This window comes from Mus caroli, unplaced genomic scaffold, assembly GCF_978045245.1.
Source record: "Mus caroli unplaced genomic scaffold, Mus_caroli_1 scaffold_1, whole genome shotgun sequence".
NCBI lineage: Eukaryota > Metazoa > Chordata > Mammalia > Rodentia > Muridae > Mus > Mus caroli.
Genome location: NW_028227256.1, coordinates 103006041 through 103272631, shown reverse-complemented (window position 1 = coordinate 103272631; position 266591 = coordinate 103006041). Strand labels below are relative to the sequence as shown.

The 266591-nt window shown below is 41.3% G+C and overlaps 1 protein-coding gene and 1 long non-coding RNA gene across 2 annotated transcripts; one reads left to right on the top strand and one right to left on the bottom strand.

Annotated features, from left to right (window-relative positions):
- Positions 1-23244: 23244 nt before the first annotated feature.
- Positions 23245-239619, bottom strand: Phlpp1 (PH domain and leucine rich repeat protein phosphatase 1). Its single transcript, XM_021161069.3, has 17 exons — positions 237887-239619; positions 131459-131655; positions 125888-126013; positions 98519-98685; positions 83149-83295; positions 82350-82580; positions 78344-78546; positions 77089-77149; positions 74519-74614; positions 71078-71233; positions 57834-58034; positions 53159-53321; positions 46000-46130; positions 35460-35564; positions 30876-31070; positions 27559-27787; positions 23245-25349 (listed from the first exon to the last, which is right to left on the bottom strand). The coding sequence occupies exons 1-17, from the start codon at positions 239319-239321 to the stop codon at positions 24159-24161; spliced, it is 5034 nt and encodes a 1677-aa protein (XP_021016728.1). The 5' UTR covers positions 239322-239619; the 3' UTR covers positions 23245-24158.
- A 186-nt stretch (positions 239620-239805) lies between these two features.
- Positions 239806-247541, top strand: LOC110304587 (uncharacterized). The gene is made up of 3 exons (XR_002379089.2): positions 239806-239988; positions 243564-243674; positions 247317-247541. It is a non-coding gene; the product is annotated as an uncharacterized LOC110304587 (long non-coding RNA).
- Positions 247542-266591: the final 19050 nt, after the last annotated feature.

Genomic DNA, 266591 nt, shown 5'->3' with positions numbered 1-266591 from the left:
TCTCCTCTCCTCTCCTCTCCTCTCCTCTCCTCTCCTCTCCTCTCCTCTCCTCTCCTCTTTTCTTCTCTTCTTCTCTTCTCTTTTCTTCTCTTTTCATTTCTTTCTTTTTTAGTAAGAGTTGCCTTGGTCATGAAGTCTTCACAGCAATATAACAGTGACTGAGATGGTATCAGCAATCTCTCTGGGTTTGAACATTTTGGCTACACATCTATATCACTTGTAGGCCCATGGGAATATATGGATAAAGCAAAGAGTAGGAAAGATCAACTCTACCTTCAAGTGAGTCACCGTGAGGGCAGAGTTTAGATGGTGCCATCCCACCATAGAAGGCCACGTGTACAGTGTGTGGTGTGCATGAGGAGGGGTCACCACACAGTGAGGGTGCTCTTCACTCAGACAGTTGGGCTCCTCAGAAGCTTCCTGGGCTCTCAAGCACAGAACTCTTGCCCCAGCCATGGCTGTGCATACCAACTGCTGGGGGACAGTGGGGAATACACAGCACAGGGAGGTTTCTGCAGGGATCTGTGACTGTTCTCTTCACCAGGAACTGGTACCACACAGTCCTGCAAAGGGGGAAATCACAAAAGATCCACAGGAAGCCAGGTGACAGGAAATGGGATGGAATGTGAACTAGGCCATTAGAATCTAGGTCAACCACAAATCTCTTCAGGCCTACTGGGTATCATCTAAGTGTCTGGTAAATTGTTGACTGAAGGAATTCTTATCACAGTGGTTCTCCAGTTAAGTGACCACAGACTTGCTTTGTCAAGTGGTCTAGATGCCCTGAAAGCCTTATGTAGAAGTGGTTTAGGTATCAGATCAATCTGTATCTCTCTTCAGAATCTAACAATTTGCTGACATATATAGGTATAGATATATAGAGATATAGAGATAGAGGTAGAGATTGAGATAAGAGACAGAGATGGAGATGGAGATAGATATCACATCTTTAACTTTGCACTTGGTTGCTGAGGGCCATACCAGTGATGGTCAGATCCTACGGAATGGGAGCTGGGGGCTGGTATGGAGTTGGAGAAGGAATGAGTCAGGCATGGTTGTGGGGCTGGTGTTCTTACAGCCTGACTGATGGGCAGTAGGGCACTTCTTTATTCATATAGAACTCAGTAAGCAAGGATAGATTCATGTTATAAGAGAGATCCTTCAACACATTCAGTTTCTAACTCCAAGCCAGTTGTACCATTTGGAATCATTGCTGCTGTGGAATTTGATTTGTGTGCCCAGGAAAACCACACCTGAAACAGGAAGTGGCAGGGAGGAGCTGGCAGCCCCAGAGGAGGGTGCTTGGTGCTTCTGGAGGCACTGGCATGTGAAGTCACCACCCTTTGGGAAGGCTGAAGGATCTCTGACATCCCCTCGCTAATGACCCTAGAAGATTCATTAGTCTTCCCCAGTGAAAGAGGCGATTCTCAGTTGTAGATCTGTCTGCTCTGCATGTTCCCATTTTCAAACAGGATAGGGTTTGGATGGAGGGGTCCTTCTTGTGGACTGCACCCTGGCATGTCCTCATCCTCTAGTTGACAGAACTGGGACCAAGAAATGGGGAGAAAGTGGAGACAGGACCCACAAAGATTTCACACCCATACACATCAGTATACAGGTCTAACTTTATTACTCAGTACAAAAACTTATATACAACTTCTCAGCCAGTAAGGGTGTGGTTATATAATCAAGACCCAACTGGAGGATTACAGGAGCTCTCTGGCTTTGCTTGCCCCTGACTCTATAGGGGAGCAGGCTGGTTGCCTAATGGAGATTTTCAGAGAAGACAGAGGAAGCAGCCATCACACTGGGCTCTGGTCCTTTATTCTGTCTCACCAGTTTGCTGGGAGCCGCTTTCTATCTTAGACTGCATACAGCCTGATCGGGATTCCTCCAGCAGGAGACCATGAAGTCTAGTTCTGATCCACTTCCTCCTCCACTAGGTTCACTCTCACATCCCCCACAACTAGTCGCCCCTGGAGGTCCCCTACAAAGCCATCTCTGCAGGTCCTGGCCTCAGGTGAGAAAAGCTTGATCTCCTGGTGACCTCTTTCAGTCACTCCTAGCATTTCTATCTCTCCTGGCTGTGGTCCCAGTGTCACTTCCTTCATTTGCAGACTGAGATTCTGAGACGGTGACTCATCCAACTGTGACTCTGTCTCGCCCAGGGCTAGCAAGGTTCCATCCATACAGCCATGTAGCTGTCCCCTAGCTTAGCCACCAGCCCCGAGAGCCTCTCTCAGAACCTGGTATTCTGCTGTGAAAAAGTAGTGCCCTGGTTTTTTTTTTTTATTTTTTTTTATTTACTTATTTTTTTTAATATTTTTATTACATATTTTCCTCAATTACATTTCCAATACTATCCCAAAAGTCCCCCATAGCGCCCCCCACTTCCCTACCCACCCATTCCCATTCTTTTGGCCCTGGCATTCCCCTATATTGGGGCATATAAAGTTTGCAAGTCCAATGGGCCTCTCTTTCCATTGATGGCCGACTAGGCCATCTTTCGATACATATGCAGCTAGAGACAAGAGCTCCAGGGTTCTGGTTAGTACATCATGTTGTTCCAACAATAGGGTTGCAGATCCCTTTAGCTCCTTGGGTACTTTCTCTAGCTTCTCCATTGGGAGCCTTGTGATACATCCAATAGCTGACTGTGAACATCCACTCCTGTGTTTGCTAGGCCCCGGCATCGTCTCACAAGAGACAGCTATATTTGGGTCCTTTCAGCAAAATCTTGCTAGTGTATGCAATGGTGTCAGCGTTTAGAAGCTGATTATGGGACGGATCCCTGGATACAGCAGTCTCTAAATGGTCCATCCTTTCATCACAGCTACGAACTTTATCTCTGTAACTCCTTCCCTGGGTGTTTTGTTCCCAATTCTAAGAAGGTGCACAGTGTCCACACTTTGGTCTTCATTCTTCTTGAGTTTCATGCGTTTATCAAATTGTATCTTATATCTTGGGTATCCTAAGTTTTGGGCTAATATCCACTTATCAATGAATACATATTGTGTGAGTTCTTTTGTGATTGTGTTACTTCACTCAAGATGATGCCCTCCAGGTCCATCCATTTGGCTAGGAATTTCATAAATTCATTCTTTTTAATAGCTGAGTAGTACTCCATTGTGTAAATGTACCATAATTTCTGTATCCATTCCTCTGTTGAGGGACATCTGGGTTCTTTCCAGCTTCTGGCTATTATAAATAGGGCTGCTATGAACATAGTGGAGCATGTGTCCTTTTTACCGGTTGGGACATCTTCTGGATATATGCCCAGGAGAGGTATGGCTGGATCCTCCGGTAGTACTATGTCCAATTTTCTGAGGAACCGCCAGACTGATTTCCAGAGTGGTTGTACAAGCTTGCAATCCCACCAACAATGGAGGAGTGTTCCTCTTTCTCCACATCCTCACCAGCATCTGCTGTCACCTGAATTTTTGATCTTAGCCATTCTGACTGGTGTGAGGTGGAATCTCAGGGTTGTTTTGATTTGCATTTCCCTGATGATTAAGGATGTTGAACATTTTTTCAGGTGCTTCTCTGCCATTCGGTATTCCTCAGGTGAGAATTCTTTGTTCAGTTCTGAGCCCCATTTTTTAATGGGGTTATTTGACTTTCTGGAGTCCACCTTCTTGAGTTCTTTATATATATTGGATATTAGTCCCTTATCTGATTTAGGATAGGTGAAGATCCTTTCCCAATCTGTTGGTGTTTTTTTTGTCTTATTGATGGTGTCTTTACCTTGCAGAAGCTTTATAGTTTCATGAGGTCCCACTTGTCAATTCTCGATCTTACAGCACAAGCCATTACTGTTCTATTCGGGAATTTTTCCCCTGTGCCCATATCTTCAAGGCTTTTCCCCACTTTCTCCTCTATAAGTTTCAGTGTCTCTGGTTTTATGTGAAGTTCCTTGATCCACTTAGACTTGACCTTAGTACAAGGAGATAGGAATGGATCAATTCGCATTCTTCTACATGTTAACAACCAGTTGTGCCAGCACCATTTGTTGAAAATGCTGTCTTTCTTCCACTGGATGTTTTTAGCTCCCTTGTCGAAGATCAAGTGACCATAGGTGTGTGGGTTCATTTCTGGGTCTTCAATTCTATTCCATTGGTCTATTTGTCTGTCACTATACCAGTACCATGCAGTTTTTATCACAATTGCTCTGTAGTAGAGCTTTAGGTCCGGCATGGTGATTCCACCAGAGGTTCTTTTATCCTTGAGAAGAGTTTTTGCTATCCTAGGTTTTTTGTTATTCCAGATGAATTTGCAGATTGCACTTTCTAATTCGTTGAAGAATTGAGTTGGAATTTTGATGGGGATTGCATTGAATCTGTAGATTGCTTTTGGCAAGATAGCCATTTTTACAATGTTGATCCTGCCAATCCATGAGCATGGGAGATCTTTCCATCTTCTGAGATCTTCTAGAATTTCTTTCTTCAGAGACTTGAAGTTTTTATTATACAGATCTTTCACTTCCTTAGTTAGAGTCACGCCAAGATATTTTATATTATTTGTGACTATTGAGAAGGGTGTTGTTTCCCTAATTTCTTTCTCAGCCTGTTTATTCTTTGTGTAGAGAAAGGCCATTGATTTGTTTGAGTTAATTTTATATCCAGCTACTTCACCGAAGCTGTTTATCAGGCTTAGGAGTTCTCTGGTGGAATTTTTAGGGTCACTTATATATACTATCATATCATCTGCAAAGAGTGATATTTTGACTTCATCTTTTCCAATTTGTATCCCTTTGATCTCCTTTTGTTGTCGAATTGCTCTGGCTAGGACTTCAAGTACAATGTTGAATAGGTATGGAGAAAGTGGACAGCCTTGTCTAGTCCCTGATTTTAGAGGGATTGCTTCAAGCTTCTCACCATTTACTTTGATGTTGGCTACTGGTTTGCTGTAGATTGCTTTTATCATGTTTAGTTATGGGCCTTGAATTCCTGATCTTTCCAAGACTTTTATCATGAATGGGTGTTGGATCTTGTCAAATGCTTTTTCCGCATCTAAGGAGATGACCATGTGGTTTTTGTCTTTGAGTTTGTTTATATACTGGATTACGTTGATGGATTTCCGTATATTGAACCATCCCTGCATCCCTGGGATGAAACCTACTTGGTCAGGATGGATGATTGTTTTGATGTGTTCTTGGATTCGGTTAGCAAGAACTTTATTGAGGATTTTTGCATCAATATTCATAAGGGATATTGGTCTGAAGTTTTCTATCTTTGTTGGGTCTTTTTGTGGTTTAGGTATCAGAGTAATTGTGGCTTCATAGAATGAGTTGGGTAGAGTACCTTCTCTTTCTATTTTGTGGAATAGTTTGTGAAGAACTGGGATTAGATCTTCTTTGAAGGTCTGATAGAACTCTGCACTAAACCCATCTGGTCCTGGGCTTTTTTTAGTTGGGAGACTATTAATGACTGCTTCTATTTCTTTGGGGGATATAGGGCTGTTTAGATCATTAACCTGATCTTGATTCAACTTTGGTACCTGGTATCTGTCTAGGAACTTCTCCATTTCATCCAGGTTCTCCAGTTTTGTTGAGTATAGCCTTTGGTAGAAGGATCTGATGGTGTTTTGGATGTCTTCAGGATCTGTTGTTATGTCTCCTTTTTCATTTCTGATTTTGGTAATTAGGATGCTTTCCCTGTGCCCTCTAGTGAGTCTGGCTAAGGGTTTATCTATCTTGTTGATTTTCTCAAAGAACCAGCTCCTTGATTGGTTGATTCTTTGAATAGTTTTTCTTGTTTCCACTTGGTTGATTTCACCCCTGAGTTTGATTATTTCCTGCCGTCTACTCCTCTTGGGTGAATTTGCTTCCTTTTGTTCTAGTGCTTTTAGGTGTGTTGTCAAGCTGCTAATGTGTGCTCTCTCTAGTTTCCTTTTGGAGGCACTCAGAGCTATGAGTTTTCCTCTTAGAAATGCTTTCATTGCGTCCCATAAGTTTGGGTATGTTGTGGCTTCATTTTCATTGAACTCTAAAAAGTCCTTAATTTCTTTCTTTATTCCTTCCTTGACCAAGGTATCATTGAGAAGAGTGTTGTTCAGTTTCCACGTGAAGGTTGGCTTTCTATTATTTATTTTGTTATTGAAGATCAGCCTTAGTCCATGGTGATCTGATAGGATGCATGGGTCAATTTCAATATTTTTGTATCTGTTGAGGCCTGCTTTGTGACCAATTATGTGGTCAATTTTGGAGAAGGTACCAAGAGGTGCTGAGAAGAAGGTATATCCTTTTGTTTTAGGATAGAATGTTCTGTAGATATCTGCCAGATCCATTTGATTCATAATTTCTCTTAGTTTCACTGTGTCCCTGTTTAGTTTCTGTTTCCATGATCTGTCCATTGGTGAAAGTGGTGTGTTGAAGTCTCCCACTATTATTGTATGAGGTGCAATGTATGCTTTGAGCTTTACTAAAGTTTCTTTAATGAATGTGGCTGCCTTTGTATTTGGAGCATAGATATTCAGGATTGATAGTTCCTCTTGGAGGATTTTACCTTTGATGAGTATGAAGTGTCCCTCCCTGTCTTTTTTAATGACTTTGGGTTGGAAGTCAATCTTATCAGATATTAGAATGGCTACTCCAGCTTGTTTCTTCATGCCATTTGCTTGGAAAATTGTTTTCCAGCCTTTCATTCTGAGGTAGTGTCTATCCTTTTCTCTGAGATGAGTTTCCTGTAAGCAGCAAAATGTTGGGTCTTGTTTGTGTAGCCAGTTTGTTAGTCTATGTCTTTTTATCGGGGAGTTGAGTCCATTGATATTAAGAGATATTAAGGAAAAGTAATTGTTGTTTCCTGTTATTTTTGTTGTTTAAAGTTGGCATTTTGTTCTTGTGGCTGTCTTCTTTTAGGTTTGTTGAGGGATTACCTTCTTGTTGTTTCTAAAGCGTGGTTCCTGTCCTTGTATTGGTTTTTTTCTGTTATTATCCTTTGAAGGGCTGGATTCGTGGAGAGATAATGTGTGAATTTGGTTTTGTCGTGGAATACTTTGGTTTCTCCATCTATGTTAATTGAGAGTTTGGCTGGGTATAGTAGCCTGGGCTGGAATTTGTGTTCTTTTAGTGTCTGTATAACATCCGTCCAGGATCTTCTGGCTTTCATAGTCTCTGGTGAAAAATCTGGTGTAATTCTGATAGGCTTGCCTTTATATGTTACTTGGCCTTTTTCTCTTACTGCTTTTAGTATTCTATCTTTATTTAGAGCATTTGTTGCTTTGATTATTATGTGTCGGGAGGTATTTCTTTTCTGGTCCAGTCTATTTGGAGTTCTGTAGGCTTCTTGTATGTTCATGGGCATCTCTTTCTTTAGATTTGGGAAGTTTTCTTCTATAATTTTGTTGAAGATGTTTGCTGGTCCTTTGAGTTGAAAATCTTCATTCTCATCCACTCCTATTATCCGTAGGTTTGGTTGGTCTTCTCATTGTGTCCTGTATTTCTTGGATGTTTTGAGTTAGGATCTTTTTGTATTTTACATTTTCCTTGATTGTTGTGCCGATGTTCTCTATGGAATCTTCTGTACCTGAGATTCTCTCTTCCATCTCTTGTATTCTGTTGCTGATGCTCGTATCTATGGTTCCAGATTTCTTTCCTAGGGTTTCTATCTCCAGTGTTGCCTCATTTTGGGTTTTCTTCATTATGTCTACTTCCCTTTTTAGGTCTAGTATGGTTTTGTTCATTTCCATCATCTGTTTGGATGTGTTTTCCTGTTTTTCTGTAAGGACTTCTACCTGTTTGATTATGTTATCGTGTTTTTCTTTAAGGATTTGTAACTCTTTAGCAGTGTTCTCCTGCAATTCTTTAAGGGATTTTTGTGCTTCCTCTTTATTGTCTTCTGCCTGTTTAGCAGTGTTCTCCTGCATTTCTTTAAGTGTGTTATTAAAGTCCTTCTTGAAGTCCTCTATCATCATCAGGAGATATGCTTTTAAATCCGTGTCTAGCTTTTCCGGTGTGTTGGGGTGCCCTGGACTGGGCGAAGTGGGGGTGCTGGGTTCTGATGATGGTGAGTGGTCTTGGTTTCTGTTAGTAAGATTATTACGTTTACCTTTCGCCATCTGGTAATCTCTGGGGTTAGTTGTTATCGTTGTCACTGTTTAAAGATTGGAGCAGAAGCTGTGTTCCACTCACCAGCAGTCTCTAAATCCTGCGGCGGGGGTCGTGGGTAGCTGACGGTACCCCGGTGCTGGTCCAGCCGGAAGAGGCCTGTGGTCCTACTCAGGCCGTTTTTTCTGCTTCCCTAACTAATGCAGTCTCTGGTCCTGCGTGCAATTGGATTGGAGCAGAAGCTGTGTTCCACTCTCCAGAAGTCTTAAGATCCTGTGGTGGGTATTGTGGGTAGCTGGTGAGTGTCAGCCGACCCTGCGCCCCAGCTGCCCTGGTGCTTTTCTGACCGGAAGAGGGTTGTGGCCCTATGTAGGCCGGATTTCTCTCTCCCCAACCAGAGCAGTCTCAGGTCCCGAGTGATTGGACTGGAGCAGAAGCTGTGTTCCACTCACCAGCAGTCCCAAAATCCTGCGGCGGGGGTCGTGGGTAGCTGGCGGGTGTCAGGCAACCCTGCGCTCCCGCTACCCCGGAGCTGATCCAGCCGGATGAGGCCTGTGGCCCTACTCAGGCCGGTTTCTTCTTCCCTAACTAATGCAGTCTCAGGTCCCGCGCAATTGGATTGGAGCAGAAGCTGTGTTCCCCTCACCAGCAGTCCCAAAATCCTGCGGCGGGGGTCGTGGGTAGCTGGCGGGTGTCAGGCAACCCTGTGCTCCCGCTACCCTGGCGCTGATCCGGCCGGATGAGGCCTGTGGCCCTACTCAGGCCGGTTTCTGCTTCCCTAACTAATGCAGTCTCAGGTCCCGCGCAATTGGATTGGAGCAGAAGCTGTGTTCCACTCACCAGCAGTCCCAAAATCCTGCGGCGGGGGTCGTGGGTAGCTGGCGGGTGTCAGGCAACCCTGCGCTCCTGCTACCCCGGCGCTGATCCGGCCGGATGAGGCCTCTGGCCCTACTCAGGCCGGTTTCTGCTTCCCTAACTAATGCAGTCTTCGGTCCCGCGCAATTGGATTGGAGCAGAAGCTGTGTTCCACTCACCAGCAGTCCCAAAATCCTGCGGCGGGGGTCGTGGGTAGCTGGTGGGTGTCAGGCAACCCTGCGCTCCAGCTACCCCGGCGCTGATCCAGCCGGATGAGGCCTGTGGTCCTACTCAGGCCGGTTTCTGCTTCCCTAACTAATGCAGTCTCAGGTCCCGCGCAATTGGATTGGACAGTGCCCTGGTTTTTGATGGAGAACTTGGCAAGGTCCTTGAGTACCCGCCCCCCACCTCCTCAACCCTCAACAGCTGTGATTTTCTACCTAGGCTGCAAGAAAACAGCCCAGGGAACTTTAGGACAAAGCGGGCAGCCTGCACCTATCTGTGACTGCTGACTGGCTATCTCTTTGAGGGAGATGTGGCCACAGAGCTTGTTAGAAGCTCAGTTCACCAATTGACTGACTGGCAGTTGAGAGCAAATTCACTGATGGCCCTCACTAAAGCAAAACCCTCAGAAAGAGGCTCTAGTCCCAGATGCCCCCGGCACTGTTTAGGGATCCTTGAATTTCACAACCAACACTTCCTCATGCTCCTATCTGCCTTGATCTGGTTCCTCCTGACTCCACCCAGCCTCAGTAGCATCTTAGCCATACAGTGTGCCCTGTTCCAAGACTGTGCTTCCTAACAGAATCATTGTTAGGTTTTCTGTGGTGGGAGGAGTACCATGGTGGAATCATGATGGGTGGGATAAGGCATGCCACAGAGAGCACACCAAGAAACAAATCTCACACAAGAGATAAGGGGCAGGGGAGACTGAGAAATACAAAGAGCAAGAGACAGAGGGATCAGGAAACAGAGAACAGGGCCTCCTCAGCAGGAACCTTTTAAAGGATATGAGTGTCGCATTTGGGCTGGTATATCAGGGCTGCTGGCCCTGAGTTACTGAAGGCAGGCTGGGACTAACATTCCTCCCCTTTGTTTATAACAAAAGGTGAGGAATAGGAAGGAGAGATGGGATGCCATGCTTTTTTACACTGCTTCCTGCTGTGTGGGGCATTGACATCTTTAGGGACCCAAGAAAGTTGGGATGCTGGCCAAGTCCCTGGAAGAGCAGGCTGTTTCACTCACTACACAGTACTGGGGGACCATCTGGGGATACGGACATGCAGGCAGCAGTTGGAACAATTTGTAAGAAAGGATAGCCTGGAGCTAGCTACAGATTTTGAGGGAACACCTGGAGCTGGCAGTAAAGTAAGTTTTTCCTCCCAGGCCCAGGCTCCCAGAATAATCACTGAGACTCAAATATATTTACAAATACTTTTGTTCCCTGATTTGATCGTAACCTTTATTCTAAGTTCTGCCATGTGGCTGGTTACCTCCACTCAGCTCCCACTCCTCAGCTCCTTCCTCCATGTTCCCTGCCAACCCTCCCACACTGTCTATCCCAGCATTCCATCTCCCTACTGGATGTCCCACCTTCTTTCTCCTGTCTAAGTTTATAGGTCAATCAGCATCTTATCAACAGGTGCTGCATCCATACAACAGAGATTTTTCTCTACAACACCCCCTTTTAACCCAATAAAAGGCTCTTTCTCTTATTATAATAAACTATATAAAAACAATTATGAAACTAACAGGTAGGAATTGCATTCACAATGTCCAGTCCATATGTATTTGTTAACTTAAGAAAAACTACTACACAAATATTACTGCGAACCTGAATTTATAAATACTGATTATCAAATATACTTTATTTATCAGACATGTTAATCATCTAAATTTTCTAGCAGCTTGGTGTTAAACAGTTAGCAAAAATATAAGTAGCTAGGCATAAACCTTAAATCAGCTTTTGTTAATCTGAATAGACCTTCATAACCTTAAAATTTTATCATCATGGTCTGGAGAGATAGATCAGAGGTTAACAGCACTGGATGCTCTTTCTGAGATACTGAGTTCAATTCCCAGCAACCACAGACAGGCTCATAACTACCTATAATGAAATCTGGTGCCCTCCTCTGGCATGCAGGCAGAGAACTATACACAATAAATTTAAAAAATCTTAATTTTTTTAACCATCATATACAGTATATTCTAAATCAGAGTTGAGTCACATATATAGTATGTTGGAACTGATATAACCTTAAATTTTTATCATCATACAAAAATCTTTAGCAATTCAAAATATTTGAGACTTACTGCTTTAAGAGTCTAAACAAGAGATACAACAGATAAACAGAGAGCTCATTGGGACTAGGAAGTTTTGTAATTATTGCTTTATACCATGTGGTCATCTTAAGAAGGTGAAGTTACACAGCATGTATTCTTTAACCTCAGTAAAGAATGTGGCTGTTCATAGCCTCCTGAGGTCATTAGCCAAGATGGAGGAGAGCCACATAGTTGTTAATTAAAAACCATCTTTTTTCCTAGTAGATCTATTTTTTTAAAATGAGAGTTGAAACCAAGTTACATACACATATACCCACAGTTGAATCCAAGATACACAGAGACACAGACATACACATATACACACACATTCTAAATAAGAGTCGAATTAAAGCTGGGCAGTGGTGGAGCATGTCTTTAATCCCAGCACTTGGGAAGCAGAGGCAGACAGATTTCTGAGTTCGAGGCCAGCCTGGTCTACAAAGTGAGTTCCAGGACAGCCAGGGCTATACAGAGAAACCCTGTCTCGAAAAAACAAACAAACAAACAAACAAACAAACAAACAGAGTTGAATTAAGTACATATACCCAAGTATAGATTTTTTAACTATAGCTTTTAGTTACAAGTTTAAAGCCAACTTTTGTTACAGATTTTATAGATTTTAAGTATACCTGTAATCCTGAAATAAGAGGTTTTTTTTCTTTCTTTTCTTCTTCTTTTTTTTTTTTAAGAGCAAAGCATAGAGAAACTGTAATGATGAAAAAATGTAATAGTGAAAGGTAGAACCTTAGAGATAAGAGACGTGGGATCACTTGTGTGGTAGAAGAAGTTGTCACAATTTGCAAGAATTTGGAAATCAAGTGCCCACATTTTTGGCCATTGATCTGTACTGGGGCCGAGCTGTAGTAGTAAAAATCTGAGTCCATGGAAAACTAGAAAGATGGCTGCAAACAGGAACTCCACGTGGGTGTGATCCTATAGGCTCCAAGAGGGAGCTGAGAGCTAAAGCCTCTGGACTACTCAGGCTGAAGCCAGGCTGAAGCCAGGGATGGCCAGGGGGCAGTAGGAGAGAAAGGAGATATCCACGTGGGTGCAGCAGGCCAGCAGCAGGCCAGCAGCAGGCCAGCAGACCAGCAGCAGCCAGCAGCAGACCAGCAGTAGACCAGCAGCAGCCAGCAGCAGACCAGCAGCAGACCAACAGCAGACCAGCAGCAGACCAGCAGCAGACCAGCAGCAGCCAGCAGCAGACCAGCAGTAGACCAGCAGCAGCCAGCAGCAGCCAGCAGCAGACCAGCAGCAGACCAGCAGAAGACCAGCAGCAGACCAACAGCAGACCAGCAGAAGACCAGCAGCAGACCAGCAGCAGACCAACAGCAGACCAACAGCAGACCAGCAGAAGACCAGCAGCAGGCCAGTGGCAGGCCAGCAGCAGCCAGCAGCAGACCAGCAGCAGGCCAGTGGCAGGCCAGCAGCAGGCCAGGAGCAGCTGAAGAATCAGATTCACAACCAAATGATCCACTTAGACCTTTGGAGACTTGGTTCAGAGTGGGTGCTGCCTGCTGTGAGAATAGGAGTGTTGTGGGTGTGTACTGCTGCGCTGGGGCTGCTCTTTTGCTCAACTCCCTTCTATCCAGGTCCAGCTTAGGCCCCCACTTTGCAACAAACTTACAGATACATTAACTGTAACTTAAAGACAGGATGATTACACAGTGTTGGTAAATGAGACAAAAACAAACTGAATTTGGAGCAGAGAAAAAGAACAGGGAATGGGAAATTTTTCTGTTTCCCCAATTAGTGGCAGTAGTTTCAGAGGTCCCTGATAATGTTGGGCTCTAGGGTGCCACTGGGTGGCCATTTTGATTGATTAAAGGTTAGGACAAATTTGACAGCAAAGGCGGGTATGTTTAGAGGCCCTTAAGTAGGGCGCTAGGCAGAGGGGTCAGTAGTTCTTCAAGGGGCTACCCAAAGGGGAGCCAAGAGATATGGAGGACACAGAGGAAGGGAAGGAGGTAGTCCATGGCCTGAAATCTAAGGTGTTCTGGGACTCAAGATGATCAATTGAGGAAGTTACAAGCCACAAGTGGGCTGTCACCTCACTGGACCAAGGCCAAAGCTAAACTACCCTAGGAGACTCAGCACCTGGTACCAGGACTTTTTAATGAACCCAAAGGGTGGAACCTGAGGCAAAAATCCTGAAGCCTCATCCAAGGGAATGGTCAGAGGTGGTGTCAGCAAAAAGCATCAGCCATAGCCTTAAAGACCTGGCTGGGGTTATCTCTGCTACGATGTGTTTACAGATGAAGCCTAGCATGACTGTCCTCTGAAAGCCCTACCGGCAGCTGGCTGAGACAGACACAGATGCTTACAGCCAACTATTGGACTGAGGTTGGGAACTCCTAAGGAGGAATTAGGGGAAGAATTGAAGAAGCTGAAGGGAAGGATGACCCCATAGGAAGACCAGAAGTCTCAACTAACCTGGACCCCCGGGAGCTCCCAGAGACTGAGCCACCAACCAAAGAGCATACATGGGCTGGCCTGAGGCCCCTGGCACATATGTAGTAGAGGACTGCTTAATTTGGCCTCAGTAGAGAAGATGTGCCTAATCCAGTTCCCTGGAGGAGCAAAAACCTTACCTGCCCATGCACACTCATCTCAGGCTCACAGCTTCCATGAGTCATTGTTGTTGATATACACACAAACGGTACAGGTCCTAGGGGCCATGGTTAGTTCAAAATGCAGGCTAAGCTAACAAGCTCCTATGACGAGACTGTTCAGTGTCAGGATTCCAAGCCAGGCCTTCAATAAAGTGAGTAGAATTCCTGGACCTCCCAGTTCCCAGAGTTCCCTGAAGTCGTTGCTGAGGCGTGGTCATAGTTGCTCCCTGAGGAGGCCTTGTTATGGGCCACATTGTATCTGCCATCCAAGTTGACATCACTTTCTTTGAAAGAGGGTTGGCATCAATGAATTAAACAGATGAGGTCACATTAAGCTAGGGCTGGGCCCTATTTCCATATGACCACTCTTCTTGCAAAGGGACATTCATACACAGAAGCATGCAGGGAGGAGGCCATGTATGATGATGAATTAAAGCAGAGCTAGGAACAATGTCCATTCAAGCCAAGGAACACAAAAGACTGCCAGCAGCCTCCAGAAGCCAGGGAAAAGCCCTGGCGCAGAGGTCTCCTTGCAGCCCTCGGACACTGGTGCTATTAACACCCTGACCATGGATTCACCTCCAGGGTGGAGAGGCACTGTTTTCAAGCCAGTCACTGGTTCTCTGTTACAACTGCCCTAGTGAACCAATGAAGTTCTAGTGTTGTCCATTCCCAGGCACTTTGCCCTCCTACCCTTCCATCCTTCTCAACTCTCTTAGTTGCTTGGGTACATAGTTTTTCTCTGCTGGTGCCAGCCTGTCCCCCTTCCCTCCAACATCCCCTGGGGAATTGAGGTGGTTGAGAGAACAGTTGATCAGCAGTGGCAGAGGTACGACCTTGAGAGCAGTTCTCCCGAAGCCATGGGTGCAGACACGCCCGGCACCACCCATCATCCCCTGCACTGGGACAGCTATTCCCACAGTACACACTGTTTAATATGGCTTGCATCTCAAATGCCCCCTACAGGCTCCTGTGGTACCCAGCTGGTGGCCCTGTTTCAGAAGGTTCTAGAACCTGCCTATTGGTGAGTGGTAAGCCTTTGAAAGTTAGAGCTGTTTGCTTTTCAGGTCACCAGGACATGGGAAGCTGTCACTTACACCTGTTGCAACAGTTACTTCTGACCAGCTGCCATGACTTTGCTGCTATGGCGGCCCAGACTCTCTGTAATCACAAGCTGAATAAACCTCTCTCTTAACTGCTCCTGCCAAATATTTTGTCCCAGGAACAGGAAAAGCAACCAATGAGTGAACCCAGAGGATGGCCCGACCCATAGAAGCTGAGATAGGCAAGTAAGCTATGCCAGAGCCACAGAGGAGTGGGGATGCTGACATTGCTTTGGGCTTCTAGACTCCAGGACTGTGTCAGAAACCACGCACTTGTATTTCTTTGTTACAGTACCTCTTGGAGACCAAGAGGAGATCTGTCCACAGTCCTTCTATAGCTCTTACCTCAGAGAGTCTGCTGGAAATATGCCCCACATACTGCCAAACCTGTTGATGGGCTGTCTCAAAATGGAATGCATCATATACTTCAGGTTGCTTGATAAAAATAGATACATGCTTGCATATAATAATGACTGGATAGGTTCATGAGCATTGGTATACATGTGAATTTGCTTCCAGCATTTTCAGGAAGGGAGACCATCGTATGACCAGACAGAAGCTACTGTCTTCCACCTACGTGTATGCATCCAGCTTAAGATAGGGTTTCCTTCAGCAACATAACTCTGTTCTCATGTTGGAAGTGGATTTTGTGCTGGAATCAATTGTTAAAAGGACAGGTAAGGTTTCATCTTTTAGAACCAATGGCTTCCCAGAAGTTGTGTGCTTGGCCTTTTTACCCAGGTTCTGGTGATCACTGTCAGCTTCCCTTGTGTGGAAGGCAAGGAGAGGCTGGCAGAGTCATTGCCATTCCATCAGAGTTTAGGATCTCGTGTCTGTCACTGAGCTTTAAGGCAGGACAGAAGGAGGCAGAGGAGGAGGGAGGGAGGGAGAGACGGCGGAGGGAGGGAGGGGGAAGGAGGAAGAAGAAAATTAATTCTCTAAGCCCTTGGTAAAATATCTGGAATCTTGACTTCAGGTAATAATTTTCCAATGACTTTCCCAATTTATTTCCTCAGCACTGCCTTGAAGATGTATCCAGGCAGAAGAGTTGGTGACTCAACGTTAGCTCACCACAGTCATAAAAATGACTGATTCTCATGAGCACAGACACTGGATAGCCCACCTATCCGTGCGTGGAAGATGTTGCAATGAGGACCATAGACTCCTGCCTGACCTCCAAACCCCTAGGGATAAAAGCCATGAGTATCCTGGAAGCTTAGCTCAAGTCCACAGACATGCTGCTCTGTGAAAGGACAGGTACTTTTGCAAGACCATTGTGTGAGCAGCTGCATGTCTATAGAAAATAATACGGTGATTCATTGTTCTGCTGTAAGCTTCAATATTTGACATAAATTTTGTCAGGGCAACCTTTCCCCCTCTGCTTCCGCTTCTAATATTTAATTGTAACACATTGTGGTTGCAACAAGCTGAAACCATTGAGATTAAAAAATGAGTTGTTAAAAAAAAAAGTGGAGAAACACATTCTTTGTGGTGAATACTAATCTTGCAAAGCATTTTATTTCCGGGGAGGCTGCCAAGAGCAAGTGTGGAAGAGTCGGTATTGAAATGACTCATGGCATCTGCAGCCTCGGGAGGTCAGAGGAGCAGACAAGGAGAATAGTCAAGGGCTTGCCTTGGAGGTGGAAGAACACTCCAGCCAGTAGGCAGAGCGAAGCTGTCTGGAAGGAAGGATTCCCAACCTCCACACACTGGGTCAGGGCACCTTCCCTTTTCTGGATTAGCTTCCGGCCCCGTGGAACATTCTCCTCTCTTAAGTCAATCAACTCTGCAAGACTGAATTGCTTACTCTTGGTTCACTGAATTCTGGTGGGCTGTCTTAGAAATGACCCCTCTGCCTAGCCTATGGGATCTTCTCAACCAGGCCTGTGTGGTCACTCACCTTCTGAGGGTACTGGGGACTGTAGGATGGAGCCTGCCTGGAGGAGTAGGAGGTGGATGGACTACAGCAAGCCCAGCTCAAATGGAGCAGAACAGAGCACAAGGCCCCAAGATGCTGAGGAGCTGCAGGGATGCTGAAGAACTTGGTTCTCCAAGCAAACAGCAGTTCAGCCATCCTGTGCCCACTAGCAGGTCTGTGGACTGAGCACATTCCCTAAGAGTACGGAATAGGGAGAGTCATTGAAACCTTACCTGGAATTCCAGCCATCTGTCCTAGCCATTTGTTTGCAATTCTTCCCTAATTGTATGTGGCTTAGAGTACATAGACTGGAGACAGTTGACTAAAGGAAGCTGTATCTATGTGACTATTGTGGACACCACCATCCATGCTGGGTGAAGACTGCAGTGTAGCTGTTTTGGGTCACCCAAGCTCCTATATACAATCCCTCACCCATGCTCTGTAGGTAAGGCCAGTAAACTCCCTAGTTGAACTTTGATAGAATTACATATACCTTTGTCATTAGAACTTTTTGGGGATGTAGATGTTCGTAATGTCTCCATTGGGCAAGAATTCACACAGCTGAGGCAGGGGGTGGGGGGCAAAGTAGGTTCAGGAAAAAAGAGAAAGGAGGGAAGTCAACTTAGGTGTCTCCTTTCAGCTTCCTCAGAGAAGCCCAGACCATGGCTGAGCAAGGGCTGGAGACCCAGAGAGGTTTAGAAATTGTGCAGAATGGGAGGAGACATCTAGACCAGGTTTAAACGTGGCCAAGCAGCTCTCAGACACATCGAGGACTTGGGGCTGGATCTGTACTCCAAGCACCTCAAGTGGAGGTACAGATGCAGGGGAACACATGGATCTGCAGGATGAGCCTCTGGAGTCCTTGGGGTGCATGGGACCATGGGTAAAGCAACAAGGAGCCACTGTTAGTGGGGCCAAGGAGGTTGCAGGGGTGCAGTGTTACTGTCACCATAGGGATTTCCCCAGTAACACAAACTTTCACTCTGGCCAAGGAAGAACATGGCCTGCATTAGTGTACAGCTTGAGGGACATTGAGGCTGAGGACACTTGGGGGTAAATGGAGAGTATTGAGGTCACGCAAATAGAAGGGCGGGGTGTGAGGCATGCAGAGAGTAGCAGTGGGAACTGCTGTATCCACTTTCTTCAAGGGCCTGGCACGGAAAGGTAAGCAGAATCAGAACCCCCCTATTTGGGAACAGCTGTGAAATGGCTCACTAGGTGTTTGCTGTGCAGAACAGCCTGGCACTTCCAGCCTTCTGTGTTCTAAGAATTCAGATCCACATGAGCTCTGAGTACAGGAGTTCTGTCTGCTCTTCTGTCCTTTCTGGTTGGTGCTGCTGGCAGAACTGGAGGTGGACACAGTGTAGTTATGGGCTCTTCATGCAGGAGGGAGGTCATCTGGGCAGCAGAGTATGGCATCCGTCTGTTCCTTCCCCAGAGGGAGGAGTCATTCTTATCCCTCACAGCACAGTGTGGTCCCCAGGGCAGGGATATCAGACAGAAGCATTTTTAGTGGTCCTGCTGTGGGATGAGCTTTGGGCAGCTTGCAGTCTGTCTGGGTCAAGTCCAAGGTCTTCCCTGACCGCGTGTTTTCACTCCAAGTGTGAATGCACCTATGGACATGCATGTCTCTCCAGATAATCTTCATTAAATGTGTTCCAGTGTTTGCCCTTGGGGGCTCATCTCGAGCACTCCACCTCTCCACCATTTCTACAGAGTGAGTGCCCAGCGGACTTAGTGAGATGCTCAGCTTATGAGGAAGGTTAAGGAGCCTTGATCCTTAGACCTTCAGAAGAGCAAAACCACCCCCTCCATCCCATTAGGCTAAAACCCCATTCCGATAACCTAGCCAGATGAAGCAAAAAGATGCACACACACACACACACACACACACACACGCACACACACAAGTATAAAGCACACAGATGCACAAACACACACACACACACTTTGAATTTTTTGAAACTTTAGCTCTACTCTCAGTTTTAGAATAAAAGCATACCAGTTAACTGTGTTCAGTCATCACTGTGCAGAAAAGAACAGCTATATTGATCGAGAAACATCAAACTCAACTGTTTTCCATTTGTAAGGGTAACACTATTAAATATGTAGGGCAATATCTGTATGGGTTTGGTTATAGAAATTAGGAAAGTGTTTATGAGACAACAACACTACCATACAGAATACTCAGCTTGCATTCTGCCTGCAAACAGGAACCAGGTGAGCTCCTGATGTCATGTCCTGGGATGCTGAGACTAGAGAGGCAGAAGAGAGCTCTCTGGTCTACATCAGCAGATTTGCCACTTACATCACTTTCTTTGCTTTCCTAACATTCCATCTTGTCCCTAGTTATGGGAAGGAAGCCAGAAAGAACATGCCAAACCCCTGCGCATTGTAATCTGAAGAAAAAAAAAGATGGATTTTTGTTGTGAGGTCCCTGTGTGTACAAATAGCTCTAGGGAAACCAGGAATGTTAAATACACAGGGCTGTCTTTTCAAGGAAAAAATACGTATAACCTGTTTTCTACCCAGAAGGCTGGGAATGAAGGTGATTGATTGCTCAACAGCCTGGTGATCTGTATTCTCTATCATGTGCAGGTCTGCAGGTGCTCAGTAGTAAATGACTCTGCATTATTTGTATTGCCAGGGGTGCTCTTAAGCGTTCACAACCAGGACCAGAGGTAGCTAACAGCATAAATGACATCTACACTATCTGTACGACTGAGACTGTATCAGATCCTTTCCTAGGCCTTTAAGATAATACATGTAGCCTATCTCTAGAACCCATCTTCTTGGAAGATGTGGCATGGATTTGAGTTGAGTTTCAGTGTGTCTGCTTGTGCTCAGGGGACTGTATTACACCAGAAATTTTTTTTCCCCAAATTATGCTGTGCTTGAATATGCTGGCAATCAACTGCTCAGGGTCACACTCTAGAGGTTGAGACCAGCACCATCCAAGTCATACTGAACCAGATTCCTTCTTGCTTCTAGCAGATGGGTACTCTGCCAGTCCTGGTGGTCACAGAGACTCCCACAGAATTTCAACTGATAACTGGAGGGCTCAAAGGTGAGAATGACATGCAGGTGACATTATCATAGGAAAGGAATGTATGTATTTACCTGTGATAGGTGGCAGGTCCAGTACACGATGAGGCTCCTGGGAGGTATGGATCATCTTACAATGAGATACTTACAGCTTGCTGAGGCATACTATAGGTAGTCATCGAAAGTATGGTAGATCAGGAGCCAAATAAAAAATATTGCTTGCCTTAGTCCTAGCTTAAAGGCAACTCTTAATCCTGAGCTGGTTCCAGCATACCCAGGCATTATTTGGGAGGCAGTCTTCTTAAAGACTTGGAAGTAAGTATGTGCATTCAAGAACTGGACATGGGACACTGAAAAAAGTCCCAATTGCCATTTTGATGCCCTTTAAACAGACAGGACTACTCGTTAGAGGAAAGTCCAAGTTCACTGGAACAAGACAAAAGAGCAGAAAGTGAAAGATTTCAGCATGATGATAACAGATCTTTCTGTCCTTAGAGAATCAGAATGATAAGTGAGGCTCCAGCTTAAGCAGGAGGGAGACCTTTCTTGAAGTATTCTGCTTGTGTTCTTTGAACAAAATGAATCAAAGACCAACAAATGCAATAGGTATTATTTATACGTACATTGAGGCCAGGAAACAGAACGGTACAAAACAGGGCTTGAGGGCCATTTGCCCATTTCTTCCTGATGTGTTCAATGTCTTCAAGAAGGGAAGGGGGCATTTTGAGGGGAGAGCATTCTGCTTTCAGACATTTATGTATATCTAGTATCAACACGGCGCTGGCTTAGACCCTCAAGGCCTCTCAAGATCATACCCCAGCCAGGCCCTTCAGGTCCTGTGCTGGTTTTGAGACGGCCATGGATTGTTGATTAAGGATGAGTGAACATGCAAATCAGATGGAGGTCCTGGAAGGGCTCTTACCTTCCCTTACCTGAGCAAGGTTTAGTGTGAACTTTGATTCAATTGATATAGCAGGTAGGGGTTAGGATAAGAAAAAAAACAAAAACAAATCAAAGCTATCACAGATACTTTAGAGCCATTTACATTTTCAAACACATATCAGACATGCAGATCCATATCAGCACAGGCCAGATCAATGACAATGACGAAAGCAGTTGGCCTAGAGTCATTTACACAACATGGGAATTATGGAGATGAACTGAAAGAGAGAAACTAGAAGTATTTAATGACAAGAGATATTGGGAGCTCCTCCAGCGACAGTGAGTCTGCTCCCCCACAAGAAAAGTGAGACTTCTCTTCCACTTGCCACTTGAAGCATTTGTGCCGTGCTCCCGGATTTCTGAGCAGCCTAGTTCTGTGCTGGAATAGTGACAACTTACATGGAAGGCGTTAGTGAGTTTCTGATCTATCACTCGGGAGGCAATTACAGATAATATAACCCTACTTTTCAGCGATTATTCTGCTTAGCACCAGGAAAGGACTCAAGACCCTTTGATGAGAGTCAACTACGTCAATGGGGCTTTTTTTTTTTCTTTCTTTTTTTCCCCTTCCTTAGTTACAGCCAGCAGTGACATCACAGATCTACTCTGTAAGACTGTATGCATACCATTAATGCTTTCTGTTTTCCTTTGTTTTCTAACCCCAGGGAAGGCAAGGGTAGACAAATGCTGGATAGATTATAATTCTGGTCGCATGTTATTTACATTTCCTATTATAGGAACCAAATAGCCACCAATGATACCACATTACAAAGCAGAGACTGGTACAAGGCACAACAGACGCTAGAGTTTAATACAGCATCTCTGCTGCACTTAATTAGTGGTGAGGATTATTTTCTATTCCATGAAGAAAACTGCTAAACATTCTGTCCAAATGGAGTCGGTGGCCTTGCCCCCAAACTACTCACCAGTAGGTGGTGCTATAACAAAAGCAATCAAAAGAAAGCAGCCACACTAGTCTGGCCCTGGCCACAGAGATTGGCCTGATGGGTAAGGGCAGAAAGCCTGGAGGCTGCCTGTATCTGCTAGTAGGTGGCTGATCTGACAGGAACCGGTGTCCTGGCCCCAGCAAGGTCATCCATCAGCCTCAGAGAAAGGTAACCCTTTCTCCTGTGCAGACATCATGGTTTTAGGGGTCTTCAAGTATTAATAAAATACTTAAAGCTCAAAATCCACTTCAGATTTCTAAGCACCTTCACATGCACTATTAGAGTATATCTTGGTAAACAGAAGTGAATACATTCTCCTTAGGAAATAACTGCGGAGGCTCCTACATAAGAGCATGGAGACTCCCCGGTGTGTCTGTGCCTCTTGAGTCCCTTCACATGGATGCCACATCAAAGCTTCTCCTCTATAGTACTATGCACTGCAAGTCCCCAAAAGAACTTCTATCGCCACAGTTCCACACATGTGATGTGCACAATGTCTCAATGACAGAACCGACAGAGATGTAAATGCCAAAGGACTGTGGATGCACAAACACAGCATCTAACCTGCTGCTCTCTCCCACGTCTGCTGGTTCTGCTGTTTAGCCGCCTCAGGTGCTGTCATAGAGTCTGCAAGTACTGACTCTGTTCACCAGCCTCCACAGGTTCTGACCCCTCTGGAAGAGCCACACTGTGTGCTCTAGGCCTCCTCCACAAAGATAAACTCTACCCAGAGTTGGGATTTAAGCACTGATGAATTGGAAGCTGGACAGGAAATAAGGCACTGGGGAGCACTAGGAATTTGTGTGGTTTCTATGTGACCTATGCCCCACATGGTATGATGCACAGTAAGGGAGGGAAGGGCTAGAGAGTCAGGCAGGACCATCCCCTGGGATGACTCGACTTCCAGTTGAAGGCACAAGGCCTCTGCCACACTTGGGAAACACAGCTTCTTCAGCTACTGGGTCCAGCACTGTGCTGGAGTGAGCTAACTCTCCTGTGGCCTCGGCCATTGGTCTGGGCTGGCCAAGTACTACTGAGGGCACACCTGAAGGGAGACAAACATGGATGCCACCTGCCTTCCACATACAGCTCTTAATTGACAGTTACAATGGAAGGTGCATTGACCTGTTCACATGATCTCCTGGAAGAGCTGAAACCCATCTTGGTTCTGTAGGAGGTCTGCAGGTTCTCTGCAGGGCTCTCCTCTATGCAGTCCCCATCCAGTCCTCTCTTTCAGTGTCTACCTTGCATAATAATAAAAAGAAAAGGGTAACAGCAGCTGTGTATGCGGTTGACCAGAAGGTCAATTCCACTACCTCATTTACTGCAGCTGCACTTGACTATTAAGGAAACAAACCCCAAACCATAATGTTGGTTAATCTCACCCCCATCTATTCCTTCTAATCCTAAGCTGGTTTGGCTGTGAGACACACCTGGATGCTGAGACAAAAGCAGATAGATCCAGTACTTGTAAATTTCATATTTATTATAACAAAAATTACGACATGTCCATTTGGGCATTCTGCTTCCATATAACTCTGTATGTGTAGATGGTATAAGGGACTCTATACAGTCATGCTGATTGTGGCAGCAGGAAGGAACACAATTAAAAAATGTCTGTAAAAGGTTCTGGGTTCCCGAGAGCAGGGCCACATTATCTGCACAGAAACACGCTGCACATGGCCCACACTGAAGATGAGCTAGGTGGGGGTGGGGCAGGGATGCTCTTCAGAGCAAGTAAGGAGTCAGTTATTTAGGCTGTGTCCTTATGCAAGGCTACAAACACTTTAAGCTTCACTATGTAACACTGAGATATTTACAATAGAAATTTCTCAATCAACTGTTCTCTCAGAGAAGATTAGTGAGTCCCAGTGACTTAGGTCACCTGACAGAGTAAAGCAACTCCTAGGAGTTAGTCTCCATAGTCTACAAATGTCTATCATTTTCAAGACAAAAAAGCTTTCCCCACAAAGAAATACACAATTACAATATTATTAAATCATTTAGCAATGGCAACTTGCCCTGCCTTCCAAACAAACAAAACAACAAAAAGCCATTTTTAAAAATATTACATTATCATTAACTGTTTCTCTGTAATATATTAAACCTTTTGTTCTTTGTCTTTACACAGTTGATATGTTAGGGAAAGAAGTTAACAAATTTAAATCATATTGGTAAAGTATCACTAGAAGAAAAGTGGTTAATTATTAAAAGTAACCAATACAAAGAGAACCTACAGATGAGCTGCAGAGACAGGTGGGGCAGTGTCTGGGAGAGGGCATGAAGTAACACCCCTGGTTTAATGGGAGCCTGGGAGACTCTCTCAGTCTCTCTGGTTAGTTTATTGTTTAAAACAGTACTCAGGCTGGGTCATAGCGGTGTATCGTAACAGTCTGGCAGGTGATCCATTTGGAAGTGCCGCTGTGGCTGTGGCTGTGGTTGTGGTGGCTGGGGTGGTGGTGGCAGCAGCTGCTGCTGCTGCTGCTGCTGCTGCTGCTCCTGGTGATGTTTCATGATTTCTTTGACTTCCTCTTCCAGCTCTGGGGGGATGATAAACTGATCATCTGGATCTGGCTGAGCAGGGGCTGCAAAATAGCCTCCTGGCTTCCGGAGAGGCGCATCTGCAGCAACCTCTATCACATTATGGCTCCTTTCCTGGGGAGCTACAGAGCCATTAGCCCTGCGTCGTCCAATGGTTCCCACAGCAGAAAAGTCTGCCTTCTTGGACAGACCTGACTCATCCTCATTGGCACTGATGACAATGCCCTCATCACTGGCCTCAGCTGGCACCTGAAGTAGGTGCTGCTGTCTCTCCTTTTCCTTGGCCCGGCTGCAGTGGATGTCCACTTCCACCTCAACCCGGCTACCGTTGCTAAACACCCCCTCAATGGGTTCTTCATCGTCACTGTCAAGGCCGTTGTCAGAGAATGCGCTGGAGAAAGTAGCGCTGGACAACTGACGTTGGAAGGAGTTAGACAGGCAGACAGGGTGGAGCATGCAGCGCTGCTCGTTGGGGTAGGCAGGGCTGCTCTCATTCAGGACTCCAGACGGGGGCTCATCAGAGGCTGTGGAGCCCACCTCACTACTCATCTCGGAGGTAGACAGTTCACTGCTGATCTCAGATGCCATGCCACTGCTGGAGGATGGCACACCCAGCCCATCTGAGGGTCGGTCCTTGATGACCATGTTGACGGATGGCGGGAAGATTCCGGGGCTGGGTGGTGGCATGCTCCCTCCAGCACTGAGCTCACAGCAGCAGAAGCTGTCTTCGGTGACACTTAGCTGCACCACCACAGCACTGATGCTGTCATGGCAGCCATAGCTCTGAGCCAGGGTGCAGAGCTTCTTAGCAGCAGCCAGAGCATCTGGCACATTGCGCACAGCTTCCACAGCCTCGTCAATGGATAGGCTGTCCCACAGCCCTTTGCTGCCCAGGATGAAAAACTCATCCTGTGGAGTCAGAAGCACCGACTGCACATGGGGGCGAGGCACCACACTGGGGTGGAGGAAGGTGTAGCCCAGGATGCGTGTGGACTCTGTCACTCCATTGACCTTGCCATCCTAGAAGAAAAATTTCCAGAGACAGTGAGCACAGAGCACATGTGGTTACTGAGCAGCCTCCCTCTGGGCCATTGACTGGGCCACAGGATGGCGTTGGGCATCCCACGAAGGAGGCTCACACACCCTATATGGAAAGGCTGAAGTGTAGAGGAACAAAAAGAAGTATTTCAGCCATTCCTTTAACAGGGACTGCATTTATACTAGGTGGTATGTCTCTTCATGACAAGCTGATGTCCAGCCTCACATGGCATGCATGCTTATTAGATTCTAGAGAGGTAAGTCCCAGAGAAACACCCAGGGCAGGTACAGTCCAACCTCATGACTGTCCAGCACCACAATCAGCATGGAGAAGGGCTAGGGAGTCTTGTGTGACCCACGGTCGTCTGTATCTGAGCCACAATGCTCACATGTTTGGAGAGGCAATACTAACAGAAGTACCCATCCTTAGGCTTTTCTTGAACCTGACTTACAAGGACAAATGTAGAAACCATGGTGCCCAGTCTTAGACAGTTGGTTGTATTTAGACCAGCAGCCAAATCCAGGCCATTTGCTGGGGGAAAGATGAGTACTTTTAAGTCTTAGCTACCTGCAGCTGCCGTGTTCTCTACCCTCCATGTGTGAGGGTCTCTGCCTCACAGCCACATCCATCCCCACTCTCCTGCTTCTAACACTTCCTGCCACACAAGGTTCTGCAATGGAGGGTACAACTTTTGTGAGTCTCTCGACTCACAAACAGTGCTTCTGCAAGAGAATGCCCTGCGCTTCAGCTCAGTGCCTGCCTCCTCCTGTGCTTCCCGAGTATCTGCTCGGAAGATAAACATGGGTACCTTTCCAAAGAGACCTCAGCAGCCATGCTTAGACCAGGGGGCAGCCTAGGAACTAAGATGAGTAAAAGAGCCTTTCAAGCAGTTTGAAACACCCTTGACTCTAGTAATGAAATCCGCCCTGCCTGGTGCGGGGGCTGGCTACTCTAGCCACCCTTCAGTCTTCTCCCCACTTTGTGCTTTGAGGGCATCTTCAAGGAATGGAAGGGGTGGTGTGAGAACTAGTCACTGTTGAAGACTGAGCAGAGCAAGCAGAAGTCAGGAAGAGAAGCAGGGGAGGAAAGGGGATAACACAGCTGACCTATGAACTCTGATGCATGTGGCAGACATCTTTCCCTGTACAGTGTTGCCGCTCAGCTCACTCTTCTGGACAGCAGTAGAGCACCCACTCTCCTAACCTATGCTTAACATCCACTTTAACTTTCAGTGCTGGGACAGACAGGGAACTCAATTTATATGTGTGCTCACGCCCAGGGACTCGGCACCTAGGTGTCTTTCTGGGATGCTCAACACAGCCTCTTTTTCTCTTCTGGACACTCCCTTTCCCTCTCACCTTCAGACAGTGCATTGTTCTGTGAGTTTTACTGCTAAGAGGAGGTTAGGTTCTTGTCAGCAGATGTGTATGGATGCTTCCAGGCTAATGTTGAGTGACTGACATGCTGGTAAATTAGCAAACAAAGAACTGCAGAAGCTAGTTTTCAACATTCACTGACAATGGATCATGTTCTACTGTTATTCTAGTTGGTTTTGTTTGTTTTTTGTTTGTTTCTTTGTTTTAAAACAACAATACTATTGCCATTTGGAACCAGGTAAATCTTTGTTGTGGGACTATGCCCACACTGTAACCTCTTTAGCCATAGATCTAGCTTCTCCTCTCTCTATGGCAATCATGCGCTGGTTTTGATGATCAAATATATCTATAGACCTTGTATTTTTGCCTCCTGTCCCTGAGAACAGTATTACTCAACTGGCAAAACAGAAAATAGTTATATAGTTATACAGACACCATAGTTATTGTGCCAGACTACCATTGTAAAGCAAGGCAGGTGTCTGATATCTACTTTATACATAGCTGAGATACAAAAGCAGAAGTGTGATTCAGGAGTCCAGTTCTTAGCCACTTAGCCAGTAGCTCTGAGATCCACTGGGACAGTTCCCATGAAGCATTCCCAACTGATGACTGCCTTATTATTCCATAATAAGCCATAGAGATATTCCTCAGTAATCTAAAGACAGCACCAAGGAATTTACTTTGTAATACCATGGACTTGGCACGCTACATCTGAACTAACAAGTTTCCTCTGAAGACAAGTGTTTCCTGAGGGGTCTCCACCAGGGGGTGCTGCTCATGTTCTCCTGCTGTCTGAGGAAAACTGGCTCCTCACCTCAGTGACGATGGCTTTGTGCTGCTTAATCCTCTTCCGCTCTTCTTCACAGCTCATGATGTATGACCTGGACAGAGACAGTGGCTTCCCATTTCGACAGAGAACCGTTTGGCACTTGCCAACATTAGCGGAGGTCAGGGTAAAGGATCCTCCCAGGTCCACAGGGTCATGCTTGATGTGGCAGAGGACAGCAGCACCACCAAGTTTCTGCCCAGCAGTTCCCAGTTTCCTGAACCCAAAGAGAAGGGTGAACACTCAAACACCTTACCACATTTTGTCCATTCAGAAGAAAGATGACACAGGGTACAGGGCCAGAGATTAGACTTAGTCCTGTCCAGCAAAGCCACTCAGCTTCCAAGAAGAAAAAGGTCCCTGGAATCTGATACTACACACATTCACATAGAGAGGTATCTGCTCATATGTGGTAGGGAAGGATCACCTTTTGATTAAAAGCCATTTTGCTGGTCCTGGCCTGTTGTGTCTAACCTGCTGCCCTGCATCAGTTATACAGCCCAGCACTATATTCCAAAACATCAAGAAAGGGCTTCTTCTTTTCCCACTCACTTTTCCAAATCCTCTATTCCCACAAAAATCTGAATAGGTACAAACACAGTATGTCCATGCATGAACTGCACGTTTATCCTAACCACCATTCTATCTGTCTGTCTATCTATCTATCTATCTATCTATCTATCTATCTATCTATCTATCTATCTATCTATCCATCCATCCATCCATCCATCCATCCATCCATCCATCCATCTATCTATCTATCTATCTATCTATCTATCTATCTATCTATTAGAAGTCTTTATCTATCTATTAGACGTCTTTATTCCAGACTGGTGGGACTACACTCAGTGTAGCACTGAGAATTTAGAAAAAGAGTCATTTATTTATTTATTTATTTATTTATTTATTTTCATTTTCTCCTCATTTACTGAAAATAGATTCTTTTCTCCTGTACTATATCCCGATTACAGTTTCTCCTCCCTCTACTTCTCCCAGTTCTTCTCTCCTTCCCTTCCCATTTATATCCACTCTCATTCTGTTTCTCATTAGAAAAGAACAGGCTTCTAAGAGATAACAACAAAACTCAACAAAGTATGATAAGCTAGATCCACCATTCTTCTAAAGGATGTTCACTGCCATTCTTGTCCATGCACCCAAGACTTTCTTTTTTTAAAGATTTATTTATTTATTTATTTATTTAATATGAGTACACTGTAGCTGTCTTCAGACACACCAGAAGAGTTCATTGGATCACATTACAGATGGTTGTGAGCCACCATATGGTTGCTGGGAATTGAACTCAGGTCCTCTTGAAGAGGAGTACAGACCGCTGAGCCATCTCTCCAGCACCAGCCAAGACTCTCTTGATCAGCACTATTTGTTCTATGAAAGCTATAGGACACCATTCTGGTATCAAACACCAAGTGTTTTTGCCTTATCCTCTGCTGTCAATTAACCTGTGTACTTATTGAATATTTGGAGCCCCTATAAATACTGACCATCATAAAGAGCAAAGAACTCTCATCACATGTCCAACCAATGGTCATTCCTCCAAACTTCCCATAATGACAGTCATAAAAAAACAGAAACAAAAAGGAAAAACTGCCTCTCTTGCCTAACGAGGGCAGGAAAGACTCTGAAGCATTGTCAGAATGTAAGTTAGACAACTGGGAACAGAAACAACGGAAACCAGGGACACCTAGCCACACACACACTTGAAAGCTAGGCACAATGAATAGGCAGTTACTCTAAGGACTGAAGTGCTGTCTGGTCTTATAACCTGTTAACTAACAGACAAAAGTCACAAAGACGACACTGCAGGCGGCCTGTCATAGGATTCCACGGCCAGATCTGACTGGTGCATGCTTCTAAGGCAGCATGACTTTCAAATGCACAACGACTGGTGAGAAATTTGTAGGCTAGAGGCCTATGTGGATGGGTGTGTGTGTGTGTGTGTGTACACATATACATGGTCTGTGTGTATGTGTGCATCTTTGTGTGTGTCTGTCATATTTCCTGACTTCAGGGACAAGGAGGTGGCTGAAAGCAGCCAAGTTACTATGTCCGGTGGCCAGAGCATCCATGGGGTCTCAGGATTCTGCCTGTACTGGGCCTGGGGGGGTACTTTGCTTCACCTCTATGCACTTTGGTTTCACAAACAAGATATGAAGGGCAGCAATGCCTATCTCACCGGGGAAAACATCAGGACATGTAAGGTAGTGAGAACAATGACTATTTGCTAGCTTTTACTATTGTGCTCAATTGCTGTCTGCACCCACTAGGAATTTGGCAGATAAGGGGAGCATTGGAAGCAAGAGCCAGAAACCTGCCTGCCTTGGCTGTGCATGAGGCAGACGTAACTGTGGAGGCTGCTCAGGGCAGCATTCCACAGCAGGTAGATACTGTCTATTTTGGTACACAGCCATCATCTCTGTCAGGTTACCCATGGGGAGAGGAAGTAAAGGAGAGAGCTCATCAATGCTGCCATAACCTTCAAAGGACTAGGATATTTATCACCATAGATCTTATAAGAGCAGGGTCGGCAGTCCACTCTTCAGTAGGCAATTCCTTTACAATCCATAAAGCCCACAAGGTGACAAAAGAATGAAAAATTTTGACTGAAGGAACCCTGTTAGCACATGAACCTGAGAGCTCAAGTGGCATGGGCTAGTTCTTGCAGTGACCGGAAGCTCTGGTGCAGGGACAGTAAGAGGGAGGCAGCAGCCCAGAAGTTGGCAATACTTACATCAATACTGAATAAGGGAAAGAGGGTAGCATACAACAATGGTTTAAAACTAGTATAAAATCTGACCCACTCAGTTTCAAACCAGTGAAAGCATTTCCTATTGGCCAACAAACTGGGAGAAAAATGATGCATTCCAGAGAAAATTCCATATGCCATATGAGACGATCTAAGGAGCCTATGGTGTTCCTCTGGTTGGGGGAGGCTGGGTATTGTAAACGATGAAAATGTTACCAACAGAGGCCACTAATGCTCAGTTCTGTGAGAAATGAGATCTCTGTCACTGACTTAAGAAGGAGTATCAGTGCATTGGAAACTGAAGCACAGTCCATCCCTGACAGTGAAGCCTGAGAGCAGCTGCAGCACTCAGTCACACGTGCACTGTGATCACTGGGCACCAGCTTTTCTAGTAAGAGAGAAGCATCAAACAAGAGCAAGAATAAATAAATAAAATAGGAGGAGGAGGTGGAGGCAGGAGGAGGAGGAGAAGGGAGAGGAAGAGAAGGAAGAAGAAGAGGAGGAAGAGGAGGAGATGGAGGGGGAGGAGGAAATAGCCATTTACCTTTGCATGACTATGAATGTATTGACCATGTATTCTTCTTCATTTTTCGTTTTCTGAAGCTCTTCAGCCAAAATGTCACTCATGGTGCACTGGAGAAGGTAGGGCACCTCCACATTCCGGTCTCCATCAAACACACCATAGAGGGCCTCTCGGTTGTCACGGAAGTTATTCACAGACAGGGCTGCGACACACAGCCTGCAGAGTAAAAACACTTTTGTGATGAGCCCATTCATCTTTTTGTTCTTATGCTCGACACAACTCATTTATTCTCTTTCCCTTCCTCCCTCCCTCCCTTCCTCAATGTTCTGGTCTGTCTTTTCCACCCTGCCTCCAGGAAGTTGGGTGAATGGAGCCTAGACGGTCTGCATCACTGACTAATACCATCTCTCACCCTTCTCCTCCAGTTTTAGTACTGTTAAAATGATTTTAAAGTTTAAAATGTTTAGTTCTTTATTTTCAACTGTTACATTTGTGAATGTTTTGCCTGTTCTCTGGAGTTGTAGGTGGTTGTGAGCTGCCATGTGCTAGAACTGAACCTAGGTCCTTGGCAAGAGCAGCATGAGCTCTTAACTAGAGCCATCTCTTCAGACTCTATTTTTACATTTTTAAAAGCACTCATTTTAATTATGTGTATCAGGTGGGGGTGAGGGTTGTGGATATGCATGCAGATGCCTGTGAGACTAGAGGCTTCAGACCCTTGCCCCAACTGCAGCTACAGCAGCTTTGAGTGGCCTGACATGGGGTCTGGAAGTCAAACTGGGAACTGAGCCTGACCCATCTGCAAAGGGACATAGGCGCTCTTAACTGCTGGATCATTTCTCCAGGTCCAATTTTACCTTTAATGGCAACGAAGAAAGGAGAGTAAGAGACATAGAAATAATATTAAGATATAACTTCTAACTTACACAATCATACAATTATTAAGGAGAACAGCCTCCATAAGAAGGAGTGGCAAGTACACTGTGGGGAGCTCCAGCATCCAGCTGCTGATGCTGGCCCAGTTAATTCCTTGGGAAAGTACAGAGGCTACAGGAGAAGACACAGTGTCTGATGGGGAACACCAGGCTATTGAGCTCTAGAAGGCAGGATCTGTCTCCAAAATAAAACCAAGAAGCCAGGCACAGCGACGAAGGACTATGATCCTAGCACTTGAAAGGCTGAAGTGAGAGGAGCAGAAGTTCAAAGTCAGCCTGAACCACATGGAAAGACCCTGCCAACAAACCCCACAAAAACAACAGTCAAGGGAAACAGAGTGGAAAACAGATTTGGAAGGAAGAGTCAGAGCACTAGAGTGTGGGGGAGGATACCAAACAGTTTAATATAGGGGAACAGCAAGAGCCTTGAAAAGACAAACAGGAACTTTACACATTTATAGCTACAACTTAATATGTGGTGAAAACTATACACCTATGGATACAGAAGCTCAACAAACTACAGCAAGAGCGATAGAAAAGAATGACTAAGGGGTACAACAGAATCAAATCACTAAAAACCACGAAGACGGGAGGCAGGGTGCGGTACAAAGACACACATGGAAGCAGACTGCTTGGGGCAAAACCACAAAGGACGTGACTGCAGAAGGGCTTCTTTCAAGTACTATGTACAGTCTAGATTGCCAGCCAGTGAAGCACAGCCTGGGAGAGTGATGGCTGATGACATTTCAGAAGCACAAGAGAGCATCCCACCTGAACACTTCACTGCAGAAACACAAAGAGCAGGACAAAGGAGATCTGGTCTCTGCAGAACAATAAAGTACACTGCAATGACAAGTGGGAAAGACGGGATTTCTTGCCACAGTGGGACTGTGCACACATAAAGCAAGAGATGTTGCTCACACCCCACAATAAATAGGATGTCTCCTCCTCTGCTGTGTGATAGCTGCCTCAAGATGCCTATGGTACTGATGCTGAGAATCACTGCTTCAGAAGGCAGAAGACTAAGCTAAAAATGCTAACAGTTCATTTTGGAATTTTATAACAAATGAGAAGGGAAAACACAAGGCAACATAATATACAGGTAGATGAAGGAGAAATTGAGATGTTTCTAATGTTGTGAAGTGATTGGAGGTAAGCTGTAATAAGTAAAAGATTATTGTATAAAGACATGTGCTCAAGCACACACACGCACACACACACACACACACACACACACACTCTAAGCAATACACACCCTAAGCAATACAAGCTGGGCATGGTGGCACACACATTAATATCAGCACTTGGGAAGCAGAGGCACACAGACCTTGTAAACTCAAGGCCACCCTGACCTACAAATAGAGTTCTAGGATAGCCAAGGCTCTGTTACACAGAGAAACCCTGTCTTGAAAACAAGCAATCAAACATAAGCAAGAAAGAAAACAAAGAATAAACAAATAGTAAGTTGAAATTTAAACTTAAGCTATCTTCACTAGATATACATAAAAGACCTAAAAATTACCTTCAAACCCAGAAAAATCAAACCAGATAAAAAAAGCAAGATATGACTACATGATGACTATAAAAAAGAGCATTTAAAATACAAAGAGGAAAACAGGTTTAAACACCAGCATACCACCTTCTATCCAGGTACCTAGGAACACTTGCTACCTGGGACCCAGAGGCTACACGTGACTAGGATTCAGGAGGCCTCCTACATTACTCTTCATCACTTTCACCCCAGCCCCGTAACAGCCTCTCCCACCCTCCATCACCTCCATTCCCTGTACCTAGCTTAGCTGTTCTTATTCTCACCCTCAGTCCTGTAGCAGCCTGCATCCCTAACTCTCCAGACAGATCCTTTTCTACTGCAGCCTACTTGCCCATCCTCCCTGGGGATCCCACCTCTGGATGTGGACAGGATACCTTAGCTCCTTCCCACAGCCATTCTCGGCTTTACTTCTAGCTCATCTCTATTGCTTTTGGCCACTTGCTGACCTTCAGAAGTATTCTCTACCAGGGAACCTACAGCCATACACTTTCCTAAGATCCAGAGAGGGCAGTAGAAACCAAGGAACAGAATGTCCTGTCCAACAAAGACAGGGCCGGATATCAGCACCCAGAATCACCTTAGTCATCCTAATTCCAGATGCCTGGACATCAGTGGAAAACCACAAACAAGAAAAACCAAGACGGTATGCTTTCACCAGAGCCCAGAAAGCCTGCTACAGGAGGCCCTGGGAAATGAAGCACAAGACAAGGATTTCAAAATAGGTACCATGAATATGTTCAAGGACCTTAAAGAGGACATGGATAAATCACCCCAGGAAGGCTGTGAAAATACACAGTGGAATGCATAATGAAAACATTTCAAGACATGAGAGCAGAAATAGAATCACCAAGGAAAACCCAAACGGAAAATGAAAAAAATTTGGGGAAAGAAGAAGCCAAATATTTTTATTTGCAGATGATACAGCTTTAAATTGAAAAGACCCTTAAAATCCACCTGTACAAACTTCAAAAACTCTGAAGCTGGTGTTACTGTGGCATCAAAACCAGGAAATGACGTGAGAAAATGCAGACCAACATTCATCACGGAACACAGGTATCTTCTACAACTTACCAGCAAACGGAATTCCAAAGCATAAGGAAATATCAATATATGATAAACTTGTGGAGTTTATCTTAGAAATACAAGACCATGCTAACGTTTTAGATATGACCAAAGCTGGAAAGATGGTTCAGCAGTTGGAAATACAAACTGCTTTTGTAGACAACTGGAGTTTAGCTGCCACCAACCACACCTGGTGGGGCTCAGGACCCCCTGTAACACCAGCTCCAGGGGCAACACTATGCTTCTGGACTTGGGCACTATCTGGGAATTATAGGCCTGTATGGGAATACTGTTGCTTTATCTGACTGGTTCTAACTATGGCCATGATTTAATGAGCTTATTATTGGACCACTTTCCACTTTCTATTCATTCATTACTCTCAATACTTTGCATTCTTGTACCTTAGCCAAAGAAATTATGACTACTCTAATTTATAGGGCTCTGCTTTTCTAATCATCAGTACCTCTTTCATACAATGTGAGCAAGTCTGATCAGCTTGATTGCATTATCAGGAAAATCTGCATTCATAGCTAAAGGAAGGTGACTGGTGAAAACTGTTTATTAAAAGAAATTCCAATGAATTGCTACTAGAGGCAGAAGCAGATGCCATGACAGGGAATTGAGATCAAAGGCTGCCAAGCTAGTTTAGAATGTAGGCATATTACAGTCAGCAATGTAAGTGATCTTGAGAATAGACAATCAGCTACTTCTCTCTTGGTAAACAGACTTCCCAGAAAGATAAAGGGGCTTTTCAAAGGAGCCGAGATACATTTCAATACTTAGGCCTTTTCCAAACACTGGAGGCTTACATAGATATAATGTGTCAGTTACACTGTATCCTAGCAACATCTCTAACAAAAAGAGAGTATGTGATGCCAAGCAGGTCCTCAGCCTGGTGCTTAAACATTGAGGAGTGAGCCTCACTCTGCAGAAACATGCTCTAAGAAACTCCACAGAACACAAGGATGCACCATCATATCCAAGAGTGCAGGTCTCCTACCCAAGAAAGGAGGCATACAATGGGCATTTTTGGGTCCAAAGTTTCACACAACGTACTTGTTTTTTACTCCCGATGCTTCAGTGTAACCATGACTCCATACTGCTGGGGCTCCGGATGCATCTCCTGCTGATGGCTGGTCAATCTTGAAGCAGCGAATGTTACTATGGGCAGAAAGAGCCGCAGGAATCATTAGGGACAGCTGAGTGAGATCTGCTGCCTTTACCTGAGAGAGGACACTGCTAAGCACTCCCCACTTTCCACCTCTGCTGTGTCGAGTGAATGAAATATTTACGGGCATCAGGAACCTGCTCCTCAGGTGCCTTACACTGATAATGAGAACAAGGGTGTGGCTGTGGCACAAAGACTGTTTTCACAGTGACTGTAGAGCATCAGTTAGATATTGGCAGACTGTATACTACACATACACGCAACGTGAGTAAACAACACAACTTAAGAGAGCAGGGGGATGGTTCAGGTGGGAAAGTGCAAGCCCAGAAATTAAATTTAACCCCTAGAGTCTTCATAAAAAGTTGCAATGCCAGCACTGACAAGGTAGACACAGGACCCATGGTCAGCCAGCCTAGCCTAATAGTGAGTCCCAGACCCCAGTGAGAGACCCTGTCTCAATTAAAAAAAAAAAGTGGATGACTCCTGAGGAACCAGGGTGACCTATGGCTTCTGTGAGTACCTGCACAAACACAAACACTAATACAAAGTACAGATATACATAAAACTAAACTTAAAAGCAAACAGAAATTAAGTGTCATGTTAGCTTATAATTCTTACACCATGAACTGGGCACTCAAACTTGAAAAGAGCAAATTCATAGCTGTGTGATGTCTTCAGCATTCACTACAAACTCAATTCTGTCCATGTCATGTATTTAAATAGCCAACACACATCAATGAGGCTTTGCCACTCCCCGAGTCTTTCAGTGTCTTCATTAGGAGTACAAACCATACAACAGACATGTAAAATTACATTAATGAATTATTAGTTCACTCCATGTTTTAAGATGTGAGATTTGGGTTCTCTCTCAGCTAATGACTACTGATGGTGCCCTTCCACAGACACTGATAATCTTTATAGATCAAAGAATTTTCACAGAAATAATTCCATTTTCCAATAGTTAGACAAAAAATAGTAATGTTTCTGCCTCATTCAAAAATCTTTTTGTAATGAAGCAGTTGCCTGTCTAGCTAACTAGGTAACTAAGTAGCCTCCCAAGAAGATGGCTGTGTGGACTGTCTACCACATTGACATCTGGAAAGGGATTGAGCCCTGGAGAGTTCCTGTATGGATTCACTCCAGTTTCTGGACAAGCACAACCCTAGTCACAGAAACATGTGGAAACTCTCCGGAGTTACTAAGACTCTGGGGGTACTAACCAGAAGGTAGCATTTGCAGTATTATGATTCATCCTTAGTAATTATTTTTTAAGTCTGAGTGCACAACGCCTTCAACACAGAAGGTCAGTCACTCTCATAACATATGCTCACTGTAGAGACTTAGCAAGATTTCATTTATGCAAATGTAACTATGGGATCCCTTATCTATCATCTACCTACCTGTCTATATATCTATCATCCATCCATCCATCCATCCATCCATCTATCTATCTACCTATCTATCATTCATCTATCTATCTATCTATCTATCTATCTATCTATCTATCTATCTATCTATCTATCTATCATCTTGCATTTATATCATCTATAGTAGTTCAGCATATTTTTCTATGTTCAACATATTTGTCTATATTCTGACACAAATTTTTTCAAGTTACTTTATATTCATTCCAAATATAACTGGAAATATCCTGATGATCATCTCTGTACTTAAAATAAACATTAACTGCTTTCTGAAATGAAAGTGTGAACTGAAGATCTATAAACAGTTGAGATTTCTCGGGGATAGTCAGTTTTCTTTGACGGGATGGCAGGCTGACCACATTCCAGGGGATGGCCCCACACCTGGGCTTATCTGAGTGGATGAGTTATTTAAACCCCAGAGAGTTTCAGGGATTGGAAGGTAGGAGTGCATCTAGAAGGAACCACAGGGAGAGGTTGGAGGTTGAGGGTTTAAAAAAAAAAAACAGAAAAAATGAAGGAAAAAGAGTTTTAGTATACAAACCCCTAACCTACATGACTGTTTTCAAAGCCCTGATAGAACGAGTTGGCCACTTTTAAAGAACTCCATACTAAGCCCTGCTTCTGTCATAGAGCCAATCTGAAGTGTTTGAATATTTGTTTTTTCTTAATATACTAATAAGCTTTAACATTTTGGAATTTCTTTTGTTAAATATTAATGTCGTTAGCTCGTTTTCTATTTTTGAATGAAAACATTTTTTGAAAAAGAGAAGATTTATTTGTAAGTCTGTTTCTGTGCACGTGCATTAGCTAGCATGTGTGCAGGTGTCTGCTGAGGCCATACGAGGTCATCGGGTCTCCTGCTCCTCTGCAGAAACAGCATACACTCCTAACTACTCCACTGTCTTTCCAGCCCGAGTGGAACAGTCTTTACTCACTCACAAGAGTACTATCCACTAATAATGTCAATGCTTTACATTAGTTTTTCAAGTATTTTTCCCAGTTGTAATTTTCGTTTTAGATTTACTTTAGTAGTTGTAGGAGTTGATAAAAATGCATGTAAAATTTGTGTGTGTGTTAGTCACATATACTGATTTCACCGCAAGTTCCTCAACCATTTCTGACATAAAAAATAATCTCTAGCTTATGAATATATTCAAATCATTTTATTGTACTTATTTAACTTTTTAATCTACCTGAAATTTATTTGGTATAATTTTTCTCTAAATAGCTAATCCATATAAGGAGAATTCTTGATACTTTTTTTTTTTTTGGTATCTCTGGGAAACAGGTTTTCTCACTCTATAGCTAAGGGAGTCCTATAAATCACTGTGTAGCCTCAGCTGACCTTGAACTCATGGCAATCCTCTTGTCTCTGAGGAATCATGCCAGGCATTGATCAAGTTCTTTTTTTTTTAAATTTTTAATATTTTTATTACATATTTTCCTCAATTACATTTCCAATGCTATCCCAAAAGTCCCCCATAGCGCCCCCCACTTCCCTACCCACCCATTCCCATTCTTTTGGCCCTGGCATTCCCCTATATTGGGGCATATAAAGTTTGCAAGTCCAATGGGCCTCTCTTTCCATTGATGGCCAACTAGGCCATCTTTCGATACATATGCACCTAGAGACAAGAGCTCCGGGGTACTGGTTAGTTCATCATGTTGTTCCAACTATAGGGTTGCAGATCCCTTTAGCTCCTTGGGTACTTTCTCTAGCTTCTCCATTGGGAGCCCTGTGATACATCCAATAGCTGACTGTGAGCTTCCACTCCTGTGTTTGCTAGGCCCCTGCATAGTCTCACAAGAGACAGCTATATTTGGGTCCTTTCAGCAAAATCTTGCTAGTGTATGCAATGGTGTCCGCGATTAGAAGCTGATTATGGGATGGATCCCTGGATACGGCAGACTCTAGATGGTCCATCCTTTCATCACAGCTCCAAACTTTGTCTCTGTAACTCCTTCCATGGGTGTTTTGTTCCCAATTCTAAGAAGGGACACGTGTCCACATTTTGGTCTTCATTCTTCTTGAGTTTCATGTGTTTAGCAAATTGTATCTTATATCTTGGGTATCCTAAGTTTTGGGCTAATATCCACTTATCAGTGAATACATATTGTGGGAGTTCCTTTGTGATTGTGTTGCCTCACTCAAGATGATGCCCTCCAGGTCCATCCATTTGGCTAGGAATTTCATAAATTCATTCTTTTTAATAGCTGAGTAGTACTCCATTGTGTAAATGTACCATAATTTCTGTATCCATTCCTCTGTTGAGGGACATCTGGGTTCTTTCCAGCTTCTGGCTATTATAAATAGGGCTGCTATGAACATAGTGGAGCATGTGTCCTTTTTACCGGTTGGGACATCTTCTGGATATATGCCCAGGAGAGGTATTGCTGGATCCTCCGGTAGTACTATGTCCAATTTTCTGAGGAACCGCCAGACTGATTTCCAGAGTGGTTGTACAAGCTTGCAATCCCACCAACAATGGAGGAGTGTTCCTCTTTCTCCACATCCTCGCCAGCATCTGCTGTCACCTGAATTTTTGATCTTAGCCATTCTGACTGGTGTGAGGTGGAATCTCAGGGTTGTTTTGAGTTGCATTTCCCTGATGATTAAGGATGTTGAACATTTTTTCAGGTGCTTCTCTGCCATTCGGTATTCCTCAGGTGAGAATTCTTTGTTCAGTTCTGAGCCCCATTTTTTAATGGGGTTATTTGACTTTCTGGAGTCCACCTTCTTGAGTTCTTTATATATATTGGATATTAGTCCCTTATCTGATTTAGGATAGGTGACGATCCTTTCCCAATCTGTTGGTGGTTTTTTTGTCGTATTGATGGTGTCTTTTGCCTTGCAGAAGCTTTGCAGTTTCATAAGGTCCCACTTGTCAATTCTCGATCTTACAGCACAAGCCATTGCTGTTCTATTCAAGAATTTTTCCCCTGTGCCCATATCTTCAAGGCTTTTCCCCACTTTCTCCTCTATAAGTTTCAGTGTCTCTGGTTTTATGTGAAGTTCCTTGATCCACTTAGATTTTACCTTAGTACAAGGAGATAGGAATGGATTGATTGGCATTCTTCTACATGTTAACAACCAGTTGTGCCAGCACCACTTGTTGAAAATGCTGTCTTTCTTCCACTGGATGTTTTTAGCTCCCTTGTCGAAGATCAAGTGACCGTAGGTGTGTGGGTTCATTTCTGGGTCTTCAATTCTATTCCATTGATCTATTTGTCTGTCACTATACCAGTACCATGCAGTTTTTATCACAATTGCTCTGTAGTAAAGCTTTAGGTCCTGCATGGTGATTCCACCAGAGGTTCTTTTATCCTTGAGAAGAGTTTTTGCTATCCTAGGTTTTTTGTTATTCCAGATGAATTTGCAGATTGCACTTTCTAATTCGTTGAAGAATTGAGTTGGAATTTTGATGGGGATTGCATTGAATCTGTAGATTGCTTTTGGCAAGATAGCCATTTTTACATTGTTGATCCTGCCAATCCATGAGCATGGGAGATCTTTCCATCTTCTGAGATCTTCTATAATTTCTTTCTTCAGAGACTTGAAGTTTTTATTATACAGATCTTTCACTTCCTTAGTTAGAGTCACGCCAAGATATTTTATATAATTTGTGACTATTGAGAAGGGTGTTGTTTCCCTAATTTCTTTCTCAGCCTGTTTATTCTTTGTGTAGAGAAAGGCCATTGATTTGTTTGAGTTAATTTTATATCCAGCTACTTCACCGAAGCTGTTTATCAGGTTTAGGAGTTCTTTGGTGGAATTTTTAGGGTCACTTATATATACTATCATATCATCTGCAAAGAGTGATATTTTGACTTCATCTTTTCCAATTTGTATCCCTTTGATCTCCTTTTGTTGTGGAATTGCTCTGGCTAGGACTTCAAGTACAATGTTGAATAGGTATGGAGAAAGTGGACAGCCTTGTCTAGTCCCTGATTTAGAGGGATTGCTTCAAGCTTCTCACCATTTACTTTGATGTTGGCTACTGGTTTGCTGTAGATTGCTTTTATCATGTTTAGGTATGGGCCTTGAATTCCTGATCTTTCCAAGACTTTTATCATGAATGGGTGTTGGATCTTGTCAAATGCTTTTTCCGCATCTAACAAGATGACCATGTGGTTTTTGTCTTTGAGTTTGTTTATATACTGGATTACGTTGATGGATTTCCGTATATTGAACCATCCCTGCATCCCTGGGATGAAACCTACTTGGTCAGGATGGATGATTGTTTTGATGTGTTCTTGGATTCGGTTAGCAAGAACTTTATTGAGGATTTTTGCATCAATATTCATAAGGGATATTGGTCTGAAGTTTTCTATCTTTGTTGGGTCTTTTTGTGGTTTAGGTATCAGAGTAATTGTGGCTTCATAGAATGAGTTGGGTAGAGTACCTTCTGTTTCTATTTTGTGGAATAGTTTGTGAAGAACTGAGATTAGATCTTCTTTAAAGGTCTGATAGAACTCTGCACTAAACCCATCTGGTCCTGGGCTTTTTTTGGTTGGGAGACTATTAATGACTGCTTCTATTTCTTTGGGGGATATAGGGCTGTTTAGATCATTAACCTGATCTTGATTCAACTTTGGTACCTGGTATCTGTCTAGGAACTTCTCCATTTCATCCAGGTTCTCCAGTTTTGTTGAGTATAGCCTTTGGTAGAAGGAGCTGATGGTGTTTTGGATGTCTTCAGGATCTGTTGTTATGTCTCCTTTTTCATTTCTGATTTTGTTAATTAGGATGCTTTCCCTGTGCCCTCTAGTGAGTCTGGCTAAGGGTTTATCTATCTTGTTGATTTTCTCAAAGAACCAGCTCCTTGATTGGTTGATTCTTTGAATAGTTCTTCTTGTTTCCACTTGGTTGATTTCGCCCCTGAGTTTGATTATTTCCTGCTGTCTACTCCTCTTGGGTGAGTTTGCTTCCTTTTGTTCTAGTGCTTTTAGGTCTGTTGTCAAGTTGCTAATGTGTGCTCTCTCTAGTTTCTTTTTGGAGGCACTCAGAGCTATGAGTTTTCCTCTTAGAAATGCTTTCATTGCGTCCCATAAGTTTGGGTATGTTGTGGCTTCATTTTCATTGAACTCTAAAAAGTCCTTAATTTCTTTCTTTATTCCTTCCTTGACCAAGGTATCATTGAGAAGAGTGTTGTTCAGTTTCCACGTGAATGTTGGCTTTCTATTATTTATTTTGTTATTGAAGATCAGCCTTAGTCCATGGTGATCTGATAGGATGCATGGGACAATTTCAATATTATTGTATCTGTTGAGGCCTGTTTTTTGACCAATTATGTGGTCAATTTTGGAGAAGGTACCATGAGGTGCTGAGAAGAAGGTATATCCTTTTGTTTTAGGATAGAATGTTCTGTAGATATCTGCCAGATCCATTTGATTCATAACTTCTGTTAGTTTCACTGTGTCCCTGTTTAGTTTCTGTTTCCATGATCTGTCAATTTGGTGAAAGTGGTGTGTTGAAGTCTCCCACTATTATTGTATGAGGAGCAATGTGTGCTTTGAGATTTACTAAAGTTTCTTTAATGAATGTGGCTGCCTTTATATTTGGAGCATAGATATTCAGGATTGATAGTTCCTCTTGGAGGATTTTACCTTTGATGAGTATGAAGTGCCCCTCCCTGTCTTTTTGATGACTTTGGGTTGGAAGTCAATCTTATCAGATATTAGAATGGCTACTCCAGCTTGCTTCTTCATACCATTTGCTTGGAAAATTGTTTTCCAGCCTTTCATTTTGAGGTAGTTTCTATCTTTTTCTCTGAGATGAGTTTCCTGTAAGCAGCAAAATGTTGGGTCTTGTTTGTGTAGCCAGTTTGTTAGTCTATGTCTTTTTATCGGGGAGTTGAGTCCATTGATATTAAGAGATATTAAGGAAAAGTAATTGTTGTTTCCTGTTATTTTTGTTGTTAAAGTTGGCATTCTGTTCTTGTGGCTGTCTTCTTTTAGGTTTGTTGAGGGATTACCTGCTTGTTGTTTCTAGGGCTTGTTTCCCGTCCTTGTATTGGTTTTTTCCTGTTATTATCCTTTGAAGGGCTGGATTCGTGGAGAGATAATGTGTGAATCTGGTTTTGTCGTGAAATACTTTGGTTTCTCCATCTATGTTAATTGAGAGTTTGGCTGGGTATAGTAGCCTGGGCTGGAATTTGTGTTCTTTTAGTGTCTGTATAACATCTGTCCAGGTTCTTCTGGCTTTCATAGTCTCTGGTGAAAAATCTGGTGTAATTCTGATAGGCTTGCCTTTATATGTTACTTGGCCTTTTTCTCTTACTGCTTTTAGTATTCTATCTTCATTTAGTGCATTTGTTGTTCTCATTATTATGTGTAGGGAGGTATTTCTTTTCTGGTCTTGTCTATTTGGAGTTCTGTAGGCTTCTTGTATGTTCATGGGCATCTCTTTCTTTAGGTTTGGGAAGTTTTCTTCTATAATTTTGTTGATGTTTGCTGGTCCTTTGAGTTGAAAATCTTCATTCTCATCCACTCCTATTATCCGTAGGTTTGGTCTTCTCATTGTGTCCTGTATTTCTTGGATGTTTTGAGTTAGGATCTTTTTGTGTTTTACATTTTCCTTGATTGTTGTGCCGATGTTCTCTATGGAATCTTCTGCACCTGAGATTCTCTCTTCCATCTCTTGTATTCTGTTGCTGATGCTCGTATCTATGGTTCCAGATTTCTTTCCTAGGGTTTCTATCTCCAGTGTTGCCTCATTTTGGGTTTTCTTTATTGTGTCTACTTCCCTTTTTAGGTCTAGTATGGTTATGTTCATTTCCATCATCTGTTTGGATGTGTTTTCCTGTTTTTCTTTGAGGACTTCTACCTGTTTGATTGTGTTATCCTGTTTTTCTTTAAGGACTTCTACCTGTTTGATTGTGTTATCGTGTTTTTCTTTAAGGACTTCTACCTGTTTAATTGTGTTATCCTGTTTTTCTTTAAGGACTTGTAACTCTTTAGTCATGTTCTCCTGTAATTCTTTAAGTGAGTTATTAAAGTCCTTCTTGAAGTCCTCTACCATCATCATGAGATATGCTTTTAGATCCGTGTCTAGCTTTTCCGGTGTTTTGGGGTGCCCTGGACTGGGCGAAGTGGGAGTGCTGGGTTCTGATGATGGTGAGTGGTCTTGGTTTCTGTTAGTAAGATTATTACGTTTACCTTTTGCCATCTGGTAATCTCTGGGGTTAGTTGTTATCGTTGTCACTGTTTAAAGATTGGAGCAGACTCTGTGTTCCTTGGAGCAGAGTCTGTGTTCCACTCACCCGAAGTCTCAAAATCCTGTGGCGGGTGTTGTGGGTAGCTGGCGGGTGTCAGCTGACCCTGCACTCTAGCTACCCCGGTGCTGGTCCGGCCGGAAGAGGCCTGTGGCCCTACTCAGGCCGGTTTTCTGCTTCCCTAACTAATGCAGTCTCAGGTCCTGCGCGAAATTGGATTGGAGCAGAAGCTGTGTTCCACTCACCAGAAGTCATAAGATCCTGTGGCGGGTGTTGTGGGTAGCTGGCGAGTGTCAGCCGACCCTGCGCCCTAGCTACCCAGGTGCTGTTCTGACCAGAAGAGGCTTGTGGCCCTACTCAGGCCGGATTTCTGCCTCCCCAACCAAAGCAGTCTCAGGTCCCGAGTGATTGGACTGGAGCAGAAGCTGTGTTCCACTCACTAGAAGTCTCAAAATCCTGTGGCGGGGGTCGTGGGTAGCTGGCGGGTGTCAGCCGACCCTGTGCTCTAGCTACCCCGGTGCTGGTCCGGCCGGAAGAGGCCTGTGGCCCTCGATCAAGTTCTTTATATGTAGCTATTTCATGGTACTCTTCGATGTTGAGTATCTGAGGGATGATGCCAGCCATCCCAGCAGCTTATAGGACATGCGGAGACTGCAGTCTGAGGATTGAGGGATTGAGGTGGTACCACATACACAGTGAAGAAAAATCAGGTCCCCATGGCTTCCTTGGGACTCTTTGTTTAGGCAGCATTCTTCAGTTATACACCAAGTTAGTTTTCTATTAAGTATTTAAAAAGCCAGCAAGTAAGCAATTAATTAGACCAGATGAATTCTAACCAAAAAGTTGGTCTTTAAGCTTTCATTTGTGTTACCCAAAAAGACTAGTAATGGTCCATTCACCAAAATTCTCATATTTTTAGGTTTTTTTGCTAACATATGTCAGATGACTTCCAGAAAAAAAAATCCATCTGCATATAAGATTATATGGCATAAACAATGACTACCCTGGGCCACCATTTAAGAATGCTATTCATAAAAGCAAGGTCTGAGAAGTACAGAGGAGAAAGCAGAGACCCCTCTCATAATCCTACTCCTTAAAGGAGGATAGGAGCACCTTTAGTACCTGGCACCTATCCTGTGCAGTGTGCTTTGGGCATGTGCAGGTACTCACAGGCAGAATGCATGTATATTTAAGTTGGAAAAAAGAATAACATGTGTACAAATCTCTTCATAAGTTTCCTTTGTACAATATCACACTATAAAGACCTTTCTGATTACTTCTACATCTCGACATCAGAATGCTAATGGCTGTACAGTATCTGTGAAACACAATTCATCCAGTTATATTAACTATTTTGGAGTTCTGGGATGAATATTCAGACAGTGTCATCTTCTCTAGTGAGGCTACCCTTAAACTTCAACCAGTCACACTCCAACATCCATCCTGAACTCCCTTGAGAAGGATGAAAACTCCTTCAGATCTAATTGTAACTACTCTGCATTACCAGTTGTTCTTTAAAAAAGGGTCCAGATTTTAGTTTCTAATAACTTCCTTCACATCATATCTCTTTTTCAAAATGTTTCAATGACATCTGCATTAGGCATCACAGTCATGTGACCAGGGCTCATTGTGTCTTATGTTCCCACCATGGATGGTACCCTCTTTCTGTCTACTTTCTGTCTGTGTGTATGGCTACTAAGTCAAAAGAATCTCCCTGTTCAAATGTCTGTGAAGTTGTAAACCCACTGCTAGTGAACACATGAGGGGCCACAATGCTTTGCAATACTCACTTGAGCAGCTCCAGGCTTTTGTGGTCCAGGGCAAGGCGTGGGTTTCCAGTCAGGTCTAGCTCCTGCAGCTTAGGTGGCAGGTTTTCTGGTAACGTGATTTCACTCAGCTCATTACAGCTCAGATCTACACACTGATGGAAACAAGAAAAATCATCTGGGGAGGCTGTAGGTTCCACATCCTGTGCTCTGCAGATGAGCACTGGTCAATAAAAAAGGCAGTTGCCTGCTGCTCTGCCACAGACATTTAAGGTCTTGGCTACACAAACTGTTTTCACTTTCTTTGACTCCACAATTAATCTTTTCCATTAAAGTTTACTTCTGCACTTAAAGGATTAGCTGAAAAAAATCTTAAGGGTGGGCCCTTTTCCCATGGCTTGTATTTGTGCCCCCTTGGATCTTCAGGGTTATAATGCCCTCATTAACATGAACCCCAAGGACCTTCTTAATGCAAAACAAAAGACAAGGAAGACACAGAACTTTAAAAACAAAAACAAACCTGGACAATAAGAAAACAAATAACCCAATTTAAAAATTGGGAAATAGAACTAACCAAAGTTTTCAAAAGATGCAACACAAAGCCCAGACAGACATAAAAAAGTGTTGGCTTCCTTAGCTATCAGCTACTAGGACATCTTACACCAGTCAAAACGGCCAAGATCAACAAAATAAATGACAGCATGAAGCAAAGATATGGGCAAAAAGAATCCTTCCTCATGGATGGTGGGAGTGCAGACTTGTACAGCCACTCTGGAAACCAGTGAGGCAGTTCCTCAGGAAGCTGGGAACAGATCTACCTTAAGATCCAACTATACCACTCTGGGGCACATACCCAAAGGACTGCACATCCTACTACAGAGATACCCGGTCACCCATGTTCATTGTAGCTCTACTCATAATAGCCAGAAATTGGAAAAAGCCTAGATAGCCACCAACTAATGAATGGATAATGAAAAGGTGGAACATTCCCACAATGGCAAATGATTCAGCTGTTAAGGGAAAGGAAATTATGGAATTTTAGGTAAATGAATGCCATTAGGAAAGAGTCATCTTGAGGGAAGTAACCCAGAACCAAAAGGGCGAAGGTTACATGCTTCCTCTTACATGTGGATGCTAGCTTTTAAACTTTAGATTGGCGTGTTTCAGTCCGAATAACCACAGATGTTATGTACCTAGTAAGAGATCAGTGTGGGGAGGGGATCTTCCACAGCGCGGGAAAAAGAGTACAGTGTTATTAAAAGATAAAAGGGAGACTAGGAGGGTTAGATGAGAGAGGGACTGGAAAGAAAGGACAAAGAAGGGAATGTGGTATGGGACACCTAACACCAAAGGCCACGTGGAAACCATTTGCAAGCCTACTTGTAGAAGCCTTCTAAAAGGTAGATAAACATGAAAGGACTCTAAATGGAGTCACCACATGATATGCACCAATACTCTAACCAGACATCTTATGCCCCCAAGTAAAACTTCAGTACCAGGAATTGGCTACATTCTTTCCAGTCTATTGGCCAAAGGTGTCCAATGGAGCCCCCAAACATAGTAGACTAGTTAATAGTTTCCACAATTTGATGGGAAGTCTCTGTTGCTGAAGAAAACACATATGTTATCAAACACAGAGAGTCTGGTCTGGTGCCCAGCTCTGAGCTTCAGTCCTAGTGGCTAGTGTTCATGGTACTGGGTGGTACTCTGCATGCTACCTGCATGCTACCGGAGGAGAAAGCTGACCATCACTATCATCCAGCTACAAATCCTGATCTACAAATCAACCTGCCTGCATGCATGGCGGTGTAAGAGTGGCAGATGGTGTTGACCGACCACTTTTTGACTGGATGTAATTAAGGCCCTCTCCATGAGATGGAGCCCATACCTAACACTGCCAAAGTTGGCAAGAACCTGAAACTAGACAGGTGACTAGCCTCGGGAAAAGCCTACAATTATTATTCTGCTCAAGGAACAGAGAAATACACAACTCGTTATGATATACTGCTATATGCATAGATCAGTGTTTCACTCAACCACATTAGGGAAGTTTCTTGCAGCCGATAGGAATTAACCACAGAGACCTACAACTGGACAATGTACAGAGAGTGAGAGGCTTTGGAGCACTCAGTCCTAAAGGGGATGTCTTTATTAAATCCCTCACCCCAGGGCTCAGGAAGCTATCCAGAACAGCAGGCAGAAAGATTGTAAGAGCCAGAATGGATGGATAATACCTAGGAAATTCTTCAGACACATTGGACTAATACACATATGAACTCATAGAGATTGTGGCATCAGCACAGACCCATATAGGCTCAAGTCAGAAGGGATCTCAGTACTGAAAGGGGGATGTAGACATCAGGGCCCACTGTTAACTAAGAAGCTGGTCACAAAGAATATCAAAGGGAAAATCATTTTCTCTAATGGAGTGTCACTGGGTAATTAACCACTCCAAGGCCAGCCATGTGCCCAGAGGTGAACAAACTTAATGGTAGTTTTGTGGGATTTTGCTTCATTTTGGGTTGTTGTGGTGTACACTTTTTTGTCTTATTGGCCTTTTTGCCTGTTTGTTTTGATTTTTTCTTTTGTGGATTTTCCCCCTCTTTTTGTTTCCTGTTATTTCTTTCTATTTTTGAAAGTAAGAATGAGAAAGAAAAAACAAAGTTGGCTGGGTAGGGAGGTGGGGAGGATCTAGAAGGATTTAGGGAGGGTATAGTCAAAACATACTATATGAATTGTAATTAAAAGTTTATCCATTGAACGTCTATCAGACATGTAGGGAAAGAGTCATAATGTAAGAACACAGAAGATGAAAAGAGCCTTGGGCTGCTGTATCATCAGGCTGGGAGTGATATCAGCCAGTCAGTGGGGGATAGAACTGACTAGGTCAGAGAACCAGGTGGGCAGGCAAACCTTCTCTGTCATCCAGTTGTACCTTCTGATGACTATGTGACCACAAAGACCCTGAGTTCTGAACTCACTATAGGAATGTTTATCAGCCTACATTAGAATCAATGGCTAGATTATAGAAATTTTACTGACTGAACCCATCTGAGCCCACATTTCACTGTAAGAACAGAAGCCAAAGTATAGTATTGACTTTACTTGGATTCAAGCCTAATTAGTAATGAAACTCGGTCTGTAGGTAGCCTTCCTTCTCAATTGACATGTACTAACTTCACCGATTTTTCTCGAATAGATTTTGGATTTAGTTACAATAATTTAAACTAATAAAAATTACAAAGAGGGTACATATTTGTTTTTTAAAAGCCCATACTCTTCTAAACAGCATTCAATTTCTCTACATACTAGATTTTCTGAAATAAGAAATTAATAGCAAAATTTAAATTGAAGGAAATGCATTTGGTAATATCAGATCAGTGTCTTTATGTCTATACTTTTTGTGTCTATACCTATATTAGCTATAGGTAGTCTGTTACGATGTTATAGGGCACCTGGCACATGCGTCTACAGACTTTGGTTGAGTCTTCTATAGTTTTCATGAAGAGAACCAATATTTTCATAGTAGAGTAACGAATAATTGGTATTTAAAAAATGACAAACATAAAGTGAACATGAGATTCTTGACTGAAAAAGATCTGAAACCCTCAAGTCATCCTAAGCTGTCTTCCACATTCCACAGGGCAGGAACTCACTGTGTTCACCCAGGCAATGAGAGCAAGAAGGAGGCCACCTCCCAGTCACCCCTGAGGACCACCCACAGTGTTCCTTTGTACAAGTGTGTCTGTCTGTAAGCAGGTGCTGAATATGTATGTACAAGGAGCTAGTTTGTCATCCAGGCTCTCTTTTATCTACTCTGTAAGAAGAGGTGCAGCCTTGTGGGAAAGGGCATAGTCTTGAATTCAGAAGCATCTGGGGGAACTAGAGTTTAAAAGCAGATGGAAACATAACCAGCCAGAATGCCCCAATTTTATAAGAGTGAGAATATGGGAGCTCAAGCCTCCTGCTGCTCTGTTCCTGGGGAGACCAAAATAAAGTGACTTTCATGGCCATGTTGTGCTTACTGTTTCTTTCCCAAGCTCTTTGAAGGTGCTCTGCCCCAAATAAGAACTGACACCACATTCTCTGGCTGTCAGAACAACATTTCCTAAATGATTGTTCTTGCATCGGTTTCCAGGACTCAGATGCTGGTTTCAGGTCCCGTCTGCTGGATGCACATCACAGAAGTCACCCAACTTCAAATATATGAGTCTAGCCACTAGACCCACTGCATCTTGACATAGCTGCTTTCCATTATCTTTTTTCCTATCCACTTTAACTCAGCCTTCTCCCTAGATTTTGGGGGTCTTTCCAAGGAAGCGCATACTCTCTTTAATGTACATAAGTGACAAGAACAGTAGACGGGGTTGCCTGGCACAGCTAAGCCTGTGAACTGAACTACACAGCTGACTGAGCTTCTGCTTGCCTTCCTTTCTGATTGAGAACAGATCTATATTCAGAGGGAAGTCTATTTATTTTCAGCTTCTTATAGCTACTGATTAAAAATAACTTAGAGTCCATTACTCAAGGATGAGCTTACACAGCATGTCCATGGAGTGCACAACACATACTCAAGAATGATTTCTGAAGAGAATGCAGGAAGCTAAATTCAAGAGTCAAAAAGACACATGGGAACCCGACAAACAGGATCTGTTGATGTGATGCTGAAACCCCAGAGTTCAAGTTGTATTGGCTAAGTTCCAATTGCTGAAAACCTATTTCATTTGCTTAATATAAAATTCCACAAAACATTATAGTAATTTGCCTTTCAAAATTATTCAACAGAAAATCTGTGTTTTGAAGCAAAACTGCTATATTACTAACATGGCCTTTATGCAGTTCAGTGGCCCAATGTGGGAGACCCAAGTGCCAGCATCACAGCCAACTTGGTTTCTGGGACATGTCAGGCATCAATGGACTAGGCATGGACCCAGGCCCAGGTCCAGTCAGGCCAAGCCTTACTTATGCTGTGATGTTGAACATGTTTTTCCTCACTAGCTGACTGCAAACTAGTTGACTATATAGTGAGTTAGAGACCAGCTTAAATACACGAGACTACATCTTAAAAAACAAACAAACAAACAGGAAAAAAAAAACACCCACAAAAACTAATGCTATCTAGGAAGTTGTGAATAGACAATTGCCTTTGAAGTCTGGAAGAAAGGTCACATGAAGAAAAATAGCTAAATGAGCCATTTTCTTACCCTTTCAAATTGTTAAGTTTTATAATTATATACTGCAATGTTTATAACACATTTATGAAACATATCACAACTAACACTGTGCTTTATTTTTAAGGAACAATATAAATAAAATTTAGATTATGAAGCTCAATAATAAAACTATTATTTTTGTACTAGAAGTAGATTTCATAGTGCATGAGCTGGAGAGGTGTCTCTGTGGGTAAAAACACTTTTCCTGCAAGCTCAACGACCTGGGTTTTGTCTCTTGATCCCATGTAAAGGTAGAAGAAGAGAACCAACTCCACACAAGTTGTCCTCTGTTCTCTAGAATCTCATGGTATGTCTCTTTGTTATTATTGTGCATACATGATAGGTATATATACACATATATATATATATATACACATATATACACATATACAATTATATACATATATATCATCTTTCTCTCTTCATATATATGTATCTATATATGGTATATGATACATTTCAACTTTCCAAAAGAAAATTCCTGGTTCAAATGATTAATAAACCTATGAAAATCTTCACAGCAAAATAAGCACTATTGCCTATTTTAAAACTTGTTATTATTGTGTATGATATATATATATATATATATATTTATATATGGTATACATATAAATGGTATATATGATATATAAATATATATCAAATGAATATATATGATATATAAAATACCCATTTAGATTTATAAAACAAAACTATTCTTTTCAACAGCAATTTGGGTACATAAAAAAATCCTTGCTCTATACTCAAACACCAGCCACCTGCCTCCTGATGTCAGTAATTACTGGATCTATTCACAATGGAGGAGCTAGAAATGGGAACTGCTACAGCAAAAGAAAATGGATGAAAACAAAGCAAAGGAAAAAGAATTTAAAAGCAGCATCAGTAGGAAGCAAAGGGGGTTTCAGGGATGCAGAAGTGATTCCACAGCCAAGAGCACTGGCTGCTCAGCTGAGGACCAGGGTCTGGAGCTCAGCACGGACATGTAGCTCTTACAACCTGCAATTCAAAGGGGATCCATGCCCTCTTCTGGCTTTCACGGGCACCAGGTACACACCAAATGCATTTTATTCTTAAGAAGCACCTACATATATAGACAAACACTCATACACACAAAATGAAAATAAATACAACCTTCAAAGGGAGGTACAGAGTGTGTTAGAGAGACAACAGCAGAAAATGAAGGGCCTCAACAGAAACAGAAAGCACTGACCTGAATTCAGAAATCTAAGGAAAAAGCTAGGCTAGGATTAGTTTTTCATCCAGTAAGACTATACTTTGTAACATATAGTTAAAATCTGGGACTTAAATGTCTACTCCTATTTCTTCTTCTTGTCACCCTCCCAGTGCTAAGTCATGATGGTCAGTGCTCATTGTCACCTGGACAGAGTCTAGATTTCAGTGCGCTGGGTCTCCAGGCAAACCTGTGGGGATTATCTTCATTAAAGTAACTGATATGGAAAGACCCATCTTACTGGTGGGTAAGCCACCTGGCAGGGGATCCTGGATTGCACACAACAGAGAGAGTGTGCGAAGCACAAGCATCAGTCATCAGTCCCTCTGCGGCTCCCAGCTCTGCTGCCTGGGCTTCCTCCCACGGCAGAACGTGTGTGAGCTGTGAGCTAACGTCAGCTCTTTCTCCTGTGAGCTACTTTTGCCAGGGATTTACCACAGCAGATAAAGTAACTAAGATGTAAGAACTGAAACCTGGGACTTCATGTCGTTTACCTATCTGTAATTTGTATTTAAAAAGCAAGCAAACAAATAAAAAAGTCCACAGCAAAAGAGGAAGTTCTCTACCCGTAAGAGTTTTGTGATAGTAAGTCAGGCACAGACACTGAGCAGAACAAGGTTACTGTGAAGGCTCATGACAGCATATCCTGCTGCGTGAAAGCCACCACAGCCCAGCCTCCACCGTGTGGGGGAGGGAACTCTGCTGACTTGAAGCCTGGGGTCCGTGATCACCCTCATACCTTGACTTCTGGGAGCTGCATAACTTCAGGAAAGACTTCGATACAATTGGAGTGAGCAATCACTGTGTGCATGCGTCTGCAGTTCATGATTGTTGTCGGGATGGCTTTCAGCTTATTCCCACTGATATCAATTTCTTCAAGTTCCTCCAGTTTTGCCATTTTACTAAAAGAAATGGATGGGAGAATTATCAGTTAACTATAAGACAATTTAAATATAGAGGCATAATGAGAAAATAGAGTAACTTAAGACTTTAAAGATCCACTTATAATAGTCATTTTTATAAACACTCTTCACTGTTGCTTTTGAGTAGCAAAATGTTTTGCCATTTCCTTTCTTCTCACATAACAAACACCTAAGTTCAACTGTTAAGGTAACAACAAGAAGGGAAGTGGAGGTTCTTTTCCTCTGAAATTTTCTTTTACTACTACACAACACAGTCTGAATTCCAGTGGAGATCCTAGTCAAACAGGACAAAAGTCAATGATCATCCCTGTAAGTGCTTTGAGCTTAGGATAAGGGCATGGCTTCTTTGTGTTGGAGATGAATATTCCAGAAGATGCAGAGAAGATGCAGAGTAAGCTTTTGGCCTCAGAGCCAGCACCCAAACCTGTCTGGGACCATGGATGATTACGAAGCAGAGGTGAGGAGCAAGCCATACAACATCTCCTCTCCTTCATTCCTTATTCACGATGGCTGCAAAAGAAACTACGTCTAGGTCTTATTAATCATCTATGTAGATGGGTGGCCTCAACCTTACTCTACTTACATGTTTCAATGTAATTTAGCGTTTTACTTAAGAATAACTTTTTTCAGCTATCTGTAATTTGAATAATGCAAGTGAGCAACTAGGGCACGACTCAGGAAGCAGAGCTTCACACCGTCTGTCAGTGTGGAGGACAGAACAAGTCCACCTCACAGCATTCACTCCTTAGAGCCATTCCCACCCTGGTGATGAACAACCAGGGACTATGACAATTGTCATGAATCTAATACCTGCTATTTTATCTACTCATGGTTCCACTTGTCCCAAAACATTGAAAAATGCATCAAGAAACACTATCGCTGTGTCACCTCCTCTCAAATGCTAAAGATTATCTTTCTTGTCTTGATATAAACATATGCCTCAGATATAACAATAAGCTTTCTTATGAAATCATGTCTTTTAATATCATAAAACACATCTACCAGGCTCTGTGGTTATAGAACAAGTAACAATATAGAGTATGAGGTAGTTATTTTATGACACCTGGAATTCCTATATGTTTTACTATGTTGTTCCTCACATTTTAGAAGAAAATATGAAGAAATCAATGGGTCATGAGGTATGAAAAATGAAGGAAGGTATAAAAACTAGGCCCAAGGAAGGAAAAGTTTTCATTTCTCAGCACAGACAGAGGTGACTGAGCGATGGCTTCATTTCTGGAGCCTGCTCCCAACTATCGGGCTAGTGGTCTATTTTGAAGGAGATAGAAAGTCTTTCAGGAGTACAGTTTCTAGGGAAATAATACATATTATAACCTTATAGGAGAGAAATCATCGCAAGATTAATATTCTTCCAAGTACATAAAAATCTTTTGTAATCTTCATGTTGGCGATTGACACCTGCAATGGGTAACTGGGGCATAGCCCCAGAGCCAGTGATTGCTTTTCACACATAGATACTGTCTAGAACCAGACAAGAGAAGCCCTTTCTTTGACTCACATTACTATGTATGACTGTGACTGCGCTCACTCCCAAAGCATTATCTTTGCATTCCACAGTAAAATAAAAATGTATGGGGGGTGGGGTGGGGGGATGGGAATGAACCACTATTAGCAAAACCAAAGTCTAGATATCCCTCCCCTCCTTCTTCAGCAGACTGGGAAGTAGCCCTGGGCAGCAGAAGGGATGTTTGCTGATTTGATGCCTTTGCTGAGCTGCACTGACCTGCAGAAGACCAAAAGGTCAGAGTTTGCTTCTAAGTCCTACCTGTAAGATAACTGTCAGTGAAATGGACAAACTCAGTATATGGGGTTTTGCAGAGTCAGACAGGATACCATTGCTCTACCAAACAGAAAGATTAAAAACTCGAACCTTCTCAGAGCAAACTGTTACAATGTCAAGCAGTTTCTGTGTTTGTTGAGGTCACCATTAAATTTTTGTCTTTTTTTTCCCCCCTTTCCTTCCTCCCTTTCTCCTTTCTGTGGTGTTGAGGAGGGAATCTTGGGCCTTCTGCATACTAGGCAAGCTTTCTACTCTTGAGCTACACCAGATTTTCTTGTGTGTGTGTGTGTGTGTGTGAGTTACATGTATGTAGTAGTGAGTAGAGGTCACAGTGGATCTTTCTCTGCTCCTCTCCACAGCAACTTTGAAGATTGGTTAGTGGCCTACTATGAAGGAAACAAAAATTCCTGAAGACTTCTTGCTTGAAGATAGAACTCAATGATTGGTTAGGTGTGACAGCCAGTAGGCGGGATCTGCCAGCTAGCCTTCCCAGGGCTGGGGCCACAGTCATAGGTTAGCTTGCTTGCTTTCATGTGAACACTGAGGAGTCAAACTGGGGCCCTCATGCTTGTTCTGTGAGCACTTTATGTAGTGGGCTACTACTAAGTTTTTACAACAGTTTGTATTAGGTGGTAAATATGAACAAAATCCTATTAAATATATTTAAAATTTTTCATTGCTTGTTTATGCTTGTATGAGAGGGTGTCCACTCTCCTAGAATTGAACTTATAGGTGGTTGAGCCAGATTTGGGGTAAAAGAGAACAAAACTTGGGTCTTCTGAAAGAGAAGCATGCACTCCTAACCACCAAGTCATCTCTCCCCCCACCCCCGTATGTGTATAAATATGTGTAAGAACAAAAGTCTATTTAAAAACTAAAAATTGCTGAGCAGTGGTGATGCACACATTTAATCTCAGCATTGGGGAGGCAGAGGCAAGTGGATATTTGTGAATTTGAGGCCAGCCTGGTCTACAGGGCTAGTCTAGGACACCCAAGGCTATACGAAGAAACTTTGTCTCCAAAAACCAAAAATAAAATAAAAATGTAAACTTCAATAAAGAAAACCTTCCCTCTACCCCTCTAGAGAAATGGATTCTTAGCAGTACTGATACTGTTACCAGCAGGTACTTGTACTTGGTAAGATTCGACTGCCAACACTTTGTTCAAAGGTAATTTAATAACTTATATTTATGGGTTTGTACATTCTGGCTGCATATGCATGTGTGCACTACATGCATGGTGTCTCTAGAGATCAAAGAGGGTGCTGGATCCTCTGCGATTGGAGGTATAGGCAGTCATTTGGGTGTTGGAAACCCAAACCCAGGTCCTTCTCAAAAGCAACAGGTCTCATCTCTCTAGTCACCCTACATTCCAACTCTTTCCTTTCCTTTCCTTTCCTTTCCTTTCCTTTCCTTTCCCTTTCTTCCTTTCTTTCTCTTTCTTCTTTCTTTCTTTCTTTCTTTCTTTCTTTCTTTCTTTCTTTCTTTCTTTCTTTCCCCTTTTCCCCTTCCCTTCCCTTTTCCCTTCCCTTCCCTTTCCTTTTTCCTTTCCTTTCCTTTCCTTTCCTTTCCTTTCCTTTCCTTTCCTTTCCTTTCCTTTCCTTTCCTTTCCCCTTTCCTTCCCTTCCCTTCCTTTTTCTTTTCTTTCTTTCTTCTTTCTTTCTTTCTTTCTTTCTTTCTTTCTTTCTTTCTTTCTTCCTTCCTTCCTTCCTTCCTTCCTTCCTTTCTTTCTTTCTTTCTTTCTTTCTTTCTTTCTTTTTATTAGATATTTTCTTCATTTACATTTCAAATGCTATCCTGAAAGTTCTCTATACCCTCCCCCCGCCCTACTCCCCTACCCACCCACTCCCACTTCTTGGCCCTGGCATTCCCCTATACTGGGGCATACAAAATTTGCAAGACCAAGGGGCCTCTCTTCCCAATGATAGCCATCTTCTGCTACATATGCAGCTAGAGACACAAACTCTGGGGGTACTGGTTAGTTCATATTGTTGTTCCACCTATAGGGTTGCAGATCCCTTCAGCTCCTTAGGTGCTTTCTACAGCTTCTCCATTGGGGACCCTGTGTTCCATCCTATAGATGACTGTGAGCATCCACTTCTGTATTTGCCAGGCACTGGCATAGCCTCATATGAGACAGCTAGATCAGGGTCCCTTCAGCAAAATCTTGCTGGTATATGCAATAGTGTCTGGGTTTGGTGGCTGATTATGGGATGGATGGTCCATCCTTTTGTCTTAGCTCCAAACTTTGTAACTCCTTTCATGAGTATTTTATTCCCTATTCTAAAGAGGAATGAAGTATCCACACGTTGGTCTTCTTTCTTCTTGATTTTCTTGTGTTTTACAAATTGTATCTTAAATTCCAACTCTTAAACACAACATCAGTAGTTTTTGTTTTTCAAATAAAACTCGGTAGCTAAAGAGAAGCAACAGAAAAAAGAAAAGAAAATACTAAAAACACATTGGAAAATCTTAAGAACATTCTAGTGGTTTGGTTTTGGGGTATACTCATATTAGAAAAACCAATGCAGTTGTAAGGGAATACTTTTTGGTTTTAGCTTACATAACGGATAACTGTAAATGAGGAAAAAGAGCAAACATACTTCAATCCCCGTGGGTCAAAGCTTCTTCAGTGACTCCCCCCCTTCTGTGGATATGGATGTAAGGACAGCACTTTACAAGCCCTGTTACCTTGCCGGGAAGCTCTGAAGCCGGTTATAGGCCATGTGTAGGATCTTCAGACGGGGGTGCCCTGTTAACAAGGGCACACACTTATCCGTGAGGCAGTTGTTTGTCAGGTACAACTCCTGTAATATACTGCTTGTCTCCTCAGAAAGTGTGGCTGGAGGCAGGGTTTCCAGTTTGTTTGCAGATGCATTCAGGAATCTCAGGCTGCAGAGACACAATGCAGGAAAGTCCATTAACAAGATAGAGCTCTAGTTCAGCTCCTTCAGTAAATCGAGAAGGTCCATGATCAGGCAAAGGTAGGAGTTAGGTTTAGAAACACAAACAAAGACAGGTCCTGGCTTCAGGGAGTTTAATTCAGCTGGTGTATTGATCCCCGGCCTACATAATATAACATGCTATGTTGAACATATTAGCTATCTGGAATTAAACACAAAGTCAAATCACCTTTTACTAAAATGCAAAACTCACAGGAAATGCTTCTTTTTATAGCTGGTAGAGAATGGACGAGGTAATGCTAATAATCCGACTTAGGGAAGAAACCAGTAACAGCTTATTTTTAAAATAAAGAATTTCTTATACTAAAAACAACTCAGATCACAATACAACTAAACCTTGCGGTGGTCATGTGCTCCTTTTCCATGAGGCTGTACATTTTACTGTCAATAGTCATGGCTATTCGAGGCAATCTATTTACCCTGTAGCCATTAATAGACTACTGGTAGCAACAGGAATGAAGAATTACAACTACTGAATCAAGGGCTGGCTCTCATAAAAACAGTGGTGAGAGCAGCCAGACAGAGCTGGGCACAGCTGGATACACCTCACAGTTTCATTGCTATAGAGTCTCAGTCAGACAATACTATGTGGTAAGAGAAGTCAGGGTGGCTACCGCCCACAGGTGGGAGGGAGTCAATACAAGGAAAGGTTGTCTGATATTTCTGTCTCCTTAGACTGGGTGCTAGTTACTCAAGTGTGTTTACTCTACGAAAGTCATCAGATCAACACTTAGGATTTTGCTATGTACTTTCCCATACTTACAGTATACTTCAAGAAGATTTACACTCAAACAAGCAGCAAAGACAATGAATGCTGCTATGGTTACCAGAGGATGGTGTGAACAATGGGTAAATACAAACAACAGGTGTATGCTGAAGATAACCCAACTCACTTCCTTCCACTTACTGTGAAGCACAAGTTAGAGAACAATGCAGAGCTGAGGACAGGGAGAGAACCGTGCCTCAATCAGGTTCCAAATCCTCCAAGTAGATAGGAAGGACAAGGTGGGGACAGAAGATACCATAGCTCTAGACTCAGATACCAGGCTAGGCAGGTGCTACAACCAGGCATGGAGTGCTCACTACACAGGGTCACCATCAGTTTGTGGACACCTCAAGGTGCCCACCACAGAGATCTGCCATAAGGAAATAAACCATTTTCATAGTGCACAAACACCTGGTATAATAACTGGCCAACATTCAGAGAATAGGGCCCAGCCTTAGATGGGACATACAAAACACATCCAATCCTCCAGGCACAGGGATCATCATGCAAGAGGGGACAAAAAGACTAAGAAACAGGGGTGGTAGACGTCTATAAGGAAACAGTGTTTTCCAGATGCAATAGGGCAGGTGAACATATGAACTCACAAGTTATAACAGCACCCATAAAGCCTTTGCAAACTCAAGCCAGGAAAAACATCCCAGCATGAAAGGGACAGGTAGTCAAGAAGGAGAAAGGTGGTCATGAGGGGACAGGTGGGCATGAGGGAACAGGTGGGCATGAAGGGACAGGGGGCATGAAGGGACAGGTGGGCATGAAAGGACAGGTGGGCATGAGGAGACAGGTGGGCATGAGGGGACAGGTGGGCATGAGGGGACAGGTGGGCATGAAGGGACAGGTGGGCATGAAGGGACAAGTGGGCATGAAGGGGACAGGTGGGTATGAGGGGTCAGGTGGGCATGAAGGGGACAGGTAGGCATGAGGGGACAGGTGGGCATGAGGGGGACAGGTGGGCATGAAGGGGACAGGTGGGCATGAAGGGACAGGTGGGCATGAGGGGGTCAGGTGGGTATAAGGGGTCAGGTGGGCATGAGGGGACAGGTGGGCATGAGGGGTCAGGTGGGCATGAGGGGACAGGTGGGCATGAGGGGGTCAGGTGGGCATGAAGTTCCAGCCGCAGTACAAGAGCTTCTGCATTGGAAAGCTTCTCAGAGAGAGTTGTTAGTTTTCTTTAGCGGTGTGATCTCCAGGCTCCAGTGCAAGCCCCTTCAAGAGATTTAGGAAACACAAATTGGACTCACCCGATCAAAGGAAGGATTGAGAGTAATAGAACAAGAACACAAAGTTGGATAGCAGGGAAGTTTTAGGGATCTGGGAAACGCTGGAGAAGGGGGAATGAATATAATCAAAAAAACATTGTATCAAATTACCAAAAAGAATTAATAAAAATATTTAAAACCTCATCTTGGATTAAATATTGAATATGAGTTCTGGGCTGTTTTAGCATATGTTGAGAAAAAGGAATTTTAAGAAGGAAGAAGATAGGATGTTGGATACAGTTATTTTTACTTTGGAAAAGTTTAAAAGGCTTATATTAGAAGCCCTTCCTAGTACTGTGACTCTCAGTCCTCTTACACTAATTTAACATGCAATTCTGCACACATTCCCCACACTTATACACACACCCAACTCTACTCTTTATTCAAGGAAAAGTGGCTTCCCCCAAATTAAAGAAACATGTATTCTGTTGACTTTTAAAGAAAACAAGGGTGGGTAGGTGAGGGTTGAAATGGACTTATGTAGAAACCATAAGTAATCATGGGAAATTATAGCTGTGTTACAAAGTAGAAAATAAAAGGTCACTCAGTTTTCAAACTGGTCTTAGCTAGGAAGAAAACCAGTTTCCACTAAAGTTCTTTATTTTTTAGGTTCCATTTCTACAAGCTGATTTAAATATATCAGTTAAGAATTTAATCTGTACAAAATTAGAATAAATTAAAATTTAAGAATTGTATTTTTATTGCCCTTAAAATATCATGCAGTAGGGTCAATTGGAAAACCATATAACAACTATTAAAATACAATTCTCTAGGAAATGTGCAGTTAAAGACACATGAAAGCCTGCAGAGAGAATGAATTCATGAATATTTGCATATTTTAGGCCAGGAAAAAGGGAAAATGTTGTTCTAAAACCGCTGACACATCAATGCTCATCTATAAAGCTGCAAACGAGATTTCAATAGCTCTCCTATCTGAACAGGAGGAAGAAAATTATTTCCAAGAACTTTTCCTTGGCAGCTTGAAATTGCCAGCTTGGATGGAACTCTCTACTCTCCACAGAAAATTAAGAGTGGGAGAAACCTCGTGCCATACTCCTTCAAGAAATGAAGCTAAGTTAGCTGGAACTATGGTTGTTAGCTCCAAAGAATGGTTTTGAACCACATAAAGCACAGCTATACTAATGCCAAGCATGTGGACTGACACAATTTTTATTTTATCACGATCTCAGGAAAATTATGTGCAATATCCACTCTCTTAAAATAGTCTTTCTTCAATTTGAATATTGTAGCAGGAGCTGAATTGAATAGATATAATGGTCTAGATGTCATCCTTCCACCAGAATGAACAGGAGGAGGACTGCAGTGGGTAAGATTCTCCAGTGCAGCAAATAGCTGACTTCATGATAAGCTGCATCAGCCCTCCCTGTGTGTTCAACCTGAACTACAAGCTACACTCCTTAAGCCACCATGATGCGCTAACTATTCTTAAACTTCCCTCTTTCCAGCTTCTATAATATCAGCATGAAAGACTTTAATGTAAAGATGTTTCAGCCATGTAGTTCTGTTCACAACATAATCATCTAATTAAAGAAAAGGCAGTAAAATGCTACCCATGCTTTCATTTATAAGGTGCTTTATCGGAAGCAGAGGGTGTCCCTATTTTCCATTTCCCTGGATGTTCTCATTATCCTAGATGTACCTCATTTCAAAGAAGACAGAAACTGAAGCAGAGAAAACCAGATCACTTGACAATGGTCACACAGAGATGAGTGGCACAGACAGGAATGCCACCAGTTTCAACAGCCCATTACTCCTTTACACATCTCTCCAGAATTCAGATGTTAGAAACAGGACTAAAACCTTTTCCAAGAATGATTTCACAGGCCCCTTTCTCCAAAGCTGCTGGGGTCTAGCAGAGATGGCTGGGATGGCTGGACCAATGTGAGGAGACTGTGCGCATGACACTTCAAACTCAAGTCTTATAAACAATGGCTCTGAGCTTGACACCTCTTCTTAGCAGAAAACAAACAAGGCACAGATATGGTTCTCTCCCAAGATCACTAGGGAAGCCTCAGCAAGACAAAAAGCCACTTCCTGCCTCTAGAGCTACTACTCTGTCTTAGCACACAATCCACTTGACTCTGGGTTATCCTGTTTTGTTTGATTTTCAGAAGTGCCCATCACCCTATAATTTTACAGACATCCTATCTTTGTAGAGGAGTGCAGGCAGGGTTCAGTGCTACAACAGACAGGGAATCAGACACTATGTGTTTGAATTAACCTTTGGAATAAGTTCTAGGACTTGTTCTCTATTTTAATCCAATGACCAAGAGAAAAAATACTCTACTTCTAGGTTATTCTTTGACTTCTGTGTACCATATTTTAAGGTGTTACACAATACAACCCACATTTCTTCTTATTGTTTATCTTTCCACATCACTTTGACAAGGCAAATACTCTCATGGCCTTTGTAACATTTTATAATGGCTACTTAGCACACATGTTTTCCGTGTGTGCCTGTACATATGCAATACAGATGTGTAACTCAAAGTTCATGCAACAGCACTTAGCCTTATTCTGTGACATATAGTGATTTGTGCCATTGTGGACTGTTTGAGACAGGATTTCACTATATAGCCAGCCCAGTATGGCTTCAACTAGAAATTCTTCTAGTTGCTAGAATGCTGAGACCACTGATAGGAGCCAGTAGGCCTGGCACTATTTTAAGAGTTAGTTATAGCTTACTATCCCCATGTTATATCCCACTAAGCAGTTTGAAAAACATGATCACGATTGATGATGGTGTAGGATTAGTATGAGAGAATAAGGAACGAGGGTGAAGGACATTCAATCTTACGAACTTACGTCAACACTATGGAGAAGGTCTAAGGACTCAGACAATAAAGGCTTTAAATTAACACACAAAACAACACATAGTTAACAAGCTGTTGAACACAACAGTTAATTTTAATGGCTTAAATTAGTTCACACTGATATAGTACTGAAGATACATCTTCAGATTGAATCCTAGGTGCAGCAATTATCCCGTTGCATTCCTCACAAGGGCCAGCACAGCACTCTGGCTTCTCTACTCATGTATTCTTCTTCACCTCTCACTAGTCTGACTGATACCCTTGAAGGTTCCAGATAATCATTTTGCAGAATGTTACTCCATATGTGTTACTCCATGGTTTACACAGAAGAATAATATCACATAAAATTGAGGTGGCCTCCTAGGCTCATATATTTGAATACTTGGTCCTTGTTTTGTGGAACTGTTTGGGAAAGATTAGGACACATGGTCTTGTTGGAGGAGATGTGCTACTGGGGGTAAACTTTGATGTTTCAAAGCCTACACCACTCCAAGTTAGCTCTCCCTCACTCTCTTTCTGCCTTGTGCTTGTATAAGCTCTCAGCCATTGCTGGAGTACCATGCCTGTTTGTCTGCTGCCATGTTTTCTACCATGATGGTCATGGAATCACCCTTTGAAACGTTGAAATCCCATCAAGTGCTTTCTTCTAAATTGCCTTGGTCATGATGTCTTAGCATAGTCATAGAAAAGTGAGCAAGACAAGGATGTTACTCCATACTCTTCGTTTGTGGTCTCTAGGATACAGGTATGGGATGCAGCTACATAGGAGTTGCTACATGGTTCCTTGGTAGAATAAGGACATGAAGAGTGTCGCTCTGTGTGGGTTGCTTCATGGTCTCTCATCATGAAAGTGAGGTTGTGTATTTTTGGCAGAGACCAAAGGTTGCACCATTCTCAGTGTACCATATTAGAAGGAACACAAGGTCAATGCCATACTATAGTCAACATTAACTCAGATTACTTGGTATTATTAATTATAACCTCTTACACTTCCATTTTCCACAACCTGGTAGTTATTACATTTACAGAGAAATCAGTTAAGACACATATCTTAAGCCAATATCCTATTTCTTATCATACATTCTCTTTAAATTTTATTTATTTATCCATTCTTATGTATATTGGTGGTTTCTGTTCACAGTTTCCTACCATGTAGAATCAGGAAACATCTGGCAGGTGTTAGCTCTCTTCTTTGACCATGTGGGTCTCAGGAATCACTTGGTACATCATCCTGAGCATCAAAGTGCCTTCACCAGCCAAGCCCAACTTGTTGGCTCTTGCTTAGTATCTTTTAACAATTTTCTTCAATGATAGCCAAAATTTGTGTGACTCTTTCTACTTATGCTATTTGGAATTAAACTGTAAGGAGAATTCCTATTTACTCAGTTTTTTACTTTCTGCAAATGAAGACTGCAGGCATTTATCTTATGCTCCTAGGAATAACGCATTACTCTCATTTTGCATTTACTCCTAGATCTGTCCCAGAGACAGCATGCTTCCTGACTTACTTTTGAGTTCATCTTGTGTTTTGTCAGCTCTATAGTTAAAATCAGTCCTGGTTTACTTCTGTAAATTTCAGACTGTTTTGGTGTTTTCTTCATATAATTTTTGAACATTTCTTTATTTCTAAGCATCCAATCTTTCTTGATGATATTTTATATGGGGAGTTGTAATCAACATACTGACGTATACTGTCTATTGCTTATACATATAAAGCTCCTTGATATGAATTTTATATCCTGTTACCCTACCTAACCGAAATGCTTAAGAGTGGGTTATTTATTAGCGACTCTAGAGTTTTCTGGTATGCTACTATATTTTATGCAAACAAAACTCAGCTCTTTATTACTACTTCTATGCCTGTAATTAATTCTTGTACAATTTCATGGCTAATATATCTAATGTAACATTGAATAGTAATAGAAATAATGGGCACCCTAGTCCCATTACCAGCCCTAACAAAAACACCCCAGGGGCTCCTAAAAAGTGGCTTTTAGGGGGCTGAAGCTATCCCAGCAACCACATGGTGGCTCATAACCATATACAATGTTATTTGATGCTCTCTTCTGGTATGCAGGTATACATGCACTCATACATAAACAAATAAATCTTAAATTAAAAATGACTTTTAGAATTATGGTGTGTATATATAGGGTAATGAAGTATCCTTATGGTTTCCCACTTAAAAAGTGGCTTCACAATTATGGTGTGTATATGAGGGTAATAAAGTATCACTCAATGTGTATCTTTCCATTGAAACATTTTGGCTTATAATTCATAGTTCACAAATAGATAAATAACATTTTACTCACCAACCTATTACCTAAGGGACATGGGTAATTTTACTTGTGAGGAGACTTAAGTTCAACCATATGCAATGATGTGTGTGTGTGCATGTGTGTTTGATGTTTTGTCTCAGCTATTATAATATTACATGCAAACACACAATTTTCTTCTATAAGATTTTTTTAAAAAGGAAACTGGGTTTGTTCCAACAGTTACCTTCTACTATACATTGTTAGTAAATGGCTCCCAGATCCTAACAATGGTGTATGTGTGCTGTGCAAATAAAAGCAAGAGGTTAATGCTGAACTGGATGCTTTCCTCAGTCACTTTACACCTTAGCTTTTGAGACAGGGCCTCTCACTGAACCAAGAGCTCATTCATCCAGCTAAAGTCATTGTCTGACAAGCTATAGGAATCTTGCTGTTTGCTTCCCAGCAACTGGGCTACAGGCATAAGCCACCACTCCTGGCTTTCTGCCCCAGGGGTTGGCCATCTGCAGGTCTCCATGCTTGAATGGCAAGGTGCTTTACCAATTGAGTCATTTCTCCAACTAGCCCTTTGGATTTTTATGTGATCATTTACTGTCTGGCTTATTGATTTTCTACTGTAAAATTTTCAATGTGCTGACAAAAATACTCTTTGGAGTACAATTTTAAGTACTACTTCGGTGAATGTTTTGTATCATTGCTCTTCAAGGACTTACACATAAAGCCACTCTTCTATGATCCCTCTTCCATTCACATTAACTTACCTCTAACTTTTAAGTTCTTCTTTATAGCATTTTTAGTTTTCATATCTAAGTTTTTGTTTATTCTTAAAGAGAACTTGTCCTGCTATAAAAAGCTTAGGTCATACTTTGATCAATTTTGAAAATGTTGCTCCATTATTACTTTGCATTAATACTTTTGGGGTCTGGTGACTATCTAAATATGTGTCCCTTTAAATCCCTTTAACCAACCTTTTAATATAGCTCTGAAATGCTTAATTTTTCAGAATCTAAATCTAGTAGATCTGAGAGTTGATACAGAGTGTCCTGGGCCCCAACTCAGTAGTTCTTGTCAAATATACTTATATGTCAGAAAAAAATCTGCCCCACTCCTTTTTCTGCTCTGCAGGCTCTCAATATGCAAATTCTGCTCCTTCTGGGTGTGTTTCTCACACTCTTTCATCTCTAACCTTTTATTTCTTCATTTCACTTTTACTTCTCTGCCTGTCTTTAATGCCTGTTTCTGAACTTTTATTTGAAAGTATTACCCTTTATCCACCTGGTAATATGCTGCTCATTTATAAAATCACTATTATTGCTTGCCATTTTAGGAATTCAATGACCTCTCTTCCCATTTGTCCATTTTTGTTCTTAACTTCCCAATATTTTTCATTTTAATATTCCCGAATGCTCACAGATAATTTAATTCAGCTTGGAATGTTGCCTTACATTTTTGTCTTCAGGATAACATAGAGGAGGATGTGTATTTTTTGTTTTTTTTCTTAGGCACTGTTACTATGGATACGTTCATCGTTTCCCTGTTGATTTTCATGGCATCTGGATATTTATGGGAGTATTTAAGGGATTTTTAAATTATGTGCATATGTGTGTAGGCTTGTTGCACCTGAGTACAGTGCCTGTGGAGGCCAGAAGGCATCAGGCCTCTCAGAGATGGAGTTATAGGCAACTGTGAGAAGCAGAACCTGGATGCTGGGAAACAAACTTAGGTCCTCTGTAGGAGTAGTGGGTCCTCCTAACCACGGAGCAACCTCTCTATCCTGTCTATGGGATTCTAAGTCATTGGGACCATGTGCTATCCTAAGAAGTTTTGTTTGGATTGAAAACAGATGGATGCTGTGCCCTCCGGTGTTCTGTTCATAGAACATTCCTTTACACACCTTCCCTCAGCACTGTACTCACTTTACCGCAGCAGCCCATGCTGCCAGTTCCCTCTGCTGTCCTGCAGAGTGTCTCCTGTGCTGGGTTACTATGCAGCCTGACAGTCAGTGGGTGGAAGGGCATTTGAGGCTGCTTGCTGAAACCTGATGTTTGCTTCTCTTTTTGTTTAGGCTTTACCTCTTTTTGAGTTAAGATTGGAGAGTCTGTCACTTGGAGGCAGCTAAAAGAGCAATGTTCCCCATACATCTGCTCTAGGTCAGCAGCTCACAACATGCACGTGCTTCCATTACCCAGCGGGCTCTCAGAGGAGCAGCACCTTGTCTTTAGCCCTCAGTTACTCTTGATGAGTGAGTCAGGAGTAGATGCAGAATCTAACTGCAAGGGTTCTGTCTAGTGTGGAATTCACAGCTGTGCACACCTCCCATCCTAATGTATTCTTGTGGTTTCCTAAGAACAGATGACCCCTGTAAGCACCAGCAGCAAATCAAATGGCCCACCTCATCTGCTGTGAAGGTTCTAGAGAGTGGGTGACAAAGGCCACCAGCGCATCCTGCAGAGCAGACAGCAGTCTTGATGATCCTCTCTAGACACTATACATAGCCACTCTTACGTACATTTAGAACACTTGATTAAAGCCTTCTGGATCATCCCTGCTAACCCCATATTACTTATCAGAATATGATTCTTCTGAAAATCACAGAGTTGGCTATCGTCTAAAGTGCACCCACGCCCTTTCTTTCCCCAGGATGGAGGGAAATCTTGGACATTTTCTGTGTAGTAGTCTAAATCTCATCAGCTGATTCTCTGTTTTAGCACACTGGCCAACTGATTTTGATGCTAATACCCCCAAAGAGCTATCATGTACAAGTATCTGAAAAAACATAAGAGATAAAGTATATGCCCTATCCTAAGGAAACTCAATTTCTGTGGATAAAAAACTCAATTTTTGTAGGAATCTGTCAGCAGAACCTCCCATGGTCACCTTGAGCTTTCAGTGTTTGGTAGACCTTACACATTAGAATTACGATGTTGGCCTTGTTAAACAGGCTGATTCCAGCTCTCTTTCTCTAACATCTAAGTCTGAAGAATGGAGATAAAAGCCAGGAATCTGCAAGTTCTCTAGAGGCTTCTGAAGACATACTTTTAGAAACACTTTTAATCTACCACATCTCTCAAAACATCACAACTTCAAAGATAGCTCACAGCTTTTCAAAATGCCAGAAATATCTGCCTTTGCCAAAAGGCACCAGTTGTCATGGTCAATTGATCACTCTCCTCTGATTTTCTGTTCTCTTTTAGCTCCTTTGATATTTAGAAATATTCTTTCTGAGTCACTCAAGCTTATGGTTTATGGTGTGACTAATACTCTAGGGATAGTTAATGAGCACAAGAAAAATACCATGAGCCTTATTGGCACATGGATGTCCCCAGCCCATCTCCCACCTCTGAGCATCCCTCTGCTACTCCAACCAGGTATAAAAATAGATCTGGGCCCCATGAGTACTGGGATCTGTACAACTTTCATTTAAAAGCATCCATTGCAACTTTCCTTTGACAGCATCTGTTCCAGCTTTCTTAGTTGGACTAACTCCATCAAGAGAAGCTATCTGGCCATCAAATGTGCATGAGGATGCTAGGTGGACAGGGAATCACTCACTGCCAAGATTCCAAGAAAGAACAGAAGGATAGAAGTACCTCTGGCTGTGACTCATCCACTCTGGCGATCCATGGGAAATTACCTAGCCTTCCTCCGACCATCTGCTGGTGACAATATGTATCTGAAACTCCTTTGGTGTTTCCATCATGAGAACTCTCAGCAAAGATATTCAGCAAGATGAAGATTATTATTTACCAGTTTACCCAATAGAACCAAATTCTGCCTTCTCTCAAGATGCAAAAATCAAAGTCAATTTTTTTTTTTTTTTTTTTTTGAGACAGGGTTTTCTCTGTGTAGCCCTGGCTGTCCTGGAACTCACTCTGTAGGCCAGGCTGGCCTCGAACTCAGAATCTGCCTGCCTCTGCTTTCCAAGTGCTGGGATTAAAGGTGTGCACCATCACTGCCTGGCCATCAAAGTCAATTTCTTAACAATATATGGTCCATCAATTTCACATCCATCTACAACTTTGAGTTACGAGCTTATATTTATTTTAAAATACATATTTATTTTAATTGTCATAAGTGAACATATATTAATATTTATAGCGTGAAATTTTAATTCAAGTATAGAGTATGAACTAAAACTCAAAAACTGAACAGAAAAAAACCTCAAAAGTGAACAGAAAACTTAAATTCATAACCTGGTGATCAAGTCATAAGAATACTAATAAGATGTACCCCCAGCTACAGGGGAGGCATGGAGACTTTCCTGGATGTCACCTAATTGAAGGTAGATTCCCTTCTCTGGATACCAAAAAACTTGCTGCTAACAGGGAAAGCAGATCAACTCATGCTATTGATCAGTTATAAAACCTAACCTAAAGCTGGAAACAGTTTACTATCACAAAAAGTATTTTGTGATAACTATTGCTAAGATTTGAATTACAGAGCAAGCTGAAAGTAATTCAGGTGGTAATACCTGTAGTTACCTGTTAAACACAAATAGTAAATTCATTTCATCATACGCAATTAAGTGTTCTTCCTCATACCAATATGCCAGGCTGTTCCTGTTTTCTCATCTGTCTTTCCTACCTCTTAAATCTAACTTCTATTATGTTCACTGTACAGTATTGTTTACAAGCTGTGCATTAGAGTTGAAGCAACTTGGTACATCTACAGTCAGTGATTTTCAATGTCCTACAGCATAAAGCACAGTGGCTGAACCATCGACTAAAACAAATCACAACTGAAACCAGGCACAAGAAGTCTATGTCAAGGCTGCTTCCTGGAAAGCCCCAATCCTCACTTGAGTGTTTTCCCTGACAGCCAGGGCTTCAGTTTACAGTGCTTGCAGACCTCTACTGCTGACATGATGCAGACCCACTTTTCTCCCTCCTCACAGCAGCTGCCAAGATTTACAACCTGCCTACTCTCTGGGTTTTCTCTCAACCTCCAATTATTTAAATGTTTACTGAATTTCAAAAAGAAATTACAATTTCACTTAATATTTAAATTAATCCCTCATGTCAAATCAACTTCTTTAAATTCTTAGATACAAGTTATTTAGGAAAACTGATCAAAATTTAATTTACTAAAATTTGACTGGAAGCTGGGGAAGTAGCTCAGTGGTAAAATGTTTGTCTATAACCCAAGATACATCAGGCCCTGGGTTCAATTTCTAGCACCTTCAAAAACTAAAGTTAAATTTTCAATTACTGGGAACAGCCAGCCACCCACTGTGGGTGGCACCATTCCCTGGGTAGATTCCTGGATTGTGTAAGAGTAGAGGATTGTGTATGAGTTGAACATTAACATGAGCACATTAATTCACTATTCTCAGCACTCGACTATGCATGTGATATGACCAGCAGTTTCAAGTTCCTGCTGCCTCAACTTCCCAAACAATAAAGGGATTGTGTCTTGGAATTGTGAGGCAATTAAACCCTTTCTTCCTTACATTTCTTTTGTTAGGGTTCTTTACCATGGCAACAGAAAATAAAATGACAATCAGATAATTAAGCTAAGACTTAAAAGGCCTGCACAATTCATGTCTAAGGAGCAGTGTAAGAGTTCACATCTCATTCCCATGATGCATATTTAACCACAGTACAAAATACCTTACTGTAAAGTACAGTGAAATTAGATATAAGATATGCTGCTTTCTCCATTCCATACAAAATGGTAGAAAGGTGGCTAGTTAGGCCATGTACTCACACACCTAGGAGAGAGAGAAGTTCCTACCAATGAGCTCAGATCATAGGTGATGAACTTGTTAGTGATAGCCCTGTGCACAGGCTGAGGTGACACTGAGACAGGGAACACTTTACCTGTCAGCCTTCATGAGGAGGTTTGGTGGGAGCTCAGCGATCTGGTTGTGCTGGACATCTAAGACCTCCACAGAGGTTCTCTCCAGCCTTTCAGGAAGCCTTGCCAACCGGTTGTGTCCTGCTAGCAATTTCCGGAGACTACTATTACAAAACAGGCTGTATGAAAATGGACAAAAGGAGAAGGCAACTATTTATATAAAGCTAATTTAGGATGAGGATTAAAACAGAGAAAGACAAGCAACTATCATTCCACATATTATATATTTCAGTGCAAGCCAACAAGTTCATTTTAACTTTTTATTAGACGTATTTATTTTAGTTAATGTATACAAGTTTTCTCCCTGCATGTATGTATGTATACCACATGGGTGCCTGGTGCCTGTGGCTGTCTGAAGAGGGTATCTAATTTCCTAAAACCAGAGTTATGGATGGTTGTGAACCACTGTGTGAGTGCTGGTAACTGAACTCGGTCTTATGTAGGAGCTGCCAGGGCTCCAAACTGCTGAGGTCTATCTCTCCAGCTTTAGCAGGTTTATTTTAATATAGGCTTGGAGCTACTTGTATTTCAGTACTTTCTATATTTGTTTCATAGAAAGAGACACAGAGAGCTTTGTCTAACCTTGTAAAGAAGGTGAGCTTTACAAGGCTGTATGCTTCTCTGAGACCCACAGGCTAATGTCCTGTCTAAACACTTCTGAGCAATCTTTTCAGAGAAGATAAACAGTAAACAAACACTTCAGAGCATGAAGCTTTCATAAATATAACTGAGAAAACGTTACATTTTACTTCATTTGTACTTATAATTTAGTCTTCCCCTTTTCTCTCCCCATTGTCTGTAAGATTAAGAGATGCATAGTTTTATCCTACAGAGAACAGAATGGGTGGGTTCAATTAACTGCAGTATTAGTCTATCAAATGCTAACTAGATTCAGGTCGATCCTTGTGGATATTATCTACACATTAAAATATTACTTCTCTATTAACATATTCTCATTAATAAATAACTGGTTTTGTTAAGCTTATCATATGCCTTCCTTAGAGACACAAAGTTTAAATATCAAATCAATTCTAATGAATCACTTTTACATGAATGCTATACCACCAACTGGATCACCTAAAATCTACAGATAAGAACAGAGAGGGAGGAAGCAATAGGTATTGGTTTTGTTCTGCATTAAAAAATATAAAACACTGAATTCTATGATAATATAACATTTGGCATTTGTTTTGAATAAGCATTTGTTTAGATCACCAAAAAGCCTATACTGGTGCAGAACCAAAGATTAGCTTTGGGAAATGCTAAAAAATAGTCTTAGCTAAAATACTATCCTTTTGTACTAAAGTGAAAGCACATTTAGTCACAGATGTGCTGCTCGTTAGACTGAGGAATAACAGGAGTGAAACACAACACAGAGGACAAAGGTAAAATTTTCCAATGATTTTCTTTCCTATCTGTGACCAATCTTTTTTCCGTGTTCCTCTTCTAAAAGCACTGGGCATAGGCTGTGTCTATCTGTCTCTAGTGATGACTACTGCATGGGCGTTAATTAAATGCCCAATTAACTAATACTCTGGGCCAGAAAACATTTTTAAATGGATAAGACATATGGGTATTATGATGGCTGAAGAACAAAAAGAAATTAATCGTGTCACTGACTGAAATATAACCTGGGTGCATTTTATTACAACATAGCAAGAGCTAAGTACGCCACTGTAAACTCTCTTGGTGCAACATTAAAAAATAAAATGAGACAATTCTTATTGTATGACTATATCTAAAATGCTTTTAGTACTATTATTACTAATATTTCACTTTCAGTATCTCTCTATCTTTAGTTCTCCATTAGAACTAGGTATATCTCAGATGCTGTGTGTGTGTGTGTGTGGACATGTACACAGATGACAGAAGTCAGCACTGGCTATCTTCTTCAATCATTCTTTATTTTTTGAGTTAGGGTCTCTTACTGAAACAGACTACCAACTGACTAAAACTGACTGGCCATTGAACCACAGGGCCCTGCCTGTGATAGATTCCCAGTGCTAGGGTTAGATACATGCAACCACAGCTGGTTTTTTTTATGTGGGCACTGAGAATCCAAACCCAGGTCCTTATTTTTGTGTGATAGGCACTTCAGTGATAGAACCTTCCTTCTAGACCCTTCTCATACTTTTAAGAGTCAACTAAAAGGAGACTTTAGTAAAGATCAAATAAAGGTTATTACTATCATATTTACATTGACATTTTTGATTCTACATTGATAGAAACAACTTTTCTCTGTCCTATGATTGGCTAAAAATGTTGAAATAACTGAACTTTAAATTTTGGCAGCAACTGACCATCAACTAAGCTTAATTACTACTTGAAATTAACAATGAGTGCTGTGGTCAGAAGAGCCCCACTTCAAATGGCAGGTCTCCCATGTTAGCATAGGAGCACTGGGGTGAACACTACATTCATCACAGAAGAAATTCTTCATGACAGAAGTCTGGGAAAGACTTCCCCCTTTTGTTTACTAACTGGCTGGTCACAATTATTCTCCTGGAAGAGTTTTATCTTTTTCTATGGATGCTGCAAATCATCACATAGCAGCTTTAAAATCTTGTTAATAAAGCACAGATCATGATGTCCTGGGGAGGTGGCAGTGGGTAGAACTCTCACTGTGGGGCCTGGCAACTGGCATTTAGATCCCCACAGCATGTAAAGGACAAAAACGGTGGCATTCGTGTAGGAAGTCCTTGTGCTTCCATGGGTAAAATAAGGTCTCCAAAAGTGCAAGGGCCAGCTAGCCTGATATACCAGCAGCATGTACAAAAGACCTGACTGAGGCCTGAACCCCTCCCCCAGGCAGTCCTCCGGCCTCCACTTGTGCACGAGTACACATTCACACCCCTCAACACTGTAAGAAATACCAATTATGAAAATAGGTAAATGTTAATGGAGAGAAAGAAAGCAAAACTTGTAGATTTCCTGCTCCAATTTTGAATTCAAAGAGAAAAAGATAATGAAGCTTTCAGTTTCAAGGTTTAGTGATCTAACAATATCTACCTGCCTAATATCCCACCACGAACAAAATTATATCCTTGGGAAAACAAAAATTGTCTAGGGTAAGGTAGACATGCTGTCAAGAGACAGAAGTAGAGATTCTGAAAGAATTAAGATCCCAGAGGTAAACTATTTATATTGTTTGCTAAGTGTCTTAACATTTATTCTGGTTTATTTATAATTTTCCAATCAACACCACTGCCTGGTACAGATTTGCAATGTCAACCTGAAAAGTCTCCATCCTATGATGATACATGAATAAAAAGCAATGAATACATTTTAAAATTCAGAGTCTCTTGGAGTTCAAAACAATATGCTAATAAGATAAAAACTAAATCAGCGTAGTATTACTGATCATCTATAATTTTGTATCCTTTCATTTGATCTGAATTGCTTACCGGGCAGGAAGTTCACATATTTGATTATGGCCAATATCCAAAACTTCTAACTTCCGGCTTTCACATACCCACTCAGGCACACTTTCTAGGCAGTTTCTAAAGATAAGAACATAAACATTAATATTTAAAAAATTAAATCTGGCCTTAAATATGTAGTTTAATTTTTTCTTTAATGTATATGTGTCTGTTTCTATGTACACATTCATGCAGGTACACACTGGGGCCAGAAGAGGGCAGAGGATGCCCTGGAGCTGGAGCTATAGGCAGGAGTGAGTCACTGGTGTAGGTGCTGGGAGTGAACTACAGTTCTCTGCAAGAACACTTCACTACATACTCTGCACTACTGGCCAGCTCTCCAGCCCCTCAAATGTACTACTTTCTTCTTCTTCTTCTTCTTCTTCTTCTTCTTCTTCTTCTTCTTCTTCTTCTTCTTCTTCTTCTTCTTCTTCTTCTTCTTCTTTCTTCTTTCTTCTTTCTTCTTTCTTCTTTCTTCTTCTTTTTCTATTAGATATTTTCTTTATTTACATTTCAGATGTACTTTCAGATGTACTTTCAGATGTACTTCTAAGCTCAAAACAATTACAGAAAAATAAAACTTTAAGAGAAATGCCAAACTACAATGAGCCAGGTCAAAGGATATATGCATTTACTGTATTTTAAAACCAAGATGAATTATTATAATAGAGAAAAAATAAAAGCCAACACAGATATACCATCTGCATCATTTTTAACATCTAAAAACCTTCTACCTCTCAGATGTTAAAAAGTCTTTTGAGACCACTGCAGATTCAGAAAGAGGACTACCATTGGGAAAATACACAGTGATTCAGTTAACAAAAGCGATCAACTAACAAATTTTTATTTTCCAATGTACATTTTATAATTGGCATTAAGATATATAAATAATCCCCAAATCTACATGTCCACAAAAATGCAGCTATGGGAAAGGAGAGTGACACAATGTATGGCCAGGTATGTTGTAGAATTAATTATCTGATGTGGTTACTTGGGCATGTTTTGCTCTAAAAGTTGTTTTATTTAATAATAGTTGACTTCTGAAAACAGATTAACAAGAGAGGGAAATGGAAAAAAGTCCTTTATTGATGTAACTGTAGCATATCAATATTAAAAGTATAAATGGTAAAACTGTATAGAACTCTGTGCTGAAGAGCTCTAAGGTCCCTACTTAGAGGTCCCTACTTAGACTTTTCTTGGCACCCTAGGAAGTACTGCACATAAATACTGTACATGAGGAAGATCCAGACATGAGGTTTACAAAGGAAGATGAACAATAGTCAGGGTTCTGACCTCGGGATTTCAATCGGTGCCATTTGCCTATTACATTCAGGAAGTTAAATGGAAATAGGTGCACTCTATAAACAGCTCTCTGAAATAAATCTATACAAGGTATTTATATGTACCTATGTGTACAATCCTGTTTTCATTTAAGAATTGAAAAGTTATATCCAGGGTTGGTAAGAGGGAGGTGGGACAAAACAACAAAAGCAACAATAACAACAAACCCAAACAATAACAACAAAAACAAAACCCAAAGAACTTAAGGAATGTCTAAACTTAAGTTAAATAAAACTGTAGAAATTTTTTTAGGAACTTCATTAAACAATTCAATGTAAACTTTATGTCTACATTATAATAAGTTACAATTGGAATAATTCTTACAATAGTTAAAAACTGAAAAGGTGCTTATCATTAAAATAGCTAAATGTGTGTACTTTTACAATGAAAAGTAAACTTGTGTACCTTACAACTCACAGTGCCAGTGGGATCCAAAAGGATGATGACTCAAAAACACTGCAGCTCACACCCTCACATGTCTTAAGAGCTGGCATCTTGCCGGGCGTGGTGGGGCACGCCTTTAATCCCAGCACTCAGGAGGCAGAGGCAGGCGGATTTCTGAGTTCGAGGCCAGCCTGGTCTACAAAGTGAGTTCCAGGACAGCCAGGGCTACACAGAGAAACCCTGTCTCGAAAAACCAAAAAAAAAAGAGCTGGCATCTTCAGAGTCCCAGAGCCCCATGTGTTCTGAAATTTTGGGTATTTCCTTAAATTGAGTTTCAATTTTAGTGTATTAAAATTAGTGAAGTTTCACTTGTATAAATGCATGCTGTAGTCACAGTCATGCCTTTATGTCATCGGGAGAGAAAATCTATCTTTATTTTTAGGCACAGCAATAGATAGGAACCATTGCAAAAGTAAAGCTACTTAAAAGTCCGAGGGTCTGCCTACCTAAAACAAGCTAAGAGCCCAGCAACTTCCAGAGGTCTTGGCAGGTCTATGTGGACAAACTGACAAAGAATCTCAGAGAAAAACACAAGGCGCAGTTAATATACATAAGAGTGACTGGACCTCATGCCACCTTAGTCTCCAATCTTCTAGGCTCAATCTAAGGTCTAAATTGATTCTAGAGCTGGGGGCTCTTTCCTCAGTGGTAGGGGTTTGCTAAGCTTGGATGAGGCACTGAGTTTCCTTCAAAGTCTATTAAAAGATCTTAGGCACAGGTTTGGGTTTGGATAGAAGAGGCAACATTTATAAGGGATGCTGTCTTCTTACCTTGAGACATCCATGTAAGAGAGATAATTTGGAACTGGGTAGACATCAAGTTGAACAAGTTCTAGGAGGGAAAACACAAATACATTACTGCTATTCACATGACTCTGCATGTAGAACAGCACTGTTCTTTTGCTCTCCTCTAGTTTAGGAAGTACAGTGCATTTTCTTCTTAACTTTACACCTGCAGGAGAGCAGAGACATCTTCTATGCAATTGTAAGACATTCATTCTCTGTTCCTATTAGTTTATGTGGCTTCTTGGTGTTATGTGTGCTATACTGTACCTCAAAGGTCACTCAAACGATCCTTGTTTTTGGGTACCTCATAACTGAAGCAGTATACTGGAGAGTCATAAATGAGTTCTGCTAATCAAATCCCCAAGTCTTCTGATTTATGAATGTGACACCACTGTTAGCTAGAGCTCTGTTCCTTGGGCACAGTGGTTTCTGAAAGTCCTGCTCTCTGAATTCATAACTTCACCCCTTATCTAGTTGCCCACTCTAGTTCTAACTAACTGTGAGAGGCTTACAGAAGAACTTTCTGTACCAGCTCTCTTCACCTCCCACTTACAGCCTGGGTGCAGGCTCCCTCAGCTCACATGAAGTCCGTCTTAGAAGCCTGGACAGGTGCTGTTGTGCATTCTTTTGCACTCTCTCTTCAGTGTGTCTTGCCTAGTGCACTCTCTCATGTTACATCTGAAAGCATCATGATCACATGCCCTCTCTTCCTACGGATCTCGCCTACATCCTTATGAATTATTATACTGTGTTCAGAGTTTCACTATCGGGCTCCACACCATAGTTCCATGATTAATAAATGACCACCAAACAGGCAGTCTTATTAAATAGCTAACAATCTTGCTACTATGATATTCTAGTGGGCACTTAGTTCAGGTTTATCTCCAAGTAATCCCACTGTCAATAAAACAAGAAAATGCAGGTTTGGAATGGAGCCTACAGTGGATTTTGTTCCCACCCTCCATCCAGTATTTAATCAAGTAGCCCGTGGAACATTTTACTTTGCCCCTTACTTTAAGCAGAAGACACAAATGACCAGTGGGAACATTTTAACATGATATAAAAAAACAAGATAGAACAATAAAATTTTCCCTTCTGAGTTGAATAAATACTAAGCCAACATTCTTCTTTTATGCCTTATATCTGGAAAGGATTTGACATTTATTTTAGAGATGAGGAAAGATGAGTGCAGGGATGATGGTGCTGGGTGACAGACCAGCTGGTGTAGCATGCTACTTACCATTAGAAGAAGCATAGAGTGCCTTTAGGAAATAGCCACAAACGTTCAATGTCACCAGCTGATTCCTCTCACAGTGCAGAACTTCTATGTTGTTGAAGATCATAGCATCTAGATCACCAAGCTTATTGTCTCGCAGGTCAAGCTGAGTGACATGTTGCACAAAGTCCACCTCGTCTGCCATAAGCTTTCTGAGTATGTTCAGTCTTAAGGAGAAAGGATACAAATATAAGCTATGTAACTACAATACTAATCCAGATAGTGTGCAGTGATGAAGCAGGACTCACGTCTTAGTGAATCAGAGTCCCCATGCATCTGGCCTTGTTTAACTGGCAACATTCACTAGTTATTTTCAGCTACAATTTTAAGAGGTCTGAGTCTTTATGATATTTCGAAACACAATTTAGGCCATAAAGACTGAAGAGGAAAAAGTATATTGACTTTATTTAATTCACTTCAAGAGAAGAAAAAATATCTACTTAATGCACTGCCTTCCAAAAAACAAGGTTGAGAAAGTATAGACACCATACTGGAAAGAATACCAGAAACAGGCCCAGAACCACCTAAGCCACTGCAACTTCCGAAAGGAAGCCAGTGTACATGGGCAATCACAAAGAACAAAGTCAAGGACGATGACTTCAAGCCACATACTGAACAGGAGCACCAAGATGGAATAGAGGTGCAGGGATGCTTGATTCTCAGGCTCAGGGATGGCAGGCAAACTTATCTCCATACATGGAACACTAGTCAAAGAGCAAAGGACAGAAGACAGTGAGCACTGGCATCCAGAAGTCATTGAGAAATCATAAAATGAAAGGCATCAATGGGAAACAACAATTTAGAATAGATGGAAACATAGCAAAGAATCTTTTGCCCTGACAACTAGTTGGTTAACTGAATGAAGCAGTTATAGCTGAGGTGCAAGAGATCAGTGGATCAATATGAGGAAGATATGAAACAATACAGCAAATATAAATTTAGTTTCCACTTTAAGAAAATAGATGATAATGTCATCTGTTGGTACCAAGGTAGGCCACACCTCCTTTGGAAAGAAACAACATCTCTCTCCCGAGTTGAGAAGGCACTGAGCTTGTGCACTGGATCAGGAGCACTGGTATTATGGATGGAGTCTGAGACTTCTCTGCTATGTATCTGAACTATTAAGTGACATGTAATAGAGCCACTGACTGGAACATAATGGTGAGTGACAGCTCTACACAAGGATTTGTCAACAGCAAGAGCAGCACATGATGTCTTCAAATGTCCCTAAAGGGATGTTTTTGGTTTCCTTGTTCTGGGTTGTAAGATTCACAAATTGGCTTTAACCCAGAACTTTTCCTATTTCCAAATGTTCACTAGACCATCAGAACATGCACAATTACTAAAACACATGCCTTATCATTGAGAGAACAGGACAGAAAGAATTTAAAGACTGTTTCATGTTCTCTACCACATCACACTTTGAAACACCATAATAGCATTATCATCTTCATTTCAAGCAGCAAGCCACTTGTAAGTCACTCTATGGGTGGTAACATGACAAGAAGTGGTGTTTTAATGGGAACTGTTACACAAAGCCTAGAAAGGAAAGGAAAGGAAAGGAAAGGAAAGGAAAGGAAAGGAAAGGAAAGGAAAGGAAAGGAAAGGAAAGGAAAGGAAAGGAAAGGAAAGGAAAGGAAAGGAAAGGAAAGGAAAGGTGATACTCCTTTGTGTGGAAGAACAGCCTGAAGAATTACCTTCCAGCTCCAGGTTGAGAACCTTGAGCAGCAGTTGCCTAACTAGCATCTGTGATATGAGAAAAGCATCCTTCTTATTCTGCCATGAAAGAAATCTCTGCATTACAGTTCTGTGTACATTGTGAAGGGCTGAGGTCATGGAGATGCCTTTCTATCGAACAGTAACATGAAGTGCTGTGCAGTGTTCCATAGGAGAGCTCAGTGCTTTGAGAGAACCCAACAAAGCAGAAGCTATTGAAAAGGAAACTCCTTATCTGAATCCCGAGGATGTAGAAAGAAGAGAAAAGCAAGCCACAGGAAGTGGTACTGTGGCATTCGAACCACAGGCAGGAACGTTGAGACTTTCACGCATGTTACAGTAGTAACATGGCTGGCTATGCTCAAGTACTGCTCAGTTAAAAGTATCAATCAAGGGCTTTATCTACTAAATGCTAACACAGGATCGAGGATAAATAAGAGTACTACTTAACAGGCCACGCCAAGGGGCTTTCTTTATAAGTTACCACAGTACACACCAGCACACAGCACACCTGCCTATAGCAGGTGACTTGCTATGCACATCTCATACTCCAGGTGTTTTTCTGTAATCACTCTGTCATACATAAAGTGCTTGAATACAGTACTGATATCCAATTACTACACATTTCTAAAATATGAGTTTCTACCTCACTGTGAAAAGTAGCAAAGAAATGGCTCCCCAGCCTGTGCTGGAGGATACATGTGAGACAGAGACAGCCTCAATTGCACAGGTTCTGTATGTTAGGGACTGAAAGCAGACAACAGTTAGGAAAACTCTGGCTGTGCTTCACTGGTAGGGGAGAGTATATAAGTAAGGGAAAGCAAGGATACATTTTCGAGCTGGCAGTTGAAGGGAAGCCGTTTCTCAAGAAGACAAAGAGCTAAGGAAAGATGGAGGAATGATTAAAGTCATGATGATCAAGAAGGTGAAGCTGTGAGTACATACTACCCAAGGTAAAATACACAGAGAGAAGCCCACTAAGAGAGAAAACTGGGACCAGTTATGTCAGGGGCTGGGCAATTAGTGCTACAGAAGAGGACATTTGATTAAAGAATGTCAATGTTGGGGAACAAATAAAAGAAAAGATGATGGTTTAAGTAGGATATAAGATTTCTTCAGGAAGGAAATGCAATGAAATCACCTCTTTGCAGTTGGGCATGGTAGCCCCTCCCTTTAATCTCAGCACTGGGAAGGCAGAGGCAGGCAGGTCACTGTGAGCTTGCAGACACTTTTGTCTACAAAGAGAGGAATGGGATTATGAAATGTGGGAGGGGGACTGGACGAGGGGGCAACAGCTAGAACAGAAATAAAGTACTTTTTTAAAAAAAGCATCTCCTTGGGAGCATAGAGATGGCTCATTGTTAAAAGCACTTATTTGCCTTTGAGGACTGAAATTTGGTTCCTAGTACCCACATGGCAGCTCACCATTGTCCATTACTCCAGTTCTAGTGGACTTGACACCCTCTTCTGATATCAGTGGGCACTAGGCATGCCCACGGTATATACATGTATTCAGGCAAAGCACCCACATGTATAAAAATAAAATAAAATAAATTAAATCTTTAAGGGAATAAATACAAAAACCAGATCCTCCTTGCATAATGTTTCTCTGTGATTGAAAATCAATGGGACCTTACCTACTCAAGAATAACAACTAAGCCAGAAGATTCTTGTTGGGTTTTAATGTGGTCTCTGCTTTTATAAGGGATCAAAGTTGAGAGGGGCAGCTAAATTTGAACCTGACAGGAGATTATAGAATTTATATTTTTGTGAAGAATGAGAAGCTAAGCTCAGAGTCACCTGAACGAATATAGGAGAAACTTAAACCAATTTAACTTAATGGGTACATTAAATTAAGGAAGTCAAGAGAGAAAAGAAAAGAAACAAAACAAAAACAAACCACCAACAACAAAACAAGAGATGCTCTGCAGTATCACATGGCTCAGGTAAGGCTAAGAAAGACTAAGAACAATGTCCACTGTGTGCTTGATGACTTCCAGTTCATATAAACAGTTTTGTACTCCAGTGTTTCTACAGATTCATGCAAATTCAAACTGGGTTCAAGCTTACAAAACCAAGGTGAGACAGAGTCAGTCAGCAGTGGGATTCCTTTCAAAGCAAGCTTCAGGGAAGACCAAACCTCATAATTAGTCATTTCTTCCCTCTGGTACTAGTACTACCCAGACTATTTGGCTAACTCACCCCATGATACAGCCAGTCACTCAAGCAGGATCTACTTCTGAAAAGGGGTTACCTTAGGTCCACATGTTTAATATGAGGCATTCTTCTTAAGGCCTGTAGTCTGAGGGTCTCCATACAGTTCCCAGCCATACACAGCTTCTCCACAGCAGTCAGCTTCTCCAATACCTCTGGAATGTCAGTGAATTCATTAAAGGAAAGACCCAGATAGCTGAGCTGGTGCATGCTCTCCAGTTCAGCAGGAAGGGACTGGAGAAAATTTCCATCCAGCAGAAACGTCTGCAAACTAAGAAGAAGACATTACAATTATACAGAAAAGTATACAGTTTTGAACTTCACTATCAACACTCAAGTTCATGAAGATCATATCACTGTAATGCTACAAAATGCATAAAGACAAGGCAGAGGGTAGCAATGGGCGGGGGAGGGGAGATCACAAATAGGGACCTTAAGCTTCTATTCAAATGGGAATTACTACCGATCTCCTCAACTTGCAAAAGCATACATGGGGAAATATGCTAACTGCAATACAAACCAGCCCCACTATGCATTTCTCCCTTTTTTTCTTAACATTAATATCTAAGACTTAAAATTCAGTAACTCAGAAAATGAAAAAGTAATCCTTTTGTTTAGAAATACTCATTCATAAAGAACTTCAGTTTAATTGTTACAACTCTGACACTCTAAACTCTTAACATGTGAACTCTACATAGACCACACAGTGCCTATGTGCTAGGACTACTTACTGCTAGGACTACGGCCAACACTTCCTTGGCAAACATAACATATTAATTAATATGATGTACAAGTTCCACAGCTTTCTACAGAGAGCCCTAGTGGTTTAAAGTACTCACTTCTGCATATCTCCAACAGCTGCTGGGATTTCTCGCAGGGCATTGCAAGATACATTCAGCTCTGCTAGGGTTGGAATACTGCAGACTGCTGACGGAAAGGCTCCTAGGTGGTTATTGGAAAGGTTAAGGCTCTTCAATTTGGTGAACCTATCACAATAAAAGAGAGAGAAGAAACAAATGTCACAAATGCATAGCATAGCCTTGAGGATAATCCTGCTCAGCTCCCTGGGCAGACTGAGACCTCAAGGCTTAGGGAGTAGCAAAGCCAGACAGGAAGTCTGAGTCCAAGGCCAGTGTTTTACCAAAAAGGTAAAAGCATTCAGAAAAATTTGTTGTAAAATCAGCTTGACTGAGGAGTAAGTTCTACTGGACAACTTTTTTATGTAAATGGTTTTGTGAAGGAGCCCGAGAGCAAGCAAATCTGGGAAACAAGTCCAAAATTTGTGCCTCTCACCTTCAACCTCAAGTCAGTAGAACAAACTATTAAAGCCAGTTTCCTGGATGCCCCAGGCTCTGTAGTGCCAGGGTTAGGAACCAGTTCCCATCCTCATCATCCTCAGCACAGCACTTGCTGCTGCTGCCCACACACCTTTCTCCAAGATCTCTTCTCAGTTCATTCCCATGATGTTTTCTTCACTGTACCCCTTGCTAACTCACCCTCTCTAGTCCTCTTCCTCCTTATAGGCATCTCTATTTCTTCTCCCCCTTCAGACCCACACTCACGGCCAGTATGCTCTTCGTTTGATTCTTGCTCTACACTCATCTTCCTTGGAAATCTCACTGCTCAGTCCCATCACAACCTGACCTTCCTGAGCCATCCTACTGTTTCTATCAATGCAAATCGAAACAACCCTGAAATTCCACCTCACCCCAGCCAGAATGGCTAACATCAAAAAATCAGGTGACAGCAGATGCTGGCGAGGATGTGGAGAAAGAGAAACACTCTTCCATTGTTGGTGGGATTGCAAGCTTGTACAACCACTCTGGAAATCAGTCTGGCGGTTCCTCAGAAAATTGGACATAGTACTACCGGAGGATCCAGCAATACCTCTCCTGGGCATATATCCAGATGTCCCAACCAGTAAGAAGGACACATGCTCCACTATGTTCATAGCAGCCTTATTTATAATAGCCAGAAGCTGGAAAGAATCCAGATGCCCCTCAACAGAGGAATGGATACAGAAAATGTGGTACATTTACACAATGGAGTACTACTCAGCTATTAAAAAGAATGAATTTATGAAATTCTTGGGCAAATGGATGGACCTGGTGGGCATCATCCTGAGTGAGTTAACACAATCACAAAGGAACTCACACAATATGTACTCACTGATAAGTGGATATTAGCCCAAAACTTAGGATACCCAAGATATAAGATATAGTTTGCTAAACACATGAAACGCAAGAAGAATGAAGACTGAAGTGTGGACACTATGCCCCTCCTTAGAATTGGGAACAGAGCACCCATGGAAGGAGTTACAGAGACAAAGTTTGGAGCTGTGATGAAAGGATGGACCATCTAGAGACTGCCATATCCAGAGATCCATCCCATGATCAGCATCCAAATGCTGACACCATTGCATTCACTAGCAAGATTTTGCTGAAAGGACCCAGATATAGCTGTCTCTTGTGAGACTATGCCAGGGCCTGGCAAACACAGAAGTGGATGCTCACAGTCAGCTAGTGAATGGATCACAGGGCCCCCAATGGAGGAGCTGGAGAAAGTACCGAAGGAGCTGAAGGGATCCGCAACCCTATGGGTGGAACAACATTATGAACTAACCAGTACCCGGAGCTCTTGACTCTAGCTGCATATGTATCAAAAGATGGCGTAGTCGGCCATCACTGGAAAGAGAGGCCCATTGGACATGCAAACTTTATATGCCCCAGTACAGGGGAACGCCAGGGCCAAAAATATGGGAATGGGTGGGTAGGGAAGTAGGGGGGAGGGTATGGGGGACTTTTGGGATATCATTGGAAATGTAATTGAGGAAAAGATGTAATAAAAAAAAAAAAGAGCTCAAACCTGAAATAGGATCAATGTCCTTCAAAGTGTGAGTACAGGAGAAAGCATCCGATTTCAAAAGTAAGCTTCCAGCCAGGCATGGTGGCACACGCCTTTAATCCCAGCACTTGGAAGGCAGAGGCAGGAACTCAGAGGATTTCTGAGTTCGAGGCCAGCCTGGTCTACAGAGTGAGTTCCAGGACAGCCAAGGCTACACAGAGAAACAATGTCTTGAACAACCAAAAAAAAAAAAAAAAAAGTAAGCTTCCTCCAAACACCAAATCTACTGGCACATAGATCCTGGGTGTCCTAATCTCTGTAGCTTGTTAATCACCCACTGTAAGGTATTATAGTAGCATAGTCAGGACAGACTGAGATAGTAGGCATTGTCCTAATTTCAGGTAGTTATTTTAAAAACAAATCAAGAACAGGACTTTGAAGTTATTTTATTTCCCAAACTCACAGATAAAATGGCTATAAAAAAGTTGTGTCACTACTAGATACATTCAGTCTACCACTTTTCAACACATCACAGTTAAGAAACCAATATAAGGCACATGTCTTTAATCCCAGCACTCGGGAGGGAGAGACAGGTGGATCTCTATAAGTTTGAGGCAGCCTGGTCTACAGAGGGAGTTCCAGGACATATGAGTTACATAAGAGAAACCCTGTCTTGAAAAATTAAAAAATAATTCAATATAATTCTATCATTATATAATATAAAAACTATTAGTCAAAATTCTTAGCTATGAGTCAAAGAATGTATTGTAGGAAAAAAAATTACTACCCTTTCATTTTCTTCTACCAAGAGCAGCAACATCAGCAATGGGGATGCTATTTCAAATACCTTATATATTTATATAAAAACAATTCCAGAATAGTGTTTCCAAACTAAGAAAAAATATGAAGACTGACTTTACTTTCCAAAGCAAGCTGTCTACTTCAGAAAAAGAACAGTAGCCTGTGTCCATTGGGCCCACAACGGAGCTCAGAAGGGGGAATGTATCAAATTAGCATGCACACAGAGCCTAATAAACAATTATTTTAATCATTAGAGTGATGTTGCATGATATAGTGTTACAGTTCTACACTGAGCAGACAGCAACAGGCACTGTAGGATTTTACACCATGTGAGTCACTCCAAAAATCCAAGGCACAGTTTTGCTTTTCAGTACTGGCATAGGAAAGTCTGGGCACTCTATAGAATCAAAATTTTCAGAGACTAGACTACTAACTATGGTTTGGTACAGGTAACCCTTGAAGTCTCTTTCAAATTGGGTACCGTAAAAGACCCATGTATAACAAAGTACACTTTAGCTTGTTAGGAATGGGGCCTCACATGGCAGGTGCAGAGTGATGTCAGGTTGATGGCAGTTCCTGATTTGCACCCCTTTCTCTATTAATATCACAAAAGCACTAAAGTGGGACAGGAGATGTCCAAAGTCTAAAACATCTACAGTGCCATGCATTAGTGCCTGTTATTAATCCTTACCTGTTCCTTTCTGCAGCTTCAGAGACATACCAACAAACTGCTGAAAGGAAAAGCTACCTTTAAAACTGGGGTTGGGAGATCAGGGCAGTCAGTACTTCTGTCCTTTCCCCTTAAATCCAGGCAACAACACAGCATGCAAATGTATTACTGTCTGTGCTGGTTAGTTTTTTTTTGTGTGTGTGTGTGTGGGGGGGGGTTATTTATTTATTTATTTATTTTGCCATATACAGGGCCTTCACAGTCTATACCAGGCCCTCAGTATTTGTTTTTTTAATTAGGTATTTTCTTCATTTACATTTCCAATGCTACTCCAAAAGTCCCCCAGCCCCCCACCCACTCCCCTACCCACCCACTCCCACTTCTTGGCCCTGGCATTCTGAGGCTATAAAGTTTGCAAGACCAAGGGGCCTCTCTTCCCAATGATGGCCGACTAGGCCAACTTCTGATACATATGCAGCTAGAGACATAAGCTCAGGGGGTACTGGTTAGTTCATATTGTTGTTCCCCCTATAGGGTTGCAGATCCCTTTAGCTCCTTGGGTACTTTCTCTAGCTCCTCCATTGGGGGCCCTGTGTTCCATCCAATAGATGACTGTGAGCATCCACTTCTGTGTTTGCCAGGCCCCAGCATACCTCACAAGAGACTGCTATATCAGGGTCCTTCAGCAAAATCTTGCTAGTGTATGCAATGGTGTCAGCATTTGGGGGCTGATTATGGGATGGATCCCCAGGTATGGCAGTCTCTAGATGGTCCATCCTTTCCTCTCAGCTCCAAACTTTGTCTCTGTAACTCCTTCCATGGGTGTTTTGTTCCCAATTCTAAGAAGGGGCAAAGTGTCCACACTTTGGTCTTCGTTCTTCTTGAGTTTCATGTGCTTTGCAAATTGTATCTTGTATCTGGGTGTTCTAAGTTTCTGGGCTAATATCCACTTAGCAGTGAGTACATATCATGTGAGTTCTTTTGTGATTGTGTTACCTCACTCAGGATGATGCCCTCCAGGTCCATCCAATTGCCTAGGAATTTCATAAATTCATTCTTTTTAATAGCTGAGTAGTTGTGCTGGTTAATTTTATGCCAACTTGGCACTAGCTAGAGTCATCAGATAGGAGGGAGCCTCAACTGAGAAAATGTCTCTATAAGACCAGGGTATATGTAATCTTGTAGGGCATTTACTTAATTAGTGATTGACGCAGGGGATGGGGCCAGCCAACCAGAACTAGTAGTACTGGGTTCTACTCCATGGAGAGCAAGCCAATAAAATAAGCAGAACTCCTCCATGGCCACTACATCAGCTCCTGTCTCCAGGTTCTTGTCCTGCTTGAGTTCCTGTCCTGACTTCTCTAGGTGATGAACTATGGATGGGGAAATGTAAGTCAAATCAACCCTTTTCTCTCCAGCTTGCTTTTGGTCATGGTGTTTCATCCAGCAACAGTGACCCTAACTAAGACAATGTCTTTACAAAGTTTTAAATACATTTTTAAACTAAATTTTGAGATAAGTTTTTCTAACTATTCCCCTAAACTAAAGGTATTTAAATCTACAAAAGGGAAGATGGTTAGCTTCTTAAACTGATTAGAAAAGTTAAAACACACTGATTCATGTATACAATGTATCTAGTGTTATTTATAAGACAGAAGGATTTGCAAATCAGGGCAACCACAGATCTATAAGCTTATTTCATTCTGGTTTGCAAAAAAAAACTATTAGGAGCAATATACCCCACAGTATATGAAGTGGAGCCATTTTTATCCAAGGGCTAGAAAGAAAAAAAAGCTATAGTATCAAAGTTGAGAGAAATGAATAAATAAAAAAAACAAACAGTCAAAGCCCTGCCAAATCTTCAGACAACACCCTGCCAGTCTTCATAGACTTTTTCTTCTGGGCTTATTCAACCTATCTACCCTTAAAAATATATTCAAATACACAAAATAGTCATATGAATTTGTACATGCTTAGGAAATAAAGCCAAATCATATGATGATTGTTTCAGACATGATATTAATTAGTCTTTGTTACATGTATGTTAAGTACATTTGTGATGGTAGTTGGTTTTAGCACTTGCTGCACATGACATTAAACACATGGAAGCATTCATGTCCAGCACAAGTTCTCACATGAGCTGTGCCATTTGCCTTAATAGTTCCATCGAAGTGAGCATTATGATATCCAAGGATAGGAAACTATCACTGCTTTACTCAATGAACAAACAGAAAAAAATAAATACTATTCTTTTGAGCCATTATTTCTACCACCAATATTATGACTATGACTACTAGGGCAGAATTCGCATGTTAAACAAGTGCTGGACTAGTGAGCTGTATCCCTAGTGCATTTTCCGTAATCATCCTCGAACATCATTGAGTTCATTAAAAACCATTCTATAGGTGAAATGATTTCCATTTCAGAGCAATAGCTCTCGTTTATGTTGTGGTTTCCCTACTGCAGAACATATTTATTAACTGAAACCTTGGCTTCAATGTTAAGTCATGAAGGAACTGTCTGAAGACAAGCTGTAAACTTAGCTGTAGGCTTAGTCCTCACTCTGTATCTGTTCTGAAAGGCAACATGCTTAAGGAGCTCAGGTGGCCTCAGTGGACAGTTGCCAGGCTGCCAGAACTGAGACCACTCACTGAGTGTGCTTCCAGAGGCAAAGTTGCTTTTATTTGAAGGCTACAGTAACACATGCTCATTTTACTAGAAGCATATAGAGAATGAATTATGAACTTCTACCTCTCTCCAGTTCTGTCCTCTCATAGATAATTTGGTTCACATCCACATCATCTGGGTGTATTGATTTCAGTGTAATTTAAATTTAATACATGGTACAAGTTTTTAAAACAAAAAAAACCTACAGTTGTAAAACAAAACAAACAAGCAAACCTGTAGGTTCCTCTATTTCCCTAAATATTCAGTGTTCAGGTCCTTTCAGTTGCTGCTAATTGACAGACCAAAGATGACAAGCCAGTTTCATCTAACCCTCTCAGTGAAGCAGAGCTGCTTACAAATGGGAGGATATGTACAAAGTGCCTTTCAAAGACATATGCTTTGTCCATTTTTCTACTGGACTTCTAAAAATTCTCTACTCAACAGTCTGAGGAGCCCTGTGAGTCAATTTGCATTTACTAGATGTTGTAAATACTCCCTCTCTGAAGCCATCCTGCCCTTAACTAGTGTGTGCCTTTTGCCACACATTGATTTTTAAGTTTTACCGAATCAAATTTATTATTCTTTCCTAGTTTTTGTTTGTTAAATTTATTTTAATATTTACACTTTCAATTATTTTCATTTTATCTGTTTTTATCTACTTTATCTATTTTATTCTCTACCACATTTATTATTTCATTATTACAATTTTTAGTTAATATACTACCTTATGGCATTTTCATATACATTGTATATTGTAGCTTTCTACTTGTCCTTTTCCCCTGCCGGTGCCCTTCCTCCTCCAAGAGTCCTGTTTTGCTCTCGGAACATCTGTTTTCTCATAGACTGGTGAGAATAGTCTGCTTTCTTTTTAATAGCTAATTACATTTACTATATAAAATCATGTTTTTTAATGCTTCGTTAAAAATCTTCTATACTGGGGGAGAATAAGAGAAATATGGCCCTGCTTAAACACAACAGAGAAGCATGGGTAACAATAGCTAGTTTGTGCTTTCTGTTTTCTAAGACTGCTTCCCAAACCATGCTGCACTGCTGTCTGAGAGTCCAGTTTTAGCTGGTAAAACATTTGAGTTTTACATACAGTAAAGTTTCTCTTTAGAAAGACTAAGCTTAGGAGAGAAGGAAAGCCCTCTTTATAGAGTTTCATTATATTAAACTTTAAGGAACAATAGGTGAGCAAATGAACGAGAGAATTCAATCACCTTGACTTACCTTCCGTGTACCCTTCAGCCTGAAGCTCTTGCCCCTGGGTGCTCTAATTGGGAACTCAATCCTATAGCACATCAGGTGTGACACAAACAGCCTACAAGCACTCTAACAGGTGAGGAGTAGAGTACTTTGCATGGTAGAGGCTCTTGCCCCTGCATGCAGAAGGAATAATAGAAAATACCTTTTACACACATGGTCCTCTTGGGGCTATCTGTGTTTGTTATCTGAAAAACCCATGGCTCCCAGACCAGCCTCAGCATCTCTGGGAACACCCATCCCTCAGAAGGCACCTTGGCTCCCAGGGCCAGCCTCAGCATCTCTAGGAACACCCATACCTCAGAAGGTATGACTCATTTTCTGGCTCTCATTTGTCCTCACAAATCTACTCCCCTGGAACTGAACTTTCATCTCTTCCCAATTTCTTGGCAAATGTCTGCCCTTTACAACTTCTGAGATGGCTCCACACTGATTTATGCACAGCCTGCACCAAGACCTGAGCAATCCACCAGCCTCAGTCCAGAACGTATCTGCTTCTCTTCTGAGGCTCAGAAGTACACAAAAGCAAATGTGGCTTACAACCAGCTTCTCAACATTTGAGCTAAAACAAACAGAAACCACCCTATCTGAATTCTCAGCACCATAAATGACTCTTGGAGTCAGTAAAATACACATAACACCTTCTCATATGACTAGAAAACAAAAATAAACAGTTTAATATTTCACTTAGCTTAAAATTTAAATTTGCTCCTACAAAAAGATCTGCTCAAAACCTGGATATAAGAATTGCTACTGACATTAAAACCCAGAATAAGGTAACTTAGCTCAAGTAGGACAGCATGGTCTGCACCTGCTAGGTCAGGGATCAATCCCCAGGTTCGGAAGCTCACAAACATTAGTTTTCTGAAGTAACAAAAGAAAAATAAAAAACACCCGATGTTGGAAATGGAGATGCTGCTGTTATGGCAAATTAAAACATTTCCTAAAAGGACAAATCTGTATTTAAAGCCTTCTTTAATATTACTCAAACAGAAGAATATCTACTGATCAGATCCTGCATCTAAGACTCTACCCTAGGTTAACTCTATATACAAGGTAAAGAATACAGCTCAAAGGACAGTGGCAAAGAGTATGCAGGAGTAAGTTCCTATGAGTCCAGTGAGTTCGTTATATAGCAAACCACTCCAGGTACAGCAAAGTGGCTTTGAGGGTAAAGGACCTTGCTGTAGAAGCCTGGAGACCTGACTTTGACCCCTGGAGTCCATGTAAAGGTAGAAGAAAAAACTACTCTTAATAGTTTCCTGTGATATCTCCATGTGAGCCATGATAGATACCCTCCCTAAGATATACACCCTCCCTAAGATATACACCCTCCCTAAGAATAACAGACTAAATGAAATCACAGGATAGTCAATATGCGAATAAACAGTCAGTGGATTTCTAAGTATGCCATCTTTTTCTTTCTCTTCTCTTCTTTTCTTTTTATATAAACTGGCAACATACGAATCAAAAGGAGAACCAAGAAAGAAGTACGTTGCCATGTTATACTTTAAAATCTCTTAGGACACTGCTGCTTTGTCCACTATCACATTCTTTCTCTGTTCTTCTTTTAATCAACCAATTTGCCCATCAGTATATTTAATTCTCAATATTATTCAGGAGAGGTTTCATGTCACCTACTATTACACAGGTGGGACAAGTAACAGTGTTGGAAGATTTCTATTCAAGACAGAAAGCAATCACCATTTAACCTTGCAACAAAACGAGGTAAAGTGTGCTTGGTTACAAGCCCGCTGACTCATGCAAGAATATACAAGAGCTAGAGACCCACATCAAAGCATCATATGCTCTGAGGAACAGAAAATGAGCAGGAGCAAAAGCCACAGAGAATAGCTAAAGTCACAGGAGCATTCTATGGGAGAGGAGTGGTGGGAGCTCCCTCTCACAACCACACTAAGCATGTCTCACAGTGAAATAAGAACATTCCAACACTCAAAGATCACGAAGGATAGCTACCAAGGCTAGGCCCCGAAGCATCCTTCACTGAACATGTACTGGAGCACACAGATGTGAAAGGAGACAGGGCTTTTACTCCCCAGGAACTTGGATTGTTTGGGGGAAGAGCTGCAGTCATCTGAAGTAGAAGGGAGGAAGTTAGTGGATGCTCACAGGGGCTCTCCTCTTACTGAAGAGTATGACACGCAGTTAGTGACTAAAGAGAGAACAGTACAATAGACTCCTGGCTCTGGGACTCTCCAGTCTAACTGAAGCCTGAGATAACAGAAGAGGCTCCAGTCACCCCAGTAAATACCACTGTGAGCCTAGTTTGAGTGTTCCATGTACCTTATTTTGAGAAGCAACTGATTTACAGGCTATAAACTACAGGGTATGCTTGGGATAGACTAAGCAGGTTAAATTCACATAGCACACGAACGCCTATGGTGGTAAGGGCTGCTTAATGCCTAGCCACAGAGCATCTCAACAGAAAGACAGTAGTGTTTACCTAGAAAAACTTCAGACTAAATCAACAAAATCCCAGGATGCATGCTTCATATTTATCACAAAAAGTCACACCTTCCCTGCCTGTCATCCCTTTCATGGTAGGAGAGGGTTAAAATTAGGACATAAGCAAAGTTATGCTTTTTTTTTTTTTTTAGTTGTTTTGTGTATTGTTCATAAGTCCAAACACCCACAGAAAGAGAGGGTGTATCCTGCTTTTTACACAGGCCACTGTGGATACCCTGCTGGGCAAGTGTCATCATAGAAACCTCCCATTCAAAGCTCCATCTGAATGGCATATGGTTAACAGCATCAAAATTAGTCACTTGGGAAACAAACAAACTCTCCTAGGACTTTTGCTTACAAAACTCACACAAGTGCTGTGCGAACATTGGGAGTTAGATGTGTCTGTGTGACATGAGAAGTGCAGACAAAGAGGCTGTCTTCTCCAGCAGTGTGCTTACACTGGCCACCAAAAAGACACATTTCACAAGCCATCAGTAATGATGCTAAGGATGCCCCCGTCCCAAGTCACAAAGACATTCATTACCCAGTGCCATAAAATAGAGCATCTGCTGGCCATCCTTGTCACCTAGGAGCTAGGCAATGAGTAGCTGATTGCCACTTAGAATAGCAAATACCTCCAAACACTGTGTAGTACTAGACTATTATAATTTGGGTAATAACTTGGAGAATACACCAAAGACCTTAATAAAAACAACAAGAAAATGGAGTTGAGCAGAATAAAAAGGCTAAATTAGAATCTACCAGAAGTTTTTAAAATCACTATTATCCCCCACATATTATCTATAAATGGGATGAATATTAAAAAGCATCTTAGCTGACTTCAAGAGGTAATTCGGACAAAATTAACACAGACTGAGTAATAAAAATCTTTTGTTTGCCTTTGAGTTCCTTTTTAGAAAGTGCTGTCTGAGAAAAAACCAAACAGGCCATGATTGTCAGAGCTCAGGAAGTAGAGAAAGCTGAAAGGGAGTCTAAGCCCTAAGCCATCTCAAGGTTTTCCTTTGATCCAGAGCTCAGGGGGAAAATGGGAAGTCTCTGAAATAGAAAGTGCCCCAAGAGGATTCCCACTGCACTGCAAAGCTCAGGTGTACAAGAACCTGAAGTGTGCTAACAGCTAACTGGAGAGGGAGTCCATACATTCTGTGAAATTCCTGAATCATCTGGCAAACCTCAAACTCAGTGCTGGAAATCTCAGTTCCACCCACAGCACTTTGCACCGGCTACCTTCTTCCTTTACATGGACAACCCCTCTCTTCAGTGATTATCTCCAATCTTTATCACCTATCTTCACATGTAAGAGTGCATCCCACAAGGCTGGAGTGTCCTAAGTACTGCACAGGTTGTCTGGCAGATGAGCTGCAAAACCATCAGCAGGTCACTTCTTGTTCCAGTTTGCTAAGAGCACTCTCACCACTAAAATGAGTTTCCAGAAATTACTCATAAAATAAAAATTGTATTGCTTCTTAAACAAAGCCTAAGAATGTTAAAGTGTGGCAAGCATAAATAATTTGATAACTTCCTATTACTGGAATGTAAAAAGTGCCCGAAAGACAAGGCAGGAAATAGGGTCATGTGTTTCCCATTCCATGTGGACCAAAATACAGATTGAAGACTTTTAAAGAAAGGGATCTGAACTGCAGACAGAAATGGGAGTTTGTTCTCATCTCTCCACGTTTACTGTTATATCGCACCGTGATTGTGCACGAAGCTTTGGGGGCTCTCCCAGCACATTCCGCACTCTCTCCTTGTCAGTGAACGCCAATTTCACATCTACTGGTAACTCAGTTCACTGCTTCCTTTTAAGTCTTCCAAGTCTTAAATTCATTCCTTCCACCCAAAAGAAACATTCACCTTGTTTTAGGTGATACCAAGCTTGTTTATACCTCACCCACTCTAACATACACACCTAAGGTTCACTAAAATTGATCTTCAGGCATCACATCATATGATCAACCAAAAGGCATCTTACGAGACTTATGACCTATCCCTTAAGAGCCATATATGAATGCCACTGCTCAAAGCTCTTTGCAAACCTTCATCTATAAGTCTTAGGTTCACCTTCTGTTCTCTTTGGTGATGGAGAAACCAAGAACTGGACTGAAGCACACCATCCTTGTGTCTGTCCTTCTCCACCCTCAATTCAGCTCTAGGCTAAATAGGAAGGGGAAACAGAATAAAAGCAAAGACATTCCACCTCTATGGTCAAGAAATTTACACACAGAGTCAATTTAGAAATTTTCTAATGTTCATTACAGAGGTATAACAAGCAAGGAAGCATAAGCAATGTTTATAAATCAAAGTGGGAAATGAGCACATGGAATTGGACAAAACCAAACTCTACAAGACATCTTTGGAAATATGCTTTCAAGGACAGGCAGGACAGACACCAGGCTGGCCTGGGAGTGGTAAAGGCAGCAGGGCACCTCTCAAGGCAGTGACAAGAGAGTGAACAGTATTTCAGAGACTGGCAGTGAGTTTTGCTTTGCTTTGCTCTCTCCCCTCCCCCTCCTTTAGAAAAAAAAAACATTATGGGGGCTGGAGAGATGGCTCAGTTGTTTAGAGTACCACTGGGTACTCTTCAAGAGGACCAGGGTTCAATTCCCAGCACCCACATGGCTGCTTACAACTGTAGGTAACTCTAGTTCCAGAGGATCCAATATCCTCACACAGATACGCATGCAGGCAAAACACCAATGTACATAAAACAAAAAAGAAAAAGAAAAAAAATCACGCTGTTCATTTTTTTTAAATGAAAAACTTGTTTTCTCTTTTTCCTACTACCGATTCTTGGTTATGAATCTCCGTGTCATGTTTCCTGAGTGGTCTCATTATGCAGTTTTGTTTTTCTTTTCTTTTTCATCAAACCTTCAACCAAAGAGAAATGACGAATTACCAGTTTCACTTCTTTCTACAAGTTGCCGCAAAAACCTGTTACAAAGAAGTGCGTATGAATAACAAGAAGTGGTGACTAAAAGCAGGTCCCACTACATTCTCTCATGTGCTCACTCACAATGTATTTAATGGTCTCCCTCACAATGGTAACCATTTCTGGGGGACCTGATTTGCACCTGATTTGCACCTTCTAGGAATCTGAGCCCAAAGTGGATAAACAAAACAAAGAGTAAGTGACAAAGGTCATGAGGTCAAATGTCTCCTTAGGAGAGAGTTATACTGTAGGTCTCTAAACAAAGATTAAAGGTAACCAAATGCACAAAGGTTAAGGTTATAGCACTACTTCTATGCTTTAAAAAAAAGTCCTTTACAAACTGTTTCCTAGGATTCTGTAAAACTGTCAGGGAGTAAATACTCACACTCAAAGAAGAGCAACAAACAACAATAACAAATCACTACTGAGAGAAATGTTGACCAGATATCTGATGTTACACTTGTCTTCTTATGTGTGCATGTTTTCAGTGTTATTTACAGTAGGAATAATTCATTAATAATCATACATGAACTTCATGTCACTTATAATACAAATGTCTAATGATAATAAACACTGAAAAAAATAACAAAATGACACGAATAAATTGAAATCTTTTGGAAGTAGCCAAATATTACTGGCCTCAGTTCCTACAGGTGTGGATCAAGTCTGGAAGTAAGCATGGTTCCCATGTGCAATGCACAATGAACTGTAGAGAGACACATGGGAGTTACAGGACAGGGAGAGCCAGAAGGACTAGGAGGTGCCCTATCTTCTCTGTGGCCTGCCTCCAAGAGGGAGGAACTTTTTTTATGAGTCAGCACAGTACCTGACTCTCTCAAGACTGTGTGTGTACTTTTCAGAATATCTCCAGGCTCAATGAAGCACAGGGAGAGACTGGAGGTGGATTCAGCTCTTTCTGTTGCTGTCACCTTTTATATGGTAATTTCTAGAACTTTCTCCCCAGTTTCTGACTCTCCTGCCACAATTTCCTGGAGAACTATAGTCCCAAAAGTCTTTCCTGGGTACAAAACTGTGACAATCAATCACCTTCTATAATTATGCCCATGTAGACTAGGAACCACAAGACTCTGCCGATCTTCCGTATTGTGGGAGGAGGCTTTAGTTTTGTAAGCCTAGGAGTTGCCTGGAATTCCTGAGTCATTGGGAGTTTAGTTTGAAATCATTAGACATCCCAGAAGAAACAAATCCCACAAGATTATAATGTATAGTTTAAGTAAGAGCAACATGATTAAGCTAGCCAGCAATCCTGGAGAAGATGAGAGCAAAACAAGCCATGGTTATATTGGCTTCGGGAAAATCATGTTCACAGGTTGCTTTCAGGAGTATGATTCCCTTGTGTTGTTAAAAAAAAAAAAAAAAAAAAAAGGCATTCTGGTCTAGTACTATTATTCTGCTAAATGGACATAGTAATTAACTGCTCCCTAAGTTCTTATCACTATAAACACAAGATAACTCAGCAGTTCTTTTTTGTAGTGGATGACGTTAACACAGAGACCCACTCTGGCCAACATGCAGAGGAAAAGAGCACTCAGCTATAAATGGGTAATCTACATCACAGTCCTTGCACTGAGGCTCAAAGATCATCAAAGAATACAAGGTGGAAAGATTACAAGAGCCAGAGCAAGTGGACACCTGCAGAAAACTACTATTTAAGATGGCAGTACGGTTGTACACAAATGGAAAAAAATGCTGCAATGACACTGAGAAACAGACACTCTAACTGTGAAGTTAACTGTTAAAAACACTGTCTTGTTAACAGTAAAACGTAATGGGATTCTTCTTTCTGGGTATTAAAAATCAGACCTAAAATCCCAATGGCTGATCAGCATAGCTTTCTAAGCACATTGGCCACTGAAGGGATGCACTACTCTCTGCTCCTTGAACATAACTGCCTCCTCCTCAGTACAGTCTCTACATGCATAGTCACAAAAGGCTGCATATCCCACAGAATCATGCTTGGTCACTGCTTCAAAGTGGGAAAGGAAGGAACAAGGCGACCTCTCAGATCCTCTTGAGATACTCCTAGACATAATGAGGCAGATTCTCCTAGCTGATACATATGACTCAAGTCCAACATACTGACATCTAGATGCCATAGAGTTTTGGACTTAAACCTTGGTTCTTATGTCTTGGTTCAAAGACGTGTGTTTTCATGAGGAAAAACTGATCCATAAATTTCAAATCAAGTAATTTATTCTGAATAGACCCTTGAGCTTAGAAGAAACACACTAAATACCATGAAACTTTCAGTCTCTTTGCAGATAATGTAGGGAATAAAGTTCATTTTTAAAAGAACTGCTCTTATGTAAATCTACCCAATGGATAACTACAGGCCATAATTTTAAAGGCAAGAAAAATTTTTGGAATGCTAGCTGATACTGTTCTCACTATAAAGCAAAGCCATGTTATATTGCCTTCTGAAGAGAAAAATGTATATACACTATCCCTGTCAAAATAGTGAAGATGCCATTCCCAACTGGTCTGGTTTCCCCATCCCTTCCAAGAGATTCTAGTGCTTGTGCAGGCTTACCTTTGCAGTTCACCAAGTCCTCGGGCAGCTGGGAGGGTGGGGGTTTGCCTTAGGAAGTTCTGTTTTAAATTGAGATGAGTAAGGTCTTGGCTGTAAAAGAGGTTGGCAGGCAGATGTTCAAGGCTACAACAGGAGAGGTCTACTGAGCTTATACGTTGTGATGCAACCTGGAGAAAAAAAAAGAATACATTTAATTAATTGTTTACACATAGAAATGAGACGTTCCCTTTTGGGAACTCAGGAACAGCATGAAAGTCCAAATACAAAGAGATGAAGTATATATACACTTGGCACAAAACAGCCTGCTACTGTAAAAACTGCATAAGAGCATGCCTAAAGTAACCCAGCACAGGGCTCTGAAGACCTTTTAGGTTTACTGATGTCACTAGTCTCTCCTACAGGTGGTTTTAATCAAATCAAATCAAAACAAAACAAAACAAAAACAAGTAAGAGAATTATGAACAAACTGACACAAGAGTTTAAAGGAAATACACAACCATGCACTAGACAGGAAGACAGATGTGGTGTGTGCTGATTTCAGTGAGATAACTACACATTGATTGTGCTTTGCCTCATGGAGATGCTTTGCACAAAACAAAAAATCTATCTAAATGATTATCCATATATCCACTGCCCTCCTCGTTAAATAATTCCTACCAAGACCAGGATCCTAGGGCTACAAACCCAGATGCAGGCTGCAGAAACAAAGTGCACTGGGTAAGCTCAAATGTTCTTCAGGAATTACAAGGTCCATTTATAATGAAAGTGAAGAGATTTAGCCCACTTCAAATATCTTGGCTCTGTCTGATAGCAGATGTTGTAACATCATAGTTCTAAGCCTTTGCCTAACTTAGTTCTACTTTGCAAAAAAAAAAAAAAAGAATAAATGAAGGAAGGAAGATTTTACATTTTATCCTTGATTAACCTGATGTACTTTACTGTTACCAAATTCCAGCTTTTTCCCCTAACCCAGAAGAGGCAGAACAGAGACCTGGGAATGTGGCTCTAGGCCCAGAGGGCACAGATTCTATCTAAGCGCCACAACCTCATCACTGAGCTAAGATAAACAGACAGATCATTGATCTCTTCTGAGACTTGGTTTTCATGTCTATGTAGCAGTATTAAAATGGCACCTAGTCCTACCTTCATAGCTCAGAAAAACCATCAATAAATGCTGCTATTAATTTTATTTCTGTTGCTACAAAATAGAATTACTCGTAGTTTATATTGATTAATTCCCAAATTTATGTATATTTATTAGAAGTAAATTTGCATAAAACATTCTGCTGAGGTCATACTTGAATTCACAATAAATTACATTGTACATATGAAGCAGAAAGATGCTGTTTACAAAGGCTCAGATACAGAAGGTCTGAGTTGGCATTTCAGCAATCTCAGCTTTCCTTGAATTTACACCATTAAAAAAGAAAACTCCAAAGACAGCCAAATTCCTGATGTAAACCAAAAAGATTTAGAGCTTGTAGGGACGGAATACTTTTTCTTGTTCACTGAAACAACCACACTGAGTACTCACTATGACCTCCGATGCTGGGCAGAAAAGAGGGTCTACGGCCCACCTCTCAAGTCCTTCAGCCACCTACACCAGTTTGCCTCTGGCCTACCTAGCACACTGTTCCCTTGGAGACTACTTAGAAGAGAACAAGTTTTATTTTAACAGAAGTCTAACACTGCTCCCTTTGGACAAAGAGAAAATGATTAAACGTCAAGTTGTCCTTGCTCCATTCCTCATTCTAGACTAAAAGTTGTTACTGCTGGAAGCAGGAGGAAGTGGGCACAGGAACAGGATAAGATCAGCCAGCACGGTCTCAAGGGAACCACAGTGCAAACAGGAACATCTAGAGTAATACCACGAGTCCAATATGTAATAGCCATGGGGCGGAGAGCAACCCAGGAGACCACAAAGGCTACCACAAGCTTCTCCTGGGAACAGACCATATCCTGGACCCAAAACAAAAGAAGTGAGTACATCAGCATAGACCAGCCAAGGTACATCTCATCCAAAAGAGAAAAGCACTGCTCCCAAAGAAGAAAAGCTGGACATCTAACCAAGGAGCTGTGCTCCACCTACACAGCTGCTATTAAAACTCACATCCTTCCCACAATCTACATACACAGGAACTATTAATAAGAAAGCCACCCGGTACATCTCAGGGCAAGCAGCATTCTTACCCAGCTTCCTTTCCCAGTATTTGTAAGTTATTGTTATAGAAAGGAAGTGTGGCCCTGAGGAGAGCTGAAGATAGAACCTTGAGTTTAATTTCCAACAAACTCCATATAGTGAGACTCAACCCCCTGCCTTTAACGTCAAGGTTAAAGTAAATTGAGCTTCAGGCCACAGCCTGGGCCCAGAGTGTAAACAAGAGCCTGCACTATTAACCACATCCATCAGGGCAGGGCCTGGACCACTGTTAGATTTCACCAGGAAACCAGGGAAGAAGGAAGAGCATTCCCCTAATTCTCAAGAAAATGGTATTGTAACTAGAACCCAGAAAAGCAGTTCCTAGAAGAAATGTAATCTTAGGTGTGAAAAAGAAACAGTAACAGGTTGTGGATGCTCCTTGAGAGAAACAGAGAGACCACCTGCTAAGCAAACAGATTCCACAAAAATGGTGACCTCTATCTGGTGGGACCTTCACTCTTGACATCACGGCTCTGTGCACTCCAACCCCAAATTCCTTGTCAAACTGAAGAACAGTGATTCCCCAGTGAATAACTGAGGAGCATCAAATCAAACTTTAGAAGTCCGTAAGAAAGGTACAATCAATCAATCAATCAAAGTTAAGAGAAATCTAGAAAGTAAAAGAAACTACTCTATGTGGGAAATGCCTACAACCCTTGTTATGGAAGGGACTTCTCAAGGATCTCACAACTGAAACATAAATCTGCCTTTGGCAGAAGCTACTGTAACATACATTACACCAGCAAACTATAAGCCACAGCACTGGTGCTCAAGAACAGTATGTATAAGATGACTTTTCTAGTCATCTGGCTTTCAACAAGTCACTTCATCTCTCTGTCAGTTTCCTCATCTCTAAAGTGGACCGCCTAATACATACCTGATTAATATCAATATACCATTCTCATTTAAAAAATGTTTTTAACCTTTTATTTTTATTTTATCTGAATAGATGTTCAGCTGACATGTGTGTCTACACACTATGTGTGTGCTGGGTTCCTTAGGACTGGAGTTACAAACAGTTGTGAGCTTCCATGTAGAGCCTGGAAATTGAAACCAGGTCCTCTGGAAGAGTGACTCGTGCTCCTAACCATTGAGCCACCTCATCTGTCCCTACCATTCTCATTTTTAAAACTCAAGAAAGGCTCAGCAAGATCACTTCTATACCTAGTCCATATCCCCATCATCTTGAGCAATTACACAAACAATGTAAATAGATTCAACCTTTAGATCAGTTCAAGATAACTATAGTCTAAAACATTATTTCTAATCTGCATTGACAATTAAAAAAAAAAAAAAGAACTGGAGAGATGGCTTGGGAGTTAAAGAGCCTTCCTTCAATGTTCCTGCAAGAGACCTAAGTTCAGTTTCTGCACCCACACATGATACCTCCCAGACACCTGTAACTCTAAATCCAGAGAATCTGACATCTCTAGAATCTCCATTAACACACACACACACACACTCACACACACACACACACACACACACACACACACATACACAAATAAATAGATGAATAAGTAACAAGGCTGATTAGAGTCAGAATGAAAAGAACCTGTAATATATTAATATAAATGTGAATTCTAACCATCTATTCAAATTGTCGTCTTTTGCAAATGTCTTATAAATATATACAATGGAAAAAGTACATTTAGTTCTCAAAATATTTTCTTCTAAACACTATGGGGTTAAGAAAATAAAAAATTTAGAAATAAGAGAATTTCAAACGTTCTCTAAAATGTGACACACTCTTAAACTGTGTCTCTCCCTACCCTTAGGACTCTCCAGCCATTAACTCTTTCTGCCAAGTCTAGCTGAGCTACATTTCTACATCAGAATTCCTGTCCTTGCCTAACCTGTATCTGTCATGATTCCCAACTATCACCCCCTTCCCTGTGATGGGACTATCAATCTCATCATGTTGACAGCTGCTCAGTGGATAATCATCTTCCTTAGGCAAGGAAAGGTCACAGCAACATTCATGTGACATTTGGTACCCTCTATATTTTAGAGAAGTCAACTCTAGCCTTTTTGTGTGCATAGTATGCTCAAATTCAAGCAGAATGACTGAAAAGCCTTGGTCAAAGCAGCTGAAATGGCACAAAGAATTCTGCACATAAACGAGAAGACTGCTCTGACTTAGCATGAGTCACTAACAGCTCTGGTCCAACCTTGAGTGCTTTAGGAAATGATGTCCCTGGCTAAGGAGACAGACTCTGTGAGTTCACTAGGCTTTGGGAATGATTCTCAACTTCAGCTGATCTAGTTCTAACACCCCTACCCATCAGTGCTTTGGGAAAGTATGAGCAGAATAAAACTTGTTAATCATTCTCAGACATTCTAATACTTTACTTGTTCCAGCTTTACACTCAGCAGCACCATCTCTGCTAATTCCCACTGCTTCATGATATGTAATCATTTCTTTCCTCACACTGTATGAAATGTATTTGCCCCAGAACTTTCACAGTGACATTAAATTACTCAATGCTAATTATCACTTTATAAATTCTGCATAACTACAGATAGAGAATAAAGTTAATTAAAAGTGTTTTGTGTGAATGTTACTGTTTCTTTTTCTTTTCTTTTCTTTTCTTTCTTTATTTCTTTCCTTTTCTTTTCTTTTTTTTAAAGGTTCAATGATTTGGAAGCATATGAGAAATAAAGTATATAATTTATCTTCCATTCTAAATTATTAGCAGATATGACATGTAAAAGCAATGAAGGCAATAGCAAAATCCAGAGACACAGAGAGACAACATACAAAAATTAGAGATCTGCAGCTGGAGCTGACACTGTCACACAGCCCTCTATACCCAAATCCCACGGGGACAGAGCTGGTCTCCCAATATTGCTGAGAAAACCTGAGAGCACAGGTAAGATCACCACTTCTGCTCAAATACTTAGCCCAAGAGGGACCCGCCCAAAGACCTCAGGACACAAGAATGGAGGAGCAGTATCTGCACCTTGAGGTTACCCTGTGTCGCAGCTCTCCATACCCAAGCTCAGGGCTCAAATCAACCAAGTAGAAACAAAAAGAACTATACAAAGAATCAACAAAACCAGGAGCTGTTTTTTTTTTGAGAAAATCAACAAGATAGATAAACCCTTAGCCAGACTAACCATAGAGTACAGAGACATTATCAAAATTAACAAAATCAGAAATGAAAAGGGACATATAACAACAAAAACTGAGGGATTTCAAAAAAAATCATTAGATCTTACTACAAAAGACTGTAATCAACAAAACTGGAAAATCTGGATGAAACGGACAATTTTCTAGACAGATGCCAAATACCCAAAGTTAAACCCTCTGATAAACAGTCCCATAACCCCTAAAGAAATAGAAGTAGTCATTAAATCTCCCAACAACAAAAAGCCCAGAACCAGATAGGTTTAGTGCAGAATTCTATAAGAAGACTTAATAACAATACTCTTCAAACTATTCTATAAAATAGAAACAGAAGAAACACTACAGAATTCATTCTATGAAGCCATAGTTACACTGATACCAAAACTACATAAAGATCCAAAAAAGAAAGAGAACTTCAGACCAATTTTCCTTATAAATATTGATGTAAAAAATACTCAATAAAATTCTTGCAAACTGAATCCAAGAATACATCAAAATGATCATTCACCACAATCAAGTAGGCTTCATCTCAGGGATATGGGAATGGTTCAATATGCGGAAATCCATCAGTGTAATCTACTACCTAAACAAACTCAAAGAAAAAAAATCACATAATCATTTCATTAGAGGCTGAAAAAGCATTTGACAAAATTCAACAATCTCCCTATCTATTCAATATAGTACTTGAAGTTCTAGCCAGAGCAATTGGACAACAAAAGGAGGTCAAAGGGCTACAAATTGAAAAGGAAGAAGTCAAAATATCACTATTTGGAGATGATATGATAGTATACTTAAGTGACCCCAAAAATTCTACCAGAGAACCCCTACAGCTGATAAACTATATCAACAAAGTGGCTGGATATAATACTACCTCAAACGAATATAGTGGCCTTCCTATACTCAAAGTATAAACAGGCTGAGAACAAAATTAGGGAAATGACACCATTCACAATAGTCACAAACAATATAACATATCTTGGTGTGACTCTAACCAAACAAGTGAAAGATCTATAGGGCAAGAACTTCAAGTCTCTGAAAAGAAGAAATTGAAGAAGACCTCAGGAGATGGAAAGATCTCCCATGCTTATGATTGGCAGGATTAATATAGCAAAAATGGCCATCTTGCTGAGAACAATCTACAAACTCAATGCAATCCCCATCAAAATTCCAACTCAAATCTTCATAGAGTTAGAAAGAGCAATTTTCAAATTCATTTGGAATAACAAAAAAATGAGGAAAAGGAAAACTACTCTCAACAATAAAAGAACATCTGGGGGAATGACCAGACCTGACCTTAAGCTGTACTACAGAACAATTGTGATAAAAACTGCAAGGTTTTGGTGCAATGACAGGCAAGTAGATCAATGCAGTAGAACTGACGACCCAGAAATGAACCCACACACCTATGGTCACTTGTTCTTGGACAAAGAAGCTAAAACCATCCAGTGGAAAAAGACAACATTTTCAACAAATGGTGCTGTTTCAACTGTCAGTCAGCATGTAGAAGAATGCAAATTGATCCATTCTTATCTCCCTATACAAAGTTCAAGTCCAACTGGATCAAGGAGTTCCACATAAAACCATATACACTGAATCTAATAGAAGAGAAAGTGAGGAAAAGACTTTTTTTTTTGTTTTGTTTTTCGAGACAGGGTTTCTCTGTATAGCTCTGACTGTCCTGGAACTCACTTTGTAGACCAGGCTGGCCTCGAACTCAGAAATCCGCCTGCCTTTGCCTCCCGAGTGCTGGAGGAAAAGACTTTAATACTTGGCCACAGGGGAAATTTTTCTGAACAGAACACCAATGACGTATGCTTTAAGATCAACAATAGACAAATGGGACCTCATAAAATTGCAAATCTCCTATAAGGCAAAGGACACTGTCAATAGGACAAGATGGCAACCAATAGATTGGGAAAAGGTCTTTACTAGTTCTACATCTGATAGACAACTAATATCCAATAAATACAAAGAACTCAAGAAGTTAAGCTCCAGAGAATCAAATAATCTTATTAAAAAATGGGGAATAGAGCTGAACATAGAATTCTCAACTGACGAAACTTGAATGGCCCAGAAGCACCTAAAGAAATGTTCAACATCCTTAGTCATCAGGGAAATACAAACCAAAACAACCCCGAGATTCCACATCACACTAGTCAGAATGGCTAAGATCAAAAACTCAGGTGACAGCAGATGCTGGTGAGGATATGGAGAAAGAGGAACACTCCTCCATTGCTAGTGGGAATATAAGCTGGTACAACCACTCTGGAAATAAGTCTGGGGGTTGCTCAGAAAATTGGACAGTGTATTGGGCATGTACCCAGTAGATGCTCCAACATATAATAAGGACATATGTTCCACTATGTTCATAGCAGCCATATTTATAATAACCAGAAGCTGGAAAGAACCCAGATGTCCCTCAACAGAGGAATGGATACAGAAAATGTGGTACATTTACACAATGGAATACTACTCATCTATTAAAGTCAATGACTTCATGAAACTCGCAGGCAAATGGATAGATTTAGAAAATATCGTGAGTGAAGTAACTCAGTCACAAAAGAACACATATGGTATGTACTCACTGATAAGTGGATATTAAGCAAAGAGCATGGAATACCCACAGTATAACTCACGGACCACATGAAGCTCAAGAGGAAGGAAGATCAAAAAGTGGATGCTTCAGACCTACTTAGAAGGGGGAACAAAATAATCAAGGGAAGTAGAAGGTGGGAGGGACTTGGGAGGGAGAGAAGAGGGAGAGGGAGGAAAAGGGGAAGAATCAGGTATGGGAGGAGATGTACAGAGGGTCAGGAATTTGAACAGCAGTGTGTAGGGAACTGGGGTCAGCAAGCAGACAGTCCCAGATGCCAGGAAAGCAAGAGCCTCCCAGGACCTTACAGGAATGGCGTTAGCTGAAATACCCCACAAAGGGGACGCAGATCCTGTTAAGACCATATCCAGAGGTTAGGCATGGCCCCCGGTTGAGGGATGGGTCCACCCACCTATCTCCAAAATTTTAACCCAGAATTGCTCCTGTCTAAAGGAAATACGGGATAAAGAGTGGAGTAGAGACTGAAGGAAAGGCCATCCAGAGACTACCCCACCTGGGGGTCCATTCCTCATGCAGACATCAAACCCAGACACTATTGTGGATGCCAAGAAGTGCTTGCTGACAGGAGCCTGATGCACCTGTTTCCTGAGAGGCTCTGCCTGATCCTGAACAATATAGATACGGATGCTCCCAGCCAACCATCGAACTGAGCACAGGGACCTCAATAGAGGAGTTAGGGAAAGGACTGAGGAGCTGAAGGGGCTTTATCTGGCTTCAGTGGGAGGGGAGTTCCTGTGAAAACTTGATGCCCCAGTATAGAGGAATGCTAGAGTGGTGAAGTGGAGCTGAGTGGGTAGGTGTGGGAGCATCCTCATAAGAAGGGAGAGGATAGGGGATTTGCCGAGGGGAAACCAGGAAAGGGAATACCATTTGAAATGTAAATAAATAAAATATCTAATTAAAAAATTAGAGAGGACCTACAGGAATAAAAACAGAGTGATGCAGTCATCAAGAATTTAGGAGAAGGAAACAAAATACCTAGGTAATTGTTCAAGCCCCAGGTTATAGCAATCCAGAAAAGGCAACAATAAGAAATAGCCAGGCATTGTAGCTATCTGCCATGGGAAGGGAGTAGGTGGGGTTTAGAAGGAGGTAAATTCATGCTACCAGCTATATTCATTCCTCATTTGCTCTTTGCAAACCCAGCACCAGACTGCTAGCTACGTGGGGACATAATGAATGCAGAACAGAGGTCACACACCTGAGAAAGACATGCCAACAAGACCACAGATAAATGGCCATACAGTGAGGAGAATGTGGATGCACCTGCCCACTGAGCTCACTGTGTAGCCTAACCTGAACATGTGAATCCGATGCCTCAGGCTTCCAGAGTCAGAAGCACTGAACAGGGCCAGCCTTCCAAAATCACCAAAGATGTCAACTGTTATTCCCCAACCCTAATCCCTGAATGTAAAACTCATTGTGCTTTCAGTAAGAATAAACAGCAGACACTAGCTTGGGTGGAGATCAGATCTGAGCTCAAAGTCCATTCCTCATTTTGTTATTGGTATACTATGTGTAGACAATGTCCTGAGACTGTTACTAGCTGAATACAGTCTAAAGGGTATAGTCTCACTGCTGCAAAGACAGTAAGCACCTTCGAGACAAGGAGGAACAAACCACTAGGTATTAAAATTAACCTAGTACTCTAAGTTTTTATTCATATTTGTATGAGTGCATATATATACATCCACACACATATACACATGTACAAATTCAAACAGTTGAACTATTACAAAGAAGGTACTTGCTTGTAATTAGAACACTGAAAACTAAAAAGGAAAAAGATGTAAGTTCCAGGTTTCTTATACAAGGTCTGCGTGTTGAATATATAGTTCACAGATTCTTTTCTAATCATTTCACTATTTATTTCCTAAAATTATTAATTAGACCAATAAAGAGACTCTAGCCCTTCATAATCAGAATGCAATGCTCTAGGCTAAAAACAATGGAACTCCTAAAGATAAACAAGTATAAAATGGGAGATAAATTTTTAAGAATAAATATCTACTTAAGTTAGTCTAAGCCCTCAAACTAAAATCATTCAGCTTCAGAAATTAATGACTAAGGCCAGGTGTGGTGGCACATGCCTTTAATTCTAGCTCTCGGGAGGCAGAGCTAAGCAGACTTCTTAGTGTTTGAGGACAGCCTCCCTTTAATACCTCCCAGGCCAATCAGGGCTACATAGTGAGATCCTGTCTCAAAACAAACAAACCAACAAACCCAGTATTAGTACACACACACACACAAACACACACAAATATACACATAAGCATGTGCACTCTTCCATACCTATGTAACCAGATGCCAATGTCAATGTCTGGTTTAAAATGTGATGTTCTTGATATAACAATATTTGATTTATTTGACCAATTTTCAAAGAATCAGACAATAGTTCCTGCAACACTGACATCAATTTAACCTGCACTGGGAACTCACAGAGCATGCTATTCAACATAAAAATGTGGAGTGGCTGATCATGTGTCTTCAAGCTATACATGTCAACATGGTACTTGGAAGCCACCTTTTAATATAGCACTGAGTACACTGGATTCTGCTGAGAACTGCAGTGGAGAGTGTAATTCTGCCAGTGACTCTTGGCTGCCATGTAACCTTCAGTTTTAGTTCCTTCAGTCTACCTTTGTAAAGCAATGAACATAGAAACAAATAAAAGAAGAAGCAGGAAAGTATATCATATACAGCAGTGCAAGCACTCCATACCTCCATTGCTTTCTACAGAGTGTGATGACATCAGCTCAGGAGATATTACACTGTTGTGAAGTCAGCCCTCATGACTGTTGTGGGATCCACACATTAGCTCTCACTTGTTACTGTGTCTCATAAGGCTGCTAGAAACTAGATAGAACAGCGTGCTACATGATAGCCAGGCAAGGGTTAGTCTTTATTGTGAACTATGCATATTATTTTACTATAGCATAAATTCAACTAGCTGCAGTTTGTAATTAACAAAATAAACCTATTAGCATCCTGAAGGAAAATCAACAAAAATCCAGAGACTCTTTAACAGTTTTGTATTAGCCTCACCGAGTAAGTAATTACTCGGTACCTAATGTCCAAGGCTAGAAAAGCAATGGTCACAAAGTGTGGTGTTCACGTGGTGTCACTGTCTCAGCCAGCACACCAGATAACACCAGAAGGAAAACTGCTCCACGGGGAACCTGAGAAACAAGGACTGAGAAAGCACAGAGATCCTTCTCCTGAAAACACGCTGCTAACCAAAGCCTAAGTCTGCACAAGCACACAGACCATGGTGATTCTATAAGACTCAGAAGTTAGCAATTAGGAGAGGTGGTAGAATTAGCTTGTTATCCAGCAAGCAAAGCAGGAGTCTGTTCAACAGGAATCAAGATCTCAGTTCACTTATAAGAAAATAACTGCCACATCAGACCCTAAAAGAATCTGAAACACTACGAGCAGGGGTTCTCAGTCTTCCTAATGCCGCCATCCTTTAAGGAAATTACTCATGCTGTGGTAACTGACCCCAACCAGGAATTATTTTCATTGCTACTTTATAACTGTAATTTTGCTACTGTTATGAATCATAATATACGTATTTTACATGCAGGATATTTGGCATGTAGCCCCTCTGAAAGGGTTTTTCAACACACACACACACACACACACACACACACACAGATCATAACACATGGTGGGGATGAAGCAATAAGTCTACAAGGCTTTTTTTTTTTAATCTTACACTCTAAGTCTGTGGATTTATCACTATTTAAAATGGGCAGAACTCAAAGTCAAAGAATGTTTGCAAAGAAATTCTCAAATAATTACAAGAACAATTACAACTTCATGAATTATAATTAATATTGCCTCCTTGGCAACTACAAGAGACCTTCATAATACTAAATAACATGCTGTGACTTTAAAATGTAGTTTTAATTTCTCCCCTTGAAAGTCAGAATGTATTTTATTAAAGATAATATTATATGGACAGAATCTACATGATTTTAAAGTGTTAATTATGGCAGTGCAGATCCCCAAGCAGGCTTTAATAATTCCAGAGAAAACTGTTTAAAGACTTCCACCAGTTACAAAGGTCTGAGCAGTCACTGGAGCCTGGAAGAGCAGTGCCTGGTGCAAAGAAAGTAGAAGATGTGTTGTCTTTCTCCCCTCCAGCTTCACTTCCTTCCCTGTTAGACGTGAGTAGCAATGGGGCTACTCCCAATGCTGGAGAGAACAGGAGGAGGGAAAGTAGAGGGGAAGAGGTGGGTTTGAAACACTAATAATCTGAACATACAAACAGGTACATTAAACACTTCTATAGCTATGAGACAGTAAACAAAGAGATACTCTGCTAGTTGTATAAGACTTTGGAGAAAATAAAATTAAGAGGTTTTAAGTTGAAATATCTTACAGTGAAATGAAAATCCCTTCTTCTGTAACAACAGTCCCCACAGAGAATAACAAAGGTATTTCCACAAAGCTGAAATAGAACCTAAAACATGGCTGTAGCTATAAAGGTATTAGCCCATTGTTTTACACACTTAATCAGTTTCTTATATAACAAAACAAATTTATACAATCCAAAATATTTCATTTTCTGCCTGAATTCATAGTAGAATTTCTAAGTTCTCAAAATACCTATCATCTTATTTGTAATTATGGAAAGTTCCAATATGGCATTTTTTTCTATACTAAAATCCATGCTACAAACCTATGTAAATTATTTGGTAAATCATAGTTAAGTCTCCACAAGAAAGTAAAATGGGACTAGGAAAAAACAATGTACACAAGCATGCACACTTTGCATTAATGTCCCCTTTACCTTGTCAGACTGCATAGCCATCACAGGACCTGTCTGTACTCTCATATTTTCGCTTCTAGATAGATGTCTCTTCCACATTGCTAAGATAGGGTCATGACCAATTCTATATTTTACATAGGTTCACCTTTCTGCACAATTAAACTCTATGTGGGTGGAACTATTTAGGAAGAATTAGGAGGTGTGGCCTTGGTATGTCATTGAGAATGCTCTTTGAGGTTTCAAGAGATTCCTGCAATTTCCAGGTTGAGTGTGTCTCTTTCTTTCTACCCCCCACACTCCATCTCTTTGCCTCATGGGTGGCAATTAAGATGTGAGTACTCAGATGATCCTTTTCTCCATCAACATGAACTCTAACCTCCTGACCAATAAGTCAGACTAAATTCTTTGTATTATAAACTATGGTGGTCACTGTATTTTACCACAATGATAGCACAGTAATAAGATAGAACTAGGTTACCAGAGAGTGGGCTATTGCTGAGACAGAACTGACCATAGTTATGTTTTTTGCTTGTTTCATTTGGTGTTGTTATTGTTTGTTTTTGAGGAACATAGAAGATGTTGGGACTTTAGGAAATCAGTTGAATACTGTAAGCAGGGACTAATGGCTATCATAATAGGAGCTTGGAAGACACAGGTTCTGAGAGCAATATGAATATAGGGTCAGCCAAAGACGTTTTAGAGAGAAACAATTTTAGCAACTTGGCTAGAAACCACTCTTATGATATTTTGGCAAAGAATATAGTTCTTCTTTGCCCATGTCCTACGTCTGCATGAAGAAAGATAGAGAAGTAATAGACTAATTTCCTTGGAGGAGACTATAAGACAGCCTAATATTGTCTCTGTCACATGGTTAATAGTAATCACTCTGATGTAGCTCAATAATGAAAAAGAAATCAAGTGGGGGAAGAAGAAATACAAAATGTATATAGTTTTGAAAGAAGAACACCAGAGAATTTAAACTTGGAGGAAATGCTTGTGCTAAAAGAGATAGGAAAGATCAAAGAGAGACTTGATCTGAAATAGAATAAAGGGAGGGGTGCTGTCAGGGCAAGACCCCACTTTCTAAAGGGAAAGGACTGAGGAAAAGTAACAAAATTAAGAAAAGCTGCAAATGCGATTCACAGAGGCAGCTCCATCCCAAGAAGGCAGTCAAATAAGGTCATGTTTCCCACATGGATCTGGCTTTAAGAGTCATAAAGAAGAGATACAAGAGAGATACAAAAGAGATACAAAAGAAAAGATACAAGAGAAAAGGGGTTGTAGAATATTCCTCTGAAGTTAAAGAGAGTCCCTAAGCCATGGGTGTCACTGATAATTCACTGCATGAAACTGTGAAAGTGAAGCCTGGATTGTGTTAGAGACTCCAAGATGTGGAGATTCCATAGCTGTGGATATCTGTCAAAGAGAGCTGCATACAAAGAAGAGAAGCATCCAAAGAGAGAGAAGCAGATTGTAGGCAGCAAAGTTGGAAGGGAAGAGTCACCAAAGACCCTGGCTATCAGACACGGAGCTACAGCGTTTGGAGTTTGCTCTGCTAGGTTTCTATTTTGCTTTGATGTAATATTTATTCATTATGCCCCATTTCCCTGCTTTTGGAATGGTTTTATGTATTCTGTGATATTATCTGTTGGAAGTATGTAATTTGCTGTTTTAAATTTTGATTTTACAGGGTATTATGAATAAAAGCCTGGAGTATCAGAAGAGACTTTTTAAACTGTATTGGATCAAATGCTTCTTGTATTAGGATATAAAAGCCAATAGTGGCCAAGTAGTGGAATGTAATGTTTTGACTGGGAAGAGTGGTCCCCATAGACTCATGTATTTGAATACTTGGTCCCCAGTGAGTAGAATTGTTTAAAAAGAATTAGGAGGTATAGGTTTGTTGGAAAAGGTATGTCACTGGGTACTGGCTTTGAGGTTACAAAAGAGCCACATCATTCCCAGTCTGTGACTGTCTGCCTCCTGGGTGGCAATTAAGCTATGAACACTCAGCTGTTCCTCTGCTCCACCATCACAGACTCTAACCCTCTGAGGCCAGAAGCCAGATTAAACGCTTTCTTTTAGAAACTGCCTCAGTCGTGGTGTTTTACCACAGTAACAAAAGTAACAAGACATCAAGAAAAAACCGGAAAAAAAAGAATGAGTATGAAATGTAACAAGAAAAACTGAAAAAAAAAAAAAAAAGAAAGAGTATGAAATGTAAATTGAGAGTTTCCAGAAAATTCCTGGGTTCTTCAGAAGATGGATACTAAAAAACCTTCTCACTTGGCATTAGAAACTCAGGGTAACAAACTGAAGCAGGGTCCCTAAGGCACTGGGGACAGGCCAGGTTGGCTATAAGCAGAAGACTCCTTAGATGACATTAAGTACACATTACAGATGACTAAGTCACATTACAGTGTCCCCTGCAACTACCACTAAAAGCATGAATCCATCTTAATCCTATTTCATACCGATGGCTTGGCTCAAGTGGTCAATTAAATATTCTCAGAGTTAAATCTGGACCTCAGAACATTTTTTAGCACATGAAAGTTCAGTCATGGCTCACTGTACAGCTCATTTTTATTTCAAGAGTGTCACTTAGTCATCATTTCATGTAATCTTTAATTCAGCATGAAATCTGCTCCTGCCCTCCAAAGCAATGACGTCCTTTACAAATCAGTGCCCCAAGACGTAAAATATGCTTCTATGGAAAGTCACACAGCAGGAACAGTGACAGTCAGCCCCCAACTGCCAATACACTGGCTATGTGAGCACAAAGAGACACACAGGCAAGCTACATGGCCCTGAAGAAAACCTAGGATGATAATCACATTTGAACAAAGTCAACCAGATTAGTGTGAGGCCACTGAGGTCCGCAGAAGAGACCATGATACACCTTTTCTTTTCCTCACAGAAAGCAAAAAGGAAGGCTATTCTCAGAAATGGTGTCGGTTGAGGATTATCAATCTGAAACTCCACAATCTCAAGTGGTCCAAATCTTTTCAATGACGAGTGGAAACTCTCTCGAATAACGCCAAGGCCAAGGCAGCAGGCAAAATAGAGAGGCACCAACTCCACTGTACCACATTACCTTCCTGCTGTCTACAGGCTATACAGCAAACCAGCTCCAAACTCAAGCTCAGGCTCTCTTTCCTGGGACAGCTCACTACCCATGGGCAAACATTCTAAAGTCAGGGGGGAAAAAGAGCCTGAGACATTCCTAGCCTTAGTACTTGAGGTCAGAATTACTCAAGCTAAAATCCAGTCAATCCTTTTCTGTAAGTTAGTGCTAAGTGGTAAGTCACTGCCAACTTCGTTTAGCTAATCAATAATAGAAAACATTCCATTTGTCTTAAAAGAGCAACTCAGTAGTCTTTGAAACCCATTTGTAACAGCAATCTCAATGATCTTCTGAAACAGGGCTGGAGAGATGGTTTAGTGATTAAGAGCACTCACTGCTCTTGAAGAGGACCAGAGTTCAGTTCCCAGCTCCATCAAATGCTTTCTTTAACATTCTGCAGGTACCCCCAAGTATTCAGATGGTACGCATATATCCATGTAAGCAAAACATTCATATACATAGACAAACTTTTTTTTTTCTTGCTTTTTTTCAAGACAGGGTTTCTCTGTGTAGCCCTGGCTGTCCTGGAACTCACTCTGTAGACCAGGCTGTCCTCAAACTCAGAAATCCGCCTGCCTCTGCCTCCCAAGTGCTGGGATTAAAGGCGTGCGCCACCACCACCTGGTGACAAACATTTTTAAGAATTTAAAGAAAAAATAATCATCATCGGAAACATTTGCTAAACATGAAGGAGTGGCTTTGTGGCTATATTTGTAAGCTATTTCTCACTGTACAGAGTTGCAGAGAGTCCTATACTGCACGTGGAGAAAGGAGGCAAACAATTTAAACAATGTAGCCATGAACTGCTAGCTGTGGCAGGTGAGTTACAGATATGCTAGTGTTAAAAAATATTATCTCTACTCCACAGTATTTGACAATTCTGTAAATAAAGTTAAAAATACAAAGCTAGTGTGGCTCAGGCCTGAAATTCGAGCATTTGGAGGCAGAGGAATTAAATACCACAATTTAAAGTCTAGCCTGTTGCTACATAGCAAGCATTGGGTCAGCCTAGGCTATGAGAGAGATAGTGAGCCCAACCACCACCACCTCCATCACCACCATCATCACCACCATCACCACCATCATCACCACCATCACCACCACTACCTCCATCACCTCCATCACCACCACTACCATCTCAAACAACAAAACAAACAAAATTTAAAAACACATACACACAATGGTAACTCAGTGACCCAAATCCACTGTGTAAATTAATTTAAGGTTAAGGTTAGGTTACAGATTCACATAAAAGAGTGACTTTGAAAAGAGGTCAAGGAATCAATCAACATATTTAATGAACGCATGCTCTAAAAATCTGGCTACAATGTGGACAAGCAGGGTAGCAAGTCCTCAGTGGCACAAGTACTTCTGAAAGGAGGCAGTCCTCCTACCACAGTGAAAACATCCTAGGTGTGTGAGTGTGTGTGCATGTGTGTGTGTGTGTGTGAGAGAGAGAGAGAGTGTGTGTGTGCATGTGTGTGTGTGCGCTGAATAAACAGATGGCCCCCCTTTCCATTGCATACAACTAAGTAAACTCAGAAAACTAGTTGTTTACTGAGTTTCTAAAACATGCTGCACATTCGTATTTTCAAGATGACTTCAAATCCAATGCTGTCACTGTCCCAAAGGATTTTTCACTAACACACGCCCAATAGAAACCCCAAAGCTCCTCCTGCCTCTGGCAAGCAATGCTAAGTGCTACAATTAGTCTGCAGTAAACTTTTAACAATTTTCTCAAAAACAACTGACATAACAAAAACACTTCTCTACAAGCTAAAATCCAAAAGCACACACTGAACATTAAGAACTTCCTTTTAAAATTACTTATCTAGGTCATGTTGATTTAAAAAAAAATAATTGGAATTTGGTTATCTGTATCTTTTCATTATGACTACAGTAGGGAAAAGAATATTAAAACACAAAATTTAGATTTTTCTTTATGTTGCTTGTTTTTATAAATCCTCTTTAAAATGGATTTTATGTTCTCTCAACATAAAGAAAAGAAAAAGAAATAGTTTTCATAGTGACTTTGAGTATGACTAAAAAGTATCCAGCTTCCTAATATTACATATAAAGAATGCAGATGACAATCAAAATTAAGAGTAGAAGTGGGATCCACCCCACCTTTTGTTAGCAGCCCCAAATTACTCTCCCTGTATTCGGGGTTAAACACATTATCATATGTTTATTCCTAAAATTGTGGTTTAAACAGAGGATTAGTCAGAATGTCATATAGAAATTCTACCCAAATGAGGAGTTCTTCATTTATTTCTTCTGTAACAGCTCACTTTTGATAATTTGTTTTTGATCACTAGACATTATTTTTAAAAATAAAATGATAAAATAAGATAAAATGAAGCATTTATAGTCTTGTAGAGGTAGCCATGTCTTAGAGCACACTGGCTAGGATCCTACAGATTATCTGCATCATACCGGGCGCTGGAAAATAGGTATCTGGTGTTTAAGGTTGTAGAAAGGAAAGACTTACTGTTTCTAATGTTTACATGACGCCATTCCCAGACCCCTGCCTTCTCACATGAATATCGATCACCTTCCCAAAATACCTCCTATGACTGAGAATATCAGAATATACCTCACTTGGATTAACAAAACATGTGTTCTCTTATTTGCTGGAAATACTATAAATAAATAAGTCTTCAAACAACAGCCTGATCATGTGATGATGGCATAAATTACAGTCATAAAACTAACTTAACATATTTGCTTAGTCATACACATGCACACAGAAACATACACTTATTATACCTGTACAGGTCCAATACACATACATTTCACAAAAGCCCTAAGTGACACCATTATTGTTCCTTCTATCAGTTAACAAAGCTTAATATTTGAATCTTCAGTTAAACCATTTAGCCAGGAAGTAATAGAATAATAATGACTGCCTTATTTAGATTACTAAACTTCACTACCTATAGCTCCTCCCAACACTCAAAGCCTTAATAAGGGAACAGAGATGTTAAAGCTTCCATTTTAATTAATTTACTTAACAGTAATCAATCAAGTAGTTCAATCAGCGTTCCTCCTTCCTCCTAAAAACACAGTTTTGGAAATACAAATGCAAACAGTGCTGCATATGCACACAGCATGCTGTCTTCTACACTTTGATATCACATTTCAGCAGTTATCAAACACATTCTTCTTGGGCTAGACTCTAACTGTAGCTAGCGCAGCCTAACCCTGAAATCAGGATCCTCCTCCCTTAGCCTTCCCAGAGCTAGGAATATACATGTGCCACCCACTGCAGACTTTAGTTAGTAAATACTTCCTAATGGAGTGGTTATAGTCAGTGGAAAGGAAAACTGGCTGAAGCATCGCCTTACCCTGCTACCTCTATGTTCTCACTCATGCCACACACACCCAATGTCCTACACTGCCTTCCAATGAAGTCTGCCGTCTAAATCTGTTCATAATCTGAGCAATTAGAACTAGAGGCTCGTTAGAGAGACTACAGCACTAAATGACAGAGATAGCACATTAGCCAACCACTACTAAGAAAGAACACTAGGCAAGCCAACACTTGACAATCATAATTATCAAGCTAGAAATAAACATGTTCTCACTCTGCTCAGGAGACAGCTCGTGAATCTGTCTCTTGTGTTTTGCTTCTTTGTCGACTCATTTAGTAGAATAGAATGTCATTTCCTTGAACTTTCAAACCATAGATGCTGAGTACAGTTGGTGCTATGATTTTTCAACTGAGGCTTTAATCACAATTCAAGGTAAAGGTCTAGATGTACATATATGCATGTGTGTGTGTGTTGCTAAAGATTAAGCCTAGGGCCTTGAACATATTCTACCACTGAGCCCCATCCTAAAAAAATTCTTTATTTTTTTCCTTCTCCTCACACCCTCTATATAATTTATTAGTAACTCTGTCAACCTCCAAAACACATGCCCAAGAGCTGTTCTCCATGTTTCTCCAGTTCTACTGCAAGTGTTACCACCCCCAACCCCTTCTCTACTAGATTAAGCAGCCCCTTGATTCTGTCTCACCCAGTTATCACACATGGAACTTTACAGAAGAATGCTTAGTAACAGTTTGTCGTTATATACACAACATAGATAAAGTACTACATCTCTATAGCACAAGATCTCTGCCCATTGTTCTCCAACAATGTTAGGAGGCATGTCCTTGTTAGAATAGGTATGGCCTATTGAAAAAGTGTGTCACTGTGGGGATAAGCTTTACAGTCCTATGCTCAAGCTCTACCTAGTGCAGAAGAGACATCCCCACCCCCACCCCCACCCCCACCCCCACCTCCACCCCCCCTTCTACCTGCCTGCAGAAAACAGTCTTCTCCTGGCTGCCTTCAGATCAAAATGTAGACCTCTTGGTTCTTCATCCACCACAACTGCCTGCCTGCATGCTGCCATGCCTCCTACCATGATGATAATGGACTAAACTTCTGAAACTGTAAGCCAGCCCTATTTAAATATTGTCCTTTACAAGAATTGCCTCAGTCATGGTGTCTCTTCACATCAATAAACCCAAACTAAGACACCATCTTTGTAGACTTAGGGCCTTTCTTGTCTTTAACCTCTACCTGGAAATCTTGTCCCACCAGATCTTCAAACAATCACACTCTTTTTCCATGATTTTTCTTTAAATGTCCCTTCTTCCCCACCCTCTGTCCTAGGACCTTGTATTACATATTATGAGAACCTACTGAGTTTTTTTTCCTTTTTTGTAATTAGATATTTTATTTACATTTCAAATGTTATACCCTTTCCTAGTTTCCCCTCTGAAAATCCCCTATCCCCTCTCCTCTCCCCCTGTTTCCCAACCCACCCATACCCATTCCCAGTCCTGGCATTCCCCTATACTGGGACATAGAACCTTCACAGGACCAGGGCCTCTCCTCCCATTGATGATGAACTAGGCCATCCTCTGCTATATACACAGCTAGAACCACAAGATCCACCATGTGTTTTCTTTGATTGGTGGTTTAGTTCCAGGGAGCTCTGGGGGTACTGGTTAGTTCATATTAATATTCCTCTTATGGGGCTAAGACCTCTTCTGCTCCTTGGGTACTTTCTCTAGCTCCTTCATTGGGGACCTTGTGCTCCATCCAATGGATGATTGTGAGCATCCACTTCTGTATTTGCCAGGCACTGGCAGAGGCCCTCTGGAGATAGCTATATCAGGCTCCTGTCAGCAGGTTCTTGTTGGCATCTGCCATAGAGTCTGCATATTATGAGAATCAACTAAGTTCCTTTTAAAATTTTCAAACTTAATTAATTAATTAAATTTACATTTCATAACCACATGATCATCTCGTTAGATGTGGAGAAAGCATGTGACAAAATCCAACACCCATTCATGATAAAAGTCCTGGAAAGATCAGGAATTCAAGGCCCACACCTAAACATAATAAAAGCAATCTACAGCAAACCAGTAGCCAACATCAAAGTAAATGGTGAGAAGCTAGAAGTAATCCCACGAAAATCAGGGACTAGACAAGGCTGCCCACTTTCTCCCGACCTATTCAACACTGTACTTGAAGTCCTAGCCAGAGCAATTTGACAACAAAAGGAGATCAAGAGGATACAAATTGGAAAAGATGAAGTCAAAATATCACTTTTTGCAGATGATATGATAGTATATATAAGTGACCCTAAAAATTCTACCAGAGAACTCCTAAGCCTGATAAACAGCTTCGGTGAAGTAGCTGGATATAAAATTAACTCAAACAAATCAATGGCCTTTCTCTACACAAAGGATAAACGGGCTGAGAAAGAAATTAGGGAAACAACACCCTTCTCAATAGTCACAAATAATATAAAATACCTTGACGTGACTCTAACTAAGGAAGTGAAAGATCTGTATGATAAGAACTTCAAGTCTCTGAAGAAAGAAATTAAAGAAGATCTCAGAAGATGGAAAGATCTCCCATGCTCATGGATTGGCAGGATCAATATAGTAAAAATGGCTCTCTTGCCAAATACAATCTACAGATTCAACGCAATCCCCATCAAAATTCCAACTCAATTCTTCAACGAATTAGAAAGGGCAATTTGCAAATTCATCTGGAATTACAAAAAACCTAGTATAGCAAAAACTCTTCTCAAGGATAAAAGAACCTCTGGTGGAATCACCATGCCTGACCTAAAGCTGTACTACAAAGCAATTGTGATAAAAACTTCATGGTACTGATATAGCAACAGACAAGTAGACCATTGGAATAGAATTGAAGACCCAGAAATGAACCCACACACCTATGGTCACTTGATCTTTGACAAGGGAGCTAAAACCATCCAGTGGAAAAAAGACAGCATTTTCAACAAATGGTGCTGGCACAACTGGTGGTTATCATGTAGAAGAATGTGAATTGATCCATTCCTATCTCTTTGTACTAAGGTCAAATCTAAGTGCATTAAGGAACTCCACATAAAACCAGAGACAGTGAAACTTATAGAGGAGAAAGTAGTGAAAAGCCTCGAAGATATGGGCACAGGGGAAAAATTCCTGAATAGAACAGCAATGGCTTGTGCTGTTAAGATCGAGAATCGACAAATGAGACCTCATAAAATTGCAAAGTTTCTGCAAGGCAAAAGACACTGTCAATAAGACAAAAAGGCCACCAACAGATTGGGAAAGGATCTTTACCTATCCTAAATCAGATAGGGGACTAATATCCAATATATATAAAGAACTTAAGAAGGTGGACTCCAGAAAATCAAATAACCCCATTAAAAAATGAGGCTCAGAGCTAAACAAAGAATTCTCACCTGTGGAATACCGAATGGCTGAGAAGCACCTGAAAAAAATGTTCAACATCCTTAATCATCAGGGAAATGCAAATCAAAACAACCCTGAGATTCCACCTCACACCAGTCAGAATGGCTAAGATCAAAAACTCAGGTGACAGCAGATGCTGGCGAGGATGTGGAGAAAGAGGAACACTCCTCCATTGTTGGTGGGATTGCAAGCTTGTACAACCACTCTGGAAATCAGTCTGGCAGTTCCTCAGAAAATTGGACATAGTACTACCGGAGGATCCTGCAATACCTCTCCTGGGCATATATCCAGAAGATGTTCCAACCGGTAAGAAGGACACATGCTCCACTATGTTCATAGCAGTCTTATTTATAATAGCCAGAAGCTGTAAAGAACCCAGATGCCCCTCAACAGAGGAATGGATACAGAAAATGTGGTATATTTACACAATGGAGTACTACTCAGCTATTAAAAAGAATGAATTTATGAAATTCCTAGGCAAATGGATGGACCTGGAGGGCATCATCCTGAGTGAGGTAACCCAATCACAAAAGAACTCACATGGTATGTACTCACTGATAAGTGGATATTAGCCCAGAAACTTAGAATACCCAAGATATAAGATACAATTTGCTAAACACATGAAACTCAAGAAGAAAGAAGACCAAAGTGTGGACACTTTGCCGCTTCTTAGAATTGGGAACAAAACACCCATGGAAGGAGTTACAGAGACACAGTTTGGAGCTGACGCGAAAGGAAGGACCATCTAGAGACTGCCATATCCGGGGATCCATCCCATAATCAGCCTCCAAACACTGACACCATTGTATACACTAGCAAGATTTTGCTGAAAGGACCCAGATATAGCTGTCTCTTGTGAGACTATGCCGGGGCCTAGCAAACACATAAGTGGATGCTCACAGTCAGCTATTGGATGGATCACAGGGTCCCTAATGGAGGAGCTAGAGAAAGTAACCAAGGTGTTAAAGGGATCTGCAACCCTATAGGTGGAACAACAATATGAACTAACCAGTACCCCCCAGAGCTTGTGTCTCTAGCTGCATATGTAGCAGAAGATGGCCTAGTCGGCCATCAGTGGAAAGAGAGGCCCATTGGTTGTGCAAACTTTATATGCCTCAGTACAGGGGAATGCCAGGGCCAAGAAGTGGGAGTGGGTGGGTGGGGGAGTGGGTGGGAGACTTTTGGGATAGCATTGGAAATGTAAATGAAATAAATACCTAATAAAAAATTTTTACATTTTATGCATTTGTGTTTGCCTATATGTATATATGTGCATCGTATATATGCCTGGTGCCCAGGAGGCCAGAGAGGAGCATCAGAATTGGAGTTACAATGAGTTGTGAGCCGCCTCGAGGGTGTGGTGAACCAAATTCACGTGTAAAGCAAGTCACTGACTCACCTCTGCAGTCCCGTTAAGTGCTTTCTTGTCTATTTACTTAATTACCACAATCCTGCAACTGATATGGACTGATATGGACTGGACTTTTCTTTGCTATGATCTCTACAAATAAATTACCTTACCAATAGAAGGTACTGAGTAAATGCTTGACAGAGTTAGAATAGTAAGTTACCAACTGTGTGGTGCTCAACAGACAAGACAATCTTGTTATAACTGTGTCAACCACAACAATCTGCTGTGGTTTACTTGGCAGTTTATATATGCTCTTGTCTACACTCTTATCACTAAGAATTTATATCTCATCTGTTTTTAATATAAGCTGCTCACATCTGCCCTAATATACATTACTATGTATTTGGTGTAGGAGGTCAAGAGTGTTTCATACAGGACATCCTACAACTCAACTGTACTCCTGAAAAATGTCAGTCATAGAAAATAGACTAAAAAAGCTGTAGTGCAGAAGCAGGACAAGAAAGCATAAATACCAAGTGAAGTGTGGTACCTTGGATTAGAAAGGGAACAGAAAAGGAACCACAGTACATACACAGGCTTGAAAGCAGTTCAGAGTGACATGCCAATAGGGTCTGTCAGTCTCCTGGTTCTGACAGATACACCATGACTACATGTTCTGGAAACTCAACAAGGGTCATGTGGAAACAGTTCCTTACGACACTTCTGTAAACATTAAATCAGATCAAGGCAATTAAAGAAGAGGCTTATGTTTCAGATCACTATCTCAATACAGAAGAAATTGTTTCACTTGACATGTGCTGGTTTTGTATTCTGGGGGAAGGAGGACATAAGCAACTGATACACTGCTTTGAAAACAGTGTCATTTAACTGTGAATACACATCTAAAACTGTCTAATACAAAGTATATTATTTATGATTGACTCCTAAGGGCTACCAGCACAAGATGAGTTGTAAAAGAATTGGACAAGCATATATATACTTCATTCACAGGTAACACTGAAAGGGAAGTACCATCTTTCCTGCTTCAGCTATAAACTGCTTCCCTGTGCACTTAGAACCTACATTTGCCTCTGCTGGAAGAATCTTAAATTCCGTCAACCAAAATCTGCCAATGCTTTTCTGAAAGGGAGAAAAGCTAAAGATTCTAAGAGCCAGCCCTCATCAGAGAACAGCAACTCACCTGTCACCCAAATGAGGGAGTAAGTACGGCAGAAAACCTTGGAAATGTCAGACTGCAGTTTTCCATGAACTGTTTCCACAGTTCTTCTCTTACTCACTTGCTTGACAAATAGCTCTATCATGCAGCAGTATGAATCATACTCAACTTGGAACAAATTGGATTGTAAATTTAAAACCATGACAACGAATTCTGTGATAATGTTCTTGTACCCCGGACACCATCATTTAAAACACACACCCAAAACCAAAGCACTTAGTGCAACAATCCAACCCATCATTTAACCATAAGATGCAAAACTGCCTGCTCATAAAGAATCCGGAAAGTCAGCATTTGCTCACCTTACTTATATGGTATTGTGGTAATAGTGCTACACCAGGGCGCTATTTCATGGGACAAATACACATGCACAACACACGAGGGACTAGGGGAATATAAAATAGCCAGAGTAAGATAAAAAAGACTGGAATTACTCAATAAAGCAGAATTTAAAAATGGAGACTACATAGAGTTAAATGGTGTATATGAAAATATAATCAGAAGATGAGGGAAGCTTGCGAGCTTTCTAGCATATTCTGTGCTTCTGTATTTATCCTATTCTGGGCTAGTCACTAAAGTCGTCTCAATCTACTGTCATTGATCTGTAACACTAAGATAGTTATTCCAGTCTACTCAATGAAATTTAAGTTTTACTAAAATCTAACAAAAATATTACTTATTTTTTAAAGAAGGTATGGCTCTTTTTTCTATTTTATTGTATTTATTTATTTCTATTCACTGCCAGCAGAGGAGAGCTCCTGGAACTGGAGTTACAGGTGATTGTGAGCTGCCTTGTCAGTGATGAGAACTGAACCCAGGTCCTCTGGAAGATCCGCAAGCACTCTTAACCACAGAGCCATCTCTCCATCCTCCATACAAAAGTTCAAAAGGCTCATTTCCATTATGCTGCTCTTATTTAAACAACCATATTTTGAGATTTTATGGGTGCAGTTTCTGTGTCACATGTAGAAGACACTATCTCTCAGAAGACATCCTGGTCCTCAGGTTCTTACAATCATTCTGCCAACCAACTTCAGCAACTGTCTCTAGCCTTAGGTGTAGGACTTGCATTGCACATACATTGGTCTGGTCTATGTACCCCACATTCACACATCCTTTGTATTATGACCAGTTGTGGATTGCAACAACTTCCATCTACTGCATAAATAGAGCTTCTCTGAGTGGGGTGAAAGGTACATTACTTACCTGGGAATAGAAGGGTAAATATTTAAAATATAGTTACAAATTATATCACTTTAGGAAAATGGCCATAGTATATCCTCTCTAGGATCTATGACCTCTCTAGCTGCTGGTAGCTGACTAGATCTAGATTTATAATGCCAGGCATAAATCCCCTCCCGGTGAGTGGATCTGAAGCCCAATTAGACAGCTATAAACTAACTCAGGAAATGAATGCAACTACTGTACCACTGTGGCTATCTTGAAGGGCCAGTTACAAGATTCTGCCTCAGATGAAGAGATGCAGATAATGAGTAGCTGGTGAAAGAGGGAGCATCAGTTTTCTCAAGGATGAGCTTCCTGATAGTTATCCAGGCCCAAGTGGTCAGCCCTACACCTTAAACACACTTACACACAGGCAACACTGAATGGACTCAGTAGACATTCTCTCTCTCTCTCTCTCTCTCTCTCTCACACACACACACACACACACCCCTAATAACTAAAGAAGTTACAACTTTGAGAATGAATGGGGGAATAAAAAGAGTTGGAGGGGGAGAAGGAGAAATGGAGATGATTTTATTTTATTTATTTTTAGGGGGGGATGATTTTAAATACTCAGAAGAAAGAAAGAAAGAAAGAAAGAAAGAGAGAAAGAAAGAGAGAGAGAGAGAGAGAGAGAGAGAGAGAGAGAGAGAGGGAGGGAGGGAGGGAGGGAGGGAAGGAGGGAGGGAGAGAGGGAGGGAGGGAGGGAGGACACATGCATTAATTTCCTTTAAAATGCTATGTTTGGAGGCTAGGAGACAAAGCCAGTGATACTGACCTAAAACTGGTGGGAGGTGTTAATTTTCACCCATCTTTAGTTTTTAAACACTGAAAGTTGCTAGTCATCAGTATATCTGAGAGAGAAAAACACAATGTAGAAAACTGTGTTTTGGAACTAAGTAAGGCACAAAGCAGGGTTGTAGGCTCCTATGAAAGTATTGCTTACCTTGGAGACTTGTCGCAGCCACCGTAAGTACTCCGTGAAAGTATCAAAGCAGATGTAGTAAGTCTGGCTTTGAGGCCCCGAAGAGCTGAAAGCTAAACAGTGCTGGTGCTTTTTCACTTCTTCCACCTGTGAAAAGATGCAGAGCACAAAGCCAAGTGAAGCAGAGTGTATGGGGGCACAGCTCCCTAACCAGACCTGCGCCTCTCCCCGCTTACGATCCTCTTAGAACTTGCAGCCATTCTTGCATCTGACCAACCAATTTTAGTTACAAGGAAATCAAGAAAGGGGAATTTTTATCTTCATTAGAACTCACCACCCAGGTGAAATTCCCTTCTAACCATTGAAAATCAGTACAGGCTCCTCCTTTCTTATTCTTTATACAGAATATCTTTACAACAAGGCTTTGGGTTTGTTCTGCTTATAGTTAAAATAATAAACTTCCATTCAATGCTGGGGGGTGATGGCGCACACCTTTAATCCCAGCACTTGGGAGTTGGAGGCAGGAAGATGTCTGAGTTCAAGGCCAGCCTGGTCTACAAAGTGAGTTCCAGGACAACCAGGGCTATACAGAGAAACCCTATCTCAAAAACAAAACAAAACAAAACAAAAAAACCAAAGCAAAAAAAACCTTCCATTCACAGTAAATTCTTCACAAAGAGAAAAAAATTAAATAAAACATATTACACCAACTCCTATCACTTTCTTGACAAAAATGACCTAGCTGTAAGCCAAGTCACAAAGAATGTACAAAATGATTCTTAAACTGTCATTATGATATGATATGTTTAAAAGGTAATGATCTCAGAAGCCATTAATGAAAATCAGTTTAAAATCTGTGCATGTTTAGAATAGTCTGTGTGTGTGTGTGTGTGTGTGTGTGTTTAACATACTTCTAAAGTACCTTTTCTTTAGTGCTGATGACTGTCAGAGTCTGTGTACCTAGGCAAATGTTCCTACAAATCCAACCCCATACATGACATGCTATCCAACGACAGACTCCTAATCACTTCAGAGGCTTTAAAAAAAATATGACCTGAAAATGTAGATGAAATTAAGCAAACAGAAGTGGAAATTAACATATTCTAATATTTAGAAAAGAAAGAAAATTAATTTGTATAGCGTGGAACTTATTTACTAGCAAAACCAAAAACTGAATGAACTGAATGAGAGTAACAACAAAAAGAGAAAATGGAGCTGAAGAGTGGGTGAGGAGAGATTGTGCTCTTTCAGAGGACCTCAGTTCTGATTCCACATCAGGCAGCTTACAACATCCTATAACACCAGCTCTAGGGCATCTGACTTCCTCCTCTGGCCTCCACAGGCACCTGTGCTCATGTGTATATACCTCCTATACACACACACACAAACACACACACCCCCACACACACCCACAAAGAAAGGAAATCTTAAATTTAAAAGAATGATCTGGGGGCTCAATGGGTAAAGGCACTGCTAACCAGCCCAACAACCTGAATTTGATGTCCAGGTCCTTCTATGACATCATCTTAGAAGGAGAAAATCAACTCTCCTAAGTTGTCCTCTAGCCTCCATATATACACCATGTCACCCATGTACACTTAACATGGTATACACTGTAAGTTAATATAAAGTCATGGTAAAAATATAAAAAGATAATCAGACATGTAGTCGGGAGTGGGTGTAAAATAACGCCTTGGCAAACAAATTGTGTGTCACTTGCATCCTAGAACTCAGTAACTGCTATGTAGTGCATATCATGAACAGTATCCTTCTAGGATGTCATTGTAGGAATTTGGATTGAGTTGTCCACTACTCAAGACCCAAGGTCTAACCCACTATGATGTTTGACTCTGGAAACCTCTGCCCCTTTTAATGCCAAGAGTATCCTTTGCAGCAAGGATAGTGGTATTCAGCAACACTCCACCTACTTCTAAGCATTTCCCAAACTCCTTACAAAGGTAAATTCATTATAACCAATTCTGCCTATAAGCTGTTGATAAAAGTGGCATGTCTCATTATTTCAGATCTAAATATACAAGAGCAGGGCTGGAAAGAGCAATTAAAAAGCCACAAGGCATTCCTTACAAATGGCTATAGTCAATAGGCTATAGCTCCCATGTGCGTGGAAACAGAAAGATAGCTGGAGCTTGTTGGTTTCCAGTCTAGCCAAGAAGTGAGCCTGAGGTTCAGGAAGAGACCCTGCCTCAGAGGAGCAGGCGGTGAATGAGTCAAAAGACAGTCGATGCCCTTGTTACCTACATTCACGCATACACATACCCTAACACGGACACAAATAAAACTAAGTCTTCAAATAGATAAGAACCAGTGAATGATAACAGTTACTTATCCCTCTGCCATAGGGCACATATATTAAACAACAGAAGAATAGAGGATCAGGAAGGATTCTTACAGACGTGTACAGAAAGAGATATCAACTCCAAAAGCCACCAACTCCTAGTAGACATGTGGTATGAATGAGAAATCACTGCTAGAAACCATCAAGATCTGGGGTTGCTACCATGGTATAACTTCAAAGTTAGTGTTTAAGTATTGTTGTTTTCTATGTGGGTATTCTGGGTTCCCCCCATGACCCAGAGTCCTATCAGGGTTCTGGGGCAGAGGCACAGCTCCCACTGTCACCTTAAGTATAAGAAGTTCCCCTAGATTTTCCAGGACTTTGACTCAAGTCAAATTGGGATTCATCACTCTGGTGATGAAAGAATTTAAGAGTAGCCAATTTAGGAAGAAAAGGTGAAATTTAATGAAAATCTTTTAATGCAAACTTAAGCATGGAAGTGAAAACATGGGTACTAAGAAGAAAGCAAGATACACCCCTTGAGGGTCTGCAGCCCTATAGGAGGAGCAACAATATGAACCCATATTGCACTGACTGACTTGATATTTGCTATGCTCTTCTCTTATCATCTACCTCCATACCTAATATTCATTCTTTTATTTTTCTTTGCTAGATACTTAATAAACTCATCCATTCAAAACTAAAGTTATGGTCATCCTATAAAATTCTCTGTAATTTACAAAACAAAAGGTAAACATTTATTTCATTTATTATTCATTCGTCTTTATTTGAATAGGTATTAAAAAGCCTTACTTAAAAACATTATCTAAAAATCTGCTTAACTCTAAAGAGTAAATTAGAATAACTACACAATGAATAAAAATGTATATTAAAAATATTTTTCAGCATTTAAGAGAGCTTTAACTTTTTAAAATATTACACTTATTTATGTGTGTCCATGCTCACAAGGGCTAAGGTGTATTTGGAGGTCAGAGGACAACTACAGAAGTTAGTTGTTCTGCCCTTCTTCCAATGTGGGTCCCAGGGATCGAACTCAGGTCATCAGGCTTGGCAGCAAGTGTCACTAGCCATGGGGACAATTCACTGGCCCAAGTGAGCTTCCTTTAACAATGAAGCCACTTGTTATTTGAAAACTATAAACTGATCATGCTCTGGTGATGTGGAAAACTGAGATAACAGCAACTACCACTAGATCCTGACTAACCTACAGCACACTTCACTTCTAGCTCTTCCACACAGAGATTAAGAAGAAAGGAAAAAGGTTCCTGCATTCAATCTCAGTTTTCCTTTACCAGCTGAAACAGGATGACAAAAAGAAATACACAAACATTAATGAAAGCTCAAATTACAGAAAGTGAATTATTTTCTCCCAACTGGGTCAACGGGTTTTAAAAGACCCAGGTCTTCAGCAAGCTCCATTATTTTAAAACAGTGCAAAGCAGGTTTGACAAGATCTACTTGTAAAAAGCGGAAGCTATTAACTTTCAATTCACTCAATACTAGAAGTCTATCCAATAACAGGCCTGGGAAACAGGATGAGTCTCTGAATGGCAATGCTAATTATAGCTAGCTTTTTCTGACCTTACCTGAACACTCCATGGGCTTTTCTGCCTCTCTGAGTACAATTTTGTTTCCACTATATATCTCAAAATATTTTTCACCCTTCAAGTTCTATTATTGTTGTCTTTCATCAAAAATTTCTCTCTTCCCTTCAAAGTGCTAGCCTTTTACTAACTAACATCCCACAGGGCTCTTGCTTTCTGCATCTTACAGCTATAATGCAGATGGTGGTGTACCCATCCTACATCTCCTGATATGGAATCAGCTGTTCAAAGGCACCAATCGTGACTCTCACTTCTTAGATTAAACATAGTGCCTTCACTCATGAAAGATACTTAATAATGTTATATTCACATTTGCCTATACAAACTGCCAGCACCACAGAGAGACAGACTTTAGGTCTAACAGCATCAAACATTAAATATGTTTGCATTTTAAAATAACCATCTATGATGGCAACATGAATGACAAAATTTCCAGTAATCCATGAAAAGACAAAATGTTCAATAACAGGTTGCATGCAATGCACTGCAGATGTGTTCACTCGGTAGAAGACTTGCCAGCATGTGTCAAGCCTGGGCTCAATCTCCAATACCACATGAAACTGACACTAGGTACGATGGCCTACATCTGTGATCCCAGGCAGGATATCAGGAGTTCAAGGCTATCCTTGACTAAATACACAGTTCCACTCACCAGTCTTAATGCTCAGAGAAGGTTAACAAGCAGTGCTTTCAAAATGGGCGAGTGAATATATGGAAACTTGCCCTTCGGTCTTCCTGGGACTAGTGTATAAGTAGAGGGAGGGCAAATAGCCCAGGGCACTCACAAGGACAGGCCAGACTATAGAGCTGCTGAGCATCAAACCCACTATGCACATACAGCCTGACCTTCAATTGTGAATCCTAGAACACAGCTGACATCTGTCAATTTTTTTAAGATTGGATTTTTTTTTAATGAAAATTGGCTTCTAATTTTTTCTCTAATTGCAATTTTCTACCTCCTTTCCCATCCAGGAAGAAAAAAATGTAAAGAGAACTCTCGTTTCAGATGTCCCCAATTCCAACAAACCATTTCTTATCCAAATCTTTCCCCTTCAACAAATAACATCACTTTAAAAATAGCAGACATTTACATGTGATCATAGTGATGCTATGCCAACAGAGAATTTAATACTTCCCTCAAGAAATGGTTCTATTTTATAATGAGCATAAAATAGTTAACATGCCCAAAGAAAAGCAACTGATAATGCTGGAAATACCTGTCTGAGTGCCATTTCCAGTTCACAGTAAACTCAGGATGCTAATCCCACTAAGTCACTAAGCAGGAGTAAGCAGAAGGCAATGGGAGTCTGGCCAGACCAAGTTCAGCACCAGCAGATCCTAGGCTCCATCATCACACTTGCTTATTTCTACACGCAGACTTAGGAACAGCATCCTGGACTCTGGGCTCTGGGCTTGACAGCACAAAGGATACCTGCTTATAAGGACATTATCATCTTCACTCTAAAACAGAACAATGACACTCTGTTGATCGGCTTTCTCTTGTAATTCAATGGCATTGTTTCTACAGCTCCAATAAACCACAATACCCACCAGTGGAACACAGCAAAAGTGAGAGTTCAGACAGGTCAAATCCATGTCCCTCTTATCACAGAAATGGATGGAAGGTCCTTACTAAGCTGGAAGAAGTGTCAGTATTCTGGCTTTACTTACTTTTCCACCAATGAGGGGCAGGACATGCATCTTCCCACTCACGCTGTCTTTCACGGACGACACTATCAAGCATGTCCCGCACAGAATGACCTGGCGTCTTGTCCATCGGTTCACTGGCAACTGCATTTTGCCTTTTCGGACATTGTACATTCCGGAGAGCTGAATCCGCTCAGAGCTCCCAGTGCTATGAGGCTTTCCTAAAACAACCACAAGCAAATATGTTATATGTTAGTCTTTAAAAATGAGTCCCCACCCCCAGCTGTATATCAGATAAATTAATTAGGAAGTATTAATTTAGGGGGTTAAAACTAACTTATGACTAAAAGAACATACAGTCAAAGTCACTGTGGAATTATGGCAATAAAAACAACCATAATTATTCCTGATGCGTATTTTAATATCAAGTGAAGTGCAACCTTTTTTTTAACACAAGCAAAAGACTGTTTTAGGCCCTTTCTTATTACCTATTTCTTTATTATTTATTATATATATTAAAACAGATGGATTCAAGATCTAGTCATTAGTAAACCAAGAAGAAAATATTATGGGCTAAGATAGAAAATAAACATTCGGCAACTCACACTTAATTACTAGTCAGTCTTAGTAGTCCTAAGTGCTGCTATTCCCTACGCGTACCCACTGTGCACTGAAAAGGAAAGGTAAAGTGGCTGTCCTGGTAGGAGCCTAGCACAAGATGCAGGCCGAGCACTGCAGCATCTGTGATCGGTGCAGACCAGTGGAGGCAGAGAACAGCACTCCAAGTTAGAGATGCAGGGAGAGGCTTCAGGAGCTACTGCTCTGAAAGAGGACATGAACACCACAACGACACTGCCTTCAGGCAAGTCCTGTCAACAGCAAAAACTCTGCTCTGACTTGACACCACGCTGATGGAGCTATAGAAATATCAACCAAAGTCAGATGCTGAATACATCAGGAAAAAAAAAATGAGACAGATGTCCAGCATCAGGACCCAAGTGACAAATGAGGTATTTAGAACTCTAGCCACCAAGGACCAGGAGGGTAAAAAGTTCAAGAGATACTGTATTATTAAAAATGAGCAAACAGTTGAGAGGCCAGTAATGGTGCAATGACAGGCTGATGGTGCAACCCTGAAGAACTGAGTTTGACCCCGAGAACCATGGTGGAAGGAGAAAACTAAGTCCCAGAAGAGCTGCCCTCTGGCCTTCACACAGGCACACTCCATGGCAACATACACACAATAAAAAATGAGACTTTAAAATTTAAAGAAACACCAACAAAGATCCCAAGAGTTGACAGATGCCTGACACCCATTGAGCATGGAGCAAGAAGAGCCAACAGCACTTAAAACAGACTTCAGGAGGATTCAGAGTTGAACTCACCCAATAAACACAGTTGGGCAGAGATGTTATTTTCTAATAAAATGGCATGTTCTCATTTACTTCCTCTCCAGCATACCAAACTGTTTTTATAAAATGACTACTTCACCCTTCCAGTTGTATGCTGGCTGGGCAAGGCTGAAGTGTGACAATATAGTCATTTGAGCCAGTGCCCAGTCAAAAACTATCCTCAAGCTTCCCGCAGGAAGGGGTCTGTGCTGCCACCCAGCAGTGCCAATCTGCCCACAGCACACAGGAAGTCAGGACACTGTTCATAACACACAGAACCTGCCACTCCACTCTCATGGTCCCAGTCTGCACATGCTCATTTATGCCGAGAAAGGAAGATGCCTGCTGTCCTACTGTGCTGTCTTTTGAGGTGATAAACACAACGCCCAAAGCAAGAAGAGTTTATTTCAGCTCACAGGCCACAGTCCATCACTAAAATAAGCCAGGATAGGAACTCCAGGCAGGATTCTGAAGGACAGAGCTGAAGCAGAATCCATGGAGCACTGCTTACTGGCTTGCTCTCTACCTGCTGTCTTTCTTATACAGCCTAGGACCACCAGCCCAGGCACAGTACTGTCCACAGTGGGCAGGGCCCCCCTCTATCAATCAGTAGCCAAGAAACTGTCCCACTGACATGCTCCAGACCAATCTGTTAGAGGCATTCTTCAATTTGGTTCTCTCTCCCCAAGTATGTCAAGCTGACAACCAATGCCAGCTACTACATGAATCCAGTTTAAGACATCCTGTATGTGGCAGATTCTCTCCCAGAGAGGAGACAGGGAACAGATAAGATTCTAAGGAAAAATGAAAATGGACTAAAGTAATACCTGAATCCTAAAACCCAATTTCCTTGACTGTAAAATAAAGTAATATTCTTCAACAAAGGATCTGATCTAAACAAACTTACCCCTCCACACACATGTGTGAATACAAAGAAGTAGATATATTATTTAACCACATCAGAGAAGCTTCAAGGACATGTAGAACCTATCACATTTATTCAGATTTGCAAATAAGTATAACAGAGACTAAAAGAGGAAAAAACAAAACCCAGGGTATATAAAGGAGAGCCCTTTCAATTCTCTAAATCCAAATACCTCCTAGAGAAAGCCCAAGGAAATCACCAGACAGCCAGAAGAAGCTTTAATAGAATGGGCATATCAACAAAGGTTTTTATTCTCTAGTCAGGAAAATTCCCAAGAGTTCCACATAGTCATGGACTCCAAGGACAAGAGAGGTTTGTCTTACAAAACACTAAAGAGCCCACTCTGAATCAAATTGCCACCTGCCTACCCCACCCTACCCACCCACTCTCACCCCACCCACCCCCATGCCCACCCCCACCCCCTTGTTGTTCTGAGTGCATTTCACTCTAGTTGTTTCTTCCTGGGTGTTCCAGACCAGACACACCTGCAGAACTGGCTGTGTACCAGCTGCACACTGGGGAATACGGAGGTGACTGAGGTAATACACACCTGGGCAATCACATGGGCACACCCTCCTTTGTGCCAAACTTCCTTATTCTCCAACACTGGAATTATTTTAGCTCTCACTATGTAGCCACAACCACTGTAATTTAAAGTTATTCCGATTGCCAGTGCTCTAATAAATATCAGTAACATCCAAGAAGTTGTTGTCTGCCAGTTTAAAGCTAAGCCAATGAGTAGAGTTTGGGCTGCAGAAATGTTACTCTAACCCCTTGTAAGCTCAAGACATTCTCATGTCTCAGGATATGCTCTGAAAACACACATTTCAGGCTGAAATAGACATAGGACAACAGACATTTAAAAACACATGAGCATACTTTCGCTTCTACCTGCTCACTTGGCACATAGCAGAACTGGTGCTCTAGAGTCAGCAAGATGGTTGGTTTAGCAGCAGGTTCAGCACGTGCCTCTAAGCTTGAAATTCTGAATCCAATCCCTGGTATGCACACTATACATAGAAAGTTCCCACAAGCTGTCCTCTGTTCTGCTGCACATGCATGCATGTATGTATGCATGCACACATATACATATGCAATGTTCTTTAATGGTTATCTATACTACCCCCCCCAAAGACACTGACCCATGAAAGGGGTTATGACCCCTTATAGGAAATTATACCATGATTTTCAAGGATCTACTTCTTAATGACTTATTGAACACCCCTTCTCCCATATCAAAAGACAATTTTTCTTTCACTTCTTTCTTATAGTACAATTCCTGGCTTTAGTAATAACATGTCCACCATAGCCTTGCACAGGAGAGAGAGCAAGTATGCTCAATGACATCATGGGCATCCTGAGTATCAGTCTTCCATGGGTTATCCCTGCAAATAGGCCCCACAGTCTAATGCCCCAGGCATTGCTACCCATGATGCACCATGGCCCACAAGGAGAAGTCACCACAGAGGTCTCTGCAGAATTCAAGCCCTGAAGCATGTCAGCCATCACTTCCAGTGGCAGTGACGCCTGGGCTCCTCATCCTGCAACTGCTAGTTACAGAAGTGCCTAGTACCACCCCCCCCCAAACACACACACACACACACACAGGACACCATGCCCTATATCCTGGGTCTCTCCAAGGCCAACTCCGGCCACTAATGGGCCAGCTTCTTTTTCAGGAAATCACCCTTCATTCACAGATTCAGTGATACAGAGCTGAGTCTCCTAAGCAGAAGGCTTCTCCTTCCCCAGTCACTCCCTTCCGATGATGATTCATCCCTGAAACCTTGAAGAAAAATCAATCATCCATCTTGGGCAGGCCAACACTAGGAACCCGTCCTAAGCTGGCAGAACCATTAGCCACCACAAGCTTAAGTGCTACTAGGCCCAAGCTTCATCCATTCATCCAGTAAATTAGGAGGGCTGCAGCAACAGATACCAGCAGGAGCTGGACAAAGTCATCTCTTGGTTCACAGCACTGAGCTCTCCTGATCTTATAACTATGCCTTGCACCAAGCAGAAAATAAACTCCTAGCAGCCATCACCCCCGCCCCCCCCAAAAAAAAAAGAAAGAAAGAAAGAAAGAAAGAAAAAAGAAAAGAAAAGAAAAGAAAAGAAAAGAAAAGAAAAGAAAAGGAAAAAAAGAAAAAGAAAGAAAGGAAGGAAGAAAGAACAAGAGAAAAAATCCACTATAAACTAGACCTATGCAAAATTCTAGGGGTATTAAGAAACTCTTTCCTGAATCCACAGCTTAAAGCACCGTTTCTCGGGATGTGGTTAGAGACCTGTATCAGAATCATGTGGTTTTCTGACAACTCTAAAAGACCTACAATTTTGGAATTCTGGTACCAAATCACATACCAAATGCTGCTTTCAGCATTGCCACCAAAATTTCTGTTTTATGGCAATAAATCTAAAAAATTTAATACATCTGCAACTAATTTTGCAAAGTAAGATTTTCCTCCAACAAATGTATTTTTTTTTTAAATGCAAGGATGGACTTTATTTTTAAAAAAATCCTTTTAGGAAATGTATTCTTTATACTCATGAATTTCAACTTTGTGCTCACTACAAACCAACTGCTTCATGTTTCTATACCACATAAAGTCACTTTAAAAATAACATGAAAGAAAGCTATGGACTCCAGAAGGAGTAACATTAAGAAAAACAAAAACAAACAAACAAACATGTATAGAAAGCTGGAGAGATAGCGCAGAGTTTAAAAGCACTTACTGCTCTTGCAGAGGCCCCAGTACAGTTCCCAGCAAATGGCTAACAACTGCCTGTAATTCCAGTTCCAGGGGACTCAACACCATCTCAGGGCCTCTTTGGACACCTGCACACACACAGCATGTACGCATGCATGTGTGTGTGTGTGTGTGCGCGCACACACACACACACACATATACACATACACACACACACACACATATATATATATATAATAAAATTCAAAAGGTAGGTATACATAAATATCACATCTGGCATGTAAGTGCAATTGAATTCATGTGATTGACCTCAAGAAAATAAGTGATGTTAACATTAAGGGCAAGAGTCTATCAAATTTTCTCAAATTACATTCCAAACATTTTTAAGTTTTTTTTTTCATTTTTAAGTTTTACTATAAACATTAAATTACTTTGAGAGAATTCTAATATCTTTTATATCTATCATTCCCGGTACTCTTCATTCCTTTATATAGATCCAATCCATGTGAGATTATTTTCATTCTGCCTCAGCATCTTAGCCTTTTCCTGTGATCTGCTAATAATAACATCTGTCTGCTTTTGTGTTTAGCAAGCCCTCTTTTCCTTTGTTTTTAGTGATATCGCACTGTACTCTAGGTTAACAGTCTATTTCTTCATAATTCTGAAGATGCCCTTCCAGCACCTTCTAATTCTGGTAAGAAGTGTGCTACTATAAGTGTGCATGTAACTGCTGCCTTGCTGGCTTTTTCAAGATTTTATTGCTAGTTTTAAGCAATTGTTTTTTTCTCTTTAATGTATGGTAGCAGGAGAGTGTACACATGCAGGCCAGAAGACAATCACGAGTGTGAGACTCTCTGTCCACAGCCTTAGCGGCAAGGTTTCTCGTGCCTCCACCGTCCTGGACTGAGATTACTGGTTCATGACACCACAGCAGGCATGTCCAGGCCGAGAGTCAACATGGGTCCTTGTACTTTCAAGGCCAGCACTTCACCGGCTCAGTATTTCCCCGGCTCCCTGAAACCTGACTTTGATATATTCCTTTACATGTCTTATACACAAGACTTAGAAATGATGGTCAAATTTGAGAATGTTGCCAACTATTAGTACTTCAAATACTTTCTATGTGCTCACTAGTTCTCTTGGAGGTTTCCAACTGCACATGCGAAATTAAATACTTGAAATCATAAACCCATGAGGTTCTGTCTGTTTGCTTTCCTTACTGGCTGTGCCAATTACTGTATCTTCTGTTTACTAATCTTTTGTTCTGCACTGTTTAAATCTGTTTTGTTTTAAATCAGTTCTAGTATATGTGCGATCTCCAGAAGCTCAATTTGGGTACACGCACACACAAAAGTACGTTCATACAAAGAATAAGTACAGTAGCTGAGTCTATATCCTTGCAGTTAATCCTGTCCCTTACGCTGCTGCTATGTCAGTTTCGCTCAGAGACTGTTCTCCATATGGGTCTTTTTTTCACATTACTGATAATTTTTGTTTGAATACCATTTGCTATGAATTCTAATTTGTGTTTGCTAATTTGTGAATGCTAATTTGTGTTTCCACAAATAATACAGAACTGTTCTTGGACAGTTACTTGGAAGCAATGTATTTCTTGTGAATGTATGTGTAAGATGGCCATCTGGAGCCAACAATACTGGCAACCAGTACTCTGAGAAGTCCTCTTTCCACTCTGGCTAATAGGAACCTGACCTACTCCTGAGCCACATCCGTATCAGGCTTGACCTCTGCCAGTCTGTTTCAGTGTTTTCCCAGCTCTGTATACCTTCCTCACATGCATGCTCTGATTGGTACTCACTACGTCTCAGTGAGGACCTTCTACAGCTTTCAAGAACTGTACCTCCCTGAGCTCCTCTTCTCGCTCTAGCACCCAAGCTCAAATTATACAGCCTGCTTCCTGAAAAAACGGAACTATGATTTTGTTGCCAGTGAATTATCCATGCTGAGTGCTCCCTAGAGCCTCTGTTGCTGTTGCTTTTTAAATTATGTACTTGTTTATTCTGTGTGTGCTTGTGAGACCTGAAGAAGTCAGTTCTCTCCTTCTACCATGTGGGAAGGCTCAAACTGAGGTCATCAGACTTGACAGCAAGTTTCTTTGCCTACTGAGGCGGGGGCACTGAAGAGATGGCTCAGCAGTGTGAACTGCTTTTGCAGAGGACTTGAGGATCCACTACCAGAGTCATGCCAGGCAGCTTAAAATTGCCTGCAGCACTGGGAAGTGGTGGCACACACTTTGAATCCCAGCAATTGGGAGGAGAGGCAGGTGGATTTCTGACTTCGAGGCCAGCTTGGTCTACAGAGTGAGTTCCAGGACAGCCAGGGCTACACAGAGAAACCCTGTCTCTCAAAAAAAAAAAAAGCCCGCAGCTTCAGATCCAGAGGATCTGACACCATCTTCTGCAGATCTCCATGGACACCTACACACAAGTACCATACACACACACACACACACACATCCATGTTTACAAATTCTTTTGCATTCTTCCCCCAAAAGCTGGATCTACCTTCCATTCCCCTTCTGTGTGGCTAGCTTCTTAATAAAAAGAATGGTAGAAGGAACAGTAGCCGCGTGCAACCTCCATAAGTGGGTCATAAAAGGCACAGGGCTGGATAACAGCTACTTTCTAGGACTTTATAGAGACAACGCTCTTTGGCGAAGCCGCTGCTTGGTCATGGAGGAAAGCACACAAACTGATGAAGGGCCAAAGAAACGGGGTACAGGTACTTCTCCAAAGCAGCCAGTGCAGAACTCAGGCCTCTAACCAGCTGCCATGTAAGTCTTAACAGAACATATGTTGACACTGTGGTCAAGCCCAAAGTGCTGCAGTCCCTGGGATATATGTCTGCAAAGTTCACAGCAGACCCGCAGCCAGACATTCAGCAAGCTCACACCCAAGCTCCCACTCAGAGAAACCATGGAAACAAAGGTTTACAATTCTGAGCCACTGAGGTTGAGGACACTGACTAGTGTCCCTTACTATGTTGGTTTCACTTAGTTCTGTTTCCTGAATATAGCAAAAGCATAGTGGCTTGTATTTTCTCTAAAAGGATAAAAATATATAAAACTTTGTAAAAATTATTAAACCTAGAAAGAGTAAAGAAAGAGTAATAGGACATTAAGTTGCCAAAACAACTGCCAAATGCTATGAGCCTTCATGAACAAAACCTAGGTGTATCTGAGGACTCTGCAGGTCATGGAGAAATTCAACATGGCCCCGGATGAGTGCCAGCACTCAATGCTCACTTCAACAGCACTATCTTTTGAGCTTAAGCACTAATAAACTATAAAGTGTGTTCTTATTGGACTCAAATCCCTAAATCCTTTTGACTAGTTCCAGTGATAGAAAGGATGAATTTAATCACCTGTCTAGGGCCACTTCAGGAGCCAGCAAATCGACTAAAATGACCCTGTGAGAGTCCAGAGACCCGAGTCCGAAACCACAACTGTAATTTTGTCTCAGACCAAGAAGCTAAGGTCACAATGACAAGCCCTGGCAGGAGCCAGGAAACAGCCTGAAGTCTGCTTGCTCTTAGCTAATGAAAATGACAACCAGCCACTAACTGGATTGGAGGAGGGTTACTTCATGCATCAGATCAAAACGCATCAAGTCAGCTGCCCAGTAATTCTTGCTTCTTCCTGATAGCTATTTGATTTGACTGGGATTATATATAGCTCTCAAGCTCCTGGAGACTCTTAAGCCTTGAAAATATTAACAGAGGTTACAATTTGCTTTACAATATGCATTAAGTAGTACCAGAAAATGTATATTCTCCCCAGTGGTCTTAATGATTCAGTAAACAGAGCTAAAGTAATTTAAATGTGGGGAGAGAAAGCTACCAGAGCAAACTCTCAAATAAGCTATAGCAAAACTAGTTATAAACTTTTAAATTATAAGATTATTGTTGTAACTGTATGGCTCAGTATAAATACTGAATGGAAACCAGTTTGAGTGGAAGGCCTCAAACTTTTTAACATACACAGGAAATCACCTGGAAGCCTGAAAAACAGATTGTAGGGTTTCACCTCCGAGAGTTTTAGACTCAACTGAGTTTTAGAAATCAGTGAGAGTATAGTTTGTGACACACCAACTTCAGCAGTGGGTGCAATGGCTCCTTTAACAGAGGCTCTGTAGCATTTGATTACATTAACTTGAACCACAGAAGCAAATGAACCAGGCTGGAGGTAAGATGAACTAGCTTAAGTTCTCAGGCACCTTTAACTCTGTCCTCTAGACATCAAGGAAAACAGTGGATTAGCCGGCTTTAGTAGTGGATGCTCAGGTCTGTTCTTGGGCTGTGTGTTTTACAGGTTTATTTCGGTGATGGTTCTGTTACAACTTTGCATTCAGTGACTATAACTATGTTTCTCTCTCCCTCTGGTTCCAGGAGCAATAGATGAGAAGAAATCCTAGTTTGCTTCTTTGTGTCTATAATAAAACAGTGACCAAACTCAACTTGGGGAGGAAAGAATTTATTGGCTTGTACTGTGACATCATAGTTTATCACTGAAAGAAGCCAAGCAAAACTTTGGGGGCAGAAACTTTCCCAGAGACCTGGAGAAAGGCTCCTTCACAGCTTCTTCAACATCTTTCTTACATAACCCTACGCTGCCTAGGGATAGCACTATCCACAGTGGGCTAGGGTGGCCCACATCAATCACTGATGAAGAAAATAACCCAGAGAGAAGCCTACAGCCCAGCCTAATCAAAGTAACTCCTTAAGTGATGTGCCTGTTTTGAAGCCAGTTCACTCTGGCTTGTGTCATGGTGACAAAAGCCAACCAGCACAGTGGCTGGTTGAGATGACTTCCTGCTCTTAACTTCTGACAAAGAAAACACATTTGGAAATATTCAAATTAGTCTTCACTCTCAGCCCAAAGTCTTCCACCTGTTGTTTCTCCTAAATGGCAGCCTAATACTGTTCGCTATGCAGAACTTCATACAATATCCCTACAGACTTTCAGCATCTCCTTAAGTTGTCTTTCTTGCTTGCCACCCCCCCCCCACTTTCAGTAATACCTGCACTAACTCCTGCTGCTGTTGTCTTTGTTGTGACAGACCTGTCCAGGTCCACAGGCCACACATCTATCTGCTGCAGTCAACAACTCGAGCTACTTATAATTCCTATTTTCTGACCAAAACAGCACTATGGCAGACTCCATCACCTACTTTCCTGACTTTGGTACTTCTGCATTAAAGAATGTCACAAGGTACAGGAATTTAAGTTTAAAATGCCATAAATGAGGAGAAACAGCTCAGCTTTACGGAGCTGAGAAAGCTGAGCAGCAATCAGGCCGGAGGGTAGGCTTAAATCAAATTTGGACTTTAGAAAACTAAAAGTACTTACTACCTCTTGTGAGGCTTTAGAGATCTAAGGAATGACTAATTCTTAAATCTGGAGGGAAATAAAAAACCTATATGGTTGCTAAAATAGACATTATGTTCAGCTTCTTCCTTCTGATGGAGCTGAGTCTCTGAAAGGTAATGAACAATATGTGGGTGAAAATCAGGAAGACAAGGCTAGACAAGACTTTCACAGCTCCATCCAAGTCAAATTTCCACTGTGAGACATTTTTATTAGGTGTGCTATGCTCCATCCAGGTATATACACAATTTTAAATAAATGCTAAGATAAAATTTCTAATACCAAACATGAATGACTGTTGGAGAACCTATGCCGCCATTCTACTCTCTAACATACAGTTTAAAAAATATAACCACAATAATTATATTGTGATTGACAATGTTGATTAGACACAAATAGTGTAGAATCAAAAGTGCAAAAACTGACTTAAAATACTAATCTTGATCCAGCTAAATGGTTTAGAAAGGAAAGGCAAGGCTGACCATCCAAGTTGGACTCCTGGATTCACATGATAGAAGAAAGACTGATTCCCACAACTGTCTTCTGCTCTCTCCATATGCTTATACCCACATACACATATGAGCACACACAAATTAAAGTGTAATAACCTTATCTTCATCAACTGTCTAAGCCTCACCCATTCTAAACATATGAATCTCCCTCAACTAATTAATACGCTCTAAAAATATACATGTAAAACATTTCACACTCCTATGATATTCCATAGGAAATGAAAAGAATTTAAACTTCTTCAGAGCTACACATAAAATAGCTACAAAGTGATCATTTAGATATAATATTAAAAATAAACCAGGCAGAGTGACAGATGCCTGTGATCCTAGCATTTGGAAGGTAGGGGTATTAAATCAGTTGTTCAAAGACATCCTCAGCTACACAGAAGTTCAAGGTCAATCTGAACAACACTAGACCCTGTCTCATACATACATACAAACATACATACATGCATACATACTTCATCATTAAAAGTTTGAAAGTAAAAACGAATAATCTCTTTTATAGTATTATAAAGTTGTGAGTTACCAATTCCTACATTTCCATCCTCTACATATCTGCAGTTGTAATCGATACACTGTTCTATCCTTTATACTCTGCTTCATCTCCTCCAGCTGGTGCCATATACCCTCCCCACGCTGTCATTCTTTACAAACACTTGCCAACTATGCCATATAGGACCCATTGCTAGTAGATAACGGAGCTTCTGTTCTATGAAGTGCTAGAGATTTTTACTACAGAATCCTCATCAATGCTACTGCATTTTCTAGCACTGGCTGTAAACAGCTATAAATCAAAGTGAACCAAACAACAACAAAAGCTTCCATTTCTAGTTATGTTACCAATAGAAATGACCATCATTCCAGACATTCTAACAACAACAAAAAAAAAAAAAAAAAAAAGGAAGAAAAATAAGGACTTTAAAAGAGGAAAAGGGAAAGCCAGCCCCAAGCCATATTATAAAAATGAACCCAGGCACACTACATAATGGAAGTAGTTTGATTTTGCTGACACCAGTATTTGCATTTGAGTAAGACAAGTCAAGAACTATTTATTGAAACAAAATACCCTAAAAAGAGAAGTTGAAGTCCACATGTTTTTATGGTAAAAATTTTTGTATTTCTACTAAAACACACTCTAATTTACCTTAAAAAAATATCTTTTTACCACAAGAAAACAAAACGGGGAAAGGAACGAAAGAAAACAAAGGGAGGAAAGAGCTGTGTGCCCTGGTGAGTACATTCATCAAGAGAAACAGGCCCTCAGCACCCAGCAGCAGCAGCAGATTCAAGTGCCACACTCCACTTGCAGTTGACCACCATGGGTGGCAGAGCCTTCTATCACAGTGCCACATGGAACAGTCTTCCAGATCGAGGGTACTGACTCAGTACCTTGTGAGGCATATTCAAAAATCAATCAGTATTTACCAGGGGATCTTTTTATAGCTTTATATCTCCTTTCCCATTGTGTTTTGGAGTCCAAGTCCAATCTCATCCCTTGAATTGTAGAGCCAAGTGCACGCAAAATATTGGTAAACTTTTCACCAGGTGCAAGCTCAACACCTAACCTAATATGGGGAATACACTGTGTTCTATAAGTTACCTATTAGAGAAATGAGCACAACAAATCTGTTTGGCCCAAAGAAACCCAATTCCCAACTATGTAGCAAATAATTCAAACAAAATTTCAGCTGAAATTTTGGGAAAAGGTAAAAAAAAATACAGGAAAAGGGGTGTCTCAGAGCAAATCTTTCTACTCTCTAATAATCTTCAGTTTATACAACTGAACAAAATATTTGTCTAGAATTAACAGCAACATTATTTTAAGCTTCTGCTTCTCTTCTAGAAATATTAAAGATGTTATTGTTATACAAGTCATGAAATGCCATTAATCAAAATGGCACTAAAACTGTGGGAAATATTTAGAATACACACAGGAAAAGTAATTGTCACTTTAAAATGTCAAGCAGTACACAATGCAAAATAGATCTATTTTTATATGAATGTACAAAAATTACACTGTGCTGTTTAGCCAGAGACTGGTGAAGTTTTTAACAACTTGAATTTTAATTCCTGAATATACATGATAGTTACATCTCTCCTGGAATGCAGCTGAAGTCGTATACTGGTCCTGACCAACAAACTGTGGGCTGGGACATACATGCCATTTCCAGAACTGCCTATGAAACAGCCCACACTACACTGTGCTCCACATACTTTCCACCCACTGCCCAGACAGAAAGACTCAGGCCAGCAGATTCTGAGGGCTCTCAGGCATGGATAAGCCACAAGACAGAAGTCTAAGTTCCTGTGTCAGCTGAAATGGAGCTCCCTGCCTGGACAGATTAGCCACGAACTCAATCAAGAGAACTTCAAAGAAAAAAAAAAATCTATTACACTTTACTCGATCTGTACAGTTGCTGCATTAACTAAGATTTCTTCATCAGTTACATTCAGACTAACTATACCCTCCCTGGAGCAAGTTTCTAGGTCTGGAAATGCTAAGCATAGGGTACTAGGTTCCTGCTCTTCCAACATGCGACCAAAACTATGAAAACCTGTAAGCAAGCCTGTCCAAACACGCAGATTTCAACAGTGTGGCAACCAGCGCGTTGCCCAATACTGGAATGACTCTGAGCTGCTAGTAAAGGGCCCCTGAAGGAAGAAGGCGGCCAGCTTCTATTGAGAACGAGTCTTAGACCCAGAGGCAGCACAACTACCATGAACTGTATTGACCTAAGTAATTTATTTTCTCATAGCTCTAGAGTCTACAAGTCCAAAGTCAAGGTGTTGGTGGATTTGGTTCTGGGGGCTCTAAGAGAGAAACTACCTTATGCCCGGCTCTTCAATTCTGGTGGTACCAACAATTCTTGGCACTCGTTCTTCAGGTTGCGGTCTAACTCCGGTCTTACCCTCTGACTTCACGTCATCCCTCCTTGGTTTGTATCTCTACACTATTTTCTTGTAAGGGAACTTTCTGTTGGACTCAGAGCCTAAGTTAATCAATAATGATCCCATCTTGACTAATTATAACATATATAACTAATTATATATGTTGAGGCTCCAGTGAGACAATACTTGTAACAACCATTGACTGTACAACTGACCTCTAATCTAAATAAGTCTAATTTTCTTCATTTTTTAATTCAAAGATTAAGCATTTACTACCTACATCTAGTATTGCAATACTTTTCAGTTCAATGTAGTTGAAAGTGTTTATAAAACCTAATATCATGTAATTAATACCATGCAATTCACTTAACAGAGCCGTAAATAGATGCAAGGCACAATATGGTGTTTTGACTTTGAAATCCTAAAAGTAAATGCTGCAGAAATGAAGGTATCATGCTGCTTGATAGCCTATCTAGAAATCCAAGCTAATAACGGCACATGGCACATCTAGCTGGGGCTTTCTTTGGAGGAGTGGGTGTTGCAGAAGGATTGTAACAGCGCAAGGTTCACTCAATCTATGAGCAGACTGCCAACGTGAGCACTTTACTTCACGGTAAGGTAAACTTTATTGCACTATTTTAAGAGGAGCTCTTAGTAATAGAAAAGAACTTCAAAACCACAACAATGCTGGAAACTATCATGATCTTACAGATTCAACAGATTTCCCACCTACTCACAGCATCTAACAGAACTAGCATTCACTAATTAAATCTAAACTAGATGGTAAGATACAAACATGGACCACAAACAATACACCATGAAATCCTTCTTCAGTTTCCATTATCCCTGGGAGTACCACCTATCTTTAAGAATAAAACGTTTTCCAAAACCTTAAGACCAATAAAAAATTTTAAGAATGAAATTACTTAGAAAAATTACAAGCTACCTTGGAAATATAACACTTAATTATCAACTCCATTACTGCGGTCATATGCTTTAATGAAAAATAGGGAATACAGCAAATATACATATCATAAAATACTAAACAATGTTTTAAATGAATGGCGAATTTGTAAAGTGAAATGCAATTTAAAAATAAAAATGACTGCCACAACGTTTGAGTAGTTGTGAGACGCTAAGAAATGCCAGTGAGCTTCTAAAATTACTTCCATGCACTGAGGGCGAACCCTGAGGGATTATCAGCTCTGCATACACTGAAGCATACATGTCAACTGCACATCTTAGGCTCAAGTTGATAACAAATATCTCACCTGCTGTGCCTCCCAGATAGAGCCTACATCTAAGTCATGATGCTGTCCTATAGGATAAGGCCCTCTTACTTATGCTCTCTTGTTTCTACTCTTCAAATTACAGTGGCAGCTATACACCCCCATGTGCACCTCAAAGTCATGTTTGGTCCCTAACATACAGAATATTAATCATATATACCAGAGTCTCGGTATATATAACTAAATTAAGATAAGGATTTATTAGATTAAAATAGGTCTTAATCTAATGACTATAGTCTTTATAAAAAGGGAAACTTGGAACACACACAGTAGGAATCACCCAAGTGAGAAATGGAGGCAGAGGCTGGAATCGTAGTTTAGTAATAAGAGCGCTTATAACCCATGTGCAAGGCCCTAGGTTCCACCTCCAGCATGGGGTGGGGGGGGGGGGGGCGAGACACAAACAAGGATAAGGTGGCTGGGGAGCAGGAACAGAAGAGAGACACGGAAAGGCAGAGAGCAAACATGGAGATGGATATCCAAGGACAGCAGGACCCTAGGAGGACAGGGTATGAACTCCTAGGGAAGAAGGACCAGCATCTAGAACAGCAAGACAAGGGAGGGCACCCATCTAGTCAGAGTGGGAGCCAGGGCCTGACAGGGCCTGACAGGGCCAGTGTGCTTCCTGTTGGGGGGAGGAGGACAGCTGAGGTAGAGGACATTGAAGCAGGATTGTGAATTTGAGGTGAGTTTCAGATCAGTCTGGGCTTCACAGCCAGACACTAGCAAAACTGGAGGGAGGAAAAGAGAATGAAGAAGAGTAAAAGGAGAAAGAAAGGGTGGGCAGGGATTGCAGAGTAACTCATACAAGCCAAGATCACCAGGAACTGCCTGCAAGCAGGAGCTAGGAAGCCTGAGGAGGAAGTCAGTCCCTTCTGGTATCCCCATGTTGTGGTATGCATGCTTCCATCATGACACTCCCAGAAACAATGGAGCCAAGGGACCACAGCAGAAACCTTAAGCCAAAATGATTCTTTTGCCTTTAAGTTCAGTCTTTCAAATATTTTGTCACAGCAACAGTAACCTAACACAGCCGACTTATCATCAATAACTGCACTACTACCTAGAAATGAACTAGAACAAAGAATGTTCCACTCAGACCCCATCTTGCATCAAAGCAGAGAGTGAGGCCAACTGTGTAACAGCGTCAGAGAAGAGCTGACGATGCTAAGGGTAAACGGCATGCTGATCTAGTTGACTGCTGGGGAACTGAGCCATTTCCAAGTTCTCACTCTGCTATTCTGCAAAGAGTTTGAGTCTGTGATCTCCTAGAGAGAGCACTTCAACAGTTGTAATCCCAAATACACTTACAGGGAGACAAAATTATAATTTCAAGCTACAAAACTGAAGAATATAATCTTATGTTAAGACAAGAAGACAAAGTTCTGCTTAAAGAATCAGTTAATTATGAATTTCAAAGAGGATGTAAAATCCTCAAATACATCATTTTAACCCTGAAAACAACATTTTTGTACTTCAACTATGCAATAAGGTGTACAAACAATACACCACGAAATCCTTCTTCATTTTCTGTTACCCTTGGAAGTACTACCTAGAAGGAAAAGCTAGACTTGGTGTTATAAGATACTGATTTGCCCAACAGACCTACATAAATGTTATCTATGAGTCTCTGTTCTTTAATGTAAACAGAAAGACACCTGAAAGTGACCTAGAAGATTATTTCTTGTGTTCAGCATAAAAACATTATATATCAATGAAAAGATGATAAAATTTTTGAGTTTTTGTTTTGTTTTATAAAAAGAGGTCCCAGGAAACAAAAAAATCCAGTTTGCATACAATTTTTATAGTGAAATAGAAAAAAGAAAACTTTTTTTTTGGGGGGGGGGGGTGTCGAGACAGGGTTTCTCTGTATAGCCCTGGCTGTCCTGGAACTCACTCTGTAGACAAGACTAACCTCGAACTCAGAAATCCACCTGCCTCTGCCTCCCAAGTGCTGGGATTAAAGACGTGCACCACCACCGCCTGGCAAAAGGAAGAAACCTTTAATTCTACTAAAAGACAGCATTTTTAACTCACTTATAAAATGAAAAGATTAAATTTGATGAATACTTTGAAATATTCTTCTATGATTTGAAATGAGAATTAAAGCAATGCCAGTTTTCCCTGTGAATGGAGTGGCCACTGTTGCACTTACAGCATATCAGTGCATCAGCTCAGGCAATGAAACCACAAGGTCCCACTAAGGCAGACTCGGGAGGTGCCACATGAGGACCTGAGTTCCAATCCTAAGCATTCATATAAAAGCCAGGCTCAAGAGAATGTCTGCAACCTCAGCTCTAGAAGGGGTAGAGAGAGGCGGCTCTGTCTCAAGGGGCAATAGAGTAACAAAGAAGATATCTCTTGCCTTCGCATGTATACACACATGTAAAGGGGGAAATAGGGAAAAAAGATACTATTAGGAAAAGGGAGGATGGTAAGCTTCTGCATAAAACCACTAACCATGGTTGTGCACCCTGCAATCACAACACTCAGGAGGTAGAGGCAAGAGGATCAACAATTCAAGGTGGCTATCCTTAGCTACATGACGAATCCAATGCCAACCTGGGCTACAAACAAATAAACTAACAACTAGTAAAGGATTCATAACACAAATATAAAAAGAATTCTTATGAATTAGTTTAAAAGTAAAACTGGTAATTTAAAAAAAAAAAGAAGCAAAATACTAACTTGTACCCCAAAATATACAAACAGATCTAAAAAGCCAATATAAGTTATTGTTGTGTATACTGTTTAGAAAGGTTCTTTGGAGCACCTCCCATCTGTATTGTCTGGAAATCTACAGTTCAGTTCACAGGTTAGCAGCTGGATCCACTTTCAGTTACACAGAAATACAAATTGATATCACAATGAATTTACTTTATCCACCAACCAGAAAGGCTGGACTCAAAACCATCAAACCTGACTGTACTGCTCCATTCCTGGAGGTTGACCCTAGGAAAGTATGTGCATGTGTGAACCCAAGGATGACCGGAAGTATGTGTGTGTGTGCACTAAAGGAAAGTATGAGCGTACACATCACTAAAGGATGCCCGGTAATGTCCACAGCTGCATTATTTGTCACTAGGGGAGAAAACAACAATCGGAAAAGGCACAATAATCCATAAACTGATACAGTTTCACAGTATACACAACAATGCTCTTCTACGTGAAAAATATTCTTTAACTCTACAATCTTAAACAATAGAAATTAAACACAAAAAAAGTATTGTAATGAAAGATCTGACTTTTTAAAGTAATCTTAGACACCAATAAGTGAATAAATGTTAGATTAAAATTTCTACTATACAAAGTGTTACGACCAACAGATGACAGGCTTCCAAATATGAAATTTTGGAAATTTAAAATTTTGAGATTATTTCTAATTCTAAGTCGAATACGTTAAGGTATAAATAAACGCAAATTTCTGCCATTCACTGCCTTGTAGCAACACTCACTGTAGCTTCTCCTCAGTCCAAAAGTGATCGTCCTCCTTTCCCACATGTACCCCACCTGTTATAGCCCTGCCTGGAATGGCTGGTGTAAACTCCAACTCAGTTTTTCTTTTGGATTCTACAAGACTAGACTCACTATACCTAAAAGGGACGACTGTTTTGTAAGACCAGCTGCTTTTCTTTTTCTCCTTAAAACCTCTCACACTACTAGAAATTTGCAACAGAGGATATTTCAAGGCTAGAGAGAGGGACATGGAATTCAAATAACGACTATGGTAGTTAACACTTCATCTGAGCATACTGGCTCAGGAGGAACGTCGCTTGGATAAGACATTGCATTCTCTGGGTTGTTTGTTTTTTTAAATATTAATTTGTCTTGAACAGGTGTCAAGTAGACACACAGGAAGAACTGGGAACATCTGTTTTCCTACCACTGAGACTCATCAGGGACCTTTCTGGCTTTGATCAATGAATTAATTACACACAGTAACCACCCAGAGATCTCAACTGAAGAATTCAAAGAGGGAACTGAAGTAATCTTTCAAGAGCAAATGAGCAATGCAAAAACAAGAGGCAAAGATTCTCTTTTCCATATGATTTTTGCTAGAGTAATCAAAGCATGACAATAAGCCTTTTCAGCCATGCAAACTCAACAACACAACTCCAAATACTCAGTTTAACTTAAATTTTTTCTAATCCTATTTTTAATGATGGTTCTTAAACACTTTAACCTTCCTTGTAACTCACCACCCACCAGAAGCAGTGGAAAAGTAAGGATACCGGGTAAGTGGGCCTGTTTAGAAAGGTTCTTTGGAGCACCTCCCATCTGTATTGTCTGGAAATCTACAGTTCAGTTCACAGGTTAGCAGCTGGATCCACTTGCAAATACCTCACGGATACAGCAGCAGCCCAGTTCTGAAGACTTGCAGTGACATGACCTAGCAGAGACAGCCAGGCCTCAGCCTCAGCTAGAATGAGCAGGTGGGACCAACAGGAACATCAGGAGAAGTTCTCAGCTGTGCCTCTCTCTCAGGGAAGATCAGCAAAGATGAGAAACCCACAAGTGTTGCACAGCTAACTATACCAGCAAGCCAAGCTCTGTCTCTGTCACTACATGGAGTCCTATTTATACTCTCCAAGCACCATGTGTCCTCCACCTGCATTGCCTCAACAAGGTTCTTGCTCAGCATAGGCCTTGCCTCAGCATGTATATCCAATTAGCCAGAGACCATGAAGCAGCAACAAACTGCAGTATACCACCAAAAGTTTTTTGGTGTGTTTTTCTCTATATCATCCCAGCAAATGCAACTCAACTACAAAATATAAGGCAGACCAATACATGTGTGTCGTCACGAAAGAATCTTTCATCACCTGTCCATCCTCTCTCCTGTGCCTGCTTCAGCAAAATGTTCCTTCATGTGTTTGTCCCAGCAAAACACCATCCAACCCACTTTCCAAAGAACCCTTAAGTTTCCAGTTCAACTCAAGGTGGAGGTGTGCTGTGGTGTGTGGGTGTTCACACCTGTGTACATGTGGAAGCCAGAGGACATTGTGTCTTCATCTCTCACTTTCTGCTTTATTCCCTTGAGATAAGGTTTCTCACTGAAACATGGAACTAGGCTGACAGCCAGAAAGTCCCAGAAATCCTCCTGTCTCTACCCCCACCACAAACGTGCACACAAACACTGAGGTTCGAGGCATACATGGTCGTGCCTGCCTTAAAAAAATGGGCGCCTGGGGTTCAAACTAAGGTCCTTCAGCCTATATTGCAAATGCCCTTTCCCAGTGAGGCCTCTCCCCAGCCCCAACTCAAAAATGTTTATCATTTCAAGGAGCCTTTCTGGTTGACAGTTTAATGTACTCTATTCTAACAAAAACAGGCCAAGTCCTGTGAAGACTTCATGAGTCAACACTTATAAAGTATCAGAGTTTAAATTTTGCAACATAAAATATACCAATGTCAGAATTAGAAAAACTAAGTACTAAAAGATAATGTATTCTGATGATTTCCAAACAATAATCTAAGAACTACACAGACTAAGAGAAAGTGGTAAGTGGAATCATAGGACACTGAGTTCAATGCCTCGGCCAAGTTAAGCTCCTTCCTGAATAAGATAGAAAACAGCAATTTCTGAGGGAAGAGGCAAGGAGGGAATCCAGGATCCACTCCATCAGCACCACTGGGACAGACTGTCAGTCTATAGCACACCACCCGTGTCACAGGCTGCCAGGAAGAAATCCAGTTTGTAATACCTGTGGCTTGGAAATGAACTTCAGATTTTTTTTCAGCAATACTTAAGAGTCCGATTTTCTCCTTTCTAATACATCTACTGAGAACTGCAACATAACAAAGGCAGACACAAGCAACAGAACACAACTTCCCAAGGGTCAGCCTTACTGAGAGTTTAGCAACAAGCTCAACATGTGTCATTGAGCCATAACCAAGTGCCACCAAAGGTAACATCAATCCCTAAAGCAGACCACTTTGTATAGGGAAGGCTGGGATATGAAAAGGTGATTCACAAATGTCTTACATAACTCGAGACATGAACTAATCAAGCTGACACAGGCATTGAAGGACATGGCTGCTTGGCTTATTCCCTCATTTCTTTCCAATCTTTGTACAAATACCAAGAAGCCTGCCTTGACCACCTAACCCTATCACCACAGCCGCCTCCCCCATTCTTAGCATCCCCTCGACTTTCTTTCTCTTTTATAGCACTTATCACTTCATGTATTATGACTTGCTCATATTCCATGTCAATTGTTTATTATTCTGCTCTTTCCAATAGAATGAAGATTTGTGAAGGGAGGGAGGCAAGGAGGGAGGGAGAGAGAAAGAGAGAGAGAGAGAGAGATCTGTTTTATTCATGAACACAGCCTGAGCACCTACAACAGTGCCTGGGTCAAAAAAGTCACTCAGAACCTGGCACACACAGTTGTATCAATAAGAGGCTATAAAAGAAATTGCTGTGATACATATATATGCTTTACATATAAAATCCCTCTAGTGACAAAAGCAATAATCTATTCTTTTCCCAAAGTATGAATTTTATTTATGCCTTTTCGTTATCATAAAAATATGAAGACTTAACTAAAACAAATGAGTTAAGACTAAAATTTAATTATTGTATAATATGATTAGGTGTCTGTATTTTATGTGGTCAAGATTTATAGATAGCCTGGCCAAAAAACAAAAACAAAAACCAAAACCCAGAATTCTAAGAAATGACAGTTTGGGCTTGGGCTTAGAATACAAAAAAAAAAAAAAAAAAGTAGAATTTTTCTTTCATTTTCTCATCTTTATTAAATTATTTTATTTATTTACATTCCAAAAGTTGCCACCTTCCAGTTCCCCACTCCCACCCGTATCCCTCTTCCCTGGGGCATCTAGCTTCCACAGGATTAAAAACATCCTCTCCCAGTGAGTCCATACCAGGCAGTTTTCTGCTACACATGTGCCCAGGGTCATGAATCAGCCAGCTCATGTATGCTCCTTAGTTTTTGGCTGGCTCTGGGAGCTCTGAGGGTTCCTATGGGGTTGCCACCCCCTTTAGCTCCTTCAGTTCTTCCTCTAACTCTTCCATATTGGTCCCAGACTTCAGTCCAATGATTGGCTGTTAAGTATCTGCATTTGTCTCAGTCAGTTGCTGGTAGAACCTCTCTGAGGACAGCCATGCTAGGCTCCTATCTACAAGCACAATGTGGCTTCAATAATAGTGTCAGGGTTTGGTGTGAGTGCATGGGATGGATCGCAAGTTGGGCGGATCACTGGGTGGCCTTTCTCTCAGTCTCTGTTCCATTTTTGTTCCTACATTTCCTTTAGACCATATGATATCTGGGTTAAAAATTTTGAAGATGGGTGGGTGGCCCTTGCCTAGACTGGGGGCCATGTCTATCAACTGAAGGTGTTCTGTTTTGGACATTTTTGGCTAATATCATACCCACTGAGTCCTGATAGCCTCTCACATCCCAGGTCTCTGGGACTTTCTAGAGGTTCCCCCTGCCCTCTAACCCCTACTGATACATATTTTGATTCATTCTCCTGGTCTTCTGGGCATCCCTCCTGTCTCTCCCCATACCTGTTCCTGCCCCTCCTTTTTTCCTTCCCCCTCCCCTCTCCCACCCTGTTTCCTCCCTCCCTCTGCCACCTGTGATTATTTTGTTCCCCTTCTAAGTGGGTTTCAGGTATCCACACTTGGGCCTTCCTTTTTGTTAAACTTCCTAAGGTCTATGAGTTGTATCATGGGTATTTGGGGCTTTTTTGGCTAATATTCACTTATCAGTGAGTACATACCATGCATGTCCTTTGGGATCTGGGTTACTTTACTCACACACCTATGGACGCTTGATCTTTGACAAAGAAGCCAAAACCATCAGTGGAAAAAAGAAAGTATTTTCAACAAATGGTGCTGGTCTAACTGGAAGTCTACATGTAGAAGAATGCAAATTGATTCATATTTATCTCTTTGTACATAGCTCAAGTCCAAGTGGGTCAAGGACCTCGACATAAAACCAGATACACTGAATCTAATAGAAGAGAAAGTGGGAAATAGCCTTAAACACATTGATACAGGGGAAATTTTCCTGAACAAAATACCAATGGCTCAGGCTCTAAGATCAATAACTGACAAATGGGACCTCATGAAACTAAAAAGCTTCTGTAAGACAAAATACACTGTCAATAAGACAAAACAGCAACCTACAGATTGGGGAAAGATCTTCACTAACCCTACATCCAATAGAGGACTAATAGCCAAAAGATACAAAGAACTCAAGAAGTTAGATTCAAAAAGCCAAATAACCCTATTTAAAAATGGGGCACAAAGCTAAACAGAGAATTCTTAGCAGAGGAATCTCAAATGGCTGAGAAGCACTTAAAGAAATGTTCAACATCCTTAATTATCAGGGAAATGCAAATCAAAATGACCCTGAGATTCCAAACATTACAACAATCTGGCAAGGATGTGGATAAAGAGGTCCATTGCTGGTGGAACTGAAAATTGGTACAACCACTTGGGATATCAATCTGGTGGTTCCTGAGAACGTTGGAGATAGCTCTACCTGAAGATCCAGCTATATCTCTTCTGGAACTATACCCAAAAGATGTTCCACCATACCACAAGGAATAATGTTTCACCATGTTCATAGTAACCTTATTTGTAATAGCCAGAAGCTAGAAACAACCCAAATGTCCTACAAAGGAAGGATAGATACAGAAAACGTGGTTCATTTATACAATGGAATACTACTCAGCTATTTAAAAACAAGGACATCATGAATTTTGCAGGCAAATAGATGGAACTAAAAAATACCATCCTGAGTAAGGTAGAATTTTCCTTATCAAGCAATTAACAAGCATAAACAAGATACTAAAAACAATTTCTAAAACAACTGAAAACTTACAAAATTCCTTTCAGGCTTCCAGCAGATGGCTGACCAAAACAGTATTTTGTTTGTGTATTTAACAAATCTCCACAATGAAGAATCATGTGCAAATGCTTTTCCTTGTCTTTGATTATGGATTAGAGTCCCTGGCAGTCTACTGAAAGACACCTACCTCACTGAGTTCCAAGAGAAAAAGCTGAACATTTCTTATTCTAATAACCTTCAACTCTTCCCTACTTCAAACATTCAAATACTTCTGTCTAAAAGTTCAGCCAAGTTCACAAATATCTGGCAAAACAACAAAATACAAAGGTCCTGAAACCTTGGCAAGGAAAAGAATAAAGGCTAAAGCTATGCTTGGAGGATTCCAGGCTGTCCTCTACTAGCTTCAAAGCCCTTCTTTACTCTATCAACTCATTAGGGAAGCAATAGAACAGTGTTTTTAAACTGTCTTCTGAAGTCAGATGGCCTACATGTGCCCCTGCGCCCAGTAGTCACTCCTCTTAGCTCCCACTACAAAACTGTAAACAGCTCCTTCCTCCACAGTGTGTGGAGAACACCACACAAGCCAGTGTTTTGTTTAAAGCACAATGACCAATACACAGTGTTATGGCAGCCACTGAGTAATATCTGTAGGTTTTACAATTTAAACTGTATATTTAATACTGTACTTCCATAAATCCAGTTATGTCAATGTTAGAGGTCAAGGTATCAGTCATAAGCTATGATCTATTAAATTGTGGGCTCAGAGAGTGTTTGGTATATGGGAAGCTCAAAACCAGTTTTTAAGTATGGATGACAAGGAGTCAACATCAAACAAGAAATCAAGAAACAATTAGTACAGCTTACATATAAGAAATTATGGAGCAGACCTATCTCAACAACAGTGTTTTCAGAGAACAATGTAAACGAAAATGGCAACAGAAGTAGTGAGAAACCTTCACTACAACGATGAACAATAATCCATAATTGGGAAATAAAGGTTTAGATTATAAAACAAAATTAGAAAGTAAAAAGTAGATGATTACTTTCTATCGATGTGATAAAATACTCCAACCAAAAGCAACATGGGGTGGAAAGGATTTATTTAGTTACACCTTGTAGTTCATCATCAGAGTAAGCCAAAGCAGCAAGGAAGTCAAGACAGGAAAATAGAAGCAGGAAGTAAAGCCAATATCATAGAAAAATCATGCTTACTGGCTTGCTCTACCTAGCTTGCTCATCCTGCTTTCTCACACATACTACACATGCCCAAGTATGGTGTCACACACAGTAAGCTATGCCCACCTACATCAACCATTAATCAAGAGAATTCCCTACTGTCATGTCCATAGGCCAATCTGATAGAGTCATCTCAAATCATTTTCTCAATCATGCCGAGATGGCCATGACTGTGTCAAGTTGACAAAACCTTGTCAGCCAGAACAGATCCTACTCAAAGGCTGACAGGAGGATGGCTAAGTGAATTACATACAATACATAAAATATTACTATCTAGCCCTTTAAATAAAATTTTGTTTTCTATTGTTCTAAAGTACTCTCAGAAAAGTCTTCAAAATAAGTGAACCCCTTGATAATAAAGAATCTAGATGCTGCACGGTATAAGACGAAGAATGGTACATTACTCTTTATTCTGTTCCTTTGAGAGTGAAGTTAGATCTCTACCATCTCTCTACCTAATCATTAATTTGCTTGTAAGTAAAACATGCTGTTTCTCAGCTGGGGGAATCACAATCCCTGACCTCAAACTTTACTACAGAGCAATAGTGATTAAAAAAAAACAAAACAAAACAAAACAAAACAAAACTGCATGGTATTGGTACAGAGACAGACACATTGATCAATGGAATAGAATTGAAGACCCAAAAATAAAAATAAAAATAAAAAAAATAAAACTACACACTATACCACTCTTGGGAATATACCCAAAAGATGCCCCACCATGTCACAGGGGCACATGTTCCACTATGTTCATAGCAGCCTTATTTGTGATAGCTAGAAGCTGGAAACAACCTAAATGTCCCATGACAGAAAAATGGAACCAAATGAGAATGTGGTTCATTTACACAATGGAATACTGCTCAGCTACTAAGAATGAGGACATCCTGAGTCTTGCAGGCAAATGGATGGAACTAGAAAATATCATCCTGAGTGAGATAACTCATACAAAAGGATGTACATGGTATGTACTCACTAATAAATGGATATTAGCCAAAAAAAAAGTACAGAATACCCAAAATACACGCCACAGAACTCAAAAAGGTCAACTCCTCATTCGCACTTGGGAGAGAGAATAAAGCAGTCACAAGTGGAGAGGGAGGGAGGGACCTGGGAAGGAAAGTGGATGGGGGAACTGGGAAGAGGGGAACTTGAATCTGGTATTGGATGAGGGAAAAGACTGAAGCCCTAGGGGCCAGCAGAAAAAATGGAAACAGGCAACCTCAGGAAATAAAGAGGTTGGCGGGGGGGGGAAGGGGGGAACACCCAGAATGAACTAGAGACCTGGAAGGTGAGAGATTCTCAGGACTCAAAGGGAGGGATCTTAGATGAAATGCCCAACAGTGGGGAGAAGGAACTTATAGAGCCCACCTCCAGCAGGAAGACAAGACATCAAGTGAGGGATGGGGTTGCCATCCCACAGTCACATCTCTGACTCATAATATTTCCTGTCTGAAAGAATTACAGGGATAGAAATAGAGAGAAGCCTGAGGAAAAACAGGTCCAGTGACAGGCCCAAAGTGGGATCCAGCTCAAGGGGAGATCCGAAGGCCTGACACTATTTCTGAGGCTATGGAGTGCTCACAAAAAAAGGGACCTAGCATGACTGGCCCCCCCTGAAAGACCCTACAAGCAGCTGGAAGAGTCAGATGCAGATATTTGCACCCAACCAATGGACAGAAGCAGCTTGACCCCTGTTGTTGAATCAGGAAAACTGAAAGAAGCTGAGGAAAAGGGCAACCCTGTAGGAGGACCAGAAGGCTCAATTAATCTGGACCCCTGAGATCTCTCAAACACTGGACCACCAAACAGACAGCATACACCAGCTGATGTGAGGCCTCCAACACACATACAGTAGAGGTCTTCTTGGTCTGTGTTCATTCAAAGATGATGCACCTAACCCTCAAGAGACTGGAGGCCCAGGGAATTTAGAGGTCAGGTGGGATTGGGGGTGGGGAAATCCACGTGGAGAAAGGGGTGTGGGGAGGAGGTAAGGGATGTGGAACGATCAGGGTGTGGATGGGGGGAGCAGGGAAATACAAAGTGTAAAAATTAAAATACAATGTTGTTTCTCATTAAAAGTCACTTCTGTATAGTATTGTATGCATCAATTCTACAGTGTCTTTTGAACATTTAAGTTATAAGAGAAATTATCACAAGACTATTTTTTTTTTTGCTTTTTGATTTGTTGTCAGATTTACTCATTTTATGAATGAACCGCCATGTAGATGCTGAGAACTGAAACCAGGGCCTCTGAAAGAGCAAAAAGTGCTCTTTACAACTGAGACATCTCTCCAGCTCACATTATCCTTTTTTCAATAACAAATTTACAAAGACAACATAAATAATTTTAAACAACAAAAAAATACCTAGTTAACTTGTAAATCAAAATCTGAAACAGTAAAAAGTTATCAGGAAAATCTATGTGATAGTTCATTTTCTCAAACTTCAAAATCATAGCTTAGCACATTAACTCATAAAGCACTCTATGAGAACTTGTCTTGCCATTCCTGAAGAGAAGAAAGCACGTCAAATATACTGGGGGTGCACTGCGTGTGTCTGTGCGCTTGTGCACATGCACAAGTGTACATATGTGTATAAAAACTACATGAAATTTCACCTTGAGGGTTTTATTTTTTTTTTCAAGTAAAACATCAGGGACACAGATGTGACACATTTTACTGCACAGAGTAACAGCACAGCAAGTATGTTTCAAAGAAGTTCAGGTTAAAAATATCATTCTCTTGAAGTTTGTCAAAATGATATATAATTCATAAAAAGAGTGAAGGAATGTAGTTGAGTGATAGAGTGCTCATCTTTCATGCATGAGATTCTGGGTTCCAATCCAGGTCAAATAAGACAAGAATAACCTTGGCAATGTTAAGTATTTAGTGCAAGTCTCAGTGAATTCACTGCAGTGACTATAATAAAATTCACCATGAAACCATAGTCTTTAAAAAAAAAAAAAACTTTGGTTTGTATTTTAAATTTTAAATTAATGTACATAGTATTAGGTTTCAGTATAGTTTCTTTTTTTTAATTAGATATTTTCTTTATTTACATTTCAAATGCTACCCTGAAAGTTCCCTGTACCCTCCCCCGCCCTGCCCCCCTACCACCCACTCCCACTTCTTGGCCCTGGCATTCCCCTGTACTGGGGCATATAAAGTTTGCAAGTCCAATGGGCCTCTCTTTCCAGTGATGGCCGACTAGGCCATCTTTTGATACATATGCAGCTAGAGTCAAGAGCTCCGGGGTACTGGTTAGTTCATATTGTTGTTCCACCTATAGGATTGCAAACTCCTTTAGCTCCTTGGGTACTTTCTCTAGATCCTCCATTGGGGGCCCTGTGTTCCATCCAATAGATTACTCTGAGCATCCACTTCTGTATTTAGTAGGCACTGGCATAGCCTCACAGGAGTCAGCTATACCAGGGTCCTTTCAGCAAAATCTTGCTGGCATCTGCAAAAGTGTCTGCTTTTGGTGGCTGATTATGGGATGGATCCCCAGGTGGGGTAGTCTCTGGATAGTCCATCCTTTCGTCTTTGCTCCAAACTTTGTCTCTGTAACTCCTTCCATAGGTATTTTGTTCCTTATTCTAAGGAGGAATGAAGTATCCACACGTTGGTCTTCCTTCTTCTTGATTTTCTTGTGTTTTTCAGATTGTATCTGGGTATTCTAAGTTTCTGGGCTAATATCCACTTATCAGTGAGTGCATATCAAGTGACTTCTTTTGTGATTCCCTTACCTCACTCAGGATGATATCCTCCAGATACACCCATTTGCCCAAGAATTTCATAAATGCATTCTTTTTAATAGCTGAGTAGTACTCCATTGTGTAAATATACCACATTTTCTGTATCCATTCCTCTGTTGAGGGGCATATGGGTTCTTTACAGCTTCTGGCTATTATAAATAAGGCTGCTATGAACATAGTGGAGCATGTGTCCTTATTACCAGTTGGAACATCTTTTGGGTATATGCCCAGGAGAGGTATTGCAGGATCTTCCGGTAGTACTAAGTCCAATTTTCTGAGGAACCACCAGACTGACTTCCAGAGTGGTTGTACAAGCTTGCAATCCCACCAGCAATGGAGGAGTAGTGTTCTTTCTGCACATCCTTGCCAGCATCTGCTGACACCTGAATTTTTGATTTTAGCCATTCTGACTGGTGTGAGGTGGAATCTCAGGGTTGTTTTGAATTGCATTTCCCTGATGATTAAGGATGTTGAACTTTTTTCAGATGTTTTTCAACCCTTCCATATTCCTCGGTTGAGAATTCTTTGTTTAGCTCTGTACCCCATTTTTAATGAATTTCTGGAGTCCAGCATCTTAAGCTCTTTGTATATATTGGATGTTAGTCTCCTATCAGATTTAGGATTGGTAAAAATCCTTTCCCAAACTGTTGGTGGCCTTTTTGTCTTAATGACAGTGTCTTTTGCCTTACAGACGCTTTGCAATTTTATGAGGTCCCATTTGTTGATTCTTTTTTGTTTGTTTGTTTTGGTTTTTTTTTTTGGGGGGGGGGGGTTCGAGACAGAAGTTCTCTGTGTAGCTCTGGCTGTCCTGGAACTCACTTTGTAGACCAGGCTGGCCGCAAGCTCAGAAATGCACCTGCCTCTGCTGGAATTAAAGGCATGCACCACCACCACCCCACTCCATATGTCAATTCTTTTTTTTAAATATTTTATTAGGTATTTTCCTCAATTACATTTCCAATGCTATCCCAAAAGTTCCCCATACCCTCCCCCCTACTCTCCTACCCACCCACTCCCACTTTTTGGCCCTGGCGTTCCCCTGTACTGGGGCATATAAAGTTTGCATGTCCAATGGGCCTCTCTTTCCAGTGATGGCCGATTAGGCCATCTTTTGATACATATGCAGCTAGAGTCAAGAGCTCTGGGGTACTGGTTAGTTCATAATGGTGTTGCACCTACAGGGTTGCAGATCCCTTTAGCTCCTTGGATACTTTCTCTAGCTCAGCACAAGTCATTGCTGTTCTCTTTAGGAATTTTTCCCCTGTGCCCATATCGTCCAGGCTTTTCCCTACTTTCTCTTCTATAAATTTCAGTGTCTCTGGTTTTTGTGGAGTTCTTTGATCCACTTAGACTTGAGTTTTGTACAAGGAGATAAGAATGGATCAATTCGCATTCTTCTATATGATAACCACCAGTTGTGCCAGCACCATTTGTTGAAAATGCTGTCTTTTTTCCACTGGATGGTTTTAGCACCGTTTTCAAAGATCGAGTGACCATAGGTGTATGGATTCATTTTTGGATCTTCAATTCTATTCCATTGATCTACCTATCTGTCCCTGTACCAGTGCTATGCAGTTTTTAATCACAATTGCTCTGTAGTACAGCTTAAGGTAAGGCATGGTGATTCCACCAGAGGTTATTTTATCATTGAGAAGAGTTTTTGCTATTCTCAGTTTTTTGTTATTCCAGATGAATTTGCAAATTGCTCTTTCTAACTCAGTGAAGAACTGAGTTGGAATTTTGATGGGGATTGCATTGAATCTGTAGATTGCTTTTGGCAGGATAGCCATTTTGACTATATTAATCCTGCCAATCCATGAGCATGGGAGATCTTTCCATGTTCTGAGATCTTCAATTTCTTCATTTCACTTCCTTACTTAGAGTGACACCGAGATATTTTATATTATTTGTGACTATTGTGAAGGGTGTTGTTTCCCTAATTTCTTTCTCAGCCCGTTTATCCTTTGTGTACAGAAAGGCCATTGATTTGTTTGAGTTAATTTTATATCCAGCTACTGCACTGAAGCTGTTTATCAGGCTTAGGAGTTCTCTGGTGGAATTTTTAGGGTCACTTATATATACTATCATATCATCTGCAAATAGTGATATTTTGACTTCTTCCTTTCCAATTTGTATCCCCTTGATCTCCTTTTGTTGTCGAATTGCTCTGGCTAGGACTTCAAATACCATATTGAATAGGTAAAGAGAAGGTGGGCAGCCTTGTCTAGTCCCTGATTTTAGTGGGATTGCTTCGAATTTCTCTCCCTTTAGTTTGATGTTGGCTACTGCTTTGCTGTATGTTGCTTTTATTATGTTTAGATATGGGCCTTGAATTCCTGGTCTTTCCATGACTTTAATCATAAAGAGGTGTTGAATTTTGTCAAATGCTTTCTCAGCATCTAATAAGGTGATCATGTGGGTTTTGTCTTTAAATTTGTTTATATAGTGGATTACGTTTATGGATTTCTGTATGTTAAACCATCCCTGCATCCCTGGGATGAAGCCTACTTGGTCATGATGGATGATCATTTTGATGTGTTTTGGATTCGGTTCATGAGGATTTTATTGAGTATTTTTGCATCAATATTCATAAGGGAAATTGGTTTGAAGTTCTCTTTCATTGTTGGATCTTTGTGTAGTTTAGGTATCAGAGTAATTGTGGCATCATAGAATTAATTTGGTAGAGTACCTTCTGTTTCTATTTTGTGAAATAGTTTGAGGAGAGTTGGAATTAAGTCTTCTTTGAAGGTCTGATAGAACTCTGCACTAAACCCATCTGGTCCTGGGCTCTTTTGGTTGGAAGACTATTGATGACTGCTTCTATTTCTTTAGGGAAATGGGACTGTTTAGATCGTTAATCTGATCCTGATTTAACTTTGGTATCTGGTATCTGTCTAGGAAGTTGTCCATTTCATCCAGTTTTTCCAGTTTTGTTGAGTATAGCCTTTTGTAGTAAGATCGGATGGTGTTTTGGATTTCCTCAGGTTCTGTTGTTATGTCTTTTTCATTTCTGATTTTGTTAATTAGGATACTGTCCCTGTGCCCTCTAGTTAGTCTGGCAAAGGGTTTATCTATGTTGTTGATTTTCTCAAAGAACCAGCTCCTGGTTTGGTTGATTCTTTGACTACTTCTTTTTGTTTCCACTTGGTTGATTTCAGCCCTGAATTTGATTACTTCCTGACTTCTACTCCTCTTGGGTGAATTTGCTTCCTTTAGTTCTAGAGCTTCTAGGTGTGCTGTCAGATTGGTAGTGTATGCTCTCTCTAGTTTCTTTTTGGAGGCACTCAGGGCTATGAGTTTTCCTCTTAGGACTGCTTTCATTGTGTCACATAACTTTGGATATGTTGTGGCTTCATTTTCATTAAACTCTGAAAAGTCTTCAATTTCTTTCTTTATTTCATCCTTGACCAAGGTATCATTGAGTAGAGTGTTGTTCAGTTTCTATGTGAATGTTGGCTTTCTATTATTTATACTTTTGTTGAAGATCAGCCTTAGTCCGTGGTGACCTGATAGGATGCATGGGATAATTTCAATATTTTTGTATCTGTGGAGGCCTGTTTTGTGACCGATTATATGGTCAATTTTGGAGGAGGTACCATAAGGTGCTGAGAAGAAGGTATATCCTTTTGTTCTAGGTTAAAATGTTCTGTAGATATCTATTAAATCTATTTGTTTTATAACTTCTGTGAGTGTCCATGTGTCTCTGTTCAGTTTCTGTTTCCAGGATCTGTCCATTGGTGAGAGTGGGGTGTTGAAGTCTCCCACTATTATTGTGTGAGGTACAATGTGTACTTTAAGCTTTACTAAAGTTTCTTTAGTTAATGTGGGTGCCCTTGTATTTGGAGCACAGATATTCAGAATTGGGAGTACATCTTGGTAGATTTTACCTTTGATGAGTATGAAGTGCCCCTCCTTGTCTTTTTTGATAACTTTGGGTTGGAAGTCAATTTTATTCGATATTAGAATAGCTACTCCAATTTGTTTCTTCGGACCATTTGCTTGGAAAATTGTTTTCCAGACTTTCACTCTGAGGTAGTGTCTGCCTTTTTCCCTTTTGGTGGGTTTCCTGTAAACAACAAAATGCTGGGTCCTGTTTGTGTAGCCAGTCTATTAGTCTATGTCTTTTTATTGGGGAATTGAGTCCATTGATGTTAAGAGAAATTAAAGAAAAGTAATTGCTGCTTCCTGTTATTTTTGTTGTTAAGTTGGGATTCTGTTCTTGCGGCTGTCTTCTTTTAGTTTTCTTGATGGATTACTTTCTTGCTTTTTCTAGGGTGTAGTTTCCATCCTTGTGTTGGTGTTTTCCCTTTATTACCCTTTGAAGACCTGGATTCGTGGAAAGATATTGTGTGAATTTGGTTTTATCATGGAATACTTTGGTTTCTCCATCGATGGTAATTGAGAGTTTTGCTGGGTATAGTAGCCTGGGTTGGCATTTGTGTTCTCTTAGGGTCTGTATAACATCTGTCCAGGATCTTCTAGCTTCATAGTCCTAGTGAGAAGTCTGCTGTAATTCTAATAGGCCTACCTTTATATGTTACTTGACCTCTTTCCCTTACTGCTTTTAATATTCTGTCTTTATTTAGTGCATTTGTTGTTCGGATTATTATGTGTCGGGAGGAATTTCTTTTCTGGTCCAGTCTATTTGGAGTTCTGTAGGCTTCTTGTATGCCCATGGGCATCTCTTTGTTTAGGTTTGGGAAGTTTTCTTCTATAATTTTGTTGAAGATATTGGCTAGCCCGTTAAGTTGAAAATCTTCATTCTCATCTACTCCTATTATCCGTAGGTTTGGTCTTCTCATTGTGTCCTGGACTTCCTGGATGATTTGGGTTAGGAGTTTTTTGCTTTCTGCATTTTCTTTGACTGTTGTGTCAATGTTTTCTATGAAATATTCTACCCCTGAGATTCTCTCATCTATCTCTTGTATTCTGTTGGTGATGGTCACATCTACATCTCCTGATCTCTTTCCTAGGTTTTCTAACTCCAGGGTTGTCTCCTGTTGTGATTTCTTTATTGTTTCTATTTCCATTTTTTAGATCCTGGATGGTTTTGTTCATTTCCTTTGCCTGTTTGGTTGTGTTTTCCTGTAATTCTTTAAGGGATTTTTGTGTTTCCTCTTTAAGGGCTTCTAGCTGTTTACCTGTATTCTCCTGTACTTCTTTAGGGAGTTATTTATGTCCTCCTTAAATTCCTCTATCATCATCATAAGAAATGATTTTAGATCTGAATCTTGCTTTTCTGGTGTAATGGTGTATACAGGGCTTGCTATGGTGGGAGAAATGGTTCTGATAATGCCAAGTAACCTTGGTTTCTGTTGCTTATGTTTTTATGCTTGCCTCCCGCCATCTCGTAATCTCTAGTGCTACCTGCCATGGCTATATCTAACTAGATTTTGTGTCGGAACTCCTCAGAGTCAAGCTGTCTCAGTGATCCTATGATTCTGGGATCCTGTGATCCTGAGATCCTGGATGTATCAGAGCTCCTAGGAGTCAAGCTGTCTCTGGGACTCTGAGATCCTGGTGTAACCAACCTCCTGGCATCCTGGGATCCTGGGATCCTAGGATCCTGGGTGTGTTAGAAAGTCTGGGAATGAAGCTTCCTCTAGGTGTTTGAGACTGGCTAGGAGTTTGCACTCAAGGTCTGCTCAGGACACTGGCCTGGACAGACCAGAAGGAACTTGTGCCACTGGTCTGGCAGAGTTCCTGAATGCCTGAGTCCCACTGGTTCCAGTTACTCCCAGTGTTGGGACAGATCTTATGTCCTCCTCACCTCTGATTCTATGATCCTGGGCATATTAGAGCACCTGGGAGTGGAGCTTCCACTGGGTGTTGTAAAGCTGGCTGCAGAGTTTGTACCCAAAGTCTACTCAGTGCACTGGCCCAGACCAGAATGAACCTGTGCCACGAGTATGGCAGATTTCCTGCATGCCTGGGTCCCGATGATCCCAGTTATTCCCTCATCTTGAGTTTTTAAAGACAATACAATCTTGAAGAGAGCCACATTTCCCCAACACAGAAAAGATGGATTAATTTACTTAACCCAGTTTCTAGTAAAGTACACAGCAACAACAAAGAAGGCCCAGTAACATAAAGAAAGCAAACTTAGATGACGTAGATTTGATAGTATAGGATTATTCTCAAATCTTAGGTCAATAAGCTCCAGGCTTAAAAAACAATCAACTAGTCTAACCTCAGCAGCTCAAACATAGAGTTAAGAGCACAGATTTGGAGCTGGAAGACTTGAGCTTGAATCCTGCCTCTGATGTCAGACTGATGGCAGTAGAGATGTTAGATTATGCATCTGTACTTAGCAGTGTTTCTGAAATATAGTGAGCATTCAACAACTGCTAATTAAATTAGTGCTATAATATATATCAAACTCCATAGTCAAGCAAATGTAGGTTGTGATTACTACAGAAAAAGTAAAGAGCACACTACAGGAGACTGGCCCATCCCATGTCAAGAATGGCCCAACACTAAATATTCATTAGACCAAGTTCCACTGAGCTCATTTTGAATGCAGTGATTCAAACTGGCAAGTAGGCAAGCTAGCATGAAGGAGAGACAAGAGCAGAGGGTAAAGACCTAACTTCCAATGCAGTCATCAGCTGGAGCTGGACCAAGATATCTCTCAGCTTTAATACACAAATGAAGAGAGTACTTGTGCAACTACCCTCACTCTGAAGGCTTATACATATTTTCTAATAGTTTGCTGTCATCATTAGTCTCAGAACTACAGTCTTAACAGCAGGGCATTTCCTTGTGCACTGCCTACAAAGCTTCAGATATAAGGATAGCCCCTATTTTCAAAAAAAGAAAAAGGAAAGGGAAAAAAAAAAACAACAACAAAAAAAACCCAAAACAATAACAACAAAACCTTTTGGCCAGTAAGATGCCTCTACAGAAAAGATTGCTTGATGTCAAGCCTAAAGAATTGAGATCAGGGGGCTGGTGAGATGGCTCAGTGGGTAAGAGCACCCGACTGTTCTTCCAAAGGTCCAGAGTTCAAATCCCAGCAACCACATGGTGGCTCACAAACATCCGTAATGAGATCTGGCGCCCTCTTCTGGAGTGTCTGAGGACAGCTACAGTGTACTTACATATAATAAATAAATAAATCTTAAAAAAAAAAAAAAGAATTGAGATCAGTCCCAAAACCCACACTATGAAAAGAGAAAACCATTTCCTAAAATTACCTCTGACTGACCTAATACTACTTATTACTGCTACTGCTACTATTGCTCCTACTGCTGCTGCTGCTGCTGTTATTTCTGCTACTACTGCGGCTTCTCTCTCTCTCTCTCTCTCTCTCTCTCTCTCTCTCTCACACACACACACACACACACACACACACACACACACAGAGGAAGTTGTGTTTGTTAATTTTTCATTGGAATTATTGTTGAAAAATTTCAATGCAAACTCAGCCTGACAGTAAAAAAAGAATCAGTAATTTAAACCCTGTTTATCAGTGGCTGTTCTTTATATTGTGTTTAGAGAAGAAGGCATTTTGAGAAATTAGAAGGTAAAAGGGAGAAAAAAAGCAAAGTACAATAGTGATACTTTAATGAGAAAAGAGGAGCAAAGTCAGAATATTTTCCCCAGAAAAAGTTGGGACCATCTCAAACTTCTGAGCAAATCATTTATCCTAAAAGGACATCAGCAACAAAACCAACTGCTTCACAGTTATGTCCACAGAGCACAAATGTGACAGCAAATTACAGTTTTACTTCAGAACAACAACAACAACAACTCATTAGAAATTGAATAAGGCATGCCTGAGAAAATATTCTTTTCCAGAAGCCTTAGGCTTGAGAACTTTGAAAGACTGGCACCTCTCCAGCTCTAGAAATAAAGCTTAGTCAGTATGTACACTCCCCTGCAGCTCCGCTGCTTTTTCTGCAGCATACTCAGGGAAGGGATAGCTGAAAGAGGTCTATGAGTCAACATTCCTGATTAGAAAAACATATGCTTAGATTTGTAAAAACAACTCCTTGGTTATAGGAATTCAAGTTGACTATATCCAGGCTGGAAAAAAAAGAAAATTTACTTTTATGATATCTTTATTCAGATAAAGAAAAATCCCTCACTCACTAATTAATAAATAGTATGCTCAATTATTAGCAGAGTAGTAATTAGAGACAGAAAACAAAAATGGTACCGGTCCAGATCCCCCACACTGATCCCTCAGGGCTACGTCCTAATCTATCGGCTTTTAGGCTTCCAGCAACAGTCTCTGCTGTGTAAGCAGTGATTTCAATAAACTTTGATTTATTATGAAGACTAACAACCTTAGTCACCTCCAAAGTTCCCTGCTGCTATCAGAAACTGACTCAAGGAAGTGCAGCTGTAACATCTTACTGTCTCAACAACATCCTACAATGCACAGTGAATAAACTTGGAATACTTGTGTAAAGATCAAGGAAGTATCAAAACATTCAAAGACACAGCAAAAGGAAGGGCTATCACATTGAGAGTGGAGAAACTGTGTATTCCTTAGTAGTTCAAGTCAACCATGAGCAAGTCATCTCAGTAGAAGAAAAGCACAAGCACAAGACAAACATGATGGAAACTTCTCGTGAGGTTAATGGTAATTATTAATGTGCCTGTACTTTTTATTATTATATGTAAGTACACTGTAGTTGTCTTCAGACACCCCAGAAGAGGGAGTCAGATCTCGTTACGGATGTTTGTGAGCCACCATGTGGTTGCTGGGATTTGAACTCCGGACCTTTGGAAGAGCAGTCGGGTGCTCTTACCCACTGAGCCATCTCACCAGCCCGTGCCTGTACTTTTAAAACTATATGGAAGTGAGCAATGTACAGGGCAGCAGGACAGTGAAATGGTGTGACATTTCCAGAGACCATGCAGGTAACAAGGATCATGGGCTAGCCCACTGGAAGTGTATGGACATGTCTCCTTACTTCTTGTAAGTGAAAACTACGTATCTGAACAAAGTTTATTTCTAAGCAAATCCAGTCATCCCACAAAATTCAAAAGACATCCAAGCCAAGCAATAATTATTAAGCATTTACCAGGGCAACAATGAAAGTATGCCTGTCTTTGCTTGCCTGGGGATCTGCTGAAAAGAACCATTCAGAGATCCAGGCTGGTACATCCAAGCTCCTGCCAGGTCTCTTGCCAACTGAACTCAGCACTCTAGAACAAAGCCAGTTTTCCTCCTTGTAAAACCCAGTGTCCCACTTCTGCAGTAGTAATGCACATGTCCCCAGACCAAAACACTGCAAAGTCTCGATCACTTGCACTCAGTCCTCTTTGTCACTTACAGCCACCTAACCACTTCTTGCACATTTTTTCCTGTAAGTCTGAATGCAACCCTTCCACTCTTCAAGTGCCCAGACCCAGGTTCTTGACCTTGGTTCCCCCATGTCCTACTCAGCTACAGCAATAGCCACCTAGCTCCTTTTTCTGTCTCTAGCCTCCTTCCCCTATGAGGAGTTACTGCAGCTATATTCAATCCACTTTAAAGGCTGAGACGTTCTCTAATTCATTTTCAATCCTTGAAGCTATTAAAAAATAATATAATGGCTTTCTGAGGGTTGTGGGTCATGTACTGACCCACATTATGGAGCGTTAAAGATTTCTAAGACTTAATTCTTCTTGCAATAAGTCTTGTTTCAATACTTGGGAATGTCACATAACTTGTCCTGCATTATCACAAAGCAAATAAATTATCTATTTGCTTTGTGATAAGGCAGGACATATTTTAATCTCCTCGGATCATCATTGTAAGAGCACAGGAGAATACAGTAAATTGTATTCATAAAAAGGCTCATGGAAATGACTGGAGTCATTGGCTGGCTGTCGTCCACATCATGACTGTTACTTCTCCCATACCAGAAGTGTCTACTCTTTTTGGATTACTTAGAAACCTCTTCTGCTTAGCATCTTGGATTAAAGTTATTCTTGAGAGTGATAAGACTCTTGAAACCAAACACCAAATGAATTCGTTTTCTCACTATTGCAACAAAATGCCTGACAAAAGCAACCTAGGAAGAAGGGATTTATCTTGGCTCACAAGAAACAGGTATCACAGTAGGATGGCGTGATAGTGGGGAAAGGCATCTAGGCACATTGTATCCACTGCCAGGAAGGAAGCAGAGGAAGGTGAAGCTTGCAGCTCAGCCCCTTTCCCCGTTTCACTCAGCCAAGACCCCAGCCTGTGGAAACATACTTGTTAATATTTGGGGTGGGTCTTCCCTCCTCAATGTAATCTAAAGACGAGCCCAGCCAGGTTTGTCTCAAATTCTAGATCCTATCAAGTTGACAGATTAGCCATCACAGTGAACAAATAATATATGTATGTATCTACCTTTACACTTATAAAGTCTTGCCTTTAAAATTTCTCTGACAGTTGGTGGAAGGTAATAGCCCTCTTTACGCACTTTGCATTTCCTGTCATCCCCAGACACGGTTTCATCGTATTTTATTTAATTCATGAACTCACCAGCCTCATAGAGATTTTTCTTTTAAAATTAACTGGTAAACACATACTTTCAAACAAGATTTTAACCATAATAAACAACATATGGAGCTCAGTGAATTTGTTGCTATGGAAAGTAACAAAGGTTTGTGAGCTCATTTTTCTTATATCTAGGTGTGCATTTGTCTACTCATGGAGATGGATATAAAACTGGCCTTTCACATGTAGTTTTAAACCACTTGCCTTTACTAGTCACAATTAAAAGACTATATCAGGAATCTGTAGGATAAAGGAACAAAGCCAGACAAAACAGGAACTTGAAACAAAAGCTTTGGAACCTACAGACTATGACTTGAGAATGTAGATGGTCAGGTGCTGGTAAGCCCCTGGTGAAGGACAGAGGGGGACTGTCCCCACCTTCTCATGCTGGGCTTTCCAACTGCACCTACCCACACCATCCCACATGATCAGAGCACAATAAGACCAATGTTCTCCTAGGTACCCTACCTCACCAAAAACCTTTGAAAAACAGACTAAAAATTCTAATAAGTTATTTTGAAAATCCAGGATATATTTGGTTCTACAAAAACAAAAATGTTGTTTTTACTTTCTTTCAAAACCAACATGATGCCCTGAGATTGATACAGCCACACATATAAACACAAAGTTATCTACCATTTTTCTGTTATGACATAATTCTACAATTCTCAGGACAACAATACCCTCTAATCACATGGAAACATTTACTGGAAATGTTTATTTCCATGGAAACAACAATAAGTCATCTTTTCTTTCATTCAAATTTAAGAGTAAAACTACTACATAGCAGACACCAGTCTTTCTTCATTATTCACCGAGTTCCCCCACTCCCCAGAAGGGCTCATTTGACATGGTAACAGTGTGGCTCTCTCTGTCTGGCTCTCTGCCTTGACCCAAAACCTTGATGTGCCTTTGTTTAATGTAGCTTTATGGGTTTCTCTGAGACAATAGCAACATCTCCAGAGCTGGGAAATAAAACAAGCTACCTCTCTAGCAGGTAAAGCTGGTTTGTTTCTCACTCTTCCATTGTTTGCTTCCACCAAGATAGGAGGACCTGGTAGAACTCGTTCCCATCACAGAAAATAATGGAGGTCAAAAAACAATATCACATAAATAGATAAAAATACATATATAAATAAGATATAAGAAACTCTGCATAAAATTACACGTGCTAGCAAGGGGAAAGAATAATATGAGACATTTCAAATTTCCAAATAATTTTAATGGACTATAGTTTTTTCTGAAGATTGGAGCAGTTTATAAGCACATACAATAACTAAAGGCAAATGAGACAGGTAGATAATAGTGGCAGTGTATAAGATTTTCCAGATAGTTCTACTTGCCTATATGCTACATAGATAAATAAGGCTAGCTACATTAAAAAAAAAAATAAGTGAACAATCTAATCTCAAAACAAACAAAAAAGGGGGAGGGATATTCTCTTAAAACAAATACAGTCCTAGATTTTCCATTCACTAGCAAAAAAAAAAAAAAAAAAAAAAAAAAACCATTCCTTAGCAAGCATTTGTGTTTTTAAATATGTAAAACGGAACAAGTAGGCTAGGCGGCATGTCTTTAATCTCACTTGGGAGGCAGAGAAATTCCAGGTCAGCCAAGACTACATAGTAAGACTCTATCTTTAATAAAAATGGAAAGGGAGGGAGGGAGGGAGGGAGGGAGGGAGGGAGGGAGGGAGGGAGGGAGGGAGGAAGGGAGGGAGGGAGGGAGGGAAGGAGGGAGACATGTTTTAACTATAATTTATGATGACACTCCTAGGAAAGAACTGATGCTAACATTTTACATTTGGTTTGTGTGTACATGTGAGCATGTATGGAGGTCAGAGGAGAACATCTATGGAGTCAATTCTCTCTTTTCACCATATGAGCTTTCTGGGGATCAAACTCAGGTCCATCAGCTTGGCAGCAGGTATCTTTCCTCCCTGAGCCATCTCTCTGGTCCTAAATTAATTGTTTTTATTTTAAAAAATAAGAAGCTTTCACTATACGTGTTTTAAAGGAACACTTGACAGAAATGATGCTGTTATAACGATCATTCAAAGGCTTTAACCTTTTGCCAGAGAGCACAATTCCACTATAAACTGGGAATGAGGACACTGACATTTTAGACTTGCCTTGATCCTTACTTTGGGAATAGAGATGTACTGCAGGTCCTGCCTTGTCCTGGCTGTCCCTGACAAGTCATCCATCCCACTTCCTGAATTACTGTCTTGGCTTCTTGTATTCCAATTACTTGTCTTATCCAGAAAAATACAAGTGTACCCAAACTATCATAGTACCTGGGCAGTATAAGACAGTTCTTCTAGAGTACTATGCTTCGAACCAGAAATTTCCCCACTAGTGCTCTGTGACAAATATGTATTGTTTTGGTCTCCAGTTAATGGCTCTACTTGGAGATGTTCTAGAGATGGAGAGATGGAAGCTAGCTTGACAAAGTAGGATCTTGTGGCTGCCTTGATCTCCCTAGTATCTCCCTAGCCCTCTGCCTTCTGGCTCCACAGCACCGTGCTCTCTGCCATACTCTCTGACATGAAAAATAAAACTTTTAAATCTGTGAGCTAAAACAAATCTTTTGTCCCTTCTAAGATGGTTCTGTGGGGCATTGGACCACGGTGACAATAAAAGAAAACCAGTAGCAGGAACTAGGGTCATTATAGGGCTTTGGAGGAGGGAGATGCCATTCAGCCTTTAGAACTGGTTTGTAGGAAGAATTTGAAGAAGCAGGCCACAGAGCCTAGGCTGCTGAACAGTAGAGCTTTTAATGAATGATTCTGTGGAATGTAGGCAGGGAACTGGCCTAGAAGTTGCGTATGTATGCTCAGGGAAAGAGCTGTTCACATTATGCCATGAAAACTTGTGGGAAACCACTATTAATCTAGCTGAGGGAATGTTAAGTCACTGAAGCATTCCACTTGTGACATGGCCACCAATAGCTACTTTCAGCTAGGTTTACAATGAGAATTGGGTGCAAAAAGCAAATCTAAAAGACTTGGAAACTTGTAGTTTAGTGAGAAAAGTCTGTGTAAAGTTGGGACTGTAAAAATATGGCTTCTGAAGAGATTAGTGGCATTAAAAAATAAGCCAAAGGCTCGGGATTCAATCCCATCATGAGCCAAAAACAAAACAAAACAACAACCAAAAATCACCTGCACTCCAAAATACTCACTGAAGCTATTATTGTCTAGGTCATATAGTTAGATCCTGCTTCAAATAATAAAGATAAGAACTTTGCATGGGACAAAAGGAAAGGTTATGAAGTTATCTCGGTTCTAGGTTATGAAGGATTAAACTAGTCTAAAGGACATTCCCCTGAGAAGCAAATAGCTCTAGAGTGCTTTGCTCACACAAGGATACCTAGGGAATTATCTCATAATTCACTTTCTTGAGCCCAGTCACCTAGTCACTCGGCATTTCCCCCAGGGTCCAGGGGACCCAGCTAGATCACTGGCAGTTAATTGTGTTGCCATCCCCATCGTACTGGTTTTCCATGCATGAAAAATATATGAGCTATAGGGTCATGGAGACTTCCAAGATTTCAAGGGAGGGATTGGAGAGATGGCTCAGAAATGAAGAGAACTAGGCTTGATTTCCAGCACTCACATGGTAGCTCACAACCATCTGTAACTCTAGTTCCAGGGGATCTGACACCATCTTCTAGCCCCCTTGGGTACCAGGCACATGTAGGGTGCACAGACACATATGCAGGCAAAACACCTACACAAGCAAGCAAACCTGTACACACATACACACACACAGAGATGGGGTGGGTGAGGAAGGGAGAGAGGGAGGGAGAGAGAGAGAGAGAAAGAGAGAGAGGGAGAGAGGAGAGAGGAGAGAGAGAGAGAACCTAGGAGATAGCAAAGATGGGGAAATCAAAGTCTGAATGAATGAACGGTGTATGAAACTAAGAGGGTAAAGTCAAAGTCATATAGAAGACCTTGAGCCCTGAGATGTCAGTGATGCCAAGAAGTAGAACACCTGTCAAGGAAAGCTATATGTAGCAAATGGAGCTAAGTCCAAGAGAAGACAAGTGGGCTGCAAACAGGAAGATCACTGGGGTGGGCTGCCCTTGACAACTGCAGCTCATACAATGTTACTCTGTTCTCTGGCTGCCAGACGCAGGGCCATTACAGTGTTACACAGTAAGAGTTGTCTTGCCAGGTGTGAGTCTTGCTTTAGTCTAACCCTTCCTCAGATTCTCCTATTCTTCTCTTTTGGAAGGAAAATGTTTACCCTCTGCTGCTTTGTCTACTACTAAGTCTGCAACTTGCTTTTTTATTTTTACAAGGATTTAGCACTAGGACTCTGCCTTGAATCTCACAGGAGACATTGGGTCTTGACTGTCAAAGTACACTGGAATTGTTAAGATTTGGCAGGTCTTGGAAATGAACCAAATGCATTTTTCATTGCGAGATGCCATAAGCCTGGAAGGGACACATGTAGAGTTTTCTAGTATGAACATGAAATGCGGCCAAAAGCTCTCTGGTAACCAGTTCATGACAGACTCTATGGACAGACTCTAGAAGCTTTGCCACAGAGGACGTAGCTGGAGAAGGTAGATCACTGGTGACAGACATGTCCTTGGAGAGATCCTATCCTATCCCTAATTTTCTTTCCTTTCTGCTTTCTGGCCACCATGTGATGTGAGCTGCTCTGCCCCATCATGCTTTCCTTACCCTAATGGACTAAAGAAGCAAAGTGAAACAGATCCTCCCTCCCTAAGCTGTTCTTCTGGGTATCGGCATCACAGTGATGAGAATAACAGCAAGTACACTGAAATACAGTTTGAGGTTCCATAAGGTCGATGCAAAGGAAGAAACGGAAAAACAAAAAGGAGGAGACCACAGCCTCAGACAAACAGAAATCATTACTGTATTGAAATAACATGAAGAAGGTTTGTACTCTTGGGATTGGGTATGTGTGATAAAGTAAGGTCTGAAAAAGCATTCTCTGAAGCATGGCAACTTAAAGTCTCCAGCCAGAGAAAACACTGTCCTAACCTCCATTTAATGAGCCAGCAAACTAACCAAATACTTCCAATACCTTGAGCAAAAGGTAGCACAAGTCCATGGAACTATGGGGTTTTATGGCTTGTATATATGGTATGTTTCTATTTCTCCTGCTGAATGGAGAATCAAATCAACATATAATGCTAACTGGACCTTTTATATTAAATTTTTATGGATCAATGAAATAAAAAAACAAGTTATTTTAAGTGAAATAGAATATTTTGGATCAATAAAGGGGATCAATTCATAAAAAAATGAAATTTTGGAAAGAAATTATAATAGAGCAATAGCTGATACAAATACACTACCTCATTCTTAAAGAAATATATAAGCATTCTACCCCCAACCCTCTAAATATCACACTAGAAACGGCTGCTCTGTTCAGAATGAGAGTTTAGAAGCAGCTTATCTCCCTGACACGACACAAAGTCTACAGAGTCCTTTTTAAAGTACTGTCTAACTAGTTATTTTTTTTAACTTAACCAACAAAAGTGTAGTTGTATTCATGTTAGTTAAAGTTTTACACGAAACAAGATTAGCATAGACTATGCCAAGGCTCAGAGACAGATGTCACCAGTTCTTTAACAAGTGTCAGCTTTCAAGCAGATAGCTCAGTAGCAGGAAAAAAAACTGAATGGTAGAGCTACCAGGGCATTTTATTCAAATTATTTTCAACAAGTATTCCTACTATTAATAGCAATTATTTATGGACAGTGTGATGGTTTTTATATTCTTGGGCCAGGGAGTGGCACCATTTAGAGGTGTGGCCTTGTTGGAATAGGTGTGACCTGGTTAGAGTAGGTATGTCACTGTGGCTTAAGACCCTCACCATAGTTGCCTGGAAGTCAGTCTTCCACTAGCAGCCTTTGGATGAAGATGTAGAACTCTCAGCTCCTCCTGCACCATGCCTGCCTGGATACTGCCATGCTCCCACCTTGATGATAATGGACTGAACCTCTGAATCTCTAAGCTAATCCCAATTAAATGTTGTTTTTATAAGACTTGCCTTGGTCATGGTATCTGTTCACAGCAGTAAAACCCTAACTAAGACAGACAGTATTTAAGTAGGAATGCAGGGGAAAATTGGCCAGTTTTTATTCATTTGTTTGTAAATAGCATTCTTAAATTTCAGATGAGAATTTTTCAAAAAAATTGGATGCTTAAAAGGAAAGTCTGGTGCACCGTTCTCCCCAAAAAGGCACTGATAAAATATGGCACTAACAGGTTATTAGTAACTTACCCAAGGATCACAGAGCTAGGAAATATAACCAAGGAACTCTGAGTCCACAGACCTAAGTTTCAGCTATGATATACAAAAGACAATGATGCTCATATATATAAAAATACCAACTATCACAGTTCAAGTCACAAAGCCCAGAAAATGGGAAGCATCAGTTTCATTGGTCTACTTGGGGAAAATGCAATAAAAATAATGTCTGTTTTTAAGTCTGTGTCACTCTAGATGGGGACAAATATTTCACATGTTCAGTTTTCCTCACAGACATTTTACCCACAGACATCTATGGGTAAAAGAAATGGAGTGCTTTAGGGTTAAAGGAATGGCTCAGCAGATAGAGTACTTGCTGCACAATCCTGAGTAGTGGTGTTCAGCTCCCAGCACCCACATAACAAGCCAGGCATCCCATATGCCCCTGGAGCCCCAATTCCAAGGGAATAAGAGATAAAAAGGCCACTGAGGCTTACTGTTTCAAGCCTAGCCGAGCAAGTGTGAGCCCAGGTTCAGCAAAAAGCCCTGCCACAAAACAATAGATGGGAAGTGGTAGAGGAAGACACCCAAAGCCCCTCAGTACACAACAAACACAGATACACACACACACACACACACACAGAGAGAGAGAGAGAGAGAGGGGTATGCATGAATGAATAAATGAAACACAATGCTTCTCCTACAGAAAAGCATTCCAGCATTTTTGTATAAGAATGGATAAGAAATTTGGAGAACACAAATGGCTACTGTTGTTCAGTTTCAGTTTACTATGAAACAAAAAACTAAGGAGCCTGAGCTAAATAGGGCTGAGGCAGATAGTCAAATAAGTTCATAAGAGACACATTTAGGAAGCATGCACCTCATTCTATTTACCTGTTATTATTACTACCTACAGACTATTAAAGTTACTGATGCACTTGACTATGACAGAAAATGTCAAAACAAACAAACAAACAAACAAAAGTCACTCAGTTCAAGGCCTAATGTGCCTAGTGCCCTAAACTTAGTACCCTGGGCCCAAAGGATGGCACAGTTTCCTCACTGCCAAAAAAGAACTGCCAGGCAACACCATCTCTTCTTGTGTGGGTTCCAAGTCCAGTATGAAAGGTAATGATCCAAGTGGAAAAACTGAAAATCTAAGCAAAGCAACCCAACAGGCTGTGGGCAGTGGACAGAGAGGACCGCTGACATTCAGAAAATTGAGGTGGCTCACTGGATCTTGGCAGGGTCACAACAAGGAACCCAGGCTGCCTGGAGATGGCTCAGCCTCCCCAGGGCAGAGACGACACACCACTCAGGCAGGAAACTACTTTTAAATCAACCTCTTTCTGCCTGTGATAAAACTTTGTGATTTCTGTTGGTTTTGTTTGTGTTCAGTTGTGTTTCACACACAAATCGATACATAGCCATTTTCCTTTTCCAAGTAAGATAGATATTAATGTATATTAATGTATAATAGTGCTAAGAGTCACCATTGAGTTAGGTCTGTCTTAACACTGTCATACTGTGTGGCTATACGCAGGCAGACACAGTATGGAAGGAAACTAGCATTATTTTCTCTGGTTCAGCTCCAGTGTACAGCTGCTGTAACAAAGAGCAACTGCTTCTGTATTCTGTATTCTCCCTTTTCCTGATGATAAATATAATTTGCAATTATAAATAATCAAATGTTTTAAACATCATTTAAAGCAACAGAACACAGGAACACAGTAGGAATGTTAACAGTGCTTCCAATTCTGCACAACTACCCTGTCGTCTCATGATGGTTATGGAGCGTCTCCAAGTGTCCTTTCTCTACTGACAGTGACATCACTGTTGGCAGCCCTACACTATAATTGTTTAGGAGCACAGCACATCTCAGAGCTATTATCACATGAATCCTCAGCTCTCTCTCTCTACCATGCAAACACTGTGTTTAGTGAGCAATGTAAACAATACATCAATTAGAGTCTTTTAAAATTGAGAGTCAAACAGAAAAGCATACCAATTATCTGGTTTTTATGTTTTACAACAACACAATTTTAGAGCTATAATTTATTTACCTTAAAAGTTGCAAATAACGAGTTTTTCAAATTATTCTCCTTTCTTCTATATTTGTTATATTAATTTTTCCCATAAATATCTATATATTCTGACTTATGACTCATTTTTGCCCTAAAAAAACCACATTTCAACTTCTCCATTATATCAACTACGTCAAAAAAGAAACCACAATCACTAAATTTAAAACAAGAGTCCTAACTCGGTAGAAGAGGAAGCAAAAATCTGTTAGGAGACAGAGGTGATGGAAAGCACCAAGGAAGGCCAGCTCTGGACACACCAGGCCTGGTGTACATATGAACTCAGAGAGTGTGGCAACATGCACAGGCCCTGCATACCTAAGTCACGCGGGGTCCCAGTGCTGAGAGGAAATACACACATGCCCCTTCCTTAAATGAGAAGCTATCACCAATTGATAACCACTTACAAAGGAAAAATTAGGTTTTTCTACATAGCCTCACTGGATATACTGCTCCACACTTGAGGAGCAGGCCTCAATGCCCAGCAGTAGATACCCAACACAAAACAGACTCAGTGGTATTTTGAAGTGTTTTGTCTTATCTGCTATCTCTGGGCATTTTAAGATATGTTACAGGTCTTTTGCTTGTATGTTATGGTTTCTGATTTTATGTTTTTATGGGATTTCCATGAGTGTGAATCTGTGTGTCTCTATGTCTATGTGTTTCTTGGGCCTTAACTTTGACTATATTTTCTTCTTTTTTTGTTTGGTCCTATTCTGGTTTGTTTTTATTTTATTTTATTTTTTTAAATGCTTATTTGTTTTCCAATGAGAAAGAGAAATAAAGGGTGTGGATGGTAAGGTGGGGAATTTTCTGGGAGAAGTTGGGAGTTAGGAAAACTCTAATCAGAATATATTGTATGGGAAAAAAATCTATTTTCAATGAGGAAAAAAAACCACTCAGGGTCCTAAATGTCTGTGAAAGAAAGTTTTCCTGAAGCAGGCACAAGTGAAAGGATGTTTTGACATAGCAAACACATGAAAATACCTGTGATGACGGAATAAAATATGACCCCATAGATAGTGGGGAAGGAGCACTGAGCCTTGGTTTGGTTTGCTCCACCTCATTATTCTTCACTAATGACAGGTATGTATTGGATCCCCTTACACAGAGTTGTTGAGCCCAACTTGTGGCAACGCTGCCATTGAGAGAAACTTGGCCAACAACTGCTCTTAAGGTTCCTGTGGCAGCTTGCCACTTCCACAGCCTCAGGCCGGGTGGCGAGCCTTGTGGTTCCTTCAGGATTGAACTACCACTTGGGAGGACTGCAGTGGCCAGTGCCTGGTGTCTGCCTGCCTAGAGGACTGGTCTGCAGCTGCAGATTCATATTTGCTGTTTGCTACGGGACTGAACTGCTGCCAAGAAAGATCAAGCTTTCTCCCAGAGAACTATTGCTGAACAGGTCCACTTCACCCATATCCTAATAACTTTTTCTTCCACTACATCTGCAGGGTGGTGGGCTGGAGGAGAGGTTGAACCTTATTAAAAGTAGATTGCAAATAACATTTATGCCTACAAGGGAGGACCCAGGCCACTGCGAAACAACACCATCCCTAGGTGGGTGTATCTAGGAGGTATAGGTGGGTGTATCTAGGAGGTATAGGTGGGTGTATCTAGGAGGTATAAGTGAACCAGCATGAGTGCTAGTTAGGAGCTTTCTTCCACAGTACTGGCTTCGGGATCCAGCCTTGAGGTTATACCCTGACTTCCCTCAGGGTCAGACTGCTAGCTGAGAAGTGTGTGAGCCAAATAAGCCCTTTCCTCCCAATTGTATCTGGTCATGATGTTTATCAAATCAAAACCAAAGTAGAACACGCAGTTTCTGACATAAAGCAAATTGACACCCACTGAAATTAACCTAGACCCCAAAATTCTCTTCCAACCAAAGATATGGATTGTAAATAAGGTCATAAAATGTGTGGAAGACTTACCACATAGCTCGTGTACCAACTTCATTCTAAGGCAGTAACTAATATTATCCCAGCTCTTTCTTCCTTTCTCTGAATGATCAGAGTATTACACTAGAAAAGTCATCATCCTTATATACCTCCTACACTCTCTGGGAGGACAATAATGCTTTACTACTAGGTTTCTCACCTTCGCCATTAGTAAAATTGTGAGAGGAATAAGTCTTTCTTGTGGATGGTAGGATGTATCACTGTCCAACAATAACAAAAGACAAAATTAGTCTTCATAGTTATGACAACCAAAAATATCTCCAAACGTAGCTGAATGTCCCTGTAAGCAAAAGCAGCCTAGATGAGAACCACAGCCATAGAGCTATCTCACCATCTGCCTTATACAAGGCTGAAAGGAAGAAAGTAGCCTCAACGAATGATAGTAACTTCAAAGATCTTCCCATGTGACAGATGATAAAGAGGCCTGAGGCCCACAGCTTGGAGCAGTGTTCCACTCTGCCCTTTGCTCCTGGCTAGCAGACTGGCTCCCTGCTGTATTGACCTCTTTATTTTCAGGTCCTTGAATGAGCCATCAGAAGAAAATTATGAGCATATACATTTTCTAATAAAATTATTCTTTAGTTTCATTATATAGACAGCCTATAGTCATTCATTTTACCCAAGATCAATAATGATTCAACTATATTAAATCATAAGTTATGTGGAGTTATATTCAAAACATAAACTGGTAGCTGCTAAGAGAGAGCGAGGTGGAGAGATGGAGGGGGTGGGGAGATGGGGAGAGAGAGAGAAAGGGAGAGCAAGTGTGTGTGAGTGTGTCAGATCCCAAAACCAAGAAAGAAAACCTGGGCATGACGTATTATTATCTCTATAATCCGTATACTTGGAGGCAGAGGCAGGAGGATCCCTATCAATCAAGTATGAGGCCAACTTGGTCTACAGAACAGGTTCCAGGGCAGAGTCTACATAAAGCAATCCTATTCAAACACCAAACCAAAACAGAGAGAAAGGACAGATGGGTGGTGGTGGCGGTGACTCACATTTGTAATCCCAACACTTGGAGCCTAAAGCAGGAGTATCAGTAAGGGTTTGAAACCAGCCTATGGCTACATCATAAGTTCCAGGACAGCCTGGACTATTTATTAAATAGGACCCTATTTATTGAATGAAAGAAAGGGGAAGAGAGAGGGGAAAGGAAAGAGGAAAGAAGGAAGGAAAAGAAAAGGAGGTAGGCAAGGGAGGGAGGGAGGGAGAAAGGGAGGGAGGGAAGGGGAAAGAAAGGGAGGGGAGGGAAAAAATCAAAGTAAAAAAGCAGAAAGTTTTTCTTTAAAGCATCAGTGTGCTATTCTTAGTGATGCTATCCATGGATGAATGTAACACATTCTTTCTGTAATAATTGTTATATATGGCTCCTCAAGACCTATGGAGCAAAATCAACATCTAGCATCTAGTAACGATAGGTGAGATATCTTTTAACTCTAGAGAGAACTACACCTCAGCAAGCTTTGAGTGAGCACCATTGACACATACTATTTACATTCTCTTCAAGAACAGTGCTGTATTGACCACTAAACTACAAGAGACCCTCATAAACATCATCAAAACTACTGACATCTGAGAATCAGAATCTATCTAAATGGTCAGGGTGTGGAGTCAGCTTAGTGAGTAAAGGCACTTGCATGCCTGATGACATGAGTTTATCCCTGAAGAAAAGTTGGATCCCCAGACCCACATGGTAGAAGGAGAGAAGTAACTCTCAGAAATTGTCTTCTACATCCACAAGTGCCAAGATGCCCACCCTGCCTATATATTTATATGTAATATAAATATATATTATATATCTAATAAATTCATTTAATTCTAGCATATGCATCAAAAAGTAGAACAATGGATAAAAAAAAGCTTTTGTGCAAAAACATGAGTTAATCCATGAAAAGCACTACATTGTTCTTTATATATACCATCTTCAACAACATAAAAAGACATGATTCTCGTTACTTCTCCAATCTTAAAAAATGTATAAGCAAGTTACATACTAGAGACAGATGCTTGAATCAATGACTAGAATACAATTATTGTTTTTAAATCTTTCTTATATTCCTTACATTTACATAAATATATCCCTTTGTAAATATACCCCTTATATTTACAAAACATAATTTAATGTGAAAGGTAGAGGTCATATATCTAAATTTATGCAAGTAAAATTTACATATGATGTCTGTACTGTACTGAGATATTAATGAGCACTATAACTAGCAAGCACGAGTCCGTCATTTTTACAGTAGCCCATCACAAACTCCATAGCCACACAATTGCATCCACAGATTAATCCAGGGGATTCTAAATTACTCAGGGGGAGGTGGGACTGTTACATCTGTATTGAACGTGTTCATACTACTTTGTATTCTCATGATTCCATGAACAATACAACATGACAACTACTTACATTCTACCAGAATTTGTATCTAGAGATAATTTAATGTATATATAGGGATATGTAAAGATTCCCTAAAAATACTATTTATGTCCAGGGTTTACCCATCCTTAGATTTTGCTTGGGGAGGTAAGTGTCCTTTCTCTAAAGATCTGTGGCTAGGACTGACAACAATGGTCAAACATCATACGTAGTCACATCATTTTAATAGTTTCAGATGATAATATTGTAACCAGTTTGAATTTTCGAACACATTTCAATATCAAAATTCAATCAAGTGAAACTACCACATTGAATTCCTTTGTCCACCATAATATTTTTACTCCAAATGTAAATGATAATAATTTATAATCTGGGGTTTATATCTTCCCTTGCAAATGTAAACAAAAATCATAAGCAAATGTTCAAATGGGCAAAATCATACAAATTTACTAAGACCCTCTGAACAGATGGGTCCTGGCGAAGTGAAATAAAAAGAAAACATCTGTTTAAATGTTTGTCACGCACCAAACCCTTTAGTGTCTGAAAAGCATGAAATCATAAGTGTGGCCGAAAATACACCATTACAAGAAGCCTTAGGACAACAGAGAGGCCATGGTCCCACCAGAAACACAGAGAGTGGTGACAATGACATAGAGCTGACTGTGGCATTGCCCGGGACAGCTGTGACAGCGGCAACTGGCACCTCGCACTCCACAGTTGTGCAGCTCAGCTTCTCAGAGAAGCCAAGTGTCAGAATTCACAACTGAACACTTCTAAAGCATATCCCAAGCTAACTAAAATCTGTGACTATATGTTCTTTTCAAGCAGAGCAAATCACTTTCTCTTCATGAGATTGTTTTAAGGAATATTCAAGTTTAAAACCAGAGCTGAATAGGCATAAGAAAAGTGTGTCTCAAATCTAAAGACACTGAGGTCACTCTAGCTACACTGGTTTTCAGGTGAAGCCAGAAGAGGATCTCAAAGTCACACTGCAGCAGTTGAGACTGCAGTCAGGAACAGGCCACAGCAGGTTATCAGAGCAAGGAGAGCCTGATGTAGAACTAGGAGCAAAGCTACTGCTCAGGACAGAGCTAAGGTGGACAGAAAGAAGACATCACTCCCAACCAGCAAAGAAGAACAGGATCTGTGCAAACAGTACAAACTCCTAGTTGTCTGCTGACCAGAAGCAGGCTCAGAAAGCAGCTTAGGTAAATGCACTCATTTGCTTTCTGTTACTCTGATAAAACACTGAGCAAAAGCAATTCGAGCATTTCAGCTTACAACTTGTGCTCCATCACAGAGGGAAGACACGTGGAAACGAAGCACAGACCATGTAGAAGTGCTGCTTACTGCCTTGCTCCCCATGGCTTACTTACCGTCAGACCCATGGGCATCCGGGTGGCACTGCCACACACATGCCTACAGGTTAGTCTGATAGGATTCCTCTGTTTCCTCTTCTCGGGTGATTCTAGCTTGTGTCAAGTTGACATAAACTATCCAGTACAGTGAACAAGACAGAAATGCAACACTGCTGCAAAACAACACCAAAGTTACAACTGTTGAAACTAATACTTCAGTTTTTCTCTTTTAAAAATATTACCGGGCGTGGTGGCACACGCCTTTAATCCCAGCACTTGGGAGGCAGAGGCAGGCGGATTTCTGAGTTTGAGGCCAGCCTGGTCTACAAAATGAGTTCCAGGACAGCCAGGGCTACTGAGAAACCCTGTCTCTATGAAACAGATTTTAAGTCATCACAAAAACCTATTAGGCAAATATTACCAATCTCACTTTAAATATAAAGTTTTTGGTTTTGTTTTTTTAAGTTACATCATTTTCTCAGACCTCAATAGCCAATGAATCTTCAGACTAGGACTATTTTTATTCTAAAGCCAGGGTTCTCAATTGACAAGCATAAACTACCTGTCACCTCTAACTGCATGGTTAGCACACAACCTCAGAGGGTTGAAATTACTGGCAATACCTTGTTAAGGATTCCAATTGCATTTCAAATTTTCTTATGTCGCACCTTATCGGAAGGTTGTGAAAGGGCATATCACATGATAAAAGGTAAGTCAACAGGTTGTGAGGGTTACTGCAATACAGAATATGCAACGGAACACAGTATTCTGTAATGTTTCTTAAAATTGGTATGTACCTAAGCTAGTGGCATGATCCTTTAATTGCAGAATTTGGATGCAGAGGCAGGTAGATCTCTGTGAGTTTCAGGTCAGCCTGGTCTACAAAGTGAGTTCCAGGACAACAAAGGCTACAGAGAACCCTGGCCCACAAACAAACAAACAAACAATTTGTAATTTACAAAAACGAATTATAAAAAAAAAACATTATTCACTGCTGGTAGGGATGCAAATTAATACAGCTTTTATGGAATTCAGTTTGGAAATTGCTCAAAAATTTTAAAATAGAACTACTACATAACTTAGCTATGTCACTTTTGGGCATATACCCACAGAACTCTATATCACACCACAGAGATATTTGTACGCTTATTGTTGCTGTATTTGTAATGCAGCAAGGATATGGAACCCACCTAGCTGTCTGTCAAGAGATGAATGGATACTGGAAACCTGATAAATGATATAAAATGGAATACTATTAGGCTCTAAAGAAAAATGAAATTACAAAATTGTGAAGAAAATGGATAGACATAGAATATATAGTATTAAGCAAAACCACCAATGTCAGGAAGAGAAAAATTGCAAGGTATTGCGCATATGTGGAGCCTTGCCTATACAAGCATACATTCAGAGTCAAAGAGATGTACATGTAGGAAGTATCACAGGCAGCAGGGAGAATAAGAAAGAATATATTAGGTGGGGGGTAGGATGAAGAATGTACAGGACACACATGAGTTCTGAAGGAGAATACAAATCTGATTATTTTTCTAGCTTTAACTGTTGTAGAAATTTAGGGTCGCTTTGTTTTGGTTTGTTTTGGTTTTGATTTAGTTATGGTTTGGTGACAGATATAAGTAAATACAAAGCTATTTGACAGTGAAAGTGTAGAATCCAAAGAGAAGCTCTATAGCTTTCTGAAGTGTTGTTTAATTGTACACAAGTTCACTGACACATGCAAACTTTGGGTCTACTCAAGCACTCATTGAGTTGCTGTGTGTAGGCATAATGTTTACATAGTGCCCTATGTAAAGATTGTCCTTGTATTGTTCAAATACCAACTTCTGTGCTCCCATATATGGTTGCAATCCTTATTCTGAGAATCTCCTGCCTCAATGCTGTGTAAACATTGCTCTCTAATTATTCTCTGATTGGTCAATAAAGAATTCATCACCCAATGACTGAGCAAGGGAAAGAGCAGCCAGGGGCAGGGAGGGAGAGAGAGGAAGTAGGAATTCAGCCTGGAGGGAAAAGGTCCAGGAGACATCAAAAGAAAACAGATGGCACAGAGAAAGCCATAAAATTCAAGTATCTTGGGGATTTTGGTTGGGGAGTAGCCAAATTAATTTACAGGGTTAAAATAGATTAATACTGCTCAGTTGTTGTGCCTTAAAGCTGTTAAATATAGTAGGTCCTGTCTAAATTACTTGGAAGCTAGCCAAGTTAAGATAAAACTGCAATAAGTATAAAATAACACAAACAGCTATGTCAATCTACCTCTGAGATGTTTTAATTTGTACGTTCTTTATAATATGGATTTTTATTTTAAAATAAACAGACACGTTAGGCTAAAATTATATATATTATCCAAAACGATTTCTCACCCAAGAACACAGTGGGGATCCTTGAACAAATGGTAAAGTCAAATAAGCTCCCTAAAGATAACTGTTACTATTTAGTTAACTAACACTGTCTATTTCCAAGTCAGTGCTTCCATAAAATATGTATGGTATCCTTACTACAGCTACTGCCAGAAACAAGTGACATCTGAAGTGAAAGAATACAAGTAGCCATTTCTGGATTCCTCAGATGTTTTTATGTTCAGCTACATGAAACAAACTTGACTTTTCACTCTTGCAAAAGCTTAATGCTCTCTGAACAACTATTATAGCTACTGAATTCCAATGCAAATAAATAAATAATAAATAAATAAATAAATAAAAGGCTGGGTTATGTCCAGAATTACATAATTACATACTGTTAAAAGAAAAGACAGATGTTTGCAATCATTTTGTTGGGCCCTACTATGTTATGAATCAGGAAAGTGCGAGCCAGGAGCTTCTCATGTGGAGCTGGTGCCAGCAGAATCACAGAGGGAGCTGAGCTTCCTGAGTCTGGTCCTGGTGCTCTCAGTGTTTCAACAAGAAACCAGCACGCAGGAGCAACATTTTAAGAAGTCTTCAATGTCTTGGAATTAATAAGAATTTCTTTAAAAGACAATTATTATTCAACCATCTGTCTTAAACAGCTGGAAAGAAGTGAAATCACAACATAGCAAATCAAATCAAATCAAATGTAAGACACCAGCTCCAGATACAAGAGGATCTGTTTCTACAGTAATTGAATTCTGGACTACATAATGAATAGATCGATCGATTATTGAGTAATCTAAATGGCAACTATGTGAATTAGTACCTGTTTAGTCATAAGTTGGCTTTGACAAGTCACTTTATTTCAATGAGAATAATTATGAGGATGACGGTCATCTCTTCTAGCACTTAGGGAGCAACTGTCGTGTTTTACTTGTTCAGGAACATCATCACAGTGATTAGATAAGCAAGCAGAAATGTAAATGCTGTCCAGAGGACCACTGACCTATGAGAGTGTGCCGTGTATTAAGGAGACAATAAAAGTAGCCCAATGGAGCATGTGACTACTGGGAAGCAGAGACTGATAAAGACCTTTTCTCAGAGAGTTAACAATGATCTTAGACCTGTAAAGGATATACAGGTCTAAAGAAAGAGGAGTAAAAACAGAAATGGCAGAAGCAGATTAGAACAAAAGTATAAAGGCCCGGGCTGGGGTACACTTGGGAGCAGGAGGCTGTGGCTGAAGCAAGGAAAAAGTGAAGTACCAGGTCTGAGTGAGAGCAGATGCAGGTGACCTGCTGGGGTGTTTGTGTCCCATTCTCAGTACAATGGGAAACCCCTGGAGGTCTTAAATAGAAGCACAGCAGGATCTAATTATATATGAGTACAACCAGATAATTACAAAGTCTAACCACCCTTTGAGTTTTTACAACCACAACAATCCTCCCCTGAACTGAAGATGTGCAAGCCACAGCTAACTTCCCAGCGACACAGGAGTGAGAACATTTCTTTTTTTTTTTTTTTTTTTTTTGGTTTTTCGAGACAGGGTTTCTCTTTATAGCTCTGGCTATCCTGGAGCTCACTTTGTAGACCAGGCTGGCCTCGAACCCAGAAATCCGCCTGCCTCTGCCTCCCGAGTGCTGGGATTAAAGGCGTGCGCCACCACGCCCGGCTTGAGAACATTTCTTTAAAGTGTTTCCATTACATATCATGAGCAAAATGCTAAGATACAACTCTAAATCTAACCACACCATCAAGCTCCGGATGGCAAGTCAATAAACTAAAAGATATCCCACATTCTGCATTACTCTTTTTCCTGGGTACCTGGTCTATGTATTAACTAGGATGCAGTAATAAAAGTTAAATAAGATATCTCCAAGAGCCCACTAAATAATAAACTTAACTTGAACAAGTACATATGTACTTCTAGGAATTTACAATCATACCAGTTTAAATAAGAATGGCCCCCCTAGGTTCACAAATCTCAATGCTTGGTCATCAGGGAGTAGCACTGCTTGAAAGATAAGGAGATGCCTAGGTGGAGGACCTGTGTCACTGGAGGAGGGTGTCAAAAGTCTAAGCCAGGCCCAGAGGCTCTCTCTCCTGCTGTCTATGGAGTCAGATGCAGAACTCTCAACTTCTCCAGAACCCTGGCTGGCAGTGTACTACCAACCTCTTATAAGAGCTGCAGTCATGGCATCTCTTCAGAGCAACAGAGCACTGACCAAGACAACAATGCTTCTTAGAAATCTGTTTCTCAAAGCAAAACAACAGCAGAGCCCTTAACAGAGTTGCCTCAGTATACAACCTCAGAGAAAATTCAAATTAATAAATATCCTCACTATTCTCAAGACATCTTCAACTTCCAGTTCAAAAGCTACTTCCTAATTACAGTGAAGGTTATACTTCCTCTCGTAGATTCTCTTTAAATTTAGGGGTTTCAAATATAAAATTACATTTTTAAAAACTACATCACAAATATACAAGGAGCATACTACACTCCTAAAGTCAGTCATTTCCAGCCCCAATATCTGTTTTAACCCTAAAAGCTTCTCCCTACTACCCATTCCCCCAAAAGAAATAGGTCCTGAAGTTTCCTGTGTCACAACAGCATGCTAGGTGCTTAGGATACTATAAAATGCACTATACGAACAATATGAGTCATAGAAATAAGATGTCATAAATAGTAAAAGTCATGCCTCTGACTTCCAAGCTTGGGAACACTAACTGATGTCTTCCCTTCTCACCACACCCCATAACATGGAAATTCCATAAAAGGACATCACCTACGGCTAAGGTCTCTATTGGGAGATGGTTATTCAGTGAGGACTCTTCAGCAGGAGAGTAGTGACACGAACAGAGTGAGTTTTAGAATACATTGTGACATTATGAAAATAGACCAGAGAAGGAGGACACCAAACGGAGGGCACCAACAAGAAATGTGTTCATGTTAAATCCAAAAACAATGAAAGCTTAAACAAAACCTGGAGTGTAGTGTAAAAGAGTCCTTCTTCAGAGGAAACAAGTCTGTCCTGAGTAAGTAATCTGTAGCACGTGATGAGCAACCCTAGGGAATGCCGGAAGACAGGCCATACAAAGTGGATCCAATGCTAAAGCTGCTCAGACACCTCAGGAAGTAGAGTCACTTACAGCCCAGCCCTGGTGAGCTGAGGGAGATTCCTGGAATCCACATAAAGGTGGAAGGAGAGCACTAATTCTACAGTTATTCTCTGACTTGCACTTGCATACACACACATAAACACACACATTGTGTTACAAGCATGGCTGCACTCACACACACAATAATAATAAATAAATGTTTAGAGAAAATACATAAGAAGCCTAAAAGTTTTAGTATTTCAGTATTAAGTATATTTCTATTCTATGTTAGGTATATTTCTATTCTAAAACTTCTAATTACGCTTAACTTTAACCTTTCTGTTACATAGATTCTGAAGTCTGCACATAATGCTACATGAATGAACACTTCTTAATAATCTCTAGATGTGAAGTAGTTCTAAGAGCTCAATCTACCGTGATCTTTAGTTTTAACAACTTTTTTATACAATGGAATATTACACTTTCAAAAGTGTGTTTCCTTCCAACTCTGATGAACAAGGAGAGCAGCAGTGACCATAACACATTGCCAACTGCATCTGCTTCCCATCACTCCAGAGAACATAGGCTATAAACCAATTTGGATGTCTGTAAGATAGTTATAATTTCAATACCTAAAGACTTAAAACAGTATGAATTTCTTGTTAGGTCATCATCTGGCATCTCCACCTACATGTTTTTCTATACTGTCCTGGAAATGCCTATAGCAGCCTCTTCCTAGCTACATATTTCTAGCATACACAACCAAACTTGGTAGACTTAAGTGCAAACAAGGAAATCTGAGGTAGGTATTTATCAATTTGGGATATTCAGCAAATTTTGTGGTGAATTTTCTCATGCCATACAGAGCCTTTTGCAGTACTGCTATTGTTTACAAAGCATTTCCCAGAGTAATGAACTCCACTGCACTAAGCTCAGCCAATGGCATGGAAGCTGACGCTGTACTTCCTGCCTCCCAGGTCATTTTGGGATATTCTCCACCCAGTCCTTTCATGCTTAAGGTGTCTCATCACTGTTCTAGGGCTTAAAGAATATGAAAGAATTGTTCTGTTTGTTTAATTTGTTTTTTCTTTAATCAGCAGCTAAAAGATTTTTGTGAAGCTATGGCTTTTTCTACATTGTACCTTTCAAGACTTTTAAACTTACATTTTTTGGATACATTTCCTGGACCTCCACCATCTGGCAACCTCTCCTCCCACCTTCATCAGACCTGATAATCTAGAACCATGAATGATAGATTCCCTTCATGCATCCATTTCCACTGTCTACTGAGACCCCTGAGGCATGCCCAGCTATCCTAAGTGGTCTATTGTCCCCCGGACCTCCACTGTCCAGCCACCTCTCCACGCACCTTCATTAGTCCTGCTAAACTGGAAACATACAGATTACATTCCCTTCCTGCAACCATTTCCCCTGCCCACTGAGTCTTCTGGGGCATGCCTAGCTACCATGAGTGGCCAACTCTCCCCCAGACCTCCACCTCTCTACCTGCTTCCCTCCCCCCATCTCCTTCCTACCCTATCCCCAGGGGCACACACAACTGCTGGAAGATTTACATTGCACCTGAGTTCCACTGTCCAGCCCAAGGATACCCATGAGTGGCTGGCCACAACAGGATCAAGATTAAGCCCCCTCCCAATACCTGCAACAAGAGGAACATCCAAGGACAACAAGATGGCTAAAGGCCCTCAAAAGAACACAAGCAACAAAAGTCAGGGCAATAAGATACCTTCAGAGCATAGCTACACATCCACAGAAAGCCCTGAATAGCCTAACACAACTAAAGGATAACAAAATAGCCTTAAATCCAATTTTATACAGATGATACAGGTCTTCCGAGAAAAAAACTAATAAATCCCTTAAAGAAATGCAGGAAAATAGAATTAAATGGGTAAAGGAAACGAATAAAACTTTTCAAAGCCTGAAAATGGAGATACAAGCAATAAAGAAAACACAAACTTAGGGTATCCTGGTATAAGGATAGTTCTGATGCTGAGGTCCTGCTCCCCAATTGGTTCTTGATCTGTCAGTAAAGAAAACCAGGTCCTGGGAAGAAAATGGAGAAGAGAACAGGAAGAACAGATGAAAGCATCACCAACAGAATGCAGGAGATGGAAAAAAGAATCTCAGGGGCAGAAAATACAATAGAAGAAACTGATACATCAAAGAAAATGTTGAATCTAAAAAGTTCCTGGCACAAACCACCCAGGTAATCTGGGATACCATGAAAAGACCTAACCTAAGAATAATAGGAATAGATGAAGGTGAAGAGTGCCAGCTCTGTGAACCAGAAAATATTTTCAGCAAAATCATAGAAGTAAACTTTCGCAACCTAAAGAAAGACATGCCTGTAAACAAACAAGAAACTTATATAACACCAATTAGACAGGGCCCAGAAAAGAAAATCCTCCCACTATATATCATAACAATAAATCTTACAACAACAAATGAATATGAAAAGCTGCAAGGTAGGGCTGCAGAGATGACTCAGCACCTAAGAGCATGGCTATTCTTCCAGAGGTCCTGAGTTCAAATCCCAGCACCCACATGGTGGCTCAAGACTATCTGTAATGGAATCCAATGACCTCCTCTGACACACAGATGTATATAGAGTGCTCATATGCATAAGTAAACAAAAAAATATTTTAAAGCTGAAAGGGAAAAAGTCCAGGTAACGTACAAAGGCAGACCTATCAGAATAACATGTGACTTTTCAACAGAGACTCTAAAAGCTAGAAGAACCTGGACAGAAGTCTTCTCTAAAAAACCACAGAATGCAACCTATACTACTATACCCAACAAAATCTCAATCACCATGCATGAAGAAAATAAGATATTTCAAGACAAAACCAAATTTAGACAATATCATCCACAAATACAGCCCTACAGACTATACTAGAAGGAAAACTCTAGCAGAGAACTCCTACATCTGATAAACACCTTCAGCAAAGTGGCCGAATACAAAATTAACTCAAAAAAAAAAAAAAAATCAGTAGTCCTCCTTTTATACATAAAATAAAAAGGCCAAGAAAGAAATTAGAGAAACAACACCCTTTACAATGGCCACAAATACTATGAAATATCTTTGTGTAACTCTAATCAAGCAAGTGAAAGACCTGTATGACAAGAACTTTAAGTCTCTGAAGAAAAAAACTGAGGAAGATATCAGAAGATGAAGATTTCTCATGCTCATGGATCAGTTGGATGAACAGTGAAAATGACCATCTTACCAAAACAATCTACAGATTTAATGCCATTGTCAAAATTCTAACATAATTCTTTAAGACCTTGAAGAGCAGTTCTCAACTTCATTTGGAAAAACAAAATCCCACATTAGCCAAAACAATTCTCTACAATAAAAGAACTCCAGGAATTATCATCCCTGACTTCAAGCTGTATTACAGAGCAATAATGCTTAAAACAAACAAACAAAAAAAAAAAACTGTATGATATTGGTATAGAAATAGACACATGGGGGGGGGGGGAGATGGCTCAGTGGTTAAGAGCACTGTCTGCTCTTCCAGAGGTCCTGAGTTCAAATCCCAGCAACCACATGGTGGCTCACAACTATCTGTAATGGGATCTGATGCCCTCTTGCCCTCTTCTGGTGTGTCTGAAGACAGCAACAGTGTACTCACATAAAATAAATAAATCTTAAGAAAGAAAGAAAGAAAGAAAGAAAGAAAGAAAGAAAGAAAGAAAGAAAGAAAGAAAGAAAGAAAGAAAGAAAGAAAGGAAGGAAGGAAGGAAGGAAGGACGGACAAGAAATAGACACATTGATCAATGGAATCAAATCCAAGACCCAGAAATAAACCTACACACCTACAGATACTTGATTTTTGAAAAAGAAGCCAAATCCAAATAATTGAAAAACAGAAAGCATCCTCAACAAATGGTGCTGGTCTAACTAGATGTCTACCTGTAGGAGAATTCAAATAGATCCATATTTATCACCCTGTACAAAATCCAAGTCCAAGTGGATCAAGGACCTCAACATCAAACCAGATACACTAAATCTCATAGTAGAGAAAGTGGGAAAAATACCTGTGAACTCATTGGCACAGGAGCCAATTTCCTGACCCTAACACCAATGGCTCAGCTCTAAGATCAACAATTGATAAAACTGAAAAGTTTTTGTAAGGCAAAGGACACTGTCAATAGAATAAAAGGGCAGCCTACAGATCGGGAAAGGATCTTCACAATCCAAATAACCCAATTAATAAATGGGATACAGTGATAAACAAAATTCTCAACAGAGGAACCCCAAATTTCTGAGAAGCACTTAAAAGTATGTTCAACATCCTTAGTCATCAGGAACATACAAACCCAAATGATCCAAAAATTCCATCTTACACCTGGGAAAGGCTAAGACCAAAAGCTCAAGAGACAGCACATGCCGGTGGGGATGTGGAGCACAGGGAACACACCTCCATTGCTGGTGGAAGTGCAAACTTGTACAACCACTTTGGAAATTGGATGATTTCTCAGAAAACTGGGAATAATTCTACCTCAAGACCCAGCTATACCACACCTGGACATATACACAAAAGATGCCTCACTATATCACAGGGACACCTGCTCAACTATGTTCATAGCAGCTTTACTCATAATAGCCAGAAACTGGAAACAACTTAGATGTCTCTCAACTGAACAACAAATAAAGAAAATGTGGTACACCTACACAATAGAATACTATCCGGCTATTAAAAACAAACACATCATGGATTTTGCAGGCAAATAGATAGAAGTTGAGACTATCATCCTAGAGCCAGAAAGACATGTATGGTACATAAGTGGACACTAGCCATAACATGCAGAACAACCATGCTACAATCCACAGACCCAAAGAAACTAGATTATAACGAAGCCCCAAAGGAGGATGGGTAAATCTCACTTAGAAGGGGTAACTAAATAGTCATTGGAGATAGAGGGAGAGAGAAACCTGGGGAGGAGAGGAGGAGAATGGGAATGGTGATCTGGTGTGGGGGAAAAGGGGAGAGAAAAGGCTGGGAGTGAGAATGGAAATTGGCCTGGGGGGGGGGGAGGGAGGGCATCTCTGGTGACTAACTGAAGGCCTGGGATGGGAAAGGATAGGAGTAGTATATGGGAGTGACCCTAGCTTAGATTCCTATCAGAGGGGGTTATATAGACTAAAGTGGCTACCCCTTGTAGCCAGGCAGGACTTCCAGAGGAGGGAGGGGGATATCAATCCACCGGCAAAACCTTTAACCCAAAATTTGTCTTGCCTACAAAATATGCAGGGATAAAGATGAAGCCAAGTATGAGGGAACAACCATCCAATGACTGCCCCAACTTGAGACCCATGCCATGAGAAAGAACCAGCCCCTGACACTATTAGTGATACTCTGCTATGCTTGCAGACCTAGCATAACTGTCTCTTGAGAAGCTTCATCCAGCAGGGGATGGAAGCAGATGCAGAGACCCAGACCCAAACATCAATCACAGCCCAAGGAGTCTTGTGGAAGAGTGAGGGATAGAAGTGAGCAAGTCTGAGGAGTCAAGGACACCATAAGAAAACCCACAGCGTCAACTAACCTAGGGGGAGCATGCAGGAGCTGGACTAAAGACCCCCTACACATTTGTAGCAAATGTGTAGCTTGGTCTATATGTGGGTCCCTTAAGAAGTGGGGCAGGGGCTATCTCAGTCTCTGTTTCCTGCCAATTGGATCCCTTTTCCCACTACTTGGATGCCTGGTTGGGCCTCAGTGGGAAAGGATGTGCCTAGATCTGCTGAGACTAGATGCCCCAGGGTGGGGTGGTACCCAAGGGGTGGGGGCAATAGGGGGAAGGCTCTGTAAGGGTGGGACTGGGAAAAGAGGAGGGAGGGAGCTGTCATTAGGATGCAAAGTGAATAAAAAATTAAAATTTAAAAAAAAGGAAAAAAATGGAAACAAATGTACAAAACAGGGACTCTTGGGGGGGAAAAAAAACTTTTCCCAGATATACTGGCACTTGTGGATTTTTCATACTTCTCCTAAGAACTTACGATAGATAACTCAAGCCTCATATCCACTCTTTTATGACAGAGGCAGCATATGTGGAAGAGGCTACTTCCTTAAGTAGGAAGGGTGAGGGTGTTGTTATTGTTTTGCTATGTGTTCCATTAAACTAAACAGGGTAGAGAAAGATAATTTCTGCTGTTAACCTACTTACCTATTCGGAAATGCAATCAAAATACAAATAATTTGGGGAGGGAGGGTGGCAATTCAACCCCTGATATCTAAAACTCTGGCCATGATCATTCTCGTGAGTCACTGCTGCAGATTTCATGCCTATGCCACTGGTGTCACGGTTTAAGCCATTAAACCAGTCCATCTAAATCTCATAAGAACAGACCTGGCTGTTGCCATATGTGTGCTGTCTTTTCACATACAAGGAAAGGTACGAACCAACAAAGCACTGTCAATAACGCTCTTCTTCCTGGTCTACACAGTAGTAACTCTGGCAGGTTGTAAGGCTTGCTCAAGCGTCAGTAGGAACTGTGGCTTCAGCTTTCCATGTTCTAATAAAACATATTACTTATACTTTTGCCATTTCTCTTGGAAAATTAATTTTATTGATCTGGTATTTCTTCATTTGCATGATCTTTGATGCTGTAATAGTTTAATTCAGAGTCTGATACCAAGTTTATATTAAAAATAAGCTTTTGTTTCATTTGGTTTGATTTACATTTCTGGAAACCAATGCCCAACCTCAAGCCCAGGCACGTTTTCATCTGCCATATTCACATATGTAAATCTCACCCTGTAATCCCAAGTGTGTGCCATCTTATAAATCTGGTGCAGGAGAATCACAAGTTCAAGAAGAACAGCTTAGAATCCTGTTTCCAAAAGGAAAAAAATAAAACAAAAATCTAATTGTATAGTCTTAAGAACTAGGGCTTCGGTAGTTTGATTCAGAGGTAAGAGCTTCTTCGTGTTAAACTAAGAGATTCGATACTTAGTGGCCCTATTGCCCTACCCAAATTCAAACCAGTCAAAGAAAAATGGGAAATTTAAGTATAAGAATAAGATTTCTAAAATCTTATTTATTTTATAAAAGCTAGGTTGAAAAGTGGCTGAGCTCAGTCGGAGTGTCATGGCTTATTATTTTTCCCAGAGTTTGTCATTTATCTACCCAGTCACAGGGACTGCTCAGCCTGCTGAGGCCTCCTGCCAACATCTGCCCCTCATAGCTTAGAGCCTGAGTGGACAAGGCAGCATGCGGCTCTGTGGGAAGGACCTAATTATATGGCCCAGAATCTTTATCCAACCCCAAGAAAGGTAAATCCTTTCTCATCCTTGTGGGAAGGAGGTTCCTAGACAAGCTGGGAGCATTTCTCCCAATAAACGCCCATCCAATACAGGCAAGCAGTGGAGACCACAGGAAGTTCTCCTCAACCACAGCGCCAAAGGGATCTCACACTGACCTCATACCCACCCTGCAACTCCTAAGATGCCCAGGCACAGTTCTCACTCCCCTGCACGTTCTTTCTTCCTTCTACTTCCTAGTCATCTTGTATTGATGTCAGCAATTCTACATAACTTTCCCACTTGCTTAATAAAAACTAACTGGCACAGTTAAATAGAAATAGACTTTGGCAGGCATATAAAGCGTCTGCAATGTGCTAAGAAACAAAAGACAATAAAGGGCTACTGCCACTACCTCTCCTCTCACTCTTCCCCAGGGTTATTTCAAGATATATCAAGATACCATGAGTCGTAGACTCACCAAAGTTACCAATGCCAACACACACATGAAATTATTTAAAAGCAGTTCTTCAGGCATAACTGAAGATCTTATTTGTTTCTTCCTATATCCAAATGAATCTGTATTTTTGTTGTGGTATTGGAGGGAAGGTCTGTAAGACACAGGATATTCTAAAGGAAACTATTCCATCCTGCTGGGAAGCTCCTTACGCTTTTGAAGTAAACTCAAAGGCCTCAAGAAGTCCCTGAAACTGTCCAAGAATAAACAGGCAGTAAAGACTAGAAGGTCCTCAGGCCAGACTACTCCCTGCAAGAACAAAGGCCCAGTGAGCTTCCAGAAAGAGGTCAGACACACTAAGCTACCTGGAGAGGATACCGCCCAACCTGTAGGGCTGTGTGCACACTGTGCAGTGTGTTCCAAGTGTCTAGCTTTGATAGCTGCCATCCATCCTGGGTAGGCTTTTGGTGGTAGAACTGTCTTTGAGTCACTTTTGCTCCTAAAAATAACCCTTCATCCATATTTCTATAAAGAACCACAATAAAACTTGTTTGTTCACCAAGTTGAACTTTGGCAGCAACTTTACTTTGGTCTTTCATCAGTTTCCTACGTGAGGTGAGGAGACATCTGGGCACATCTCCCCCAGTGAATAGTGTCACAAAGGATCTTTCTTGGAGACCAATACTTCATGCAGTGGAGAATGATATCAGAGGTGAGCTTCAAGAAAACTGGCCAGAGTTGGCTGGGATTGAGGGCAGTTCCAGCACTGAGGAGACAGAGGCAGGAGAAGCTATTTGAGTTCAAGGCCAGCCTGGTCTACTTATTGAGTTCCAACCTAATCAAGGCTACATAGTGAGACTGTGTCTTTAAAAAAAAACGAGAAAAAAGAAAAATATTTGAAAGAGAAAGGAAAGAAGGAAAGAAGGAAGGAAGGAAGAAAAGAAAAGAGAAGACAAGGAGAGAAGAGAAAGAAAAGAAAAGAAAAGAAAAGAAAAGAAAAGAAAAGAAAAGAAAAGAAAAGAAAAGAAAAGAAAAGAAAAGAAAGGAAAGGAAAGGAAAGAAAAGAAAAGAAAGGAAAAGAAAGGAAAGGAAAGGAAAGGAAAGGAAAAGAAAGGAAAGGAAAGCTTTGGCAGCAATATGGAGAAAGGAAATGACCAAGAATCTAAAATGTGATGGTATCAACATGACAGACGAGCCCACACATGCTAAGGTGGAGGTACAACCATCATTGTCAGAATTGTGTGGAATGACTGACTCTGAAAATTAAGAAACTCCTCCTTAGGAGAGGGCTAAGAAAACACCACTGAGAAGGGACCTGGAGGAAATGGTAAAGTAGGCTGGGGCTTTCGTCCACCAGTGAGTCAGTCCAGTCTGCTAAGAGGCTGAATGAGACACTCACTTCCTGCATGAGGCCTACAACGCTGACTAAATATCTAAAGGCCAATAACCCACAGGAAAAGCAAGTGGCGATCTCCCACTTGTAGGTGGCACCTAGTTCTCCTCAAATTCCAGAAGAAATAAAAGAGCACAGGGATGGGTCTTTAACACTGTAATTATCTCAGAAGATGACTTATGTAGAGAAAAGAATGTTCAAAACAGTGAAGAGGCAGGTTGTTACACTGAACAGTTTCAACTGCTTGGGAGCAAAAGTGGAATAAAGGGAGTCTGGAGAAGTCGTTATGTCTTCCAGAGACAGAGAGACGGCATCTGGCTTGCAGAGGATATCAGGCTCCTTGCCGCCACCTGTAACTCTAGGTCAACAGGGATCTGATGCCTCTATCCTTGAGAAGCACCTGCATTCACATGCACATCAAGACAGACAGACAGACAGACAGACAGATACATGTGTGAGTGCACACACACCATAATTAATAAAAATAATCTTTTAAAAGTGCATTTTCTTTATGTGCATTGTTGTTTTGCCAGGCACCCTGAAGTGAAGTTACAGACAGCTGTGAGCTGCCATGTGGGTGCTGGGAATTAAACCAGAGCAGTCCGGAAGAGCAGCCAGTTCTATTAACCACAAAGCTATTTCTCCAGTCCCATAAATCAATTTTTTTAAGCGAGTAAAGAAGTCTATACTTGGAAATTTTCTGAAGGAAAATTTTAACAAGATACATGAATCACTGGACTAGATTTTGTGGATTTAGTTGCAAAGTGGTAATTTTTTTTTAAGTAACTGTTTTAGATAGTTTACTTTATAAGTCATCTGTCCAGGGTAAAAGCACTCTTTCCCACCTCCTCCTCTATCACAACTATTATAGTAAAAATATACCGTCACTACTTTAAAGGAGACTATAAATGTATGACAGGTGTTCAAAAGACTCAAACTCATAAAATTTAAAAAGTATTCTAATTTTTAAAACTAAAACTCTAAATGTAAACCTCCATGAAAGCACAGGGCATCACAGAAACAGACATGGTTTCTAGAATAATACTTAGTAGGCATTTTAAGTTTGTTTGCTTGCTCTTAGAGCTACAGGAACAAGCTGAATACAGAAATATCTAGGGTCAATCAGTCCTGATAAATAACTTTATAATTTTGTTAAATACAATTTAAATACCCACAAGTTCTGAGCATTTAAAATACAAGTTAATCTGCCGGGCAGTGGTGGTGCATACCTTTGGTCCCAGCACTGGTGAGGCAGGGACAGGCTGATTGATCTCTAAGTTCAAGGCCAGGCTGGGCTATAGACTAAGTTCCAGGACAACCAGAGCTACACAGAGTAACACTGTCTCAAAACACACACACACACACAGAGAGAGAGAGAGAGAGAGAGAGAGAGAGAGAGAGAGAGAGAGAGAGAGAGAGAGACCTACCTTAATCTTACCCTTTAAATCTTGTTTTAATAAGAAAGCAATGACAAAAAAGTCTGGAGCCCCCCACCCTAGCATAAGGTACAGGTAGGGAGAGTCATAGCACATGGGAGAGACGTCAGCCATACACAAGCAAAGGTATGTGCTGTGTAAAGGATACATCAACACACTGACAACTCTCTGGGCCCAGTGCACTGAGCCTTTGATCTTTCTCAGGCTCTGGCCACTTCCACCCCAAGTGCTTTTGTCCCTCAAAAAAAAATACCTCCTCTTCGGTCACTATCCATGTGCTCTGTCCAAATCCCTGGTGAGGAACAGAAGAAACTAGGAAACCCAGGGATGCCCACAACATTCCAGAGCAATTCTGTGGGATGCTTCTATTTAACCTTAAAAGAACTGCTCATCTCCTTTCCTCAATAAATCACTTTTAACATACTTAGGCAAACACACTATGTTGCTTCTGTGTTTGTATTGTGCCCTCAAACTTATTTTGGGGGCTCAAGTCTCTCACTAGCCTGGAACTTGCCATGTAGACAGATTTGCTGACCAGCTTGCCCCAGAGATCCTCCTGCTTCTTCTACCTTGCAGATAGAGGCAAGGGAATCCTACCTTGCCGATAGGATTACAAGCCTGGCTGTTTTAAAATGGGTCCTGGGGATCAAACTCAGGGCCTAGTTTTCTCCACCATAACAGACACATTTGGCATGCATATCTGCAGGCCTCGCCTTGTTAATAGTGCCAATGAGATGTAAACTCAAAGCCCCTCATGGCAATTTTTATCTTTTCTTGCAAGTCTGAGGCAGATTAAGCTGAGACAAAATCCAGCTGTGCATAAAATTTGTTTGATATTTACCTGCAAACTCTGAAATCCCAACAAAATTAAATTGTGTTATCTAGTTTACAACGTAAAAGATTAAAATAATAATAATAATAAATACACAGTTGGAAGAAAGTAGAAATGGAAGAAAAGCAGAAGACATAGGAGGAGCCTTGTGTCTAGCCACTGACACACTGACAGAAAGCACACATTCTCTGAAGAGGAAGCTGAAGCTTGTAAAGGGAAAACAGAACACACGTGGTGAACACATGAGTCAAAACCAACTCAACCTGGCCCCAAACACCATCAGCGCATGGCATAAGCTGTGTCAGGAGGGCTCCAGCTTATGGAGTGGGCCTTAAACAGATTAGTTATTGATGGGTTACTCCCACAGTCTTTGTGCCATCGTTGCCCTGGCATATTTTCAGGCAGAAACCATTGTAGATCAAGGTGATGGTGGCTGGGTTGGTGTTTATATTTTCCTTTGGTGGCTTGCAGAGTACCTCCCTGCACCAAAGGCTCTAGAAGGTAGGGATGAAGGCTCGACATAGGTACCAGCTCCAATTCTCCAAGTTCACTGAGTTGTATAGGTGTTGCTTTCAGCAATGGGGCCTCAATATCAGTTTATGAAGAGCAATCTATAGTCTTAGCCACAGCGTGGGTTGTTTGGGTTCCCAAGGGATCTCTTTGGTAAACAACCAGTTGGATGTAACCCAATCCCAGTACTGGAAGCTTCCTCTGAGGACAAGAGATGGTCAACTGGGACTCTGTCTCCCCCATTATTTAGTGATTTCATTTAGATAGCCTTCATACACACACACACACACATTTTAGGAAGTTTCTACTATATTAGGTTTCCATACTATCCCTCAAATGCCCCTTAATTTTATCTGTCTCTTCCCATATTCCTGCCAGCAATCCTCTCTACCCACTTGGATCTTCCCATTCCAGCCCCACCCCCATACATGAATAATTACCTATTCTATTTCCCTTCCCTAATGAGATCCATCTGTTCCCTCTAGTTCCTTATTGTATACCTACCCTCTGTGATTCTATAGATTATAGCTCCAGTGACCACGAATCAGACTAGATAGCCAAGGGACCTAGGGTAAAAGCAAATACTCCTGGTCTAAAGAGGAGGGGTGGGGGAGTGGTGAGAAATGACTCCTAATCACACTCTGCCATCACCAGAGAAGCTTCTTCCTGCTGCAGAGGAGAGCAGTGCAGAGACTCACAGCCAGACGTTATGCAGAGAGAGAGACCTTGGAACACTAAGTCCTAAATGGTGCATCCATCAAATCCCTCCCCTCAGAGTTCAAGGAATCCCACAGAAGAGGAAGCAGAAATAGTCTAAGAGTCAGAGGGGATGGAGCACACCGAGGAAATAAAGCCCTGTAAATCAACGTGAGCAACGCTAATATGAACTCAGAGACTGAAGCACACAGGTTTACACTAGGTCCTCTGATGTATATATTATGGCTTCCAGTAGTTTGTTGTGGTTGTTTTTAAATGAGATTCCTGAGCATGCAAATAAGTGGATCTCTGATTCCTGTGCCTTCTCTTGGGCTCTTTTCCTTCTGATGGTGTCCTGTTCAACTTCAATGTGATAGTTTTTGTTCAGTCTTTTATTTTGTTAGAATATGTTATCTCTTAGAAGCCTGTTCTGTTGTAGTAAGAGACAGAAAGGGAGTAGAAGGAAGGTGAGCAGGAACTGGGGGAAGCAGAAGGAAAAGAAACTGTAGTCAGGATATATTATGTAGAAATGAATCTGTTTTTCACCTATACAGCAAGATACTTCTGAAGTGCTGTCAGCAGGCTGATAATGCACTTAGAGCGAGGACATCATACAAAACCAAGGAATTCCATGGGGTGGGAGCAGGAGACTGCTCACTGTCTAAAGAGGCAGCTCCTACATTCCCAGCCTTTCTTCTCTTTCCAATCCCAGTTTAGATAGTACAATTTTTTTAACAAATTAAACATTGTACTGTATTATATATGCATTGCCCACTATGTTCCAGCCCCTTAGAGTCCCCAACTTCAGTGTGGTGGGAACACATTCACCATTTTAACTCAAGCCGAAGTAGTCAAGTGTGGAAGCCAAGGGGGCAAGACAACTGAAAATATAAAATTAAATGACCCAATACACACACCTGTTTGGTCTAGGTTGAATTAGTCATTGGCTATCTGTTTCTCTCTTAGCTTATTTTTTAACCTCTCAGAAGGTGCACAAAGTGAAAGAGGGAAGGGCAGGACAAGATGGTGTTTATGATCAAAGTCAACCTTTAGCAGAATTCCTCACATACCAGCCACAGAGTCTCTACAGCATCGCCAAGCCTGAACAAGATTAATTTTTATACTATAAAATTAGCCACTTTTTATTAGTTCTCGATTTTAACCAACAAACCAGAGCCAAAAGAAAGTAAATTTGTCAGTGAGGTTACATTGCAAAGCAAGATCTGGAAATTAAAATGAGCATTTAACATGTCTAAGAGTTCCATGAAAAAAAAAAAAAAAGGAAAAAAGCCAAAGTTGCAAACCAGATCACAGCTGACATAGCCAACTCTAGCTCTCCATGTGTTCTTGATCTATTGCATATTTATTGTGTTTATGAATAAAGCCCAAACACTGCAGCTATAACACAGCAGAATCCCTGAAAGCAAAACTTGCCTTAGACAGAAAACAGTTATGATTGCACAGATGAGTGAAGAATTTTTAATGTTTCAAAATATCTATTTTTCCAAACATTTTTTTCAGGCCTCAATTCTTTCCACCTATGTTCTTTCCTCTATAGGCAGCATGGCCTCTGATACAGACCACCACAGACTCAGAATATTCCTGGGAGTGACTCCATGTCACTTTCTGAAATTATGCTCAGTGGTACTGATTTTTGTTTTGTTTTTTGTTTTTGTTGTTGTTGTTGTTGTTATTTTTTAAAAGCTACTATGGCTAGGGCATGGTAGCATACACCTATAATTCTCAGGAAGTACACACAGGAGCCTCAGAAATTACAGGTCATTCTTAGCTCCATACAAGGTTCAAGGTAAGCCTGGATTACATTAAATGGTCTCAAAAAATTAAAATCTGAGTTTGGGTAGATGGCTCAGTGGCTAAGAGCATTTGTCAGTCTTGTGGAGGACCCATATTTAGTTCTCAGTACTCAAATGGTGACTGACAACCACCCGTGATCCTAGTTCCAGGGAATCTGACACCATTTTCTGACTTCTGCAGATACCAAACACATGTGGTGCATATATACACATGCAGGCAAAACACTCTGCACATTAAACTAAAAAAACAAAAAACAAAAACAAAAAAAAAAACCAGAATACAGTCATAAACACAGAGACTGTTCTATATTTTCCACAAAGTACTCACAAATGAACATTTTTACATGAATTATAATTTTGACCCACAAACATAAAGGAGTCAAACACTTATTGCTTTTTTGTTTGTTTTTGTTTTTTGATTTTCTAAGAGTGGGGAACAGCAGTATTCAACTAGAATCTCTATTCCACAAGCACCTAACCTGACCATCGTCCCCCACTGGAGTCACCAGAAGAGAAGTCAATCCACATTCAGAGCTTGTCCATAAAGGGGAGACACACTTTCAAAAAGATGGGCAAAAGTCTGAGGGGAAGAAAGGCAGGAAGGAGGGAGGAAGGAAGGAAAGAAAGTCTATTTAAGAAAATAGTTCACTCAGTAGCAAGCATTGTAAATTTATTTAAGAAAATGGTATTTCATGTCTGAACTACACCAAAGACCAAAGGAAGAAAGACAATGGGTGAGGAAGAAACAGCAGAAGCAACGAAGGAGAGGGAGGAAGGAATGGAAGGCAAGCACCGGTGGCCACAGGAGGAAGAGCTCACACTACAGGGCTCAAGGCAAAGGAGCCCCTCACCTCTCACAGTGGTCCTGTTCACATTCACCTCCACTCCGCCATCCTCTAAATGTCAGCTCACCTGTCATCAGTGAGATTTTCCATTTTATATTTCCTTTTTAAAAATTGTTAATAATGACTGGATGCCCAGGGTATAGTATGGTTTGCTTTTATATGTTCTCATGCAGATTGAAGAGAGAAAATTACTATTATGGGGGGGGGGGGTGTGTATGCTACTCCCAAGAACAGCAAGATCACTTTTCTAACTGGTATTTTTTTCAAGCACTTGGAGAACAGGCCCATTTTACATTCATAAAAACTCTATAGTTATTTATCTAAAAATGTCCCTAACCTAAAACTTTACATAAATGAGAAGCAATAGAACATACTTCTTTTAAATCACAAACACACAAATTAAAAACAAAAGCAAAATGTTGCTTCGGAACTACTAATGAACACCTTAGGCGCCCAGAGCCTAATAGGCAATATGCAAGGTTTTTGCATGAATGGTAATTTCCGTTGATCTGTTTACAGTCTGTATGTCTATAAGGTTAAAATGCAAGATACAGTGAGTGGCTATATGTGGATGGTCAACAGAAGTGGGCTTTAATCAAGAAGGGGAGTGTAGAATGAGCTGCCAGTAGCACCTGCCTTGCTCATTATGGTGTGAGTATGTGTAAACTAGTATGTGAGTGAGCTGTAAGCTAGGAAAGAGAACCAGGGCAGCTTGAGGCAAGCCAGCACTCCAAGGCAGTCCACATTTCCCTGCTAACTGAGAACAGTGGGGGAAGGGAGTGGCTGTACTAAAGAATGCAGATAAAAGAAGAGCTATAAATACAGTCCAGTGCAGTTTTAGGAATCAACACTCAGCATGGGTACTTCAGTGGCTTGATAAAGTAAAGTTCCAACCTTAAGGATTTTCACTGAGGGAAAACAGGCCACGAAGTACAGATGGGTAGAACACATATCAGTGTGGCCTGCATCAGGGACGTAACGAGAAATTAGAACACATTTTCTCCAGAATCTCAAAGAAAAAAAAAAAAAACAGAAACACATCAAGTGAAGTCAGTGTAACGTACTAATTTCTAATACTAAGAAATGTAATGGAAACTAAACTTGTGTTTTGAGTTTTATCTTACCTAGACAGGAAGCTCAATCTCTGCTTGCTACACATAGATCTTTGCTTCAGAAGTGTGTAACTAATGAGAGATTATACATTTGCAAGAATGCAGACCTTGTCTTTTCTGTAGTACTCAACCTGGTGCCTACCACAGCAGCGTGCACATGACATATGTTCATTCACTGTATCTGCTGAGCTATCTGAAGGTTAGGTTAAAGCCACCCTTGTCTAATCAAGTCACCTTCTTACATATCCTCTTACACTCATCAGACATGAGCATCTCATCGCCATCAGAGACAAACACCTACATCACACATACTTACACCATAAAGAGCAAGGCAGGTGCTACTGGCAGCTCATTCTACACTCCCCTTCTTGATTAAAGCCCACTTCTGTTGACCATCCACATATAGCCATATGGAGAATGTCAGTCAACCCTGTCCCTAGCTCCAACAAGTGGGTTCTGATTTTTAAACTAATCACAGTAGCTGGTTAAAAGGGCCATATGAAAGTCCTTCCAGGAGCTGATTAAACATACTTTTGCTGTTTCAGAAGACCCATGTTAAAATTCCATGAACCAAATGATGGTTCGCAACCATCCATAACTCCAGTTCCATAGGATCCAATAGGCACACATGTGATGTACTACATACCTACAAATATTCATTCACATGACACAATATTTTTTTACAAGTGAACCATGTGAACCCTGTGTGTTTCTAGGAATGATTTCACTAAGGAGAAAAGAATGGCAGTTTCTTCCTGAAGCCCTCCTTCTCTAACCACTATAATCCCAGACACAGCTGAGAGCAAAGCTCCACTCAGGATGGCAGAGCAGGGCAGGAACTTAAAACCTAGTGACATCTCTCAGTTACTGCCGGCACCACACACTTTTGGATCCAGCCTCTAATTTCTCCACATTTTGAAATAATAAAGCTCCTTATTGTTGAACCTTGCTTGATTTGGGCTCCATTACTTGCCACCAAATATCCTAAATGACCGACACTGTAGGGTCCCTTCACCTGGGCACTTGGCAGAATTGCCCTTCCTAGCTCCCTGGGGATTGAACTCTGTATGATCGCTGAAGCTCTTTGACAACAAGTAATGTGCCAGGATGTGTTCGCTCCACTGGTATCTCATACAATAAGAGCTCTCTCTCTGCTCCACAATTATTATACACAAGATTCACAGGAAATACACCTATCATACATATGACAACATTAAAATCATTTAGGAGTTATTAGCTGTTTAGCATAACGTTGTCTTTTAGAAGACACTTAATCAAATGAGCATATATGTCATTTCAGATTGCTGTCATCTAGGCAGCTAACTCAAAAACAAAAGCTGTTAATTGCTGAAACCTGCTGTGGTCCTGAAGGTATCCTAAAGAGACACAGCAACTCAATGCTTTCTGTCGCATACTGTAAAACTGACCTAAACCCACATGTTTTCTTCCCATTTATACGTAGAATTGAGTACAGTCATATGCCATTGTTATCCTTACAGCAAAATGAATGGCAAACAAGGATTTCCATGACCCATTGGCAGAACAGCTGATCAGCCCCACCCTGATACATCTGACAGGAAGTCCTGCCTTTGTGGATCCAAAGCTAAGTTTCTTAAACACCTCTCAGTCTATTCATACTCCTCAAAGCACTGTACCTCTCAACACTGTTCAAGCTGCCATCTATTTATCCTCTTACCAAAAAGTCTTTTGTGACATCCAAACACATTTATAACACTTATGTCATTATGATTATTTGTTTGTTTTTTTAATTTAAGGTAAGGAAGTTCAGAAAATTAAAGCATGACCTCACCATCCTCTATTCTTTAGAGTGACCAGACATGAAGACAGGGTTCCAACAATAGACCTGTAGACATGTGGACATACTATTCCACCCCAGCATTTACAGCCATCCAGTCTGCCAGAGTGCCAAGATAGGTGGCAGGGAATGCCTGTTCTACAAGGTTGAAGGGATTCCACAGCAGAACACAAACAGCTGAGCAAGAACCCAAGTACAACCAAGAGATCAGACTCTAAGACAAAGAACAATGGGCACACTCCCCACTCTGCAGAAGGCAAGCAAGATGGAAGAACAGCAGTTCGGAACAGCTGCAGTGGTAGACAAGGCGGTGCAGGCAGAGCGCTAATCACATGTAACAAATGCTTTAATCACAGTCTTTACTGAATCTGTAATAAGTGACAGCAAGGAAATAACCAGCCAAGCTACCTCCAAAAGTGTTGTTCTGAAGAAAAAGTAATAGCCTGAGGTTCAAAAGTCACTGTGGTTTCTTCTCCATAAGAAATCATTAAAATCTACCAAGTTTTCCAATTAAACTTACAGGCAAAAAAACAAAACAAAAAAAAAAAAACCTAAACTTTTTAAAGCCAAAACCATAAACCACACTGCTATTAGTCTAATTTGTGAGAAGATAAGTCAACAACCACAGTACCAGTCGCAGCATGCGTTAGCAGGGTCAACTGAAGTTGAAAACCTGGGTTACAGTGTGCAATTGCAGTCATTGATGCTGTAAGAGAACCGTGACAACATGAGACTCTAAAGTCCCACTACATGCTAGGGCACCCAAATGAAGGTACATGCAGTATCTCTCATAGACTCCTCTGTTAAGAACCTGGTCCCCTGCTAAAGAGTTTTGGGATGTACTGGAAACTCTGGTTGGCAGGACCTACCTGAAAGAAGTAGGTCACTAGGAGTAGGTCCTTGGGGGCTGGCTATATCTTGTCCCCAGCCCATTCCTGTCTCAGGACATGATCTAGAAGGGAAATATCACACCATAATAACATGGAGAACATCTACAGATAAACTCTTCATTTTATATGTTGCCCTAGTCAGGCTGTTCTCATAGCAATAGGAAAGTAACTGACACTGGAGAGACGGCTCAGTGGTCAAAAGCATCAGCTGTTCTTCCAGAGTACCCGGGTTCAATTTCACCCAATAACAGCTGAAGTCAGTTCCAGATCCAGGGTCCAAAACACTTCTGACTTTTGTGGACACCAGGCACACACACTGAGCACACACCTACATGCAGACAAAGCACCCATACACACAAGTAAAATCTTAAGAAAAGAAAGTAACTAATAGGCCAGCAGTCCACAGCAGGCAGAGGGGAGAAGCAGGAGCGCCTGAGGAAGTTTATAGTCTATCCACAGTGAAACAAGAAAGAAACAGTTACCCAAATAAGGTAGAAGGCAAAGACCGGTGTCATGCTCTGACTTCCACGTGTGCACTCTGGCACACATCACACAGATAACACGTGAGCACATAAATAAACACACACTCTCACCCACACACTTAAGAAAAAAATAATATAAGAAACCTTTACACTTAAACTGACCCAATTACCCCGATATTTAGAGAAAACACTGTATTTCAAAGTAGATTCTAAGTTGACTACCTGTTCATAATCAACAAGAGGGAAGGAGGGAGGGAAAAAGGAAGAGAGGAAAGAAGGAGGGAGGAAGGAGGGATGGGAGGAGGGAGGAGGGAGGAGGGAGGGAGGGAGAGGAGGCAAAGGAAAGCTCCACTGAATCAACATCGAGATCTATGGCTAGGTAGACTAGTCTTGAGGATGCAGAACGCATGAATCACTTATTAACTCTGGGAAGTCACTGCCAGCAGCTTCTCAAACAACTAAATGATTCTATTCCTCCCCTCTTCACAGAGCACAGTTCTGCACCCACTGCTGAAAGATGGCATATTCCAAACCAGACCTAGGATAACATCTACTGTCACACTTTGCAAGGAGGAAAACATCATCTTTGACCTCCTTTTCTTCTCATCCAGATTTTAAGGTGCTTGCCTGAGTCCCTGGCTTCTCCTCTCCTACCTTCACTGCTAACACAACCTAAGGAAAAAAAAAAACAGTCCTTTAAGTACATGCAGTTGGAAGAAATAAGTCTGCTGGAGCACATCGCCATCTATTCTCCCCATGCCTGCTACCCTCATCTGACCTCCGAGTGTTTACAAATAGAGCCCAGAAGGAGACACATTTTCTGTTATATTCCAGGAGTTATCAATCCATTGGGTCACTTGAGAATCTCCTTTAGCCCTACCTTTCTGAGTTTGCTTTTTGTCTGGAGTTTGGTTTTGTTTTAAGGGACAGAGCAGAAAACAGAAAAGGGAAAAGAAATCCTCATAGCGCCCCATCTTGCCCCTCCCCCACACCACCCCAAATGACTGTGAGAACTTCCTGAAGTGAGAACACTATGAATAGGGTCTGGCACGCAGACAGGAAAGATACTGCAGGCCTAGGAATGCTCTGAATAAGGCTTCTATGCAGCCATGAAACTAAAGGGATTCAGGAGCAACACAAAGGGCCCTGGCTTGTTAATGGATTCAGTCCTTTATTTTGCAGTATAATTAGACTGCATACAAATGAAAGCCTTTTCCAAGGGGCTGAACTGAGCTAACAAGGCCATGTCTCCTCTCCATGCTTGCCCTTCTCCCCGTGAGCTGATGTTGTTCTACTCTTAGACAAACACTTTGGGAAGACATTACCAGATATAATAATTTAATCTGCCCTCCTGAAGAAGTATGAATCATTCTTTACACATTCGGGCTTTATTTCTTTAAAAGTTCTCACACAATTTGTTTTAGAGACCATGTTCAGACAGGGCAAAGATTATTCTATTCCCACAAACATTCCACACGCCTCACACTTTACAAAATAGTAATAATTATTATTAATAATAATATGTTCTCCAAGCAATTCTGCCTGCAAGGCTTATACAAAAGTCCACCAACTTTTCAGATGAGCAGCTGCTCACAATTCACTCCAGGTCACTGACATTGGGGTCAGTACTCAAAACACAAATGATAGATGACCCAGTTTTTCACTTGCTTTTTCACTTTGTTTTGTGTTACCTGTCTCTCTGGCTATCTGGGAAATGGTACTGATGGTGAGGACCAGCTAGGTAACTCCACTGTCTGTATGGAGCTACAGTGGAAGAACAGAACCAACTCCTGCAAGCTGTCCTCTGACCTCAACACATCTGTCTAAATAACATGTGCTCATAAAATGCAATGTTACAGTTAATAAGAATAAGAAAGTGAACAAGCCCACAGATGAACTCACAGTGTCACTTGCCTGTATCTCTGTACTCTAACTCATTTTCTTTCTTTTTGTTCTTCCACTAAGGCCTTCCCCTAGAAAAGGATTGATTTTATATCTAAAACTTTTTTTGTGTGTAGCAAAAATCAAATGTACTAATGAATTACAAAAAAAAAAAGTGGAGAAGCTAGGAGCTTATTAAAATATCTCTAAATTAGAACTATAGGATAGCATCTTTCCAATTAAGTTATGCAACTAGCTAGAAACACAAGAAAAATAGGTAATAAAGGCAAATGGTAAGAATCTAACAGAAATCTAGAGACACACTGAAATGAAGAAAACTTGCTTAAACACTGCAAAAATGGCAAAACTGCCATATTTTTAAGACAAATGGCACATTCCTTTTCCACTGTATTTATCAAAATGGAGTGGTTGTATTAAAACCACACACAGCATCCCATGTGCTGTGCCATGTGCCGTGACTGGTGAGTAAGGCACACACAGGAGCAGAACAAATGGGAGGAGGGAGAAACAGTCAGAAGTTTCCAGTGGATACACTACAAGCCTCGTGAAGACAATAACTATGTCCCACTCACCACTGTGCCCATGGCACACTTGCCTACACGGCCACAACCAACACTACTATCAGAAAAATAAAAGGGTGGAAAGTGAGTGTTGGGTGAATTCTGTCACTGAAGAAATGATACGCGCCGACTCTCCATAGGGCAGAGTTACTAGCAGTTAGGGTTAAGCCTATTTGCACAATTATCAGGAAAATACTAAACAAAACAATTTCCAAGTTTCAACTGGCTTTCTCTGCTGCACTGAGTCTTCGCTACACTGAGTCTCCACTGCACTGAGGCCTACAGCAAAGCAGAAACACCACGGCAGTGGGAACATATGGAGCCCTTTGTTCATCTCGGGGTGGGCAGGAAACTGTGAGGAAAATGGATTGTGGACCAGGTATAAAGTTCAAAGACATGTACTTAGCAACTCTACCTCCCAATTAGCTTCCATTCCATAAAGTTTCCAGAACCTCTCAAAATACTGCTACTAGCTAAAGACCAACATTCAAGAGATGATCCCATGGGTATACTCATATCCAAACCATAATGCTCTATCTGACAAAGTAGGAACATTTTATTAGGGTTCTCTAGAGTAAGAGAATTTATAGAATCAATCTCTCTCTCTCTCTCTCTCTCTCCTCTCTCTCTCTCTCTCTCTCTCTCTCTCTCTCTCTCTCTCTCTCTCTCTCCACACACACACACAAACACACACACAATCACACACATAAAGGGGATTTATTAGAATAACTTATAGGCTGCAGTCCAGCTAATGCAACAATGGCTGGCTGTGAACAGAAAGTCCAAGAATCCAGTAACTGCTCAGGCCTCAAGGCTGGGTGTCTCAGATGGTCTTCAGTATAGGCTAGAGTTCCAAAGACATAGTAGGCTCTAAGGCCAATGAAGGAATGGATATGCTAGCCAGGCAAGGGCAAACAGGCGAAGAGAAAAACCCTCTTTCCTCCATGTCTTTATACAGGCTTCCAGCAGAAGGAGTGGTCCAGATTAAAGATGGATGTCCATACCAAAAGTGGACTTACCTACTTCAAACCAAGCAAAAAATCTCTCACAGACTGCAGTTCATTCCAGTTACAGTCAAGTTGAGCACCAACAGTTACCATCACAGTCATTTACATTTGAGGAAAGCACCCATATTTTCTTGTTTCTCTAGTAATTACTATATAAGGTAATCCACAAGCCAGGCAATTCTGTCTTCCTCTTGGGAACTTAAAGAAATCCAGCAGTCAGCTAGAGTCTGTCTCTATAGACACTAGTCTGTCACTAAAACTGTTATTTGCAAATCATATGGTAATTCAGCTTTTAACCTTTAGTTTAATTTGTAATTTTCTTCCAATTTATGAAAGCTCATCATTGATACTGTATGGCAGAAAGATTAACTAACATTTATCATTTGTAACTAATTTTTCTAAAAATATACTCACAAGGGGCCAGAGCCACAGCTCAGTTGGCAGAGCCTAGCATACATGAAGCCTGAGTTTGGTCTCCAGCACTGCATGCACACCTGTAATCCTAGCACTCAGGAGGTGGAAGCAGAAGTATCAGAAGCTCAAGAGCATCCTCCACTATACACCAAGTTCAAGGCTAGCCTGGGATATATGAGACCCTGCTACAAACAATAAGGATAGAATCACAAAAAGGCAGCAATTATACCATTAAGGATTTCCCTTTCAATTAAAAATCCCCCACAGATTTAATGGACCAATGATTATCACTTCAATTCTGAAGATGCTTTGAAAATGGAGCATTTTATTGAGTATGAATGCTATTATTAACATCTGACTCAAAATACCCTTTAATTTCTTTCAGCATCACAGCTCCTCCCAGTAATAGTCCCCAGCTCTGTATAAAGGTATCAGTGTTCAGTAGCTTATAGTTTCTCACACCCATACACACCACTCAGGGACTCTAAAGCAGAAACACCTTTCAAAGGCAACAGGTAAAGATCACGATAGCAAGCATGCAATGGCTTCTAGTTTCTTGATGGGATGCTAGTTTGTGCATGGTCTGGAGTCATTCAAACTACATTTGCACTTATTACTACTAGGTAATAGAAAGTCTGATACCGCTACTGGTAGCATGCTTCATTTCTGATTCTCAACCATGATAAGTAAATATTCTCGGACAATGTGTAAGAGCCTGACCTGGTCCACCCTTTTGATTAAAGGAGGTCAGAAAATATGCAGATCTAACAGCTACTCAAAAAGGAAAAGAAATCTCAAAAGTTTGTTCAAATTTAAAGCTAAAATATAGACTTATTTATACTAAATAAATTATATTAAGCCTTATAGTAAAATACTATAATTTCTGTTTTCAATGATACTCAAATACTAAGTTTAAAAATATCAAGGTGTGATATGACATGCTTATCAATAACCCCAGGACCTGGGAGGCTGGGACACACACAAATTTGGAAAAGGAAAAACACAAATTTGCAGCCAGTCTGAACTATACATCAAGCTTCAGGACATCCTATTCTACTTAGGAAGACACACACACACACACACACACACACACACACACACACACCTTGTCTCCGTATATGCATACTTACATGCACACATACATATCACAATTTACCAAGCACACTTCTTGTATTTTTAAGATTTATTTATTTATTTATTTAATGTATATGAGTACACTGTAGCTGTCTTCAGACACACCAGAAGCCACCATGTGGTTACTGGGAATTGAACTCAGGACCTCTGGAAGAGCATCAGTGCTCTTAACAGCTGAGCCATCTCTCCACCCCCCAAACATACTTCTTAAACTATCTTCAAATGTTAGCTCTATGTCTTTCCTTATTCACACCAGCAGTGAGTTAACATAGCTATAAAGTAAATTAAAGAATTCACCAAAAGCCGGGTGTAGTGGTACATGCCTTTAATCCCAACACTTGGGAGGCAGAGGCAGGTGGATTTCTGAGTTCGAGGCCAGCCTGGTCTACAAAGCGAGTTCCAAGATGTCCAGGACTACACAGAGAAATCCTGTTTCAGAAAAAAAAAAAAAAAAAAAAGATTTCACCAAAAACTAAACTGAAATTTCAAGAAATCTACCCACAGATTTACATGTTATTAATGTAAAGTATGCCTACTACTTTATTGCATTATAATAATGCACTATAATAATAATCACCTTTAGCACAACAATGGAAGAAGCAGAAGTAATAACATGGCTAAAACTTCAAACATCGTTGTGTCCCATGATGGTGTTTCTTGTCATTTCTCTCCTAGTCGTTTCCTTCTTTGCTCATTCAATGAGAACAGGTGCACTTAACCATAGAACCAGTCTGCTAAGCATTAAAACTATAAATAGCAATTTCCATAGTCAAGTGGAGAGGGCCCTGGAAATCAAGCATACTGTACTAAAGCTGAGTGAGGCTTATGATGTACAAAGCACAGAGCATCAGCTGGCCTTCTGACTCCTATTAGAATGCACATCAATTCAAACAAAGCAAATACCATCTTGCAGGGAAATATGCACAAAACTTAAGTTATCATGCACCCGATTGGAGAAGCACGGTAGAAAATAATCTTGGTTGCTGTTGATCAGGGTTCACAAACCGTCAGCCAGCTTTCAGAACCAAGCATGAGAACCACACAGGTGGATGAGGTAGAAAAACAGGCATCCTACTACTGACCAGTCACAGCCAAGGGTGGAGCTACCCAAGCCAAGCACACCAGAACATGAGCTTACAGATTCTTATGGGAAATTTACAGTGTTTAACCAATGACAATTAATTGTGAAAGATTTCAAACTGTGTCTACCAAACACATCAGGTACTGTGTGCTACATGTACCCCAGGGCTCCAGAGCCCACACTTATCTAAGTCCTCCACAAGCTGCACATGAGTTATACTCACTTTTCTAATTGCTTTAAAAGTTAGACTTTTCCATAGTAAAGAAATCCTAAAACCATTTTACCTCTTTCCTGTTCCTGATAATTTGATGCCTCCAAAAGTAAGAAGATAATTCAAAAAGATTAGGACAACCAAGAACGAACACGTCTTTACCCTTCAATCACAGCCCCCAGTAGTGGAGCACCCAGTGTGGCAGGTGAGGAACGGCAGGTGGCTGGGGCAAGCTAGAAGGATGAAGAGCAGCAGCTCCTTGTGCTCTGGGCTTGTCTTCCTCCTAGCCCTCCTACTGTGGTGATAAAAAGAAAATTTACAATTTGATTAATGGTTACAACAACTAACCTTAAAAAGGATATCCTTAAAAGAACATTAAAAAAAAAATCAATGGAATGATTTATTATTCTTAAAATCAATTCCAAAACGCTAACTGTGCCTCTAAGGCCTATGTCATCAGACAGAACAAAAAATGCAAACTGGCCTATTCTGTACTATATTTATGGTGGGGGAATAGAGCTGGGAACAAAATGTTATACAAGCAGAAGCAGCCATCCCCTACCTCCTCCCCACCCCATAAGTGACTGCACTGAGGTTCCTGCTGTCTGCCAACAGTCCCAAGACTTCCCCTAGATCCTTAAAGATGCTGAGCTCCCAGCCTCAGGCCTTCGGCCTCCGTACAACTGCCCCCTACCTGAACAAGTTTTCATGTATCATTTATTCTAAGGACCATCTAAAACTCAGTGCTCACAGGAAGGATCCACAGCATACCCTACCCCTGGGGGCACATATCACAGTTACGAATGACTCTTTATATGAGTACTTAGTAATTTTCTGAGAAGAATAGAAGGTGAGACATGACATGGTCTTGCTCTATAGAACAGGCTGGCTGGGAATTTGCATCAACTTTCCTTTTTTGCTTCCTAAGTGGTAAACTGCAGAAAGGTGATACCAGATCCGGCTTAATATTTGGTAAAGTCGCCCTTTACTTTGAAGTCCTGGGAGCAGGGGCCTTATCTATCTGATTATAGACTGACATTTTACAAGCACCAAGTTCAAGAAACCATAAAGGAAAGAGGAAGAATGCTCCTTGTGCTTTTCTCATGACAATCAGTGTCCTTGTTCAAATTGGTTTAATCTTCTGAAAAAGCAGGGGCTGATTCAAGTTTTCCCTCCACCTCCAAAACACCTTATACCACGTTGAAAGCAAAGGCAAGCACTCTATAACTGTTTGAGATGACAGAGTGGGTAGGGGCACAACAGTATCTCATATTTTTAAAGTTCCTGTTATCACTGATCAGTGACTTTTGAACACAAATAAAACTTCATGCCAGAAACTGCTAAGCCTGTAAATAACAAAGTTCCTGTGTGAATAACAGCAAAACTGTGCAGCTATCCTGTGCAGGGGGCAGTCCTGTCAGGATTCCAGGTCCTGGTAAATTAAGCTCAATTCCCCAACCATTCTGTCTGGCGATCCATCATGCTTCGGGTGAAGAATTAACACTCACAATTCTTTTGAATGGCTGTTTTAAAAACCTGTAGTTGTAGTTGTAGCCAAGTGGTTAAGCAATGAACTAGAAATTATGGAAGCTGGGGTTAGGGAGATGGTGGTTCAGTCAGTAAAGAGTGTGTACACAGGGTAAAGACACAAGCCTGCTGCTTAGCAAGTGAGGTACAGGGGGTACATGCTGGCCACGGTGCACGTGCAAGAGTTTCTTCCATAGTCCTTAAGAAGTTTATTGCTAGAAATTTATGGAAGCCAGGGCAGGGGAGATGGGACAATTAGTAAAGTGCTTGTCACACACAAGCATGTGATTGTCTGAGTTCAATCCCCAGCACCCAGGTAAAAAGCTGAGCATGGTGGTGTACACGCTTGGAACCCAGCACTGGAGAGGCAGAGGCATGATCCCTAGGGCTTGCTGGCTACTCCAGCTCAGACTAGAGCCCCAGTAAGAGAGAGGCTCTCAAAAAGAGGTGGACACACCCACGACTGACCACTGATTTCCATACACATATACATGCAGATAAGAAATATATAAAAATATTGGAACTTGAACATAAAATAGCCAAATGATCTAGGAAATTTTATACATATTTGAGGAATTTATTCTTAAAAGCAATCCAAATAATGTCAAAAGCTCATTTTGAAATCTCTGCATATAGTCCAATAATGAGTACAAAATAGGAATTCTATGCTTATAATTAAGGAAAATCACATGTTCATTAGTTTCTTGCCAATATTTATTATTTAGAATACATTAACTGTGCACTATATCATCTGGTTTGCATACACGGCAGACATATACATATATACTTAAATTTTATCATGGTCTTATACTAACTTTGTAAACAGATTTAAACTCTAAATCACTTTATTAATCTAAAAATAAAAAATAATATTCGCCAAACAGTTCTTATCTGCAAATATAATCAAGTCATAGGGAAAAGGAAAAAAAGCCAAAATTTTTTCAAAAGTTAATCCAGAAGTGATTTTACAAACAAAAAGGAAATAGAGAAGGCATAACCCCAGTCTCTCATTTACTACATGACAGAAAGTGTCTGACCATGCTGCTGCCTCCTCTCCATCTCCGCCTCTCCTGCACACACTCTTACACAGAGTGAGGAGAGAATCAGAAACTGCTATCAAGACAACCTGCCCAATGCAAACCCAGCCAAATCTACAAAACCATGCCTGGCAATCTGTTCCTAATCTCCTCTTTATCCTCACCCTCTTTCCAGTGCAGTGTGACACACGCACCGAGCCCCAGAATGCTCGTCCTTTAGAAAATTCAACACCAGTTGAAAACAGTCAAGAAGTCTCCACATTTAAGGGTAAACTGATCAGCTGATTGGCTGATTTAAGAAAAGGTACACTACAACAAATATGAAGGCTTAGTGCCACCTTCTTTTTTTTTAGTACATATTTTCCTCAATGACATTTCCAATGCTAGCCCAAAAGCCCCCCATGCCCTGCCCCCAACTCCCCTACCCACCCATTCCCACTTTTTGGCCCTGGCATTCCCCTGTACTGGGGCATATAAAGTTTGCGTGTCCAATGGGCCTCTCTTTCCAGTGATGGCCAACTAGGCCATCTTTTGATACATATGCAGCTAGAGTCAAGAGCTCCGGGGTACTGGTTAGTTCATAATGTTGTTGCACCTGCAGGGTTGCAGATCTCTTTAGCTCCTTGGGTACTTTCTCTAGCTCTTCCATTGGGGGCCCTGTGATCCATCCACTAGCTGACTGTGAGCATCCACTTCTGTGTTTGCCAGGCCCCGGCATAGTCTCACAAGAGACAGCTATAATCTGGGTCCTTTCAGCAAAATCTTGCTAGTGTATGCAATGGTGTCATCGTTTGGAGGCTAATTATGGGATTGATCCCCGGATATGGCAATCTCTAGATGGTCCATCCTTTTGTCTCAGCTCCAAACTTTGTCTCTGTAACTCCTTCCTGGGTAATTGTTTCCAATTCTAAGAAGGGGCAACCTTCTGATTCACTAAAAAGTCTGAAGCCAACTGAGTCCAAACTCTGAACTCTCAGAAAAACAATTTTTTCCTTTTTAAAAAAGAAAGTATTTTGTTTTATTTATGGGTATTTAGGTGAGCATGCCTGAGTTGTTTTGCACCACCTGTGCATGGAGGTGCCTGTAGAGGCCAAAAGGGGTCATGGTCCACTGAAACTGGAGTCACAGACAGTTGTGAGCCCCCTGACACGGGTGCTGGGACCAAGCCCGGGTCCTCTGTTAGCACTGAGTACTCCTCATTGCTGAGCCCTCTCTCCAGATCCAAGAACTTTTTTTCTTCACTCATCCTTCTGTCTCAGAGAAATGTCTGGATGGTTCAAGGTTAACATGGATCCAAGTGGGTTCTGCCTCCTTTTGTTTCTTCTAGGAATTTCCTTCCTTTGTTTTTCTTCTCCGTTCATCCATCATCCTTTGCCTCTGTCTCTTTCCTTCATCTCAGAACAGTAACAATGTTCCTCTCAGGACCTTTTACCTCTCTTCCATCTTGTATGTACTCAACCTCACCACCTGTAGAGAGTTCAGTTCCATAAATCTTCACTCAAGAAAACTAAGTTTCAGATCAATACAAAGACTTGGCGACTCAATGTCGTTTCCCATTGCTAACGCTTTGACAGATTCAACACCAAACGTTGGTTATTAACTGCCTATCATATAGACTACATCTCTTCTGTCTCTGACTTTTTTCACTCAATATTAACCCATCAACACTTTCTAAATAAAAGCATTCCTCAGAGCTGCTTCCTCAGAACTACGTGCACCCTGTATAACAACACTCTGTGCTTATTCCTTTGTGTCAACTTGACCTAAAGAAGAATCACCTGGGAAGAGGGATCCTTAAGGAACTGCCTCCTACAGGTTGGCCTGCCGCCTTAATTAATGATTGATGTGAGAGGACCCAGCCCACTGTGAGCAATACCATCCCTGGGTGGGAGGTCCTGGGGTGTGTAAGAAAGCAGGCTGAGCAAGCCAGGGGAGCAAGCCTGTGAGCAGTGTTCCTCCACTGTTATGGTTCAGTCCCTGCCTCAGGTTCCTGCCCTGACTTTCCTTCATGACAAACTATCACGTAAATTAAATAAACAACTTCCTCTCCAAGCTTCTTTTGGTCAGTGTTTAATCACAGGGATAGAGATGTAAACTAGGGCACTACACTCCCAAATCCCACCAAAAACTTTAATGCTTTACTATAAATGACGTCTGAGCTTAGACATGCCTGATGTCCTTTAGTATACCTCACTGGACATATTCAGATTCTAACTCATCCTCCCCCTCATTTAAAGACTTCTTAAGAGTTGATTAGTGGGATTATCCTCACTCAGACTAGAAACCAAGTGAAACTGGCATCTAAAACCCTGCCAGTCTTGTTTGACACTATATCTCTACTTCCCATAAAGGAAAACATATTCAAATTAGATCCGAAATTAATGTTTAAAAAGTCCTGATTACCCGTCCCCTACAGACATATTACACACATAATTAAATACTAAAATCCATAACTCTATAGTCTAAACAATTTCTCTATGCTGGTGGATTTTTTTATCTATACAACATCATCCAAATACATTCAATCAACAGCCCAGAGGCTACAATAGCTATGAATGTAGCCCAACATATCATAAATTCACTTGAAACATGAAGAGTTTTAGTGTTGTTTTGTCTTGTTTTGTTTTGTAATTCAATTGTATAATTCCTGAGCATAGACTTTGTATGAAACAAAGTCAAGTGAAAATACCAAAAGGTTGGATACGCCCTTCCTCGTGGAACAACTAGGTAGCTACACCACTCCACCCAGGCCTTTTCCCACACACTCCTACTTCCTGGGTTACTCTTCCAGATCTTCAAAACCTCTGCCACCGACCAAAACAGAGCTGGTTATTTTTCTATTTGGCACAACCACCATGCTTGTAAACCTTGAAAGTGGCAGAGTCCATACTGTTAATTCTTTTCTTCTTTCCGACTAGGGTGAACTGAGGCAAAGGCAACAAATCACATCGCTTGCTGGGAGCAGGCAGCATTAACATAAATAAATTCTGTAAGAGTTTACTAAATGTTCCACTTGAAGACCCCCAGCCTCCAGGAACTTCCTCCAACTCTCCCTCCAGACGACTGTCCATTAGTATCCTATAATACAAATCTAGTCATGTCACCCTGCAATTTAATGTATTAAAACTCTGCTTGTTTGCATGATTGCTTAGCACGAACACCACTCATACAAGTATGGATGACGACTTTCTCCTAACTGCACCGACGGAATCTTCCTTCAGTTAACCTTCCACAGCACCTCAGGAAGCCATGGACAATGGTGGCTAAGCTGGGCCATGCCAGCAGGAGTGACTCAGGAGGTGAAGGGGAACCAAGGACTCTCCCCACCCCTCCTATGAAGGAAGGACACCAGTCAATGGACTCCAGGGTCTCTTGCAAGTAGTTAGAGCTGTTATGCTTGGAGGACAATGATCAACACTTCTATACCTTTCATATCCAGTCCACAAAGTAGAATCATTCTACTTTCAGGAAGCAGGGTGGTAATTGTTTATATAAGTCCCCACCGCACTATAAAGGAAAGCATTGCCATTTAAAATAATACAACCTGAGAATTCCATAAATAAAATATTCTTCTTAGATCTCTTCACTTGTGTCCCATAGCCATAGCCAGTACTCATATTTATTTTGTATTTTTATAATGGACTCTTGTAAGACAACTAGGCAACGTTTCTACCATCTTCCTGAGTCGACACTTACACTAACCAGTAGTAAACAACAAAGTTGGACCAATTCTTAGAAGCTGGTGTAAAACAAGGAAGGCTGCCAGCTAAGGGGAGGGCAGCAACCAGCTCACTCATGTCTCAGCAAAGGCAACATGCCATCTGTGAAACAGAGCAGGAGCAAACCGTCACTCATTATGCCGCCAGTCTCTAACTACATGCCCAGTCCATACATCTTACTAAATGAGTGACACCTCATACCTGCTACTTTCATAAATTGACCTCCCATTACCCAGACCACAAATTTACAAATGTTGTGATTTCTACCAGTAAGACAGTCAATTAGCAAGTGGATCTCAGGATGAAGTCATATAAGTCTCTGTTTTCCCTCCTTCTCTCTGCCCTATTCAGGGACCCACTGTCTCTCTAAGTCACATCTGAATCTCACACAATCATTCCACCCCCAACTCCAAATCTCTCCACACCCAATTTAGTCAGCACTAGTACTTCTCAGAGTCTACAGTGTCCACGAAAACACCGGGGTATCCTGTTAAAGTGGTAACACGGAAATCTGGAGGGAGGTCCTGAGAGTCTGCATCCCTAACAAGTTCCGAGGAGCTGCTGGTCCAAAAAACATATTTCATAGCAAAACTCTAGAAATGCTGTCCTGGAACAAAGTGCTTCATAGCTTGCGGGCCAGGAGGATGCTAGTTGACCACCTGTCAAGAATTTCCTAATACTAGGCTTCTGTGAGAAATAAGAAACTGGACTGGTGGGTAGTGAGTGGGTGGTACAGACCAGTAATTCACTTAGACTAAGGAGGCGGAGGCAGGAGGATAGAGAGTTCCACGGCTAGCCAGTACTAAGATTCTAAACTCTGGGACGCCCCCAAGGCTGCCTCCCACTTTGCCAGTAAAGCCTGGAAAACTATACTTGAGTAAACATTACACTATTCGCACAGTTTCACCTTGATAGCTGTCTACAAACAATGCTGGTTTGTTCAAAAAGAGTTCTATAAGATAAAGAATATATTGTGCATAGATTAAATATAAATGTCCATATCAAAGTACCTTAAAGAAAAATAAACATGATTTATGCCTTTATCCACCAGTACTATCTGGAGGTAGACGCCAGGTAGGCTAATCTGTCAGTTCCTTAAAGCAGACCTGCAAACCACTCTGTTTTGTGTGTACTAAGGGCAGAGGTGCAGTGACAGCTCCAATGGTCTATAAGCTACAAGCTGACTCAGGCTAGAACACAAGCATCCTGACCATAGAGGACAATCCCTGCTCTCTGAAGCAGCCTTTTGTTTAGTGCCTTTAGAACAGCCTTGTCCTCTTAAGTAGTTCCAAGATACACACTTACAAAGCATTTGAGCTCCTGTATTAGAGAACAAGGGCTCATTGAGGTTCTGCTGTATAATCACATGTGCCAGGAACTATCCTTCTTATGATCACACTGCTGATAGCATGTCAGTTAAAACATCCCATGAACTCAGCCTGTCAGGTATGGAAACTGTGGTAATGAGTCAGCTAAAGTCTCTGTAAACATTTCCAGAGGGCAAATAGGTGCTAATCGTGGTGGAAAATGTATATTGGCAGATAATTAGCTTGAATTTGGATCAGTCTGATTTATAAGTATTTTCATTTGACTTAGAAGCATGACTTATTTTTGTCAAACAAGATCGGAAATATTTTATGATAAATGTCAGAATCTTAAAGCTAATGTGGAAGAGCAAAACATAGTTCTTCTAGGGTTGTCATTCACATTAATATATAAGGCAGCATTTCACAGAGTGATAATTCATAAGACCTCATTAGTAAAAACTTCACCTTACCAATGAAAGCAAGTTGTCCTCTACCTGATGAGCAACACACACACACATACAGATATACACACATACATATACATGCATATCCATATATACACATATATACATGCATATATATACATATACATGCATATATATACATATACATACACACATATATTACACATATGCATATATACATATACATGTGTATATATACACACATAAATATATACTAATACATGTACCTATACATACACACATATACAAATAAACAAATGTAACACAAAAGTTTAAATGGCTTCCCTGTGGGCAGAATTACAGACAGGAGGGGAAAAGACAGTATATTGGCTATGTTTATGTGAACACCTAAGAATTGTACTTTCTCCTAATCAACACATAGTTTAAAGGATAAAAAAATTGTCCATGAAGCTTAAGACAAAGTCTAAGACTTCTTTTTAAAGCACAAAGTCATGATCAGTTTGTTATCATTCAAATTTTACATTAATGTGGTCAATATATGAAATTTAAGTGCCTTCTTGCAAAACAGAAACATAGCATTTCCCATAAAACTCATAAATCCATATAAAAATAAAATGTGATGTGCCTGAAGAAAGAGGAGGAGGAGGAGGAGGAAGAAGAAGAAGAAGAAGAAGAAGAAGAAGAAGAAGAAGAAGAAGAAGAAGAAGAAGAAGAAGAAGAAGAAGATGATGATGATGATGATGATGTCTTTCAGCATAACATGGGCCACTGCAAAGCTTCAGACACACATTCACATCTAAGCAAAAGATGTTAATAGACACTTTCCCCAGAACCTAGACACTAACAAGCTATGATACAAAAGCAAGCCCCAAATAATTCAAACAAATAAAAATGCCTGGGTGCCTAGGGGAGGCAAATTTTAAAGATGAAATTGGAATGACTAACCCTAAATGGACCTTGAACTAAAGCCGTATGGTTTCTCTAAACAAGCCAGATCCCAGAAGTAAGGCAGCAATTATTCCTCGTGGCCCTTCAGGGGCTCAAGCTTTCCCAGAGTGCACTCTGTGTAGCTAGGACCCTCCCTCTTTTTCTGCTATTAGAGTAACTAGTGAGAACCCCCACTTGCTTTAAAAGTATCTCCTTTCTGTTGTAAATGTTACCATGTCTCCCAAAAGTGCCCTCAAGTCTTTCAAGGCATCTTAAGTAAATCATATTAAACACCTTCTATGTTGGAGATATTCAGTAGTAACTACCAATTGAATGTGGTCTTCTATAACTGAGCATCAGGGCCCAAAACAGTATACCCCCCCACCCCCGCCCCGCTTCCTTAATGAGCCCTAATTAACACTCATTAACATCTGTGGCAATTTACTATTGCTAAAAATAATAGAACCACATTATGTTTACATAACATCTCACAGTTTACAAAGCACTTCCACATATATCCTCAAATCTCAACCTCACAAAGTTCTTTCAGATGGATTTTTTTAATCGCCTTTTCTCCCTCTGACAAATGAGGCTGAGGGGGTTAAAGGACTTATTACAGGCATCACACCAAGTGGAGAGGCTCATGGTTAAACACAGGTCTCCAGCTTTTCAGTCAATGCTCTTCCCACCAAAAAGAAAACCCTAGCAATATGTGGCTAATTAGTACCTGCTTTGTAATACTGTGTTCCTAGGCAGTTTCCGTCAGGTCCCAAAAGATCCTCAGGCAGCTTAAGCAGCAGGAAGAAAAGGAAGCAGAACTCGTGGCATAGGCAGGCCTCAAGCCCAGGACCTAGAGCTCCAAGTCTGTGCTTCTCAATACAGATGTAGCACACCTGACCACAGGGCCATACTGTTTTCTACAGCAGGTCAAAGAGAACACTAACTAGAGAACTAGTTAACCCCAGCACCAGATACATGTGGACCTACATTTTACCTCTGCCTTGCTCGCTAAACAAATCCAGTCAGCCTGCAAACTGGTAATTCAGTTTGTGTATCTGCAATACACATAGCACTATCTACTCCTGGGGTTATGATGAGGATTAAATTAGTTAATATTTATAAAGAACTTGAGACATGCCCTCAAACTGTAATCTCTTTGCTAAGTAATAAACTACTATACATTTTTAGGCGTTATACAGCAGGATACAACAATCATGAGGCAGTTTAAATCTTTTGCACTTAATTTTGCAAATTAAAAGAAGTGACCTCAGCTTTGTTAATGTGGAGGTAAAATAGAAATGTTATTTGCTATGCTTGATAGGTTTTTTTCTTAACTTGACAAAAGCTGGAGACATCTGGAAAGAGGGATCCAATGTAGAGGAAATGCTTCCATCACTGCAGCCTGTGGGCATGCTGGTGGGGAATTTTCTCGCTTATTGATTGATACTGGAGGGTGTGCAGGCCACTGTGAGCAGTGCCACCCTGTGCCAGTAAAATGGCATTCCTCCTTGGCCCCTTCTCTGGTTCCACCCTCCACATTCCTGCCTCAGGTTCTACCCCTGATTGCTCTTAGAAAAAACTATAAGCTGTGAAGTGAAACACCCAAGTTGCTTTGGTCACGGTCCTTATCACAGCAAAAGAAAGCAAACTACAACACTTGCACTTAACAAATCAATCTGTCAACTAAAATTTTAGTTCATTTAATGTTTCAGAGCAATGGGACTGTATACCCACCTTCTAAGCATGAATGTATTCAAATCTAAAATCTACTTCCAGAAATGGAGATTTGCAACCTCAACAACACAACTAAAAGCCCATGACCAAGTACTTGGAATCCCAGCACTTAGCAGCCTAAGGCTGGAGTAATGCTGCAAGTTCAAGGTCACCTTGAGCTACACTGGAAGAACTTGGCTAAAATAACCCTGCAGAAAAGAAACCCAGTTCTCTACCAAGTAAAATCTTATAAAGCCAAAGCATGATACCAGTTCAACTTATAGCTTGTAGACACTTAATAATTAGGAATTGGTCACCAGATTTTTAAAGCTGCTTAACAAAGATGATAGATACTCTAATTGAATCTTCTACATTTAATATCATTGCTTCAACCTTCCTCCACCCCCACTAAATACCACTTCATCATTTCTGGGAGTTCATGTACAGCAGTTTCCACAGGAACACTGGTCCCAGTAACACAATGTTCCCCTATATCAAATCAGAGTTCTTTCAAATTACTCTTTTTAAATACGTGTGTGTACGCTCGAGCATGCTTGTGTTTGTGTGTACAGGAACAAGCTGAGAACAACCCTGGGTGTCATCCTCAAGAACACACCTAACTCCTTTCAAACAATGTCTCTGATTGACTTGAGTTTTTCATCAGGGCTAGGTCCATTGCTCAGCACACATGAGCCACTGGATTCAATCCCAAGTAACAAACACAGTAATAGTCATTGCGATTGGTTCATGAGCATTCTTCATGTACCTACTTCCCAGGTCAACCAGAGAAAACCTCAGAGCCCCAATGGCAGCCAGGCCTCCTGACTCTAAAAGGCACCATAGCCTTACTTTTTCTAAATCCCAACGATAAACCTACTGTATTTCACAATAGCCATCGGGGTAACTCAGATTTCTCCACAAAGAGAAATAGAGGGATTTTCTATTTAAATGTAAATAAGAAACTGAGATTCACTCCTAATGAAAAGGAAATTATTCCAAGATTTCAAATTTGAAACATAGAATCATGTTTCTAAAGTGAAGGGAAGGAGGGACGGATATGACAATGGTACAGCAAGTTGGCTCAGTGAGTAAAGATATTTGTCACCACATCTGACAACCTGAGTTCCATCCTGAGCTAGAGAGATGGTTCAGTGCAAAGAACACTCACTGTAGGCCCAGCATGGTGGTGTCACTTGGGTGACAAAGGCAGGCCACTCTCTGTAAATTCAAGGCTAGCCAAGATGTCCAGAACAGTCAGGGATACACAGAGAACCCCTGTCAAACAAAACAAAACAAAACAAAACAACCTCACTGCCCTTCCAAAGGACTGGGGTTCAGCCTCAGCACCTAGGTCTAGTGGGCTCACAACCACCTGTAACTCCACTTCCAAGAGTTCCAACACCCTCTTCTGACCTTGGCTGGTACTGAACACGTGTAGTACAAATACATACAGTCAGGCACACACATGTACACAGAAAATAAGTGTTTTTTTTTTAAGTAATGACAATATATGAAATTAAAGCATAAAAAAGAAAAGCAGTAGTAAGCTAACTGAGTAGCCTTTTCTCTCTTATTTTTTGCCTCAACAAATTCAAATGTCACTAGGCCAAAACACTCCATAGCATAAATCTGAATTTCCTATCAAGTAAAAAGCAAAACTCTCTGAGGAAAAGAGAAGCATTTTCAATGAGTAAAGAAAAAAATTACTCAATTTTAAAATTCGGGGACAGCTTCAATTCCCTACTACCCTACTTCCTATCTTAATCAAACAACAGATAGATAACCGAAATGACAGCAAGGGCTGTTTTTCAGTCTTGGGAAGATGAAAGCATTCCTAAGCATGGTAGGGCCTGAGAACTCAGAGGGAAAAACTGGGAAGAAGTGGATGGATAACAAAAATATTACAGATTTGGGAAACAAAACTTTTCCCTAAATGAACCTCCCAAAGAGATTTATAAATCAAGAGAAAAGTGTCCCACCCAAGACAGATTAGTGACGTAAACAGGCATTCACATTAAGCTACCAATGTGGAGAAAGGCTCAAGAAAACATGAAGAGTAGTTTAAGGTTTTTTCTTCCTTAAGACTATGCTGTGCATATACTTCACCCACAAATACAATCACCAACTCCTGTTGTCGACGACCTAAAAATGCAGTGGGGAAAATGGGTGTGGACGTGTGTGCCTGAGTTCAAGACAGAATAAGTCTGGTTACTAGAGCAGGATTTATGCATAAAAGTTCCTTGTTATTTAAACCCAACAGTCACCAGCAGCCAGGCCATCCCATTTTTCTAAGAAACCATCAAGAAATTCTTCCCTTGCTTCAGCATCTGGGATACATCACTGAATCTTCCAGATGCAATGTAACTCTGCCCTTTCGCACCTTTGTACTCCTGCACTTTGAAGGTTTCTCTTCTCATACTAAAAATGAACAGGAATTCTTCAGGGAATCAATTCACAAAACTTGAGCCACATTAACAGGAAATCTTTCTCATACCCTCTTAAAAATACCTGGAAATTTGTTTCCAGAGCTCACAAATTACATTTTTGTTATCACATATGATAGATGGGTAGATAGATGAATGGATGGATTGATGGATGGATGGATGGATGGATGGAGATTGATAAATACCTCTCAAAGTAATTTTCATGATACAGACTTTAAAATCAATACATAACAGAAGTACAAATATCAGTGAACAAAGTTTTCCAACTATTCACACTACAAAGGCAGAACCATGAACAGGTACTTCAGTAGAACTTAACACAGACACTAGAATAGTAAACTGCATAATTAACTTTAGGTTAAATTATATTGAATTTTTAGCTTTTTTACATGGAACAATTTATATGTTCCAATATAATAATAAATTTATAAGAACAATTAATATGGGATATTGTAGTACAGATATTCTTGGAAAGAAGTATTTCAAATCTACTCTAATATTTTCTGATTAGTTTTTTTTAATTCAATGATTTCTTTTTCCAACATTTCCATTCTTCTAGTTACTTCAACTTCAAAGTTGAAGCAAGCCCAAACTGATATTCTAAAACTCAGCCTCTTCTCTGGCAACTGGTCTGGGTTCTATCCTAAATCTCCCAAAGAGTAGGTAGCATCAAGAATGAAATCTAATTTCCCTCTGTGCAATGAGCACACAGCTGTCGGCTTCTCAGTTACAGGCTCTCCCCTTACAGTCCGTCACGGTGATATGCCACCTCTCAACGGCACTGATTAGAAAGAAACAGTAATAAAGAAACCAGGAAATGTGTAAAGAACAGTTATCAACCTTCATATTGAATAATTAAAACATAAAGAACATCTAAAAATAGTTAATCTTATAAGCTCACAATGTGGAGAAAAGGACACTAGAGGACTTATCAAAATCTGGGTATCCTCTTAATTCTGACTGAATGGATCGGAGTTTACTTTTCTCATGGAGTAAAATACAACTGTGCTAAATTATCTCAGTTTTCTGAATTCTATAATCTGAGAAGAGTAATGGGAATTTTCAGCCTTTTTAGTGCTTCTCCTCCTGCCATCAATCTCTAGGTACTAGGACACAGGCACACAGCCTACCATGAGCTACAACTAACCAACCAGAGCTGGAGAATGGCTTAATGGCTATGAGCACTTGTTACTCTTTCAGAAGACCCAGACTCGGTTCCCCAGTACCCACACTGTGCACAGCTCACAACTGCCTATGACTCTAGTTCCAGCAGATGTGGGGGCTTCTTCTGGCTTTCCTGGATATCTACCTACCTACACACACACACACATACACATACACACAGGTCCATAAACACACATACATACACATAAAACAAACCTTAAAAAATATCCAGCCAGCAGTTTTGAGCAATGAGATTCCTCTATATGTTATTACAGTAAGCTACATAAACCAGATTGTGAAGGGAACTTTATGAATCAACTAAGAAAAGAGTTTAACTTCAACCCACCTCTAGCATCCAGATTCTACTTCGGGAAATATCAATGGTGAAGAGATTAAATAAAACATTATTTATCTTCTTTAGTAGGAATTCTATCCAAATAGAAGTCTGCTTTGACTGCAATATTTCAGATGTAAAGTCTGCTTTGACATCTAATATATTAGATTTAAGTTCTAGGTGATTTGACAGTTTTGAACCAACAACACAGAACTCAAAACAACTCCAACTTTCAAATCCATCTAAAAGTAGTCTACAACAACCTTCAAAGTCTGCACCAATTAGGCTTCCTGATGAGAGTTTCAGAATGATAAGAGTCGGAAGAGATCTTGGACTTGCCCTGTTTCTAAGCTCGTCGTTTTACATATGAGGAAATCACAGCCCAGTGTAGGTTAAAATGAATATCCAAGTCTTCTGCTACCTCACATCTGTGGCCCAAAGCAGCAGCAGAACAAAGAGTTCATGGTCAAAGCCAGAGTAAGCTATATAGAAAGCAAGACCTGTCTCACAAGGACAAAGGGCTCAAGATGAGGCTCAGCAGTGTAGGACTCCTGTCTAGCATGTACCAAAGGCTTTGGATTCCCTCCTCAGCACCAGGAGAAAAAAAAAAAATTCAACAAATTGTATCAAGTTTACCAACTAGCAGAACAAACCGGTTTCTCAAAAACACACTACCGTTTCCTTCCCAAACTATGAAATGAGAGGGGACTTTTACTCCCAAATTTTTGTACTTTGATAAACATTTACTTTACTTACTCCCTGTCCCCAAAACATACACAGAACATCAGCCAAATGTAAGAACCACACGATGTAGCGTCAATAACAAGGCTGCAACTAGCCTCACCTTCAATATGCATGGATAAGAAAAAAGAAAGCTCTCCCAAGGGATACAGTTCTCATAGTAAAGCTCAAAAATTCAATCTGTTTATAAAATGTCAAAATCTGGACCAACGTTTCAGAAGTTAATTAATATTAAACCAATAAACACGTAATGAAAAGCAGCATGGCTCATGCTTACTCCGTTTACATCTAAAACTATGTCTGGTACTTGACAAGAAAGTCCAAGTGTCCCAACACATCATTATCCGAGGCAGGAATATGAAAAGATCTATTATCCAAGCGTTGCTTACTGCACATGTGCAGTACAAAACACACTGACAAACCTCTTCCTGCTTGGGAAAAAGGAGAAAAACTAAAGGGAAACAAATAAACAAAACTGCCATTCAAATCCACTTATACTTTAAATTTCTAAATAGAATTTTCACTGATTATTAAAATGCCTCACAACTAAATTATTTCACATTATATTCCATCTTCAATTGAATATATTTTTATAACTGGAAATGAGACTATTTTTTTTTTTAGTCAGGCTTCATTTAAAAAATGAAGTTTACGCCAAAAATACTGGAATTTCTTCCCATTTTACCAAAATATTTGTTTTCAAATGCAAAATATATACTATATACAAATAAAGCATTTTGCCCACTTTTAACACATCACTACAACTGCAGAAGCCACTAGATATATTCCTCATTCAATAAGACTTTATCATTAAATGTGTTCAGAACGAATAAAAACAGTATCGAATCTGAAAATATGAGAAAATATTTCAACACAAATATGTGGGACAGTTATGCTTTGTCTCCATCTAACATACTAAAAAGTGTTCCAAATGACTTGTGATAACAAGAAGACCATTACACCCAAAATATTTAAGTTGTGCTTCATCAATTGGTGACCACTATCATGCATGATAAAAATTACTATACCACAGAACTTGAAAGAGCTCTGTCACGGCTAGCCAAATATCCTAGTGTTCTTTAATCAAAGTACCATTAAAATCCATTCTTTCCATATTCTGGAGTTGTCAGCTTCCTAGAGTTTTCTAAATCCTTAATTGAGGCTCCATGTAAAATAAAACAGTCAAACAGCCTTAGATTAAAATACCTAGATCTGCATGAAGCAGGGGTTTGGTTTGGTTTGGTTTGGTTTGGTTAGGTTAGGTTATTATGCTATCTTTAGAAAGCCAAAGGTAAATAGAAAGAGCCTGCCTTAGAGGTCCAGGACAATAGGCTGGGTCCAAGCCCTCAGTGCCAGTGGGTCTCAGAACGTGGGCTGGATCCAGAGGCCTTCTCTTCCCAGAATGTTAGGAGACACTTTGATAAGGCCTCTTTCTCAATTTTCACAAATGCCAGGTGTTTTTAAAGAAATAGTTTTCCCATACAGTGGACTTTCAGAGTTTATAATTAAGCCTACTCCTGTCCAGACAGACTGGACTGCATAAAATGTGACACCTAACAAAATCATTAAATGTACGCTGCCTCATATGACAGGTGTCTCATTAAATTGATCTCGATGATGAGGTATGAGATGCCTTTGAAAGAGAGAAGCTGTTTACTCTAGGGAAACTTTGAGGGGAAAATTGTTCTCTCAAAGTCTACAGAGCTCAGTCACGTGAAACAGAAGACATTAATAGTATGTGGCACATCAGAAATCTCTGGCCATGGGAGAAATGCCTCTGTGTGCATGTGTGTGTTTAACACATCCTTGGGGACCCACACAGTATGGAAGTCAAAAGAATCAGGACACACTCCACCAGCTGCTTAACGAAATTACACAAACCAACTCAAGAAATAAGCAAAAATACCAAGATTCATACAAGGCACGAACCCTACCTATATGATGTCAGCGAATGTTACCTTCCTAATAAAACAAAAGCTAAATTCAATTTTATAAGAACAAACACATCTTACGCAACTGTTTAAGGCAGCTGATTTGACAGCCCATTTGGTTTTGTGGACTGACGTGTGAGCCTCACACATACTAGGTCTGCACTCCTGATTAAATCTTACCTCAGGAAAAAGCTAAAACTTATAACCTTAGACCTTGCACAGACTGATTTATACCTGTCTCCCCCACTACAATCATTCTTATGAATACAAAACCACCAGCATTTTCAAAACACTATAGTAAAATTCAAAGAATGCTTGCTCCCTAACTCTCACACACCTAAGAATTACAAAATGGTACAAGAAAATGTCAAAACGCTATTTGTTGTTAGAGTATTGGTAATTCTAATTTCAAATACATATACTCTTTAGTGATGGGTATTTTCATTGCTTTAAAAGGAAAGATCACATAAACCCCCACTCTCAAGTTATCTGTTCAGTAATTTCCCAATAAAGATTTAACAAACAAGAATACTTGGGTAAAAAACTAATAACTCCATAGCCTTCTCAACCTTAAAGTATCACAATTTATAACCACAATACTTAGAATATTTCAATACTTTCTGTTCTGTGCTCAGTTGTCAATCTCAGTTCTTTACATTTTTAAAGGCCATGTGATAAAAATAGAGTCATCTGCACTTTACAAGGAACCCCACATAGGACAAACTGGTAATAGCACCTCATTATAAACATAGCATGTTTTCTGAAAGCTTTTAGGGAAAATTCAAGTGTAAATTAAATTCAGCACCAATTCATAGAAAGTGAGTTGAATTACAAAACAGAGACACTCCGCTCCCTAACCTCAGCTCCACCAGGGGCTGAAACCCACAGCAAGCATCAGATGGGCAGTCTGAAAAGAAGACTGACACCAGGGCCTCCTCCCTAATGGAGCCTGAAGAGACAAATGAGATCATTTAAGTGAAGCCCTTTCATATTCTAGAAGACAATCAAAGCCCAATGTATGGGAGTTATCAAGCCATAGTCAAAAGATTCACAAGCTTCATGTGAAAAAAGAACAAATATATGAACATAACAAAGTGTTAAGCACAAAAAAAACAACAAAATCAAGTAAAATCCTTTGTACTTTCAAAGCACTATTGAAGCTCTCACTGGAGTAACATATTCAAACTATACTACTCAGTACTACTGTAATTACAGTAATAAGAACCTGCTTATCAATAAGTATGCTGTTGAAGATAACCACCCGTTTTTGTATGAGATCATGTAAGGACTGAGCATTTCCAGAAGAGAAAGAGGGTAGAAATGTGGGAAGGAAAGCTGGCTGACTACCACAGAAGCCCACATAAACACACCTTCCAAAATACACTAGGTGAGAGGTGTGTTCTCCTGTCTGCTAACACAATTTGAACTAAGTAGGCAACTGTAGCTAAAGTAAGAAGTAATGAAAAAAAATTATGTAAGACTTTATACTACTGCCCTATGACACAAATGCCCCAGGGAGTCCTGAACAAAACAGCTCATTCATGCTAGGTATTCATAACTTAGATCAGGTAACTGAATTCCTAAAATTCTTTTAACTTAAAATTACTCTTCCAGGTAAAACTTAAGGTGCAAGATTTTTAAAAGGAAATTAAACATTAGCATAATTAGCAAACTTGAGAAAACATTAGATAAAGCCAACTCAATTTCCTAATATTTTGAAACTCAAAGAATGCTTTTGTCGTAAGTACAGTATTAATTTTCAAACTAAGTTTTCAGTAACTGTAATTAGGTTGTACTTCTCATCCGTACTGACATTACCCCAAACCATTCAAAGTAACTGCAAATAGCTTTCAAGGCCTTTCAACCACCTGAGAAAGATTATAAGCACTGTAACGGTTTTGAACAGTGACCTTCAAAAGAGAATGGAAGTTCTCTGCTGGACAAGGACTTTGTGAAAATAAAAAACCAGGTAGCTGAGAAGGTAGAAATACAGATAATGATAATGTTCTCAATTTAAATATAGGGAAATATTTTCAAGCAGTCTCAAACTTCCTAGCTATCTTAAACTCCACTTAACTCCACTAGAAAAGACATGCAACAATAAATTCAAGAATACACTACATATAAAATTATCAAAGCAAATCAATACAAAATTTTCCAGTGTCTTCTTAAAGGAAATCATTTAAAACATACATGAATTATCCTCTCACTAAACAAAAGCACTATCAAAACACAACAGCTTCCTTTTGGCTGTCCTATATTCCACTGGAGCACAAAAGCAATTTCTAGGAATCTTGTCAGCCTGGGTAATCCTTTGCCATATATCCTCACAACGTTCAAGCTATGTGAGACCACCTTTCAGCGGCACCCTTCTGTTAGTAACACACATCCTTGCAAAAACTGAAATAGCATCTAGTGATGCTAAGTTTTGTTCTATGACAAACATCAGTACAGAGATGTTCAGTATATTATATTAAGTTAGGCTTAAAGTAAGTCCAACTTTGCTCATTGACCAAAATAGACAATCCCACATCTTTCCAACAATCAGACACCTTCCTTCTACAACACAAACACACAGGCTTCAGATTCAAGAATAGGCTGGATAATGTGTGTAGGGCATCCTCATTTTATTAGTTGCTTTTATGAGCATATACACAGACGCCTGCATCTATTTATGCTGTGCTCATAGAAACAAAGCAGTAAATTCAGAAGGAGGTAACAATTACTACTTGTTCATAAACAAACAAAAAGGTTAAAATAACGACATATTTAAGATTTAGCCATAAACAGATCATATTTCAATTGAGATGGAAGAAAACAAACTGCTTAAAGCCCACTCAGAATATTTTCAGCACTTCTGAAGACAACCAAAATCTCAGAACTGTGACATCCCAACCTTCCAACAGATATTTATCCTGATCAGCATCCAGTCATGAGCAAAGCAGAGAAAAGCTTCCTCCATCCATTAAAGCATACTCTAATATTACCCATCACATAGTCCTTGTGTTATTCCCATTTCCCTCTATGTGATTAAGAAAGACTGTCATTCTCATCTGAAAATAGTTCCCTTTCCAAGTGTGGTACTATTTGATGCCTCTGGAAAAAAAAAAAAAAAAAGTATTTCACCAGTCACATGAACCATGGAAGAAAAAGATACAGTTGTTGCTGCTACACTTTTCTATACCAAAAAAACACAAAAAAAAACAAAAAACAACAACAACAAAAACCATTAAAGGACATATCATCCATTAAGATATTAGTTCCAGGAAAATGCTATTGTATTACAATTTGGTTTTCTTTATAAGGCAAATATTAATCAAAATATCCACTTAAGTTCAAAAAAGCTTCAATAAAACATAAACATCTCATCCAGGGATGAGGTCTTGCATTATCAATGTAAGTGTTAAAGACTCATTCATTCAAACCAAACTGCAGCTAGGGCACATGTTGAACTAAAACCAAAACACTGATGTGGAAGAACCAACCACTATGGGAGTCACAAGGTTGTTAGTGTACACCCAAATGTAACACCAAAAGTTTTATTGCTCTTAAGCTAGCTAGCTAAGTTCTGACCACTAAAAACTCAACCAGAGAAAGCAATAACTTACAAAGCTCAAAAACAATAACCAATAGCCACGTAACTCCACAACTTAGTTCCAGCCAAGAGGAGAAACTGACTGGTCACACTCGTACAGGCACTTGAACAGATACTAAAAATGCTAGAGAGGAGTTCAGGTCATATCAGAAGCAGTAATCACCGACATTATTAACTCTAGTCTGTTTCAAGTACCCCCGAAGTTCTGACAATAAAAGCTATAAGTCAGAAACAGGCCAACTCATTTTTTTAAAAGATTCAAACTTGGAAACTGAAATAAAGCAATGAAAGAGGGCTGAAGGTAAGCAGCACTCAAAACAACGAACATACCCACTTCTCGGGTGTCTATGAGGACTCAGAGAGCAAATACGCGTGGCAGGCAATGGAACAAACAAGAGCATCAGTTGACAAGAACAAAGTTCCCAGAGGCCCACACTGCACTTTACTGTCTATGAATGGTAAACTGTGGACAGTTGAATAGAGGAAGGCATCATGGAGCATTTTTCGTTGGTCATTGTCCTCTGTTACCTGGAATCCCAAAACGCCTGCAACCCAATGAACCAGAGCAGAGGCCTGGAGGAAACCACCTTTAAAGTTACGGACTGGTACCCCTCTTGGGTGTTACCTGTTTCCTGTATTTCCAGGTGACTTTGTCACCTTGTCCACCTGGCTTTCCAACCTCAGGCCTGGACACTCTAAACCTTGCAAATTTCAAGAATGCTCAATTTAGTACTTGCACAGGCGGCATATGAACAAGCTAGAAAAAGAGTGTCAGACAGACTCACCAGGCCCCTGGAGTCCCTTATCGATCCCTGCCAAGGTTCGAAGCCATGCATAAACATGCAGGCAACTTCCTTACCTGCATAGAATCGAATGAGGCAGCCAATCTCTGAGTCCATGCCTTCCTCCTGCACCCTCCACAGCTCCCCAAATCCCAGTTGGAAGAGGTAGTCATTTTGGATCTGCAATGGCTTCTCGTCCGCCTCCAGGCGCCGGGTAGTCTCTCCATGGAGCTGTACATACAGGGAGGGCGGAGAAGATGTCTTTTGCACGGTCTCCCGTATCCTCCCCGGACCCTCCGGAGCTGCGGCTGCCATCGCCTTATCGTCTCCGGGACCCTCGCGGGCTATCACGCCAGTGCTGTCTACGCCCGTCGGGGCTTTCGGCTGCAGTAAAGCCGAGGTCTTCGGGGAAGGCGGCCGAGGCTGCGCGGGGCGGCCGGGGCGGTGGGGCATGGCCGGATCAGCCTCTAACTCCTCCGACGACGAGGAGGAGCCGCCGCCGCCGCTGCTGTAGGGGTCCAGCCGGTCTGACACGCTCTCGGCGCTGGGGCTCAGGCTGAAGCTCTCGGTGTCCGAGGCCGGGCGCGGGGCGCGGGGCGGAGACCCGGGGCCACCCGCGAACAGCTCTCCAGGGCTGGAGTCCGAAGGCGCGGGGCTGACGCGGGGTGCACAGCGCGTCCAGGCGCCCCCGGGCAGCGGCAGATCGGCGGGAGGCGCGCGCGCAGGGCCCCGGACAGCACCAACAGTGCCGCTCGAGGGCGGTGGCTCCACGTCCGTTCCGAGCTCCCTGTCCGGGGTCTGATCGCTGGCAGCAGGGGCGGCGGCAGGAGGCCGCCCGTGGCCCAGCACCTTCACCACCCCGCCGCCTTTGTGGCCCAGCTGCAGAAGCCGGGCCGCCACCTCGGCGGCCGTGGTGTCCAGCGTGCAGAGCACTGGGCGCAGGTAGGACGAGGCCATGTGGCGGTCAAAGACGTGCACACAGCCCCGCTGGAGCTGGTGCCTCACCCAGTCCCTGTCCGACGGCTGCAGCTGAAGCAGCTGCCGGTGCTTCAGGAGCAGCGTCTTCCTGTCCAAGCTCCGGGTGCACAGCGACGCCGAGGCCGAGCAGGACGCCGGGAGGCCGCCAGCGGCCGAAGACGCCGAGGACGGCGACGAGGACGACGAGGCGGCGGCGGCGGCCGACAGATTCCTCTTCAGCCGCCCTCTCTTCAGCAGCATCGAGTTGGCGCCGCCGCCGGCCGCGGGCACCGGGGCGGCCCCACCGGCCGCGGGCTGGGGAGCTCCGCGCCGCCGCCTGCGCCCGGTGCCTCCGGCGCGGCCGGGCAGCGGCCCCGGCGGCGCCTCGCAGGGGGCCTCCTCTCGCGCCGCGCCGCCGTTCCCGCCGCTCGGGGCCGCCGCGCTCAGCGCGGGATCCGGACACCGGCCGCCCTCGGCCGCCGCCGCCGCCAGGGCTTGGTCCTCACCCGTGGGGTCCGCGAGTCGCTGTGCCGGGGCTGCGGCGGCGGGCTCCATCGTAGCGGGGCTTCACGTCGCTCCCCCAGCTCCGGAGGCAGCGGCGGAGGAGGAGGTGAGGCGAAGGTGGGAGACGGCGGCGGCGGCGGCGGCGCGAAGAGAACGGAGACGCCGATGGCGTTCGGCGCGGCCGTTCCAGAGGATTATGTGGCGATCCGGAGCATTCCGTCGGTGTCTCGGTGTTCCATCCCGCGCGCCGCCCGCCCGTTTCGCCGCCACCGCCCCCCCCACACACACCCTCCCTGCGGGTCGCGGGCTCCCCAGCGCCAGGCCCCGCCCGCTGCTGGACAGCCTCAGCTCCCGGAGCTGCGGCCCCAGCTCGCCTCATGAATATTAATGAAGCGCGGGAAGGCGGGCGGTGGCGGGGCGGAGTTGATCATGAATATGCATCGTTTGCATGACGACATTTCTGCAGAGAGCGGGAGGCTGGGGGCGGGGCCTCAGGGTAAACAAACGTGACGCGTGCGTACGGGGGTGGGGCGGAGCTGTTTCCCAGGAGGTTTGTCCTCGCCATAGAGGAGAGGTGGCGAGAGGGGCTCGCGTTGCACAGTGGGGGTTGTAGTTCATCTTCGTGTCGAGGATACCCAGGAGAGACCAATAGCGAACTACAAGGCCCAGATATCATCAGGTTCTGCCCACCCTCTCCTCCAGCTTCTGGCCCTAGTTGGTGGGTATTGTGCCCTCTGCCGTTGAACTCTGTGTCCTGTGAACGTTTTTCATTAACTTGATCCTCTCCTGCATGCCAGATGAGTTTTATTTTCCTGGCTAATTGAAATTGAGAGTTTTTAGGAACTCTAACTCTAGGTAAGGCCTTTGTATGAGACAAAAATACATACACAGTTCACAGGATCGCTGGCCCGGTCTTCTTGACTTTTTCCGCACTTTTTTCAAGGCCCATGAAAGCTAGCAGTGTTTGCCCTCAAACCCATTTACTCCCTCCCCTATTAGGACAGAAATAGCTAAGGACTGCTTGGGGCCTTGTATCCCGTTGGTTTTAAGCTTAAAAGAAGCTTAACGACACAAAGCAGTGGACGAAGGAAGAAATATTAAAATGGAGTCATAGTGGGATAGGAGATAGACTTGCTTTCTCTTAGTCCTTTCTGGATTTTTCTTTCCGCACTCGGGGCCAGGTAGAGAGGGTGAATGAGACAAGGTTTCCCAGTCTAGTCTATTCTCCATACTTCCTTCCACAAACTGCTCACCACCTAGGCTCTACCTATGTTGTATGGGTGTTTACTGTTACATTGTATGATCTATAAACATTTTTTTATTGGTTAAACCAAGCTGGTTTAGGACAATTAACTATTTGAAATAATTTGATAAACATTGGTCATTGAGTTGCCACTCTCATGGTGGCATTACAGATGTAGACACTAATTAAAAGTCTTTTCTCGGAGTTAGATGGCTCAGCAGCTAAGAGCATGGGCTGCTCTTCAAGAAGACCCATATAATAGCTCACCCTGAAGACAGTGCTCCAATGTAATGCATAGACATATTCCAGGCAAATCATTCCTATACATAATGATAATAATTTAAAAAAAAAATAAGTCCTTCCTGACACTCAGTAGACTAAGACAGGCAGAACTTTATGAGCTCAAAACTAGCCTCTTTTACAGAGCAAGCTCCAGGCCAGCCAAAGTTACATAATAACTCAAAGAATAATAGTAATAATAATAATAATGAAGATATCTTGTACCTTACCTTTGGGTTCCAGAAGACTAATATTTATTATGGGAATATTATACACACATGCACATACATTTACTTATAGTTATAAGTCTCAGTGGCGATGCCTTTATCCTGCCATTCAGGAGGCAGAGAACAGCAGATCTCTGAATTTGATGCCAGCCTGGTCTACATGGTGACATCCTGTCTCAAAACAAAAGAAGTTATGGTAATAGTTGTCAAACACTGTTAGGGCGGTGGACAGACACTTGATTAGATCCAATTGGATTGAATTTAGAATCACCATGGAAACACTTGGAGTATGTGTGTGAGGGTGAGGTGCCCTGAGCACTGACAAAGTGTACCCAGCTGTCTGGAACTCCTGCCTCACTGCCCTCCCTGCCCTGACGTTCTCTGCCCTCAAACTTGTGAGCCAAATACGTCTTTCTTTATTTGGGTATTTGGTAACCTTTTGTTAGGTGTTTGTTACAGCAATGGGAAAAGTAACTATCTCCAAATAAAGAAAAAAGTGGGTATATCCCTACCACACAGAAGAACAAGTGTTGGAGCTGGAGAAATGTCTCAGCAGCTAAGAGCAAGAGGACCCAGCTTCAAGTCCCTGCACCACATGGTATTTCACAACTGTCTAACTCCAGTTCCAGGGAATCCCATTCTTTAGCCTAGCTTCTGTGAACACTGTGTGTATGTGGTGCACAGATACATGTACAGACAAAACACCTGTACATATACATAAATTTTCAAGAAAATATTTTAAAACAGGTATAAAAATGCAATTATGCCAGATTTCACACATGGAATCTGTAATATAAAAGACAACCTATCTCGTACTTCTCAGGAATCCCACTGGCAGGGATAGAAGAATGGCAAGAAAGAACCACAATGTGATCCTGAACCTTCAGGAAGTGACTAAACAAGAATGTGAAAGGAAAGAAAGAAAACAAGAATTTCTGAAGGAGTAGACTGTCTTTGTAATACCAGATAAAACAGAGCTCTGCAGTTGAAATAGCAAATTGGTGAAAAAGCAATGAAATCTAAGCATTCATGGGGGGGGGGCGGTTGAGTCATGGGATATCATGTAGACCCTGTGCACCAACCCACACTCTACAATTGCTGTGAATAAGAGAAGAGTTTTGATTTGAAAATAAAACTAAAACTGTTTTCCAGGCAGCTTCAAAATAGTTGGGGGTGGGGAATGCTTCCGTTCTAATGTCCTAAGCCACACCATGGCACATCACACAGTGCCCTACCCTTTGAAGCATTCCAGACATGCTGTCCACCGTGTGCTTCTGCCTGGCCACACCTTCTGATCACTTTGGTGTGGTGTTGGAGCTTGAACCCAGGTCACCCTGCAGGCTAGGCAACCACAAAAGATGACATCTTTTTCCCTCTCTCCCTCCCACTCGCCTCCCAAGTGTGTGTGTGTGTGTGTGTGTGTGTGTGTGTGTGTGTGTATACATCTGTGCCCTGGTGGACATATGTAACTCAGTGGACAAACCTGGGTTCCAGGAATTGAACTCTGGTTTTCAGACTTGTTAGCAAGCGCCTTTTCCTGCTGAACCATCTCACCAGCCTCTTAGAATCGCATCTGAAAATGCTAAAGGATAATCCTGAAAAGAAACATCATGAACCCTGATGTCAGCTTGCTAAACTATTTTCACAGCTAAATTTAGAAAGAATAAACTCTATTACTTTCTGTTGCATGATTTATAACTGATTTGCTGTGTTCTGCTTCTAGGCTAATCCGGGTATATCCTAAGATCTAAGATAAAAGAAACCATCTTTGACATTGTTTTGTAATATAAGCAGTTGGAATTTTAATGGAAGCATGAATTGATAGCTGGGATAGTTTCGATCTGAACTGTCAAGGGCTCAGCTGTGTCCAGAAATAAACTCAGAGAGACACAATATACCATGTAATACATTTCATTTGTACACTATGAACAAGGGATCTAATTACAGCTTCACATTTGTATGTCCCTTGAGCTACTCGTGGTTTACCATCCTAAATTGCTCAATGTTTACTCATTCTAGTTTACTATGAGGGACCCATTTCACAAATTACTGCTCTAGTGCACTAAATGGGCCCCAGGTGGCCAAACTGAATTAATATGTTCTCTGTTCAGTGGCAGGATGAGACCGTCTGGGCACTCTGAAGTCATACCCTCCCTCATAAACTTCCAGTGTGAATTCTGTTAAGATCTGACATTGCCACTGTCTTGCCTCATAGTCCATTTTATAGATACGGCTCGATAGCTTTTCAGATTTTAGTGAATCTTTTTAACCCCATAATTATCTCTATCTTTGGGGGAAAGGGGGGATGAGAAAGAGAGTTTGAGATTCCTAACGAATGTCCTTCCTATGTCATGCCAAAGCATTTTCTGGTTTGTCCATGACTACACTAGAAAAGTATTCTCTAGATAATGATGCCTCAGAGCCTTCAGTTTTACTCTGGGGAAGCAGCTAGGTGTTCTTCTTTTTGCTGTGCAGTGCAGAGATTAGAAGAGATACCATTAGTCTCTGGAAATCTTACCCTTTCCCTTCTGCCTCCTGCCACAGCCTGGGACTCCTGTCAATGACAAAGTACCATGAGCCTCATGAATGGATCAAGATAAAGCAAATGTGTCATTTCACGGTTCTTGAAATTAGAAATTCAACGTCAAGATGCAGGTACTACTATTCTTGCTCACTCTTTTCAGTTTCCGATGACTATCAGCATTGCTTGGTTTGTTTCCACCTCTCTGAGTCTGTCATCTTGAAGCCTCTTCCCTGACTCTCTTTCAGGGGGACACATGGAATCTTGAAGGACAGTAGTCACTATATCAAGTCCTGCCCTAATCTTTTCTGACTTTATCCTTGCTGGATTATTTGCAAAGACCCTGATTCCTGGGGTTCTGTTTAGATAGGAATTAGGGAGAAACACTGAACCAGTGTAATAGATGCTTTGGGCCACTCCTCCGGAACATCAGTCTTAATAAGACCTTGAATGTTTTTGTTGTATTCATTTAGTGGTTGGGTTGTGGGAGCATGTGAAGTTCTAAATGAATGTGTATTGTTGACATGAGGATGGCCACCCGGGGCCCTACTGCCTCAGATCCATGGGGAATGGCAAAGCCTTCCCTGGTCCTTTTGTGGATGTTGATAGTGTATACAGAAAGTATCATCCACAGCTTCCTCTTCCTCTCAAAGTTTACAGCTTGAGGCTGCTCCCATAAAAAGGCCTCCTCTCAAGATTAGCTACCCACCCCCTGACTGTATACAATAAATCTACCTCTTGCATTCAGGTGTGTAAAATAAATGAGCTCAGTTTCCAGGCTGCTGGTGATGTATCTTCATCAGATTACACAGCCCACCTAATCCCAGCTGTTTTTGTCTGTGGTTTCTTCATCCCTCCCTCACCCCTCAGGATTTCATTTACACAGTCCAGTTAGATTAGTCTCTAAGCTTTGCAACAACCCTCAGCAGTGGTTGTGGGTGGGTGGGTAGATGGGTATATAACACAAATTATAGGAGTTGGCTATCTCCTACCATATGGTTTTGGGTATTAAACTCAGATCACTAGGCTTGGAGGCAAGTATCTTTCCCTGCTGAGTCACCTTACCAGCCCTCTGACTTTGAGAATTCAGGTATAACTAAGCCAGGATAACTATCTTTACTGTTCATGTAAGTACTGTTTCTCTGTCCTGAGCCAGGTGTGATATAAAGAACTGGGTATATGATGATAAGCAAAGTCCCACCGTTATTCTCCAAGATATTTCAAATAAACACACACAAACACACACACACAAACACACACACACACAAACACACACACACGCACACACACACACATGGTTTCTCAGCACACAGTAAGGTCCTTTAAAATCAAAGCTGGCTAACTTCATAATAAACTATTCTCCTGGGTATTACAACAATTCATTAGTAAATTTCACACTGGCCTTTGGGGATCACAACCCTCCAGCTTCCAGACTGTCTTCAGCCATTTTATAGTCAATAACAGACAGTTACAGTAAAATAAGAATGTAGTTTCAAAAACAATAATTTCCAGCACTCTATGCCATAGCATATCTTGTTATAAGGCATGGCTACTGCACCAGTGCTATGTCATAGGACATTGCCATATCTCTGTTGTAAAATTGAGATACCAGGAGAACCATGCAGGGGTTTGTACCCTGTGACCATTTTACTAGAGCAAGAGACAGTGGAAAATGGTAGAAATGACATTCTCCATATCCTACACAAGCTATGATTTTAAACCCAAGCAATGTTTTGGGTTCAAATTTGAAAGCCAGAAGTTCTGTTCTACAGTATTAAAGTGTGACCTTGGGGAAATACCTGACCTCAAGAAGGCAATTCACTTACTGGCTTATGGTGTGAATAGGGTTGAACTGAGCAGGGTCTCTACAAGGTCTTATACCACTCACAGTAAATTTCTAATCCTCTCTTAAAAGCAACATTGTCTAATTTGAAATATTAAAAGGTGTTTTTGTGAGTCAAAAAGCAGAGACCTTCACATTCAGATGCTATTAATTTGAAACAAGAAAGAATGTTAATACTGATTCTTGCCATTTAAAAGATCTTTAATGCATTGAGAGTAGCAGCAGGTTTGTTTGACATTTAAGATAATTGCTGGGTGTTGAGTCCTTACAAAGACATATTTGTCATGAGTAAGAATAGGGCAGAAGAAGTCCCCCAGCTCTTGATCCTTAGCTCCAGGGTGTTCATCAGATCCTGGATGGGCCAGGATCTCATTTTCACAGTCCAGTCAGCTACAAAAACAAAATCCTCTGTTCTAATGCTGCAGGGGACATGGATAGGAGTCTGAGAGCCACTGTGGGTCCTGATATCAAAATCTGGAATTAACCTAAAGGCCCAGCATTTGAGAAAAGAACCACACCATAGTCCTCACCTGAAATCCTAATAAGGAGATAGTAGCAGTGAACCCACTGAGCAAGGTGAAGAAGCTTACAAATATGTCCATTAAAAAGGCCAGGCAAGGGAACACAGAAGACAGCCCCTGCCTTGATTGTTTGACTCTGCGGTGGTGGGACAGTGGTGTGCAGGCTCAGGAGAAGCTGTGCCTTCAATCTTGGACCTGAGTCTTCTCCCAGGCTAGTGATTTATGTGGGATACATCTTGAGATCTGACAGAGGCAACAAGCTACACTTCGCAGTCATGTGACCTCCAGAGTCCACAGCAAACACTCTACAGCAGAGATTTTCTACCTCTGGGTTGAGACCCATTTGGCAAGCCTCTAGCTCCAAAAATATTAACATTATGATTCATAACAGCAAAAAATTACAGTTATAAAATAGTACCAAAAATAATAATATAGTCACCACAACATGAGGAAGTGCATTAAAGGGTCACAAAAGGAAGGTTGAGAACCACTGCTCTCTACAGTATACTGTGTCCCCAGATTGAAAGACACATGGGTGGTGAAGTACATTGAATATATTTCCAGCTTAAAGTGGGTTTATTAGGATGAGACTCCATTATCCCACAAGAAGCATGTATATTTACCCCACGAGGTGGTTTAAATAAGAATGGCCCAAATAGTCTCATATATTGAATGTTTAGGGAGTGGCACTATTTCAAAGGATTAAGAGGTGTGGCCTCGTTGGAGGAAGTGTGACACTTTGGAGGTGAGCTTTGAGGTTTCAAAAGGCCAAGCCAGGCCCAGCAGCTTTCTTTCTGCTGCCTGGGAATCCAGATGTAGAACCCTCAGTTATTCCAGCATCACATCTGCCTGCATTGTGCAGGATTCTCCCCACAATGATGACAATGGATTAAACCTTGAAACTGTAAGCAAACGCTAGCTAAACACTTTCCTTTATAAGACTTGACAAAGTCATGGTGTCTCTACACAGCAATAGAACCAAGACACCCCACACCTCTATAACAAACAAAACTCAACATTGTGGTCTATGGAGAGGAGAGTGGGGTAGTAGGAAACAAGCATGTGGAGAGTGGAAAGAGCCCACAGCCGCAGGGGCATCCATCCCTAGTTCATTTCTTGACTTCAGGGTACTTGAGTCTTTGTTTTATGCAGCGTGTGTGTTCCACTGGTCATGCATGTCTTACACATTTTCTAGATGGGTAGCTTCCAGAACAAGCATATTTTAAAAGATCAACGGTATGGTTTTCTACTGAATGTCTGTGTTTTGTCTATTTCTATGAGTTTAAAAGTGATGTCTCATGTTATATAATTCTTTCACATTGAAATATTACTCTCTCCTGGAGAGAGGCAGACAGCTCATAAGATTCAAAACTAAGAAAATGTACAGGATTGGTGAGCTCCTCTCTCCTCAGGTGATACAGCCAATGTGCAGTTGCTGTGAGAGGAGAATCTTCAGGGTGGCTGCCTGCAAATGATCAGGGAACTGCAGAAACACGAGGCAACTCGCAGAAGTCAGCGCTGTGCTATGTCTGCTTTACTGTGCTATGTGCACTCTTTGGTGACAGCTGCCTGAGTCACTCTCACTCCTGTAAGTAGCCCCAGCAAACTCCTCTGTTCAATACACTAAACATAGATGCATGTGATGTCTGGGAAGTAGACACTTGTTTATGTCTTCATAGTACCCCTAAGTTGTACCCAGGAAAAGTCACATAGTGCCCCTAAGTTGTACCCAGGAAAAGTCACATAGTGCCCCTAAGTTGTACCCAGGAAAAGTCACATAGTGCCCCTAAGTTGTACCCAGGAAAAGTCACATAGTACCCCTAAGTTGCTAAATTCAGATAATTTCAACAGTAATTTAAAATGGTTGAGGAATTATTAATACAACACAACTTAAGGGAGAACATTAAAAATTACTTTAATTGTAAGACCAATATCGTCATCACAGAAGACATAAACAAAGTACCGGGTGTGCACAGCACTCGGAGAGCAGAAGTCCTGATCTCACAGCGTTTTCCTAGCCTGCTTTTCTTACATAAAACTCTATCAAAAAGACTTTTCAACATGCTACTAACTGTCCACCAATGTCACCTGTGGTTGAGGTGCTTTGCCTTTTGTATTTTGGCTGGGTAGTGGGACTCACAGTGACTCATCAATGGCCCATCAAGGTAGCATTCTATCACTGAGCTACACGCCAAACCCTCAACTCTAAATGTCTAGATAGGAATGTTTTTTGTTTTTGTGGTTTTGTTATTGTTATTTTATTTTGGTTTTGGTTTTGTTTTTGTTTTGCATCTGCTCTCTCCCAAGCATGCATGCCCCAAGACCGGATTTCTCTGTGTAACCCTGGCTGTCCTGGAACTCTCTCTATAGGCTAAACTGTGCCTCCAACTCAGCCTCCTTGAGTGCTGGGATTAAAGGCATGTTCCAACACTGCCCGGCTTTTTCACTTGTAGAAATAAGAATTAGGGAATATTTTGCCATCTCTGTATCTCCCCATCATTCAAATGACATTTAAATAATATTTAGATGAGACCAAGAGGAAGCGAAAATGAGGAACCACGTCATAGCTATAGCATGCCAGGGTCAGGTGAACCGCCCTAGCAGAAAGAATGGAGCACACAGGGCCTGGCTCCGTGGTTAAGAGTGTTTTCTGTTCTCACCAAGGAACTGAGTTCCGTTTTAAGTACCACAAGGAGAGGCTAACAACTGCCTAGTTTCCAGCTCCACTGGGATCTAATGCCTTTGCTCTCTGTGAGCAACAGCATGCTCATGGGCAAACCACACACAGACACCAGACACACATGTAATTAAAAAAGAAAAGTGAATCTCTAAAATGGAGGCCACTTAGTTTCGCAATAACTATTTATTACTAGTCTGAAATTTGAATTCCATGGGCATCCTGTGCTTTCTCTGGCAACCTCATGGCAGAGCCCTGCCAGGACGACCAGGCTATTTTCTTATTTAATCTCCTTGACCCCTCTGAATGGCAATGTGATCCCATTGGGAAGAGAGCTCAGAAAGGTTCAGTCTTTTTTTAAGGTCACACCACTGTAAAGGAACAAAGCCAAGGTAGAAACACAAGCTTTGTGGGTGTGTGAGTGTGTATTTATCCATATGTGTGTGTGCCTGTGAGTGTGTGTGTGTGTGTGTGTGTGGTACATGCATGGGAATATACAGGAATGGATGTCTAGCCACAGCCATGTAGAGGACCAGAGCAGGATGTCAGACGTCCTCCTCCACCATTCTCTGCCTTATAGCCTCGAGACAGTGTGTCTCCCTTTAGGCTAGGCTGCCTGGCCAGTGAGCTGCAAATTTTGTATTTGACATGGCCCCATTGTGCTTGGGCAGCATGGATCCATCTGTCTGGGACATTGCACATTTAGGCTTTTCATTTGTGCTTATTGTTTCTTTAAAAAAAAAACTGTCTAGCACTCATTTGAACTGCTATGTGAAAAATAAGTCTTGGGGATGGAGGAGGAGTCCTCGACCCAGGTGACAGAGCTGAGCCACTGAGCCTAACTTCAAAACTGAGGCCCAGAGCACTGGAGAGATGGCTCAGTTGGTAAAGCTGGCTGTGAAGGGATACAGTTGCAATCCCAGCACTAGATAGGCCTGTACAAACAGAACCCTGGGGTTCACTGGCCAACCAGCTGGCCAAATCAGTAAGCCACAGGTCCCACTGAGAGACTCTGTCTCAGAAACTAGGTGGCTAATTCATGAGGAACATCAATCATCAAAGGCGATGTCCTCTGGCATCTGCACACATGCATATCCCCGACACACAATGCAGACCCCTAGACAGACAGACAGACAAACAGACACACGCACACACACACAGAGAGAGAGAGAGAGAGAGAGAGAGAGAGAGAGAGAGAGAGAGAGAGAGAGAGAGAAGCTGTTGCAGATGGCAAGACACCTACTATTCTTTCTGATGAGATAGTTTTACCTAAAGACTTCCTAAAATTCTCTAGTGAAAGGTATGGTTTAGGATTTCTCATTTTTATTTTAAATAAATAAATGCCATAAGCACTGACCCTCCCAGAAAGTGTTCCTCTGAAGCAAGGGAGGACACCTGACCCAAGCTTAGAACATCCTCCCCTAGTTTGAGCAGGCAGGAGCCCAGCCCCAGGTTCCTGAGCCGGCAGAACTGGCTCCTCTGCTCCCCTCACTGATCCTTTTCCACCTTGCTGCTTCCTGTCCTCACAGGACCAGATCCCTGCACTGGGCTGGGGGTTAGTGACTAAGATATGAGTTACTCATGACGTTATCTCCATTTCCTCTCAGAACAGAGGAAAATCAAGATGGCTGCCACTCCCCTTAGTGTGACTGAAGGTCTGAGTCTTCCTCCTGCTGGCAGCCTCTTGCCTCATCTTTTCTTGGAACATTTACTTCAGGAAAACATGTCCTTTTAAATCTGCCATCCTCCTCTTTGGGGCATACATACCATTTTTTTTACGGTTTTGGCCTAGGAACCACATCTTTGAAACGTGATCAAAGAAGAAGATAGCACCCCCAAACCCAGTTCCACAGGAGCACAGGAATATAATAACTTCAGTGGCTGTTCCATTCCGAGTTCAAATTTTCTCCCATCTTTTGTTTTGTCTTGTTTTGTTTTTTGAGACTATTTGGGTTTCTCTGTGTAGCTCTGGCTGTCCTGGAACTCACTCTCTAGACCAGGCTGGCCTCGAACTCAGATATCCACCTGCCTTTGCCTCCAAGTGCTATACTCCCATCTTAAAGATGTGAAGAACTCATTTTCCTCTTGGACAAAGTAGGTCAGCACAGACAGCCTGACATTCCTGGAACTTTTCTGCTTCTTCAAGACAGTCCTTCTTCTTCCTTCAGCAGAGCTCAGTCCCCACTTTGACAACGTTCAGTAGAGAAACCCTGCCCCAGTGAATCATGGGAGACACCCACTGTCAAAGTCCGGCTACAACAAGTACATATATGTTCATGTTCACTACATACACGCATGTATCCACATATATGTGTACTACACACATATAAATGAGAAAACAGGAAAAAAAACAGAAGGAAATCTTGCCATTTACTAGAACACAGATGAACCTAGAGGACAAGATATACAATGAAAGAAGCCAAACAGACATCTGTGTAATCTAAAATAGCCAAACACAGAGGATAAATAGCCAAACACAGAGGATAGTGAAACAGAGGACACAGTAGGCATTCCCATGGCTGAGGTGGGAGTTGGGCACAGGGTGGGGGAATTAATGGTCAGAGGGCACACTGTTCAGTTACACAACACTAATGGGTCAACAACACTGTATTGTACACTAGACACTTTCTAAGATGGTAGTTCTAATTTTTTTTTTTTACTTTTGTAAGTCTCTGTGTATTGTGCCTTTGGAGCCCTGAGGTTCAGATTCTCTGGATACAGAGTTACAGGCAGCTATGAGTCACCAAAGTGGGTACTGGGAACTGAACTCAGGTCTTCTGCATGAGCAGTGCACTATCGTGACTCTCCAGCACAAGATGATAGCGCTTATGCTTAGTATGTTTATCACACAAGTTAAAAACGCATATGCTAGATAACTAGGGTAGGGGAAACTCTGGGGAGTGATGGACATGTAACCTTTCCAGGGGTGATATTTTCACAATTATATATTCATTCCTAACCATACCATGCTGTATACATTAAATATGGATAGCTCAGTAAGTCTCACCTAATCACTGTCCTATTGATCTGAGGAGGATCCATGACCAAGGCAACTTACACCAGAAAGCATTTAATTGGAGGTTTGCTTTCAGTTTCGTGGTTTCATGATCATCATAGCAGGCATGGTGCTAGAGCAGTAGATGAGAGCTTGCTTACATCTAACCCAGAAGCAGAAGGCATAGAGAGAGAAACTGGGCCTGGTGTGGGCTTTTGAAACCTCAAAGCTCATCCCTAATGTTAAACTTCTGCCAACAAGTAGTTCCCCTAACTCTGGACCAAACATTCAAATATATAAGCCTGTGGGGGACTTACTCATTCAAACTATCACAAATCATATCTCAGTAGAGTGGTCGCCAAATGATAAAATACACATAGAGATAGGTTAATAACTGATAGAAGAAACTTGAAAGATTGGTAGGAATATAAATGACAGATGTAGAGTTGTAGAGGGACTGGTAATAATCTGAAAGAGGAGTGGAATCCAAGTTACTAGATCAGACAACAAAGTTCTCAGCCAACTACAGAGGAAGTTGAAGCAACCTACGTGCAGTGCACAGCCTCCTGAAAGTTAGGGGGCTAGGCCTGGCAAGATGGCTCAGCTTGGCACCAAGCCTGACAATCCAAGTTGGATTTCCCAGGACCCCATGTTTGGTCCAGAGTTAGGGGAACTACTTGTTGGCAGAAGTTTAACATTAGGGATGAGCTTTGAGGTTTCAAAAGCCCACACCAGGCCCAGTTTCTCTCTCTATGCCTTCTGCTTCTGGGTTAGATGTAAGCAAGCTCTCAGCTACTGCTCTAGCACCATGCCTGCTATGATGATCATGAAACCACGAAACTGTAAGCAAACCTCCAATTAAATGCTTTCTGGTGTAAGTTGCCTTGGTCATCACCATATGATGGTGAGAGCCACCTCCCAAAAATTATTCTGTGACCTCCATGGCTGCATATACACAAACACACACACACACACACACACACACAGACAGACAGACAGACAGACAGACACAGAGACACAGAGACAGAAAGAGACACATACATAGATTATAATAAAAATATTTTTGACGGTTGAGGGTTGGGAACACTGGCAAGAGGATGTGCAGTCTCTTTCGGAAACACATACACCACTGGGTCTCAAATGCCCCCTCACCTTGTGGAAAACTGATTGCTTTGCAGAGCTTACTTGATTTTCAGTACACACAGAGAGAAAGTTCTACAACAGGGGCATTAGGCTGGAGTACTGTGCTAAGATGGTGGGGGCACACAGTACACACAGAGAGGGAGAGTACTGTGCTAAGATGGTGCCATCAAGCTGGAGTCCTGTGCTAAGACGGTATGGAGACACTCTGCTAGAGTCTTTCCACACACAAAGCACCTGCACAGCCATTGCACTGGGCTGGAACAGAGCCAGGGCTAAAGGGCAAGTGGAGCTGAAAGCCAGCTCCTCTTTTGGGCCCCAAGCACTGGCACAGGCCATGGCCAGAGGAAGAGGCACCTTTCCTTCCTTGTCCAAGAGGAACCAGGAGGTCACCAGCTCCACGACTGCAGGGCACCTCCTCCACAGGAGGAGCCTGCTCCCAGTGTTCACAGCAGGCTGCCACAGAGCTTGCAGCTCTCTGCCTGGGACCCTGGCAGCCAAACTCAGAATCTTCATGAAAGACTTGTATCAGAAGTCTCCAACAACACCCCCCCCCCCACACACACACACACGACAAAACCCATGACAGCTCGGCTGGATGACTCTGCCACAAAGACCACAGCACTAACCATGGGCAGACAGCTGAGCAACAATCTGAGGACAGGAAAGCTTTCTCAGAAAAAGCTAAAACAGAGAGACAGAGACAGAAACAGGCAGAAACAGAGACAGAGAGAAGAGACAGACAGACAGACAGACAGACATAAAGAAAAAGAGACAGACAGAGAGACAACAGAGAGACAGAGAGAAACAGACAGAAACATAGGGTAAGAAAGAGACAGAGACAGAGAGATTACTTTTAGAAATGGAAATGTAAGAAAATAGGGGAAATAGAGAGAAAATAATTAGAAAATGGTTGATGTCTCCACAGAAACAGAAATCATAAAGGATCGTTTTCACAAATTAGAGGATGTGGTGCATTTCTAGGTTGTTGGAAAATAAAAATATCAAGTATCCAGAATAGATTTAAAAACAGATGCACATCAAGGCATACCATCACAAAATTTGAAATAATGAGGTCAGGAGAAAAATTTAAAAGCTTCTATGAAGAAGAACATTAGTTCTACTAGTAGTCAGAATTTCTTCAGAGTTTTCAAGTCCAAGAGATGATGGTGTATGCCTCACACCCCTGAAGGAAAGGAAAGGACTGCCAATGCAGGAGAACTAGACACTTGCTGAAACACTGACCAGTCATTAGGGAAGAAATGAATAAATGAAAACAGGTCCAAAGGAGTGTAGTGGTTTGAATAGCTTTGGCCCCCATAGATTCATGTGTTTGAATATGCTTGTCTGAGGGAGTGGCACTATTAGGAGGTGTGACCTTGTTGAATGAAGGGAGTGTGTCACTGTCAGAGTGGGCTTTGAGACCCTCATCCTAGCTGCATGGAAAACAGTCTTCTGGATGCAGTGGGATCAAAATGTAGAACACTCAGTTCCGTCTCCAGCTCCATGCCTGCCTGCACTCTGTCAAGCTTCCAGCCATGATAATAATGGACTAAACCTCTAAACCCATAAGCCAGCCACAATTAAATGTCCTTATAAGACTTGCCTTGGTCATGGTGTCTCTTCACAGCCATGGAAACCCTAAGAAAAGGAATTCATGTAGACTGAAATAGTTTTTTGAATACACAAACGCCCCATGTCTTACTGTTAAGGAATTGTATATCTAGGGTGCTGCTGGAGAAGATTTTTCAGAGAGATGAAGGATATGCCAAGAAATAGAAGGTAAGGGATGCAGGAAACAGATCCCAGCTCAATAACGGGCAAGAATGTCCCCAAATCAACAATGAAGAGAGATCCTCAAGTGGAAGAAGGACAGAGAGACTCCAAAGACCTCTGGTGAGATCTTAGGAGATACCCGGGGGAAACCCCTGAGATCCAGGTATTCTGAAAACACTGGTGCTCCAGTGGAGGGTTTGGGGCTTCCTCCATGGTGTGGAAAATGGACCACCAAATGAAAACATGAAACACCTATGAAGTGGAGGGAAAACAAAAACAAAAAAGTGTTTTGCAAGAAGGAAAATTAGTCCTAAATATTTTATATGATCCAGTGGTATATTGGCTGAAAATTGATATAACCAAATTTATTATATCACTAATTCAGAAAATCTGTGGACACAGAGCACCTACGGGCCTGGGTGGGAGACTGAGAGCACCTACAGAGGTGAAGGGAAGGAAGCATTGATGTGGATAGAGATCTTGTGCTGTGAAGGAAACATCCAAATAGCTAAAAGGGTGAAAACTTTAGACTTTAAGGAGGAGGGTGCAGGAGAACAGACAGCTGCTATTAGAAATGAAAACTGCTGCCCTTGTTGTCTAAGGAGTCCACTGATGGTTGCATCCGCCTGACATGTTCAAAGCAGATGTGAAGTGCTTACTGAAAAATTAAAGTTTCTCAATCAGGATCTCACTGTGTAGTGGGGCTGGTCTGGAACTTTCTGTAACCCAGGCTGGCCTTGAATTTGCATCAATCCCCCTGCCTCTGCCTCCTCAGTACCTGGATTACAAGCATGTGTCACCAGCTATAAAGCTACAGTTTTAAAAATCAGAAGGACCGTTTCTGCTGTTTGTTTGTTTGTTTGTTTAGTTTTTAGGAGGGAGCAGCAGAAGCAATATATTGAGATGATCCCATGAACAGAACAGCGCTCAAGCAGGATGGAGTAGCTTGTGGTGAAGATTTTATAGTTACTAAAGCTGGAAGGTTGGTAGCTCTACAGCAAATGTGGCATTGAGAAATCACCAAAGGAGGCTTGGAAGCAAACATTTCCCAAGTGTCATCTGGAGTGTCCAGAGAGACACTCCAGTAAAAGAGCAGTCAAGAACCCCAGGCTAGTAGACGGTTCAGTGATTGGACTGAAGCTGCAATCAAGGTTATTGGAATACTCGTTACAGACATTTCTAACCAGGGTGTTAGAATATAAGAATTAAGTTCAAATTCTTTAATAAGCCTTATATTAAAAAAATATTTGGAGTTTTAGAATGATTGTGTATTTTTCCAGGACACCACACAAAGAATATGACCCTGTTTTCAGTGGACACACAGTTGTCTTTCATGGGACAGAAACACAAACCCTGTATTAAGAAAGTGAATCTTAGGGCATATTGTCATTCCTATCCTGGTACAAAGCCCTGGCCCTGTTCTTTAGTCGCACAAGGGGCGGCATTGTGTGCCTGAGATGAGTGTTTGAGCTGAAGTTCCTGGCTTGGCTGGGATCTTCCGTTTGGCTGCGTTTCCCCAGAGATCAGCTGCCTGTCACAGGCTCTGCACTATTGACACCCCAAACAAGGCGCAAGCAGGGAAAACAAACAAGGCCAAGCTGCTTTTCCTTGCTGATGAGTCAAAGGCTACACTCAAGCTACCAAATGTTAGATTAAATTTCATAGTGAGATGAAAGTGAGCTTCCTGGAGGACTCCTTATCTGTTCTTGTTGATTTCGAACTCAGGACTTGGCTTCCAACCAACAGCATAATTGGCCGCCAATGTCGCCTTCTTCCCGCACTCCCTTCTGCTGTGCTTCCTAGCATGGCATGTGCCACACTCACCTCCAAACAGACGGAACATGAACAGAACAGTCTAGCTCTTACTTTTGTTTTTTAAAGCTTACCATCGCATTTTAGTGCTGATTTTCCCATCTGCCCCTTGTAACTTACCACCACCTTCCAAACAGTTCTATCTCAAGCATCTACAAGACCATAGATAAGTGTAGTTAAGAGAAGGGCATCCATTTGGAATTCAGAGAGTTCACACAGTCTGCCAACACCCCCCCACAGTATTTAATTGACAAATATATTTGTGCCAGTGTGTTTAGCAGCTTCTCTTCGCAAAGGTGAACAAAATGAATAGTTGCCAAGGGGCAGAGGAAGGTCCCACATCACAGGGGCTGAGCACAGCAGAGTCAGTCCACCACCACGCCATGGCCATAGCCTATGGATGGCGATCACAACTATCAGCAGAGCAAGTAGATATCCAAAATGCCACTGAAGATGGATGAGGAAGCAACTGAAATAGACTAATGCATTAGAAATTTGCAACTATTTATTCATGCTTGATAACACTCATAAATTTCAAAGAATACAATACTGAGAGATCGGTTTTAAATGATTTTAAACATTAAACAAACATCTAAAGTGGCCTGATAGATCAATAACAGATTTGCTTTGGAGCTAGCAGATAGGACAGACACTTCTCCAATGTCAACTGAACACATTTAGAGATATCCCTGGGTAAGGACAGAGCGTAGAAGTGGTTTGTGTCCAGCCTAGACAGCTATACTTGTCCTAGTGGTCCTTTGGCCCAAGTCCTTGCGAAGGTCCCTTGCTGGAGTTCACAGGATACAGCAATGTGTTGGAAATGGGAGAAAGCTGGGGCAAGGCACCTGGGAAGTGCTCTAGAGCTGGAAAAGGAAGGGAAGGGGCTTTCCCCAGGAACCCAGAAAAGCAGGCAGTCTTGCCAACCTGACTGTTGGAACTTGGACCTCCCAAACTGGAGGGTTATACACTCGCCTCTCGGAATGCTAAACTTGTACTCCTTCATCATAGTAGCCAAAGGAACCCAGTATGCAATGTGTTCTGGACCCTTGTTCGGCCCTGACTGCCCTGTCCTATAACTGTGGTCAGGTGAAAGGTCATTTACATGCCAACACATACCTTCCACCATGCCTATGGCTGCATTTAAAGTATTTGTAATTAGCGGTTAAAAAAACAAAAACAAAAACAAAAAACTGAGCCGGGCATGGTGGTGCACGCCTTTAATCCCAGCACTCGAGAGGCAGAGGCAGGCAGATTTCTGAGTTCGAGGCCAGCCTGGTCTACAAAGTGAGTTCCAGGACAGCCAGAGTTATATAGAGAAACCCTGTCTTGGGAAAAAAAAAAAAACTATTCTAAGTATTAGCATCTCTGCCTTGATTTAGGAGCAAAGTGCCAACACACTTGTTTTGTTAAAAAAAAAAAAACTCTTATTATACATTTATTTATTTTGAATGTGAGGTGTGTGTGTGTGTGTGTGTGTGTGTGCGCGCGCGCACGCGCGCCACACACGCACATGCCATAGTGTGACTGTGGAGGTCAGAGGACACATTTTGGGAGTAAGTTCTCCCCATGCCCCATGTGGGTCCCAGGGATCCAGCTCAAGGTGTCAGAGTAGGAGGTGGGTACTTTACCTGCTGAGCCATCTTGCCAGCCCCCATTTTCCTCCTTTCTTTCATTTTGTCTGTTTTGTTTTGTCTAGAGACAGGGTGTCATGAAGCTAAGCCAGTCACACACTTACTGTAGCACATTACTGTGTAGCCTAAGCTGGTCTTGGATCTGATTCTCCTGCCTCCATCATCTCCTCTGTGTTGAGATCACAGTTATGTGTCACCACACCCAGATTAGTGGCAACAAATTTGCAAGAACAGAATTCAGTGTTCTCTGAAGTGCTTGAAAAGTAACCTTTAAAGAGGAAACTTAAACCGAGGGACGCATATCACAGGATGAGATATAATTTCTCTGACATAGAAAGAGTTAACAACATCCCTGCATAGGTCTCCTGAAGGAAGGAAGTGGCAGGGTACAAAAGAAAAACCTACAATATGCTAGCTGTCTTAGAGTTTTACTGCTGTGAAGAGACACCATGACCTTGGCAGCCCTTATAAAGGAAACCATTTAACTGGTTTTACTATCATCATGGCAGGAAACATGGCGATATGCAGGCAGGCATGCTGGAAAAGGCACTGAGAGTCTGCATCTTTGATCTGACTGCAGCCAGGAGAGCCTGACTAGTGGACAGCTAGGAGGAGGGGCTCTTCCACACTGGGTGGAGCCTGGGCATAGGAAGAGAACTCAAAACCTACCTCCACAGTGAAGCACTTCCTCAAACAAGAGCACACCTACTCCAACAAGACCACATCTCCTAATAGTGTCATTCCCCATGGGCCAAGAAGTTAAACACATGAATCTACTGGGACCAAACCTATTCAAACCACCACTCTAGCCAAAGAAATCATTGAAACTGAATGTAAAGTTAGCTTTCTATTCTATTTTTGATTTCTAAAAATGATCCCCTGTGGTCCTATCAGTTGAAGAAGAAGAAGAAGAAGGAGGAGGAGGAGGAGGAGGAGGAGGAGAAGAAGGAGAAGAAGAAGAAGAAGAAGAAGAAGAAGAAGAAGAAGAAGAAGAAGAAGAAGAAGAAGAAGAAGAAGAAGAAGAAGAAGAAGAAGAAGAAGAAGAAGAAGAAAAGAAGAAGAAAAGAAGAAGAAAAGAAGAAGAAGAAGAAGAAGAAGAAGAAGAAGAAGAAAAGAAGAAGAAGAAGAAGAGAGAGAGAGACGTTCTGTAGAGACATTAAATGAACAGGCACTGGAGTTCTTAACTGAGTCTCCTGATATCAAGTCTATGTTCTTTTTAAAGATTTATTTATTTATTTTATGTATATATGAGTACACTGTAGCTGTACAGATGATTGTGAGCCTTCATGTGGTTGTTGGTAATTGAATTTAGGACCTCTGCTCACTCCGGTCAACCCAGCTTGTTCTGGTCGGTCCCGCTCGCTCCGACCCAAAATTTTACTTATTATTATAAATAAGTACACTGTAGCTGTCTTCAGACGCACCAGAAGAGGGCGTCTGATCTCATTACAGGTGGTTGTGAGCCACTATATGGTTGCTGGGATTTGAACTCAGGACTTTCAGAAGAGCAGTCAGTTCTCTTACCTGCTGAGCAATCTCACCAGCCCTCAGGTCTATGTTCTTTATGTTCTCTCTGCTAACTTCAAAAGAAAAACAAACTCTCATGCATACGAGCACGGCGTGCGCGCGCACGCAAACACACACACACACACACACACACACACACACACACACACACCAGCCAGCAGGTGCAGGTGCTCCAAAAATAGCAGCTCCTGAGATGTTTTAGTCAGTACTGGATCTAGTTCCTGAAAATATTCACTGAGCTTATCTGCTCAGTCTTTTTTAAACCACAATATCCTAGTAAGGGATACACATTCAGATGGGTTTCCGCTGTGAGACAGGAGGCAATGAGGTCTTGAGCGCCCTCAAGGGGAGGAGTTAAGAAATGTTTGGCCGTGCCTTGACTCGGGACAACTTGCCGGGATGTTTCTAAGCCAGTTTCCCTCAGCGAACCTGTGAGGAGAGCATTTTAAGTGGTCAGTAGGTAAGTCAAAGCAGAGAACACATTCGCATGCTTTGTAAGCCACACAGAGCTGTAGAGGTTTCAAATACTATTATTTGAATACTAAATTTTCTCAATTTCCATACCTATATATTCTAAGCCCTCAATTATTTGCTACTATGTACAAGCATTTATAATTTTATTATTACAGCAACATAATTTTCTGTTATAAGTATCAACCGGATATTTTTTCCATGTTGGTGTAAATCTAAGCTCTACTGAAGAAAGAGTTACATTAGAGTGAATAGCGAGAAGGCTGTGATTTGGAGAATAAAAAAAGCACAGTTGTTGACTGGGAGTGGAGCTATGTGGTAGCAGTCTTACCTAATGCTCACGACGAAAGCCCTAGTTCAATCCCCAATATTACAGAAAAAAAAAGAAGCAGAAAAAGAAAATCCCAATTATGGGCTGTGGAGATGGTTCAGTCAGCGAAGCACTTCCTCACAAGCAAGGATTTGAGTTTGAGGCTCAGAACTTACAGGGGGAAAAGCCAGTCATAGTGACACAGGTTTATAATTGCATGATGGGTAGGGTAGACCCTGGTGGGGCTTGTCTTGTCTTGCCTGTCTACCATACCCAGCAAGCATGAGGCCACTGAGACACCCTGTCTCAACAAAAGGGTGGACAGCCCTGAGGAGTAATACTCGGGGTTGTCTTCTGATCTCCACATCCACATGTGTGCATACTCCCCCACTCATAATACACACACACACACACACACACACATGCATCACAGCTGTGCCTCCTATTGGAGTTATTACTCGTTGGCTGACCCAAACCCCCATCCCTCTGTTTTGTACACATCGCTGAGGCAAGGACAAAACACACCAAAATATCTCTGCACAAATGCACAAACCTACATGTGCAGACCCAAGTACTTTACCTTAACACCATCTGCTAGGCCATTTCAGCTCAGCAGGGCTAATATGCTTCATGTTATGGAAAAGCACATGACCAGCTCCACACACATGCACGCTTACCTATTTAGATGCCTCAAAATACCAAGCAGCATTTCATCCTAGCAGGAATTCCAGGAAGTTGGAAGCTGCTCTCCAAGGAATTAAGACATGCCTGGACCAGAGGTCTTAACCTAATATTGTCCATTCTTCCCACATTCCCTGAAATGATGCTGAGGACACACAGGTATAAAGGGGAGGCTCAGGCAGGGGAGGGCTGTGTATTTAATCATGCCCTATCCACGTTCGAGGACACATACCATGAGAAGAGATGTACTACACAAACAGATCTGCTTGGGAGACCAGGAAACCTCGGCATGGATGCTTTTCTTTTACCTTATCTTGGCTACAATCAACTCGAATAAACAACCTCATTTTTTAAATTATTGAATTAAGAAAATACACTTTTTCTTTTTCTATTTGTATTTCTATGTGTGCAGGTGAGTGTGCATGTGGCATATATGTTTGTGAATATGCACATGTCTGTGTGTGTGCATGTGGGGATCTGAGACTGGTGATGGGCATATTGTTCTCCCTTAGCCATTAGGCATGTCTCTCAGTCAAACCCAGAGCTCCCCAATAACTAGTTGTGCTAGCAAGCTTGGTCTGGGGTTCCCCTGTCACCTTCTTCGGAATCTGGGATTACTGGTTGACACACAATTGGCCTTTATGTCCTCAGATTTGTAAGCCAAGTACCTAGCCACTGAACTATCTCCCCAACTCCAAGAAATATGTATTTTCCAATCACACCCAAACCAACCCAGAGAGTTGGCTCAGGGAGCGGGGGGATGGGGGATGGGTGGGGGAGGAGAGATCAATTGATCTCTGTTGATAAGACAGTGGTTACACACACATGCCCTGATGCCTTCTGCTGCCTGCCTCACAGACCCACCAGAAATAGCAAGGGCCTGGGTATGATATCCATCATATCTCAAGGGTTTTATGCTTGAGAGCAATACCTCATAATAGACTAGAGGTTCTATGGCACAGCAAGATGAATCCTCCAAGAGAGGCACTTGCTGTCAAGTCTGACAATTTGAGTTCAATTCGTGAGGGAACCACAAGGTAGAAGAAGAAGGTAGAATTCTGTCCTTCTTACACTCATGTGCATGAACTCACACAGCCATATGTGCAATGGCATGGCTGAGGAGAAGCTCACTCGCAAAGAGTTTAAAGGTCCCAAAAACCAGGACACACATCATATGGTCCGATAGAAGCATCAGGAAGAATTGATGCCTGATATATTTTAAGTCTCTGAAATAATTTAAGAAAGGAAGTATTAGTTGTGTTAGTCTCTCTCTCTCTCTCTCTCTCTCTCTCTCTCTCTCTCTCTCTCTCTCTCTCTCTCTCTCTCCCTCTTTCTCTGTGTGTGTGTGTGGGGGGGTGGTCATGTAGCTGAGGCTTGCTTTGAATTATCTTATATAGCTGAGGCTGGCCTATAACTCACGAGTGCCTGGTTCCCCTGTTTTCTTCAGAAGTCAACTCCTCTATCATAGGACTCTCTTCTGTGATGCTATTTTACTGGAGTTAAAGAAAAGTAATCCCCTCAGCCTCAGACTGCATGAAATTAGAGCAAGTGAAAGGGCAGAGAGATGGAGAAGCAGTAATATGCTCCTCTGCGTGACGGCCAGGGTTGTTAAAAGGAAAAGCAAACGGCGTCATCCATTTCCCTTTTTAACCACAGCCCAGCAAGTGGTCAAAATCAGTACAGATATAAAAATAGGGCCTCGGCACCCAGCTCTCAATACCATGTATTGCTTTAATGTTTACATTGTCCCTTTTCCCTGGAACAATTTACATAGATGACTCTTCGCTCCACCCACCCCCACCCCCGTCTCCATGTAAAGGGGTAAAGCAGACCAAAAAAAGCACATAGCCTGCGATCTCAAGCATGGCCATGTAATAAAACTGTACCGGCCGTGCGATGAAACTCATTGCTGGAGGGGACTGGACTATTATTAGCACTTGAGGGCAAATATGAGATCTGGCAGCTCCTTCATTAGCCTGCCTCATGCATGGTGGGAAAATGACTCTTCACTTTCCGAAAACTAACCTCAAATACTGAGTGTCTGTTTTGGCTTGTGGTATACTGATGACTTAAAAAATTTTTAATTATCCATGTGTTTGGAAGAGGTAATATACACATAGAATTTATAATAAAAAAATGCTAAAGGGTTTACAGGGGAACGCCTGTCTTGTCCCCAGTCTCCAGGGAAAGCCTGCTGTCGGTTTCTTTTGTTTTATTCACAAAGATTTCCATGCACAGCTCTCCAAGCTATGCTTCCTTTCATCCATCCCTGATGCTTGGCTATGCTACCACACTTATACAGATAATGAGCTTCGGTCTATTTAACAGATCAATGTAGAACCTCCTCAACACACACAATGCCTTGATTTTTACCTTAACAACACTGTTTCTAAAACTACTGCCTTATACTTTATAATCCATAAAATGTACCCACTTGGGGGGGTAAAGGAATAGATCATTGGTTAACCCAAATTCCAATCCCAGCACCCACATGGCGGCTCACAACTCTCTGTAACCCCAGTTCCAGGAGATCTGACACTCTCTGCTAGGCACCAGGCACACACACACACACACACACAGTGCACTGACATAATGTAGGCAAAACATTCAGGTATTAAAAAATGATTTTTTAACTTGAATGCACAATTAAATAACTTTGAAGAACAGAGTTTTGCACTGTGATCATATTCATTGCTCTCCCAATGTCTTACAAGATCCCACCTAGTTCCTTACTCATTCAAGTTCTCGTTCTCTCTCTCTCTCTCTCTCTCTCTCTCTCTCTCTCTCTCTCTCTCTCTCACACACACACACACACACACACACACACACACAAACTGAAACCAAAAAAAGACAAAAAACAAAACAAGACAAAAGAATTAAAAAAAAGCCACCAAGTCTGTTTTGTATTGGCCAGCTATCCCTGGGCATGGAGTGTGTCTGATACACCCAATGGTACTCATTGGAGAAACGAATTGTCCCTCTCCCAGCAGGCACCAGTTGCCAATGACTTCTCCATTAGGGGTGGGACTTTGTGTTCACTTGCCATTCTCAGTGTGAGGATTTTGTGTGCTTTGAACCTGTGTGGATCCTGGGTGTTTTTAATATTTTCAACTAAGGATTTACTCCATAGCCCAAGCTGGCCTCAAACTTGTAGTGATTCTCTCACCTCAGCCTCCCAAGGGCTTAGATTTCAGACATGGCCACCACCTGCCATGGCTTGCACTATGTTATCCTACAGCCCAGCTTTTGAACGGTTTCATCATTCCAGTGGACCCCTCCTGCTGCTTATGGTTAGTTTCCATTCCTTCTTGAACTCTTAGCAACTGCTTGTCTGCTTTCTATCTCCCTCGGTTTGTTTTCCTTGGATAGTTCATAGAAATGGAACTAAACAATGTGTGGTATTCTATAACTGGCTTCTTCCACTTAGTGTGTGCTGAGATTCATCCATGTCATAGCATCTGTCTGCAACTTTTTTTCTTGTTTAGGGATGAATAATATTCTGTTAATTGGATAGTTGTCTGTCTAGTTGAAGTAACAGAGTCATTTGGGCTGTCTCTAATCTGAAACCATCATGCTTCTACGAAACATTATAGGTGGCCTGGACCATATACCAGATGCATGCATGCATGCTTGTGTGTGTGGAGGGCATATATATGTATATGCACATGTATGTGCAGGTTCACTTGCCCATGCGTGTCAAAGATTGGCTTCTGGTGTCTTTCTCCATCCCTCTCTATCCTATTTTCTGAGCTAGGCTTTTGCTGTACCGGAAGCTAAAACAACCATCTAGCCTGGTTAACAAATGAAGTGTGTGTCTCTGCTCTCCCAATGCCAGCATTACAGATGCACACCACTGACTCAGCTTTCTGTGAGTACGAAGGATCTGAACACAGGTCCTCAGGCTTAGACGGCAAGTGTTTACACACTGTGTTAGTTAGGGTTTTACTGCTGTGAACAGACACCATGACCAAGGCAACTCTTTTAAGGCCAACATTTAATTGGGACTGGCTTCCAGGTTCAGAAGTTCAGTCCATTATCATCAAGGCAGAAACATGACAGCATCCAGGCAGGCATGGTGCAGGCAGAGCTGAGAGTTCTACATCTTCATCTGAAGGCTGCTAGCAGAATATTGGCTTCCAGGCAGCTAGGATAAAGGTCTTAAAGCCCGCACCCTATTCCAACAAGACCACACTTCAAATAGTGCCACTCCCTGAGCCAAGCATATTCAAACTACAACACCCACTGAGCAATCGTCCCAGACCCTGCATCTTTACCTTTTTTTATGGATCTGCCAAACTCTTTGCAAACCGCATGCACCATTTTACACCAGTGATGATCAAGGGTTCACCAGGATTATTAGACCCAGCTACTCAACATAGGCTTTGCCTTGACTGTGTGTTGTACTGTGTCCCTTACAGAAAGATGTCAAGTCCTAATGCCCAATATCTTTGAAAGGGACCTTATTTGGAAATAATTTTTATAGACGATCCAGTTAAAATAGCGTCATTGGATAGGGCTCTTATCCAATAAAATTATGCCTTAAAAAAAAAAAAAAAAGAAAACCAGCAATGCCTTGAACTTGTACTTCTGGCCTCCAGAGCTATGAGACAATAAATTTCTGTTGTTGCTGATACTTTGTTAGAGTGCCCTAGCAACCTAATACAAATCCTCAACCCCAGGGTCATAAAGTAAGATACAGGGTATTTAAACAAATCCATTTTCCTCTGAACAGTGAATAAATTGTCTCTTTTAAGGAGTAACTAAGAAAACATGATAGCACGAATGTCTCTAGAGACCATCTCTCTTCCCATTAACTGCAGAGCTGTCTGGTTATGATCAACCTAGTCGAATGATTTGTCTCTCTTTAGACCTCAAAACATGCTGGGAGTCAGAAGATGAGTATAATACAGGGGCTTCTGTAGGAAAATGAATTATTTGGTGGGGGGAGCTTTGATCAGCTCACTTATCAAGGCAGAAAGTAAAATTTTAAGTCATTTACATTTTTGGGGTATTTTTACTTAGGTCTACCATGGAAACCAAAGCCTGAGTTATCACTTGGTTTTTCCCTTTCACTGTCCTATAACTAACAACAGGAAGACAACACTCAGTACTCTCACAGCTGGTCTATGGATATACAAGCACCAGATGGGTTTTCCACTGGCCTCTCCAAATCTCTGTCAAGTCTGTGCCCTCTTCTGTGCAGGACAAGTTCATGCATGGGTCATATGAGCTGGTCTGGTCCCTCCTTTTAGCCTCTGACAGAACTCACTAGTGGTATCCCTTCCCCCCACCTCTCCCCCAACACACACATCTCTGGCATCTGGCAGGAGACAGGGCAAGTGGCAGTCCACTCTCCAACAGCATCTTCTCAGGCTACAGAGGTTGACTTTCTAGGACATAGTGTACTTTTCTGGCTTCCTCTCCTTACTGCAGTTCAGGTAAGGGTTCCTTCTCTTTGCACTGGAGTGGAGACATACCTGTTCTTTACTACATAAGAAATTACCTCAGTAACTTTAAACAAGAGGCACTGATGGCCTGATTCCTTCTCTGAGTCAGGAAGTGGTTTAGCAGATGAGGTTCAGTGGATCCTTCTGCTGGAGGTCTCTGTAACTTGGGAGTTTTCCAGAGTGCATTGCCTTCTGGAGCATGTGGTTCCCTTCTGAACAT

Bases quoted from the DNA above. Each gene is read 5' to 3' on its own strand.
- Phlpp1 (XM_021161069.3), bottom strand. From the start codon at position 239,321: ATGGAGCCCGCCGCCGCAGCCCCGGCACAGCGACTCGCGGACCCCACG. The intron at 77,150-78,343 runs GTAAGTAGCATG...TTTCCCTCCTAG, and splicing joins ACTCTATGCTTCTTCTAATG to AACTTGTTCAACTTGATGTC. The intron at 46,131-53,158 runs GTATGAGGGTGA...TGTTTCCATCAG, and splicing joins TGCAGCTCCCAGAAGTCAAG to TGTGTAGATCTGAGCTGTAA.